Source organism: Hyla sarda, chromosome 11, assembly GCF_029499605.1.
Source record: "Hyla sarda isolate aHylSar1 chromosome 11, aHylSar1.hap1, whole genome shotgun sequence".
Taxonomy (NCBI): Eukaryota; Metazoa; Chordata; class Amphibia; order Anura; family Hylidae; genus Hyla; species Hyla sarda.
This window is the reverse complement of record NC_079199.1, coordinates 22,230,809-22,474,601: the sequence shown is the minus strand read 5'-3', so window position 1 is coordinate 22,474,601 and position 243,793 is coordinate 22,230,809. Positions and strand designations below refer to the sequence as shown.

The 243,793-nt window shown below is 43.5% G+C and overlaps 5 protein-coding genes across 9 annotated transcripts in view; 3 read left to right on the top strand and 2 right to left on the bottom strand.

Annotated features, from left to right (window-relative positions):
• Positions 1-739: 739 nt before the first annotated feature.
• Positions 740-48,506, top strand: LOC130295676 (cytosolic phospholipase A2 zeta-like). Its single transcript, XM_056546673.1, has 20 exons — positions 740-904; positions 6,203-6,275; positions 11,703-11,839; positions 13,147-13,275; positions 14,613-14,653; positions 14,737-14,779; positions 21,222-21,279; positions 24,579-24,745; positions 24,827-24,940; positions 25,027-25,064; positions 25,931-26,060; positions 27,605-27,741; positions 29,296-29,518; positions 30,862-30,976; positions 34,985-35,122; positions 36,257-36,364; positions 38,850-39,044; positions 41,665-41,831; positions 42,732-42,918; positions 44,759-48,506. The coding sequence occupies exons 1-20, from the start codon at positions 788-790 to the stop codon at positions 44,998-45,000; spliced, it is 2,559 nt and encodes an 852-aa protein (XP_056402648.1). The 5' UTR covers positions 740-787; the 3' UTR covers positions 45,001-48,506.
• GEMIN2 (gem nuclear organelle associated protein 2) lies at positions 46,828-67,962 on the bottom strand. Its single transcript, XM_056546682.1, has 10 exons — positions 67,829-67,962; positions 65,578-65,662; positions 58,219-58,308; positions 57,913-57,972; positions 57,083-57,199; positions 54,682-54,726; positions 51,844-51,912; positions 51,649-51,759; positions 49,794-49,852; positions 46,828-48,646 (listed from the first exon to the last, which is right to left on the bottom strand). Exons 1-10 carry the CDS (start codon positions 67,948-67,950, stop codon positions 48,601-48,603), a joined length of 804 nt encoding a protein of 267 aa, XP_056402657.1. The 5' UTR covers positions 67,951-67,962; the 3' UTR covers positions 46,828-48,600.
• Positions 67,963-68,249: 287 nt separating this feature from the next.
• LOC130295677 (protein transport protein Sec23A) lies at positions 68,250-164,545 on the top strand. Of its 2 annotated transcripts, none has more exons than XM_056546674.1 (20): positions 68,250-68,387; positions 77,117-77,358; positions 80,925-80,982; positions 81,110-81,196; positions 82,156-82,392; positions 87,407-87,486; positions 89,464-89,608; positions 92,672-92,830; positions 97,885-98,000; positions 101,907-102,030; positions 103,444-103,524; positions 112,892-112,981; positions 147,957-148,063; positions 153,530-153,683; positions 153,836-153,913; positions 155,737-155,898; positions 159,170-159,256; positions 159,835-159,990; positions 162,369-162,434; positions 162,973-164,544. In XM_056546674.1, the coding sequence occupies exons 2-20, from the start codon at positions 77,138-77,140 to the stop codon at positions 163,060-163,062; spliced, it is 2,298 nt and encodes a 765-aa protein (XP_056402649.1). In that variant the 5' UTR covers positions 68,250-68,387; positions 77,117-77,137; the 3' UTR covers positions 163,063-164,544. The 2 variants fall into 2 exon arrangements, with proteins under 2 accessions (XP_056402649.1, XP_056402651.1); XM_056546676.1 differs by lacking the exon at positions 68,250-68,387 and adding an exon at positions 68,460-68,571 and having other exon boundaries at positions 162,973-164,545.
• LOC130295679 (melatonin receptor type 1C-like) lies at positions 113,833-144,290 on the bottom strand. The gene is made up of 6 exons (XM_056546681.1): positions 144,162-144,290; positions 128,148-128,237; positions 127,174-127,933; positions 119,290-119,443; positions 116,166-116,375; positions 113,833-114,074 (listed from the first exon to the last, which is right to left on the bottom strand). The coding sequence occupies exons 3-5, from the start codon at positions 127,913-127,915 to the stop codon at positions 116,213-116,215; spliced, it is 1,059 nt and encodes a 352-aa protein (XP_056402656.1). The 5' UTR covers positions 127,916-127,933; positions 128,148-128,237; positions 144,162-144,290; the 3' UTR covers positions 113,833-114,074; positions 116,166-116,212.
• Positions 164,546-196,874: 32,329 nt separating the features above from the next.
• The window catches only part of LOC130295678 (B2 bradykinin receptor-like), an 80,941-nt gene continuing 34,022 nt past the window's right edge, over positions 196,875-243,793 (top strand). For 2 of the 4 annotated variants that reach the window (XM_056546680.1, XM_056546677.1), the window contains exon 1: positions 214,696-215,620. The gene's annotated coding sequence lies outside the window, so the exon portion shown is untranslated. Of the gene's footprint in view, positions 197,134-214,695; positions 215,621-237,574; positions 237,899-243,793 lie in introns of those variants that run through there. The other 2 variants (XM_056546678.1, XM_056546679.1) reach the window with 2 other exon arrangements.

Sequence of the window (243,793 nt, the reverse complement as noted above, 5' to 3'; positions counted from 1 at the left end):
CAGATATGTACAGTATATAGTGTACAGTATATATGATATACAGCAGATATGTACAGTATATAGTGTACAGTATATATGATATACAGCAGATATGTACAGTATATAGTGTACAGTATATATGATATACAGCAGATATGTACAGTATATAGTGTACAGTATATATGATATACAGCAGATATGTACAGTATATAGTGTACAGTATATATGATATACAGCAGATATGTACAGTATATAGTGTACAGTATATATGATATACAGCAGATATGTACAGTATATAGTGTACAGTATATATGATATACAGCAGATATGTACAGTATATAGTGTACAGTATATATGATATACAGCAGATATGTACAGTATATAGTGTACAGTATATATGATATACAGCAGATATGTACAGTATATAGTGTACAGTATATATGATATACAGCAGATATGTACAGTATATAGGTGTGGTACAGTATATAGTGTACAGTATATATGATATACAGCAGATATGTACAGTATATAGTGTACAGTATATATGATACAGTAGATATGTACAGTATGTAGTGTATATTTCCTCCCTCTCTGTATAATGTGATCTCTGTACACACCCGGTTTATTGCCTGTGTGGCTGTGGTCGCTCCCATCTCCTCTACCTGCTCAGTGACCTTGGTAATCATTACCGGGCCCCGCCCCTCTCACCTGAGCCCCGCCCATCTCACCTGAACCCCGCCCCTCTCACCTGAGCCCCGCCCCCCGCTGTGCCGTACACTGGCTGCAGGCTGCCTGGCTGGGAGACGCGATGTTCCGGGCAGCGGTGAGGAGTCTCCCGGGCCGGGCACTGCCAGCCATGGCCGCCGCGGTATTATGGAAGAAAGACAAGGAGAGGGAGAGAGCTATTAAAGCGCCGAGCTGGCGGGTGAGTGACCGGGAGAGGGCGCTGTGCACACCGGGAGCTTCTACAGCTCTGCGGTTATAGAGTCATCACTGGCATCGTCCAGTACAGAGAGAATGATCCCTGGCATCGTCCAGTACAGAGAGAATTATCACTGGCATCGTCCAGTACAGAGAGAATGATCCCTGGCATCGTCCAGTACAGAGAGAATGATCCCTGGCATCGTCCAGTACAGAGAGAATAATCCCTGGCATCGTCCAGTACAGAGAGAATAATCACTGGCATCGTCCAGTACAGAGAGAATGATCCCTGGCATCGTCCAGTACAGAGAGATTGATCACTGGCATCGTCCAGTACAGAGAGAATGATCCCTGGCATCGTCCAGTACAGAGAGAATGATCCCTGGCATCGTCCAGTACAGAGAGAATGATCCCTGGCATCGTCTAGGTCTGATGCCAGGGTCAGTGCTAGTGTTGAGCGGCATAGGCCATATTCGAATTCGCGAATATTCGCGAATATATGGACGAATATTCGTCATATATTCGCAATAATCGCATATTCGTTATAACCCCGTTTTATTGTCGCATATGCGAATATTCGTATATGCGTAAATTAACATATACGAAAATTTGCATATTCAAAATTAACATATGCGAAACTTCGTGTATGCGAAAATGTGCATATGCTAATCTTCGCATATGCGAATTTCAGCACGTCAGTCTTACACAGTAGTATTACAGCCATTACAGCCTTCTTTACACCACACAAGCTGGAAGCAGAGGGATGATCACTGTGAAAAAAAAAAAAAAAAGAACGAATATACTATATTGGTAAATATTCGCAATTGCGAATATATAGTGCTATATTTGCGTATATTCGCAAATGTGCGAATATATAGTGCACTATAAGCGAATAAAATGTGCATTGCGAATATTAGCGATCAACACTAGTGGTTTCTCGCGAATATTTATAATGCGAATTTTATTCACGCGTATAGCACTATATATTCGTGAATTTGCGAATATTCGCCAATATAGCACTATATATTCGTAATTATGAATATTCTTTAATTCTTTTTTATTTTATTCTTCACAGTACACATAACAGTGATCATCCCATCCCTCTCTGCTTCCAGCTTGTGTGGTGTAAAGAAGGCTCTAATACTAATACTGAGACTGGTGTGCGAAAATATACATATGCTAATTTTCGTAGATGCGAAGTTTTGTTAATATTCGCGTACACGAATTTCTGAGTATGTTAATGTTCGCATATGTAAATTTTTTTATATGCTACTCCGCTTGTGTTAGTGTGCGTATATGCTAATTTTCGCATACAAGCAATTTCGTTTGCACTAATGTTCGCGTACGCGAATTTCCGTCTGCAAAATGTTCGCATATGTAAATGTTCACACATGCGAAAAAAACTGGCGCGCACTGTTATGAATATGCGCGAATATATGGGCGAATACTTGTCATATACTCGCAATATTTTTTTTCTTTTTTTCGCCTTATATTCGCATATGCGAACATCTTACATATCTGAACATTTGCACAAAAACGAGAATTCGCATATGCGAACATTAGCGCAAGCGAAATTTCGTGTATGCGAAAATTAGCATATACGCACACTAACACAAGTGGAGTAGCATATGCGAACATTAACATACTCAGAAATTCGTGTACGCGAATATTAACAAAACTTCGCATATACGAAAATTAGCATATGTATATTTTCGTATATGCGTAAATTCGCACACCAGTCTCAGTATTAGTATTAGAGCTTTCTGTGGGAGGGGGGCGTGACAGCCGCCACGCCCCCTCCCATAGACTTGCATTAAGGGGGTGGGGGTGTGACGTCTCACGGGGGCGGAGTTGTGATGTCACGATCTTCCGTCCCCGTGTTCGGGAGCCAGACGCTCCAGCGCTTCCGGAGCAGTAACAGGTGGGTGCTGCATGCTATATTGCGGGGGGTCCCCAGCGGCGGGACCCCAGCGATCAGACATCTTATTCCCTATCCTTTGGATAGGGGATAAGATGTCTAGGGGTGGAGTACCCCTTTAAAGGAGATGTCCGGTGTGGACTTTTCCTATTCCATCCTGCCCGGGCTGCAAAAAAAAGACAAAACAAACTTTCACTCACCTTCCTACGTTCCCCCAGATCAGTCGGCGGGGCTGTCTACTACCTACTTCCCTTAGCCCAGAACATCACACGGCGCTTCAGCCTATCACCGGCCGAGGTGGGACATTGCTGCGGCCGGTGATAGGCTAAAGCGCCATGTGACGTACCAGGCTAAGGGAAGTAGGTAGTAGACAGCCCGGCTGACCGATCAGCTGTTGCGGAGCTCCAGGGGAATGTAGGAAGGTAAGTGAAAGTTTGTTTTGTCTTTTTTTTGCAGCCCGGGCAGGATGGAATAGGAAAAGTCCGCACCGAACATCTCCTTTAACGCAACAGGACGTACATTTACGTCCTGTACATGACGCGCGTACATGAAAAAGCCCCTCCCCAACCCAAAGAAAAATGTAAATATCTCAAAAAGCAAAAAAAAATTATAAACATATTTGGGTATCGTCGTGTACGTATAATGTTAATGATCCCCTACGGTGAACGTTCTAAAACAGCGAACATTCACATCACATTCTCATAGACGGCAATGCAGTTCCGCGCTAAATTCGAGCAGAATTTTTTGTGGAAGCCGGAACTGGAATTTCCACCATGTGAACAGTGCAGCAAAATCCCATTGAAAACAATGGGACTCTGCTGCAGTGGAATGTCCGTTCAGAATTCGGCACAGATATTCCACTGTGTACAAATGGCCTTAAAGGGGTACTCCTAGACATTTTATCCCCTATCCAAAGGATAGGGGATATGATGTCTGATTGCAGGGGTCCCTCCACTAAGGACCCCGCAATCTCCCTGCTGCACCCGGCGTTTGTTTAGAGCGGCGGAGGCTCGTGACGTCACGTCCATGCCACGCTTGTGACATCACAGCCATGCCCCTTCCCATGGACTTGCATTGAGGGGGCGTGGCCTTGATGTCACAAGCCTCCGCCCCGCATTGACAGTCATCCAGCACAGAGCAAAGTTAACTCTGTGCACTGGATGTCTGGGGGTGCCGCAGTCGAGATTGTGGGGGTCCCCAGTGGCAGGACCCCCGCGATCAGACATCTTGTCCCCTATCCTTTGGATAGGGGATAAGATGTTTAGGGGCGGAGAACCCCTAAGGTTTCTTTGTATCCATAAGATACAGCCAGAGGAGCCTGGCAGCGACTCCCCCCCCCCCCCCCCCCCCCCCCGCCCCCCCCTACTCTCAATTAAAAAACATGTACAGTCGAGCGTGCGTGAGTATGTGGGAGGAATATGTGTCTGTCAAACAAGTATTCAGCCATTATTACACATTAGATATCAGCTGACCCCTCATTTGTATGGGGGTGCACAGTAGATTATGTAGCTCTCCTGACATGAGCGTGCATGTTTAATGGATGATGGCCGAGCTCTCGGTTATATCACGTTTGGCGATGGACACTGTTGTGGACAGCAGTAGATATCAGCCATCAAACATTCCTCTCACACTATGATGTGTATCTGCTTAAAAGGCTGCGGCCTGTGGTAGAGTCACATACAAGTAGGGGCAAGTCGAGTGTTCATCAGATATTTATTATTAATACCGCACTGACTGACCCGGTGCTTCACAACAAGGCTGTCCGGGCATGATGGTTGTAGTTTTACAACAGCTGGAGACACCCTGATTGGGAAACACTGGACTGACCAGAAGTGTATCCTCAGGTAAAGAAGGCTGACCCAGTCACCCACACCCAAAATGGAGGCAACACGTGTTGTATTTGTTGTTATGTTCACACACTGTACATTTTGTGGAATGTCCAGCCATAAAATATCCGTCTGGGTATTCCGTCCGTAGGAAGAGCGGATTCATCAGTCGGCACTAGGACCGCTCGGGAATGCGCCGCCTCCATAGACGGCAATGACTTACCAAGCGTATTCTGCAGAAAGAACTGAGGCCTGAATAGTAATTTCTACAGCAGATGTTTAGAATTTAACATTTTCTAGTTCCACCTGTATATATCATATAAATCATTATGTATATATATATATATATATATATATATATATATATATATATATACACTCTCGGCAGAAAAGAAGCAGCACAGCCAAAGCTCAGATGCTGGGTGCCCGCAGGTGGAGGACCCAGGTCAGGGTCTCAGGAGGTTAATAGAAGGAAGATCACATGCAGCACTTCATATGGTGAATAAAAATTAGATTGAAACTCTGGTATAGTTGGATAGTTGAGTGTGAGAGTTGCCCAATGTTTATTGATAACCTTCAATTGCACTTGATCGTTAAACTGTGACACAAAGGCAATCCGATTCAATGCCTAAGGGTACATTCAGATGAGCAGATTTTCTGCACGTATTTAGCTGCGGATCCGCCGCTGAAGGACCTCTATATGTTACCTTTACATGTGACTGCTCGGAGCGGCAATACGCTGCTATGAGCAGACGCACTGCGATGTGCGAGGCACAGTATACTCGCACATCGCGGCAGCTCTCGGCCAAGCTCATTGAACATGCGCGTCGGCTCACACATCGCTTCAGTGTGTCTGCACATAAGTGCGTATTGCTGCTCCGAGCAGACACATGTAAAGGCAACATACAGAGGTCCTTCAGCGGCGGATCTGCAGCATAAAATACGCTGTAAATCCGCTCGTTTGAACGTACCCTTATACTGGGGGCATTTCTTGCCACAGTTTGCGATCAATGTTGTCCGATCAAATTGGCAGGCAACCGAAACATTGTATCCGTTCACCTGATGGAATAAAGTTACTCATTTTTGTTCACCATATGGAGTGCCAGATGTGATCTTCCTTATATATATATATATATATATATATATATATGTGTGTGTGTATATATATATATATATAGATAGATAGATAGATAGATAGATAGATAGAGATACGGACTTGTGCCAAAATAAAGAAAATATGTTTTACCCCATCATTCTGCACTTAGTACCCTATAATGGGAATGTGAAAATGGAATTTTGGAATTTAAAAAAAAAAATGTATTCAGAAAGGGAAAATTAATATGTTGCATGGACATGAGTATTCAGACCCCTAGTTATGATACTTGCGTCTCCCGCTGTTGCGAAACTACAACTCCCAGGATGCCCGGACAGCCTTCAGTTGGAGGTGCCCTGGTTGGAAAACACTGATATAAGGTCTCTTGGTACTGTATACCCAGTGTTGTGGTGGTTTGTTGTACATTTATTCTACCAGTCAATCTTTATGTTTTTATATTTGCAGAAAGAGGTTCATCCATATTATAACCTGAGCGTGACCGTGGTAAGAGCGCAAAACATTCAAGGCACGGACATGTGTAAGTTGTAAGAAATAATTATTTTAGAAAGAAAAACTGTTAGGCCAAGTTTCCACTTGGGTTTTTTGGGGCATTTTGCCCCCCAAATAACACCAAAATATCCAAATGCGGCCAGATGTTAGCAGGGATTCAATGGCGAAACGCAAAACGCCAAACCCACTTTGCGTTTTTGGGTTTGGCGTTTTTTCCCCTGACCCCAGCGTTTTGCTGTGATCTGGCAGTTTTTCCAAATCGCAGCAATGCTGAGACTGGCGTTTTTAACCAAAAACGTCATAGTTTCAGCATCTTCGGAGAGAAGGAGTGTGATGCATATCATCCCTACTTCCCTCCGCAGCCGTACAGCATTTTCAAAATGTCCCTGCACAGATTGGGACTTTAGCTGTGCTCGCGGCTACAGACCCGGGAGAACAGCTGATGCTGAGCAGTAGATATATGTCGTATATCTACTGTCCAGCAAGAACTTACAGTGAGCCTGCAATGTGTATACAGTATATTGCTGGCTCACTTAACCCCTCACTGAGCTGAGCGCTATGCACCAGCCCAGCAAGGAAAGAGTTAACTGACCCTGCTGGACAGTGTAGGTTAACCCTTTGGGGGGTATACACTATATACAGCTATCTATAGATAGCTGTATATACTGTATACAGAACACTGGGTCCACTTACCTCCCTCGCTCCTTTCACCACCAGGACCGTGTAGCTCCACCCCTAGTGATAACATCATTAGGGGAGGAGCTACAGACAGGAGCCAGGCTGGTAGGGGTGTGAGGCTCTGTTCACATTGTACGTTTTGTATAATGTGAACAGACCCTTCTGCCAGTGTCTTCTCAGACAGGGAGACTCAAGCTGTTGCTAAACTACAACTCCCAGCATGCCCAGACAGCCTTTGGCAATAGTTTTGCAACAATTGGAGGCTCTCTGTTTGGAAGACATTGCACTATGGGCGCTCTCCCCATCGGAGAGCGCCAAAAATGTCCTAACCCATTTTTTGTGTTTCTTTTTTCTTCTCATTTCAGATTCCTGTATGCAGAGGATTACTGTGGATTCGGTGGACTACTGCGGATGAACTGGATTTTCTTCTTTTAATAAAATGGTTAACGAGGGCTGTGAGGGAGTGTTTTTTAAAATAAAATAATTTTTAGTAGTGGAAACTATCTTATTGACAGAATCCATTACTAAGCCGGGGCTTAGCATTAGCACCAAAAACAGCTAGCGTTAACCCCCAATTATTACCCCGGTACCACCGCCACAGGGGTACCAAGAAGAGCCGCTACCAACAGGCCCGGAGCGTCAAAAATGGCGCTCCTGGGCCTAGGTAGTAACAGGTTGGGTTATTTAGGCTGGGGAGGGCCAGTAACAATGGTCCACGCCCACCCTGGTAATGTCAGGCTGTTGCTGCTTGGTTGGTATCTGGCTGAGAATAAAAATATGGGGAACCCTATGCAAAATGTTTTTCATAAATAAAAAAATAAAATAAAAAACGCATAGGGTTCCCCATATTTTCATTCTCAGACAGATACCAACCAAGCAGCAACAGCCTGACATTACCAGGGTGGGCGTGGACCATTGTTACTGGCCCTCCCCAGCCTAAATAATTCCAGCTTGTTACCGCCTAGGCCCAGGAGCGTCATTTTTGACGCTCCGGGCCTCTTGGTACGGCTTTTCCCAGTACCCCTGTGGCGGTGGGTAGCGGGGTAATAATTGGGGGTTAGCGCTAGCTGTTTTTGGTGCTAATGCTAAGCCCCGTTTTAGTAATGGATTCCGTCAATAAGACTGGCTTCCACTACTAAGCCGGAAAATTCTATAAAAAAAATACGACGCATTGGAAAAATTATTTTATTTTAAAAAACACTCCCCCACAGCCCTCGTTAACCATTTTATTAAAAGAAGAAAATCCAGTTCATGCCCAGTAGTCCACCGAATCCGCAATAATCCTCTGCATACACGAATCTGAAAAAAGAAACACAAAAAATGGGTTAGGATATTTTTGGCGCTCTCCGCTGGGGAGAGCGCCCATAGTGCAATGTCTTCTCAAACAGAGAGTCTCCAATTGTTGCAAAACTACAACTCCCAGCATGCCCAGACAGACTTTGGCTGTCTGGGCATGCTGGGAGTTGTAGTTTAGCAACAGCTGGAGTTTTCCTGTCGGGAAGACACTGGCAGAAGGGTCTGTTTACATTATACAAAATGTACAATGTGAACAGAGCCTCACACCCTTACCAGCCTGGCTCCCGTCTGTAGCTCCGCCCCTAATGACATCATCACTAGGGGCGGAGCTACATGGACCCAACAGGGAGTGAGGGAGGTAAGTGGACCTTGTGTTCTGTATACAGTATATACAGCTATCTATAGATAGCTGTATATTCTGTATACCGCCCAAAGGGGCTATAGCAGCAGGGAGTCCTGTCAATCTGGTGAGAGGATTCCCGGCTCCTGTATAGTATACACGGGTACACTATGCCCCCCTGTATACTATACGGCCGGGGAGGTGAGTAGTGATGCTGTACATCACTCCTCATCTCCTTACACTCTGTGGATCGGACGCTCAGCATCAGACCCACATAGTGGTACCATGAAGGCAGTGAGAAAATTGTAAAAAATTTCCCTGGTTTGGTTTCCACACACGAGGGAAAACGCCAGAAAAACTGCCAAAACGCAGGAAAATGCTGTGGCAGTTTTTCTGGCGTTTTATAGGTGTAAAAAAAAAAAAAAAAAACAAGTGGAAACTTAGCCTTAAACAATACAATGTTGTAATAGGAGTACCATTCTATTTCCTTAAAGAGGTACTCCTGTGGAAAACAAATCTTCTCAAATCAACTGGCGCCAGAAAGTTATACAGATTTGTTAATTACTTTTATATAAAAATCTTAATCCTTCCAGTACTTATCAGCTGCTGTATGGTCCACAGGAAGTTGTGTAGCTCTGTCCGTGCCAGGAACGTTCCAGAGCAGGAGAGGTTTTCTATGGGGATTTGCTCCTACTCTGGACAGTTCCTGACACGGACAGAGGTGGCAGCAGAGAGCACTGTGGTCAGACTGGAAAGAACTACACAGCTTCCTTTGGTCCATACAGCAGCTGAGCACAAGGCATATACTGTACAAGAACATCTACATTATTCTCTATGCTGCACTATATAAGCAAAATAAATCCAATACATTTGCCGGAGTGCTTATTAAAGAGGCACTGTGATTATAAAAAACTTTTTTTATTTTGTAGTACTACTGATAAGATGACTTTTTTCAATATACATTTATTTAAAAAAAAAAATTCAGTTTTAATAAAAAATTTAAAATAGCGCCACTAGGGGTCATCTATAGTTATGCAGTCAGACTACTCTGTATTTTGCAGCATGCTGGATACCAGCCATAAAGTGTGTTGGTATCCAGTATAGGAGATCACCATTGCACCACTACAGCCTTCAGCTGTTTCTAAACTACAACTCCCATGATGGGAGTTGTAGTTTTGCAACAACTGGGGATACAATCTTTGTAAAACTCTGTTTTAGAGCTGTGTATTCTCCAGCTGTGTGCCTCCAGCTCTTGCAAAACTACAGACAAAGGATGTGTGGGCATGCTGGGAGTTGTAGTTGTGCAACAGCTAAAGGCAACACTACTCTAACACAGTGTTTTACAAACACTCCCGCTCTTGCAAAACTACAACTCCCAGCATGCTTGAACAGCCAAAGCTTTCTCTGACTCCTGAATGACAAAGAAGCTGATCAGACATTCAGGAGTCTGTGAAAGCTGAATGACACACATAGTGACAGCTGTGTTAATTAGCATCCAGCTTTACTAGCATCACGCTTAACAGATAGAAAAAGTAAGCATACAAACTACTGAGTAGACTGCCAGGCTGCTCCCAGACTCAGAGCAGATGAATCATCACAGTGAGGGAGAGAGATGGACACGCCCCCTCCGCAAGACAAGAAGACAAAGCAAGTGAGCAACATATAAATGCTATTTGTTAGGGATATATAGGTCCTAGACACATAAAAATTATATGTGCATGATCAGGATTAGGTACTGTGTAACATCATTTTTTTTTTTTTAGCACTATGATAGGTACGCTTTAAGTGTAGGATGTTCCATTCTCTTGTATCCTATATAACATTAGCCCTCTTCTTTGAGGAAAACCACCCCTGAAAAAACACCATAGTTTGCTATAATTTTGAGTAGTTGAAAGAGGTTTACTGTATACTGTATTCTGACAGAATGTTCATATGGCATTGTTTTCTTTGTGGACACTCTGATTATAGTTCCTGCTTCATAATTCTTCCATGCTGGATTCATTCCACTCATCTGGTCATAAGCTCCTCTTATCTTAGTTTCTTCTTTAACCTCCTCTTCCCCTCCCCTTACCATAGACTTCTATAGGCAGCAGCACAGAGTACCTCTCATGATCTTGCTAAATTTTATAATCCTCTCAGTTCACTTCCCCCATCATGATAAACCACCCCGGCCTTTATTTTAATTATTTTTTCGTTTTCTACCTTGATATTGATCTGTATTTACTGCTCAGTCTTAGTCAGATTCACAGACTGGGAAGGGGCGTTCCCCAGCAGGCGTGACACCATCTGAAGCCATACAGGGGAGAACTTCCTCCCTTACGCTACTACATATAGCCCAGAGCAGTTCAGTGTGAGATGAGCTATGATTGGATAATGCTGCACACCCTCCTCCCCCTCCCTTTAGCACACCAGACTGCATTTCCTGATTATGGACTTGTGCCATGCCAGCAGGAGTCAAGTAGGACAAGTAGGGAGACACCTAGTGGCAGCTTTTTCAAACACAAATAAAACATAGAAAACTTCAGGGTTTTTTTTAAACAATGTACGTGAGAAAGATTATTTTATTTACCATAAGGAGTGCAATAGCAAAAAAAATTAAATAAAAATAATAAAGTTTTGTTTTCTTTCTTTCCTTGCACAGGTATTTTGAGCAAAGAGATCTAGCGGATCTCAGCACTCCAGACTGCATTTCCTGATTTTGGACTTCTGCCAGGCCAGCAGGAGTCCAACGTCTGTGCAAGAGATTGGGGGAAATGTGCTCTGGACAAGTAGGGAGACACCTAGTGGCGGTTTTTTTAAACACAAAACTTTTTAAACAAAGTATATTAGAAAGATAATTTTTTTTTTATTTACCATAAGGAGTGCAATAGCAAAACATTTGTTTTAATGACTCAAACCAATAATCCATCTCCTCTCCAGAATTTTATCAATTAATTCAGGGTAAACCGTGCAAGGGAAGGGGAAAGAATCTGATAAGTAGAGTTTCCCCACTAAAATATAATGCAACAATTCTTACCTTTACTTTTACTTTTTCACTGTGAAATGTTATGTTATTGGAGGAACACTTTAAATTGGTCAACTGTTGGCAATAACTATGTTAATATTTATTATGAATTATTATAATTTTTTTTTTGTCCTTAGTGTCCAAGGCCGATTGCTACGTCCAGTTGAGACTTCCAACAGCTTCTCCGCTTCCTGACAGGACAAAAGTTGTCTATAACTCCACAGACCCTGAATGGAACGAAACTTTTCACTATCGAATTCACAGCGCAGTAAAGGTAAGGTCATAATTCCTCAAGTACCCTTTAGATCTGTAAAACCACCAAGGATCAAGTCTTATTAGGTTGTGTTCACACTTCATTTTTTTAATGTATTTTTGTATTTTCAGTCTTCAGGTGTACCTGTCGCTTTAAAAAAAAAAACTTTATACATGTACATGTCCTGGAGACATGTCAAAAATTTTGATCAGTCGGGGTCTGAGTGTTCAGACCCCGACCAATTGATAGAATGAGAGAGAAGAAAAACGTGGCTGACCGAGAGACAATCCTATAGACTTACATTGTACGTTTGTCTCACTTAGTGCATTCTTCTCCCAGCTAGTTCTAGCTATGGGTCACAGTCTGTCAAAATGTAAGGTCAAAAAAATCAGTACATGTGGGAACAAAGGGCCGTGTTTCTATTGAGTTTAGAATTCAACAGTGAACAAAGGATATATTTTGACCTTTTTTTTTTTTTACCATAAAACAGCACGTTTAGGGCCAAAAACTATATGTGAACATAGCCTAAAAGGGGTTTTCCAAGGTTAAAGGGGTATTCTGGCTTTATACATCCAAAGGATAGGGGATAAGATGTATGATCGCAGGGGTCCCGCCGCTGGGGACCTCTGCGATTTCGGTGCAGACCACGGCATTCTGTACGGGGCGCTGCCTCCGAGACGGGAACGTGACGTCATGCCATGCCATACCCTCTCCATTCATGTCTATGGGAGGGGGCGTGGCGTGACGTCACTAGGGGCTAAGACGTATAAAGCCGGTACACCCCTTTAAATTATATTTTTGTCTACCTGCCTTCTGGTGCAGTAAACACAAAAATGCAGCTATACTCACCTCCCCCCGCTTGCAGCATGACCCCATACACCTACATTAGCTGCAGTTCGACACAGTAATCTTTGGCCACATGACCCGTGTCACATTCACCCCTGATGACGTGACTGGTGTCACGAAACATGTAGGGGAGGCTGTGTCACTCAGTTTTAACATCAGCAATAGTTTCACTTAAAATCCCTGTCTCACTGCAGGCACAGGGTTACAATATACTCTCAAATGGGAGTTGGTGCACAATTATATTGGTGTACTATTGCTGAGTTTTTAACTTGTATTGGTTTTCCACTTGTTTTATACTATCAATATAATAAATAAGAAAAGTTAAGTTTTACAGGGAGGGTGCACAAATTTAGGGGTCTTGTACCCCCACCTGGTATGTTTCCAGGTGTGGGGTTTGGTGTTAGTCCAACCAAGACAATTGAACACTGTAAACAAAATGGAAGGGGTTGCATTATGTCACCAGCATATGTTTTGTCTTCTAGAACATTCTGGAGCTGACCCTCTATGACCGAGACCTGATGCTGGACGACAAGCTCTCCTCTGTTGTATTTGATGTAGGGAACATTAAGCCTGGGCAAACCGTTAGGCGAGTCTTTAAACTAAACCGAAAGGTAGGTATATTATTATCAATCAACACGTGTTAACCATTTAATTAAACATGTTTCAGGGTTCCAGTAGATGGTGCCGATTATCCTCAGTTACTGCATATGGTAACCCTGTACTTTGACACAGTTCGCAGTAAACTGAAAATTGCTTCGGATTTGTTAAAAGTATAAAGGAAAAGACTATATGCAACTACCGTGGCTTATCCACGCAGAGTATGGCCAGTGTAGTGTACAGAGCCCTGCTTGTCCTCAGTGTACAGAGCCCTGCTTGTCCTCGGCGTACAGAGCCCTGCTTGTCCTCAGCGTACAGAGCCCTGCTTGTCCTCGGCGTACAGAGCCCTGCTTGTCCTCGGCGTACAGAGCCCTGCTTGTCCTCGGCGTACAGAGCCCTGCTTGTCCTCGGCGTACAGAGCCATGCTTGTCCTCGGCGTACAGAGCCATGCTTGTCCTCGGCGTACAGAGCCCTGCTTGTCCTCGGCGTACAGAGCCCTGCTTGGCCTCGGCGTACAGAGCCCTGCTTGGCCTCGGCGTACAGAGCCCTGCTTGGCCTCGGCGTACAGAGCCCTGCTTGTCCTCGGCGTACAGAGCCCTGCTTGTCCTCGGCGCACAGAGCCCTGCTTGTCCTCGGCGCACAGAGCCCTGCTTGTCCTCGGCGCACAGAGCCCTGCTTGTCCTCGGCGCACAGAGCCCTGCTTGTCCTCGGCGCACAGAGCCCTGCTTGTCCTCGGCGCACAGAGCCCTGCTTGTCCTCGGCGCACAGAGCCCTGCTTGTCCTCGGCGCACAGAGCCCTGCTTGTCCTCGGCGCACAGAGCCCTGCTTGTCCTCGGCGCACAGAGCCCTGCTTGTCCTCGGCGCACAGAGCCCTGCTTGTCCTCGGCGCACAGAGCCCTGCTTGTCCTCGGCGCACAGAGCCCTGCTTGTCCTCGGCGCACAGAGCCCTGCTTGTCCTCGGCGCACAGAGCCCTGCTTGTCCTCGGCGCACAGAGCCCTGCTTGTCCTGCCCTCAGTTCCTTTATTTTCCTGTATTTTGTCTCTCCACAGAGACACAGCTGCAAGTTTTTTTCACCCAAAAATATTCACATTTTTAACCAATGTATATTGCAAATATACAGATAATGTTATTTTCTCCATTACATAAAGTTTTTGCAATTGACAGGTACACTTTTAGATGAGAGGAGAGTGTTGCTTTGCAGAGGGCGCCATGTTGATTTTGCTTTACCACACCCCATGTGGAGACTATTTTGTTTTATATAAATATTATTTATATTATAATATAAACATTTATTTTGACACGTGATAGTTTTTAGAAATGTTGCTGATATGAGCATTTACATTTTCTTAGGACAAGGAGGCCTTAGAAGTTGAATTTCAGATTGAAGAAAGGTATGACATTTGTACGGATATGTACACCCAATATGAAGGCCGTACTACAGTATTTACTATATAAATCCATTGTTTTCCAACAGCCAGGATCCTCCCAGTGAAATAATCACCAATGGTGTCTTAGTGGTGAGTATGTTTATTACCTCAGTTGTTTTCAATAACTTTATTTACCTGAATATGTGCCGACTTATGGATTCAAAGGGGCATTCCGGCCAAAGACATCTTGTCCCCTATCCAAAGGATAGCGGATAAGATATCTGATTGCGGACGCCCATCACGCCCCTCCCATAGACATGAATTAAGGGGGCGTGTTGTGACGTCACGCGTCTCCAGTCTCGGAAACAGAAGTTTCCGAGACTGGAGCAGCAGCCCCCCATAAAATGTGGGTGCTGCAGGGAGATCGCAGGGGCTCCCAGTGGCCTTTGAATAGTAGGGGATAAGATGTCTTTTGCCAGATTACCCCTTCAAGCCAACTCTACTTTCAAGCTGTTTTCCTCTATGTTAAAGTGCAAGTCCAATGCTATGAGCCCATGCGATCTTCAGTTCCAGTAGGGAGGCGCCAAGGTAACCGTCCCAGACTTAGCAAAGTTCATTGCATGAGTCCTGATCTTCAGAAAAGTGCTCGTGCATGGAACTTGAGCAAAAGCCAGTCCAAAGTTTTGAGCCTTCGCGATCTCCAGTGTGGGTAGACACAGGTACTTTACCACCCAGTGAGGCCTACATCTCCCCACGCTGGAAATCACGCACATTCCAAACTTTGACTTGCTCTTGAAATATGGTTTTAGCTTAAGGGTACAACTACACGTACAGGATCCTGCGCAGATTTGATGCACAGGATTTGTAATTACCAATTAGAAGCTGCGCTCAGTCATTTAGTTTACATTGAAATCTGCAGCAGAAAATCCTGCGCATCTAATCTGTGCAAGATACTGTACGTGTGAACACTCTTAAATACAAACCCCCTATGAAAAGATTGTGGATCTGGTGGAATAAGTTATGCTTTTAAGACCAAACAGAACTTCCCTTGTGCAGTTTAGTGTATTGTTTAATTTGGATATGCATTGTATATGCTTAAGAATTAGTTTTTTTGGGTGCTCTTGCGTGTTCAGGTTTTCATCCAAATTTGTTCAAGGTTTATTGAAACCGATTTCTGAAGCTAAAACCAGAAAAGGTTAAAAAAAATGAATAGTATCTGAAGTAGTATCTGACCACTTTACTTACTACCTATTATGATTCACATCTTATCTGGTTTTGGCTTCAAAAATTGCAACATAAAACCTGAACAGTAAACCCAGATACTTATTAATCATCAGGCATTCACGCATTGTTTACTTGTATTAAAACACATACTTATCTGTGACAGGCAACTCATCCAACTAGTTCAGCTGGTATTTTCGGTAAGGCGGGTGGTAGTCATCATATTTTGTGTGATGTGACATGGGCAGAAGATGCAGATGTATGGCCAATTACAAACTACAGATAAGGCTGGGTTTACATTTGTGTTTACATGTAATTTATATGTTTTTTACTCTTGAACATGATAAATACCTATACTGAAAAATAGCCAGCACAAATACCTAATACACACGGGTGCACGCTGCTGTGGCAAATACAAAGTATCCAAATAGAAGGTTGCAGCAGCACACTTGGTCAAAAAATGGAGGCTCTTAGCGCACTTTTTGATAAAAACGTGTCCCCCATCCATCACACGGTGGTGGTCTCACTTTGGATGGGACCCTTACACGCTCATTCCACTCACCTCTGCTGGGCATATAGCCTCTGACTGGGTGACATAAAGGATCCACTATCAAATAAAAAAATTCTCCAGTGAACAGGGAGGGGTGCACGGCCATGGAAGGTTACCACTCCCCCTCACTTACATTGCGGAAAAAAAAACACTGAAAAATAGCCAGCACAGCTATCTAAAAGTGCGCTAAGAGCCTACATTTTTTGACCAAGAGTGCTGCTGCAACTTTCTTCTTTTTTGTATACTTTTTTAAAAAAAAATTTCTTTATGATAAACTTAAATTATTATGTACAAATTCAGTAAGCTAGAATAAGGCAACTTCCTTAAAGGGGTACTCCACTGCACACATATTATCCCCTATCCAAAAGATAGGGGATAAGGTGTTAGATCACGGGGGACCCCTACGATCTCCGGGTCGGCAGCTGCGGCGTCCAGAACATGGAAGCTTTTCCTCTCACTACTCCTGTTGAAAAACAATGTCGCCCGACGGACCCCATAATAGTAATTGGGTTCTGTCGGGACCTGTTGTCCCCCGTCAAAAAGAACGTCCATTAAGGCACACAAAAAACAAAGTGCCTGACAGATGGTATATCTTAAAAAAATATTTTAAATAATGTATATTATAAATGTATATCATCTACATTATATAAATGTAGATATCTCTTGATTTCATATCTGTAGGAGGGCTTGTTTTTTGCAGCACAAGTTGTATTTTCTAATGCCCCCATTTTATGGTACATACAATGACTTTTTTGGGGTTTCCCACTGTGGGGGATCAGCTGCGAGTTTCGCTACCGACCATTCACTTAAATATGTCTGCAGTCAATCAGCAAATCTACCACCATCACTGATTTTCTGCAGACATATTGAAGTGAGTGGTTGTGAAACTTTCAGCGGGAAACCCGTTGCGGCGAAGTGTCAGCGGCCGCAGATGGGACCACCTGATACCGGAGCCCTGCGGGGAGCGAGGGAGACGTGCTTTATTAACAAGTCTGGGCACATAGCTTAAAGTGTACCTTCTATATCACAGAAAAAAGGATAATGCTTCTATATGTTACTCACTAGGTCATGCAGATGCTTTACAAGTCTTTATGTGTCTAGCTTCTGTATTTGGCTCACAAATCTCTCTGTTCTGCTGCTCACTCATTCTGACATCCACTGCTCAGGAAGGGGCATGTCCGAGGCAAGCACTGAGCCCGCCCTCACTCACCATGCATTCACTTCCTTCCTGAGTCTGCTGTGTTGGGTATCTTCATCCAATCACTGCAGGCTGCTCTGTAACCCCCACCTCTCTGTTTTCAGACAGGAGTCTAATAGACAGGACAGGGGTGAGCACAGAGGAGTTGTCACGATGCCGGCTGGCAGGTAGTGGATCCTCTGTGCCAGAGAGGGATGGCGAGGACCGCGCTAGTGGACCGGTTCTAAGTCACTACAGGTTTTCACCAGAGCCCGCCGCAAAGCGGGATGGTCTTGCTGCGGCGGTAGTGACCAGGTCGTATCCACTAGCAACGGCTCACCTCTCTGGCTGCTGAAGATGCTGAAGATAGGCGCGGTACAATGGAGTAGGCAGAAGCAAGGTCGGACGTAGCAGAAGGTCGGGGGCAGGCGGCAAGGATCGTAGTCAGGGGCAACGGCAGGAGGTCAGGAACACGGACTAGGAACTGACAAGGAATGCTTTCACTAGGCACAAGTGCAACAAGATCCGGCAAGGGAGTGCAAGGGAAGTGAGGTAATATAGGGAAGTGCACAGGTGATTACCAATTAAGCTAATTGGGAAGATTGGGCCAGGCACCATCATTGGTGCACTGGCCCTTTAAATCGCAGAGACCCGGCGCGCGCGCGCCCTAGGGAGCGGGGCCGCGCGCGCCGGGACAGGACCGAGGGAGAGCGAGTCAGGTACGGGGACCGGGGTGCGCATCGCGAGCGGGCGCTACCCGCATCGCGAATCGCACCCCGGCTGAAGGCGGGACCGCAGCGCACCCGGTCAGTGGATCTGACCGGGGCGCTGCAACAACGAAGATGAGGCGAGCGCTCCGGGGAGGAACGGGGACCCGGAGCGCTCGACGTAACAGTACCCCCCCCCTTGGGTCTCCCCCTCTTCTTGGGGCCAAAGAACCTGAGAAAAAAAAAAAACTCGATTTTTCCATGAAGAGGTCCGATGCAAATTAGGAGGGGTTCTGTGTGGAAACGTACGAGACAGTCCAATCTTTTATTGTAAAAACAATAGATGTAGAGGGGTCTGGCGAGACTGGTCACAGGAACGTAGAACCTGTTGATGAGAGAGGCCAAAAAAAATTTTCCTGCAGATCCGGAATCCAAGAAGAGCATAGTAGAGAAGGAGAAAGTAGAGGCAGATATCCGCACAGGCACAGTAAGGCGTGGAGAAGCAGAGTTGACATCAAGAACTGTGTCACCTTCGTGCGGAGTCAGCGTGCGTCTTTCCAGGCGGGGAGGACGGATAGGACAATCCTTCAGGAAGTGTTCGGTACCGGCATGGTACAGGCAAAGATTCTCCATGCGGCTTCGTGTCCTCTCTTGAGGTGTCAAGCAAGACCGGTCAACATGCATAGCCTCCGCGGCGGGAAGCACAGGAACAGATTGCAGAGGACCAGAGGAGAGAGGAGCCGGAGAGAAAAAACGCTTCGTGCGAACAAAGTCCATATCCAGGCGGAGCTCCAGACGCCATCCGGAAGAACGCATGTCAATGCGAGTGGCTAGATGAATGAGTTCATGTAGGTCAGCAGGAGTCTCTCGTGCGGCCAGAACATCTTTAATGTTGCTGGATAGGCCTTTTTTAAAGGTCGCGCAGAGAGTCTCACTATTCCAGGACAACTCGTAAGCAAGAGCACGGAACTGAATGGCGTACTCGCCAACGGAAGAAACACCCTGGGCCAGGTTCAGCAGGGCAATCTCGGCTGAAGAAGCTCGGGCAGGTTCCTCAAAGACACTTCGAATTTCCGAGAAGAAGGAGTGTACAGAGGCAGTGACGGGGTCATTGCGGTCCCAGAGCGGTGCGGCCCATGACAGGGCTTTTCCAGACAGAAGGCAGAACACGAAAGCCACCTTAGACCTTTCAGTAGGAAACTGGTCCGACATCATCTCCAAGTGCTGGGAACATTGCGAAAGAAAGCCATGGCAATACTTAGAGTCCCCATTAAATTTGTCCGGCAAGGACAGGCGGAGGCTAGGAGTGGCCACTCGCTGCGGAAGGGGTGCAGGAGCTGGCGGAGGAGATGATTGCTGAAGAAGTTGCGAATGTTGGCGCACTTCCGACAGCTGGTGGGTTAGAAGGGCGACCTGTCGGGCGATATCAGAGGCAACTGGCAGGGGATGTTGGTGCAAAATGGTGGACACTTCCGACAGCTGGTGGGTTAGATGGGCGATCTGTCGGGCGATATCAGAGACAACTGGCAGGGGAACCTCAGCGGGATCCATGGCCGGATCTACTGTCACGATGCCGGCTGGCAGGTAGTGGATCCTCTGTGCCAGAGAGGGATGGCGAGGACCGCGCTAGTGGACCGGTTCTAAGTCACTACAGGTTTTCACCAGAGCCCGCCGCAAAGCGGGATGGTCTTGCTGCGGCGGTAGTGACCAGGTCGTATCCACTAGCAACGGCTCACCTCTCTGGCTGCTGAAGATGCTGAAGATAGGCGCGGTACAATGGAGTAGGCAGAAGCAAGGTCGGACGTAGCAGAAGGTCGGGGGCAGGCGGCAAGGATCGTAGTCAGGGGCAACGGCAGGAGGTCAGGAACACGGACTAGGAACTGACAAGGAATGCTTTCACTAGGCACAAGTGCAACAAGATCCGGCAAGGGAGTGCAAGGGAAGTGAGGTAATATAGGGAAGTGCACAGGTGATTACCAATTAAGCTAATTGGGAAGATTGGGCCAGGCACCATCATTGGTGCACTGGCCCTTTAAATCGCAGAGACCCGGCGCGCGCGCGCCCTAGGGAGCGGGGCCGCGCGCGCCGGGACAGGACCGAGGGAGAGCGAGTCAGGTACGGGGACCGGGGTGCGCATCGCGAGCGGGCGCTACCCGCATCGCGAATCGCACCCCGGCTGAAGGCGGGACCGCAGCGCACCCGGTCAGTGGATCTGACCGGGGCGCTGCAACAACGAAGATGAGGCGAGCGCTCCGGGGAGGAACGGGGACCCGGAGCGCTCGACGTAACAGGAGTGCTAGTCTCCACCTCACTTCCTGGACTTTATCCTAGCCTGTACTTCAGCTGAGACAAAGATGATGCTGCAGACAGACAGGATTATGTTCTGGATCGAATGGGGACCCCTAGTGGTCTTCTTTTATAGGATACTTAAAAACAGTCTGTCCATCACAGAAAAAAAACCATCAACTTGGATGAATACAAGAGGTCCCACAAAAAAAAGGGGGGGACCAATGTTCACCTGTGGGTGGAATAACCCAACATTTGTTGGGTTATTTCACCCACAGGTGAACATTGCCCCCCCCCCCCCTTTTTTTTGTGGGACCTCTTGTATTTATCCAAGTTAATGTTTTTTTCTTTGATGGACAGACTGTTTTTAAGTAACCAATAAATGTTATGTTTTATTGTATCAGTGATGTATGATTTTGGAGGACACTAGTTTATGTTTATTTGGTTTAAGCTGTGATTTTCTGATTTTTATTCTTTTATAAGCCATAATTTCTATAAAAAAATTAGATACAACATTAAATGTTTGCGTTTTTACCAGATAACCCCTTTAAAATGTTACTTCTGTAATGGCGCTGAGTGAAATCATTTGTGATTTGTGGTGTTTTCTTCTCTTTGTGGTGTTTTCTTCTCTTTGTGGTGTTTTCTTCTCAGGCTCATCCTTGTGTATGTGTGGAAGGAAGAATTAAGTATGATGAAAATAAGGAGAACGGTAAGATGTTGTTATCATAGAACAATTGGGGAGATTTATCAAAACCTGTGCAGAGGAAGAGTGGTGCAGTTGCCCATAGCAACCAATCAGATTGCTTCTTTCATTTTCCACAGGCCTCTTTAGAGGCCTGTGGAAAATGAAAGAAGCAATCTGATTGGTTGCTATGGGCAACTGCACCACTCTTCCTCTGCACAGGTTTTGAGAAATCTCCCCCAATATGTTTCTCATTCTGTGTTCATTGAAAAAGTGGACAATGGCCAAGGTCACATGATGATAAACATTATGGTTGTAATTTATACAAAACTACAAATGAGCTTTGCTACAATCTGTTATATGAAACATCAGATACAAAGATTTAAATGTAATAACGGTCGTCACGCCCCCACCCACAGACTTGCATTGAGGGGGCGTGGTCGTGATGTCACAAGGGGCATGGCCGACCCTGGCAGCGCGAAAACAGCGTTCGGAACATTTACTTCCAAATTCTGGCCAGTGGAGTACCCCTTTTAAAGTGAGCCTGTCAACTGTGTCATGCTGCCTGAGCCATAAGTAGCATGACTGACAGGATCCCTCTGTACAACAATATGTGATTCTACTATAAACGTCACAAGCTTCTCCATAGGCAGCCATGTATGGAGGAATCAGCTGTCCTGCTGTATACAGGGACCGGGGGCTGAGCCGAGTGATGAGAGAGAACAGGGCCGCAGAGAAGCCTAATAGTCTGTGGACGTCATCCATTATACTCACAGGGGTGTTACATTAAAATACGTGATAAAGGTGCCCAACCCCTTTAAGGCTGGATCGCTACTTTGCAGTTTTTTTTTTTTTTTGTTTGTTTATTTTTTTTATTTTTTTTTGTTTTAGAAAAGTGCAGTTTTTGTGCCAAGGCCAGATGTGGATCTATGAGGAAGGAGAAGTATACAGTCTTTCTTTATATTTTCCATTTTCCATCCCTTTTGAATATGCTTCTGGCTTTGGATCAAAACAAGTGGAGACTAAAATGGTTAACCGAAATTTAAAAAATACTTAGCCACAGTGCCACGCCTGTCCTCAGAATAGTTGAGGTATTACAACTCAGCTCCATTCATGTCAATAGAGCTAAGCTACAATACCACCTACATCAACCCCCTCTATTCGATGGTCAGTAGTCACGGTGCTTTTATTTTCCTTCTGTTTTGCCTGGTACTGGCCGGATCACTCGCTCTGTGGAGGTGAAGCAGTACTTCCTCTGTGGAGGTGAAGCAGTACACCTTCTGTGGAGGTAAAGCAGTACACCCTCTGTGGAGGTGAAGCCGTACTCCCTCTGTGGAGGTGAAGCAGTACTCCCTCTGTGGAGGTGAAGCAGTACTCCCTCTGTGGAGGTGAAGCAGTACTCCCTCTGTGGAGGTGAAGCAGTACTCCCTCTGTGGAGGTGAAGCAGTACTCTCTCTGTAGAGGTGAAGCAGTACACCCTCTGTGGAGGTGAAGCAGTACTCTCTCTGTAGAGGTGAAGCAGTACTCTCTCTGTAGAGGTGAAGCAGTACTCCCTCTGTGGAGGTGAAGCAGTACTCTCTCTGTGGAGATGAAGCAGTACTCCCTCTGTGGTGGTGAAGCAGTACTCTCTCTGTAGAGGTGAAGCAGTACTCCCTCTGTGGAGGTGAAGCAGTACTCTCTCTGTGGAGGTGAAGCAGTACTCTCTCTGTGGAGGTGAAGCAGTACTCTCTCTGTGGAGGTGAAGCAGTACTCTCTCTGTGGAGGTGAAGCAGTACTCCCTCTGTGGAGGTGAAGCAGTACTCACTCTGTGGAGGTGAAGCAGAACACCTTCTGTGGAGGTGAAGCAGTACTCCCTCTGTGGAGGTGAAGCAGTACTCCCCCTGTTGAGATGAAGCAGTACTCCCTCTGTGAAGGTGAAGCAGTACCCCCTCTGTGAAGGTGAAGCAGTACTCCCTCTGTGGAGGTGAAGCAGTACCCCCTCTGTGGAGGTGAAGCAGTACACCCTCTGTGGAGGTGAAGCAGTACTCCCCCTGTTGAGATGAAGCAGTACCCCCTCTGTGAAGGTGAAGCAGTACCCCCTCTGTGAAGGTGAAGCAGTACACCCTCTGTGGAGGTGAAGCAGTACCCCCTCTGTGGAGGTGAAGCAGTACCCCCTCTGTGAAGGTGAAGCAGTACCCCCTCTGTGAAGGTGAAGCAGTACACCCTCTGTGGAGGTGAAGCCGTACTCCCTCTGTGGAGGTGAAGCCGTACTCCCTCTGTGGAGGTGAAGCAGTACTCCCTCTGTGGAGGTGAAGCAGTACACCCTCTGTGGAGGTGAAGCAGTACTTCCTCTGTGGAGGTGAAGCAGTACTCCCTCTGTGGAGGTGAAGCAGTACACCCTCTGTGAAGGTGAAGCAGTACCCCCTCTGTGGAGGTGAAGCCGTACTCCCTCTGTGGAGATGAAGCAGTACTCCCTCTGTGGAGGTGAAGCAGTACACACTCTGTGGAGGTGAAGCAGTACCCCCTCTGTAAATGTGAAGCAGTACTCCCTCTGTGGAGGTGAAGCAGTACTCCCTCTGTGGAGGTGAAGCAGTACTCCCTCTGTGGAGGTGAAGCAGTACTCCCTCTGTGGAAATGAAGCAGTACTCCCTCTGTGGAGGTGAAGCAGTACTCCCTCTGTAAAGGTGAAGCAGTACTCCCTCTGTGGAGGTGAAGCAGTACTCCCTCTGTGGAGGTGAAGCAGTACTCCCTCTGTGGAGGTGAAGCAGTACTCCCTCTGTGGAGGTGAAGCAGTACTCCCTCTGTGGAGGTGAAGCAGTACTTCCTCTGTGGAGGTGAAGCAGTACTCCCTCTGTGGAGGTGAAGCAGTACTCCCTCTGTGGAGGTGAAGCAGTACTCCCTCTGTGGAGGTGAAGCAGTACTCCCTCTGTAAAGGTGAAGCAGTACTCCCTCTGTGGAGGTGAAGCAGTACTCCCTCTGTGGAGGTGAAGCAGTACTCCCTCTGTGGAGGTGAAGCAGTACTCCCTCTGTGGAGGTGAAGCAGTACTCCCTCTGTGGAGGTGAAGCAGTACTCTCTCTGTAGAGGTGAAGCAGTACTCCCTCTGTGGAGGTGAAGCAGTACTCCCTCTGTGGAGTTGAAGCAGTATGGTCTATTTACTTAGTCCTAACGATAGGTCAATAAGTCCCAGAAAAGCCCTACAAATTATTTTTCGGTCTATACTGGAGTTTTATCTAGCAGTATCTCAACCACACTAAAGTGCAGGGATATACTGGAGGTGAGGTGCAGGAATGGGATGGAGTGACCCAGTACAATATAAGCCTAAATGTGAACATTTCTAATTATTCAGGGAACTACATGCTGAAGTTGTCTGTGCCCGGGTCCTATGAGAAACAGATAAATGCTCCATTAGAGAAGACTGAAAATGAAGAAGGAGACAACTTTGTTTTCCATGCTGACAGGGATACGAGTCCACATCTAGACGTCTGCCTGTTAAATACTCTAAGGGTAGCGCCGGTAAGTCCAATCTCCACTTGTATTTATGTAGAAAATTTGCCTTTTTTTGCTTGTTTACACACATATATATGTTTTGTTAAGAATGACCTGGCACCTGAACTTGACAAGCGGACATTATATTTGGGTAAAGGATCGGTACCTATATCATCACTCCCTGAAGGGCAGGAGATTGACATCGATCTACCTCTCTCCAAGGTGAGAACATTTTATTACATTTTCACTCTGCCGGGAGTTTATGAATCATGAAAACATTTTAATTCTGTTTCTTTTTTAACCCCCAGAATCACGTTGTCAATATGAGTATTACTAAAGAAGAGAGGTCAGTTCCATGGGTTATATTCTTGAGCTAAATGACTTTTATCAGAATGATTAATTTTTGTTACAGTTTAATTTATGTAAATCAATAAAACATATGTTACTTTTAGCTTTGACATAAGGCAGTATACTACATTTTTGAAAATCTATATGTTAGGGAAACAGAACTAGTAGAATTCATTTTGCTTATTCAGAAGGCATGTCCTGGTATACATGTCCTGGGATTTGCTTCTGCTGTAGTTCCAGACACGGACAGAGGTGGCAGCAAAGAGCACTGTGGCTAGGCTGGAAAGATCTACACAACTGATTACATCTACACAGATGATAAGTACTGGAAGGATTAAGACTGGGTTCACATTGCCGTTCGCATCCGACCCGTTAAGGGTCCGATTGTCTTTTTTTTTTTTTTGAGCCGATCGGACCTTGAAACGGGTCGGATGCAAATGTCTACTACCGGGTACCGACGGACCCCACTCACTTGCATGGGGTCCATCGGGGATCTGGTAATTTTATAGGAATTTAACAGAGAAAAAAATAGTGCCTGCACTATTGTTTTAACCGCTAAATTCCCGTCGTTTTGGACGGATTGCGGACGGAACTCCAAATAGCAGAGTCCGATGGCAATAGAGGCCTAAGATTTTTTAATAGAAGTAATTTACAAATCTTTATAACTTTCCGGCACCAGTTGATTTGAAAACATTTTTTTCCTCCAGAATACCCCTGTAAATTGGAATCTTTGGCCGGTCCCTCTGTACCATCTTCATAGAAAAATGGATCTCATCCAGAACTAACATTCTAATATATCATTTTTATATTTTTCACTTTTTAATACTTTACCTGCATCATCTTTTATGTTTTGTCTGCATTTAGGTTCCAGGAACTGGACATCCGACTTGGATTTGAACTTTCTTATGGAGAGAGAGATTTTCTGAAGAAGAGAAAGAAAGTTATTGCACAATCTCTTAAAAATGCCCTGGATCTTAATACAGAACCTGATGAGGTGAGTAACATAGTAAAGAGGAACAATTTATATATATATAAGAAATGAGCAGGCATATCCATAGGTTGACACCCTTTGGTTTCTATTCAGAGGATTCTCCTTTACATTGTTTTTGGTTCACATCCAGCCACAAATACATAAAATCTAAAATATAAAGAAAGACATTATGTAAAAGAACCCAAAGCTATGGTCCAATGATTGCCATTAGAAGGGAATCAGTCTACCATACTACTGTAAGTGGCTGTAAAGGCAGATACAGCAGCAGAACATGAACTAGGCCAGAAGTTGGAACCAGGAACATGGACACCAGGAACTAAAACAAGGAACGTGGACACCAGGAGCTAGAACCAGGAACGTGGACAAGGGAACAAAAACAAGGAACATGAACACCAGGAACTAAAACAAGGAACGTGGACACCAAGAGCTAGAACCAGGAACGTGGACACCAGGAGCTGGAACAAGGAACGTGGACACCAGGAGCTGGAATCAGGAACGTGGACACCAGGAGCTGGAACCAGGAACGTGGATACCAGGAGCTGGAACCAGGAACGTGGATACCAGGAGCTGAAACCAGGAACATGGACACCAGGAGCTGGAACCAGCAACATGGATACCAGGAACTGGAACAAGGAACGTGGACGCAAAGAGCTGGAACAAGGAACGTGGACACAAAGAGCTGGAACAAGGAACATGGATACCAGGAGCTGGAACCAGGAACATGGATACCAGGAGCTGAAACCAGGAACATGGATACCAGGAGCTGGAACCAGGAACATGGATACCAGGAGCTGAAACCAGTAACGTGGACACCAAGAGCTGGAACAAGGAACATGGATACCAGGAGCTGGAACCAGGAACATGGATACCAGGAGCTGAAACCAGTAACGTGGACACCAAGAGCTGGAACAAGGAACATGGATACCAGGAGCTGGAACAAGGAACATGGATACCAGGAGCTGGAACCAGGAACATGGATACCAGGAGCTGGAACCAGGAACATGGGTACCAGGAGCTGAAACCAGGAACGTGGACATCAGGAGCTGAAACCAGGAACGTGGATACCAAGAGCTGGAACCAGGAACATGGATACCTGGAGCTGAAACCAGGAACATGGACACCAAGAGCTGGTACAAGGAACGTAGACACCAAGAGCTGGAACAAGGAACGTAGACACCAAGAGCTGGAACAAGGAACGTGGACACCAAGAGCTGGAACAAGGAACGTGGATACCAAGAGCTGGAACAAGGAACGTGGATACCAAGAGCTGGAACCAGGAACATGGATACCAGGAGCTGAAACCAGGAACATGGATACCAGGAGCTGAAACCGGGAACGTGGACACCAAGAGCTGTTAATGCCAGCAATTAATGCCAACTGGATGCTTTTTTGTCATCAGTTGGGGCAAATTTCAGGCTGGCTACACTGAGCCAGAAACCGAGCATATGTGAAGCCAGCCGAAGAACCGGCAGCCAAGTAACAGAATGTGGCCAATAAGAGTCTGCTCAACAACATCATTTTTTAAAATTATTTTTATATCGAAACAGGTTCCTGTAGTCGCAGTTATAGGTTCTGGTGGAGGAACAAGAGCAATGACTTCATTCTACGGAAGTCTTCAAGGCCTTCAAGATCTGAAGTTACTGGACAGCACCACTTACTTATCTGGGGTGTCTGGATCAACTTGGTATGATATGGATATATCTTGTGGGGCACTCTGTAAATATACCAGGAGCGATCAAAAAGTTTCTGCACTCTTTTTTTTTTATTTTTTTAACTCTATTTTAAGGCAAATGACATAAAAAATCTAATGACATCACCTTTCTACATAGTGACCTTCCTTTGCGATGCAAGTCACATGATAAGCTTCAGATCCGCTTGGTCCAGGCCGGACATCACCAATCAGCGTGATGTCCGACATAAACCTTTTAGATGCCATGATCAAAGTTGATTGCGGCATCTAAAAGTGGCAAAATTCAATTGCCAATTACTTAGGATAACTAATTGGGACCCCCGCGGCGAAATCGCAGAGTCACGATCAGCTGAGAGCGTGGCCAAAAGTCCCTTACCATGCTCTGTGCAGTCTGCTTGGAGCCCCAACTGTGCAGGCAGCCTGTACAAGTGGAGCGCCGATAACTGATCACTGCTGGGCTATGGCACAGCATTGTTCAGTGTATGAAATTGAAAGGTTGCATGTAGTGGTCTCCTATGGGGAATAAAAAAAAAAAAAAAGTGAATAAAATGTAAAAAAAAAAAAAAGTGAATAAATGTAAATAAACCCCTTCCCTTATTAAAATTTAAATCACCCCCTTTTCCCCTTTTTCAAATAAAATAATCAAAACAAAAACTAATACAGTTCTAGTTTCCATGAAGGCGTTCAGTAAAAACTGGTTTCAACTAGGGAACAGCAGTAAATTCTAGTTTTGACAAAGGCGTTCAGTTAGAACTGGTTTTAACTGTAACATATTTATATTTTTTTGTTTTGCCATCGATTTTGTGGTAAAATAAGTGATGTCATTCCAAAGTGCAATTGGTGGCACAAAAAAACCTTACATGGGTCTGTAGGGGGAAAATTGAAAGTGTTATGGCCAATAAAATGTGAGGGGGGGAAAACAAAAAAGCAAAAATTGCTGCATCCTTAAAGGGGACTCTGGTGGAAAACTTTTTTTTTTTTTTTTTTTATCAACTGGTGGCAGAAAGTTAAACATATTTGTAAATTTCTTCTATTAAAAAATCTTAATCCTTCCAATACTTATTAGCTGCTCAATACTACAGAGGAAATTATTTTCTTTTTGGAACACAGAGCTCTCTGCTGACATCACGAGCACAGTGCTCTCTGCTGACATCTCTGTCCATTTTAGGAACTGTTCAGAGCAGCATATGTTTGCTATTGAGATTTTTTCCTACTCTGGACAGTTCTTTAAATGGACAGAGATGTCAGCAGAGAGCACTGTGGTCATGATGTCAGCAGAGAGCTCTGTGTTCAAAAAGAAAAGAATTTCCTCTGTAGTATTCAGCAGCTAATAAGTACTGGAAGGATTAAGATTTTTTTTAATAGAAGTAATTTACAAATCTGTTTAACTTTCTGGCACCAGTTGATTTAAAAAAAAAAAAATTCCACCGGAGTATCCCTTTAAGAGGATAAATAGTTGTTTTGTACCTGTAGCATGTAGACTTTTTTTATGACTCTTTATTATATTTAGCTACTTTTTCTTACATATAACACCTCTGTTTACGCCAGGTGTATGTCTACGCTTTATGAAGATCCTGAATGGTCAAACAAAGATCTTAAGGAACCAATAGACAGAGTGCAGAAATTTGTAACATCCAGCAAATCTGGGGCCTTTTCTGCAGAAAGACTCAAACAGTGCACACAGGAGCTGATGGCCCTGGAGCGGGACGGACACAAAGTGAATTTCAGTGACTTGTGGGGTCTTGTGTTAGAATATTTCCTCCACCAGAAGGTACACAATACCGGCTTTATTTATACAGATTATAGGGTGTAATGAAAATAATTGTGTGAATAGTAAAGAGTCATACTTAGAATGCAAAATACACTACGAAAGTCTTTGTGTTGCTTTTTCAACATTTAAAATTTTCTTTGAAATGGAACATACGAGCTGCTGATAGCGTACCTGTCATATCACTGAAATAAAATAATGCTCATATATGTTAGTTACTAGGTCATGCAGATGCTTCACGTGTCTTTTTATATGTCTAGCTTCTTTATTTGGCTCACAAATCCCTCTGTTCTGCTGCTCACTCATTCTGACATCCACTGCTCAGGAAGGCAAGTATTGCATTGCGCCTGCCCTCACTCACCATGCATTCACTTCCTCCCTGTCTGCAGTGCTGGGCTGGGTCTCTTCATCCAATCACTGCAGGCTGCTCTGTAACCCCCTCCTTTCTGTTTTCATGCTGCAGTCTGATAGGACAGGAGTGAGCACAGAGGAGTGCTAGTCCCGCCCTCTCTTCCTGGTCTTTGTCCCATTCTGTGTTTCAGCTGGGAAAAAGACGATGCTGCAGCCAGACAGGATTATGTTCTGGATGGTGTTTTCTTATAAAACATCATTTCTAATGAAATGGGCAACATTTTTAATGAAGTATATTAGAAAGGTTAAAGGGGTACTCCGCTGCTCAGCGTTTGGAACAAACTGTTCAGAATGCTGGAACCGGTGCCAGGAGCTCGTGACGTCATAGCCCTCCCCTTCATGATGTCACGCCCCGCCCCCTCAATGCAAGCCTATGGGAGGGGGCGTGATGCCCCCTCCCATAGACTTGCATTGAGGGGGCGGGGCGTGAAGTAATGAGGGGGCAGGGCTATGACGTCACGAGCTGCCGGCTCCAGCGTTCGGAGCAGTTTGTTCCAAACGCTGAGCCCCGGAGTACCCCTTTAATGTTTTGCTAAGATGTACAACATATAAAAAGTTTTTGAATCGGACAGTAGCCATTTAAAGAGGTTTTCCCAACTTTTAAAGTTATCCCCTATCCGCAGTGGGTAATCACCGTGCCTCATGGATGTTACGACCCAATGCTGCCAATGCATCGCTCAGTGCACATCCATCAGCTTTAAACACTATGGGGGAGATTTGTCAAGTCTGTGTAGAGGAAAAGTGGTGCAGTTGCCCATAGCAACCAATCAGATTGCTTCTTTAATTTTTTAAAAAGCCTCTGGAAATTAAGAGAAGCAATCTGATTGGTTGCTATGGACAACTGCACCACTTTTCCTCGGCACAACCCTCCATATGCAGAATTGTTTGCTATAAATGTATCTGAATCCTTGTATGACGTTTTCCTTGTATTGCAGGATAATCCAGTTAAACTCTCGGACCAGCAGAACTCCGTGTGCAGGGGTCAGAACCCTTATCCTATCTATGCTGGAGTCAATGTTAGAGCGAATATCAGTGGTGGAGACTTTGCAGGTATGGGATTTTTGAGACACTTTTTCCTGTATTAGGGTACGTTCACACAAGCGGATCCCCAGCGTATTTTACGCTGCGGATCCGCCGCTGAACGACCTCTGTATGCTGCCTTTACAAGTGCCTGCTCGGAGCGGACACACTGAAGCGATGTGCGAGTCGCTGCGCATGCGCCGCTCCCCCTGCTCTATGAGCTAGGCCAAGAGCTGCCACGATGTCGAGTATACTGCGCATGCGCACGGCAACTCGCACATCGAAATGTGTCTGCTTGTAGCAGCGTATTACCGCTCCGAGCAGGCACCTGTAAAGACCGCATTCAGGCTGGGGTCACATCACGTTTTTCCCCATACTGGAGCGCATACGGCAGGGGGGGAGCTAAAAACTTGCGCTCCCGTATGTAATTCATTTCAATGAGCCGACCGGAGTGAAACGTTTGGTCCGGTCCGCTCATTTTTGCCCCGTATGCGCTTTTACAACCAGACCTAAAACCGTGGTCGACCACGGTTTTAGGTCTGGGGAAAAAGCGCATATGGGGCAAAAATGAGCCGACCGGACCGAACGTTTCACTCCGGTCGGCTCATTGAAATGATTTACATACGGGACGCATACGTAGGGATACGGGAGCGCAAGTTTTTAGCTCCCCCCTGCTGTATGCGCTCCCATATGGGGAAAACGTGATGTGAACCCAGCCTTACTGAGCTACAGGTATTTAGTTGCCTGGCTTCCTATTTTCACTTTTTACTTAACAAAAAGAAAGAAAAGTCCGCTCACCTCTCCATGTGAGTTGTCATGATTCCTGATTGCTCCAGGTGCTGTCAGGGCGTTGCTGCCGTGGACAAGGTACGTAGTGGAGTGAAGATCTCTCAGCACTTCCAGACACATCAGTAGATATAAAACACAATCTTTTATTTTGTCTTCTTAAAAAACATCAGGGTAGCAAATCATGTTAAAAACATGGACCGACGCGTTTCAGCTGTATGGCCTTTCTCAAGGTCTGCTCAAGACAAATATATTATGCCGAATAAATACACAAATGCATACAAAGCTCCTCCCTGTTGTGCACATCGCTTCCTTGATTGATTGATTATGGGCCTTTTTTTTTTTTTTTTCCCTTAAACCGCAGGCACATAATCAAGCAAGTGTAAATATGGAGCTTAAATTCAGGAATGACACAGGAAGTGATGTGCACAAATGGGAGGAGCTTTGTATACATTTGTGTATTTTTTCGGCATAATATATTTGTCTTGAGCAGACCTTGAGAAACGCTATACAGTAATTCCCTGACCTACGATGGCCCCAACATACGATCATTTCAACATACGATGGCCTCTCAGAGGCCATGTTGAAGGCAGCATCAACATACGATGCTTTTTTATGTCAGGGCCATAGCATAAACGGCTATCCGGCAGCGCAGACTGCTTCAGCTGCAGCCGGATAGCCATTTAAGGTGCCCCGTGTGGTCCGGTGAGTGTCACTCACCTGTCTTCGATGTTCCGGACTGTCCTCTTCGGGCTCCGCTGCATGGCCGTCGCTCTCCGTCGTCATCACGTCGCCCCGCACGCCGTCCCGTCATCCAATAAGACAGCGATGGAGAGCGACAATCCTGGCCAGCGGTGACGGTCCGGAGCAGCAAGGACACCCTGGGGACGTGATGACAGCGACGACCAGGACAGCGGTGACGGTCCGGATCGGCGGGGGCACGTGAGTATAACTTTCTATATTATTATTGCACGGATCCCTCAACATACGATGGATTCAAGTAACGATGGTTCATTTGGAACAAATTACCATCGTATGTTGAGGGACCACTGTACAGCCGAAACGCGTCGGTCCATGTTTTTAACATGATTTGCTACCTTGATGTTTTTTAAGAAGACAAAATAAAAGCTTGTGTTTTATATCAACTGATGTGTCTGGAAGTGCTGAGGGATCTTCACTCCAAGTGAGTTACTTGTTTCCACTTTTTACTTAAGTGTCAGATGGGCTGGAACCAACCGGGCTCAAATATGAGGCTGAGGGGAAGGTACAGTGATTCCTCAACTTACAATGGCCTCAGGTTACAATATTTTCCACATATAATGGTCTTTTCTTGTAACATGAACCCATATACAACATACAATGCTACAGACAGTCCAGATCTGCGAAACGTGTCAATGGCTGAAATATCTGACCAATCAGAATGGGAATTTCACTGGTAAAACATCTGTATTACTGAAGTGTATGCTCTGACTGGTGTCTGGTAGCGCCCCCTACAGTATAGGGAGGTATTGCATGTTCTGTACTCTTTACCTGTCCCAGGGTTAGCTGCTCCTTTGGACACCAGGTGAGGGCGACTCCATTACATTTTTAGGACATTGTGTTCTGTACAGGACCCTGAAGAAGCTCCTGTCCTCTACATAGACAGTGATTACAGCTCCAGCAGATCTTTATCTGTATTAGTTGTTTTATTCACTTGTTTTATTCACTTCACTCACTTTTTCCTACTGTCATTTTTTGGGGCTTCAGAACCAATTACCAGGGTCCATAGAGTTATGGTCTCAACATACAATGATCTCAACATACAATGGTCTCAACATACAATGGTCATCATTGAACTGATTAATATTGTAACTTGAGGGACCACTGTACAGATATAGATGTGTGATTATGCAGTTCCTAACCCCACCCCCCTAGCCTATCATTGACACCCGAATTTGCAATAAAGTTCCCGCCCATCTGACTATACAGGTAAAAGTATAAATAGACAAAACAAATAGTAAAACCCCTATGTCACGGGGGCGGCAAGCACAGGAAGAAAGAAACAAAATACAGCTGGAATCAGAGCACCCGAGGCTACAAAGTGGAATAGGTCCAACCTAAATCAAAACTGACAGGAGCATAACCTGCACTGACCGGCTTCTACAGGGCCATAGTGTGGGTGATGCAGAATCCAACAAGGGTTACCTATTTCAGATCCGATGCGTTGTTCCTAAGTAATGAAAAAAACTCTGTGCTGTGTCCTCGTCATTGCTGGGAAGAGGTGCATGCACGCTCGTGATATGTAGATGTACATGATGACGAGGACACAGCACAAGAGAGTACTGTGAATATTTATGAAAGTGTGTGTATCACAGGGCTGGTGCGGACGTGCAGAACAGAGCACCAAAGGGCTGGGGAAGTGCACCAAGAAGCTCATTTACATTTAAAGGGGTACTCCCGTGGAAATTTTTTTTTTTTTTTTTTTTTTATCTACTGGTGCCAGAAAGTAAAACAGATTTGTAAATTTCCTCTATAAAAAAAATCTCAGTACTTATTAGCTGCTGAATTCTACAGAGGAAATACTTTTCTTTTTGGAACACAGAGCTCTCTGCTGACATCATGACCACAGTGCTCTCTGCTGACATCTCGGTCCATTTTAAGAACTGTCCTGAGTAGGAGAAAATCCCCATAGCAAACATATGCTGCTCTGGACAGTTCCTAAAATGGACAGAGGTGTCAGCAGAGAGCACTGTGGTCATGATATCAGCAGAGAGCTCTGTGTTCCAAAAAGAAAACCATTTCCTCTGTAGTATACAGCAGCTAAGTACTGGAAGGATTATGATTTTTTAATAGAAGTAATTTACAAATCTGTTTAACTTTCTGGCACCAGTTGATTAAAAAAAAAAAGTTTTCCAAGGGAGTACCCCTTTAAGGGCATGGTCACATCCCCGCTGAGCTCCGCTAAAGGAAGTTCTGTGGAAGACAGGAGTTGAGCGAAGTAAAAAAAAATACTGCATGCCCAATATTTTTCTCCCATCAACTCCACTTAAATAATGGACACCCAATGGACCCCATTCAAGTCAATGGGATCCATTGGGACCTTCAGTGGCCATTTTGCATACTGGGAGTTGTAATTGTGCAACAGCTGGAGGCACTCTATTCGGAAAATACAGTTCTACTCACATGATGGATGAAAGTAACAGAATTGGTGAACACAGATGGATTTTGTGAATTTGTCCTGTATTGGTAATTCACTGTTCTGTATTTTGTTAGAATGGTGTGAATTTACTCCCCATGAAGTTGGATTTCGGAAATATGGAGCGTTTATTCGCACGGAAGACTTTGGTAGCGAGTTCTTTATGGGACATCTCATTCACAGGAGGAAGGAACCCAAAATTTGCTTTTTGCAAGGTGAACACTGGAGCCTTTAGGATTGCATGCTTTCTTTTAAAGTTTTTATATATAGATATAATGTATTTTGAAAGTTAAAGGGATATTCCAGGAAAAAAACTCTTTTTTGATATATCAACTGGCTCCAGAAAGTTAAACAGATTTGTAAATTACTTCTATTAAAAAATCTTATCCTTTCATGAGCTGCTGAAGTTGAGTTGTTCTTTTCTGTCTAAGTGCTCTCTGATGACATGCGTCTCGGGAGCTGTCCAGAGTAGAAGCAAATTCCCACAGCAAACCTCTTCTACTCTGTGCAGTTCCTGAGACAAGCAGAGTTGTCAGCAGAGAGCACTGTTTCCAGACAGATAAGAACAACTCAACTTCAGCAGCTGATAATTCTTGGAAGGATTAAGATTTTTTAATAGAAGTAATTTACAAATCTGTTTAACTTTCTGGAGCCAGTTGATCTAAAAATGTTTTTACAGGGGTACTCCGCCCCTAGACATCTTATCACCTATCCAAAGGATAGGGTAAAAGATTTCTGATCGTGGGGGTCCCACAATCTCTGTGCAGCACGCAGGGTGCTGGCGGCGGGGGTCTTGACGTCATGATCACGCCCCCTCGTGACGTCACACCACACCCCCTCAATGCAAGTCTATGGGAGGGGGTGTGGCTGTTGCCATGCCCCCTATCATAGACTTGCATTGAGGGGGCGTGGTGTGACGTCACGAGGGGTGTGGTTGTGACGTCCCGAACCCCCCCTGCTCCAAGCATTCAGAACAAAATGTTCCAAATAATGGGGCAGCGGAGTTAGGGTAGAGTCGGCACGGCGCATTTCTGGCGCTCCCATAGACAACGCAAGGAACGTGTGCCGACCTTGCACTCCATGCAGCTGGGAGATTCGGGTCCCCATTTTGAAGATTGCGGGGGTCCTGAGCACTAGGTACTGTGCTGTACTTAGCTTATTCTTAGTCCATCCACATATTTCTTGCAATAAATTACAATGTACAAATGGGAAGTACAAAAATAATGTTTTTTTTTATTTTTATTTTTTTTAATGATGCCCTGTCCTTATCTGTATGTTCCTATAGACTTGCCTAACACCATATACTACCTAACCTGGCATGTTTTGTTTTTTTCCCCCCCTTTTTTCAGGGGTCTGGGGCAGTGCATTTGCAGCCAACCTTGATGAGATTTGGGCTCGGGCCTCTGGCACCGGGATACGCTGGCTCAATTCTTTGACTGATGTCATTAGGGTAATAGGTAAGGGATGTTTACTTGTGCAGTCATTCATTTTAGGTGGACAATGTGTTAAATGGGCACTATCACTTTAAAAAAAAAAAACTTTTAACATGTTGTAGAGCAGTGTTTCCCAACAAGGGTGCCTCCAGCTGTTGCAAAACTACAACTTCCAGCATGCCAGGACAGCCTCTGGCTGTCCTGGCATGCTGGGAGTTGTATTTTTGCAACAGCTGGAGGCACCCTGGTTGGGAAGCACTGCTGAAGAGACAACATTTTTGAACAGTCAGGGTCTGAGTGTTCAGACCCTGACCGATAGCTAAAACTAGATGGGAAAAGAGTGTGCTAAGCGAGACAAACATACAATGTAAGTTTATGGCAGTGTTTCCCAACCAGAGTGCCTCCAGCTGTTGCAAAACTACAACTCCCAGCATGGATCCCAGGGCCGGATCAAGGTTGGTGGAGAACCCTGGGTATAAGTGATATAGGTCACCACCTCACTCTTCACCCACAGTCATGGCCACCTCTCCACCTCTTTCTGCTAGATAGGATCGGGGACGGAGAAAATATGCAGCAGCAACATACGCTGCGTATAAGCTACGTTGTGCCGTACCCTTAGGGTTAAAACGCGCAGGCTGTCGGCTACCTTCAGTCAGTACGCAGCAGCCAGTCAGCCCGGCTGTCAGCCCGTGGGGTTTTCACCTTTTTCCCCTCACATTGTTGTCAGTCATTCACACAAGGAATATAATTTAGTGTCACTCATGCACAAATCGCCACAGTCACACTATTGGTTTTCATTACATTTATATATATATATATATATATATATATATATATATATATATATATATATATATAAAACACAACTACAAAAATAAACTACTGGTACAAATTTGTTTTTGTTTTGTCTCCTGTTTTTACTGTTATTTAATTTTTTTTTACTTTTTTATTGTACTATAAAGGAGTATTTAAGCAATATAGATTTTTTTTTTAATTATGGTTAATTATGGTTTCATAAAAATGTTTCAAGGGTATGTTCACACTGAGGAATTGGAGAGGAATTTCCACGAGTAATTCTGCTCGTTTTTTCCTCTCCAATTCATTCAGCAGTGAAATCCCCATAGAGTTGTACAGAATTTCTGACGAGGAAGTATGTTCCGCTTGAAGAAAGAACATGTTCTTTCTTTCAGGCGGAATCAGCGTCGTTCTCCCATAGAGATCAATGTTATATATTTTTTTCAGTCAGAAGCATTTCCACGCGGAAATCGCGCGGAATTTCCGCATGAAAAAAAAAAATACTTGATACTTCTTCTCTTCTCCTCCTCCGCATGAAACCTTGATTTTCCGTGAGGAATTCCGCGCGAAATCGCTGCTAATTCTGAGCGGAAAAAAGCCTGTATTTTGGGGCGGAAATCTTCAGCGTGATTTCCGCCCCAATTCCTCAGTGTGAACATACCCTAAGGAAGCATACTCACCTGCCCCAATCCCCTGCAGCACTGCCCTGATAGTGTTCGGTCCCCGCTTCTTCCTCTTACCCCTGACATGTCAACCCTGCAGGAAATACCCACTCGGCTAGTCAGTGACCGGCTGATTGGCATTTCCTGCATGGTCAAAATGTCAGAGGAAGCCGGGAGCAGCGGGGATCCAACACGATCAGAGCGGGGCTGCAGGAGATTGGGGCAGGTGAGTATGCTTCCTTTTTTTTTTTTTTATAGCACCACAAGACAATTACAAAAAATAGAAATAAAATAATGCATTTCTATTGCATTCTACATTTTTGATACCTTTTTTTTATTTATTTTTTATTGCTCTAATGCAATGTTTTCCAACCTACAATAAATTAATCGGGAACGGAGAAAATACCAAAATCATGCTCCCTCTTTTGGGTTTGTGAGCAGAATTGTCTACATAAGGGCCACATCATGAAAGTCACGATATATCCGCCATAAAAAAGGGTGGATATGCTTGAAATGCTGGGAGTTGTAGTTTGCAAGAGCTGGAGGACCTGAGTTTGGAGACCACTGGTCCAAGTCAATAACACAAGCGCTCCTGGCCTTGTAAAAGGGGTACTCTGGTGGAAATTTTTTTTTTAAATCAACTGGTGCCAGAAAGTTAAACAGATTTGTAAATGCTGTATACTACAGAAGAAGTTCTTTTCTTTTTTTAATTTCTTTTCTATCTGACCACAGTGCTCTCTGCTGACACCTCTGTCCATGTCAGGAACTGTCCGGAGCAGGAGAGGTTTGCTATGGGGAATTGTTCCTGCTCTGGACAGTTCCTGACATGGACAGAGGTGTCAGCAGAGAGCACTGTGGTCAGACAAAAAAGAAATTCAAAAAGACAACAACTTTCTCTGTAGTATACAGCCGCTGATAAGTACTGGAAGGATTAAGATGTTTTAATAGAAGTAATTTACAAATCTGTTTAACTTTCTGGCACCAGTTGATTTAAAAAAAAAATTTCAACCAGAGTCCCCCAATAATTCTCTTTTTAACCCCTTTCATTTTAGACAATTGCAGAAAATTACACTTTCATGACCCGAGCCATCTGCAGACAAGATTGGTCATGCCAGGGGGGATGGTTTCCAACATCTTCCAGGATCTATTTAAGTCACGTTTCACGGCTGGAGAACTGTATAACTTCACCCGAGGCCTGTACCTCTACAAGGACTACATGGGAGTAAGAGAGTTTGTGGCATGGAAAGGTATTTATGGAAAACGTACAGGAAATGATTGTTCACGTTCAATAAGACTAGTGGTCCCCAAATACTGCAAAACTACAACTCCCAGCATGCCCGGACAGCCAACGGCTGTCCGGGCACGCTGGGAGTTGTAGTTTTGCAACAGGTGGAGGTCCACAGTTTGAAGAACACTGCCTGGGTATGTGCACACTGACTAAATTCAGCATAGAATTTCCTTGTTAAATTTACTCGTTGCCCAGAATCGGCGCCATTTGTCGACATTAAAGAGGTTATCCAGGAATATATATATAATATAAATAAATATCAACTGGTTCCAGAAAGTTAAACAGATTTGTAAATTACTTCTGTTAAAAATTCTTAATCCTTTCAGTACTTTTTAGCTGCTGAAGTTGAGTTGTTCTTTTCTGTCTAAGTGCTCTCTGATGACACCTGTCTTGGGAACTGTAAGCAAATCCCCATAGCAAACCTCTTCTACTCTGTGCAGTTCCCGAGACAAGCAGAGATGTCAGCAGAGAGCACTGTTGTCAGACAGAAAAAACTCAACTCAAATTCAGCAACTGATAACTATTGGAAGGATTAAGATTTTTTTTTAGAAGTATTTACAAATCTGTTTAACTTTCTGGAGCCAGTTGATTATATATATATATATATATATATATATATATATATGTATATAGTCTTTTTCCTGGAATACCCCTTTAACCCCTAAAAATTCAGAGTTCCATATACTAATGTTTTTTTTTCTGGGAGGATTCCGTGGAAAGAATGAATCAAATTCCTTGTCTGACGTTCTGTAGCTGAACTGAGCAGCAGCCATTAAAGGTGCTCCAAGCGGAATCCGCTCAGAATTTTTGTCTTGAAAAGTTTGTAGTGGGAACGGGGCCTTATCTGGCAAAAATCAACTTTACATAAATCAATGTACCTATATTGAATGAGCAAGTCAGCCTTATACTTGCATTTTCAATTCTGCCTGTGTTGTCTGTAACAGCCGCTGGACTTTCCTAGCAGAATCTGGCAGAATCCACTCGGAAATTCCGTCGCAGCAGTGTCCCATTGTTTTTAATGGGATTCTGCTGCACTGTGCAGTGAATTTTTGCAGCTTAAAGGGGTTATCCAGGAAAAAACTTTTTTTATATATCAACTGGCTCCAGAAAGTTAAACAGATTTGTAAATGACTTCTATAAAAAAAAATCTTCATCCTTTCAGTACTTATGAGCTGATGAAGTTGAGTTGTTCTTTTCTGTCTAAGTGCTCTCTGATGACACGTGTCTCGGGAACCGCCCAGTTTAGAAGCAAATCCCCATAGCAAACCTCTTCTACTCTGTGCAGTTCCCGAGACAAGCAGAGATGTCAGCAGAGAGCACTGTTGCCAGACCGAAAACAACAACTCAACTTCAACAGCTGATAACTATTGAAAGGATTAAGATTTTTTAATAGAAGTCATTTACAAATCTGTTTAACTTTCTGGAGCCAGTTGATATATAAAAAAAAGTTTTTTCCTGGAATACCCCATTAATGATACGTTCCCACCTGGTGTATTTTGCTGCGTATTTACTGCTGCATATTTTCTTACCCATTGACTTCAATGGAAAATAAAATCTGCAGCAGCAAATCCGCAGCAAAATACGCCAGGTGGGAACATACCCTAAGGGGCTATTCACACGTACAGTATTCAGCGCAGATTTGATGTGCAGGATTTCAAGTTGTGTTCAGTCATTGAGTTTACATTGAAATCTGAAGGAGAAAATCCTGCGCACAAATCTACACAGAATACTGTACTTGTGAATAGACCCTAAAGGGGTACTCCCACCCCCCAGCATCACAGCCACACCCCCTCATGATGTCACACCACATCCCCTCCATTCATATCTATGAGATTGGGCGTGACAGTCTTCATGCTCCCTCCCATAGACATTATTAGAGGGGGCGTGGTGTGATGTCACAAGGGGGAGTGGTCGTGACTTCAGCATCGGATGCAGCATCGGTGGCTTGTGATGTCACGGCCGCGGCCCCTCGATGCAAGTCTGCGGGAGGGGGCGTGACAGCCATAATGCCCCCTCCTGTAGACTTGCATTGAGGGGGCTTGGTCGTGACCTCACAGCAGGGCGTAACCGTGACGTCATGAGCCTCGCTCCGCATCACCAGTCATTCGGCACAGAGTGAAGTTCCTTCCGTGCCCCGGATGTCTGGGGTGCCGCAGCAGAGATCGCGGAGGTCCCCAGTGGCGGGACCCCTGTGATCAGACATCTTATTACCTATTCTTTGGATAGAGGGGATAAGATGTCTAGGGGCGGAGTACCCCTTTAAACATCTACCACGGAAATTCTGATTCCAGCCTTGGCGGAAAGAATTGACATGTCAGTTCTTTCTGCAGAATCTGCTCGGAAATGCATTGCTGTCAATGGAACAGTGAATTGCCGAGCGGTCCTAGCACCGTCATGTGCTGTCTGCGGAATGCCGCCCGGGAATTTTCAGGGTGGACATTCTGTCGTGGGAACATAACCCAATACAGACAACACGTCACCACAGGTATATGGCATACATGGTACGTTGATTTATATAAAGTATTTCGTTTTACATTTTTGAGTATCTATAAATATCTTACATGTTCTGTACCTCTCAGGAAATCACTTGGATGCCTTTCCCAACGATTTAACACCAATGGAGGAGAATTTATACCTTGTGGATGGAGGATTCTCTATAAATTCTCCTTTTCCATTGGTACTTCAGTCGGAGCGGGATGTAGATGTCATATTGTCCTTTAACTACTCTTGGCAAGCTCCATTTGAGGTAAGTCAGGCCTGAAGTGCAGATATTGTCCATTCCAGTATGCATTTGACCTGAGTACAATATTATTATTATTAATAATAATAATCCTTTTATTTATTATTAATAACAATTTTATTATTATTATTATTGATAATATATTTTATTATTATAAAAATTGTATTTATTATTTTTATTTATTATTATTATTATTATTATTTTTATTTACAACTTTTTGTACTTCCACCAAGGCAAATCTTTTCCACTACATCCCCCTTAAAGAAGGAGGTTACTCCAGAGGAAGAAAAAAAAAAAAAGGTTTTCAACTCAACTGGTGCCGGAAAGTTAAACAGATTTGTAAATTATTTCTATTTTAAAATTGTAATCCTTCCAGTACTTATCGGCTGCTGTATGCTCCAGAGGAAGTTGTGTAGTTCTTTCCAGTCTGACCACAGTGCTCTCTGCTGATACCTCTGACCGTATCAGGAACTGTCCGGAGCAGGAGAGGTTTACTATGGGGATTTTCTCTTCCTCCGGACAAGTTCCTGACACAGACAGAGGTGTCAGCAGAGAGCACTGTGGTCAGACTGAAAAGAACAACTCAACTTCCTCTGTAGTATACAGCAGCTGATAAGTACAGGAAGGATTAAGATTTTAAAATAGAAGTAATTTACAAATCTGTATAACTTTCTGGCACCAGTTGATATAAAAACATTTATTTTCCACCGGATTACCCCTTTAACCCCCCCCCCTGGTAATGTGGGGATTGTTCATTTGTGAAGCCGAGTAACATTTATTTATTTATTTATTTTTTTAATGAAGAGGACACTGGAGTTGCATGCATTCAGTGAAGCAGCATTTCCTTCCTGTCCCACCACAGAATAAAAATAAATACTATATATATATGTTTTCTTGTCTTTAAAGGTCCTCGACCTAACTTCGAAATACTGTAAGGAGAGAGGCATTCCGTTTCCCAAGATCACAGTGACGGAAGAAGACGAGAAGCAGCCAAAAGAATGCTACGTGTTCATGGACGCTGATAACCCAAGAGTCCCCATAGTGCTTCACTTTCCTCTAGTAAATGACACATTCCGCAAATACAAAGCGCCAGGTAATTATATTTACATTTCCTCGTTATATTTACATTACCTCATTTCCATCGTGAAACTGCAAAAAAAAAAAAAGTAATAAACATTTTTTTTTATGTATTTAAAGGAAATCTGTCATCAGTATCACCTGTCATACAGCCTTATAGTGCGGGTGATACTGATCAAAATGATACTTACAATGTCCTAAATGGCCCAGCCGTTGCGCCGTTTTTTTCTTTTTATGTAAATGAGGTCCTTTGGGCATGGGCGGAGCTGGGACCGGAGCTCTGGGAACCCCACGTGAATTTCTGCCGGACGGGTGCTCCACCCAGCTCATCAATATGCACAGCCTCCCTTCCTGCTCGCATTGGCCCATGCGCCGCTTCCAGCCTCATTCCCACAGCCAGCAGTGAAGTGTAAGAATGCATGAGGGTGAAGGAGGCTGAAACGGATGCAGCTTCCGGGTGTACTCTGGAAGCGGCACATGCGCCGCACGAGCAGGGAGGAAGGCCGTGAGCCATATTAATGAGCCGGGCAGAGCAGAAGATCACGTGGGGTGCCCTGAGCTCCGGTCCAAGCTCCGCCCATGCCCAAAGGACCTCATTTACATAAAAAGAAAACAGCGATAATGGCGCAACAGCTTGACATTATAAGTATCATTTTGATCAGTATCACCCGCACGACAAGCCTGTATAACAGGTGATACTGATGACAGATTTCCTTAAATTTTTATGCTGCTTTCAAATACAGTGACCTCCCCGACCTACGATGGCCCCGACATATGATCAAATCGACATACAATGGCCTCTCAGAAGCCATCGCATGTCGATGTCAGCATCAAGATACGATGCTTTTTTTATGTCGTGGCCATCGCATGAAGTGCTAGCCGGATAGCAGCTTAAAGGGGTAGTCCAGTGGTGAAAAACTTATCCCCTATCCTAAGGGGATAAGTTTGAGATTGCGGGGGGGTCCGACCGCTGGGGCCCCCTGTGATCTCTCTGTACGGGGGCCAGGCTCTCCGGCCAGATAGCGGGTAGAGTAGAGTTGTATTGAGGGGGCGTGTCAGCCGCTGCTTCGTGCGGAGGTCGACACGCCCCTTTCCCGTGGGCTGTCGGGGCTCCGTACAGGAGATCGCAGGGGGCCCCAGCGGTCGGACCCCCGCGATCTCAAACTTATCCCCTATCCTAAGTTGTTCACCACTGGACTACTCCTTTAATGTTCCCTGTGTGGTGCGGCAAGTATCACTTACCCCTCCGGGGTACCCTCTGGGTCCAGCGCTGGTCTTCTGGTGTCTTCTCGGCCCTCTCCGGTGACGTCAATAAGCTGCTGCGCACATCATCCAATAGGAATGGCGTACGCAGCGGCTTGTGACGTCGCTACACAGGCCCAATAAGGCCTTGCAGAAGACAGCGGAGGACCGGAGAGCCCAGCGGAGGCCCGGGGTCACCATCGGGAGCGGCGTGGACAGGCGAGTACAGCTTCCTATACTTTACATTGCACGAATCCCTCAACATACGATGGATTTGACAAACGATGGCTCGTTTGGAACGAATTACCATCGTATGTTGAGGGACCACTGTATGTATAATAGAGACACATGTATAAAGTTCCAGCCTGGCCAAATGGTCTACACTACAGCAGTGTTTTCCAAATAGTGTGCCTCTAGTTGTTGCAAAACTACAACTCCCAGCATGCCCGGACAGCCGAAGGCTGTCCAGGCATGCTAGGAGTTGTAGTTTTGCAACAGCTGGAGGCACGTTGTTTTAAAAAAAAAAAAAAAAAAATAATGGTTTAGAGACCTGAACTTTTTTTCTGTGGATTGAATGTACTAAACTTTTACGCTTCGTTTTCCAAATGTTACAGGAGTTTTCCCAGAGACGGATGAAGAAAAAAAATTCGGGGACTTCCTCCTAGAAGGGAAAGATTCTCCCTACAGGACCAAAAGTTTTACCTATGAGCCGAATGATTTCAACAGACTGATAGCGGTGAATAGATACAATGTGTTGAACAATGAAGAAACTATCAAAAGCGCTCTGAAGGCGGCGCTGGACCGGAGGAAAAAGAAAATGGCGTACCGGGCAATAAAAAAGGAAAAGAAAATCTGAATGATAAAGAAGAAACTGTACCCGTCGCCTGCAGTATGTGCCACTAATACCATTCTAGTTCGGAACGGGGTGAATTGACATTCACGGAAAAACAAAAATTGCTATTATACAGTGTTTAAAGGAGTATTCCGCCCCTAGACATCTTATCCCCTATCCAAAGGATAGCGGATAAGATGTCTGATTGCAGGGGTCCCGCCGCTGGGGACCCCCACATTCTATCATGCAGCACCCACCTGTAACGGCTTCCGGAACTGCTGGAGGCCCTTAGGCTAATACCATCCCGACCACGGGGACAGAAGATCGTGACGTCACGACTCCGCCCCTGTGTGACGTCACACCCCGCCCCCTCAATGCAAGTCTATCTCTAATATATATTTTACACACACACTGTTTTATTTTTTTTTTATTTCCTGGAGTCCATAGGCAGCACAACTTTCCAGTATTAATACATTTATGTTTAATTTTCTGCAAACAATCTCAATACAAATAGTGGTCAATTCTGTTTTTAATTTTTTTTCTATTGCTACTCAATGGCCCTGATTCACAATCTTAAACCCGACCTGTTTTGTCATGTTGTGCACAAGAATTTGTATCTGCGCCAGAATGTGCCCCCCCCCCCCAACAAAACAAAAACCCACAACAGAACCAGAAAAAGGGGGCACAGTTATTGAAAAGGGGGGCATAAAAAATCTCAACATATTTACTAAGGTTTCCACAGAAAATGTGGTGGATTTGAGCTCTGGGAAACCCAACAGCTCAGAGCATGTGTAAAAACAAGAAAAAAAAAACGTAGGGAAAAGTGTAAAATGTAGGGAAACCTTAGTAAATACTGTGGAAAAATATCGGTGCTTCCCCCCCCCCCCCCCCAAAAAAATAAAAATAAAATACACAACACTCTTAGTAAATCAGGGCCAATGTCTCTTCTACAGTTTTGAATTGTGAAGAAACTTTAAAGGGGTTATCTAGGGATAGCAAAAAACAGAGCTAGTTTCTTTCAAAAACAGCTCCACGTCTGTCCCCAAGTTGGGTGTGGTATTACAACTTGGCTCCATTTATTTAAATGGAACTGAGCTAGAAAACCACACCCAACCTGGAGACAGACGGGAAGAGTTTAAAAAAAAAAAAAGAAATTTCTATTCCTGGATAACCCCCTTCAATTTATTCAGTGCTGCCTACAGACTTCTGGAAATAAAAATTTAAAATGTGTAAAATTTGGCTATAACAGCAAAGACTATTGGAAGAGCATAAAGTTGAAACAGGTACATGTAAATAAAAAAAGGTCATGCATTGGAAGCGTTTTCAGTTGTGCATTTTGGATATTCTATAATGAAGGAAAAACACCAGGAGAGAAAAGAGAGAGATAGATATATACCTTACGAGAGATGTTAAAATGAATGCTGGGTGTGTTTGTGCCTCCAAAAAAAAAAACTTTTGCACAAGCAACAACTTTTGTAAAAGATAAAAGTTATAGGGGTATTCCGGCTTTATACATCCTATTAAAAAGGACAGTCCCACCGTTGATCCCTGTGCAGCCAGCGGCATTCTGTGCCACGCCCCCTTCATTCATTTCTATGGGAGGGGGCGTGAATGGAGGGGGCATGGCCATGACGTCACGTCTCGGAGGCAGCGCCCCGCACAGAATGACGGGGGCTGCACAGAGATCTCGGGGGTCCCAGTGGGGGGACCCCTGAAATCATACATCTTATCCTCTGTCCTTTGGATAGGGGATAAAATGTATAAAGCAGGAATAGCCCTTTAACTCAATCATTATCTTGATTTTGGTTGCGTTCGAGGAAATACTTATCAAAATAATTCACATAAAACATTGACATATTAGGAAAAACATTTTATGTACAGAAACTGACAACTGAACATACAGATCATTAAACAGGACATAAATTCTACAACTACCTCTGCAACCAAAGTATTTGGCAACATGGTTCGGCATCAAACGGTAAGACAACTGTAAAGAAGAACGTCATTTTAAAGAAAACACATAAGGGCTCATTCACACAGGTGGAGCCACAGCATATTTTATGCTGTGGATCAGTCAACGATGGACCCCTACAGTGTGACTCAGATGTGCCTGCTCGGAGCAGCAATGAGCCGCTATGAGCAGACACACTGCGATGTGCGAGTCGCCGCGCACATTCACAGTATACTCTCCGACATCGCGGCTGCTCTCGGCCTAGCACAGGGAGCAGCCACGATGTGTGCGAGTACACTGAGCATGCGCACATCGCAGTAGTGTGTCTGCTCGTAACGGCGGATTGCCACTCAGAGCAGGCACATCTGAGTCACATAGGGGTCCATAGTCAGCAGTTCCGCAGCGGAAAATACGCTGTGGATCCGCCGGTGTGAATGAGCCCTGAGGGCTTGATTACACGGGGGGATCCACAGCATATGTTACGCTGCGGATCCGCCGCCGATTGACCTCTACGGTGTGCCTCAGATGTGCCTGCTCGGAGTGGCAATGAGCAGACACACTGTGAAGTGCGAGTCGTCGTGCATATGCGCAGTATACTCTCACACATCGCGGCTGCTCTCGGCCTAAGTCAGGGAGCGGCCACGATGTGTGCGAGTACACTGCCCATGCACACGTCGCAGTAGTGTGTCTGCTTGTATCGGCGGATTGCCGCTCTAAGCAGGCACATCTGAGTCACGTAGGGGTCAGTCAGCGGATCCGCAGCGGAAAGCACGCTGTGGATCCGCCAGTGTGAACGAGCCCTGAGGGCTTGTTCACAAAGGGAGATCCACAGCATATTTTATACTGCGGATACGCCGACGATGGACCTCTAAAGTGAGCCTCAGATGTGCCTGCTCGGAGCAGCCGTGATTTGTGCAAGTACACCGCGTATGCGCAAAGCGACTTGCACGTGTCTGCTCGTCTTAGCAGCAGATTGTGTAAAATATGCTGCAGATCCGCCCGTGTGAACTAGCCCAAAAGGTTTTTGTGTAGGAAGCACAGAGAAGAAGGGAAGGAAGACTCTGGTGTAGATGACAGTATGCTCTTTAGGAACGTGTATGCACCTAGATTTCTTGACTGATACTTGCAGAGGCAAAGATCAAACGTGCACAGAACAGTAAGAAAAATGACGCAATACAAAAACGTTTCTATAAAATGAACATTTCACAGTTTTCCATGCTACAGACTGCTTCAACCACATCAGTCCCAACAAGGAATCCATGCAGGTCCTGTGGGCGGAAAATGGGGTCACTGAAATCAAGGTATGAACATGTGGTTTCCGATACCTTTTAGGCACTTAAACTCTCTCTAATTTTGGCCAATAAATGTAATAAATGATAAGTGTAGAGCAGCAGTGAGGATTTTTTTTTTTCTCTTTGAACCCGAAAGCCGAATGTTTTCATTGATCATTGAAGATCTGGAAGATGTCAACGTGCAATTGCCGATTGGCGATTGTATGATCTCTTAATGCTCTTCGGGCTGCATGACCAATTCCGGCCAGTAGACTGCCACTTCGCTCTCAAGGGTTGCAAAAAGAAAAGATGGTTGGTGCACCACATAATGCAGGGAAGCTTGCTTGGGTTTAGGTATTGCTGTGTAGGAAAAAAGGGAGAAGGCCAAGTAGTCTGATAACATCAAGATGGATCACTGGAATCCGCTAGATCTCTTTGCTCAAAATACCTGTGCAAGGAAAGAAAGAAAACAAAACTCTATTACATGTATTTTTTTCCACTATTGCACTCCTTATGGGAAATAAAAAAAAAAAAAGAAGTTTTCTACGTTTTTTCCCCCCATCTCTTGCACAGACTATGGACTCCTGCTGACCTGGCACAAGTCCATAATCAGGAAATGCAGTCTGAAGTGCTAAGGGGAGGGGGGAGGAGGGGTGTGCAGCCTTATCCAAACATAGCTCATCTCACACTGAGCTGCTCTGGGCTGTGTGTAGCAGAGTGAGGGAGGAAGTTCTCTCCTGTATGGCTTCAGATGATGTCACGCCTGCTGGGGAACGCCCCTTCCCAGTCTGAATCTGACTGAGCAGAAAATACAGAGCAACATCAAGGTAGAAAACTAAAAAATAATAAAAAGAAAAATTGTGGGGGGGGGGGGGGTGATCTGGAAGGATTATAACATTTAACAAGATCATGACAGGTACTCTAAGTTCATTTTTCTGGCTTTTGCTTTTAAAGTGTCTATGGCTATGTTCACATGGAAAAAAAATAGATGGCTATGCATTCTGTGCAGTGTCCGCAAAAAGGACAGGTCTCTGCTGCAGCGGAATCCGGAACGGAAATTCTGCCGTGTATACATGGGCTAACTTTGATGTTGCTCAGGATGCAGGATACCTGTTTTAAAGGGGTACTCTGCCCCTAGACATCCTATCCCCTATCCAAAAAGGATAGGGGGATAAGCTGCGGGACCCCCAGAATCTGTGTGCAACACCCGGCATTCAGTTAGAACACTGGGTGCAGGGGGCGGTGTCATGACACGGGCACGCCCCTCATGATATCACTCCATCCTAATTGCTTTAGTATTAGGCAAATCTCAGGCTATGAAGTTAACAGGACATTGTTTTGGGACATTTAGTTTTGTTACATTCACTTCAATGGGTCTGCTGAAAATCTGCAATAGTGGCCGATTTGGAGACTTGACTTCAGACTCCCTGAAGTAAATGGTAGTGAAATTTGGTGGATTTCATGCATTGGGAAACGCTCTGCAAGTTATGAACGTGTGAATTAAGGAGGGGCTCAACTCTCAAGACCTTGTTATACATCCCCGATATCTGCTTGGGCTTATTGATAAGTGACTTGACTGAAGGGGTGGACATTACCTGCCAACTAGACAGATGAACAGGTTTAAAGCAGACACTCTCTCATCTTCTCGGTGTTCCTGTAAATACATAAAATAATAAACGTGAAGAACAAGCAACGCCTACAATACAGGGCTGTTCAGGCAGAGCCATATTTACAGCTCGCGCTACTCTGGGCATTAACACTGCATACGGCTACAGATGTGCAGGAAACGTCAGCAGCTTTCCTGACCCTTGTAGATTCACTCAAAAGGGGGAAACATGCATACAAATATTATAAAAAAAAAAATATATGCACCTCAGTCAAAGTATTTACACTATATATATGTATATATAAAAAAAAAGTGTAAATACTTTGTGACTGAAGTGCTGTCACATATATATATATATGACAGCACTTCAGTCACAAAGTATTTACACATATATAAAAAAAAAAAAAAAGTGTAAATACTTTGAAGTGCTGATAGAGATATATAGCTAAAAGGGCCGAGTATTTTCTTCAGGGAGAGGCACCGCTTCCAGTGTAAAACAGAGATTCAAAAAGTCCATTAGCACTCCGCGGGCTTTCTGGGTAAGAAGTATGCAAAGTTTCTCATCACACCACCATATAAAGGTAGCGTGCCCCCTGATCAGCTCTGGCTAAAAAGTCTCAGAAGCCGATTGGGATTTATGCCAAGTCAGATCTCAACAGAAGGGAAGAGGACCCATCAGCAGACAGCTGTTTCGGGGTGCTTGCTCCTCTTCAGTACAGAGCAGGGTGTTCTGGCTTGGCTGAGGATGAGAGACCTGTGTGACAGCACTTCAGCCATAGAAGGAATTTACAAATTTAAGTGTAAATACTTTATTAAAAAAAAAAAAAAAATCTTAATCCAATTATCAGCTGCTGAAGTTGAGTTGTTTTCTGTCTGGCAACAGTGCTCTCTGCCGACATCTCTGCTGGTCTTGGGAACAGAGTAGAAGAGGTTTGCTATGGGGATTTGCTTCTAAACTGGGCGGTTCCCGAGACAGGTGTCATCAGAGAGCACTTAGACAGAAAAGAACAACTCAACTTCAGCAGCTCAGAAGTACTGATAGGATTAAGATTATTTAATAGAAGTAATTTACAAATCTGTTTAACTTTCTGGAGCCAGTTGATAGATATATATATATAAAAAAAAAATAACCCCTTAAAGTGCTGCTCCCCCCTTAAATGGGCACTGTTATTAAAACAAATTTCTGCGATCGCGCTCCTTATGGTAAATAAATAATCTTTCTAATGTACTTTGTTTATAAAAAAATAAAAAAATGAAGTTTTCTATGTTTTGTTTGTGTTTAAAAATAAATAAATAAATATTTTTTAAAAAAGCTGCCACTAGGTGTCTCCCTACATGTCTAGAGTACATTCTTCCACCCCCCCCCCCCACCCCCACTCATCTCTTGCACAAACTTTGGACTCCTGCTGGCCTGGCAGAAGTCCAAAATCAGGGAATGCAGTCTTATCCAATCATAGCTCATCTCATACTGAACTGCTCTGGGCTGTGTGAAGCAGAGTGAGGAAAGTTCAGATGATGTGACGCATGCTGGGGAACGCCCCATCCCAGTCTGTGAATCTGACAGACTGAGCAGAAAATACAGAGCAATATAAAAGGTAGAAAATGAACAAATAATAAAAATAAAGTCAGGGGGAGGTTTATCATGATGGGGGCAGTGACCTGGGAGGATTATAACAAGTAACAAGATCATGACAAGTACTCCAACACTGCCGCCCTAGGTACAGGCTCATGGGTGCTTAATGGCAAATACAGCAGTGTGTACAGGACTTCTGATAATGATACAAATCATATAAAAGAACATAATATCCAGTATAGTTTTTGCAATTTACAACATCACTTCTCACCACGCCAGCTCTGACTTGTGAACATCTTCGTGCCAATTGTCTTATAAGTGAATGAGCTTCTGGTAAAAGAGGTTTTTCCAAACTGGCAAGCAAGGCATACAGCCACCGGCCCTGTGGGCAACAAAGACGGACAACCTGACTTCTAATGGGCAGAAAGAGGACTCAGAATAGATTTAGAAGAATTATTATTTTTACCAGTTCTGGGGTAAAATCTCTTTCTTCAAACCAATTCACCAGGTACTCCAATACGCTTGTAACAGTAGCCTTTATAAGGGGGAAAAAGTTTATATAAAAGTTACTAGTTTCTGGTACATGGAACAAGGCCTCACACTGGCCTCTCATTCAATCTTTAGAATCTCTAATAGACATGATTTTGTATTATAGCCAATTTAAAGGGGTATTCCAGGATTTTTTTTCTTCGTCCTTTGAGCCCATGATGCCAAATTATTATTATTATTATTTTTTCTTCAATTCGTTTTTTATTGAAATGTTTTAAAGTTATAACAAACAGAAGTATAACAAAGTATTACATATAAATAGGAATCTGAAATAGGTTGTGGAATTATCTGTATAAATTCATCTAGTCCAATGTAGGTAGAATCAACCTTATATGGTAGGAAGGAAACAGAGTATGTTATAAATTATGTAAATACTTTCTTTGAGTAACTCCTGTGGAGCATCATTCTGACACTCTGATTCGCCGTATCAATAGATATACAGTCATGGCCGTAAATGTTGCCACCCCGAAAATATTTCTAGAAAATGAAGTATTTCTCACAGAAAAGGATTGCAGTAACACATGTTTTCCTATACACATGTTTATTACCTTTGTGTGTATTGGAACTAAACCAAAAAAGGGAGGAAAAAAAGCAAAAAGGACATAATGTCACCAAACTCCAAAAATGGGCTGGACAAAATTATTGGCACAGTTACCTTAATATTTGGTTGCACACCCTTTGGAAAAAAATAACAAACCAGTCGCTTCCTATAACAATCAATTAGCTTCTTACACCTCTCAGCGGGAATGTTTGACCACTCTTCCTTTGCAAACTGCTCCAGGTCTCTCTTATTGGAAGGCGCCTTTCCCCAACAGTAATTTTAAGATCTCTCCACAGGTGATCAATGGGATTTAGATCTGGACTCATTGCTGCCACTTCAGAACTCTCCAGCGCTTTGTTGCCATCCATTTCTGGGGGCTTTAGAATGATGTGCTTTACCAAAAAGCTCTATCTTGGTCCCATCTGTCCACAAGACATTTTTCCAGAAGGATTTTGGCTTACTCAAATTCATTTTGGCAAAATGTAGTCTTGCTTTTTTCTGTCTCTGTGTCAGCAGTGGGGACCTCCTGGGTCTCCTGCCATAGTGATTCATTTCATTTAAATGTTGACGGATAGTTTGCGCGGACACTGATGCTCCCTGAGCCTGCAGGACAGCTTGAATATCTTTGGAACTTGTTTGGGGCTGCTTATCCACCATCTGGACTATCCTGCGTTGACACCTTTCATCAAATTTTCTCTTCCGTCCACATCCAGGGAGATTAGCTACAGGGCCATGGGTTGCAAACTTCTTGATAATGTTGCGCACTGTGGGCAAAGGCAAATCTAGATCTCTGGAGATGGACTTGTAACCTTGAGATTGTTGATATTTTTCCACAATTTTGGTTCTCAAGTCATCAGACAGTTCTCTTCTCCTTTCTTTTGTCCATGCTTAGTGTGGCACACACAGACACACAATGAAAAGACAGTGAACTTCTCTCCTTTTTATCTGCTTTCAGGTGTGATTTTTTATATTGCCCATTTTATAAAGGAGCATCACATGCTTGAAAATCTTATTTTTTATCAATTTTGAAAGGGTGCCAATAATTTTGTTCAGCCCATTTTTGGAGTTTGGTTACATTATGTCCAATTTGCTTTTTTCCTCCCTTTTTTGGTTTAGTTCCAATACACACTAAGGGAATAAACATGTGTATAGCAAAACGTGTGTTACTGCAATCCTTTTCTGTGAGAAATACTTCATTTTCTAGAAAAAAATTCAGGTGTGCCAACATGTACGGCCATGACTGTATAGTCCTGATCCATATTCTATTGAATAATATTTACATTTATATATACTCCGTTTCCTTTCTACCATATAAGGTTGATTCTACCTACAGTGGACTAGATTAAGGTATACAGATAATTACACAACATATTTCTCTCCAGTGATGCCAATATATAATACGCTTCTATTACCTCCGTGTGCCACTTTTTCATGCACAGGAATCACACCCAGAAGTGCTGTAGTGCAAGTATTTCTATTTTACTGTTATCTTTGACCTTTCCCAGCATTCCACGTTTTAGAGACAATGTCATAGGCATTACATAAATCAATAAATCCCTTCCGAGGGGGGCGTGGCTTACCATGCGCACGGAATAGACTTGTCTCTGCAGAGCTCCGCCACCTGATTGCCAAACGGGACCGGACCCCACTGGCACCATGGGGACCCGCCGCTCCAAAAAGGGCAACAAGTGCCCCTCTTCCTCCCAGGCACCCGGTGCACCCATCTCTAATTTCTTTGTGCTGCTGGCAGGGGTGATAAGCTAAGTCTGGGCTGGTGTCGTTTTAGAGACTTTTCAGTGGCTTTGCGCCTTTTCACAAAAAGGAGCAGTTGATAAAACCCTTCCATATCATGTGTATTGCCAAAATCAGTGGATTACAACTCAAAATCAGCAGAAGAGTGTAAACCAAAAGGCATAAAAAAAACCCTGCTTGCGCCTTTTGTAGAGACAAAAAACAGTCTAAAGACAATGATAAATGTCGGCTATAGTCTCTTGCCCCTTCAGAATGCTGGGAAAGGTCAGAGACAACAGTAAAATAAAAAAAAAACGCATTCCGGGTGCGGGTCCTGTGCAGGAAACGGGACAATGTGCTGCTCAGAGGTAAAAGAAGCGAATTACACTGTATTATACCTTGGAATCATGAGCTCAAAGGATGAAGAAGAAAAAAATCTCGGAATTATCCTTTATTTAGCGTACATTTAGATAACCATCTTACCTGGCTCATTCGACTGACAATGCTCAGCAATGGAGGGAACCCAACCTGAAATGATGTAACAAAACGTTATCAGCAATATGCAAAACATCCAATTCTCCAGTCAATTATTATAACCACTAATAAAGTCCGAGCAGTAGCCTCTTTACTTTGCTGTTTTACAAATCCCTGCAGGTGCCCAAAGGTGGTGTAAAGTCTTGTGGTCACCCTGCTACTATACCGCAGGTCATAGGGGAGACCCTGGAGGACTCAACTAATGCCTCAAAGGGTTAATGTGAAAATTTTTTTTTAAAGCATTTTAGGTGAAGTGGTTTTCAAATTTTTCATTTTACTAGCTACATTTTAAGAATAATCCTAAATTCTTGCATGCCCAGACAACTTTCTTATTTATATTAAATGTAAAAGCTATTGTGTATTGTTGCCTATGTCCATGGGGCTTGCTGTAAAGCATCTCTCTTAAAGGGGTACTCCACTGCTCAGCGTTTAGGAAAAAACGGTTCCGAATGCTGGAGCCAGTGACGGGAACTTGTGATGTCATAGTCCCGCCCCCTCAATGCAAGTCTATGGGAGGGGGAGTGACGGCAGCGGAGTACCCCTTCAAGGCAAGAAGGCTGCCTTTCATAATAATGCCCAAAAATGAAGTAAAATTACAAAAAATTACAGATTAGACAAACAAAAAACAAAAAACAAAAAAAAAAGTTGTATTTGGCTATTATTAATAATTGTGTTACACTCCTTTTAAAGAGGCTTCCACACTTATTTTTTCAATTGTGAACACTCAAAGAGGTATCCTGTTTTTTTACATCTTATCCCATATCCAAAAGGACAGAGACGGAGAAGTGACCTCACGCCACACCCCCTCCATTCATGTCTATGGAAGGGGGCATGATGGCCGTCATGGCAGCGGGACCCCTGCAATCATACATCTTATCCCCTATCCAAAGGAGGGAAAATCCCTTTATTCTTCATGTTTGATCACAACTAAAAATGCAATCAAAAGAGTGAAATATATGTGACTGAAATAAGAGGAGACCCTCTGAATTACAGCTACATAAGTCGGTGTATACTTGTGAACATACCTACCTGCTGTATTTTCATGAGTTGTGAGCGAATTTCGTTCCACTGTGAATGGAGATTGATAAAATTGAAAAGTATTGTATAACTTGGGGTCACACGTAACGGATCCGCAGCGTATTTTGTGCTGCGGATAAGATGTATGATCGCAGGGGTCCCACTGCCATGACAGCCGTCACGCCCCCTCCCATAGACGTGAATGGAGGAAGCCTGGTGTGACATCACTAAGGGGGCATGGCCATGATGTCACGTCCCCTTTTGAGGCAGCGCACGGCACAGAATGCCGAAGGCTGCACCAAGATCGCAGGGGTCCCCAGCTGCGGGGCCCCTGCAATAATACATCTTATCCCCTATCTTTTGGATAGGGGAGAAGATGTTCATAAGATCTGACTTGTCTCACAAAAAAGCTCACTGATTTAAAAAATAAAAATGTTAGACATGGAAGGTTATAAGAGTACTGCAAAAATGTACAAACCAAAAATGCACAAACCAAAAATGCACAAACCAAAAATGCACAAACCAAAAATGCACAAACCAAAAATGCACAAACCAAAAATGCACAAACCAAAAATGCACAAACCAAAAATGCACAAACCAAAAATGGTGGTACTACGGCTACTGTTGTGTTGCTGCTGATTTCTAATGGGCTAGAATTCAATAGTAATACCTATTTTTTTTTATATGAATGTTCTTGGGAAGTAATACTGGTAGCCTAGATACATTGGAAGATGTGTTTATTTTTTTTCTTCCAGACTCACTGGCACCAGTTATATTTCAGACAACCCCTGTACTTTGATTCTTCTGTATAAAGTAGGACACAGGACATCATGGTAAGGTTTGTAGCCAAATGATCTTTGAACACCAGGAGATATACTCTGGGATTAGCTCAGGGATCGCCCTTTGCTGTAGCCAAAAGGACACGTTTTCACTTTATTAATGCAGGTCCACACCAACCTCAGCATGCAAAGTGACCCTCGGTCAGTTTTGTTGGGAAAGGTTGCAGGACAAAAATAAAATATAATTAACACAGGAACAAACAAAATCCTTGTCTGTCTGGCCAATGACTACACATTAGTCATTTCTTTCACTATCCACTAGAGAACCAGTTTCTTACAAGCAGTGTTTCCTAACCAGGGTGCCTCCAGCTGTTGCAAAACTACAACTCCCAGCATGCCCGGACAGCCTTTGGCTGTCCGGGCATGCTGGGAGTTGTAGTTTTGCAACAGCTGGAGGTACCCTGGTTGGGAAACACTACAGTTTACACTTCTCTCACACAGCCACCTTGTCAACATTCTAGTCTGGAGAAATTTAAGTTTATATGAAATTTTACCTTAATATAATCGATCCCTGAATTTTGATTTTCAGAGTTCAGTGCGGCTGCCAGGTCAGAATATAACCTCTCACCCAGACAGAACTTCTTCCAGCTTTCCTCATCCTCAGTGCTTGGCTGCAGATAAAAAGATACAGTACTGTAAAATCAGTGTCTCTCAATCAGGGTGCCTCCAGCTGTTGCAAAACTACAACCCCCAGCCTTTGGCAATGAGTGAGGAGAAGCGTACAGCTGAGCACTTACCTATTAGACTTACTGCTGTCTCCGTCTCACTACAGGAGACATATTCTTTGGACTTCTACAGTGTAACAAATCTCCTGCAGTGTGATGGAGATCGCAGACAGCCAGGGAGTAAAGCGCACAGCCGTATGCTTCTGCTGGCTCTGATCTAACCATTAAAGGGGTATTCCGGCTTTATACATCTTATCCCCTATCCAAAGGATAGGGGATAAGATGTATGATCACAGGGGTCCTGCCGCTGGGGACCCCCGCGATCTTGGTGAAGCCCTGGCATTCTGTGCTGGGCGCTTCCCCCAAGACGGGGACGTGACGTCACGCCCACTCCCGCTAGTGACACCACGCCCCCTCCCATAGACATGAATGGAGGGGGCGTGGTGTGATGTCCCGCCCACGCCTTGGAGGCAGCACCCAGCACTGAATGCCGGGGGCTGCATCGAGATGAGCGGCGGGGGTCCTCCGCGATCATACATCTTATCCCCTAGCCTTTGGATACAGGATAAGATGTATAAAGCCGGAATACCCCTTTAATGGTGGGGTGGTCTGAGCACCCAGACCCCGACAGATCAAAACAGAAACCGGATTACACTCACCATCATTACATTGCTGTCAAGGGGTTGGGATTTCCAATGGCTCCTGTGCTTGTTGAGACTCTTTAATAAAACAAACATTCACATAAAAGTTAACAGCGAAAAACAAAAAACTAAAAAATTTATAAAAATAAAAAAATATATATATATTTTGATTTCTGAGCATCAAATGGATTAAATATGAGAAGAGACATGGGCACACACAGCAGATCCGGATATAAGAATGCTTTTCTGAAAGTAGGTCCCTAGATGTAGGGGAGAAGAGGGCTGAAAACGATCTAGTTTCTATTGCCATCAGTGTTTGCTTACCTGTCGCACAGCTGAGAACTGGGCCACCTGCTGCTGTTGCCATCTGAGACTGGGCGAGTACCCTTCAGGAGCAGGCTGGCACCCGGACAGCTGAGACACAAGGAGAAGTGCACCATTAAAATCAGAGGAACCTCTACTGTAGTTTAGAGGGCACCTGTCATTTGGACACTGCACACAGTATATAGACTGCATGGCGCTGACAGCCATGAGCTGTGCCCACATGATAGGTACCCTTTAACTCTGACTGGATTTACAATTATTGTAAGTGGTACTTTAAAGAGTACCTCTCATGATCTTGTTAAATTATTTTATAATCCTCCCAGGTCATCACTCCCATCATGATAAACCACCCCCTGCCTTTATTTTTTATTATTTTTTTGTTTTCTACCTTGATATTGCTCTGTATTTTCTGCTCAGTTTCAGTCAGATTCACAGACATGGAAGGGGCGTTCCCCAGCAGGCGTGACATCATCTGAAGCCATACAGGGGAGAACTTCCTCCCTCTCTCTGCTACACACAGCCCAGAGAAGTTCAGTGTGAGATGAGCTATGATTGGATAAGGCTGCGCACACACACCCCTCAACATTTCCTGCTTTTGGACTTCTGCCATGCCAGCAGGAGTCCAAAGTCTGTGCAAGAGATGGGGGGCAAATATGCTCTGGGCAAGTAGGGAGACACCTAGTGGCAGCTTTTTTTAAACACATAGTAAAAAAAAAAAAAAAAAAATAAGTCAAGTTTTCTATGTTTTATGCACATTAGAAATATTTTTTATTTACCATAAGGTGCGCAATAGCAAAAATTAGTTTTAATGACAGTGCCCATTTAATGCTAGAACTAGAGATGAGCGAACTTACAGTAAATTTGATTCATCATGAACTTCTCGGCTCGGCAGTTGATGACTTATCCTGCATAAATTAGTTCAGCTTTCTGGTGCTCCGGTGGGCTGGAAAAGGTGGATACAGTCCTAGGAGACTCTTTCCTAGGACTGTATCCACCTTTTCCAGACCACGGAGCACCTGAAGGCTGAACTAATTTACGCAGGATAAGTCATCAACTGCCGAGCCGAGAAGTTCGTGACGAATCGAATTTACTGTGAGTTCGCTCATCTCTAGCTAGAACCATGTAAATGAATGCTGTAACCGGCATCGGCCACATATTAACCTCAGTCAAATCTGGTCTTGTTGCTTAGTGATAACTGGTGTCACCAGCGGGGCATGCAAATATAGGAGCGCGTTTTAACTCCCTTCACAAGAATTCTCCTTACCGAAACAGCAAAACTAAAGTAAGTTCATCCGCCCACCGCACCACAACCATGCCCCCCTGGAGACCATGTGACTTTTGACATATAAGGGGAGATTTATCAAAACCTGTGCAGAGGAAAAGTTACTGAGTTGCCCATAGCAACCAATCAGATCTCTTCTTTCATTTTGCACAGGCCTTGTGAAAATGAAAGCAGCAATCTGATTGGTTGCTATGGGCAACTGAGCAGCTTTTCCTCTGCACAGGTTTTGATCAATCTCCCCCAATGTCTCTGGCCGCATTCATGTCAATGGGATTTTTTTTACAATCCGTTTGTACCCATCTGCACTCATTTCCGTTTTTTTTTTTTTTGGGACAGCAGAAAAAACGGCACAGTAAATTTAACATTCAAGTCTATGGAAAACGGATGAGCCTTTAATGTCATCCGTTTGCATCCGTTTTTTACTTTTTGAGCATGCTCAGAACAAGAAAAAATAAAAAAATGTTTTTGGTTTATTAACTGAACATAAACTGATCCAAACGGATAAAAACGGATAACATCAGTTTGCATCAGTTATTGTCAGTTTTATTTTATAAGTCCGTATTTTTTTTTTTTTTTTTTTGACGGGAGAAGAACGGGTCTAGACGGCTGTGTGAACGCAGCCTAAGTATATGCATCCACTTCCATGAGCCGGCATACATAGGTGGAACAAAAAGAGTCGCAGGGTGCACGATCTCTCAAAATACATCCAAAACTGCTTGTAGACGATAAAAAGAAAATGGAGAGTTCACCCACCGCAATTGCGCTCTATTCTTTATTGCTGGGTGCAGTTAAAACAAAGCAGTACGGCCAGGACGGACCCACTGAAGAAATCGTATCGACATCTACTGTTTCTAACCGCTATGGCGTTTCATCAGACCAGTGTTTCCCAACCAGTGTGCCTCCAGGTGTTGCAAAACTACAACTCCCAGCATGCCCGGACAGCCGTTGGCTGTCCGGGCATGCTGGGAGTTGTAGTTTTGCAACACCTGGAGACACCCTGGTTGGGAAACACTGCATCAGACTAGTTCACCTGTGCATGGGGAGGTGTATAAATTCACGCCCCATATGACGCAACATCAGTACTAAAAAAAATACAATAAAAACAATGATTTCTACATAACAATTCCATAAAACCTTACTCAAACCTGCTAAAGTCTCTTCTGTCGTTTAAACCTGCATTTCCCAGCGCTTTCGTTTTAGTTATCCACTGGGTCTCATGTCGTAGTAATGGCTTCCGTTGATCTATGCCGTCCTGCGGCTACACCCTTGAGATGCCAAACATTTTTAAAACAAGCTTTTGCAATAGGTTATTGAACAGAGGGTATCCACCCACAGTATTGAAACCTGCTCTGGCTTAACATAAAAAAATAAAAAATACAAATAAAAAAATAAAAAAGTAAAAATTACTCCAAGGTTATGTTCACACTGCGGAATATCCGGGCAGAAAATTCCCCCCCCCCCCCCACCCGGAGATTCTGAGTGCGGAATCAGTAGGCGCTAGGACCGCACGGACACTGCATTCTCCAATAGACTGCAATGTGTTCCGCGAGTATTTCCGCCTGAAGAATGAGCAACGCCATTCTTCAGGGCGGAAATTTCCAAGCGGATTTTCCATTGACAAATTCCGCTTCACAAATTCCAAAGGTGTGAATTTGTGAACGGAAACCCATTGACTACACTATACATTTTAGTAAGCGGAATTTCTGCCTGCAATTTCAAAGCGGAATTGCAGGCGGAAATTTCGTAGTGTGAACCAAGCCTTACAAAAGTAAACGCAGAAGTAGCTCCAACCAAACGGAACGGTTCTCGTTTACTTTTAAAATACAGTCCGATGGCTTCCAAAATTAAGGAAATAAATAAAAATTGGTACATTATCCAGAACGATCTTGTTCCCAAAAAAAAAAAAAATAAATAAATAAAGAATAAAAAGTAATTCAAAGCCTTTAATATTTAAAATTCCCAAAAAAAATTAAAATGTAAAAGCATTGGGAGTATTCTTACACGTAATAAATTCTCAGATCCTAAAAAAACACTGGTTAGAAAAAAATAAAAACTGCTCCCAAGGGGAATTTCGGATACGGTTCGGTCCTTTTATGATCACTGACAAAAATCTTACCCTAGGTGGTGTTGAGATACCAGTTCATGACTTTGTTGCCGTACCACGTTCGTTGTCTATGCCATCACCTGCAGTGCATGCGGTTTTATATCGGATGCACGAAGAGAGCACTAAATACTAGGGATCGACCGATTATCGGTATGGCCGATATTATCGGCCGATAATCACGATTTTGGGCATTATCAGTATCGGCAATTATCTTGCCGATAAGCCGATAATGCCCCGCCCCCCGCACCGCCCCCACAGCACCGCGACCGCCACCCCCTCGACCCGCCACACCGCACCCCCCACCGTGATGCTAGGCGGTATACCGGTATGGATTTTTTCCTATACCGCTATAACGGTCGGGCCCCTCCCCCACCCTCCGAGTGAATAAAAAAATTAAACTTACCCGTAATGGGGGTGGTCCAGGCCATCCTTCCTTCATGTAGTGTCCGGGGGCGTTCCGGGTGGAGGGTGGTCCGGTCCGGGCTGTCCTTCTCCCACGGTCTTCTTCTCCACTCCGGGCAGGCTCCGGCCTAGTATGCTGCATAGACGCCGCTACGCCGTGACGTCAGGTGCGTCGCTGCGCACGGGCATCACTGCGCAGCGACGTCTATGCAGCGTACTAGGCCGGAGCCTGCCCGGAGTGGACAAGATGACCGCCGGAGAAGGAGGACAGCCCGGACCGGACCACCCTCCACCCGGAACACCCCCGGACATTACATGAACGATGGATGGATGGCCCGGAGCCCCGCAAAAGCCACTACAGATCATTGATTTAAAGCGCCCGCTTTAAATCAATGATCTGCAGCGGTGTCACAGGGGGTTAAATAGTCGATAACTTATACAGGAATATCGGTATAAGTTATCGGCTATCGGCCCTAACCTGCACCGATTATCGGTATCGGTCCTAAAAAAACGATATCGGTCGATCCCTACTAAATACCCGCTTCAGGGAGTATGTTTATTCTCAAAGGCCAGAAAAAGGGGCACCCAGGTTAAAGGGGTTATCCAGGAAAAAACACATAATAGATAGATAGATATATATCTATCAACTGGTTCCAGAAAGTTAAAACAGATTTGTAAATTACTTCTATTTAAAAAAATCTTAATCCTTTCAGTACTTATGAGCTGCTGTTCTTTTCTGTCTAAGTGCTCTCTGATGACACCTGTCTTGGGAACTGTCCAGAGTAGAAGCAAATCCCCATAGCAAACCTCGTCTACTCTGTGCAGTTCCCGAGACAAGCAGAGATGTCAGCAGAGAGCACTGTTGCCAGACAGAAAAGACCAACTCAACTTCAGCAGCTGATAATTATTGGAAGGATTACATTTTTTTAATAGAAGTAATTTACAAATCTGTTTAACTTTCTGGAGCCAGTTGATATAATAATAATAAAAAAAGTTTTTCCTGGAATACCCCTTTATTCTCCCATGTGCGGGAAGCCATTTGTTTAAAATGTTCCAATTGTTTAAAAATGTTTGGCATCTCAAGGGTGTACCCGCAGGACGGCATAGATCGACGGAAGCCATTACTACGACTTGAGGCCCGGTGGATATCTAAAACGAAAGTGCTGGGAAATGCAGGTTTGAACGGCAGAAGAGACTGTAGCAGGTTTGAGTAAGGTTTTATGGATTGTTGTGTCATTGTTTTTATTGCATTTTTTTAGTACTCATGTTGCGTCATATGGGGCGTGAATTTATACCTTCCCCCCATGCACAGGTGAACTAGAGTCTGATGAAACGCCATAGAAGTAAAACAGTAACCGTCCCTACGATTTCTTCAGTGGGTCCGTCCTGGCCGTACTGCTTTGCTTTATCTGCACCCAGCAATAAAGAATAGAGCGCAGTTGCGGTGAGTGAACTCTCTTCATGTTCTTTTTATCTTCTACAAGCAGCAGTAAAATAAAAACGCGCACTTCCGGGTATGGGTCCTGCGCACACAGGTAATAGACCTTGGCCTAGAACAGCGTTTCCCAACCAGGGTGCCTCCAGCTGTTGCAAAACTACAACTCCCAGCATGCCCGGACAGCCGAAGGCTGTCCGGGCATGCTGGGAGTTGTAGTTTTGCAACAGCTGGAGGCAGCCTGGTTGGGAAACTCTGGCCTGGAATAACCCTTAAATGAGAATCTGCTACCAGCATCGCCCACACTTGGTGGCTGGTACAGAGTAATAGCGCAGGCAACGCTGGTACCAACACTGTTTACCTTTTTTTTTTCCTACATGGCCCTTTCCCCAATTTATTCCTGAAACCCAAATATGCAATTGAAGTGCTCTGCTGCACGGGGGGCAGTCCCAGATTGTTGGTGCACTCTTCTGCCTTCCCAGCTCCGCCCTATACAGGGAACATGTGACCTCAACTAAGGTTTAAAGGGGTACTCCGGTGAAAACCTTTTTTTTCTTTTAATTCAACTAGTGGCAGAAAGTTAAACATATTTGTAGATTACTTCTATTAAAAAATCTCAATCCTTCCTGTACTTATTAGCTGCTGAATACTACAGAGGAATTTTTTTTTCTTTTTGGAATGCTCTCTGATGACATCACGACCACAGTTCTCTCTGCTGACGTTATTATAATAATAATAACTCTTTATTTATTGTTGTCCTTAGTGGGATTTGAACCCAAGTCCCCAGCACTGCAAGGCAACAGTGCTAACCACTGAGCCACCATGCTGCCCTTAGCATACACCTGCTATGCATGGTTGCTAAAAGGGACAGAGATGTCAGCAGAGAGCACCGTGTTTGGGATGTCATCAGTGTTCCAAAAAGAAAGGAATTTTCTCTGTAGCATTCAGCAGCTAATAAGTACTGGAAGGATTAAGATTTTTTTAATAGAAGTAATTTACAAATACGTTTAACTTTCTGCCACCAGTTGATTTAAAAGAAAAAAGGTTTTCACCGGAGTACCCCTTTAAGAACTCTAGATCTGCTCCAGCCCCCCCCACTTCTGTCACATGATCATCACCGCAGGTCCATCAGCCACAGTCTCTTCTATCCTGCACTGCTGTGCTCGGCCCCACACCTGTACTGGTCACATGATCATCACCACTGGTCCATCAGTCACAGTCTCTTCTATCCTGCACTGCTGTGCTCGGCCCCCACCTGTACTGGTCACATGATCATCACTGCAGGTCCATCAGCAACAGTCTCTTCTATCCTGCACTGCTGTGCTCGGCCCCACACCTGTACTGGTCACATGATCATCACCACTGGTCCATCAGTCACAGTCTCTTCTATCCTGCACTGCTGTGCTCGGCCCCACACCTGTACTGGTCACATGATCATCACCACTGGTCCATCAGTCACAGTCTCTTCTATCCTGCACTGCTGTGCTCGGCCCCACACCTGTACTGGTCACATGATAACCTTCAGGTCCTTCACCTCCAGCATGTAGCAGATAGAGAGAAGGTCCTGGTTTGTCAGTCACTGAGGAGCAGATAATTTCACACACAATAGCAGTGACTGCCCAACCAGGACCTTCTCTGTATTTGGTACAGGCTGGAGGTAAAGGACCTGTGGTGATGTCACAGTCATGTGACCAGTGCATTTGGGGCAGAGCTCATTAGTGCAGGACAGAAGAGAATATGGCTGAAGGACCTGTGATGATGATCATGTGACAGGAGTGGGCGGAGCAGATCTAAAGTTTCATGTTCCCCACATTAATATTTATGAAGGATGAAGGGGGGCGTTACATAGGGCGGAATCAGACCGGTAGAAGAGTGCCCCAAGAGTCTGGGAACACCCCTAGTGCGCCAAAGCACTTCATTTGCATACATACATTTTTAAGAATAACTTTGGAACGGGCCCACTTAAGGAAAAAAGGTAAACAGCATTGGAACCAGCATCACCCGCACTATTGTGGGCAATGCTGGTGACAGATCCCCTCATGCGGGCACTACCATCTCACACGCAGCGCCATTTTGAGTTCCTCTTTGGATTTCCACTATTAAATCAATAAAGAGACAGATTAGACTTTTACTTACCGCTATACTGACTGTTTGCTTCTTTCTTAGCTTTTTCGGGTCAATCTGAGCAATGACGACATCCGGACATCGTGCGGCCTCGATCCTAACACAAGATTAGCACAAACGGCGTTCAGTATATGCGGCTGTTAACACCCCCCCCCCCCCCCCCTCCGGTGACTCGCAGGCCCCTGTGTGGCTGCTCGGTGCGGCAGATTACTGCTGCCAGCAGGCCAGGGTGGCAACAGCTGGAGGCACAATATAGGTCTGGTCACAGTCGGATACGTTACATGTGACCCTTAAAGGGGTACTCCGGTGGAAAACTTTTTTTTTTTTTTCCACATCAACTGGTGCCAGAAAGTTAAACAGATTTGTAAATTACTTCTATTAAAAAATCTTAATACTTCCATTACTTATTAGCTGCTGATTACTACAGTGGAAATTATTTTCTTTTTGGAACACAGTGCTCTCTGCTGACACCTCTGTCCATTTTAGGAACTGTCCAGAGCAGCATATGTTTTCTATGGGGATTTTCTCCTACTCTGCACAGTTCTTAAAATGGACAGAGATGTCAGCAGAGAGCACTGTGTTCTAAAAAGAAAATACATTTCCTCTGCAGTATTCAGCAGCTAATAAGTACTGGAAGGATTTACAAATCTGTTTAACTTTCTGGCAGCAGTTGATTTAAAAAAAAATAAAATAAAAAAAAAGTTTTCCACCGGAGTACCCCTTTAAAGTAATTTTTTTTTACTTTTTTTATTTATTTATTTTTTAACAGCTTCTTATGCAATTTTTTTTTTTTTTTGGTCAGACTTAGTCCAGTAATGCTGTGTGTTCCCAAAAATGTGCCTCCAGCTGTTACAAAACTACAACTCCCAGCATACCCAGACAGCCAACAGCTGGTGACACACTGTTTGAAAAGCACAGCAGTAATGCATGTAGTTAATGCGCCAGGACTTTTACCTCTGCTATATTTGTACACGAAAGATTATAGAGACAGTTTGCAGGTCTGCCCCCTGATCGCAGGGCACCCACCGCTGGGACCCCCCGCGATGTCTGTGCAGCACCCGCATGCGGGTGCTGCACAGAGATCGCAAGGGGGTCCCAGCAGCGGGTCCCCCCACACAATCAGACATCTTATCTCCTATCCTTTGGATAGGGGATAAGATGTCTATGGCCGGAATGCCCCTTTAAAGTCATGGGAAAGATGCAGGAATATGATGCATACCTGGGAGCAGGGCCTGCATCATATCCGGCAGGTACTGGCTGCGAGCTGCAGCTGACACCTGCCGGTAATGAAGGGAACCAGTGATGCCAGAATTACTGATTTTGGGGATATCATGTGTCAGCAAATTTTTTATACTTTTATATAAAAAGCGATAAAAAAAAAATTATTGGTATCAATAAAAACTGTGGATCACGGCACCAAAAATAAGCCTGGTTTAGGAAAAAAAAAAAAGTTTTAGCAGTCAGAATAGGGCAACTCTAGCCCAAAAGTTACCCCTTTAAAGGAGTACTCCATCAGAAAACATCTTATCCCCTATACAATGGATGTGGACCCCAGTGATCTCTGGGTCACCACCATGTTGCAAAACTACAACTCCCAGCATGCATACTTGGCAGTCCTATGACCCCCCCCCCCCCTTTCGGTACAGACCATGAATCGTGGAAGGCGCTTTTGGTGTCTGTCCAATAATCACTTGTCGTTTTCCTCAGTGTGTACAGGGCCTAACGGTAGGTTCCCCGTGATCAACAAAAAGAATGACATTTAATTCAAGCTCCCAATTCAATGACAGCAAGCGGAGATCCTGAAGTGCAAACTAATAATACACGGTGATCACACCTTCCTGTACATTGTATGGATAGCCATTGGCTGTTGTAAGACTACAACTCCCAGCATGCCCAAACAGCTAAAGGATGCAAAGCATGGGGATGCAAGGCGTTGTAGTTTTGAAACAGGTAACGGCTATCCAGGCATGCTGGGAGTTGTAGTTTTGCAACGGCTGCAGGTCCACATTATGGAGATGATGGGAGTTTTAGGTTTGCAACACAGGAGTCCCGCAGGCATGCTGGGAGTTGTAGTCCTGAAATAGCTGCTGGTCCAGTTTGGAGATGCTGGGAGTTGTAGCTTTCCAAAACTCCTGGAGAACACAAGCTTGGAGACCACTAATGTCCTAATAGACAGCACACATAACCACGTCACATATGGATAAAGAGGGGCTGCAGCAGCACGTATGACGTCACAGCCCAAATATTTGACGTCACCACTTACTGGACCCGCCGTAAATACTCCTGCGGCGTCCGGGGGGCGACTGCCGGGTCAAAATCCTCGGTCATGTCGCAGTCCCCCACCGGTAAGAGTCGCGGCATCAGCTCCTCCGGCCCGGAGTCCATGCTTGCACGACAGCGGCGCCTCTCACCGTACGGCAAACTGCTGAATGGAACGCACGATACAACGGCGCCGCTGATTGGCCGCTCTCTAATATCAGCTCCCCGTCCGGTCTCAGCTGTTTGTTGTTTTGGTTTTTCCTATACACAGGAGTGCGGTCGATACAAATCGCGTCATTGGTCGTGTGTGAATAGCGGGGTTCTGGTTACCACGTCCGAAATGTGTGACAGGGACTTGTATGAGGCAGAGGAGCGGTGAATAATACCGCACAGTGTGACCGGGCTCTGACCCCGGAGTGCGCTCTCTCCTGAGGGGGGCTCCGCTCGAGCTGTCAGTCTCCGCCACTTGACGTGGCACAGGGCGCCGCCATATTGGTGACGTCGTGAGGTGCGCTGGTGCAGCAGAGCCGGGGCTCGTATAGCGGGAGAGGAGTGCGGGAACGGTAAGTACTGTGTGAGGAGAGTGGGGGTGGACGTGGGTCTGCTGGGAGTTGTAGTGCACTACGTCTCTGCTCATCTGTCTTCGAACTTTCCATTCATTCGCTTTACAGTGAACTTCACGTCTTGTGTGTAATCACAGGATTAGATACATCTCCTTTGGATACATAGAGGATACATAGAGGCTTCGTGAGTACAGTTGTGATCCCCTGACCTGTGCCTGTGTTGGAAAACTACATGCTGGGAGTTGTAGTTTTTCCAACACAGCATCAAAGATGACAAACTTTGTAAAACAAGTCTGGACTAGCGCATAATCTCTTTAGTACGTGGCGAATTTTCATTTATGCATTATTTTTTGTTTTTTTTCCTCTACGTAACTTTATTTTATTTTCTATTTTGCGCCACCAATTTTACTTTGACACCTTTTTTATTTTACTATAAAATGTACGTAAAAAAAAAAAAGGTATATATCCCTTTAAAGGGGTACTCTGGTGGAAAACATATATATATATATATATATATATATATATATATATATATATATATATATTTTATTAAATCAACTGGTGCCAGAAAGTTAAACAGATTTGTAAATTTTTTCTATTGAAAAATCTTTACCCTTCCAGCACTTATTGGCAGCTGTATATTACAGAGAAAATTCTTTTCTTTTTGAATTTCTTTTTTGTCTTGTCCACAGTGCTCTCTGCTGACACCTCTGTCCATGCCAGGAACTGTCCAGAGCAGGAGAAAATCCCCATAGCAATCCTACATTGCTCTGGACAGTTCCTGACCTGGACAGAGTTGTCAGCAGAGAGCACTGTAGACAAGACAAAAAAGAAATTCAAAAAGAAAAGAATTTCCTCTGTAGCATACAGCTGCTAAAAAGTACTGGAAGGATAAAGATTATTTTATAGATATAATTTACAAATCTGTTTATCTTTCTGGCACCAGTTGATTTAAAAACATTTTTTTACACCGGAGTACCTCTTTAAGGACACAGGGTTTTTCAGTTTTTGCATTTTAGTTTTTTTCCTCCTTACCTCTTAAAAATCATAACCCTTTAAATTTTCCACCTAAAAATCCATATGAGGGCTTATTTTTTGCGTCACCAATTCTACTTTGTAATGACATTAGTCATTTTACCCCAAAAATCTACCGCGAAACGGAAAAAATAATCATTGTGCGACAAAATCGAAGAAAAAACGCCACTTTGTAACTTTTGGGGGCTTCCGTTTCTACACAGTGCATATTTCTGTAAAAATTACACCTTATCATTATTCTGTAGGTCCATACGATTAAAATGATACCCTACTTATATAGGTTTGATTTTGTCGCACTTCTGGAAAAAATCATAACTATATGCAGGAAAATTTATACGTTTAAAAATGTCCTCTTCTGACCCCTATAACTTTTTTTTATTTTTCCACGTATTTGGGCTAATTTTTTGTGCCGTGATCTGAAGTTTTTATCGGTACCATTTTTGTTTTGATCTGACTTTTTGATCACTTTTTATTCATGTTTTAATGGACTAAAAAGTGACCAAAAATAAGCTTTTTTGGACTTTGGAATTTTTTTGCGCGTACGCCATTGACCGTGCGGTTTAATTAACTATATATTTTTATAGTTCGGACATTTACACACGCGGCGATACCATATATGTTTATTTTTATTTACACTGTTTTATTTTTTTAATGGGAAAAGGGGGGTGATTCAAACTTTTATTAGGGAAGGGGTTAAATGACCTTTATTAACACTTTTTTTTAAACTTTTTTTTTGCAGTGTTATAGGTCCCATAGGGACCTGTAACACTGCACACACTGATCTCCTATGCTGATCCCTGGCCTGTATTAACACACCTGTGATCAGTGTTATCGGCGCTTGACTGCTCCTGCCTGGATCTCAGGCACGGAGCAGTCATTCATCGATCGGACACCGAGGAGGCAGGTAAGGGCCCTCCCGGTGTCCTGTAAGCTGTTCGGGATGCCGCAGCGGTCCCGAGCAGCCGGGATAGTTTCACTTTCGCTTCAGACACGGTGGTCAGCTTTGATCGCCACGTCTGAAGTGTTAATACAGGGCATCACTGCGATCGGTGATGTCCTTTATTAGCCGCGGGTCACGGCAGTTGATGGCCGGCGGCATATCGCGGGAGCCAGTGGAGGACGTAAATATACGTCCTTTGTCGTTAAGGAGATATATTTAAAAGGGAGAAATTGGGAACCATCCCCCTTCCCCACCGCAATTCATTGGGGTTCACAGCAATTTTTGGTGGGAATTTAGGTTTTTACGCAGTGCACTTTACTGTAAAAATTATGAGGGAGATTTATGAAAACCTGTGCTGAGGAAAATTTGCCCAGTTTCCCATAGCAACCAATCAGATCGCTTCTTTCATTTGTCACAGGCCTTCCTAAAAATTAAAGAAGCGATGTGATTGGTTGCTCTGGGCAACTGGGCAACTTTTTCTTTGGACAGGTATTGATAAATCTCCCCCTATGTGTTCTTTTTATTCTGTAGGTCAATTCGGTTAAATGATACCCACGTTTACATGCTTTTTGTCTATTTATTGCTTTTATAATAAAGTCCAACCTTTTTTGACAAAATGTAAGTATTTTTACAATTTCTCTATTCTGACCCCCCCCCCCCCCTAAAATGTTTTTACTTATTCTATATACGGGGATGTATGAGGACTCATTTTTGGCGCTGTGATCCGTGGTTTTTATCGTTACTACTTCTGCATATATGTGACTTTTTGATCACGTTTTATTCCATTTGTCCTGGGATGTGATGTGACCAAAAATCTGCAATTTAGGACTTTAGTATTTATTTTTTTTTATTGTTCATGCCGTCTACTGCACAGGATCATAAATGTATTTTAACCTCTTAAGGACCAGGCCCGTTTTCATTTTTGCACTTTAGTTTTTTCCTCCTCCCCTTCTAAAAATCATAACGCTTTAAGTTTTGCACCTACAGACCCACGTGAGGGCTTGTTTTTTTGCGTCACCAATTGTACTTTGTAATGATATCAATCATTTTGCCACAAAATCTATGGATAAACGTAAAGAAAATTTGTGGGGTCAAATTGAAAATAAAAAAATGCCATTTTGTAACTTTAGGGGGCTTCCTTTTTTATGCAGTGCACTTTTCCTTAAAAATGACACCTTGGGGGAGATTTATCAAAACCTGTCCAGAGGAAAAGTTGCTGAGTTGCCCATAGCAACCAATCAGATCGCTTCTTTCATTTTCCACAGGCCTTTTCAAATATGAAAGAAGCGATCTGATTGGTTGCTATGGGCAACTCAGCAACTTTTCCTCTGGACAGGTTTTGATAAATGTATTTTTTTTGTTTATTTCGAACACATTATACCGCAGGATTGGGAATTGCAACATCTGGTGTACACCTGCGGCTTTAATTCCCTATCCTGTATTCCAGTGTGATAAAAAATAACCAAAAAGTCAAGATGTCCCCGAGGGGTGAGTCCTGTTTTCTATTTGCTGTGTGATTCTAATGACTGGCAGTTTGCTGGTGCACTACAGGACCCAGCCAGCATGGATCTGTCTTTAAAAGAAGAGAAAAAAAAAAAAAGATAATTGCTTACAAAATGTTTTATTTTTCATTTACTGGACCCTCCTACAGGCCTGACCTATTATGTAGTCACCTTCACTCTTCACTTTGGTTTTACGAGGGTTGTTCGGCTTATTTTTTCAGTAATTTAGATAATACAATGTAACACGTTCTAACTTTTTTTTTTAACTGTAAATATTTATTGAAGTAGTTTTTATAAGACAAATGAAAAAAAATAAAACATTGGATCAAAATCACAGTGAATAAGTCATCAAATTACACCTTCAGAGAATAACAATAAGTTGTATACTAGCATGCAAACCCTCCGTAGGGAGAGGAAGGACAGAACGTCCTTCCTGAGGAGCAAAATTCTGGAGCAAGAACATTCGGCAAACAAACGGGGACATGAAGGCTAAAAAGGTAACACAAATTAGAAATAAACAAGAACAAAATATCACAAGACAAAGGGGACAAAATACATCACATAAAGGAAAGAGCGCAGGATTAAAGGGGTACTCCGCTGCTCAGCGTTTGGAAAAAACTTTTCCAAACGCTGGAGCTGGGAGCTTGTGACGTCATAGCCCCACCCCCGGAGTGACGTAATTCCCCACCCCCTCAATGCAAGTCTATGGGAGGGGGCGTGACAGCCGACATGCCCCCTCCCATAGACTTGCATTGAGGGGGCAGGGCGTGACATTATGAGGGGCAGGGCTATGACGTTATGAGCTCCCTGCCTCGGCTCCAGCGTTCGGAACAGTTTGTTCCAAATGCTGAGCAGCGAAGTACCCCTTTTAGAGGCACACAGAGAGCAGGACCACAGAGGTTGTCGGTCAGAGAAGTGGTCCATGGTTCCCAAATGGACAGGAACTGGGGAATTGAGTTATTCAAAAAGGCCGTGAGCGTTTCAAGGAAGTGAATCTCCTGCACACGCGCCAGCAAATCAGTTTCCGAGGGAGGGTCCTCTTCCAACATCGTGGTGCCGCGTGCTATTAATCCTTTAGACACGGCGTTCAAAGTTGACCGTCGCGTCTAAAGTTGTAAAAATGCACCCCCGGCAGCTCAGTAAGGCTGATCGGGACCATCACGGTAAAACCGCGATGTCCCGATCAGCTAGGATGCTTCAGGAGGGTCCCTTACCTGCCTCCTGCGTGTCCTATTGCCAATTACTGCTCCGTGTCTGAGATCCAGGCAGGAGCAGTCAAGCGGCAGAATTACTGATCAATGTTATCCTATGGGATAACAATGATCAGTGTAACAGATCAGTGTGTGCAGTGTTGCCTAGTACAGGGCTCACAGTACTCCCCAGATTTATGTGTACTGCCTGTCACCTAGTACGGGGCTCACAGTACTCCCCAGATTTATGTGTACTGCCTGTCACCTAGTACGGGGCTCACAGTACTCCCCAGATTTATGTGTACTGCCTGTCACCTAGTGCAGGGCTCACAGTACTCCCCAGATTTATGTGTACTGCCTGTCACCTAGTACAGGACTCACAGTGCTCCCCAGATTTATGTGTACTGCCAGTCACCTAGTACAGGGCTCACAGTACTCCCCAGATTTATGTGTACTGCCTGTCACCTAGTACAGGACTCACAGTACTCCCCAGATTTATGTGTACTGCCTGTCACCTAGTACAGGACTCACAGTACTCCCCAGATTTATGTGTACTGCCTGTCACCTAGTACAGGGCTCACAGTACTCCCCAGATTTATGTGTACTGCCTGTCACCTAGTACGGGGCTCACAGTACTCCTCAGATTTATGTGTACTGCCTGTCACCTAGTACGGGGCTCACAGTACTCCTCAGATTTATGTGTACTGCCTGTCACCTAGTACGGGGCTCACAGTACTCCCCAGATTTATGTGTACTGCCTGTCACCTAGTACGGGGCTCACAGTACTCCTCAGATTTATGTGTACTGCCTGTCACCTAGTACAGGGCTCACAGTACTCCTCAGATTTATGTGTACTGCCTGTCACCTAGTACGGGGCTCACAGTACTCCCCAGATTTATGTGTACTGCCTGTCACCTAGTACGGGGCTCACAGTATTCCCCAGATTTATGTGTACTGCCTGTCGCCTAGTACGGGGCTCACAGTACTCCCCAGATTTATGTGTACTGCCTGTCACCTAGTACGGGGCTCACAGTACTCCCCAGATTTATGTGTACTGCCTGTCACCTAGTACGGGGCTCACAGTACTCCCCAGATTTATGTGTACTGCCTGTCACCTAGTACGGGGCTCACAGTACTCCTCAGATTTATGTGTACTGCCTGTCACCTAGTACGGGGCTCACAGTACTCCCCAGATTTATGTGTACTGCCTGTCACCTAGTACGGGGCTCACAGTACTCCCCAGATTTATGTGTACTGCCCGTCACCTAGTACAGGGCTCACAGTACTCCCCAGATTTATGTGTACTGCCCGTCACCTAGTACAGGGCTCACAGTACTCCCCAGATTTATGTGTACTGCCTGTCACCTAGTACAGGGCTCACAGTACTCCCCAGATTTATGTGTACTGCCTGTCACCTAGTACAGGGCTCACAGTACTCCCCAGATTTATGTGTACTGCCCGTCACCTAGTACGGGGCTCACAGTACTCCCCAGATTTATGTGTACTGCCTGTCACCTAGTACAGGGCTCACAGTACTCCCCAGATTTATGTGTACTGCCTGTCACCTAGTACAGGGCTCACAGTACTCCCCAGAATTATGTGTACTGCCTGTCACCTAGTACAGGGCTCACAGTACTCCCCAGAATTATGTGTACTGCCTGTCACCTAGTACAGGGCTCACAGTACTCCCCAGATTTATGTGTACTGCCTGTCACCTAGTACAGGGCTCACAGTACTCCCCAGATTTATGTGTACTGCCTGTCACCTAGTACGGGGCTCACAGTACTCCCCAGATTTATGTGTACTGCCTGTCACCTAGTACAGGGCTCACAGTACTCCCCAGATTTATGTGTACTGCCTGTCACCTAGTACGGGGCTCACAGTACTCCCCAGATTTATGTGTACTGCCTGTCACCTAGTACAGGGCTCACAGTACTCCCCAGATTTATGTGTACTGCCAGTCACCTAGTACAGGGCTCACAGTACTGCCTGTCACCTAGTACGGGGCTCACAGTACTCCCCAGATTTATGTGTACTGCCTGTCACCTAGTACAGGGCTCACAGTACTCCTCAGATTTATGTGTACTGCCTGTCACCTAGTACGGGGCTCACAGTACTCCCCAGATTTATGTGTACTGCCTGTCACCTAGTACGGGGCTCACAGTACTCCCCAGATTTATGTGTACTGCCAGTCACCTAGTACAGGGCTCACAGTACTCCCCAGATTTATGTGTACTGCCTGTCACCTAGTACGGGGCTCACAGTACTCCCCAGATTTATGTGTACTGCCTGTCACCTAGTACGGGGCTCACAGTACTGCCTGTCACCTAGTACAGGGCTCACAGTACTGCCTGTCACCTAGTACAGGGCTCACAGTACTCCCCAGATTTATGTGTACTGCCTGTCACCTAGTACAGGGCTCACAGTACTCCCCAGATTTATGTGTACTGCCTGTCACCTAGTACAGGGCTCACAGTGCTCCCCAGATTTATGTGTACTGCCTGTCACCTAGTACGGGGCTTGCAGTACTCCCCAGATTTATGTGTACTGCCTGTCACCTAGTACAGGGCTCACAGTACTCCCCAGATTTATGTACCACATGTCACCTAGCTTTTCCAGTCTCCTGAAGATAACATCTGTTTGGTGAAGCAGCCATTTTGGAGACATGAAGAGAAGTACCTGATTTCACACTAGTATTCTGCCATTCAAGAGTCTTAGTGCAGGGCTCACAGTCCTTCCCCAGCTTTATAAGACTTCTGAATGGCAGAATACTAGTTTGACATCAGGCACTTTTCTCCCTGTCTCCTCTTTAATATGGCTGCTTCACAAGAAAAATATTTCCTTCAAGAGACTGGGAAAGCTGGTTGACTGCCCATGGAGAAACTGTGGTTATCACCTGCAGGGTGGTAATGCCAGGCAGGTATAGGAAGATACAGTTCCATGTATCCCCTATGGGGACTTAAAGGGGTTATCTGGCAACATTTGTCCAATATTCCTGGGCTGCCGTAATTAAAATGATAAACTTTAACATCGTATGAGTCGCTCTCCAGTCCCCTGGTGTGGTCTTCTTCCTGATACCCAGGCCCAGTGGTACATTACACTGCCGCTCAGCCTATCACCACCCGAGACGGGACATCACTGCGGCCCACAAAACTGAGCGCAGTGTGATTTGTTGGGCCCCAAAAGCATGAAGAAGGCTGCACCATAGGATGGAAAACCGATTCCAGTGGCATCAGAGGAGCATTAGGAGGTAAGTCAAAGTTTAATAAATTTTTTTTTTTTAGGTAGCCCGGACATAAAAATCTAAATAGTTGTTTCACCAGCTAGCCCCTTTATAAAAAATGTAAATAAAAAAAATTCGAAAAAAAACTTAATTTAAAGGGGTATTCCAGGAAAAAACTTTTTTTTTTTTTTTTTTTTTTTTTATCAACTGGCTCCAGAAAGTGAAACAGATTTGTAAATGACATATATTAAAAAATCTTTATCCTTCCAATAATTATCAGCTGCTGAAGTTGAGTTGTTCTTTTCTGTCTGGCAACAGTGCTCTCTGCTGACATCTCTGCTTGTCTCTGGAACTGCACAGAGTAGTAGAGGTTTGCTATGGGGATTTGTTCTACTCTGGACAGTTCCCGAGACACGTGTCATCAGAGAGCACTAAGACAGAAAAGAACAACTCAACTTCAGCAGCTCATAAGTACTGAAAGAATTAAGATTTTTTTTAATAGAAGTAATTTACAAATCTGTTTAACTCTCTGGAGCCAGTTGATGTATAAAAAAAAGTTTTCTCCTGGAATACCCCTTTAATATAAAAAAAATTGAAATCACCCCCTTTTGTCATAAAAAAAAAAAAAAAAGTGTTTGGGAAAACTGTCACATGACATAAAAAAATACTATCGGCAATGGGTATTGGTGAGTACTTGCGAAAAAAATGTAAATTGAGAACTGGTACTTGTACGCGGTCTTAAACAAAATGTTATCTGGACATCCCTAATAAAAATAGAACCTTGTATTTGTGACGTCCCATTCTTATCCGTTATTAATATTTCTTATTCTCGTTTTTAGGTGCTGTATGAACGCTTCACCATGGCGACCTTCTTGGAATTTATTCAGCAGAATGAAGACAGGGATGGAGTCCGCTTTAGTTGGAATGTGTGGCCATCAAGTCGCTTAGAGGCTACCCGAATGGTTGTACCAGTAGCCTCCCTCTTCACCCCACTAAAAGAGAGGCCGGATCTACCCCCGATACAGTACGAACCCGTCTTATGCAGTAGAACCACGTGCCGGGCCGTACTTAATCCTCTCTGGTAAGTGTTCCTGATGTGTTAGACTCTTTTTTACTAGGTTAGTATAGAAAGTTAGTACTCTGCCTCCATAAAAGGGGCATAGATGCCTCTCTATGTGACAGCGTGTCTCCAGCTGTTGCAAAACTACAACTCCCAGCATGCCCGGACAGCCAACGGCTGTCCGGGCATGCTGGGAGTTGCAGTTTTGCAACAGCTGGAGGCACACTGTTTGGAAAACACTGCTATATGGTATAGTGTTACACGGTGGCTGTCCAGGCATGCTGGGAGTTGCAGTTTTAAAACAGCTGGAGGCACACTGTTTGGAAAACACTGTTATATGGTTTAAAGGGGTATTCCAGGAAAAAACTTTATTTTTTATTTTTTTTTATTTTTTTAGATCAACATGCTCCAGAAAGTTAAACAGATTTGTAAATTACTTCTATTAAAAAATCTTAATCCTTCCAATAATAATCAGCTACTGAAGTTGAGTTGTTCTTTTCTGTCTAAGTGCTCTCTGATGACACCTGTCTCGGGAGCTGTCCAGAGTAGAAGCAAATTCCCATAGCAAACCTATTCTGCTCTGTGCAGTTCCTATGGGAATTTGCTTCTACTCTGCACAGCTCCCGAGACACGTGTCATCAGAGAGCACTTAGACAGAAAAGAACAATTCAACTTCAGCAGCTCATAAGTACTGAAAGGATTAAGATTTTTTTAATTGAAGTAATTTACAAATCTGTTTAACTTTCTTGAGCCAGTTGATATATAAAAAAAAAAAAAAGTTTTTTCCTGGATAACCCCTTTAATGTTACAAGATATACAGCACTAGATTTCTGGATTTGAAATCCCAAGGATTTTATTCTGTTGTATTGGGAATTTTTTCTTTTCTTTTTGCCTTTAACATGGTATCAATATAGGTTGGACGTCATGGATCTGTGTCCTTTTTTCCCCCTCATTATTAACTATTATACCCTTTAAAAAGCAGGTACTCTAGTAATTACAAAATTGTTTTATTTAAAGCAAAACTGTCAGCTTGCTCCCCCCGCAGTAACCAGTACTGGGGAGCGGGGGGCGCTGATCAGTTTGATGCCTACTGTGCCCGGATTCGCCTCTCCCTCTTCATTACAGATTTAGGAGAAGAGGGAGAGGCGGAGGGAGAGGAGGAATATTGATGAGCTGGGCGGCACTGCGGCCGGTAGCACTGACGTCAGAGTGCCAGTTACCCTGCCTGTGCCAGTTAGCACTTAATTAGCATATACGGAAAAACAAAGATTTCGACCGAACGGCCAGGCGGATCCGGGCACAGTAGGCATCAAACTGATCAGCGCCCCCTGCACTATCAGCCAGTACCACTGGTTAGTGCGGGGGGAGCAAGCTGACAGTTTTCCTTTAAACAATAATAAATTAATATTACAGAATAAAAAAAATATAAAGTATTAATATAATATAAATAATACTGCAGGAGGGGGATGACATCTGTGCCACAGCAATAAGTGACGATCTACTCAAAATGGTTTAGCCAAATGACATAGGACCCAATTTGTATATTGCACTCTGGCCATAAAGAAAATAGGGGGAGATTTATCAAAACCTGTGCACAGGAAAAGTGGAGCAAGTGTCCCTCCCTTGTGGTGGTGGGAGGTGATTGTTGTGTGGTGGGAGGGGGCGTGTCCCTCCCTTGTGGTGGTGGGAGGTGATTGGTGTGTGGTGGGAGGGGGCGTGTCCCTCCCTTGTGGTGGTGGTAGGTGATTGGTGTGTCATCTCATGCAGCCTTGTCCATGACTCATCTCTTGTCCATGACTCATGGACAAGCCTGATGCTGCTGCAGGACTGGTTAGTGTCCCAGTAGGTATAGGGGACCTCTAATGGTGGGATTTTCAGGAGCCGTTTTCTTTATTAAATATTCAACCTTTTTTAAACAACCATATTCCAAAAGGTCTTTAATATTTTATCAGTAACAACATATAAAACGTTTTTTGGATCTGACAGTGCCCATGTAAATGGGGCCCGTGCCAATCCAAGCACCGATTCTATGGCAACCAATTCTGAAATTCTTACTGACATATCCATGCCTCAGAGACCCGAATATAATGTAACCCCATCCTCATTGACATGCAGCAGAGCTAACACATACCTGGAATAGACCTGTACGGCTCGGCTTGTCTCGTCTTGCATTCTCAGTAAAACAAGTTTTGGCGATGGTTATCTGTCTTAGAAGTCACAATTCTCTCCCTGACTGAGAATTCTATGAAGTAGAAATGCTGTTGTTTCTTTGACAACTAAATTGTCCACTATGTGATTGAATTCTGCTGAATAATTTTTTTTATCTTAGTGAAATGATGATATTCAGAAGGAAAGTGTGAAACCAATGGGTTTAGTGTAGATTAAGTTTATTAGCCTTTAAATGGGAATGTGTCATCAGAAAACGACCTGATGTTTAAATAAAGTTTTTATTGTTAAACTTATTTTTAAAGTATTTTTAGGGTTTTTTCTTCTAATTTTCCATTTTACTCTATACATTAATAATCTGCCTAGATTCTAAAATCTTGCAGTTTTCAGTCTGATCTCTAGGCCTAATGTTAAAGGGGTTGTGCATTTAAAAGCAACTTATTCCCTATCCACAGGATAAGTGTCAGATTGCAAGGGGGAGGGGGGGAGTGACCTCTGGGACCCCCCACAAACTTCTGCACGGTCCCCGGCTCTTTGAGAGTAGCGCATACTGGCGACAGCACACGCTCAATTCATTCTCTGCGGAAGCGCCAAAAAGACCAGAGTTCTTTACTCAATGATCTCCAGGCGCTCCGATAGAGAATGAATTGAACGCATGCCGTCTCCAGCACGTGCTTCTCTCCGAGAGCCATGGCCCGTGCAGGAGATCTCTGGGACCCCCCACGATATATCACTTACCCTCTATCCTGCGGATAGGGGATAAGTCTCTTTTCGCTGCACAACCCCTTTAAACTGAGACTTCCTGTTCTGAACTGATCACTTGCAACCAGACTCCTTATCGTAACAGACAGGACAGAAAGGGTCAGCTTAGTTTTAGGCCTAGTGGTGAAATTATTTTATAATATAGATAAGTGTTTCCCAGCCAATGCTCCTCCAGCTGTTGCAAAACTACAACTCCCAGCATGCCCGGACAGCCTCTGGCTGTCCGGGCATGTTGGGAGTTGTAGCTTTGCAACAGGTGGGAAAACTAAAAAAAAAAAAAAAAAGCGTAAAAAAACACCACCAAACATAAAAACTTGATTTAAACAATAGGTCTTTTTTTTGGTGACGTGTTTCAGACAGCTAGACTAGCCTTACTCATCCCAGTATGAGTAAGGCTAGTCTTTCTGGCTGAAACGCGTCACTTTTATCCTGTTGCCGTTGGTACCTGAATAAAGAAGTCATTATTTGCACGAAGTCTGCGCTGGACTCATCCTTCTATTTCTGGTCTGTCTCGGCGCTGGGTGTCACCTGTCCGGGCACGGACACCGAGCGTAATTGGGGGTGAGCTGATGAACTTTGTTTCTCTGCTTGGATTCCCTTTATAATGTATATTTTTTCCCTATTGGTCTTTTAATCTTTTGCCTTCTTTTGTTTTGCAGTCAAGTAGATTATCGGGCAAAGCTCTGGGCCTGCAATTTCTGTTACCAGCGAAATCAGGTGAGACTATGTAGTAAAGCTGTGGTGCGCAAACTCTTTTGCTTTAAGGACCAAATTGGCGCAGCCCAGTTGTCACTTTCTTCTAGGTTTTGCTGCCGCAATAAACATTCTTTCCATTTTTTTCCAGTTTCCACCAACATATGCTGGCATCTCTGATATGAACCAACCAGCAGAACTCCTTCCGCAGTTCTCCAGCATCGAATATGTGGTTCAGGTAACAAAGTTTGTATCTGGTACTTGCAATTTTCCAAATCAGACACTGTGCATAATCTTTAGATTTCTTAATTTTTATGTTTAACTCCTTAAGGACACAGGGCATACCTGTACGCGCTGCGCCCGCTCCCTTTCTATAACGCGGGGTCACGCCGTTACCCCACGTCATAGCGGGTCGGACCCGTGGCTAATAGCGGGCGTCACCTATCGGGTTGACGTTCGCTATTAACAATTTAGATGCGGCGATCAAAGTCCATCGCCGTGTCTAAAGTTACTAAAATGCACTCCCGGCAGCTCAGTTGGGCTGATCAGGACCACTGTGGTGTTCCGATCAGCTAGGACGCACGAGGAGGGTGCCTTACCTGCCTCCTCAGCGTCCGATCCCCGAATGACTGCTCCGTGCCTGAGATCCATGGCATAGCATTGGCAAGGGGATAAGATGTTTAGGGGTGGAGTACCCTTTGAAACAGAATTTCTGCCTTTGGAGTGTCATCGGAGTTACGCTTAAAGCTGGAAATACACTTTAGGTTAGCGTCAACCGAGCCTGCTGATTTCTGCTGGACCAGCTGACGTGTGTGTGTATATATATATATATATATATATATATATATATATATGTATATGGGCTTCCCAACTATATCTCCCTGGTGTACACCCCTCCTGTGGTAGTAGAGAAACCCCTATATCTAAAGAAACTCCATAGTTTTTTTTATGCTTTTTAGCCCTGCCCCCATGTAAAAGTTGAGATATGCATTCAGAGGCATCATAGGTACAAATGGCTCTTTGTATATTCTGAACCATTGCAGCAATATTACAATGGTTACTTTTTTTTTACATATATATTTATTTTTTACTGAATTAGAATCTGACAACAGTGTTTACTGTGAATTCAGTGTAAGTGTGTTTGGATAACTGCTCACAAAGTATTAATATGCTGTTTTTCCTTTTTCTTTCTTACAGCGGGGTCCTCAGATGCCATTAATCTTTCTTTATGTTGTGGATACGTGTATGGATGATGAAGACCTTCAGGCTCTGAAGGAGTCAATGCAGATGTCACTAAGCCTGCTGCCTCCTACTGCCCTGGTGGGGCTCATCACCTTTGGCCGAATAGTGCATGTCCATGAATTAGGGTGTGAGGGCATTTCCAAGAGCTATGTCTTCCGTGGAACAAAGGACGTTACTGCTAAACAGTTACAGGTAAGTTGCCTAGTGATCTATTATTTATTATTTCTGTTTTTTTTTTTTTATTCATTCTACTTACAGTAAGTATGATAATCTTTTCACGCAACACTAAACAGAAAATTGTGTAAAAAATAGTTTTATATTGCATTAAAAACTATGACTGATAAATTAAGAATTATTCTGCATGTGCCCCAAAGGAATTAGCCTTTTCCCACTTGTCCTTTTGACAGTCATGTGTTTGGCTGTAGGCAGGTTACAACAGAAGGAGCTTACCCCAACAGTTCTCTGTGCAATAGGAGACCATGTACACAAAGTCTTGCATCATAAACCAAGTCTCAGCTGTCAGCCTGCCTTAAATAGAAGGGATCAGAAATGTAATGAACACTTGTGTTCTCCTGCAAGTTTTCTACAAGACTTTGTAGTAGCAGAAGCATGCAGACAATCTTGCAGACTGTGACCTTTTGCAAATGGGCATAAGACAAAATTCCACCCTGTGTCCTCGATCCCGGACACTAGTAGACCTCCAGAACAAACAATGATTGGATCCAGCAAATGCAGTTAAAAACTTTTAATTTTTTTTGCACTGAGTGCCTAGACACCCTTTATCATGACTATGGTTAAATGGGCACTGTCAGATACAAAAACTTTTGATATGTTGTAAAGCATGTATAACCAATAGGTTTTGGAATTGCTTTCATTAGAAACTTTTCAGTATTTCATACTGAAAAAGCCAGTCAAACAACTGCCCCCCCCCCCCCCTGCCTGCTTGGACACATACTAGTCCTGCTGTGTCCATGAATCATCACCTATGTCATGGACACACTTCATTGATTGACAGCTGTGAGCGCAGGGCTCAGAGCTGGAGGAAAAATCCTCCCACTGTCACCTTGTGTCCGGCTACTGTCAGTGAGGACAAGCTGGGAGTTGTAGTTTTGCTAATGCTAGGGGAGATGTGAGCAGATAGCATACTGAGGGAGGGGGCGGAGACCTGCACAGTGAGGCCACGCCCCCTCCCTTTGAGAGGAATTCAGACTAAAGAGATAAATTAAAAGTGTAATAAAAAATAAAGGTGCTAGACACATAAAAATTAGATGTACATGGTCAGGATTAGGTTTTTTGTTGGATCTGACGGGTACGCTTTAAGGGTGCCTAGGCGCCAGAAATAGTTTGGTGTTCCTGACTGCTGTGAACTTTTATCTGTAATACATGGACACTAAATAAAGTCAGAAGTTTTTAACTGCATTTGCTGGATCCAATCATTGTTTTTTCTAGACCCCATAGCAGCTGCATGGCCTGCCTCTATGGTGCGTACACCCTTGCCTTTGCCAAACCAGTAAAACCCAGGAAATCATCCTAGTGGCTTAAAAAACATGTTGGGCTCAGTTAGCTTCACAGCTTTTCCTGCTAGGGGTTTGGGGGAGTCTTCAAATTTTTGACATACACTATTGAAACATATGAAAGAAAAGGAATTCCCAGCGCCAACTCGTGGAAAAGGAACTTCTTTATTCAGTTGCCATGGGGAAAAAACAACAAGGACTCAAGTAACGTGACGCATTTCGGCCCTTCGGCATTTCGGTTTCTTTTCCACGAGTTGGCGCTGGACATTCCTTTTCTTTCATATGTTACATGGACGAGTCCTAGTGCAGGGGTGAGCTGGATACGTTTGTTTCTATTTACTACTATTGGAACCTGTATTCTAACAAAAAAAGTGCCTGCCTAATGTGTCTGCCTGCCTAATGTGGGGGAACACTGCCTGCCTAATGTGGGGAACACTGCCTGCCTAATGTGGGGGAACACTGCCTGCCTAATGTGGGGGAACACTGCCTGCCTAATGTGGGGGAACACTGCCTGCCTAATGTGGGGGAACACTGCCTGCCTAATGTGGGGGAACACTGCCTGCCTAATGTGGGGGAACACTGCCTGTCTAATGTGGGGGAACACTGCCATTGTTGCGAAAATGACATGAGAGTGGTGCTTGCCAAGGTAAAGCCGCGCATTTCTGAACTGGTCTCTGAAAGACAACAGCAGAAGTCACTGATATTCAGTAAATATTCATTATGTTTTTGTGTGAAAATCCTGTTTTCTTGGTTTTGTTCTTTGTTCTTAATGGTTTTGTTCATTTTGTGCACCTATGTATAAATATATACTTAAATATACTCAAATATATACTATGTTTTGAATTTGAAAAATCATCATATTTTATTTTTCCAATTAAGAGGGGTTCAGTGAATGCGCATATGAAACTGGTGGGGTTCAGTACCTCCAACAAGGTTAAGAACCACTGTTTTAGGGTGTTTAACCTGGAACAGTTTTCCCCATATGTTTTGTATGGGCCATTTATATACTTATATATGTTGATCATATTCCCCCTTAACCCCTTAAGGACGCAGCCCTTTTTCACCTTAAGGACTGAGCCCTTTTTCGCAATTATGACCACCATCACTTTACAAATTAATAACGCGAAAACGCTTTTACCGAATATTCTGATTCTGAGATAGTTTTTTCGTGACATATTCTACTTTATTTTAGTGGTAAATTTTTGGCGTTAATTGCATCATTTTTTGGTGAAAAATCCCAAAATTTCATGAAAATTTTGAAAATTTAGCTTTTTTTTAACTTTGAAGCTCTCTAATTGTAAGGAAAATGGATATTCAAAATAAATTTTATTTTTCGTCACAAACACAATATGTCCACTTTATGTTGACATCATAAAATGGACATATTTTTGCTTTTTGAAAAAATTAGAGGGCTTCAAAGTAGAGCAGCAATTTTCAAAAATGTCATGAAAATTGCTAAATCTGAAGGGATAGATGTTACAGAACTACAACTCCCAGCATGCCTGGGCAGTCGAGGCATGCTGAGAGTTGTAGTTTGGCAACATCTGGAGGGCTCCTGATTGGGCACCACTGTAACAGTGGTCTCCAAACTGTGACCCTCCAGATGTTGCAAAACTACAACTCCCAGCATGCCCAGACAGCCTTTGGCTGTCTGGGCATGCTGGGAGTTGCAGTTTGGCCCCCCTAGTGGTTGCCACAGTAAAGATCGATTTACTTTCACTTTCAATTCCCCCCCCCCCCCCCCACTGTCGATTCCCTACCTGATCAGGATCCTGCAGGCTGCAGCGAAGATCCCAGGTCCCCAGACATCTTCTCCTGTAGGTACGGCCTCCATCTTCTTCCCAGAGCCCCTGTCCTGCGCTGCCATTGGTTAGAACTCCGTTCTGAGTAACGGCTGGGGATAGGAGTAGATCGCAGCTTTGCAATCTCACTCCAATCCTTTAGGCTGATCGGGGCTGTTGCTGACAACTCCGATCAGCCCTATTTTCCGGGTGATCGGGTCACCAGAGACCCGATCAGCCCGGAATTGGAGAAAATCGCATGTCTGAATTGACATGCGATTTTCTCCGATCGTCGACTTGGGGGGGTCTCAGGACCCCCTTGGGCGATGTGCCAGGGTGCCTGCTGAATGATTTCAGCAGGCATCCGGCTCCGGTCCCCAACCTGCTAGCGGTGGGGACCGGATTTCCCACGGGCGTATGGATACGCCCTCGGTCCTTAAGGACTCGGAATGCAGGGCGTATCCATACGCCCTGTGTCCTGAAGAGGTTAAACGTCTCTTCTCAAGACTAAACAAATGTAATTCTTTTAATCTTTCCTCAAAGCTAAGATGTTCCATGCCCCATATTAGTTTAGTCGCGCGTCTCTGCTCCTTCTCCAGCTCCACAATGTCCCTTTTATGAACTGGTGCCCAAAACTGAACAGCATATTCCAGGTGAGGCCGTACCAATGCTTTATAAAGGGGGAGTATTATGTCCCTGTCCCTCTAGTCCATGCCTCTTCTGATGCATGACAATATCCTGCTGGCCTTAGAAGCAGCAGCCTGACATTGCATGCTATTCTGTAGTCTATGATCTACAAGTACACCCAGATCCTTCTCTACCAGTGACTCTCTCAGTTTAACCCCCCCTAAGACATACGATGCATGCAGGTTATTAGTACCCAAATGCATAACTTTACATTTATCCACATTGAATCTCATTTGCCAAGTGGATGCCAAGACACTTTGCCTGTCCAAGTCTTCTTGTAAACTCAGTGTGTCCCAACCAGGGTTCCTCCAGCTGTTGCAAAATTACAACTCCCAGCATGCTCGGACAGCCGTTGGCTGTCTGGGCATGCTGGGAGTTGTAGTTTTGCAACAGCTGCAGACACCCTGGTTGGAAAACACTGTTGTAACTGATGCACATCCTCTATAGACTGTACTGTGCTACAAAGCTTGGGGTCATCTGCAAAGATAGAAATAAAGCTGTTAATCCCATCCTCTATATCATTAATAAATTAAACAAGAGCGGGCCCAGTACTAAACCCTGGGGTACCCCACTAATAACCGGGGGCCAATCAGAGTACATTAAGGTGAATGGAGCCAAGTTGTAACACCACAACCTGAGGACAGATGTGGAGCTGTTTTTGGACGAAATTAGCTCTGGTTTCTAATAACCACTGTAGTTACAGTATTTTGGGGTGGCCACAAGTCCTCTTTAAAGTGTACCTGTCGTCAACAAAAACTTTTAATATAATGTAGATATGTATATTTGTAATATACATTGGTTAAAAATTGTGTATATTTTTGGGTGAAAAAATGCTGTCCCTGCAGCTATAGTCTGTGTGTCTCTGTGATGAGTCCAAAAACAGGAAGTGAGGGCAGGACAAGCAGGGATCTGTGTGGGCTCCTGGCTTGTCAATCATCCTCATGTATGGATGTGTTATAGAGCCTCAGTGTACTCTGTCCTGCTTTTTCTGTGTATGTCCCCCCTCACTTCCTGTATTTGGACTCCTCATAGAGACACACAGATAATAGCTGCAGGGATAAAAATATACAAATTTTTTTTATAAATGTATATTACAAATATACATAGAATGGTATTATCTATGTTATATAAAAAGTTTTCGTTGACGACAGGTACACTTTAAGTTTTTGTTAAAAGATTAAATTTTTACTACTCCAGGAATAATAATGCACAACTTTAATTTAGGAAATGTTGGCGCTTACGAAAGCTCCTGCTGCACAGCAAGGACGTGGACCTCAAGTTCAACAACCTCCTCCCTCTAATAGGTACCTATGCTCATTTATTAACCTTTTTTTTTTTTACAATTGAGGCTTTTTTGGAACTTGATGTTGTAAGCAAAATGTTTTCTTCTCTTTTGAGAGAAAAAAAAAGTGCCTTAAGTGCCTTAAAGGGGTATTCCAGGAAAAAACCTTATTTAATATATTAACAGGCTCCAGAAAGTTAAACATATTTGTAAATTACTTCTATTAAAAAATATTAATCCTTTCAGTACTTATGAGCTGCTGAGTTGTTTCTTTTCTCTCTAAGTGCTCTCTGATGACACCTGTCTCGGGAACCGCCCAGTTTAGAAGCAAATCCCCATAGCAAACTTCTTCTACTCTGTGCAGTTCCCGAGACAAGCAGAGATGTCAGCAGAGAGCACTGTTGCCAGACCGAAAACAACAACTCAACTTCAGCAGCTGATAATTATTGAAAGGATTAAGATTTTTTAATAGAAGTGATTTACAAATCTGTTTAACTTTCTGGAGCCAGTTGATATAAGAAATTTTTTTTCCCCCTGGAATACCCCTTTAAACTATAGTTTATCTGCCACTAGGTGCTTACAAATATATTTATTTATTATCATTGTTGATTTATTTATTTATTTATTAGATAGATATATGTATATATATCTATATCTATATATATATATATATATATATATATATATATATATATATATATATATATATATACATACAGTGGTCCCTCAACATACGATGGTAATTCGCTCCAAACGACCCATCGTTTGTCGAATCCATCGTATGTTGAGGGATCCGTGCAATGTAAAGTATAGGAAGCTGTACTCACCTGTCCCCGCCGCTCCGCACCAGGTCCTCACCGCTCCCGCTGCTGTTCCAGGGGCTCCCAATGCTGTCCCGCTGCTCCGGTGTCTTCTTCGCGATCCTCCGGCTTCTTCCGCATCTTCTGCAGGGTCCGGGCCTCGCTTTCTGGTGACGTTATTACGCTGCTGCGCCGGCGCGGTGTGCGTAGTGACATAATAACGACACCGGAAAGCGAGGCCCGGACCCTGGAGAAGATGCGCCAAACACCGGAGGATCGCGAAGTGGACCCGGAGCATCGGGAATAGGTAAGCGAACCTGCTGGGGCACATTACACTGCTATACGACAGCAGCTTAAGCATTTTGCGCTGTCGGATAGCAGTTAATGCGATGGCCCCGACATATAAAAGCATCGTATGTCGAGAGGCCATCGTATGTCGATTTCATCATATGTCGGGGCCATCGTAGGTCGGGGGGTTACTGTGTGTGTGTGTGTGTGTGTGTATATGTATATATATATATATATATATATATATATATATATATATATATATATATATATATTTATAAATAACAAAATAAATAAATCAGCAATGATAATAATTAATATATATATATTATTTATCATTGTTGATTTATTTATTTTAAAAAAATGTATATTGTGTGCCTAGTTATCTTCCAAAGTATGAAGGCAATTCAATTTAATTAAATTTTCTCTCTTGTCAGTGCATTTTTCAGTGCATGTACAAATTTGCCTTCACATACACTTTATTATGCAGACAGCTTTTGGTTCTGGTAAAAGTGGAGCACCAGGCACAGCTGCATATAGTGTCACCCAGAATTAAAACTTTTGACATGTCCCTATGTAAGTGTTTTTTCCAACTAGGGTGCCTCCAGCTGTTGCAAAACTACAACTTCCAGCATGCCCGGACAGCCAAAGGCTGTCCGGGCATGCTGGAAGTTGTAGTTTTGCAACAGCTTGAGGTTCCCTGGTTGGGAATCAGTGCCCTATGATATGTCAGAAGTTTTCTTTTTGATGACCGTAACACTTTTAAGTACAGAAAGTACAAATCCATCATATTATTTTCCTTGCTATTTTTATCTTAGTGTCTGATATCCTCATATTTAAACCCTCCATACTTTCATGAACACTGAACTGTAGACAATGTCCTTGCTCAGTTATCTTTTTGTTTTTTAAAGGTTTTTGCAGCCAATACAGAAAATCGACATGAACCTTACAGACCTGCTAGGGGAGCTGCAACGAGATCCTTGGCCGGTAACACAAGGAAAGAGACCACTAAGATCATCAGGGGTTGCCCTCTCTATTGCAGTTGGGCTTCTTGAGGTAAGTATTGATAGCATTCATGTATTATCACTAAATAAAAGAAAATGTAGGAATGGTAACTCTGTGTTACAATTCCTCTTCTGACTAGGATGCATCACTATACAGTCTGATACCATCAGCACTGCTTTGGTAACGCCCAGTTGTCCGTCATAAAATAGGAATGCACATTTTTGGGAAAAGTTGCATAAGTGGGGCTACGCTAAAGGGAGCTCCATCTGTCAGTCCATCAGAAGGATTGTAGTTGAGCAGAGAAAAAAAAATACTGTATGTCCAATTTTTTTTCCCGCTTCCCAACTCTGGAGGTGTCTGTTCTGCTCTGACCCATTCAAGGTCCGTTTGGTGCAAAAATGGGAGCCGAACGGACCTTGAACGGGTCAGAGTACAACAGCAGTGTGAACCTATCATTACAAAACATTTGAAAATACTATCACCATCAAACAAACAAGGATAGTCCATCATTGTAAGTCCTTTTTTTATCTGTTCTGTTTATTAGAAACATTCGTTAATAAACTTTAGTGATAGTTGACATCATAAATATTTAATAACTGAGTACCCGGCGTTGCCTGGTTTTTCCTTCCTAATCCTTGTTGGAAGGGAAATCAACAGAGAAGGAAGCTTTTGACTTCATATCCCATCCTCATATATTGTTGTCATATCCTAACCCCATATCCCATCCTGATATCTTAACCTCTTATCTCGACCTCATATCTCGTCGTCCTCCTACCCCATCCTCCTACCCCGTCCTCCTACCCCGTCCTCCTACCCCGTCCTCCTACCCCGTCCTCCTACCCCGTCCTCCTACCCCGTCCTCCTATCTTGACCTCATATCCCGTCCTCCTATCCCGACCTCCTATTCCATCCTCCATTCTCGACCTCATATCCCGTCCTCATTTGCTTACCTTATGTCCCATCCTCATATCTTGTCATTTCCATACATTTCCCATAGATTTGCATGGGACTTTAAACAAAAACCCCGACCCTCACAAATGGGGGTAGTTAAGGGTTAAATTAACTATGCTATATTTTAAGTGGACATATAAGTAACATGTGACCAAGTATTATGGAAATATCTCAAGCCGTTTGGAAGTTTTGCAGTAACATATATTTCCCATAGACTTGTATGGGACTTTAAACAAAAAACTCCACCCTGGCAAATGGGGGTGAGTAAGGGTTAAACCACCTATCCTATGTTTGTTGTTGTTGATAAGTAACATGTGTGCCAAGTTTCATGTTAATATCTTTAGCCGTTTGGAAGTGATGCTGGAACATACACACACACACACACACACATTGAGTTTTATATATATACACTAGCTGAGTACCCGGCGTTGCCCGGTTTTCCTTCCTAATCCTTGTTGGGGAGGAAAATAAACAAAGGAGGAAGCTTTTGACTTCATATACTGTCCTCATATACTGTTGTCATATCCCGACCCCACATCCCGACCTCCTGTCCCGACCTCCTGTCCCGACCTCCTGTCCCGACCTCCTGTCCCGACCTCCTGTCCCGACCTCCTGTCCCGACCTCCTGTCCCGACCTCCTGTCCCGACCTCCTGTCCCGACCTCCTGTCCCGACCTCCTGTCCCGACCTCCTGTCCCGACCTCCTGTCCCGACCTCCTGTCCCGACCTCCTGTCCCGACCTCCTGTCCCGACCTCCTGTCCCGACCTCCTGTCCCGACCTCCTGTCCCGACCTCCTGTCCCGTCCTCCTGTCCCGTCCTCCTATCCAGTCCTCCTATCCTGTCCTCCAATCTCTACCTCCTATCCCGTCCTGATATCTCGACCTCCTATCCCGTCCTCCTATCCCGTCCTCCTATCCCGTCCTCCTATCCCGTCCTCCTATCCCGTCCTCCTATCCCGACCTCCTATCCCGACCTCCTATCCCGACCTCCTATCCCGACCTCCTATCCCGACCTCCTATCCCGACCTCCTATCCCGACCTCCTATCCCGACCTCCTATCCCGACCTCCTATCCCGACCTCCTATCCCGACCTCCTATCCCGACCTCCTATCCCGACCTCCTATCCCGACCTCCTATCCCGACCTCCTATCCCGACCTCCTATCCCGTCCTCCTATCCCGTCCTCCTATCCCGTCCTCCTATCCCGTCCTCCTATCCCGTCCTCCTATCCCGTCCTCCTATCCCGTCCTCCTATCCCGTCCTCCTATCCCGTCCTCCTATCCCGTCCTCCTATCCCGTCCTCCTATCCCGTCCTCCTATCCCGTCCTCATATCCCGTCCTCATATCTCGTCCTCATATCTCGTCCTCATATCTCGTCCTCCTATCCCGTCGTCCTACCTCGACCTCCTACCTCGACCTCCTACCTCGACCTCCTACCTCGACCTCCTACCTCGACCTCCTACCTCGACCTCCTACCTCGACCTCCTACCTCGACCTCCTATCCCGACCTGCTATCCCGACCTCCTATCCTGACCTCCTACCTCGACCTCCTATCCCGTCCTCATATCCCGACCCGTAATATGTGTACCAGGTATTGAAATAGCTCCAGCCGTACGGAAATGATATGGGAACATACATGTCCCATTGATTTGCATGGGACTTTTATCAAAAACCCCGACCCTCACAAATGGGGGTAGTTAAGGGTTAAATTAACTATCCTATATTTTAAGTGGACATATAAGTAACATGTGACCAAGTATTATGGAAATATCTCCAGCCGTTTGGAAGTTATGCGGAAACATATATTTCCCATTGACTTGTATGGAAATTTAAACATAAACCCCGCCCCTGGCAAATGGGGGTGAGTAAGGGTTAAATCACCTATCCTATGTTTGTTGACATATAAGTAACATGTGTGCCAAATTTCATGTTAATATCTTTAGCCGTTTGAAAGTTTTTGTGGAACATACACACATACATACACACACACATACATATATACATACACACATACATACATATATACATACACACATACATACATACATATATACATACACACACATACATACATACATACATACATACACACACACACACGTTGAGTCGTTGAGTTTTATATATATATAGGCAAGCTTTCTAAGTAATGCTGTTTCATTCTACAGTGTACATTTCCGAACACCGGAGCTAGAATTATGATGTTCATTGGAGGACCAGCCTCTCAAGGACCAGGAATGGTAGTTGGGGATGAGCTTAAGACTCCCATTCGTTCCTGGCATGATATTGAAAAAGATAATGCAAAACACGTAAAGAAAGCTACAAAGGTGAGTTTTAGTTATGACTGTAGATAGAGGATAAGTTTTTAAGTACTGGATCACCCCTTTAAACCCTCCCGATCATTGACAAGTTGAAGTGAGAATACACGAGCTCCGATCCACTTCCAATACTGTGCATTGGCTTTACTTAGGACAATTTATTAGCTGAATGCTGTCAGGTATCCAACCCCTAAACACCTCTGTTTTGGTCCTTTTAAGGGGTATTTCAACCTTAGGAGGCATATATGACATATCAATACAGCAACTATAATGCCTGATGATACAATGGTCCCTCCTCTGGAGAATGAGTATTCTTCTGTTTGATAAGTGACTTGTGTGTCTATGCTGGAGAATTTAAAGGGGTTATCCACCTTAAAGGGGTACTCCGGTAAAAAGCTTTGTTTATAAATCAACTGGTGCCAGAAAGTTAAACAGATTTGTAAATTACTTTTATTAAAAAATCTTATTCCTTCCAGTACTTATTAGCTGCTGAATACTACAGAGGGAATTATTTTCTTTTTGGAACACAGAGCTCTCTGCTGACATCATGAGCACAGTGCTCTCTGCTGACATCTGTCCATTTTAACCCCTTAAGGACTCAGGGTTTTTCAGTTTTTGCACTTTTGTTTTTTCCTCCTTACCTTTTAAAAATCATAACCCTTTCAATTTTCCACCTAAAAATCCATATTATGGCTTATTTTTTGCGTCACCAATTCTACTTTGCAGTGACATTAGTCATTTTACCCAAAAATTTACAGCGAAACGAAAAAAAGAATCATTGTGCGACAAAATCGAAGAAAAAATGCCATTTTGTAACTTTTGGGGGCTTCCGTTTCTACGCAATGCATATTTCGGTAAAAATGACACCTTATCATTATTATTTTTTTTGCAGTGGACCTATAACACTGCACACACTGATTTCTCATGCTGATCACTGGCGTGTATTAACACGCCTGTGATCAGTGTTATCGGCGCTTGACTGCTCCTGCCTGGATCTCTGGCACGGAGCAGTCATTCGTCGATCGGACACCGAGGAGGCAGGTAAGGGCCCTCCCAGTGTCCTGTAAGCTGTTCGGGACGCCGCGATTTCACCGCGGCGGTCCCGAACAGCCCGACTGAGCAGCCGGGATACTTTCACTTCAGATGTGTCTGAAGGGTTAACACAGGGCATCACCGTGATCGGTGATGTCCTGTATTAGCCGCTGGTCCCGGCCGTTGATAGCCACCGGGACCGACCCGATATGACGCGGGGACACCGCGTGACCCCACGGCATATCGCGGGAGCCGGCGGAGGACGTAAATATATGTCCTGCGAAGTTAAGGAGTTAAGAACTGCTTCTCTGGACAGTTCCTAAAATGACAGAGATGTCAGTAGAGAGCACTGTGTTTCAAAAAGAAAAGAATGTCCTCTGTAGTATTTAGCAGCTAATAAGTTCTGGAAGGATTAAGATTTTTTAATAGAAGTCATTTATAAATCTGTTTAACTTTCTGGCACCAGTTGATTTAAAAAAAAAAAAAAAAAGTTTTCCATGGGATTTTAGTACTTACCTGCAGGACAGTGATGGACATGCTTAGGAAGGATCCGTGCTTGTCTTGGGGCTAAATTTCTGTGTCCTGAGTCCACTATAATGCTGCTTATTTCTTTTTGGGAATTTCCTGTTGTAGTTCTCACCCTCCAACTACAAGTCCCAGGATCTCTTGTTTGTAAGTGTGAGGTGACTTTCTATCCCCCACACATCAGCCTCCTTATCCATTACAGTAAAGCCGCAGCCCTGTGGAGAATGAATGCCAATCCCCCCCAAATGTCCACCTATTGAAGCAGACAGTTTAACACCTGACTAGTGATGTAATGTCTCGGGCTGCACTGCAACCTTGGAAAACCTGAGACAACACTCATTTTGTATGCTGTTAAAAATAAACATCGGGGAAAAGATTGCATGAAGTTTATAAAGGGGTATTATGTCCCTGTCCCTTGAGTTCATGCCTCTTCTGATACAGGACATTGTGAGACCATCTGTCAAACACAGGTACAGACACTATATTATGGCTACACTAACTTTACAGCCCCTGTAGCATAGTCAAATAAATAAAAAATTCCTGTAATTCCGTGAGGGGTGTAGTTTCCAAAATGGGTTCACATGTGGGGGGGGGGGGGGGTCCATTGTTCTGGCACTATGGGGGCTTTGTAAACACACATGGCCTTCAATTCCAGACTCATTCTATCTCCAAAAGCCCAATGGCGCTCCTCTTCTGAGCATTGTAGTTCGCCCGCAGAGCACTTTACATCCACATATTTCCATACTCAGAAGAGATGGGGTTACAAAGTTTGTTGGGCTTTTTTCCTATTTTCCCACTCAGAAGAGATGGGGTTACAAAGTTTGTTGGGCTTTTTTCCTATTTTCCCACTCAGAAGAGATGGGGTTACAAAGTTTGTGGGGCTTTTTTTCCCCTATTTTCCCACTCAGAAGAGATGGGGTTACAAAGTTTGTTGGGCTTTTTTCCTATTTTCCCACTCAGAAGAGATGGGGTTACAAAGTTTGTGGGGCTTTTTTCCCCCTATTTTCCCTTGTGAAAATAAAAAATTTAGAGTAACACCAGCATCTTAGTGAAAGAAATTTTTTTTTTTCATTTTCACATCCAGCTTTAACGAAAATTCGTCAAACACCTGTCGGGTGTTAAGGCTCACTATACCCCTTGTTATGTTCCGTGAGGTGTGTAGTTTCCAAAATAGGGTCACATGTGGGTATTTTTTAGCGTTACCCACATAATGGGTATTTTCCTTTTACCTCTTCTGAAAATGAAAAGTATGGGGCAACACCAGAATGTTAGTGTAAAAAATTAAATTTTTACAATAACATGCTGGTATGGACCCAAACTTTACCCCCCAAAATTTGTTGGGCAATTTCTCCCGAGTACGGAAATACCCCATATGTGGCACTAAACTGTTGCCTTGAAATACGACAGGGCTCCAAAGTGATAGAGCGCCATGCGCATTTGAGGCCTCAATTAGGGATTTGCATAGGGACGGACCCGGAAGCAAGAATTACACTTGCCTCCTATACCAAAATTACCCTACAGCAGTGTTTCCCAAACAGGGTGCCTCCAGCTGTTGAAAAACTCCCAGCATGCCTGGTCAGTCAATGGCTGTCCGGCAATACTGGGAGTTGTTGTTCTGCAACAACTGGAGGCTTCGTTTTGGAAACAGTGTTTTAACAGACATTTTTCATTTTTATTGGGGGGGGGGGGGGGTAACTGTGTAGGGGTATGTGTATATGTAGTGTTTTACCCTTTTTTTTTGTGTAGTGTATTGTTTTTAGGGCACATTCACAAGGGCGGGGATTCACAGCGAGTTTCCCGCTGGGAGTTTGAGCAGCAGGGGAAAATTTGCTGCATCTCAAACTTCCAGCGAGAAACTCACCGTAAACCCCCACCCGTGTGAATGTACCCTGGAGGCATTCTGGTTGCAAAACTGGTTATGCAACAGCTGGAGGCACACTACTAAAATTCTCAGCATGCCCTTTGGCTGTCCGTGCATGCTGGGAGTTGCAGTTATGCAACATCTGGAGGCACACTTTTTCATAGAAAAATATGTGCCTCCATCTGTTGCATAACCCCCAGCATGCACAAACTACCAAAGGGCATGCTGGAAGTTGTTGTTGTGCCTTCTGCTATTGCATCACAACAACTCCCAGCATACCCTTTTGTGCATGCTGGGAGTTGTTGCTAAGCAACTGCAGGAGGCCAGCCTTACCTCCTGCTGCTGCGCTCTGTCTGCCTGCCTGCTGCCATCGCTGACTCGCTCCTGGGGCCCGATCCCACCACGATGGTGGGGATCGGGGGCCCCCACGCCACGTACAGACTCCCAGCACCCGCTCTCACCCTCCGGAATAGGGGCGGAGCGGGTGCCGTTAGGGACACCCCCACAGCAGGAGTTCTGATTCATCGGCCGTTACCGGGCAATCGTGAGATGGCACCATTGCTAAAGGGTGATAGGTGCAGTCCGAGACTGCACCTATCACCTTTTTTTTTCCAGGTCACCGGGGACCCGATTAACCCGTAATTGCTGCAAATCGCCGATCTGATTGCTGACATGGGGGGGGGTCTCAGGAACCCCCCCCCCCCCCCCAGGGGTTTGCACAGGGTTCCTGCTGAATGATTTCTTTTGTCCTTCGGTACCAGGACATCAGGGCGATATGCTTTTTTGCATAGATCTCAAGGTGAGCGGCCATCTATAAGCCCCGTGGGGTTGCCCCCCCCACCCACCACCCGATCTATTGAGGGTAAATACACGAGGCGCCGTCCGTCGGTCCTTTCTTTTCTTTTCTCTACAGATCCTGTGTCCTGGAGGGATTAAAGTCTTATGTTGGAGAATGTAGGGGTTTGGGGGGGTTTGGACCGCTGGAACCCCCCATCATCTCTTGGTGCTCGTGTATCTTTGGCTCTCCCATAGAGATGCATGGAGGGCACACACGGACCCCCACTCCATGAGCGAGGAGAGCCGTAGCACCATACAAGGGATCACTCATCTCTCACACATTTTTCTAAGCGGGACTTCTTTTAATGATGCAAAATGTATCTGTAAACTTGGAAATGTCATGTTTAAATAGAAAATATAATTAGGTAAATTGTTAAAACCATTATTATTCATCTACCTCTAGGGGGCAGTGTTTGTCAATAATATGGTCCGGGTTCTCAGGGCCATACTAAAAATAAAGATTATTAAACAAAAGACGTACCTGACGAGAAATGTGCCATAATTGCCCTTTTAATGTATTGTCAGTTTATTGCATTATTGCCAGTGTTTGTAGGGCAATGGATATGCATAGGAGAACTGTCCTAGTGACATAAAATACTGTATATATGCGGTTCTGTATACCTCAGTAACTATTACTTTACAAAGAGTTACAAAAATCCTACTTTTGTCTACAATGTCTACATCCTAATTGTTTATTTCTTCATTGTATTATTTCATAAACTTTATTATTACCTTTTCTAGCTTTGCAGATATTATGCAATTTAGTTTTTATTAGCTGTGATTTAATGTAATTTATTTTATTTGGCAGCATTTTGAAGCTCTGGCAAACCGGGCAGCTGCTTCTGGTCATGTGATTGACATCTATGCTTGTGCACTGGATCAGAGCGGACTTTTGGAAATGAAATGTTGTCCAAACTATACTGGGTAAGAAAGACATGTAATTCAGTGAATAAAAGTGACACAGTCAAGTTACCGCACTGTTGTATTACATCTTAGATTGTCTTCACACCTGTCCTGGAGGCTCCGTTCGGTGCCACTGTCGCAGGTTATGCCACAAATACCAGACAAAATGGCCAACGCCATAGTGGTTACCTCAAGAACCCCATTAAAGTCAATGGGGGGTGGCTCTGCCGGCTGCCTTTGTGTCTGACAGCCAACGAATCTACAGGCGCTGTTTTTTTCTCATTGTTCTGCTGTAATGACGGAGAAGAACTATATAGGGATAAACCCAGACTTATTTCATATTCTTAACCCCTTAAGGACCGGAGGTTTTTCCGTTTTTGCATTTTCGTTTTTTGCTCCTTGCCTTTAAAAAATCATAACTCTTTCAAATTTACACCTAAAAATCCATATGATGGCTTATTTTTTGCGCCACCAATTCTACTTTGTAATGACGTCAGTCATTTTGCCCAAAAATCTATGGTGAAGCGGGAAAAAAAATCATTGTGCGACAAAATTGAAAAAAAAAACGCTGTTTTGTAACTTTTGGGGGCTTCCGTTTCTACGTAGTACATTTTTCGGTAAAAATGACACCTGATATGTATTCTGTAGGTCCATACGATTAAAATGATACCCTACTTATATAGGTTTGATTTTGTCGGACTTCTGGAAAAAATCATAACTACATGCAGGAAAATTAATACGTTTAAAATTGTCATCTTCTGACCCCTATAACTTTTTTATTTTTCCGTGTATGGGGCGGTATGAGGGCTCATTTTTTGCGCCGTGATCTGAAGTTTTTAACGGTACCATTTTTGCATTGATAGGACTTATTGATCACTTTTTATTCATTTTTAAATGATATAAAAAGTGACCAAAAATGCACTATTTTGGACTTTGGAATTTTTTTGCGCGTACGCCATTGACCGAGCGGTTTAATTAATGATATATTTTTATAATTCGGACATTTCCGCACGCGGTGATACCACATATGTTTATTTTTATTTTTATTTACACTGTGTTTTTTTTTTTATTGGAAAAGGGGGGTGATTCAAACTTTTAATAGGGGAGGAGTTAAATGATCTTTATTCACTTTTTTTTTTCACTTTTTTTTTGCAGTGTTATAGGTCCCATAGGGACCTATAACACTGCACACACTGATCTTCTATGTTGATCACTGGTTTCTCATAAGAAACCAGTGATCAACGATTCTGCCGGATGACTGCTCATGCCTGGATCTCAGGCACTGAGCAGTCATTCGGCGATCGGACAGCGAGGAGGCAGGTAAGGGCCCTCCCGCTGTCCTGTCAGCTGTTCGGGATGCCGCGATTTCACCGCGGCTATCCCGAACAGCCCACTGAGCTAGCCGGGATGCTTTCGGTTTCACTTTAGACGCGGCGTTCAACTTTGAACGCCGCGTCTAAAGGGTTAATAGCGCGCGGCACAGCGATCAATGCCGCGCGCTATTAGCCACGGGTCCCGGCCGTTGTTAGAGGCCGGGCCCGACCCGCTATGACGCGGGGCCACGCCGTGGCCCCGCGTTATAGATCGGGAGTGGACACATGACGTTCCAGTACGTCATGTGTCCTTAAGGGGTTAAAGAAGTACCATGGGGAAAAACGTATCCCCTATCCAAAGGGTAAGGGATAAGTTTTAGTTCGCAGCCGGTCCGACTGCTGGGACCCCCAGTGATCTCTTGTACGGGTCCCTGGCTCTTCCCGGAAGCAGCGCATAACGACCTTCGCACGAAGCGTGTGCCGCTACACTCCCTCCATATATCTGTATGGGAGTGCCAAAGATAGGTGAACGTCTGTCTTATAGAGATATATGGAGGGGACTTGGCGGCCCCCACTTCATGCTGGGGTCGTCATGTGCCGCTTCCAAGGAGAGTCGGGCCCCGTACAGGAGATCGTGGGGGGTTCCAGCGGTCGGACCCTCCGTGATCTAAAACTTTATCTCCTAGTTTTTCCTCATGATATATCTCCGTTAAACAACTTTAAGCTCTTTAAAGGGGTACTCCACTGGAGAACATTTTTTTCTAAATCAACTGGTGCCAGAAAGTTAAACAGATTTGTAAATGACTTCTATTTAAAAATCTTAATCCTTCCAGTACTTATCAACTGCTGTATGCACCACAGGAAGTTCTTTTTTTTTTTAATTTCCTTTCCGTCTGACCACAGTGCTTTCTGCTGATACCTCTGTCCATTTTAGGAACTGTCCAGAGTAGGAGCAAATCCCCATAGCAAACCTCCCCTGATCTGGACATATGTGTCAGCAGAGAACACTGTGGTCAGACTGAAAAGAAATTCAAAAAGAAAAGAACCTCCTGTGGAGCATAAAGCAGCTGAATAGTACTGGAAGACTTAAGATTTGTAAATAGAATTAATTTACAAATCTGCAGGCTATAGATACAGAAAACCGGCACTGCTGTGTATGCGGCAATTGAAAAAGTTGCCAGGTGGCTATCAGAAGCCACAACTATTCCATATGGTGCTCAGTCCAGATAAAGCAAGTATATCCAATAATCCAAGTAGTAAGAAAAGAGGACGGCACTCACCCAGGATGGTAGCTTCAAAAGTCCTTTATTCAATGAACATAGTGGCGGTGTCGGACAGGTGCAAAGGCAGGAACGCCGAGGGCCTCAGCGTGCAGGTAACAGCTGTGTTGTACTTCATCAGACCATGGTCTGACGAAGTACGGAAGTACGACACAGCTGTTACCTGCACGCTGAGGCCCTCGGCGTTCCTACCTTTGCACCTGTCCGACACCCCCACTATACGCGCAAAGAAAAACAAAAGTCCAAAATAGTGTATTTTTGGTCACGTTTTATATCATGAAAAAAATGAATAAAAAGCGATCACAAAGTCCGATCAATACAAAAATTATACCGCTAAAAACTTCAGATCACTGTGCAAAAAATGAGCCCTCATACCGCCCCATACGCGGAAAAATAAAGAAGTTATTGGGGTCAGAAGATGACAATTTTTAACATATAGATTTTCCTGCATATAGTTATGATTTTTTCCAGAAGTAAAACAAAATCAAACCTATATAAGTTGGGTATCATTTTAATCGTATGGACCTACAGAATAAAGAGAAGGTGTAAATTTACTGAAAAGTATACTGCATAGAAACAGAAGCCCCCAAAAGTTACAAAATGGTGTTTTTTCTTCAATTTTGTTGCACAATGATTTTTTTCTCCGTTTTGTTGTACATTTTTGGGTAAAATGATTGATGTCACTGCAAAGTAGAATTGGTGGCGCAAAAAAATTGCCATCATATGTATTTTTAGGTGAAAAATTGAAAGAATTATGATTTTTGAAAGGTAAGGAGGAAAAAATGAAAGTGCAAAAACGGAAAAACTTCTGGTCCTTAAATAGTTTGCATAGAATAGATAAGATTATTGTTTCCTCACCAGGGTGCCTTCAGCTGCTGCAAAACTACAACTCCCAGCATTCCTAGACAGCTGAATGCTGTCTGTGCACACTGGGAGTTGTAGTTTTGCAACAGTTGGAGGCACCCTGGATGGGAGACACTGTTGTAATGTTGTAATAATGTTGGTAATGGAGATCAACATGTCCGGCCCTTTGTCAGATAAGCTGCTGCATGAGGTGTCTGGTGGCGGATTATTCCCCTCTTACATGGAGATTATGTGCACACTCGGCCAAGCTGTGCAAGTATATGAATGGAGGAGTTTGGCGGGATAGCTGTCGGCTAAGGACCCGTGGTTGCTCCTGACATTTATATTTTAGGAAATGCATTCCCCACTAAATAACATCTAAAGAACATCCTTTCTTATAGATCTGTGTTGTTCCATTTATTGGTTTTTCTTATTAGAACTGTGTAACTTTTTTTTATGCTACCATTGTTTTTTTTTCTTTTTTATTACAGGGGATTCATGGTAATGGGAGACTCTTTTAACACTTCTCTCTTCAAACAAACATTTCAGAGGGTTTTTATTAAGGATACACAGGGAAACTTCAAGTTGGGGTTTGGTGGTACTCTGGAAATCAAGGTAAATATATACCAAACAATATTCCTATATTAGTCAAAATACATGCACGCTTGGCTGAGTGTACATGTTCATTTCAATCAGAATAAGGGGATGTACTACTCCCAGCATGACCAGACAGCCCTAAGAGGATTTTTAGCAAAAAAATGTTTTTCTAGTTTTTTTAAAATGTACCTTTCTGATCCCGTAAAAAAGAAAATATGTCACTCAGTACCCAATCCTGACCATGTACATGTAATTTTTTTACCTGTATTATCTATATTTATTATTTAAAAAATCACTCTCTTTATTAGCTCTCAATGTTATAAATCCTTTCAGGGGAAGAGGGCGTGTTCCTCCCTTGAGGTGGTGGGAGGGGATTGGTGTTGTGGGAAGGGGGCGTGTCCCTCCCTTGTGGTGGTGGGAGGGGATTAGTGTGTCAGCTCATGCAGCCTTGTCCATGACTCATCTCTTGTCTGTGACTCATGGACAAACCTGATGCTGCTGCAGGACTGGTTAGTGTCCCAGTAGGTAGTGGTGGGATTTTTTTTTTTTTTATTAAATATTAAACATTTTTTAAACAACCACATAGTGCTGGGCGGTATAACCAAAATGTATATCACAGTATTTTTCTAAATTATGGCGGTTTCAGGGTATTTAACAGTATTTTTTTTCCACTCGTTTACCCCCCCTCAAATGAGTTATCAGCCACAGGCACTGGGGAAATACTCATATATGACCCGCGGGCACTGGCCCCCCACAACCAAATGAATTATCAGCCACAGCGCTCTGTCCCCACTTCGGGGAACTAATCATATGTTACCCACGGACGATGCTCTGCTCCTCCTCCTGTGAGCCCTGCACATCCTCCCCACATCGGGAAATGAATAATTTGTGAGGCACAGGACTTCTGTTCTGATTGGAGAACAGAAGCTGTCGCCTACCCCTGCAAGCGCTGGAAGCCAGTGAGCCACGGGCGCTGCTGAGCTTGTGATCCCCGTCCCTTCTGATCAGAACAGAATCCCTGCGCCCGCGGCTCACTGGCTTTCAGCGCTTACAGGGGGAGGTGACAGCTTCCGTTCTCCGATCGGAACAGAAGTCCTTCGCCCGCGGCTCACAAATCATTAATTTTCCGATGTGGGGAGGACGTGCAGCGCTTACAGGAGGAGAAGCAGAGCAGCGCCCGGGGGTAACATATGATTAGTTCCCCGATGTGGACCGACCGGTATTGTGGTATATGAAAAATTGATATCCTAAAGAACAAACACACCGGTATTTGGTATGAACCGGTATACCGCCCAGCACTACAACCATATTACAAAAGGTCTTTAATTTTCACCAATAACAACATATAAAAAGTTCTTGGATCTGACAATGCCCATTTAAAGACATTTTTCCTTAATTTCCCCCCCCCCCCTTTCTTTCTTTCTTATGAAGACTTCAAGAGAAATCAAGATTTCCGGTGCAATTGGACCGTGTGTATCTCTGAATGCCAAAGGACCCTGTGTTTCTGAAAATGTAAGTTTATAAGAGGTGTGTTCCTGTTTATTATCCTTTTAGCTCATTAGACGAGAAGGAACCCAGCGTAATCTCAGATTACACAGACAGCCCATTGTGTAATACTTTATCACACTCTTTGCCACGTACCCCCACTGATCTTATTCTCCTTCATTTTATCTGATATTCCTAAAGCGGGGACTCCCTTTAATCCTGAAAATGAAGGGAATGCAGTGTGGGTTTAGCATTCTGTTCCCTTGTAAATTTTCTTAGCGTTGGTAGGGGTAAATGGATGTGCCATTGGCTTATAAGATCACAAAACCACCTTAAGGGTACGTTCACACGAGCGGATTTTTGCAGCATATTTCGCTGCAGATCCGCTGGTGAAGGCCCTCTCTATGCGGTCCTTACATGTGACTGCTCGTAGCAGTAATACGCCGCTACGAGCAGACACACTGCGCAGTGCGAGTCGCAGTATACTCACACATCGCGGGAGCTCTCAGCCTAGCTCAGAGCAGGGAGTGTGGCCGCGATGTGCAAGTACGCCGTGCACATCGCTGCATGGTGTTTGCTCATCGCGGCGTATTGCCGCTACGAGCAGGCACATGTAAAGACAGTATAGAGCAGGGCCTTCACCAGCGGATCCACAGCGTAAAATCTGCTGTAAATCCGCTCGTGTGAACGTACCCTAAAGGGGTATTCTGAGTTAAATTCACTTATACATTGTCTACAGGATAGAGGGGGAATGTCAGATCGCTTGAGGTGTGATCTCCAGAATGGAACCATGGGTCGTTCTTATGAATACAGGTGTGCATCGCACATGTGTGATGCCACTGCTTTCATTATCTGGAGAGGTACTATCTTTTACTATCTTTGGCAACTCCATAGACCAGTGTTTCCCCATTAGGGTGCCTCCAGGTGTTGCAAACTACAACTCCCTGCATTCCCTGACAGCCAAAGGCTGGAGGTACCCTGGTTGGGGGACCCTGCCAAAGACAATGAATGGAGTTGCCACACATGCGCAACCTACTGTGCCATTCATGTGAGAGATTCGGGGCCCTGTTCTGGAGATCTGCAGAAAAAGGAAAAAACAGAACAAAAAGAACAGCTATGTCTAGTTAACCCCAGTAGGATGTGTGAACACTAGTAATGAAAGTGTGCTCACCTTATAGCGTTGCAGTCCGAGCGCAACACTGTATGATGACTTCTGTCATTAAAAGGGTATTCCGGCTTTATACATCTTATCCTCTATCCAAAGGATAGAGGATGAGATGTATGATCGCAGGGGTCCTGCCTTTGGGGACCCAAGCGATCTCTGCAGCCCCCGGCATTCTGAGTTGGGCGCTGCTTCCGAGATGGGGACATGACATCACGGCCACGCCCTAAAGTGACACCACGCCACGCCCCCTCCATTCATGTCTATGGGAGTGTGCACGGGACCCCTGCGATCATACATCTTATCCCCTATCCTTTGGATAGGGGATAAGATGTATAAAGCCGGAATACCCCTTTAATAGTGACCAATATGGAGTGCAGCTGAGCAGTCAAGCTTGGTCCTTTTAAACAGGTACTGTGCAAACTGAAGTATTATGTCCTCTTCCAGGGGTGTAGAAAGATGCTGCCTCCCTGATGCTCTCCTGTCAGGTCCCATCAAGCTAAGATAGTTATTAATAACCGGAACGGACCAAAGAGTATTAAACAATCACTGGCTTTATTTGACAAAAGAATAAAATAAACATACAGGTATCAGACCACGCGTTTCGAGAGGGTGGGACCCCCTCTTCGTCAGGTAATGTGAGGCAAAGGTCCAATGATCTTATTTATAGGTAGGAAGCCTGCGAAAGAGGCAATTATGGGAGCTGTTCCGCTAATACAACTTTGCGATGTTCACACAAATCAGAGAATAAACAAAGAGAACATATTAAAACATCATATAAAATACATGTCTTGAAAACATTTATACGTATATACTTATATTACATTAAGTTTTGCACAGAGGAGGTGTCATACAGGAAGAAAAAAGGAGAATCAGTGGGGCGGTACCCCGACGGCTGCCCTCGGAGAAGCTCAGTGGAGTATGTGTGTCGGCGGCTGCCAAAAGCACCACCCGTACAGCGGAGGGCGCGGACGCACTTCTAGATGGGGGACTCACAGGATGGCAATCCGGTCACAGTAACCAAACATGACATGAGCCACCAGCCGTGTCAAGTGGTGCCCCGCATCTTATATAGTGGTCAGGGATTAATCTCAGTCTAATAAATCTTGGACTAATGGGCAGATAGGATTTTTCCATGCAAGTAAATAGCCATATATTACCGTATATAATGAGAGTATATTATCAATCAACCTATTGGACCCATCCCATATACAGGCTCCAATATTGAATATATGTAATGGAGGTTTGTTTAAAACACTATATATATATATATATATATATATATATATATATATATATATATAATATATACACCTACAACTGTGCAAACGCACCAAAAAAAAAAAACCTCCAGACAAGGGACAATGTAGAATTGATCAATAAATCTTTATTCATATATAAAAAAAAAAAGCTTTAAAAACACATATAAAGGATCGCACAAAGAATGGAAAAAATAAAATACATATATAAACACAGGGATACTGGGATGAAAGTCCTGATATGGTAGTACACTCTATGTCTGTTCAATAATGAGGCTACAGAGTAGAAAGGTGATCAAGTAAGAAGAACATATATATAAAAGTGCTATAGTGCCAGTATAAATTCCTTATAAGGGCTAAAACAGCTCCCAAACTATAGTACCAGAAAGACCGACACATTTTGCCGGGAGAGGCTTTATCCAGAAGTGATAAAGCCTCTCCCGGTGAAACACGTTGGAGGTCGGGTGTAGTGTGAGTCCTGATCACTGCACCAGTCTGCTGCTACATTTCCTTCTACTTATTCCCTCCAGGTTGTGTTTGCAAACTAGAAAATCTATTACCTGGTTGCACTATTGCACTTTACTTTCATTTGAGCCTTGCTGGTCTTTCTGGTACTATAGTTTGGGAGCTGTTTTAGCCCTTATAAGAAATCTATATCGCTTTATATATGTCCTTCTTACTTGATCAACTTTCTACTCTGTAGCCTCATTATTGAACAGACATAGAGTGTACTACCATATCAGGACTTTCTTCCTAGTATCCGTGTGTTTATATATGTACAGTACATAGTGAAAGTATTCTGCCCCCTTGAACTTTTCGACCTTTTGCCACATTTCGGGCTTCAAACACAAAGATATAAAACTGTAATTTTTTGTGAAGAATCAACAACAAGTGGGACACAATCATGAAGTGGAACGAAATTTATTGGATATTTCAAACTTTTTTTAACAAATAAAAAACTGAAAAATTGGGCATGCAAAATTATTCAGCCCCCTTAAGTTAATACTTTGTAGCGCCACCTTTTGCTGCGATTACAGCTGTAAGTTGCTTGGGGTAGGTCTCTATCAGTTTTGCACATTGAGAGACTGAAATTTTTGCCCATTCCTCCTTGCAAAATAGCTGGAGCTCAGTGAGGTTGGATGGAGAGCGTTTGTGAACAGCTGGAGCTCAGTTTAGGTTGGATGGGGAGCGTTTATGAACAGCTGGAGCTCAGTGAGGTTGGATGGAGAGCGTTTGTGAACAGCTGGAGCTCAGTTTAGGTTGGATGGAGAGCGTTTGTGAACAGCTGGAGCTCAGTTTAGGTTGGATGGAGAGCGTTTGTGAACAGCTGGAGCTCAGTGAGGTTGGATGGAGAGCGTTTGTGAACAGCTGGAGCTCAGTTTAGGTTGGATGGAGAGCGTTTGGGAACAGCTGGAGCTTAGTGAGGTTGGATGGAGAGCGTTTGTGAACAGCTGGAGCTCAGTGAGGTTGGATGGAGAGCGTTTGTGAACAGCTGGAGCTCAGTGAGGTTGGATGGAGAGCGCTTGTGAACAGCTGGAGCTCAGTGAGGTTGGATGGAGAGCGTTTGTGAACAGCAGTTTTCAGTTCTTTCCACAGATTCTCGATTGGATTCAGGTCTGGACTTTGACTTGGCCATTCTAACTCATGGATCTGTTTATTTGTGAACCATTCCATTGTAGATTTTGCTTTATGTTTTGCATCATTGTCTTGTTGGAAGACAAATCTCCGTCCCAGTCTCAGGTCTTTTGCAGACTCCATCAGGTTTTCTTCCAGAATGGTCCTGTATTTGGCTCCATCCATCTTCCAATCAATTTTAACCATCTTCCCTGTCCCTGCTGAAGAAAAGCAGGCCCAAACCATGATGCTGCCACCACCATGTGTGACAGGGGGGATGGTGTGTTCAGGGTGATGAGCTGTGTTGCTTTAATGCCAAACATAACGTTTTGCATTGTTACCAAAAAGTTGGATTTTGGTTTCATCTGACCAGAGCACCTTCTTCCACATGTTTGGTGTCTCCCAGGTGGCTTGTGGCAAACTTTAAACAACACTTTTTATGGCTATCTTTAAGAAATGGCTTTCTTCTTGTCACTGTTCCATAAAGGCCAGATTTGTGCAGTATACGACTGATTGTTGTCGTATGGACAGAGTCTCCCACCTCAGCTGTAGATCTCTGCAGTTCATCCAGAGTGATCATGGGCCTCTTGGCTGCATCTCTGATCAGTCTTCTCCTTGTATGAGCTGAAACTTTAGAGGCACGGCCAGGTCTTCGTAGATTTGCAATGGTCTGATACTCCTTCCATTTCAATATTATCGCTTGCACAGTGCTCCTTGGGATGTTTAAAGCTTGGGAAATCTTTTTGTATCCAAATCCGGCTTTAAACTTCTCCACAACAGTATCTCGTACCTGCCTGGTGTGTTCCTTGTTCTTCATGATGCTCTCTGCGCTTTAAATGGACCTCTGAGACTTTCACAGTGCAGGTGCATTTATACCGAGACTTGATTACACACAGGGGGATTCTATTTATCATCATTAGTCATTTAAGTCCACATTGGATCATTCAGAGATCCTCACTGAACTTCTGGAGAGAGTTTGCTGCACTGAAAGTAAAGGGGCTGAATAATTTTGCACGCCCAATTTTTCAGTTTTTTATTTGTTAACAAAGTTTGAAATATCCAATACATTTCATTCCACTTCTTGATTGTGTCCAACTTGTTGTTGATTCTTCACATAAAATTACAGTTTTATATCTTTATGTTTGAAGCCTGAAATGTGGCAAAAGGTCGAAAAGTTCAAGGGGGCCGAATACTTTCACTATGCACTGTATTTTTTCCATTCTTTGTGCGATCCTTTGTGTGTTTTTAATCCTTTTTTGTATATGAATAAAGATTCATTGATGAATTCTACATTGTACCTTGTCTGGAGGTTTTTTGGTTCGTTTGCACAGTTGTAGGTGTATATAATGAGAGTATATTAATAATACATTATTGATGTACGATATGATACTTTTAGATATTTTCAAATATTAATGAAATATTGCGGGACTCAGCATAGAGTAAACATTGTAGTAGAGATAAATATACAGTGAATTATGAAGGAAGAGATAGTTGCTGGGTGTAAAAGTACTTTGGACCAATAACAAAAGTAGAAATCTATATATATCCAGCATCACGTCCAAATGGTTAAACATGTTACTTATATGTCAACAACAAACATAGGATAGGTGATTTAACCCTTACTCACCCCTATTTGCCAGGGTCAGGGTTTTTAGTTTAAAGTCCTATACAAGTCTATGGGAAATATGTTACAGCATAACTTCCAAACGTCTGGAGATATTTCGATAATACTTGGTCACATGTTACTTATATGTCCACTTAAAATATAGGATAGTTAATTTAACCCTTAACTACCCCCATTTGTGAGGGTTGGGGGAAGTCTCATGCAAATCTACGGGAAATGTATGTTCCCACATAACTTCCGTACGGCTGGAGATATTTCAATAATACCTGGTCACATGTTACTTATATGTCAAAAAAATATATATGATAGTTAAATTAACCCTTACATACACCTTTACATAAAAGATGGGTTTTTGCAAGTATATGGGACTTCCAGTACCGTACTCCACAAGTGGTGCTCTGCATCTCCTGGTGAATGTGTCAGTCCGGCTTGCATGCCACACTCCATCTCACAAAGACACGCCCACTGTTTAAGCCCCTTTTATTCTCTACCCTTTTTGTGCATTGGTCTGGCTTGCAAATCATGCCCAGTCCCACAAAGCCACATCCCCTTCTATTTCCAGCTTACAATATCTTCATCACAAATCAGTCCCACATGAGGACAGGATATGGGAGGATGGGATATAAGGTCGGGATATGAAGACTGGATATGAGGTCGAGATATAAGGACGGGAAATAAGGTTGGGATATGACAACAATATATGAGGACGGGATATGAAGTCAAAAGCTTCCTCCTTTGTTGATTTTCCTCCCCAACAAGTATTAGGAAGGAAAAACCAGGCAACAGAGGGTACTCAGCTAGTAATAGATATAAAGTACTTTGAAACAATTACAAAAGTAGGAATAAGAGATAAATAATTACATAAATGCATATCTTGATGTGGCATGCTTTTAGGATAGTAGCCTGAGAGATAGTTAGAAACTGCAGTGATGTGAACAGATAGCAAATGGTTAAATAGTTAAATCGCAGGGAAAAAAGATAAATAGAGATAGCCACAAGAAAGACTAAATTCCTAACTAGTAGATATGTACATTATTATGAACATTGTTACTTGTGTATTGAACACCTTTTCGGGGTAAGAAACACCTATTTGGTTGAACTGGTAATAAAATGTATATAGATATCAAGTGCTCTCTGCTGACACCTGATGCCTGTATCAGGAACTGTCCAGAGCAGCATAGGTTTGCTATGGGGATTTTCTCCTGCTCTGGACAGTTCCCGATATGGGCATCAGGTGTCAGCAGAGAGCACTGTGGACAACACAAAAAAGAAATTCAAAAAGAAAATAATTTCACCTGTAGCATACAGCTGCTAAAAGGTACTGGAAGGGTAAAGATTTTTTTAAATATACAAATCTGTTAAACTTTCTGGCACCAGTTGATTTAAAAGAAAAAGGTTTTCCGCCGGAGTACCCCTTTAAGTTTTCTGTCATAAACAGCCAGTAGATGGCACTAGAGCAGTGTTTCCCAACCAGTATGCCTCCAGCTGTTGCAAAACTACAACTCCCAGCATGCCCGGACAGCCAAAGGCAACAGCTGGAGGCACCCTGGTTGGGAAACACTGGACTAGAGGAATATGAAACTAAATTTCAATGAATTAATTCAGTGATGTCATTCAAACCATAGGGTTGCAGCGATTGAAGGATGTAAATTCAGAACATTTCTTTCCTTACAAGTGTTTAGAACCTGTCAGTAATAGAAGGTTTGATCCGCTGGATGGGAGTAATTATGAGGGGTTCCATATCTCCTGGATGGATCATGCTACAATGGCGGGAAAGGCCGTGTAGTAGGAAGCTCTTCCTTATATTAGAACGTGTTTGTTGAGTTGGAGGTGCAAAGGTTACATTGTCCTCTCCACAAATTGTTTGTTGCACTTACACTGGATGAGTTAAACAGATTTGTAAATTACTTCTATTAAAAAATCTTAATCCTTTCAGTACTTATGAGCTTCTGAAGTTAAAGTTGTTCTTTTCTGTCTAAGTGCTCTCTGCTGACATCTCTGCTTGTCTCGGGAACTGCACAAAGTAGAATAGGTTTGCCATGGGGATTTGCGTCTAAACTGGGCAGTTCCCGAGACACATGTCATCAGAGAGCACTTAGACAGAAAAGAACAAATCAACTTCAGAAGCTCATAAGTACTGAAAGGATTAAGATTTTTTAATAGAAGTTATTTATAAATCTGTTTAACTTTCTGGAACCAGTTGATATATATATAAAAAAAAGTTTTTTCCTGAATAACCCCTTTAATACTCTTTGGTCCATTTCGGTTAATAATAACTGTTCTGGAAATCTGACACTTCTTCCCTATCCTGTGGCTAGGGGATAAGTAAATTTAACTCAGAATATCTCATTTAAATATTACTTCCCAGGTTGTCATGAATAACAGACCAATAGATAGATGAATTAGCAACACAGGTACAGCATATTGACAATACACCATACCTCCTTGAGGTAGGTTCACATGGCGGAATGTTGCTGTGTTTTTTTTTTCCCATTTACTGTGATTTACCCAGCCAAAAAAGAAACAGCCAAAATGCTGCAATAAAGTGTGAAAAATGCAGTAAAAATTCAATGTGTGAACACAGCCTAAAGACTTCAACTCTTCATAAAGCACATCAATTGTGATTATAGGTCACAGCCCTTTCCACAATATTTCTCTAAAAAACGCACTTTGAATTAAAAAAAAAAAGCTTCAGAACTGCACTCACCGTGGCTAAAACCCCAGCAGTCTAATTAGATAACCAGGTGCAGTGATCAAATGCTATACCCTCAGCCAAAAGGTTCATGGGAAATGTAGGCAGCGTTATTAAGTAACTTCAGTAAGCACAAGACAGACACAAGAACTTTTACATTATTCTCTATTAATAGTCTATGCTGCACTTGTGTAAGCAAAAAATATCCCTATGTTATAAATAGTCTTATAGAGAATGCAAGGTCGCATATTTTTGCGCAAATGAGCGATTGCTTAAAAATTGCATACATTTTTGCCAAAACCTACACAAAAACCATTGATAAACTACTCCTATAGAATTTATATTGCTTTGCAGTTCACTTGTTGTTTCAAGCCACAGACTGCAATGAAGAGAACCTGTCACCAAACAAAACTTTTAATATATTGTTCCTTATGTAATTAGAAGACACTTTGCTATTTACTTGCTGTTAAAATTCTCAACCTTTTTATATGTTTTTAATGTGATTTTAATGTGTTAAAACAGCCACTAGGTGGCTCTGTTCTGTTCCCTGCACAAGTCAAACAGTTAGTTTGGTCTCCTCCTGACCTGGCAGGAGACCAAACTCAGGAAGTGCGTGCGGGGCATGGTGAGGCACAGCTCTCGCAGGCTTAAGTGACGTTGCGCCGGCTGGGGAACGCCCACTTTCTCCTGCTGGGAGCTCACACAATATGAGCAAGGGGAAAGGTATGATACACAGCTTTTTAAAGCGCAGAAGGAGTGTTAGGAGTAGTTAGGGAATATAATCTTTAGAAAATATGGTTTGATGACCGGTTCTCTTTAATGAGAAATCTCCTGTTATGTGAGAGCAATGAAATAGTAATGTTCTCTCTCTATCTATATTGGCGTGCAGTATATTCACAAGACATTTTATGAACGTTTTACAGCTGGAATATTATTTTACTAGGATACAGAAATATTGGAAGTGTAACTTGACTATGGTCCCTTATCAGTTCTGGTTTCCATCTGACTAATGTTTATTTTAATAATGTCATATGTTTCCGCAGGAAGTTGGTACAGGTGGAACATGCCAGTGGAAAATATGTGGCCTTACTCCTACCACAACCCTTGCCGTGTTCTTTGAAGTTGTCAATCAGGTAAGGATATGTATGGAAACATTATAAAGTTTAATTCTGCCTTTATAAGCTGTATATATTTCTAAAGAGCTTTTTTTTTTTCTTTCTTTTTTTTCCTTTTTAAATCAGTTTTCCTTTTACTATTTGTATTATTAAATAACCCTGAAATCTTGCAGTTCCCATTCTGATCACTAGGCCGAAAACTATGCTGAGACTTCTAGTTCTGTACAGATCACTTTTCAGTGAAATGCAACACCAAAATATAGATAACCGAGCAACGCGTTTCGCGCAGGTGCGCTTCACCATGATGCCTGATGAAGCGCACCTGCATGAAATGCGTTGCATGTTGGGAACAAACTGATTGCTCTACCTATCGCCTGGTCCCTCAGCGCCTTACTGTCCACTGGTTTGGAGGTCGTTGGTTTTATTGCATTTCATTGTGGAGTGGCAGCAGAGGAATCCATATACATGCCTTTCTCCAAGTTGTGCTGGCCTTTGCACAACTCACATTGGTAAGCGCTTTTTTTACCATTAGCGTTTCCTTTATTATGGTTTATCTGCACCATGGAGCGCTCCTCTTTGTCGTTTTTATGTGGTCACAATGACACGGTGACATAAACTGCATGGTGGCAATAATAAGGTGTGAACATATGCTTACTTTTTTTTTATTGATTTCTCTGCTGAAAATTCAAAATAATTCAAACATGTCCGATCGATTAGTTTATTTAGACATGTGTTTTCAGCACATAGACAAATGTACCATGTTATTACGATTTATTCCAAATACACAGGCATTTCCGATAACATTTTCTACTAAATATAATATTATTATGCATCAATCCACAATATGTGAACGCTACATGGGTCACACAGACACATATCATCAGATAGTCTAGTCATTTAATAAATAAAGTATTTGATAAAATTCTAAAGAAAAAAAAAAATCTTTATCCTACGTAGACCATGGAGATCCGGTAATGGCCAGCATTCCGTTTGGTCCTTAATATTCTGTAGACATAGATGCTCCTCACCACTACCTTCTTAAATCTATACAAAGTAGTTAGACGGAGTCCGGGAGATGCTCGAATTCTATAATGTTGTCTTCGATCTGCATCTTGTATATAAAAAGAGATGCAAAAAAGGCTTTGTATTTATTTCTTCTTGAAAATGTTAAAGGGGTACTCCGGTGAAAAACTTTATTTTTTATTTTTATTTTTTTATTTTTTTTTAAATCAACTGGTGCCAGAAAGTTAAACAGATTTGTGAATTACTTCTATTAAAACATCTTAATCCTTCCTGTACTTATTAGCTGCTGAATACTACAGTGGAAATTCTTTTCCGTTTGAAACACAGAGCTCTCTGCTGACATCATGAGCACAGTGCTCTCTGCTGACTTCTCTGTCCATTTTAGGAACTGTCCAGAGTAAAAGGAAATCCCCAAAGCAAACATATGCTGTTCTGGACAGTTCCTAAAATGGACAGATATGTCAGCAGAGAGCACTGTGGTCATGATGTCAGCAGAGAGCTCTGTGTTTCAAAAAGAAAATAATTTCCGCTGTAGTATTCAGCAGCTAATAAGTACAGGAAGGATTAAGATTTTTTTAATAGAAGTAATTTACTAAATCTGTTTAACTTTCTGGCACCAGTTTATTTAAAAAAAAAAAAGTTTTTGACCGGAGTACCCCTTTAAGCTTGGTTCATAAACAGTACTTTGCAGCTTTGTCACATTTATTGCATTTGCCAACCTGCTGCATAATTTTTGCAACATTTTTAAGAAAATTGTTAATTTCTTTTTACATTTTATTTCATTTTATTATTTTAACTGAAAATGTATTGCAAAAAGAGATGTGAGCAGTAATGGAGCATACAGTGGTTTTACTCTTGGGCTTTTTAGCTTAATCTTTGAAAACATGAGAAATTTATGAAACATCAGACAACTCAGTATTATTTCTTAATATACAGTGATATACGGCAATATTTAGTATGTATGTATTTATTTATTAACTTTCCGAGATTTTGTCACTATTCTGTTATGTGATGTGGCTTTCCCTGATGGGAAAATAACGACAGGAATTGCAGTCATATTGGCTGTCACTGAGTTGTCATTTCATGGCTCATGTGGTAAAAATACTATGTAACGAAAAGGTAGATAATAGCCAGCTGTATTTGTTGCTAAGAGCTGCAGACACTATTGGATAGTTGTTAGGGTATAATATAAAAGAATAGTGAATTATAGGGGTACTCTGGTGGAGAACTTGTTTTTTTTTTTAATCAACTGGTGCCAGAAAGTTAAACAGATTTGTAAATGACTACTATTAAAAATATTAATCCTTCCAGTACTTATTTTCTGTTGAATACTACAGGGTAAATTCTTTGCTTTTTGGAACACAGAGCTCTCCGCGGACATCTCTGTCCATTCATTTTAGGAACTGTCCAGAGTAGGAGAAAATCCCCATAGCAAACATATGCTGCTCTGGACAGTTCCTAAAATGGACAGAGGTGTCAGCAGAGAGCACTGTGCTCGTGTTGTCAGCAGAGAGCTCTGTGTTCCATAAAGAAAATAATTTCCTCTGTAGTATTCAGCAGCTAATAAGTATTTGAAGGATTAACATTTTTCAATAGATGTCATTTACAAATCGGTTTAACTTTCTGGCACCAGTTGATTAAAAAATAAATAAATAAATAAAAAAATAAAAAAAAAGTTTTCCACCGGAGTACCCCTTTAAATGTATTAATTAGTGCAGCAGCTTTTTATATGTATGTGTGTTTTTTTAATTTATTTATTTCTTTTTAAATCCCCCCCCCCTTCTTCCTCTAGGGAAAATGTATAAGTAATCATTAGATTGCTCATGTTGGTTGGTTGCATGGCATTGATCAGTTAGATTAGCCTGAGGCAGACTGTATCAGTAGAGTTATTATGGCAGTTGGCTATAGTAACCAGTTAACAGGTGCCAATCGGACTCTGGATGGTGAGTGGGGGGGGGGGGGGGGGGTTTAGCACAATTATGCAACATAACAGAATGTGAAAAAAAGGGTCTGAAAACCTTCCAAATGTATTGTCTCTGCCAGTAGCTGTGAGCATGACGGAGAGCTGACAGAATCCCTTTAGGTCATGCGGTATGAATGGAGTGTCATGGGATACAAATAATGTGTAAACAGTGATATTTGCAAAAGCCAAATATAGCTCATATCTTAAGTAACGTACCTCCTCATCTGATTTTAGAGATATTATTAGACATTGTTTTATTCTCTTCATGTTTGAATGGAATTCATCATGTTATGTCCTGGCAGAGACTGAGGAGTCTGGATGCTTGAATGTCTCTCATTTTCACTCGGCGTCTCCGAACTGGAGCCCATGTCCTGAAACATTTTTTTTATTTTCCGCCAGCTCTCCAGGAGGGCTTTTCTATATTTTCTGTAATGGTAAATAAATAAGTTATCATAAGACGTTTCATATGTGCGTGCGCGTCAAGCTACATCTGGCACTTCTTTGGCTGCCTGTGTGGCAACCTTTATGCAGCTACTGGCATGAATTATAGTAAATGCAGTCGGCTGTGGTGTCCCCACCTTGCCCACTTTTTCACAAGTGGCAGGGCTGGCATCAGGCCCTGTTCATACTGCAGAATTTCCAAACAGAATCCAGCAGAAAAATTCAGCTCAGAAATTCTATTGCAGCAGTGTCCCATTGTTCTCAATGGGATTCTGCTGCACCCTGTACACAACGAAATTTCCACAGTGGAAACGTCTTCCGTGGAAATTCTGATTCTGGCCTCAGCAGAAAGAATTGACACGTCAACTCTTTCTGCGGAATCCGCCCGAAAATGCATTGCAGTCTATGGAGATGGCATATGTTCTGCCAGGGGCTGCTGTCTGCATAATGTCCGCACAGAAATTTTCCAGGTGGACATTCCCTACGTGAACATTGCCTTACAGGGCCAAAGCGAGCTTTACACAATAATTAGCAACTTTTGGTAAATAAACAATTGACCTATTTACAGTGATAAATCCCCCCTCCAAGAATAGTTTAAATATTGTAAGGCATACAGTTACTATGGCCATTTCTCACACCGCATGGTATCAGCCAGAGAAAGCTTACTACGTAAGTATGTCCATAATCTGCTAGATATATAACAATATACATGTCCAGCTGATTTATAGAATGTGTCAAACCATTTGGCCCATCTAGTCTGCCCAATTTATGACGGTATTCCTTTTTATCACTGTAAATTAGATGCCACAAAAGTCAGTAGACAATATAATCAGCTATCAGAGCTATATGTTTAACATATACAAATGTTGTGAACAGAACTTAAAGGGGTACTCCGGTGCTTAGACATCTTATCCCCTATCCTGAAGTAGACAGGCTCCCTGTCATCAGCTGACTAGTGATGTCAGGTCTCGGCCGCATTGCAACCTGGGAAAAATCTGAGACAACAGTCATTTTGTATGCGGATAAAAATAAAATTTGGGGTTAAACTCACAGAAGAATTGTGAGAAAACCGTCACACACAGGTACAGACACTATATTATTACCTACACTAACTTTACAGCCCCTGTAGCATAGTCAAATAAAAAAAAATTCCTGGAATACCCCTTTAAAGGGGTACTCCGGCGCTTAGACCTCTTATCCCCTATCCAAAGGATAGGGGATAAGATGCCTGATTGCAGAGGTCCCGCCGCTGTCACGCCCCCTCCTATAGGCTTGCATTGAGGGGGCGAAGCGTGACGTCACACGGGGGCGGAGCCGTGACGTCACAATGCTCCGTCCCCGAACACGCTCCGGGGACTGATTCTAACGGGGTGCGGTGTGCAAGATCACGGGGGTCCCCAGCGGCGGGACCCCCGCGATCAGGCATCTTATTCCCTATCCTTTGGATAGGGGATAAGATGTCTAAGCACCGAAGTACCCCTTTAAAGGGGTATTCCAGGAATTTTTTTTTTTTATTTGACTATGCGACAGGGGCTGTAAAGTTAGTGTAGTTCATAATATAGTGTCTGTACCTGTGTGTGACGGTTTTCTCACAATTCTGTGAGTTTAACCCCAATATTTATTTTTAACAGCATACAAAATGACTGCTGTCTCAGATTTTTCCCAGGTTGCAATGCAGCCGAGACCTGACTCACTAGTCAGCTGATGACAGGGAGCCTGTCTGCTTCAATGGGTGGAGCGATCGCTTGGTGGGAGAGAGATCAATCTGCAACTAATGCAACAGCTGTAGGCACCCTGATTGAAAACCATTATGCTAATGAGGATCTAGACTGTCTCCATACTCAATGAGGAGAGTTCTCAGGTTCATGCCCTTTGGTGCCCGTCACTTTGGCAATCCTAAGACTGGGACCATGGACTGTCAGGAGTAGAGGGGACAGTGCTAACCAGGTAACCACTGCTCATTTGTCCGTGGATATTAACCTGAGCACTTTTCGGGTAACAGCCGAGCAGTATTGACCGCTCAGTTCGTATTTTCAGCTTCCAATATGCTAATGGTGGCCAAGTACCAATAACTAGGGAACAGGAGGCGAGAAAAGAAAAAAGTGCCCAAATCTCAAGATTGATGGCTGACATTTTATAGAGAGGTCACATGTCCTCTTTAAACACCCTTAAAGGGGTACTCCACTAGGAAAAAAATTTAAATCAACTGGTGCCAGAAAGTTAAACAGATTTGTAAACTTCTATAAAAAAAATCGTAATCCTTCCAGTACTTATCAGCTGCTGTATGATCCACAGGAATTTCTTTTCTTTTTGAATTTCTTTTCTGTCTGACCACAGTTCTCTATGCTGACACCTCACCCATAGAAAACCTATCCTTCTCTGGACAGTTCCTGACATGGACAGAGGTGTCAGCAGAGAGCACTGTGGTCAGACGGAAAGGAAATTCATAAAGAAAAGAACTTCATGTGTATCATACAGCAGCTGATAAGTACTGGAAGGATTAAGATTTTTTAATAGAAGTAATTTACAAATCTGTTGAACTTTCTGTCATCCGTTGATTTAAAAAAAAAAAAAAAAAAAAAAAAAGTTTTCCAGTGGAGGACCCCTGGGTTACCCTCTGTGGAGAAAACCCTTACCAGAAACCCCCTCCCTAAAACAATTTACTTGTATTATGCTTCTTGAAGCTACCAATATATTAGTTGTTTCATTCTCTTTAAACGCCACCTTACCGTCTTATACAAAGGCTTGAGTGTCGTAGAAGGGAAGAATACTTTTGTTTTTCGCAATGCAAGAAATAAATCTAAGGACATTTAAAATGTAACATATGATGTCGAGAGGATAGAAAAGAAGTAAAATTAAACCCCCCATAGAAATTTTTATTGCACAATAGTGCACTTACCTTTGAGCCAATGAATTAACCCATGGATTTATGCCAGATGTTAATACTATGAGCCATATGGAAGCCATTTGTAGTATTGACGGTACGTTGTCCGTGTAAAATATTTCATATAAGCTAATTGTGACTGATGGAATCCAGCATATTAGAAGGTAAACTAGGATCAAAGCAAAAACATATTCAACATTTAGTTTTGTATCATGTAGGGCAGTGGTCTCCAAACTGTGGCCCTCTAGATGTTGCAAAACTACAATTCCCAGCATGTCCGGGTATGCTGGGATTTGTGGTTTTGCAACAACTGGAGGGCCACAGTTTGGAGACCACTGATGCAGGGCATCATACTGACATAATTAGGTAGATTCAATGTAATACTTTTTTTTTTTCATGCCTCCGGAGGTTCAGCATACTTGTGCTCTATGGGTTACTGTCATCTCGAGCCTTTCCCGGTTCCTGTGCAGCTCACTGATTACAGGTGGCGATGCATTGTCTCGAGCCACATGGGAAGTCGGGAAAGCTTTGAGACAACAGTAATCCATAGGGCAAAAGAATGCTGAACCTCTGTGGGCTTGAGAATCCAAAACAGGGGACAATCCACCCCTGAAAGGTTCTACTTGTACTCCCATGTCTTGTCATTCTGGGAGTTGCAGTTTTGCAACAGCTGGAGGCACATTAGTTGGGAAACACTGTTTTAGACAGTTGGTCAAACCAACCGAAGTTGATAGATTTAGCCGACTATTGTCTACATTGTGTGGTCATTAATACATTAATTAAAACAACAATATTATAAAAAAAATATATATATATATGGTAAAAAATTGTTTCTCCCAGCCTGATGGTTTCTTTAAATAAAGATAAAAAAAAGAAAAGGAATAACATTTTTTAAAGAGAACTACATAGCCCGGATGATACTTTTCTATAATATCTGAACATTAGACGTAAAAACGTTTTGTCTTTATTACTGGGAAAAATTCGATTTTGGGCCTCATTTACTAAGAGTATCCGGTTTTTACTAGTGGGAAATGTTGTTTTAGGGTACATTCCCACACGGCGTATTTGCTGCTGCGTATTTTATTTTCTCTGTTGAAGTCAATGGGTAGGAAAATACGCAGCACCAAATACGCAGCAAATACGCAGCAAAATACGCCGTGTGGGAACGTACCCTTAGACTTGCAGGATTCCACCTTATTTACTATAGGGATCACAGATTTACAAGTCGGGGGCATTTTCCGACCAGCTTTCTCTAGGTGGAAATATCCAGCCATTTATCCACCGGATTTTCTGTGAATTCAATAGTAAATATGTTGGGTTGTGAAACCACGCCCCTTTTTTTGGACCGGTCATGCCTCCTTTGCGACAGACCACGACCCTTTTTTACGGCTTTTCACAGTGCAGTGTCGGGTTTGTCAGATTTTCCTGGCACAGACCTGTCTCAGACACTCTGCGCCAAAATAACCCGACAAAAACTGGTCGGTTTCAGCTTAGTAAATGAGGCCCCATTGTGGTAAATAATAATTCACACAGCGCTACGGATCCATACAAATGTCTCTGAATGAGTTAAAGTTCCTGGGAGATGGGACATAATCTGCCTTGAATTGAAGAAAAAATTGAAATGATGTGGGAAAAAAGGGCTTTCAGATTTAAGTAAGTTATTCTGTAAATAGTTTATTTTTGGAATTGAGTTCTGTCCTTATATGTCGTAGACCAAATTGTGTTCCCTACAAATTAAGTACAAGTGTTTAAATGTTGCAGTAGGGGAACATTTCCATTGCGTGCCATGTTTCCTTTTTCTTATCTTTTTTTTTTTTTACTGTGCACTGAATAAACATCTAAGCGTTTTATGTTTTTAAGGTTCCCATCGTTTGAGAAGTATTTATAAAACTTTCTAAGTGCAATTAATTGTTGAGGATTATTTTAGAATCCGCGTTTGATCTCTCCCTAATTCTAATATGGCAGGAACGTGCAGCACCATATCTAGAAAGCTACTGAATACTGACAATATACAAGGATCCATTGTTACTAAATAGCTTTATGTAACTTTTAGTTTTATATTAAATAGGCACGTTTGTTCGTTTGAACAAACTTTGCATAGATTAAAAGTACAAGCGAATATAAGAAACGTTGTAATGCAGTGGTCCCTCATGTTACAATATTAATTGGTTCCAAGACGACCATTGTATGTTGAGACCATTGTATGTTGAGATCGTAAATCTATGGAAACCTGGTAATTGGTTCTGAAGCCCCAAAAGGTCAACCAAAAATAGGAAAAACTGAGGATTAAATAAAAATAAGTAGATAACTAATACAGATAAAGCAAATCCTTACATATAAAAGTAAGAAAGATTTGCTGGGAGCTGTAATCACTGTCTATTTAAGTGTTTTCCAACCAGGGTGCCCCCAGCTGTTGCAAAACTACATCTCCCAGCATGCCCGGACAGCCGAAGGCTGTCCGGGCATGCTGGGAGTTGTAGTTTTGCAACAGCTGGAGGTGCCCTCGTTGGGAAACACTGGTCTATTTAGAGGATAGAAGCTTCATCAGGGTCTGGTACTGTACATGCAATGTCCTAAAAAAGTAACATGGAGCCGCCCTTACTTGGTGTCCAAAGGAGCAGCTAACCATGACATGGGTTAAAAGTAGTACAGAACAGGTAGTACCTCCCTTTACTGTAGGGGGCGCTATCAGACACCAGTCAGTGCATTCACTTCAGTAATACAGGGGGTTTTACCAGTGAATGCCCATTCTGATTGGTCAGTTCTTCCAGCCATTGACATGTTGTGCAGATTCCATAGCATTGTATGTTGAGTCTGGTTTCAAGTTACAATGGTCCAAAAAATACCATTGTATGTTGAAACTATTGTATGTTGAGGCCATTGTAAGTTGAGGGATCACTGTATGTCTTATTAGACAAAAATGCTTCTTCCCTCTTCATGTTCTCCTGCTGCTCAAATCTTCTTCTCTGAAAATCAGCAGAACTTTGTCTTATGTCTGCAAGACAAGCAATACAACAATACAAGTCTATGGAGGGAGGAGGGAGCTCTGCCCACCAGACCTGGGAGAATTGCAAATTAGAGATGGAGCCTGCAGAGCAGAAATCTGCTGAAAAATACTGTATACGAGTTGTATAATGGCCATAAATAGTGCTGCTTCTCATGTGCACATGCAGAGCATTGCACCCGGAAAAGATACCTGAAATGACAGGTACGCTTTAAATTTCTCCCTCTTAGGCTGCATTCACACCACGTTTTGTACATACGGGTGCCGGATCCGGCGGGGGGAGGGGCAAACCGGGCGCTCCCGTACCCTGGCCGGATCATCCCGTGACTCCATTTACTTTAATGATCCGACCGGAGTCAAACGGTGTCTCAGGTCGGCTCAGTTTTGACCCGTATGCGGTTTCCTGACTGGACCTGTAGAATACTACGGTTTTAGGTCCGGTCCAAAACCGCATACAGGTCAAACTGAGCCGACCGGAGTCACCGTTTGACTCCGGTCGGATCATTAAAGTAAATGGAGTCACGGGCTGATCCGGCCGGGGTACTGGAGCACCTGGTTTGCCCCTCCCCCTCCCGGATCCGTCACCCGTATGTACAAAACATGGTGTGAATGCAGCCTTAGTAAGGCTTTAGTAGTCTAGTAATTTCCAGATATTCTACTCTCATTACTAGATTTTAACAGTTTTTAGGCTTAAATCATTCTGCCATTGCCATATTGAAAATTGGCTTTTCATGAACTACCATCATTGTGAGGCTGAGATATGTCTGTGTCTATATACAGCAGCCAATCGGAAGAGGCAGCTATGCAGGGGGAAGGAAAGAGCATCAACCTAAACCAATAAATAGACAGGAGGTGTGGAATGTGTCATCCGAAAATGACATATTGTTTAATTCAAGTTTTTATGTTAAACATAGTTTTTTAATTGGGTACTCCGCTGCTCAGCGTTTGGAACAAACTAGTCCGAATGCTGGAACCGGCGCCGGGAGCTCGTGACGTCATAGCCCCGTCCCCCTCATGACGTCACACCCCGCCACCTCAATGCAAGTCTATGGGAGGGGGCGTGACGGCTGTCACGCCCCCTCCCATAGACTTGCATTTGGCGGGGCATGACGTCATGAGTAGGCGGGGCTATGATGATACAAGCTTGAGGCGCCGGCTCCAGCGTTTGCAACAGTTATTCCAAACGCTGAGCAGCGGAGTACCCCTTTAAGAATTTTTTTTGTGATTTTTTTTTTTCTTTTCATTTTACTATTTATATTTTAAACTATTACTGAAATCTTGCAGTTTTCAGTTTGCCCACTTAGCCTAAAACTAAGGCTTCTTTCACACTGCCGCCATGTCCCGGCAATACAGCGGCCGTTGAAAAATGAGGGGAGAATAGTGGGAGAAAATGAGTGCATATGCCTTCTTTTTCTCCCGCTACCCCCACTATAAAACAGCCGCACCTGACGGATCCCATTATAGTCAATGGGATCCATCAGGACCCGTTGTGCCCTGTCCAGATAACGGCAGCTGAAGGCAAAAATAAAAAGAGAGCCTAATGGCCGCTGTCTGCTGGAAAGTGATCTGTACAGCATTACAGTGAAAGGTGGCACCAGTAGATAGAGAAGACAATGGTAGCTCCGCCTCTCCCTCCCTCGATAATGACCTTTGCACAGGTCACACAGCATCCCCAGAAACTGTCCCATACAAAGAATAGGGTCTAGAGATGTTCATTGTGTCTGTTTCCATGGGGCTTGCTGTAAAGCATATAATTAAATGTTGTTAAAAACAACAACAAAACAGGTAAATTAACTGCCCCCACAATAATGTACTAAAAATGTTTAGACATGTTTTAAAGGGGTACTCCGGTGAAAAAACTTTTTTTTTTTTTTTTTTAATCAACTGGTGCCAGAAAGTTAAACAGATTTGTAAATTACTTCTATTAAAAAATCTTAATCCTTCCTGTACTTATTAGCTGCTGAATACTACAGTGGAAATTATTTTCTTTTTGAAACACAGAGCTCTCTGCTGACATCATGAGCACAGTGCTCTCTGCTGACATCTCTGTCCATTTTAGGAACTGTCCAGAGCAGCATATGATTTTCTCCTACTCTGGACAGTTCCTAAAATGGACAGAGATGTCGGCAGAGAGCACTGTGGTCATGATGTCAGCAGACAGCTCTGTGTTTCAAACGGAAAAGAATTTCCACTGTAGTATTCAGCAGCTAATAAGTACAGGAAGGATTAAGATTTTTTTAATAGAAGTCATTTGCAAATCTGTTTATCTTTCTGGCACCAGTTGAAAAATAAAGTTTTTCACCGGAGTACCCCTTTAATATTTGGCTCTAATCCGTTAAAACAAATCTAGGCAATACATGCACTTTAAATATCATTTTACACACTGTGTGGATAGTTTGCCTACTAAATAATTTGTGACAGATAAACGTTAAACCATTAGTAAGTAACTATCCACAGAAAATATTGGCCTATATTTACAAAGGGTGGATTCACACTGAGCTGCTGGGGGTAGCCCAAGGGGGATGGCAGCTCATACTAGCTTCAGAACAAGTGGAAAAGAAGCACCATATTGCTTTACTTCTGCGCAGTCCCCCATCTCCCGTTGTCAGTGGGAGTTGCACTGCATGGTTTTAAATGAGGAAACTCCAAGCTTCTTTCTGGTGCCTGGGCTAAATACATGACACCGCTGCTCAACCTATCACCAGTTGAGGCAGGACATCCCTGAAGCCAGTGATTAGCTGAGTGGCAGCGTCACGTGTTGACCCCCTGAATCAGGAAGAAGACCGGGATGGGAGGACAGGCCGACAATTCCAGCAGCATAGGGGGAGCAACAGTGGGTAAGTCAAGGTTTATTGTTTAAATGCTGACATTCCGGAGAATATATATTTTTTTAAAGGGGTTCTCCGGTGCTTAGACATCTTATCCCCTTTCCAAAGGATAGGGGAAAAGATACCTGATCGCGGGAGTCCCGCCGCTGGGGACCCCCGTGATCTTGCACGTGGCACCCCATTTATAATCAGTCTGATTACCGGCGACCACAGGGCCGACGGCGTGTGAGGTAACGCCTCCGCCCCCGTGTGACATCACGCCCCGCCCCTCCGCCACTTTAAAAACCGGGCCTATAAAAAAAAAAAAAATTTTTAAAGAGGTTTTCACGGAAATTTTCAACTGGCTCCAGAAAGTTGAACAGATTTGTAAATTACTTCTATTAAAAAAAAAAATCTTAATCCTTTCAGTACTTATGAGCTACTGAAGTTGAGTTGTTCTTTTCTGTCTAAGTGCTCTCTGATGACACCTGTCTCGGGAACTGTCCAGAGTAGAAGCAAATCCCGATAGCAAACCTCTTCTACTCTGTGCAGTTCCCGAGACAGACAGGGGTGTCAGCAGAAAGCACTGTTGTCAGACAGAAAAGAACAACTTAACTTCAGCAGCTGATAATTATTGGAAGGATTAAGATTTTTTTAATAGAAGTAATTTACAAATCTGTTTATCTTTCTGGAGCCAGTTGATATATAAAAAAAAGTTTTTTTCCTGGAATACCCCTTTAACGTCTGCATGATATGTCCAAAAAAAATTTTTTTTTCACATGTAGCATATACTCTGCGTATTTGACTCAGTGTATTTCATTGCTAGCAAAGTCTATGGGTATTTATTATTACTCCGATAGACTTTGCTAGCACAGAAATATGCAGTGTCAAATACGTTGCGTATATACGCTACGTGTGACCCTTACCTGAAACCGTATTTTTTCCTATTTTCTTAAATGTAGATGCCTTTTATACTATAGTCTTCTGTTCGAGAGACACATTCTACAAGCTAGCCAACTAGCTAAATAGACATGCATGGAATTCATGTGGTGGGAACAAAAATAAGTCGTCTCTCCCCCTCCGCCAGACACATCTGGTGTTGCTTATGTTGAGATTTTACATTTAACCAATTGAAACCCAATTGGTCCTGTGTCCCCTGTGTCCCCTGTGTCCTGCTTTAGGAACCATGCACACTACAGTATCTCCAGGTGGAGATCCCAAGTGTACAGGCACTGTCGGCACTAGGACCACTCTAGGTGTGGCATTTTTGTGCTGGTTTCCACTGTTGGGAGGAATGGCAGTACTGGGAGAATTATAATTTTTTTCTTTAAATAACATTCCATAGATCTGTTTTTCCCAACCGGGGTGCCTGCCAACGGCTGTCTGGGCATGCTGAGAGTTGTCATTTTGCAAGAGCTGAAGGCACCCGAGGTTGGGAAAAACTGTATTATATGGATTTAAAAAAATAAACATATGAATATCTATATATATAAAACTCAACGTGTGTATGTATGTATGTATGTTCCACAAAAACGGTATAGGAGGTCGAGATAGGAGGACGGGATAGGAGGTCGAGATAGGAGTACGGGATAGGAGGTCGAGATAGGAGTACGGGATAGGAGGACGGGATAGGAGGTCGGGATATGATGACGGGATAGGAGGTCAGGATATGACAACACTATATGAGGACGGGTTATGAAGTCAAAAGCTTCCTCCTTTGTTTATTTTCCTCCCCAACAAGGATTAGGAAGGAAAAACCGGGCAACGCCGGGTTCTCAGCTAGTATACATATATATGTGTGTCTGTGTGTGTGTATATATATATATATATATATATATATATATATATATATATATATATATATATATCTTTATATATATGGTACAGGAACTATTACTAGAAGAATTTTGAAAAAGTCCCCACATTGAAAAAGTCCCCACCTTCCAAGCCAAAGTACTGTTGATCTCTACCCCACCAATTTTGAGTAGAAGGTACAAGTGGTGGTTTGAATACTCCCATTTTTCTTGTGGATATGCTTGTCTATTATTGCCTGTTACATATATATTTATTAATGAGCTTAAAACTTACATGCTGAGAAAATAAGAATGAGAGTATTTCGAAAATAAGACCGAATTGGCACATAATAGCAATGTTGGTCGTTGCAAACAAAAGTTCCTCTCTTCGCCTGACTCCTGGCAATGTGAATAATGGAAATGTACAATATGCTGATCGCTGATATCGGAGTGATCACACCAGCGCTAAGTATCATCATGCTGTAGGCCATGGTGGTGGAGTTCAGTGAAGGCAAACACACGTAGACTTCTTCATTGAAGCTGTAGTCTCCAAAACCCATAAAAGGTAGAGCGGCCACCACTATGGCATAAATCCACAAAAAGAACAAGACAATCCAGATTCGTCTCTTGGTGACTATTTGAGCGTATCGTAGAGGAAAACAGATTTCTGTAAACTTGTCCACGGTTGACCAAACCAGGGAATTTATTGATGCCAACTGGAGTAAGACGAGAAGGAATCCTACTAGTTTACAGGCAACGCCATTATTCATGAAGGTCCCGCCTTCTAAGCAGCTGTATATGGCAACTGAGATGACACTTATTCCAAAAATCAGGTCACATAGGCTGAGATTAAGCGTTAAACCCCACGTGTCCGTGCGCAGTTTCAAGTGTGACACACACAGTAAGAGTAGGATGAGGTTTGCACTCACAGCACCGACACTCGTGCTGATTATAAGTGTCGCATAAACGATTAACACAGATGACATCTTCTTCAGGAGAAGCTCTTGATGTTTCTTTATTTCACGGTTTGTGTCCATGTGTCGTCACCATCTCACCTATGATAAATATAAAAAAATATATTAAAGATGTCACGTTTTTTTTATATACAACTTGAGTTTTCAGATTTTACATGCTTTAAGCTTAAATGGGCACTTTCACATCAAAAACTTTTATAAGTTAACATTAACCTTTCTAACATACTTCATAAAAAATGATTTCCTTTTTATAGAAATCATGGCTTATAAAAAAGACCACTAGGTGTCCTCATACCAGCAGCATCATCTTTGTCCCAGCTGAGGCACAGTGAGGGCGGAACTAGCGCTGCTGGGCTCACTCCTGTCATGTCTGTCAGACTCCTGTCTGAAAACAGAGAAGAGGGGGTTACAGAGCAGCCTGCAGTGATTGGATGAAGAGAAACAGCACAGCAGACTCAGGGAGGAAGTTACTGCATGATATATGAGGGCGGGCTCGGTGCTTGCATTGGACACTCCCCTTCCTGAGCAGTGGATATCAGTCAAAAGGACTGCAGTGGAATATTTACGTGGAATTCCTTTTGGAAATTCTGCCGTGTGAACCTAGCCTCACAGGAAATGCTATCCTTGTTTCTTTTAAAAAGAATAAAGGGGTATTCCGGGAAAAACACTTTATCCTCTATCCAAAGGATAAGGGGATAAGATGTCTGGTCGGGGGGGTGGGGGGGGGCTTGCCGCTGGGACCCCCACGATCTCCCTGCAGCACATGAATGGAGGGGGCGTGACGTCACGTCCCAGTCCTGGAAACCGGAAGGTTTCCGAAACTGGAGACGCAGCTCACGTATAGAATGCGAGTACTTCAGGGAGATCGCAGGGGGTCCCAGCGGCGGGCCCCCCACGATCAGACATCTTATCCCCTATCCTTTGGATAGGGGATAAAATGTTTTTGCCCGGAATACCCCTTTTAACCCTGGCCATGCAAAAAAATAGAAATAAAATAAAAAGTAGATTTCTACTGCTTTTTCCATATAACATACAGGGATCCCTCAACTTACAATGGCCTCAACATACAATAGTTTCAACATACAATGGTCTTTTCTGGACCATTGTAACTTGAAACCAGACTCAACATACAATGTACAGACAGTCCAGATCTGTGATACCTGTCAATGGCTGGAAGAACCGAGCAATCAGAATGGGCATTTTACTGTTAAAACCCCTGTTTTACTGAAGTGTATGCACTGACTGGTGTCTGGTAGCGCCCCCTACAGTACAAGAAGGTATTACATGTTCTGTACTCTGTACCTGTGCCAGGGTTAGCTGCTCCTTTTGGACACCAAGTAAGGGCGGCTCCATTTTACTTTTTTAGGACATTGTGTGTGCTGTAAAGGACCCTGAAAAAGCTCCTGTCCTCTACATAGACCAGTGTTTCCCAACAAGGGTGCCTCCAGCTGTTGCAAAACTACAACTCCCAGCATGCCCGGACAGCCTTTGGCTGTCCGGGCATGCTGGGAGTTGTAATTTTGCAACAGCTGGAGGCAGCCTGGTTGGAAAACACTGAAACAGTCAGTGATTTACAGTTCCCAGCATTTCTTTCTTGCTTTTATATGTAAGGATTTGCTTTATCTATATTAGTTATCTACTTATTTTTGTTTAATCCTCACTTTTTCCTATTTTCGGATGACATATTGGTGGCTTCAGAACCAATTACCAGGTTTCCATAGAGTTCAGGTCTCAACATACAATGGTTTCAACATACAATGGTCGTCCTGGAACCAATTAATATTGTAACTTGAGGGACCACTGTACATATAAAAAATAGCCAAAGTCCATTTAGATCACCATTTTGTTGGCCATTCTACAGGATAATTTGCCCAACTAGGCACTGTCTAAGGTGTTGGGTGTAATTTGCAATACCAAGCTGACCAACTAGATTCACCAGGCATTGATACATGTGGAGCCCACTTGTCAGCCAGCCCAGCATGGCTACCTGCTCCTGCTCCTGGCTGGAGTCGACATTGATTAAGTGCGTAAACTATGTGTTTAGGAAACCACACCACAAAACGCACACTTGGCCGTAGAAAAAAGCAATATATGCCAGCGAATGTCGCGCCACAATGTCCCAGATATATATGCCTATTTGGGCCTTGATAAATTACCCCCTAAGACAGTGTTTTCCCAAACAGTGTGTATCCAGCTGTTGCCAAACTACAGCTCCCAGCATGCCCGGACAGCCAAAGGCAAAGATAGAAGATAATATTTAAAATATTTTATTCACATTCAAACAGTAAAAGCCCTGTAGTATCTGTGGGAACTGACAGGGTTTTCATTATAACACAATTATTAATTAGTCACTTTTTACTCACATTTTGTACCATCTGTTGGAAGGTTTTTTTTTTTTTTTTTTTTTTTTTTGCAATCTATTAGATTAGTCTGTTTACACATAAAATTATAGAAGAACAGGCACACTATTCAGTTTTGTGTAAGTTTAATTATTGATATTGTTTGTTTGCACATTTTAAATTAATATTTACTGTCCGGTACTGAAACATTAAAGACATTGCTTTCCAAACACAAGAAACGTGAACATGGGTCATGTTTTTATACAATATATCATATACAATATATTATATGCAATGTTATACAGGTGTAAAATATTATCATTTATATTAAAAGGGTACTCCAGGGAAGTATTTATTAGGGATCGACCGATTATCGATTCGGTTTGGCCGATATTATCGGCTGATATTCACGATTTTGGACGTTATCGGTATCGGCAATTACCTTGCCGATAATGCACCGCCCCGCCCCAGCCAGAGACAACCGCCGCTAATGCCCCATTGCCTCCCCCATCCCCGGTTTTATAATAACCTGTTCCCGAGGCCCGAGCTACTTCTGGCTCCTGTGGCGTCCTGTGCGCTGCGCAATGACTAGTGACGTCCTCAACGCGACGTCACCATCAGTGCGCACAGTGACAGCTCAGGAGGACGCGGTGGACTGGGTGCGGCTCGGTGGGGTGGGGGGGGGTCGCTTTGTTGGTGTCGGTGATAGGACTCAGGAGGACCCCAGGACAGGCAGGGGGAGAGAAGCGGGTGGCAGCGGCAGTCTCTGGCACCGCAAAAGTTGCTGCAGTTCATTGATTTAAAGCGCCCGCTTTAAATCAATGATCTGCAGCGGTGTCGCCGGGATAAATAGCCCATAACTTATACAGATATTACGGTATAAGTTATTGGCTATCGGCCCTAACCTCCACAGAGTATCGGTATCGGCCCTAAAAAATCGATATCGGTCGATCCCTAGTATTTATATAAAAATGCTCCAAAGCCACCACACTACCTGGATATATTCCCTGTAAACCATCCTGCCTGATATGCAATGCTCCTGTGGCCCCTGTTGTCTTCTTTTGCTGCCTGATTTTGTTTGCTGGGAGATGAAGGCAAGGGGAGGGAAGGATGGCAATCATTGCAGCTCTGCTCTGCCAGCAAGCTCACTCTCTGAGAACAGCTCCCACCCTCCTGCTCTGAGCAGCAGAGAGAGGTTCAGTGTCTGGCTAAGGCTGCACACACCTCCCAGTTCTTAGCACTAAAGAGAGCATGACTCATCAGTGCAGAGCAGAAACCACATCGTCTGTGTCTCTCAGGAGGGTGGGGGCTGCTTCCAGAGAGGGGTTTGGCCAGAGACAGAATGGATGGCTGGAAGATGTCATTCCCACACTTCATACATATAAGTGACAACCAAATAGGTAAAATTGCTCTATATAGCTATTTAATGATATTTGGACAATTAAATAGGTTGCTAAGAGGAAAAGGATGGGCTATGGGTTGAGCTCTCTGGAGTACCCTTTCAAGTTTAGTTCACATGTAGCAGGTCTGCTGTGGGTTTTTTATTCGGATAAAAAAAATGATGGAAAATCCTAATGGATTAGCAGAAAAGTGATTTTAACACCTCTCATCTACATGATGTGAAAATTTTCATGCACAAATTGACCTGCAGTATTATGTAAATCCTCAGCTTGTCAATTTCTGCTGTGAAATGAGTACTCTTTTTTTTTTTTTCCTTTTTTTTTTTTTTTTTAACCTGTTATCCAGATAATGGGCATACAGGTTTGCCATTGAAGCTCGGGACTTAATGCACCAGGATGTACATGTACCCTGGAGCATAAAGTGAATTTGAAGCGAGCGCAGGAGCTGTTCTATCTTCATAGTGGTGAGTGTCGGCTGTTATGAGTAGCTGGACACTCGCTGCTAATGATGAAGAGCATTTCTCCTGCCGTTCTCTGTCATAAACCCTTTAGATGCTGTGATCAATGTCGATCACCTCGTCTTAAGACATAAATAATAGATATTGGTTAGCTCAGGGGGCTTATCGTACCCCGTGACATGAGCGCGGGGATCCAATGAGCTTAGCCAAGCTGTTTCAGTGGAGTGTCAATGACACTGTATAATGCTGTGCACTAGGCATAGCATTACACAGTGAATACGAATAAGAATTTATATAATAGCCCCTCCCCTAAAAAATAATAAACATGTTTGTTATCTCTTCATTGTGTACGTGTCCAAAATATTAAAATATAATGTTTATTCCCAATAGTTCTGATTTGGCATGGTTGTCTGTTTCCTGGTGGTTCTGGAGGGGAAGGAGTGCCAGGGTGTGTGAATGGGGTTGGTTGTCGGTCATTGTTGGACCTGTTCTGTGCCGGGTATATGCCTATTCTTTTGCCTAGTGGGTGGTGTGCTAACTCGTACTTTATACCCTGTCTTAGGGTGCATGCACACTACGTATCTTAAGATACGGGACCGTATACGGCTGGGGAGAGGGGGGCGGAGAGTCGGGAGCGGGGCAACCGCACGCTGCCGTGTGCGGTCCCGTATCTAATGTATTTCAATGAGCGACCGGAGTGAAACGCTGCCTCCGGTTGGCTCCGTTTTGCCCCGTATACGGTTTCCCGACCGGACCTAAACCGCTGTTGATTACGTTCGTAGGTCCGGTCGGGAAACCGTATACGGGGCAAAACGGAGCCAACCGGAGGCAGCGTTTCACTCCGGTCGCTCATTGAAATACATTAGATGCGGGACCGCATACGGCAGCGTGCGGTTGCCCCTCCCCCGACTCTCCGCCCCCCTCTCCCCAGCCGTATACGGTCCCGTATCTTAAGAAACGTAGTGTGCATGCACCCTTATGCTGCTGATTGCACTTACTGCAGTGTCCCTTGTTCACAATGTTTAGGCCTTGCCATGTGACTTCTGGAGTACATGTTATATCTTGTTCTGTATGTTCTTGATTTTTGAAAATGCTAAATAAATACTAAAAGGGGTACTCCACTGGAAAACATTTTTATTTTTTAAATCAACTGGTGCCAGAAAGTTAAACAGATTTGTAAATTACTTCTATTAAAAAATCTTAATCCTTCCAGTACTTATCAGCTGCTATTTGCTCCATAGGAAATTCTTTTCTTTTTGAATTTCCTTTCTGTTTGACCACAGTGCTCTCTGCTGACACCTCTGTCCATGTCAGGAATTGTCCAGAGCAGGAGAGGTTTGCTATGGGAATTTGCTTCTACTCTGGACAGTTCCTGACATGGACAGAGGTGTCAGCAGAGAGCACTTTGGTCAGACAGAAAGGAAATTCAAAAAGAAAAGAAATTCCTGTGGAGCATACAGCAGCTGATAAGCACTGGAAGGAATAACATTTTTTAAGGAAAATTTTAGTGAAGAACGTTCCGCTATCTGCAACATCCTCCGCATGACCGGTTTGGCGGTGGGTCAGTAATGGTGTGGGGTGGCATTTCTTTGGGGGGCCGCACAGCCCTTAATGTGCTTGCCAGAGGTAGCCTGACTGCCATTAGGTACCGAGATGAGATCCTCAGACCCCTTGTGAGACCATATTCTGGTGCGGTTGGCCCTGGGTTCCTCCTAATACAAGACAATGCTAGACCTCATGTGTCTGGAGTGTGTCAGCAGTTCCTATAAGAGGAAGGCATTGATGCTATGGACTGGCCGCCCGTTCCCCAGACCTGAATCCGATTGAGCACATCTTGGACATAATTTTTGGTGTGATTTTCAATATTCAACTATGTAAAGACGAAAGTATTTCATACGATTAGTTCATTCATTCAGATCTAGGATGTGTTATCTTAGTGTTCCCTATATTTGTTGAGCAGTGTGTGTGTGTATGTATGTATGTATGTGTATATATATATAATGTTTATGATCCCGCACAATATACTTTGTAAACAATTTTTGGTTACAGCATATCAGAAAAAAAAAAATAAAAAAAAAATCTAAAATTCCCATCCAAACAAATATGGTACCCATAAAACCTATAGGTCATGGTGCAAAAAATGAGCCCTCATACAGCCCCATATGTGGAATTATAGAGAAGTTTAAAAATGAAAGGTGTCATTACAAAGTACAATTGGTCACACAAAAAACAAGCCCTTGTATTGGTCTGTGGATGGAAAAAAGAAAATAATTACTTATATTTAGCATTGCTGCATGAAGAAATGTCCAGACTATTAAAGTAAAACCTGTCAGGTCCCCAGTTTGGCCCCTTGACTTGACAGGTCAGGAGGTCTGCATTCCAACGCTGTTCTCAGTTCTCTGCAATTGAAAAGTAACTCTATTTGCTGTGGTTGTGATTCATTTTCCAGTCACAGAGGGCGGATCCAGTAATGCTTTATCCCACAAATATTTTTTTTCACAGTTGATTAATACATTATACTGCAAAATGGAAGGTGCCAATAAAAAGTATAACTTGTCCCGCAATCAACTAGCCCTCATTTAACAGAAAAAAAAAAGACTTTTTCAAGGAATTTATCATTCCCTATTCCCTGCACCAGCAAAGAATGGCAAGATTTTTGTTCAAATTCTGTTCTTTGCACCCATATTTTTTATTTTTTTTTAGACTGTGCTTGCGCAATAAGTTTGTACACTCTAGCCAATCTGTACTGGTGCAGAAAATGTTAAAAGCCCCCCCCCCCTTTATCTTGATCTTAGGAAGTGATGAGGGAAAAACTAATATTGTTTTGTTCGGAAATGGGTTAAAGGGTTACTCCTGTAGGGAAGAAAATGTTTTCCAATCAACTGGTGCCAGAAAATTGATACAGATTTGTAAATCACTTCTATTAAAAAAAAATAAAAAACTAAGACCTTCCAGCACTGTCAGAATCAAAGACTTTTTAAAAAAAAAATTTGTACATCTTGGAAAAACATTAACTTTTTTAATATACGTCATAAAAAAATTACAGTGGCTTATAATTTTTTTTAAAAAAAAGACCACTAGGGGTCCCCATACCATACAGAATATAATCCTGTCCGGCTGCAGCATTATATTTTTTCCAGCTGAAAGACAGTCCGGTACAAAGTCCAGGAAATGAGGGCGGGACTAGTACTCCTCTGTGCTCACTCCTGTCCGTCCTGTCTATTAGCCTGTAGCATAAAACCAGAAAGCAAGGAGTTACTGAGCAGCCTGTAGTGACCCAGGGAGGAAGTGAGAGCATAGTCTGTGCTTGTCTTGGACACGCCCTTTCCTGAGCAGTGGATACCACAATGAGTGAGCAGAAGTTTGAAGGGATTTGTGAGCCGAATACAGAAGCTCGACGCAAAAAAAAAAAGACAAGTAAAGCATCTACATGACCTAGTCATTTATATATAGCCTTCTGGTACTTTTTAGCTGCAATATGCTTCTGAGGAAGTTGTATAGTGCTTTCCACTCTGACCACAGTGCTCTCTGCTGCCACTTCTGTCTGTGTCAGGAACTGTCCAGAATAGGAGAGGTTTGCTATGGGGTACTAGAAGTCTTAAGATTTTTAAATAGAAATAATTTACTAATCTGTATAACTTTTGGGTGTCGGGGGATTTTTTCCCTCCCTCTGGAGTACCACTTTAAAGAAAAAAGGAGGTCCACCGTTGGGAGACCACTGTAACAAAATAATGTGGCCATCATTAGATTTCTGGAGACTGCAGAACCCTTTAGAAAGATAATACACGTTTTACTCTCACTCTCACAGGACGTATTCACCCATAAATATGCAACTCACAGGTAATTTCTTATTAAAGCTGGTTCACATCACGTTTTCTCCCATACGGGAGCGCATATGGCAGGGGGGAGCTAAAACCTCGCGCTCCCGTATGTAATTCATTTCAATCCGGTCCGGTCCGGTCGGCTCATTTTTGCGCTGTATGCGATTTTCCCCCGGACCTAAAACTCTGGTCAACCACGGTTTTAGGTCCGTTGGAAAAGCATATATGGCGCAAAAATGAGCCGACCGGACCGAACGTTTCACTCCGGCCGGCTCATTGACATGAATTAGAATACGGAAGGGCGAGGTTTCAACTTCCTCCATGCCGTATGCGCTCCCGTATAGGAGAAAACATGATGTGAACCAGCCTTAAGTTGGTCAGACTGCACTCTTGTTATCTGCCCAATCTACTTTATTTCCATTCATTACAATCTCCTCCTCTCTCTATAATACTTATACCTTGTCCCAGGGCTCAAGTCCTGCAGGAATGTGTGGGAACTGAGTTCCTGCACTTTTCCACAGCAGGAACACCATTCCCATTAGCAGAAGTCCTGCAGGACCAGCCATTGAGTGGAAATCTTGGCCAGGAATCTGCCCCCCCCCCCACCCCCCCCCCCCCCCAACCCCATAGAAAAGGCGGATACTTCAAAGGTGCCATCTACAATGTATGAACTTTACTGTACAGACAGCGCATTTCAAGGGGTATTTCCCCACTTCTTAAGCAATTAAACCGCAGTTGTAAGCCGACAACGGCTGAAGAATATCTAACCAAGGCAGATCACAGATTAGTGGACTGTCACGCATAGTCAACAATCTTATCGCATGTCATTTTTAAACGTTTATCTCCTGCATAGCCAGATAAAAAGGGTATGAAAATTAATTTATGTGGGTATGTAGTCCTCCCACTACTTCCTCGTTAAGCAGTTGCTCAGTACCACAATTCCCAGGATGCAATTCTTTTCCTCAGACCTCTATTACTCTGCCTACTTCCTTCCCATTGTAAAATAAAGGAACAAAAGACCTGACTGCGCCCCCTAGTGAGGACCGTAAGATATATTGAAAGCAATATGAGGTGCAAATCGTTGCCCTTACCAAGCACAACATCTATCATCGCATGTAGAGAAAGATCTCCGGTAAGCAGCCACTGGATATTCCTTGATACGTGAACTCCAATGTCCGGCAACAGAAACATATATGAGAAACTAAAGCAAAAAATAAATAAAATAACTGTAGGATGGCACTGTGAATATAGAGCTGCAGGACAGACCTCAGAGAGGTCTGTCCTGCAGCTCTATATTCACAGTGCCATTCTTCAGGTTTTTTTGTTTTAGTTTCTCTTATACTTCATTCCTATGGATGATCCAAAGGACTCGTTCAGAAGAAAGTTTCTTTGTGTCGCTGACCCGGCAAGAAGGATAAAACAGTAACCGATTCCAGACAAGAATTATAGAATAAAAATAATAAAGAATAATTTGGTAATCAACAGACAACGTGTTTCGAAGGTGTCAAACCCTCTTCGTCAGGTCCTAACACGAAATGCAACATACAGTAGTTTAAAGAATGATGGAGCAACAGGAGCCACTTGATGGTCATAAGTACGTCAAAGTTCATAGTTGACATGATACACACAGCCATTTACAAGAGTACCAACGTTATACAAGTCATGGCTGTAAATGTTGGCACCCCTGATATTTTTCTAGAAAATTGAGTATTTCTTACAGAAAAGGATTGCAGTAACACATGTTTTGCTATACACATGTTTATTCCCTTTGTGTGTATTGGAACTAAACCAAAAAAGGGAGGAAAAAAAGCAAATTGGAAATAATGTCACCAAACTCCAAAAAGGGGCTGGACAAAATTATCTGCACCCTTTCAAAATTGTGGAAAAATGGGATTGTTTCAAGCATGTGATGATCCTTAAAACTCACCTGGGGCAAGTAACAGGTGTGGGCAATATAAAAATCACACCTGAAAGCAGATTAAAAAAAAGGAGAGAAGTTCACTTAGTCTTTGCATTGTTTGTCACACTAAGCATGGACAACAGAAAGAGAAGAAGAGAACTATCAACCAAAATTGTGGAAAAATATCAACAATCTCAAGGTTACAAGTCCATATCCAGAGATCTAGATTTGCCTTTGTCCACAGTGTGCAACATTATCAAAATGTTTGCAACCCATGGCACTGTAGCTAATCTCCCTGGGTGTGGACAGAAGAGAAAAATTTATGAAAGGTGTCAACGCAGGATAGTCCGGATGGTGGATAAGCAGCCCCAAACAAGTTCCACAGATATTCAAGCTGTCCTGCAGACTCAAGGAGCATCAGTGTCAGCACCAACTATCTGTTGACATTTAAATTAAATGAAACGCTATGGTAGGAGACCCAAGAGGACCCCACTGGACCAGGAGGACCCCACTGCTAAATTTTGCCAAAATCCTTCTGGGAAAACGTCTTGTGGACAGATGAGACCAAGATAGAGCTTTTTGGTAAAGCACATCATTCTTCTGTTTACCGAAAATAGAATGAGGCCTACAAAGAAAAGAACACAGTACCTACAGTGAAATATGGTGGAGGTCAATGATGTTTTGGGTTGTTTTGCTGCCTCGGGCACTGGGTGCCTTGAATGTGTACAAGGCATCATGAAATCTGAGGATTACCAACGGATTTTGGGTTGCACTGTACAGCCCAGTGTCAGAAAGCTGGGTTTGTGTCCAAGATCTTGGGTCTTCCAACAGGAAGATGGCCATAAACATATGTCAAAAAGCCCCCAGAAATGGATGGCAACAAAGTGCTAGAGAGTTCTGAAGTGGCAGCAATGAGTCCAGATCTAAATCCCATTAAAAACCTGTAGAGAGATCTTAAAATTGCTGTTGGGAAAAGGCGCCTTCCAATAAGACCTGGAGCAGTTTGCAACGAAAGTGTGGTCCAACATTCCAGCTTAGAGGTGTAAGAAGCTTATTGATGGTTATAGGAAGCTACTGATTTCAGTTACTTTTTCCAAAGGGTGTACAACCAAATATTAAAGGGGTACTACCGTGCTGGCAACTTATCCCCTATCGAAAGGATAGGGGATAAGTTGCCTGATCGCGCGGGGTCCCGCCGCTTGGGACCCCCGCAATCTCGCACGCAGCAACCCGCTCTCATCAGGCCCCAGAGCGAATATCCGGCCCGGTGATAGTGACTTCACAGCTCTGCCCCCGTGTGACGTCATGCTCCGCCCCTCATTGCAAGTCAATGGCAGGGGGCGAGACAGCTGTCTCGCCCCTGCCATAGACTTACATTGAGGGGGCGGAGCGTGACGTCACATTGGGCGAGCCTTGACGTCACGATACTCCAGCCCCATGATCGGCAATCATGATGAGAGCGGGGTGCTGCGTGCGAGATCGCGGGGGGTCCCCAGTAGCGGGACCCCTTGCGATCAAACAACGTATCCCCTATCCTTTAGATAGGGGATAAGTTGTCAGCGCGGTAGTACCCCTTTAAGTTAAGGGTGCCAATAATTTTGTCCAGTCCATTTTTGGAGTTTGGTGACATTATGTCCAATTTGCTTTTTTTTCTCCCTTTTTTTGTTTAGTTCCAATACACACAAAGGGAATTAACATGTGTATAGCAAAACAAGTGTTACTGCAATCCTTTTCTGTGAGAAATACTTCATTTTCTAGAAAAATTCAGGGGTGCCAACATTTACAGCCATGACTATATATATATATATATATATATATATATATATATATATATATATATATATAATATACACCCACAAATACAAAGTGTAAAAAAGACCTCAGGGCAGTGGCCAAAACTATAAATCCATTTAAAAAAAACTCCCACAATGCTCTGGTAGTGGAGGAAAAGCATGAGTATTTGGACCACGGGTAAAGTGTATTTACTGGACCATATTAATCACCTATTTACAGGATCCTCGTGTCGCCTAGGCATTACCTTATAAACGGAGGATGTGTGTCATGATAGGGTTGGTGATCTGTGTCCTAGAGGTAAGGACAGACCATGGGAGACTGGGTACATTCTGGAGATTCCATAAGAAGCTTGAGTGAACACATGGTATTTCACAAGTTTGGTTGCATAGTAGTATTGTTTTCATGATTTATGTATGGAATCAGTTCTCTAGATGAGATGAGATTTGATGTATTTAAAGGGGTACTCCACTGGAGAAAACATTTTTTTTTTTATCAACTGGTGCCAGAAAGTTAAACAGATTTGTAAATAACTTTTATTTAAAAATCTTGACCCTTCCAGTACTTATTAGCTGCTATATGCTCCACATAAAGTTATTTTCTTTTTGAATTTCCTTTCTGTCTGACAACAGTGCTCTCTGCTGACACCTCTGTCCATTTTAGGAACTGTACAGAGTAGGAGCAAATCCCCATAATAAACCTCTCCTGCAGCTCATTCTCTATGGGGCTGCCGAACATTGTAGAGTATAGTAATCTGAAATGTTACGATGCCCTTTAGAGAATGACGTGAGCGCTGGACGTGGTGTGCTCTGTTCATTTCTGGCACATTCTAGGATCAGTCAGCCCTCCAGCGATCAGCTTATTATCCTGTGGATCGGGGATAACCTCTTCAGATAAAAATACCCCTTTTAGCTAGATAATTTGACCCCTTCATGCCCTGAAAGATAAATCTGTCCTGTCTGGAAGGCAAATAACATTCTGTGATGAATATATATCTGCAGGCTGGGTCTGACAGTCTATGGTACACCGCAGCACAGATTTACTGTTTTGTACTGTATAAGTGATCAGATGATTGGAACGTAAAACATTTTCAAAAAATTGCCCCTTTCTCTATAAAACCCTTTATTAATAAAATAAAAAAAAAGCCCATACATAAAAAGTAGCATTTGTATTGGTAAAGTTATTTATACCTCACAGAGAAAACAAAAGAAACGACTCTGAAATTATTTTAGCTATCTTGCCTGCAAAAAAATTGAAATAAAAATGATCAAAAGGCGGCAAATACCACAAAAATATTACCAATAAAAAGCTTTTCCCACAAAAAAAAAAAAAAAAAAAAAAAAACACACAAGCCCTCACACACAACCCCCTATGGTGCCCCTGTGGCGCTTAGAATATGTTTTGTTTTTTAGTTTTAAAGGGGTACTCCGCTGCTACTGTTCCGAACGCTGGAGCAGGCGCCGGGAGCTCATGACGTCATAGCCCCGTCCCCACATGATGTCACGCCCCGCCCCCTCAATGCAAGTCTATGGGAGGAGGCGTGACGGCTGTCACGCCCCCTCCCATAGACTTGCATTGAGGGGGCGGGGCTATGAAGTCTCCCGCTCCAGCGTTCGTAACAGTTTGTTCCAAATGCTGAGCAGCGGAGTACCCCTTTAAAGCAGTAGTCCAGTGGTGAACCCAGTGGTGAACAACTTATCCCCTATCCTAAGGATAGGGGATAAGTTGCAGATGGTGGGGGGTCCGACCGCTGGGGCCCCCTGCGATCTCCTGTACAGAGCCCCGACAGCCCGCGGGAAGGGGGCGTGTCGACCTCTGCACGAAGCGGCGGCCGACACGCCCCCTTAATACAACTCTATGGCAGAGCCGAAGCGCTGCCTTCGGCAATCTCCGGCTCTGGCATAGAGTTGTATTGAGGGGGCGTGTCGGCCGCCGCTTCGTGCGGGGGTCGACACCCGCTATCTGGCCGGAGAGCCTGGCCCCCGTACAGAGAGATCGCAGGGGGCCCCAGCGGTCGGACCCCCCGCGATCTCGAAATTATCCCCTATCCTTAGGACAGGGGATAAGTTTTTCACCACTGGACTACCCCTTTAAGGTTATTTGACTGTGAAAAAGTAGCAAAATATAAAAATAATCAATGAGATATTGCTGTAATTGTACCAATAAAGATGACGTTATTTATACTCCACAGTGAACGCCCTAAAAAATTAATTAAAAATCAATGACAGACTTACAATTTTTCTATGTCTCGCCTCCACAAAAAATGCTATTTTTTTTTCAAATGTTCACTAAAATAATTTAGTTTTCCACAAATGATTGCTGAAGGAATCAACCAAATTCGAAGATATATAAAACTCAATGGCTCTGAATTATCAAACTGCGCAAGAGATTTTACCAACAACAACCAATCACGGCTCAGCTTTCACTTTACCACAGCTCATTAAGATAGGAAAGCTGAGCTGTGATTGGATGTTATGGGCAAAATCTCTCCAGGTATTCTCCCACACATTTTGATAAATTAGGGCCCATATATCACACATAAAAACAATCTCACAATCACTTGGATAAATGAAATCATTACACAGGTATTACCTAAAAAAAGTGAGGCCGGTCAGATTTTTGTCTTAAAGGGGAGAGCACTTAGACAGAAAAGAACAACTCAACTTTAGCAGCTCAGAAGTACTGAAGGGATTAAGATTTTTTTTTAATAGAAGTAATATACAAATCTGTTCAACTTTCTGGAGCCAGTTGATATGTAAAAATAGTTTTTTTCCTGGATAACCCCTTTAAAGGTCAAAGTTGACTGGGTTTTTCCGCTGGAATATTCCGCTCAGAAATTCTGCTGCAGCAGAGTCCCATTGATTTCAATGGAATTCTGCTGCACATGGCGGAATTTCTGTGCATGTTTCTGTCACGGAAATCCTGATTCCGGCGTCGGTAGAAAGAATAGAAATGTCTTTTTTCTTTCTGCTGCTTCCACTTGGAAAAGCATTGCCGTCTATGAGGCATCGCATTTCCGAGCGGTTCTAGTGGCCATTGGAACATTCAGATGTGCAGAATGTCTGCCCGTGTTTTCATGGCGGACATTCTGCACATTTTCGACTGTGTGAACATTCCCTTTAGGGGTTATTTGCTCTGTGTTTACTTTTTTTTGTTTTGATTTCCAAAGCTTTAGGAATTAGATTCCAAATTAGCATGAATTAAAAATAGGAATATGTTTACTTTTGTTATTCCAAACTACGCCTTGTGTTTTCTTTAACCTTTTAATGTAGTGTTTTACAGCACCATTCATTGTGACTTAAAGGGGTACTCCACTGTCCCAGTGTCCGGAATGTTTAGTTCAGAACGCTGGGTGCGGGGGTCGTGATGTCATGGCCACGCCCCTCATGATGTCACACCCCTCAATGCAAGTCTATGGGAGGGGGCGTGACGTCCGTCACGCCCCCTCCCATAGACTTGCATTGAGGGGGCGTGTTGTGACATTCTCGACCCCCCGCAGCCCATACCCAGCATTCGGAACTAAATGTTACGGACACTCGGGCAGTGGAGTACCCCTTTAAGAAGGAAAATGATTCTTTGGAGTATTATGTATTCCAATGTATTATAAAATCAGTCAAATATTCTCTGGGAGCAGAATTGAGTATAATTAGGTCTATTAAATGTCACTATTTCAGTCTCTCATAAAATACCGTAGATGAAAATTTTTTTTATTTTTATTATTTGTTACTTTTTTATTTAAACTGTTCATCGTAATAAAAAAAATATATACATCTTTGGTACCGCAGCAATTGTAATGACCCGCAGAATAAAGTTAAATTACTTAATGCCTCACCCTTCCCATTTTGGTACCAAAAAAAGCTATAGCCCTCACCACAAAACAATATGGGCTCATATGGTTTTGTCGACTGAAACATTAAAGGGGTTATCCAGGAAAAATTTATATTATATATATATATATATATCAACTGGCTCCAGAAAGTTAAACAGATTTGTAAATTACTTCTATTAAATATTTTTTTAATCCTTTCAGTGCTTATGAGCTGCTGAAGTTGAGTTGTTCTTCTGTCTAAGTGCTCTCTAATGACACCTGTCTCGGGAACTGTCCAGAGTAGAAGCAAATCCCCATACTACTCTGTGCAGTTCCCGAGACAAGCAGAGATGTAAGCAGAGAGCACTGTTGCCAGACGGAAAAGAACAACTCAACTTCAGCAGCTGATAATTATTGGAAGGATTAAGATTTTTTTTAATAGAAGTCATTTATAAATCTGTTTAACTTTCTGGGGCCAGTTGATATATATAAAAAAAAAAGTTTTTTTCCTGGATAACCCCTTTAAATAGTTTATATATGTCTCTGAATTTTCAGACACAAAACTGTTAAATAAAAGGCATAAAAGGCAATATTTTATTTTCATTAATATTTTTGTAATAGCTAATCAGTACATTATATGTAGCCCAAAATGATGGCATTGGAAAATGCAATTTTTTTATTATATTATTATATGATTTCAATTAACATTGTAAAATATGAATTTTGGATAATAAACTAGAACGAGCTGATAAAAGACGTAGACATAAGAACATGCATAGACGACAAACTTACCAGACAGTCGGTGTGTCCCATGTATGAAAGAGTCTTTAAGTGCAGAAGTACAAGAACAGGTCAAGGAATCCTGGAAATCTTTAGAAAGTGCTATCGCCTGTGTCTGGATGAGGAGAAGATGTGCAGCGGCTGTCTATGGATCAGTAATCATATGACAGGCAGCATCCTGTTTCATCCAGCGCTCGCTCGCTGCCTGCGATACATAAGTGCCTGTGCCCTAGAGACACAAACTCAAACAAACTGTTCCGCTGGTTTGTACATTTTTTATTGCTGGGAATATTTTAGCCAATTTCCTCACTGCATTTCGAGCCGCATAATGTTGTTTAGCAACACAGACAATTGACTGTAATGTCACATGATGCTTTATCTTGGTCATTAGATTTGATGGATGTCATTTCTTTGTCTCTTAATTAGTGAAGAGGTTGAAGCCGTCTTGGCCGCAGTAATAACTGGAAATGGATGGCGGGCTGAGTGATAATGTAGAATTACTTGACCAAAGTGTCCACTGAGCCCTAATGATTCTTAGATTAGGTAAAAAAAAATGCAACATAGGAATAACATATACCGTATTTATCGGCGTATAACACGCACTTTTAAAACTTAAATTTAAGGGAAAAGGTCTGCCTGCGTGTTATACGCCGATAAAACTTCTGGTCACTGATTTAAAGCGGCTGCAGCAGCGGCTGCTTGTTAAGGATTAGCTGCACGGCCGCGGCCACTTAAAATTAGTGACCTTCGGCATCTCCTCCCCCCTCTGGAAAACTGTCACTTGTTTTCTACCGCACTATCCACACGTACTGGTGGAGACGCTGATGAAAATGAGCCCTATCATGTCTGGATCTGCCCTACCTTTTAATCAGCGTCTCCTGCACTATCCACCAGTACCTGTGGATAGTGCGTGAGAAAACAAGTGACAGTTTTCCTTTTAATTTTTCTTACCCCCCCCCCCCCCCTCATCATTGCCTTTTCCCTGCTTTTTATAGTTTTTTTTTAATTTTCCTTACCTGGCTGCGCTTCGGCAGGTCAGGTCAGGCGGAGGGTCTTGCGGGCTGCGGTCAGTGAAGCAGATGAGTGACATCCTCTCCCGGCTTCTCTGCGCGGCATCAGTGACGTCACTTTTCATTTCCTGTAGTCGCTGCCGAAAAGTGACATCCCTGATGCCGCACAGAGGAGCCGGGGAGGACATCACTCATCTGCTTCACTGACCGCAGCCCGCAAGACAGCCGAAGCGCAGCCAGGTAAGGAAAATAAAACTATGAAAAGCGGGTAAAAGGGGGAATGGTGAGGGAGGGGAAGAATAGCATACAGTGGTCTTAAATCTGCGGACCTCCAGATGTTGCAAAACTACAACTCCCAGCATGCACGGACAGCCAACGGCTGTCCGGGCATGCTGGGAGTTGTAGTTTTGCAACATCTGGAGGTCCGCAGGTTGAAGACCACTGGAGGAGGAACATGATGGGGGGATGATTAGGGGGGGGATGATGGGGGGCATGATGAGACAGGGTGGGGGGGGATGAGGAGACAGGGTGGGGGGGGATGAGGAGACAGGGTGGGGGGGATGATGGTGGACATGAGATAGGGTGGGGGATGATGGAGGACATGAGACAGGGTGGGGGATGATGAGACGGGGAAATGATGAGGGGCATGATGAGACAGGGTGAGGGATGATGTGGGACATGATGAGACAGGGTGGGGGGAATGATGGGGGACATGATGAGACAGGGTGGGGGATGATGAGATGGGGGAATGATGGGGGACATGATGAGACAGGGAGAAATGATGAGGGGGGAATAATGGGGGACATGATGAGACAGGGTGGGGGATGATGAGACAGGGGGAAATGATGGTGGGGGGAGGCACTAAATGCTTAATGTCTGTATGGCTAGTGGTGGTCTATGACGGGGAAATGATGAGACATGGGGGGATGATGAGACATGGGGGATGGCGATGAGAGGGGTAAATGTGGCACATGGACTGATAAAAGGGAAGGAATGATGTGGCACTGGAGGGGACAGGACCAAACTGAGGTGCAGAAGAAAACAAAGTTGGGGGGGATGATGTGGCATTTAGTCCAAGTCATTTATTTTACATTTTATTTTTTTTACTTAAATTTCCCTGTTAAAATGGGGGTGCGTGTTATACGCCAGTGCGTGTTATACGCCGATAAATACGGTAATAACATATAAAATATACATAATGCAAGAAATTCTTTTATGTTAATTACATTGTAAAATTGCAATTGTGTATTATTTTGCCCGATCAGGAAACCATTGGCCGGACCTTGGCTGTGCTATTCTAGATCATGATTTAGCACTTATTGTTGTCGTGCTTTCAAATCCAAGCAAATTGTTTAATAATGATCAGAACAACTTCACAGTACACAGTTAATTAAAGCATTTCGTCATAAATAATAAAGGCCTCTTCACACGGGCTGATTATCGGACGAATGAGTGTTTGTTGGAATGTTTGTTCCTGATAAAAGGGCCATCGATCAGCTGCCTAAAGAATTGTTCTTTTCTGCATACAACAGAATTATTATCGGCTGCACATCGCCCTGTACTGATGGGGGATTTTGGCTGGCAATGGGGAATTTAATGGGCTGCCGAAATGATCGATTGTTTGTGCAGACAGGCCTGGATGATAATTGAAGGTTCATTAGACGAGCGCTGATGAATGAGATCGGTCCTCGCCAGCTGGGTCTGCTCAGTCCTTGTAAAAGGGTCCTAATACTTCTAAAATAGGTTGAAATGTAGCTGTCTTTCTCTCTTCATTTCCTCCTCTCTGTATGTTTCTCTCCCATCCTCCCTCCCTCCTTTCTTTCTTTTTCTCTCTCTCCCTCTCTCTCTCTCTTTCTTTCTTTCTTTCTTTCTTTCTTTCTTTTTCTTTCTTTCTCTTTCTTCTTTCTTTCTCTCTCTCTCTCTCTCTCTCTCTCTCTCTCTCTCTCTCTCTCTCTCCTCCTTTTTCTCTGTTTCTCTCTTTATCTCTTTGCTTCTTTCTTTCTCTCTCTTTTTTTCTTTTTCTTTCTTTCTTTCTTTCTTTCTTTCTTTCTTTCTTTCTTTCTTTCTTTCTTTCTTTCTCTTTCTTTCTCTCCCTCCCTCCCTCCCTCTCCTCCTTTTTCTCTTTGTTTCTCTCTTTATCTCTTTGCTTCTTTCTTTCTCTCTCTTTCTATCTCTGTATCTTTTTTTTTCTATCTGTTACTTTTACTCTCTCTATTTTGCCCTCTGTCTTTCATTTATCTTTATTCTCTCACTTACACTGCTGAGCTCTGGTCATACCCTGCGCATGCACCGTTGTGTAGCTTACCATGCACTTGTCACTATGCAGCACAATAGCGCAAGTGCAGGATTATTAGGGCTTAGCCCGGCCTGTCTGTTGAGGTGTGAGAAGGCGATGATTTTCTGCACAGAGGCTGTGCGGTCCAAGGGCACATCAAACCCTAGACCACGCCTCCATGACACTTAAACAAACCAGCAAATCCAACTGGAATAAAGACAAGGATAATAACAATTCTTTTTATTAATAATAATAATAATAATAATATTCCTTTTATTGCATTGTATCTAACAATGCCAGCAGTTTAATAGTGATTTGGCGAGTGACAGATTTGCTTTAAATAACAATTTTTGAATCCTTACAAGCCCTGTGCTTTTATGTAAGAGTGCTATGCTGATACATGTAGCCCTTCTTCAGTATTATATTCATGTTTATTTCCCTTGTGTTAAAAAATATGTCCCATTAATCCTAATGTGTTCATCTAGTGTATATTGTAATTAACATGTGTTTCCTCTTAATTAGCACAACGCACCAATTCCACAAGGGGGACGAGGAGCCATTCAGTTTGTGACACAGTATCAGCACTCGAGCGGACAACGGAGAATTCGTGTAACCACTGTCGCGAGAAAGTAAGAATCCTTTTTTATATATATATATAAACAATATAGGAAGAAAATAGATGAGTATCTGTGTAACTAAAAAATACAAAATATAATTCATTAATCTGTATTTTGCACTGGAAGCCACACCTTTCTGTCAGCTGGCCAGATTTGACATGTTTGACCCTCTAGTATATAGCATGTCACAGCAAGCCCAGCTTCACACTGAGCTCTCTCCATGGAACTATTAGCTATGGGCATAATTACTATTTGGTCTTTGTTTGTTTTTTAACTGTAATGTTATAACAAGAAAGAGGTACAAAATCGGCAAAATACACAAGGTGATCTCTTTCAGATATTTGTTTAGTGCAACGCCAAGTAGGTAATCTAAATGCTCTGAAAACATACTTACAAGTCCACTATTATGCAATAGTGTTATTACTTCCTTTACTGAAGACTGTCTATAGATGTGCAGTATAAAGAAATCCACATAGACTTTGTGAGTGAGCGAGAAATGTTAATAAAATTACACTATGCACATCTTTAATTTGCGTGTAATGGACATATAAATATGTGCCTAAATGTCTTTTAATAGTTGGGTCACGCCAGGGGTCAAGTCCTGGGGAAAAAAGTGTGGAAACTCACCCAAAATTTCCACTCAAGGACTGGTTCTGCAGGACTCCTGATAATGGGAGGAGATATGCTGTTGCTGGAGATATGCTGCAGATTCTGCTGCGAGTAGACACACAGGGCTACCCTGCCGCAGCCCTGTGTGTGCAGTAAGGTTTGGAGGCAGGGCGGGCCCACCTCCAAACTTTACTGCACACACAGGGCTGTGGCAAAGTAGCCCTGTGGCTCTGCTTGTAACAGAATGTGCAGCATATTTTCCAGTAGGCAGCGGATTTCAGCAAGTCGCAAATCTTGATTTTTCAACAGCATTTGATACTGTGCAACATAAAAGATTGTTACATAAAGTAAAAAAATATAATTGTTACATAAAATGTTAAATAAAATTAAAAGAATGCTTGGGGAAAATGTGGGTAAGAAACTAGCTCAGTGATAGGAAACAGAGGGTGGTTATTATGTGGTGGTACTTACTCTGATTGGGTTACTAGTGGAGACCACAGAAGTCAGTTCTGGGTCCTATTATTTTTAATATATCTTTTTAATGACCTTGAAGACCCAGAATAGGCCACACTACTTAGGGGTTAAATATGTCATCTATATTGCAAATTAAAAATAAACCTAATGCCATTGCTTTTTGTAAAATGACATAGACTGGGCACCAGATGTTGTATTCCTCACAAATTCTGAGTGGAGACTCTTAGGTCCTATTAGTTCCAATTACTAAATAATTAGCAAAAGGAAGGGACATAGAGGAAATGATACAGTATAAATATGATATGCTACATATTGGAAGAAAAGAGTTCAAAGTATTATTTAGCCCATATCTGCTGATCCCCAAATAGAATTAGCCGCAGTAAAAGATAACAGGACGGAAAAGGAAAAAGTTGATGATCCGATTATATTTGGAAAGAAGACATTTTGTAATTGTTTAAAAATAAAATTTTTGCTTTGATTTAACAAAATGTTGAATTACAGAAAAAATGTACAAAGTATTTTAATGAAATTCAAATTTATAAAAATCTCTTAACCTGTTCAGGACCAAGGAAGTACAGGTACGCCCTTGCGTCCTGGTACTTAAGAGCCACAGGCGTACCTGTAAGCCCTCTGCGTTTCTGTTCACTACCAATAACCGGCTGTGAACGGAACGGGTTGCCTGCTGAAATCTAACGCCCCAACCCCCCCCCCCCCCCCCCAAACCCCATGTCGATGATCATCGCAATCACCGGTCAATGCAGACTGGTGATTGGCGGTGATTCCGAGTCAATCTGGTCTCTGGTGACCCAGAAAAAAAGGATGATTAATGCTGTCCGAGATAGCATCATTCACCCTTGCCCAGCAGGAGTGAGGTGGCATGGGTGCAACCTCGCGATCACGTGATTGATTAGTCGGAACGACTGACCAATCATTACCCTGCTGGGTGGCAATCGGGGCAGATGGAGGGTCCCTTATATGTCTTCAGCGGCAGAAGGAGTCCCTGCCATTGGCGCCGAGGGTCCCGGGCATTGGCGGGGGTTCTGGTGGCGGCAGCAGCGGCATCATCTGCTGCGGATGGATACAGCTGGAGGTGAGTTATTGGCTCCTGCTGTTGCTTAGCAACAAATCCCAGTGTGCACAGCCAAGGACCATGCTGGGAGTTGTAGTTATGCAACAGCTGGTGGCACATTTTTTCTGTGAAAATGTGTGCCTCCAGCTGTTACATAACTACAATTCCCAGCATGCCCTTCAGCTGTCATTGCTGAAGAGAGTTGTAGTTTTGCAAAAGCTGAAGGCACACTGGTTGTGAAACACTGAGAGTTTGTTACCTAACTCAGTGTTTTGCAACCAGTGTGCCTCCAGCTATTGCAAACATACAACTCCCAGTATGCACTGACAAACTATACATGCTGGATGTTGTAGTTTAGCAACAGCTGGAGGCACACTGGTTGTGAAACACTGAGTTAAGTAACAAACTCTCAGTGTTTCACAACCAGTGTGCCTCCAGCTGTTGCATAACTACAACTCCCAGCATGTATGGTCTGTCAGTGCATGCTGGGAGTTGTAGTTTTGGAAGCTACACCCCTCACAGAATGTAATAAGGGGTGCAGTGAGCATTTACGCCCCACTGGTGTCTGTCGGATTTTTTGAACAGTGGTCCATGAAAAGGAAAATGTAATTTTTCATTTGCACAGCCCACTGTTCCAAAGGTCTGCCAAACTCCAGTGGGGTGCAAATGCCCCTTAATACATTATGTGAGGGGTTTAGTTTCCGAAATAGGGTCACATGTGGGGGGTCCACTGTTCTGGCACCATGGGGGCTTTGTAAACGCACATGGCCTTCAATTCCAGCCAAAATCTCTCTCTTGACGTCACGACCCCTGCAGCCCGCTTCCAGCATTCGGAACAAAATGTTCCGAGCGCTAGAGCAGTGGAGAACCCCTTTAAGTGATCAGTAATCGGGCTTGGGTGGGGCTAGTGAAATTGAACTTCAATTTCCAATGTGATTAACTACAGTAAATTCCTGATTTAACAAGGAGGGGGCAATTACTTTTACACTTATGGCTGTGATTATATGAAACATTTCTGTGATAAATGTGCAAAGAAAAAAAAAAAAAAAAGAAAACAGGGAGGGACCAATATGTTTGGGTTGAATTTTTAGCTTCTGCACGCCTGACTAGATATAGAATGCTGAATAGATTGACTGTGATGGTTTGGTTAGGACATCCATTTGCTTGTTGTTTTTGAATTTCTATAATTTCTATAATAAAAATATAACATATAAATTACATATGATACTAATGGGAAGTTATTGTGCTTGTTATCTTTTGTATCTTAATCTGTAAGCTGAACTGCATATTTAGGGGTACCATGGTGGAAAACTTCTTTTTTTTTTTTTTTTTTTTTTTTTATATGAACTGTTGCCAGAAAGTTACACAGATTTGTAAATTACTTCTGTTAAAAAATCTTAATCTTTCTAGTACTTATTAGCTTCTGAAAACTACAGAGGAAATTATTTTCTTTTTGGAACACAGAACTGTCTGCTGACATCATGAGCACAGTGCTCTCTGCTGACATCTCTGTCCATTTTAACCCCTTAACGACAATGGACGTAAATGGACGTCATGGTGACGTGGTACTTAACGCACCATGATGTACATTTACACGCCGCCATGATCGCGAGCACCAGAGCGGTGCTCTCGTCATGCGCGGCTGGTCCCGGCTGCTATCAACAGCCAGGGACCCGCCGGTAATGGCGGACATCCGCAATCGCGTGGATGTCCGCCATTAACCCCTCAGATGCCGTGATCAATACAGATCACGGCATCTGCGGCAGTGCGGTACTTTGAATGGATGATCAGATCGCCCGCAGCACTGCCGCAGGGACCCGATCATCCAGCATGGTGGCCGGAGGTCCCCTCACCTGGCTCCGTCCGTCTCCCGGGGTCTTCTGCTCTGGTCTGAGATCAAGCAGACCAGAGCAGAAGATCACAGATAATACTGAGCAGTGCTGTGTCCTATACATAGCACTGCACAGTATTAGCAATCAACTAATTGCTATGAATAGTCCCCTACCGGGACATAAAAAGTGTAAAAAAAAAAAAAAAAAGGAAAAAAAGGAAAAATTGTAAAGTAAAAAAATGTGAAAAATCCCCTCCCCCAATAAAAAGGTAAAATGTCAGTTTTTCCAATTTTACCCCCAAAAAGGTGTGAAAAAAAAGTTAATACACATATTTGGAATCACTGCGTGCGTAAAAGTCTGAACTATTGAAATATATTGTTAATTATCCCCTACAGTGAAGGGCGTAAACGTAAAAAAAAATTCAAAAGTCCAAAATTGCTGCTTTTTTGTCACATTTTATTCCCAAAAAAATGTATAAAAGTAAAACTTAAGCAAAAGTGGTACTGATAAAAACTACAGATCATGGCCCAAAAATTAGCCCTCAAATCGCCCCATATACGGAAAAATGAGAAAGTTATAGGTGGTCAAAATAGGGCAATTTCAAACATACTAATTTTGTTAAAATGGTTTGAGATTTTTTTTAAGCGGTACAATTATAGAAAAGCATATAACATGGTATCATTTTAATCGTATTGACCCACAGAATAAAGAAAACATGTAATTTTTACCGGAAAGTGTACAGCGTGAAAACAAAACCTTCCAAAATTTGCTAAATTGTGGTTTTCTTTTAAATTTTCCCATATAAATAATATTTGTTTGGTTGCGCCTTACATTTTATGGTAAAATATATTATGTAATTACAAAGTACAATTGGTGACGCAAAAAAACAAGCCCTCATATGGGTCTGTGGATGGAAATATAAGAGTTATGATCTTTAGAAGGCGAAGAGGAAAAAACGAAAATGCAAAAATAAAATTGTTCTGGTCCTTAAGGAAAAAATGGGCCTGGTCCTTAAGGGGTTAAGAACTGTCCAGAGTAGGAGAAAATCCCCATAGCAAACATATGCTGCTCTGGACAGTTCCTAAAATGGACAGAGATGTCAGCAGAGAGCACTGTGGTTGGGATGTCAGCAGAGAGCTCTGTGTTCCAAAAAGAAAAGGTATTTTCTCCGTAGTATTCAGCAGCTAATAAGTACTGGAAGGATTAAGTTTTTTTTTTATAGAAGTATTTTACAAATCTTTTTAACTTTCTGGCACCAGTTAAAAAAAAAAAAAAGTTTTCCACCGGAGTACCCCTTTAATGATACTATGCATCCTCATAGGGGAATGGTGGCTTGTTTTGTATTTCTTTTTGTTTGGGGAAAAACAAACCATTCCTGACATACTGACTTTGTCAAAGCATAATGAAAATACTGTAAGCCGTATTGCCTTATAGTCTTTTCTGTGTTGCTTAGATTAACTGCAGAGATCTGTTTTCCCTTTTTGCCCCTTCTAGCTGGGCCGATGCTCAGACTCAGATCCAAAACATTGCCGCTTCCTTCGATCAAGAAGCTGCTGCTATCCTAATGGCAAGATTGGCTGTGTATAGAGCGGAGACTGAAGAAGGTCCGGATGTCTTGAGGTGGCTGGACCGCCAGCTTATTCGTTTGGTGAGATAATAACTTTATAACTTGAGATGCGTTTATTATTGTGAGTACCTAGTGTGCAATTTACTGGCAGCATAAGGGGGAGGGTGACTATGGAAAATAATTGCCAAAGGTTTTTTTAAGTATATAAACAGATGACTTTTTGTTTTTACCAGTGCCAAAAGTTTGGAGAGTATCACAAGGATGATCCTAATTCCTTTCGGTTTTCAGAAACATTTTCTCTTTACCCCCAGGTATGTATTGTTTTGACATCTACAGGCAATGCCACAAGTCACCAAGTTGTGTTGCTCAGTGGCATCCTACAGGGTTTTTTTCTTTTTTATTCCAATGATTCAGTTCACATAGTGCAAAGTTCAAAAACGGGCAACGGGTTGTTTCATGGCATGCGTACTTATTACATTATGGTTTGTGTAGCTTGTCTCCTGCCAGCTACACAAGCACTGATGAGCACTGAACCGGAGAGTAAAGTGCGCTGCCAGGTGCTTCACCCGGCTATAAATAACACTTTCAGCACAAAGACCCTTAGGGTCTATTCACACTGCAGAATTTCCGCTTGCGGAATTCCGTCTCAAATTAAAGCCCATAGACTTCTATGGGATTCCGCACTCCCATTCACACTTCTGAATTTCCGCTTGCGGAAATTCAGAAGTGTGAATGGGAGTGCGGAATCCCATAGAAGTCTACGGGCTTTAATTTGAGGTGGGATTTCCGCAAGCGGAAATTCATAAGTGTGAATGGGAGTGCGGAATCCCATAGAAGTCTACGGGCTTTAATTTGAGGCGGGATTTCCGTAAGCGGAAATTCAGAAGTGTGAATGGGTGTGCGGAATCCCATAGAAGTCTATGGGCTTTAATTTGAGGTGGAATTCCGCAAGCGGAAATTTTGCCCTATGAATAGACCCTCAGGGTCGGCACCATTTCAGAAGTTACTTTATATGACAGTAACACCTTAAAGGAAACCTCACTGGCAGCTCCATTAAGTCAAAGGGGAAAATGGTGGAGTGATATCTTTGGTCTTGGTCATATTGCCTTATGACCAAGATAAGCATTGTTCGGTGCCGCAGCCGCCGCAACCACAAGCGCCAAAGTGGCGAGCCCTTCTTCTTCCATGCTGTTTGCATTAAGGGCCTTCCTGGCCCTGCCTTTCGTATATGCTTGACAGGGCTAGTGGTCTTTTGCTTGGACGCTTGGGCTGTGAGTCATTCATAAGAGGCAAGGCCAGGGAGGCTCTCAATGCACAACGCTCAAGGCAGAGAAGAAGGACTCGCTCCTTGGACATTAGCAGTGGCGGCAGCTGGGATACAGAACAACATTTATCTTGGCCATGAGGCAGCATGATCAAGACCAAAGGTATCATTCCCCACCCCTCCTCTATAACTTAGAGTACCTCTCATGATCTTGTTAAATTTTATAATCCTCCCAGTTCACTGCCCCCATCATGATAAACCACCCCCTGCCTTTATTTTTATTATTTTTTAGTTTTCTCCCTTGATATTGCTCTGTATTTTCTGCTCAGTCTCAGTCAGATTCACAGACTGGGAAGGGGCGTTCCCCAGCAGGCGTGACATCATCTGAAGCCATACAGGGGAGAACTTCCTCCCTCACTCTGCTACACACAGCCCAGAGCAGTTCAGTGTGAGATGTGCTGTGATTGGATAAGGCTGCACCCCCCCCCCCCCCCTCAGCATTTCCTGATCTTGGACTTCTGCCAGGCCAGCAGGAGTCCAAAGACTGTGCAAGAGATGGGGGGAAATGTGCTCTGGACAAAGTACTTTTTTATTTAAATTTATTAAAATTTATATTTTACCATAAGGGGTGCAATGGCCAAAATGACAGTTTTAATGACAGTGCCCATTTAATGGGGCTGCAGGCAGTATTGGTATCTCAAAACTCCAGCAAAACTGCAGTAACACTGTAACATCACATAAATATTTTTTGGAGCTTGGAACTGTTACTCAATAGTTTGGTAAAAAATAGAAACCTGTAAGGAGGCTATGGTTTATATTCTTCTAAAATTGTTTAAATCAGAGTTTTCTTTTTATTTCCTTTTTTTTTAGTTCATGTTCCATTTGAGAAGATCACCGTTTCTGCAAGTGTTTAACAACAGTCCTGATGAAAGTTCCTACTATAGACATCACTTTATGCGCCAGGATCTTACTCAGTCCCTTATAATGGTGCAGCCCATCCTGTATTCCTACTCCTTTAGCGGTCCTCCAGAGGTATGGTCACTTATAATTTGTTTCATATACCAGAACTTCCCAACTCTCCCCAACAGATGATATCGAGGGAGAGAGTGGTTGGGTGCAGCAGGGAGTGGCGGGACCCCCGCCATCAGACATCTTATCCCCTATACTTTGGATAAGGGATAAGATGTCTAGGGGTGGAGTACGCCTTTAAGATACCAGAAAAACCAATTGGATCAAACTTGCTTTGGAAATACACTGGAATATTCATTCCAGTGTATTCCCAAAGCATGTTTGAGTCCTACTAGTTTCGCTGGGTACCTTTTTAAAGGAGTTCACCAGTTTAAAAAAAAAAAAAAATGTATCCCCTATCCTGCAAATAGGGGATACATTTTTTTATAAACTGGAGTGCTCCTTTAAGATGCAATGTTATTTTTTTTCTAGACCATTTTTTAATATATAGAGTTAAAAAAAGGAGTTGTCCAGTACCAGACAGATGTTGGAATGCACTTGTTTTATTGATATCCAATATCCAGGTAAAAAACGCATGTGGCATACAGCAAAAAACACAGATGCATTTCGGACTATTTACACACCATGGGGGAGATTTATCAAAACCCGTCCAGAGGAAAAGTTGCTGAGTTGCCCGTAGCAAGCAATCAGATCGCTTCTTTCATTTTTCAGAGGCCTTTTCAAAAATGAAAGAAGCCATCTGATTGGTTGCTATGGGCAACTCAGCAACTTTTCCTCTGGACGGGTTTAGATAAATCCCCCCCCATGAGTAAGAACAAATTGTCTGAAACATGTCAGTGTGTTTTTTTTTTTTTTTAATATTTTTGCTGTACTTAAAATACATTTTTGGATTTGGGATATCAATAAAACAAGTGCAATCCTACATCTGCCAGGTTCTGGACAACTCCTTTTTTTCGTGCTCTGTGCTTGAAGCCAGGAGCGCTGCTGGGAGTCACTGCACAGTAGGGGCAGTCATAGGTGGAGATGAGCGGTTAACATATGCCTTTTTTTTTTTTTTATACATGGGGCCATTGCTGTCCGAACTGTAAATATGTTCAGTAATGCATCTCGAGTCTCATGATTATTGGCCTCTGAGGCTGATACACTGGCAAACCCATCGTGCACGTCTTCCGCCTGTGCATGACTAAATGCTGTCCTTAGATAAACATCTATGCACGCCATATTCTGTGAGGATTAAACATATTATGCTGCTAAATGTTTACTTTCTCCTTGTGGCTAATATTCTACACAGCAGAAAACCACTAATGCGCTGTTTAGTGATGCGGAGCCGTGCATTCCTGTAACGTTAATGGCAAAAATGATTAACCTCAGGCTCGGCAGGAACCATCAGTGGCCTCTCTAGGTGCCGGAGTGGTGTTTACACTGGTCACTGATAGAAGTCAGATTTCTCTGTGTGGTTCGGGAATCTTAATGCACAGATGAGAGACAGCTGTGTCCATCTAATGCAGTGGTCTCAAACTGTGGCCCTCCAGATGTTGCAAAACTTCAACTCCCAGCATGCCCGGACAGCCAACGGCTGTCCGGGCATGCTGGGAGTTGAAGTTTTGCAACATCTGGAGGGCCACAGTTTGAGACCCCTCTTCTAATGTGTCCTAAACGGGTTAATTATTTCAAATATTTAACTCCTTGTGGAAAGAAAATTTGGGGCTCACACCACTAAAAAATTATATACCGAGGTAGCCTGTGTTGCAAGTACCCGTGGTGCCAAAAATGTAGAAATATAAAAATAACAAAACAGTCCTCAAGGTATATACATTCTAATAATACACAGGATATGACCAGTTGACAATAGAAATGTTTAATTACTAACAATAAAAATAATAAAGAAAATAAAAATAAAATGGTGTTCTGACAGGGCCCTTGCCAGAAACACACATTAGACCTTAGATATATATAAAATGCACAAGTAAAAAAATATACAAGTATAAAAATACTAGCTGTGACCACGTATGCAGAGTATTACGCATTATTTATACTCTGCATACGTGGTCACAGTTAGTATTTTTAATTTTTTTATTTTTATTTTTTATTATTCCTTTATATCACAATTACAATAATTATAATGATTAATATTATTACCATCATCATCAATATCTTCAAAATTATAGAATAGATATAAAAAAATAAAAATAAACTTTACATTCCCCAATTCTGGGTCCAGTGACCTGTCTGACCCATTTTGCCCACATTCATACATTCTCTTTGTATTAATAAACCCTATTCTTCCTTCCCCTTCTTCTTTCCTTAATTTACACAAGAGAAAGAAAAAAAAAAAAAAAGTTATACAATATATTTTTATACTTGTATATTTTTATACTTGTACATTGTATTGTGCATTTTATATATAAGGTCCAATGTGTGTTTCTGGCAAGGGCCCTTTTTTTATTTTTATTTTCATTATTATTTTTGTTAGTAATTAAACATTTCTATTGTCAACTGGTCATATCCTGTGTATTATTAGAATTTATATACCTTGAGGACTGTTTTGTTATTTTTATATTTAACTCCTTGTGTGATTTAATAAGATTACATAGATGGGGGGCCATTGAGATTGACATAGGCAGACACCTCTGGGTCAATGTTGTTCTCAATCTGAGGCCAAGGGAAACCTAAATATTGTTTAAAATGCATCATATCGTCATAGTATGAACAAACTATTTACCCTAGGGTTGAAGCCGTAAGTAAATCCCTAAAATACTCCCAAGATGATATTATTTTTTGATCAACTTGAAATGGAATCCAAAACTAACTTAAATGAGCAAAAAAAAAAAAAAAATCCTAATTAAAAAAAATTAAAATTTTAAAAAAATTATCAATAGTTCCGTGGAATATTCGGCATTCCACAAACATACCATAAGCCAGTGTTTTCCAAACAGAGTGCCTCCAGGTGTTGCAAAACTACAACTCCCAGCATGCCTGGACAGCCGAAGGCTGTCCAGGCATGCTGGGAGTTGTAGTTTTGCAACATCTGGAGGCACCCTGATTGGGAAACACTGACATAAGCAATAAATAATGCATTGTTTCAAGTCCGTTAGGGGCCTTAAAAAAAGTTACATTTATTTCTTAATACATTTTCACCTCCCAAAAAAGTTACATTTGTTACTGCTGCAAGTGTAATGACACAGATAATAAAAGTAATAAAATGTAAAAAAATAAATAAAAAAAACACAACTGGGTTGAGAGGTGGCTATAATGTAAATCACTTTGTGTATAAAATGTATCACGTTTCATGAAAACGCATTAATGAAGACATTTTGTGTTGTTGTTTTTACAGCCCGTATTGCTAGATAGCAGTAGTATTCTCCCAGACAGGATCCTTCTGATGGACACATTTTTCCAGATTCTTATTTATCACGGCGAGGTGAGTTTGATCTATTCTACATTAAAGGGGTACTCCCCTGGAAAATATATATTTTTTTAAATCAACTGGTGCCAGAAAGTTAAACAGATTTGTAAATGACTTCTATTAAAAAAATCTTAAACCTTCCTGTACTTATCAGCTGCTGTATGCTCCACAGGAAGTTCTTTTCTTTTTGAATTTCCTTTCTGTCTGACCACAGTGCTCTCTGCTGACACCTCTGTCCATTTTAGGAACTGTCCAGAGTAGGAGCAAATCCCCATAGAAAACCTATCCTGCTCTGGACAGTTCCTAAAATGGACAGAGGTGTCAGCAGAGAGCACTGTGGTCAGACAGAAAGGAAATTCAAAAAGAAAAATACTTCCTCTGGAGCATACAGCAGCTGATAAGTACTGGAAGGATTAAGATTTTATTTAATAGAAGTAATTTACACATCTGTTTAACTTTCTGGCACCAGTTGATTAAAAAAAATGTTTTCCAGGGGAGTACTCCTTTAATGAAATATTCCTGCATACACCGGCTTATTGGACTCTTCACTTTATTGTGTTAAAAATTTTTGTTTCCTTTTTCATCCCTGTCAGACTATCGCACAGTGGCGAAAAGCAGGCTACCAGGACATGCCTGAATATGAGAACTTCCGGCATCTTCTGCAGGCCCCTGTAGATGATGGACAGGAGATCCTGCACTCTCGTTTCCCAATGCCCCGTTACGTAGACACCGAACACGGAGGGAGCCAGGTAAGCGCTGTTATAAAGAAAGGTTATAAGACAGAGAAATACAGTAAGAAACACAGATTTGTTTTCTTAGAAATGGAAAGACAACCGCACTGCACAGGCATTTTTTTTTTAACGTCATTTTTGTTAAAATTTTTAAATTATTAATACAACATTGAACAGGGACTACACACCCCTGTTTCGAAATATGCTCAGTAATAAATAACAAGAGAGATACATTTCCGGAGGTAGGAAAATACAGGAGCCTAAATAACAGTCACAGCAAAGAGTGCAATAATATACAAACAAAACAACCCCCTCCCACCACCCTCAGCTCAAGAAAGGCATTGTTCTTCTTCAGCATTTTCCAAATACAAAAAAGGTAACAAGGTGATCCGATTACCCCATTATGCCAGGACAACCGAAAACAAAGAGAAACTGTATAACCCCAACTGTTCCAAATGCTTAGAGCTGGCGCTGGGAACTCGTGACGTCATAGCCCCGCCCCCTCAATGCAAGTCTATGGGCGGGGGCGTGACAGTCGTCACGCCCCCGCCCATAGACTTGCATTGAGGGGGCAGGGCTATGACATCACGAGTTCCCAGCGCCGGCTCTAAGCATTTGGAACATTTTGTTCCAAACGCTGAGCAGCGGAGTACCCCTTTAAGGAATCTCTCTAACCTGCCTAACGACCCTGCAGCGGCTTTCCGTAAGTATTGAGATTGTTCAAACTGCTGTTATGATCTCCTCATCAGTGAGGAACGTCAATATGAAGGTTTTCCATTTCTTAAAGAACCTGTTGCCGACTTGTCAGCTGTGCGCCCATATTCTAAGCGATCCATAAGAAGATAGTTTAATTTGACATAGAACATCTGATATAGTGGGCATGGAGGGAACCAATCACTGAGCCAGTAGACATCGTCTACTCACTAAGTAGTAGGAGTGTTAGGGTAGAGTCGTCTGCCCGGATGTGAAACAATATCAGAGAGGGGTCGACCACTAACTGAAATTGTAGCTGGTCATTCAAAATGGGAGGACCAAAAGGTGTGGGCCATGGGGCATGTCACTAAACCAAGCAGGAGATCCGACCTCAGTAGCCCAGAATTCGGGCACGCCTCAATCCTATCAGGACGGTCATCTGTTCTAGGGAGAGTAAAGCTGTATAGTGCATGAAGAATCCTTTTGAGTCCCCCACCAACAGCTTTCCTAACCTTTGTCCACCCCTCCAAAATCGGTTTAGTCAGGTCAGATTTATCCAGTTTCCCTTCCCAATATCGAAAGAGTGAATTCCCTAAGGCTTTGCTGCCCTTGTGTTTAATCTTCCAGTACAGATAGGGAGTGTACAGTGGTTGAGCTATGTGAAACGCTATTAAAAGGCGTCATGGATCACTATTAATGTACAATTTATTACATAAAGAGAGACCCACCCTCACGTAGAGCGCACCAAATATGTTATTTCATGCACAAAAGTTGAGTTTTGTGCAGTTGCCGAGGTTATAAATCCGTGTCTGTGGCTGAGGCTCCAATTCTCAAAACACATCAAGTGTATGAGAAGAAACTAAGACCCGTGTATGCGGGGACTTGTGTTATGGATGTATGACCATAACTGGCCTGTATTTTACATTTACATGACTATAGATAAATGGATGTCTTCCTTCCTTTCATTTTTACCATCCATTCATCCTCTCTTCCTTCCTTCTTCCATCCATCCCTTTCTCCTTCATGTCTGTCTGTCCATCCTCGCTTCTTTCCTTCCCATCCCTTTCTCCTTTTCTTCCTTGTTCTTGTCCATTTGTCTTTCTTTCCTTCATAGCTTCCTTCCTTCCTCCCTTCCCATCTCTTTCTCCCTCCCTTACTTCTTCGCTTCCATTTGTCCTCTCTTCTTTCCTTTCTTCCTTTTTCACGTCCGCCTGTCTGTCCTCTCTTCTTTCCTTCTTCTTTTCCCATTACTTTCTTCCTTCTTCACGTCCGTCTTTTTGTTCTCTCTTCCTTCCTTATTCCCTTCCCAACCCTTCCTTCGTTCTTCACGTCTGCCTGTCTGTCCTCTCTTTCTTCCTTCTTTCTTTCTAACTTTCCATTTGTCTTCTCTCTTTCTTCCTTCCTTATTCCCTCCCTCCCTTCCTTATTCCCTTCAAATCCCATCCTTCCTTATTCCCTTCCTCCCTTTCTTTCTTCCGATTCCTTCCTCCATCTTTATTTTCTTCCTTACCACCTCTTTTTTAAGACCACCCCTTCTCCAGACCACATTACTTGTGACAGATGTTCAGTCCACTGTACATTTTGCATAGTGGCCATTTTGTTGGAAATACAACCCCCATAGAAGAAAACTTATCAATGCAATTATGGGCTGAACTGAAGAGAAGTCCTATTAGAACCGGTCAATTTCTGTTCTTATTTTCTAGGCTCGCTTTCTGCTATCAAAAGTGAATCCTTCTCAGACTCATAACAACATGTATGGCTGGGTCCAGGTCAGTATCCATGTAGATTTGTGTGTTTCAGTATTATTTGTGCCCCCGATGATAACATTTTATGTATCCAATGGGCATTGTAACACAAACGCATATACAAATAAAGAAATCACAACTCCTTGTGATTTCTTTATTTGTATATGCATCTGAATATGGACTGAGCCTCCATTGCCTTATCACATTCACCCATGTGCGTTTTCAAGGTACCACCTTTTTTGTATATATTGTAACACAGACTTCTATGCATATCCTGTGGGTGTTGGATAGATGCGGATCACCCATCTGAGACCCAAATCTATCTGTAAAATGGGGGAGGGTTATCCAGGAACAGAAAGACAGAGATAACAGCTCCACGTCTGTCCCCAGGTTGTGTGTGGTATTACAGCTTGACTCCATTCACTTCAATGGAACTGAGCTGCAGAACTACATCCAAGCTGTGACAGACAGTGAGCAGTTTTTGAAATAAATTAGCTCTGTTTCTTTTTATTCCTGGATAACCCCTTTAAAATAATGATATTCACTATAACCCTCATTGCAGGAAACTGGATCTCCCATTCTCACGGATGATGTCAGCTTGCAAGTTTTTATGGACCACCTTAAGAAATTAGCTGTTTCCAGTGCAGCCTAGATGCGTCCATGGACATTATGCATCTGGAAGCCATCTTTACTTGGATTCTCCCGTCCTAGTTTGGACACTGACTTTTCTTCTATCTTGCGTTTTCTTGGTTGTAATTTATGCACATGCTGCCTATTCTTTATAAGTTGCACCTGGTTATTAGTTTGCAGTATTTAAACAAGTACGGACAAGGATATACATGAACATATATGTCAATAAGAGAAGCCATAGGAGCAAATAAAACAGTTTTTATCTAAGTTTTGATAAATCTACTACAAAGGGCAGTGTTTCCCAAACAGAGCGTCTACAGCTCTTGAAAAACTACAGTTCCCAGCATGCCTGGACTGCCATTGGCGCAAGTCCCGTGTTTCAGGCCCACGTGATTTTAGGCTCCAGCGTGGAGGGACGCAGGCCACACTGAGCAATGCAGTTGCCAAAACAGCCGTTTCGCGCTCAGCAAAGTTCTGTGCACAAGCTGTCTTTTAATGAACAGGACTCATGCACGGAACTTTGCTGAGTGAATTGTACCGCCCAATGTTGCCTGCGTATCTCCCCACGCATGAGCTGAAGACCACAAGGGCCTGAAACCTGGGACTTGTGCTTCAAAAAGAAACCTATTAGGAGTTTGTGCTTCAGGCAGCATGAAACGGAGACAGACTCCTTTATTACAACAAACTATTATTTTTACCCTGAAGTGCTGTAGGGTTTCAGTGAAACTGGCCGGGATCAGGGAGTCATTGTAGTTTCTTCAGCCACTTCTCCCGCACCGCCGGCCTTGATTGACAAGTCGCTTCCCGTTTGTGAATGGGGAGAGATATGTTAATCAAGCGCAGCACGGCAAGTAAAGATGGCCTGGGTAATCCCAGATGACTTAAATTCCTATTCCCCGACAGTCTTCTCTAAATCGTTTCAGGTTTCACAGTAAGGCTATGTTCACATGGCGGAAATTTTGTTATTCCGCTCAAATTGTGTTCTGCAAAGCTTGCTGCGTAATTTTTGCAGAATTTGAGTGGAATTTCAGCAAAAATTTCTGTGTTCTCAAAACACAGAATTCTGCCGAAATTCAAAGGCCCATTGAGTTCAATGGGATTCTGCCCGCAATTCTGCAAAATTTCATGTTTCAAAGACATGTTCAATGTTTTTGCAGAACCCAGAAACCAGACTTTCCGCGGCGGAAGTCAATTGAAGTCAATTTGGGTTTGTTTACTCCTCTAAATACAGATATCATGCGAATTTCGTGTGGAATTTGCACAAAATTCAACTTGAGTAATGTATTTAAATCACTTTTTTATTCATGAACATAGTATTATGTTACTCATACATGTGGAAACATACGGGATTCCAGAGCCACTATATTTGGCTGGAATTCTGCATCTTTCTGTGGAATTACTGGCGTGTGAAAATGGCCTCAGGGCTCTTTCACATGAGCGGATTTATTTTCAAACCCGCAGCGGATCTCCCAACTGTGAGTTTGAAAAGGGTCGGGGCCTTCGTGCGCCACCCGCAGCAGATTTTCGCCAGCTGGCGAAAATCTGCTGCGGGTGGTGCACGGAGGCCCCGCCCCTTTTCAAACTCTCAGCGAGAGATCTGCTGCGGGTTTGAAAAGAAATCCGCTCATGTGAACGAGCCCTTAGAGTGCAATTCTAGAGTATACAGTATCTATTCCGCGTACGACCGAAATCACTAGCTACAAGCTCTGTTGCATTGGTATACCACAAGCAAAAACATCTGCATTTTTCTTAGCTAAAATGACTTTCTATCAATGCATTTGGAGCATATCTATTGCATTTTGTGATGTTTTGCTAGGTTAAAGGGGTTATCCAGTAAAAAACTTTTTTTTTTTATATATCAACTGGCTTCAGAAAGTAAAACAGATTTGTAATTTACTTCTATTAAAAAATCTTAATCCTTTCAGTACTTATGAGCTTCTGAAGTTAAGGTTCTTCCTTTCTGTCTAAGTGCTCTCTGATGACACGTGTCTTGGGAACCGCCCAGTTTAGAAGCAAATCCCCATAGCAAACCTCTTCTAAACTGGGCGTTTCACGTGTCATCAGAGAGCACTTAGATAGAAAAGAACAACCTTAACTTCAGAAGCTCATAAGTACTGAAAGGATTAAGATTTTTAAATAGAAGTCATTTACAAATCTGTTTAGCCAGTTGATATATAAAAATGTTTTTTTTCCTGGATAACCCCTTTAAAGATTGACCTGTGTCATTGTGAAGCTCCACTTCATACATACCACACAAAATTATCAAAACACGGCTAGTACCCTATCTGTATTATTATATTATTTGATCGTATTTTATTTTATTTTTTTATTTTTTGCATGGGAATGTATTTTTTTTTTATGTTCATAAACCTATTCCAACCCTTTTTTGCAGTGTTTTGCTAGACTAATGTAATGTGAGTTTACCTCTCTTTTTTTTCATGCTTTATGGAGTTGCTATGTTCCTAATTGAGATACATAAAGAATAGTTTTCCTTTGATTTTGCTGCCTATTACAATATACAGTCATTGAAATTTGTTTTAATTTTAGATTATGTTTTTCATTCTTCACAAAGAAAACAAAAGATTTCCTGTTGAAATGTAAGTTAATAATGGGCATAGTGACAACATGGTTTACAGTTGGTGTATTCCACAATTTCGATATTCTGCATTATTCTTAGTAAAAGCATATACAATTGCATTCTTGTTCTTTATTTATTTTTTTTATAATTTTTTTTATTTATTTCTATTTTATTATTATTCAATTTATATATTGTTTATATATTTTTATTTATGTATTTTTAATGTACTTATTCATTCAGTCATTTATTCATTTTTTATTATTTTTGTTGGGTTTAACACCCAAAATAGTTTTGGGCTCCATGACGTACACCTATATCAAGAACGTTCTATGGACACAAACTTGATCAGCAATGGGAGTCCAGGATGACCATTTAACTTAGAGGTCCTAGGCCAGTGTTTCCCTACCGAGGTGCCTCCAGCTGTTGCATAACTACAACTCCCTGCAAAGGCTGTCCGGACAGCGGAGTTGTAGTTTTGCAACAGCTGGAGGCACCTCCGTAGGGAAGACTGCCCTTGGCAATAGTGACCACACCATGTAAAGAGCTCGGCAGAGGAAGCTACCTTTATCACCACACTATCTCATGACATCATTGAATTAGGTAATTCCAGCACTGTTATAAACTTTGCCTTTATTATAAGGTTTATAGCAGCTTAAACACAAAAGTGCTGGAATTTCCTTATTCAGTTTGTTTCGGGGAATTCTCTGCTCCATATACAGCTCTCATGGCAGTGCCCCATGACATCACATCCTTACACGATAGAGTAAATCTCCATGACATCACATCATTACATGATAGAGTAAATCTCTATGACATCACAATGCCCTATAACATGACAACATTCCATGACGTCACAGCCTCTCAATATTCCATGATATCACAGCATTTCATGTTGTTGTAAAGCCCCATTACATCACTTTGCCCCATGACATCACAACACTCAATATAAATTACAGCTCTCTGAAACAGCGTAGTATTCCATGACATCACAATTTTAAATAGAAACACAATCCAGGACATCACACTTCCTTATGACATCACAACATTCCATGACAATATTTCATGACATTACAGTTCTCAATGAACACACAGTCCATGACCTCACAATTACTCATGACTTCATAATTCCTAATGACATCACAAGATTCCATGAAATCACAATTCCCAACGGAAACACAATCCATGACCTCACAATTACTCATGACATCATAATTGCTATTCACATAACTGGGACACGTACAGAAGATCATGAGTTTATAGACTGCAATGCTATTCATGCAAGCAAAATACCTCACTGTTTCTGGATCTACAAGTCAATGGGGAAGATTTATCAAAACCTGTCCAAAGGAAAAGTTGCCCATAGCAACCAATCAGATCGCTTCTTTCATTTTGCAAAGCCTTGTTAAAAATGAAAGAAGCGATCTGATTGGTTGCTATGGACAACTGGTCAACTTTTCCTCTACGTAGGTTTTGATAAATCTCCCCCAATGAGACGATTTCATTCTGAACTCTTACGGTTGACGGTGAGGTTATTGAGAATGATAAGAAATTGAGTCTCAGGTTGTAGCCTTAGTGTTGTTTGATCTAAATGATCTCCCGGCACGACAAATGTTATTAAAGATAAATACAATGATCCTTCTATTAATGAAACCATTGATGACCACCATATGAAGACCTCAGAAGGACAACAGCTGCCTGTCCCGGGTGGACTGATCTTACTCCAGGTTATCCATGTAGTTGTTTACACTGTGCAGGTCCAGGATGAAGACTGGACAGGTTCCACCTCACATAGGCTATTAAAGGGGTACTCTGGTGGAAAACTTTTTTAATTAAAAACATTTTTTTTTTAAATCAACTGGTGCCAGAAAGTTAAACAGATTTGTAAATGACTTCTATTAAAAAATCTTAATCCTCCCAATACTTATCAGCTGCTGTATACTACAGAGAAAGTTCTTTTCTATTTTAATGTCTTTTTTGTCTGTGAACAGTGCTCTCTGCTGACACCTCTGTCCATGTCAGGAACTGTCCAGTTGCTGAATATTACAGAGAAAATTATTTTCTTTTTGGAACACAGTGCTCTCTGCTGACATCACGAGCACAGTGCTCTCTGCTGACATCTCTGTCCATTTTAGGAACTGTCCAGAGCAGCATATGTTTGCTATGGGGATTTTCTCCTACTCTGGGCAGTTCTTAAAATGGACAGAAATGTCAGCAGAGAGCACTGTGCTTGTGATGTCAGCAGAGAGTTCTGTGTTCCAAAAAGAAAACCATTTCCTCTGTAGTATACAGCAGCTGATAAGTACTGGAAGGATTAAGATTTTTTAATAGAAGTAATTTACAAATCTGTTTTAACTTTCTGGCACCAGTTGATTAAAAAAAAAAGTTTTCCACCGGAGTACCCCTTAAAGATGGAACTCCTAGATACTTTGAAAAAAAAAAAAAAAAGGATCCACCCAAAACAGAACTTATCTATCAGACTGGATCACAGTAGATTTTCCTAGGACACATTGCCAGAAAAGCATGAAAGGTCCCTTGATGGATATGGTGCCTTAACATGGATTCATAACTGGTTTGGATACCTTTCATGGTTCAACACATGGATCCTCTATATGAGTCCATCAGATGGGCATAGAAGATTGCAGGACCAGTGGGTCTCTTAGGCTCACTAAGAGATGTAGGTGAAGTTTTTTTTTCAATGTCATTATTAAAGGGGTACTCTGGCGCTAAGACATCTTATCCCCTATCCCCTGATCTTTCACGGCGCACCCCGTTAGAATCTGTCCCCGGTGCGTGCTCGCTCCGTATCTGATTACTGGCGATCACGGGGATGGAGCATAGTGACGTCACGGCTCCGTCCCCGTGTGACATCACGCTCCGCCCCCTCAATGCAAGCCTATGGAGGAGGCGTGACAGCTGATGGCTGTCTGGGCATGCTGGGAGTTGTAGTTTTGTAACATCTGGAGGTCCGCAGGTTGAAGACCACTGCTCTAAACTAACGTAGGGTGCAGCAGGGAGATCCCCGCGATCAGATATCTTATCCCCTATCCTTTGGATAGAGGATAAGATGTCTAGGGGCGGAGTACCCCTTTAAATAAATGGGTGTTGTACATATAGATTGGACACACACTATGTGTTAGCCACATTATATGGAACACTCAAGCCACACAAGAAAGTTGCGCCACTGGATCCAGACAAAAGTAGGATACATAAAGTAGGGGTCACCCTAAAGTGCTCACCGTCTCCAGACACTATTATTTGGATGGAAAGATACTTACAGTAAGCCTGTGGGTTGCAAATCAGCATAATTGCTAAATGGTTCAGACTCCTCACTAATGCCAATGGTAAACCCAGTGATGACGGCTGGCATCCCACAATGGCAGGGTGCTATTACGTAACTCAGTAGATTGTTGTAAAAAAAACATCATAATCCTTATTGATTCTGTGTAAAATCAGAAACTGTTCATAGTCCGGACTCGGAAATTGTGCCATGGAAACTCCGCAGTGCTTTGTGTGGCTGAGCATGCTGTTCTGGCATTATAATCAGCAGTGGATGAGGGGATCAGGTGAAAATCATGAGAATGGATTGTGTGGTACATGCTGGGCAGCAGGGCAATGTGACATAAAAGATGCCTTACAAGATAACAGATTGAAAAGTCTTATATATAGAACCACCGCATTAGCTTAAAAAGAAATGAGTCTATTTTGGACTATTACATTATTTTTTTTATAAGATTTTAAACATACCCCGAGGGGGCCCTAAATTTTAAATAACCGTCACGCTAGGCTGAAGATCCGGTTTTCATGCTTAAGTGATTCCAGCTACATTTAGAATACTCTATAAATCTAATGAATTGTGATGAATTCGTAACAAGCACAAATATAGACTGGTCACATGTGATCTGTGCGGAGCCAAAACTGAATTACATTTCCGTGTCTGAAACTCAGCTCCAAACATTCATAAAAAAATGGAACGAAAAACTTGTTCCTATTCAGGCAACCATTAACCCCTTAATGATGCAGCCACTTTTTACCTTAAAAGGGTACACCGGTGGTAAACACATTTTTTCAAGTCAACTGGTGCCAGAAAGTTAAACAGATTTGTAAATTACTTCTATATAAAAATCTTAATCCTTCCAGTACTTATCAGCTGCTGTATACTACAGAGGAAGTTGAGTTGTTATTTTCTGTCTGACCACAGTGTTCTCTGCTGAAAAGAAGTTTAACAATGCCCACATTTGTTTTTCATTGTGTTTTCCTGCAAAATAATTTATTATTAAGTAAAATGTAAATTGTGTATAATAACAATGTCCGTTTTTTTTTTAGAATGCTCCAGAAGCAGCTATATGGTTGGCTAGAGAGTGTCTATAAACAGATAAGACCACGTGTGTCGTGTGGTAGGTTGTTCACTCGTATGTAAGGCTCCTTTCACACTACCGGTTGTGTCCGCTAGTGTGACGGCCATAAGGGAGAAAAAATTGTGTCTGCGCCGTCTTTTTCTCCCGCTATCTTCGTCCGCAATAACGGATGTAATAACGGACGTCAGAGAATCCCATTCAAGTGAAATGGATCCTCTTTGCCCATTATTACACCCGTTCTGCTCCATTACAATAACGGACATTAATGGCAGGAAAAGTAATAAAAAAAGAAAGAAAAAAAAGCCATTAACGTCCGATTGTAACGGAGCTTTCACATGGTGTGGAAGGAGCCTACGTTGTGGGTTGGGGAAGCATTAGTTAGGCTTTTGTTTTTTCTTTCTCTCTCTTGAATGGATGTGTGGTGGCCCAGTACAGGAGGCGTTAGCCTATACCCTTGCTGTCCTGTCAGGCAGCCTCCCTTCAGTGTCCCCTGCCCCCCCCCAAACACCCCCCCCCCCCAGCATCTGTTCTACTGTAATTGTATATAATCCCTAGGTTATATCTGTAAGACTGTTTACCATGTGATTTGTCATGTGATTGTTACCCAGGAGGTATCAGTGACCAGGTGACCTAGGGGTGACCAATGGGAACCCACCAGAGCCTCCTCCATTTAAGCCCTAGGTGGAGCCTCTGCTCTCTTAGTCTTTGCTGAGGTCCTGTCAAGTCGAGCCTAAGTGTCCAGAGTCATAGGAGGCCTCAAGTCCTGTCTACAGCCTCAGGCTACAAACCTGCAAGTAACCACAGTCACAGTCTTGTCAGTCATCAATCACAAGTCAAGTCAATAAATCATCTGTCTAGTCAGCGTGGCCTGCAGTAAATTGTCCACCTCTACTACAAGTCCCAGCAAGCCCTTAACCTCTTAAGGACGCAGGGCGTATGGATACGCCCTGCATTCCGAGTCCTTAAGGACGCAGGGCGTATCCATACGCCCGTGGGAAATCCGGTCCCCACCGCTAGCCGGTTGGGGACCGGAGCCGGATGCCTGCTGAAATCATTCAGCAGGCATCCCGGCACATCGCCCAGGGGGGTCCTGAGACCCCCCCATGTCGGCGATCGGAGAAAATCGCATGTCAATTCAGACATGCGATTTTCTCCAATTCCGGGCTGATCGGGTCTCTGGTGACCCGATCACCCGGAAAATAGGGCTGATCGGAGTTGTCAGCAACAACCCCGATCAACCCAAAGGATTGGAGTGAGATCGCAAAGCTGCGATCTACTCCTATCCCCTGCCATTACTCAGAACGGAGTTCTGACCAATGGCAGCGCAGGACAGGGGGTTGCCATGGCAACCCCCCGTTCTGCCCGCCCCTGGATGTCAAGGGGCTCTGGAAAGAAGATGGAGGCCGTACCTGCAGGAGAAGATGCCTGGGGACCTGGGATCTGCGCTGGAGCCTGCAGGATCCTGATCAGGTAGGGAATCCACAGTGGGGGGGGGGGATTGAAAGTGAAAGTAAATCGATCTTTACTGTGGCAACCACTAGGGGGGCCAAACTGCAACTCCCAGCATGCCCAGAGAGCCAAAGGCTGTCTGGGCATGCTGGGAGTTGTAGTTTTGCAACATCTGGAGGGTCACAGTTTGGAGACCACTGTTACAGGGGTGCCCAAACAGTAGCCCTCCAGATGTTGCCAAACTACAACTCTCAGCATGCCTAGACTGCCCAGGCATGCTGGGAGTTGTAGTTCTGTAACATCTGTCCCTTCAGATTTAGCAATTTTCATGACATTTTTGAAAATTGCTGCTCTACTTTGAAGCTCTCTAATTTTTTCAAAAAGCAAAAATATGTCCATTTTATGATGCCAACATAAAGGAGACATATTGTATTTGTGAATAAAAATAACATTTATTTGGAATATCCATTTTCCTTACAATTAGAGAGCTTCAAAGTTAGAAAAATGCAACATTTTCAAAATTTTCATGAAATTTTGGGATTTTTCACCATAAAAGGATGCAAGTAACGCCGAAAATTTACCACCAAAATAAAGTAGAATATGTCACGAAAAAACAATCTCAGAATCAGAATATTCGGTAAAAGCATTTTCGCGTTATTAATTTGTAAAGTGACGGTGGTCAGAATTGCGAAAAAGGGCTCAGTCCTTAAGGTGAAAAAGGGCTGTGTCCTTAAGGGGTTAAGGTCTCTGAAGTCACTGGTCACCTACGTGGCCCCTGGCTGAACTGTATAGACTTTTCCACCTGTCTACCCTCAGTAAAGCTACCGTTGTCTGTAACTTGACGTCAGAGTCATTATTGCCCCCGTGCCTAGCCCAGGATCCAGGTGTATACCTTCGGGTGGTATTGAGGATAAACCACACCCTGGCGTCATGAATACAAGGGGTTAATGCCATCTGCCCCTAGGGTAATTCCATCTGCCCTTTGCATGACACCCTCTACCACAGATGTTAAAGGGGTACTCCCCTGGAAAACATCATTTTTTTAATCAACTGGTGCCAGAAAGTTAAACAGATTTGTAGATGACTTCTATTTAAAAATATGAATCCTTCCTGTACTTATCAGCTGCTGTATTTTTTAGAGGAAGTTCTTTTCTTTTTCAATTTCCTTTCTGTCTGACCACAGTGCTCTCTGCTGACACCTCTGTCCATTTTAAGAACTGTCCAGAGTACAAGCAAATCTCCATAGCAAACCTGTCCTGCTCCGGACAGTTCCTAAAATGGACAGAGGTGTCAGCAGAGAGCACTGGAGCATACTACAGCTGATAAGTACTGGAAGGATTAAGATTTTTTAATAGAAGTAATTTACAAATCTGTTTAACTTTCTGGCAACAGTTGATTTAAATTTTTTTTTTTTTCCAGGGGAGTACCCCTTTAAGTTTATTACTAGTATGTCAGGGGTATGGTAGACAGGGAAGAGATGTGCCATAGCAGGCATAGTCAATAAGCATCTTCCAGGCATTATAGGTATATTTAGAGTCACTTAACTAATGATTTAAAGGGGTTATCCAGGAAAAAACTTTTTATATATATATATATATATCAATTGGCTCCAGAAAGGTAAACAGATTTGTAAATTACTTCTATTAAAAAATCTTAATCCTTTCAGTACTTATGAGCTGCTGAAGTTGAGTTGTTCTTTTCGGTCTAAGTGCTCTCTGATGACACGTGTCTCGGGAACCGCCCAGTTTAGAAGCAAATCCCCATAGCAAACCTCTTCTACTCTGTGCAGTTCCCGAGACAAGCAGAGATGTCAGCAGAGAGCACTGTTGCCAGACAGAAAACAACAACTCAACTTCAGCAGCTGATAATTATTGAAAGGATTAAGATTTTTTAATAGAAGTCATTTACAAATCTGTTTAACTTTCTGGAGCCAGTTGATATACATACATATATATATATATATATATAAGTTTTTTTCCTGGAATACCCCTTTAATTCTGTATAGCTGGGGAACGGTGGGTGAAGTTTGGGTTTCATTCCATTCTGCCTCCTCCTCTGGCGTTTCTATTTATTTTTATAGTAAAGTTAATTTGCTTTCTTCCCGTATGGATGGATGGAGGAGACATTTTTCGTCACGGATCTTTAGATGTTTTTCCTTATCAGTACCAGCGTACGCCTACATGACCCCTCCCTTTATAACAGAGGTTCTTCTGTGCTCAAAGAATAATACCGTACTTCATAACTTAATGGATTTATGTGGAGACAGAAGCAATCCGACACAGGGTGTTATATCTGCAAATTCTATCAGCACTTTCTAGGTTTGCCTTATATGACGTGGCGTCTAACATAGACCTTTGGTTGTGTAACAAGGCTGCCTTTAACCCCTTCATGACCCAGCTAGCTTTGGCCTTTATGACCCAGTCCGTCTTTTCATATCTGACATGTGTCTCTTTAAAGGGGTACTCCACCCCTAAACATCTTAGCCCCTATCCAAAGGATAGGGGACAAGATGTCTGATTGCGGGGGTCCCGCCGCTGGGGACCCCCGCAATATAGCATGCCGCACCCACCGTATCTGCTTCCGGAACCGCTGGAGGTTTTGGCTCCTGACCACGGGGACGGAAGATCGTGACGTCACGACTGCGCCCCGGTGTGATGTCAGGCCCTGCCCCCTCAATGCACGTCTATGGGAGGGGGCGTGGCTGCTGTCACGCCCCCTCCCATAGACTTGCATTGAGGGGGTGGGGCGGGCGTGACGTCACACGGGGGGGCGGAGTCGTGATGTCACAATCTTCCGTCCCCGTGGTTGGGAGCCAGACCCTCCAGTTACAGGTGGGTGCTGCGTACTATATTACGGGGGTCCCCAGCAGCGGGACCCCCGCGATCAGACATCTTATCCCCTATCCTTTGGATAGGGGATAAGATGTCTAGGTGTGGAGTACCTCTTTAAGTGGTAATAACTCTGAACTGCTGTTACCTGGCAAAGTGATTTAGAGATTTGTTTTTTCGAGACATATTGTACTTTATATTAGCGGTAAATTTTTGTTGATACAAGAAGCGATTTTTGTGAAAAACTCTAAAATATTGTGAAAAATTTGGAACATTTTCATTACTCTATGTTTTGAAACTCTCTACTTGTAAGAGAAATAGTCATACCAAATAAATTTAGTTATTAATTCACATCCGCAACTTGTCTACTTTATGCTGTCATCATTTGTTAAACATTCTTTCACTTTTTTACAACATTAGAAGGCTTTTAATAATATGAGCATTTTTTTTTAAATTTTCTACGAAAGTTCAAAATCAAATTTTTTTAGGGACCACTTAAATTCTGAATATATCGCTACTATCAGTTAGTCAAATCTGACTAGTCGATGGCAGCGTTTCGCAATGAAAATCCTGAGTAGAGCGGTGTGTGTGTCCCCCGATGTCCCTTCCCCCCTCCCCGATGTCCCTTACCGTTCCCGAGCTCCCACAGCTGTGCCCTCCTGCATGCTTCACTTACAGGTGAAGCCAATGCAGTAATTTTTTTGTAAATGAGCAAAAAAATTTAATGTTTAGTTGTACCCCTAGTGTCCTGAACCTGCTACTGCATCTTGTGCTTGGCAGGGCAGACACTAGGGGGAGCTGTTGAACAGAAGTAAAAAAAAATACATATATTTATTTATTTTTACTTCTGTATAACAGCTCCCCCTAGTGTCTGCCCTGCCAAGCACAAGATGCAGTAGCAGGTTCAGGACACTAGGAGGAGCTGTTGTACAACTAAACATTTCATTTACAAAAAAGAAATAACTGCACCCAGAAGTGAAGCATGCAGGAGGGCACAGCTTCGGGAGCTTGGGACCGTTAAGGGACATCGGGGAAGGGGGATGGGACACTGGGGACACTTAGCAGAGCAGTGTGTGTGTCCCGACCCCGCGATTGGGACACACACACCGCTCTACTCAGGATTTTCATTGCGAAACGATGCCATTGGCTAGTCAGATTTGATTGGCTGATAGTAGCGATTGCGGTGGGGGGGGGACAAGCTGATAGTAGCGATTGCGGTGAGGGGGCGAGTAGCGGCCAGTATCTGCATAACGTACATGTACGTCATAGGTAGGGAAGGGTTAAGCGTACCTGTCAGATTCCACAAAAAAATTAAAAAATATTTATGTTACTCAGTACCTTATCCCGACCATGAACAAGTAATTTTTATGCCTCTATCACCTATATTTATTATAAAAATCCCTCTTTTCACTAGCTCACAGTGTTAGGCTGGGTTCACACTACGTTTTCTCCCATACGGGAGCGCATACGGCAGGGGGGAGCTAAAAGCTCGCGCTCCCGTATGTCACCGTATGCGCTCCCGTATGTCATTCATTTCAATGAGCCGACCGGAGTGAAACGTTCGGTCCGGTCGGCTCATTTTTGCGCCGTATGCGCTTTTACAACCGGACCTAAAACTGTGGTCCACCACGGTTTTAGGTCCGGTTGTAAAAGCGCATACGGCGCAAAAATGAGCCGACCAGACCGAACGTTTCACTCCGGTCGGCTCATTGAAATGAATGACATACGGGAGCGCATACGGTGACATACGGGAGCGCGAGCTTTTAGCTCCCCCCTGCCGTATGCGCTCCCGTATGGGAGAAAACGTAGTGTGAACCCAGCCTTAGAAATACTCTCACGGGAATGGGGTGTGTCCCTCCCTTGTGGTGGTGGGAGGTGATTGGTGTGTGGTGTTAGGGGGCGTGTCCCTCCCTTGTGGTTGTGGGAGGTGATTGGTGTGTGGTGTTAGGGGGCGTGTCCCTCCCTTGTGGTGGTGGGAGGGGGCGTGTCCCTCCCTTGTGGTGGTGGGAGGTGATTGGTGTGTGGTGGGAGGGGGCGTGTCCCTCCCTTGTCGTGGTGGGAGGTGATTGGTGTGTCTGCTCATGCAGCTTTGTCTATGAGTCATCTCTTGTCTATGACTCATGGACAAGCCTGATGCTGCTGCAAGTCTGATTAGTGTCTTAGTAGGTATGAGGACGCCTGGTGGTGGGATTTTCAGGGGTCGCTTTCTTTTTTAAATATATAAAAAAAAAAAAACATATTACAAAAGGTCTTTAATTTTCATCATTAACAACATGTAAAAGGTTTTTGGATCTGACAGTGCCCATTTAAAGGGAACCTGGCATCAGATTGTTATATATATATATATATATATATATATATATATATATATATATATATAACACAAAGCAATGCATTCTATATGGTAAAATGTTCTTCCTCGGGAGAAGTTCCTGCCCGGGGAAGAAGATGGTAAGGATATATAGTTTAAAAGTGTCCCCCGCCGGGACGGCGTGGGACACTTTTAAACTATATATCCTCACCATCCCTGTGGGCAGGAACATCTCCAGGGGATAGTGAGGAAGAAGATTTTAGCCTATATATAATACTATACCATGTGTTATATATATATATATCTTAAGAAAATGTGATGACAGGTTCCCTTTAACATTCGGATGGTTTACCTTTCCAGATTTATGGGAATTATTTTAGTTTTTTTTTTTTTTATAAAACTTATAAAGGTTTTTAACATGTGTGGTGGACCACCGGAATATATGGCGGGACCACGGGTGTAGCGGTGTAGGTGGTGGAATCAGATGGTATCAAAATACTAATAACCCTATTGTTCGTGACGCCAGAGGGTTTTTTGGTACCGGAACCACACGAATGGTATCTCCGCCATTCCAATGGCTACTTAAGGAAAGGAGAGTCCACAACCAGTTATGGTTTAGCGGAGGCTTTACTGAGTTTAAGATTGGGACCAATTAGACTTGAATCGGACTGAGACTTGGAATGACTGTAGCTTTGTGGCCTTCAAGGTGTTGGTCACTAGTGCTGAGATCTCTGGTGTTTGCTGGTTCTCAGTAAAGACTGATCTGAGAGAAATTGTAATGGCCGCCCCTTTAAATAGTGGGGGTCTGGACTAAAACCCATTGGTCAAGCTGCGGGTCGTAGGTTAAGCTGGTGCTCTCTGGGAGAACATGTGACAACAAATCATGTGACTGCATAACATAACGTGACAGACTTATAGGTCCTTGAGACCTCTCACAGGTCTTCTGCTCTATCTATACATTAGGATCCTGTCCATACATTAGAGCAGTATACACAACATTCTGGAAACAACAGGGGGAGACCCTGCAGGGGAACCCCCAGGTCACTGAGGGTCTCAACCTGACAGGGTCAAAGGGTAGTACAGAACCATGTCCTGTACTGGGACATTACACGTGCCCATGACAAGGAATTAATTCTACCGTTGTACAAATCCCTAGTCAGACCACATATAGAATACTGTGTACAGTACTGGTCAGACCACACATAGAATACAGTGTACAGTACTAGTCAGACCACACATAGAATACTGTGTACAGTACTGGTCAGACCACACATAGAATACTGTGTACAGTACTGGTCAGACCACACATAGAATACTGTGTACAGTACTGGTCAGACCACACATAGAATACTGTGTACAGTACTGGTCAGACCACACATAGAATACTGTGTACAGTACTGGTCAGACCACACATAGAATACTGTGTACAGTACTGGTCAGACCACACATAGAATACTGTGTACAGTACTGGTCAGACCACACATAGAATACTGTGTACAGTACTGGGCACCAGTGTACAAGAAAGATATAGTGGAGCTGGAGAGGGTTCAAAGACGGGCAACCAAAGTAATACGGGGAGTGGGAGGACTACAGTACCCAGAAAGATTATCAGAATTAGGGTTATTTAGTTTAGAAAAAAGAAGGCTTAGGGGAGACCTAATTACTATGTATAAATATATCAGGGGGACAGTACAGAGATCTCTCCATGATCTATTTATACCCAGGACTGTATCTATAACAAGGGGGCATCCTCTACATCTAGAGGAAAGAAGGTTTCTACACAAGCACAGACGGGGGTTCTTTACTGTAAGAGCAGTGAGACTGTGGAATTCTCTCCCGGAGGAGATGGTCATGGTGAACTCTGTAAAAGAATTCAAAAGGGGTCTGGATGCATTTTTGGAGAATAATAACATTACAGGTTATGTATAATAGATTTATAGGGACAGAACGTTGATCCATGGATTTATTCTGATGCCATATTTGGAGTCGGGAAGGAATTTTTACCTCTAGTATGAGGGTTTTTTGCCTTCTCTGGATCAACTCAGTAGGGACTTATTAGGGACATAGGTTGAACTTGATGGACTCTGGTCTTTATTCAACCTTATGGACTATTTTACTATGTTACTATGTTACGTTTACATCCACAGCAACAGAGAGAAACTGAATGTACAAGACTTAAAGTTCTTCAATAAATAAGACCTTTTACCGGCGCCAATTGTTGGGTCCTGGGCTTCAGGTTGACCATGCGGACAGCTGCTCGTGAGTGGGGGAGAGCGGATAATTTACTTAGTTATTCCGTGTTATTCTGTGGGTGCAGATGACACCTGTTTGCTGCCATTCCTGAGCGAGCTCTGCACTGGTGCTGATCCCTTCTCGTAGCTGAATTCTCTTTAGTAGACGGTTCTAGTCCTTGCTGGGATCTAAACATCCTCCAATGCTATCTTCTATCTTCAGCAGCTCCAGAGAGCACGTATGACTCTCCACTCTATAATCTATAATAATATAACAAAGACCCAGGGCCCCGTTCTGAAGATCTGACCACTGGGACCCCCCACAATCTCAAGCCTATCCATTATCCTTTGGATAGGAGATGCATTTTACCCCGGAATGCTCCTTTACAGACAGGGAAATAGTTTGGATCTACTAGCTTTATACTTTGCTTCATTTGGAGCTTACCAGAGAAGATTTAATCTTAAATTTAAAGGGGTACCTAGATATCTTATACCCTATCTTATTCCCTTACCCGCTGATGGGGACCCCTGTGATCTCCCTGCTGCACCCAGCGTTCGTTTAGAGCGTTGGGTGCAGCGCCAGAGGCTCGTGACTTCACGGCCACGCCCCCTCAATGCAAGTCTACGGGAGGGGGCATGATGGCCGCCACGCCCCCTCAAATAAACTTGCATTGAGGTGGCATGGCCGTGATGTCACCAGCGTGGCGTGGCTGTGACATTACGAGCCCCCTCCCCGCATTTCCAGTCATCAGGCATGAAGGAAAGTTCGCTCCGTGCACCGGATGTCTGGGGTGCTCCAGCCAAGATCGGATAGGGGATAAGATGTCTAGGGGCGGAGTACCCCTTTAACCTTAAACCTATTTTTCTATCTTTATATTTTTGTTTTTATTTATAGCTATATCTCTCCTGGTTTTTCTCTCCATTTCATTACACATATGCTGTCTGGATCAAACAACTCAGTACGATGGTCCCCTCAGGCAGGCAGTAGGTCCTACTAGAACCATAATTGATATCTAATGGGTGCTGATTTTATAATATATATACATATACACTAACCTGCTATTCTCCTTGTTTATGTTAGTTGGGTTTCTGTCATGATTTTTCCCCTTTTGCTATTTTGAATTTTACTATAGATTTATCAGTGTATCTAATTTTGTTATGTAATTATTCATTAGTATATATACTTCTACACTTTTCTCAGGACATGACATATTACAGATCTTTGGCGTTAATGCAATCCTTAATCTAATACATCAAAATTGTAAGGTGCCGTGGAATTTGTTGCTGCTTTATAAATATTATTATTGTTATGGAATATATCCCTCTGTACTCTGAGGACATCTTGTGGTGATTTCATATATTGCATGCTTAGTACTGTCAGTAAAGTCCACTGGTGGCAAACATATGACCTCTAGTGGCCATCATGTGCAATGTCAACCCTGTTGACAAATGTACAATATAAAGATGCTCCAATTATTTTGACCAGGTCAGCAATGAGAAATTTTGGGGCCCCTTACACAGCTCAAGGCCTGTTCCCCCTCTTGTGGTCCACGAGTCCGCCCACTTCAGATTGGTTGGTGGTGGTAGGAAATTTCCTCTCCCCTGTGGTAGAGGGTGTGATGCAGGGCAGATGGCATAAACCAGGGCGTGGTTTATTGTCAATACCACCCGAAGGTATACCGCTGGAACCTGGGCTGGGCACGGGGGCAATAATGACTCCGACACCAAGTTACGGACAACGGTAGCTTTACTGAGTGACAGGTGGAACAGTCTGTACAGCTTAGCCAGGCCCACGGAGGTGGCCATGCGGGTCACCTGGTGCTCTCTGGGTAACAAAACATATGACTTGAACATGTGACAACCTTTATCATGTGACTAACAATCATGTGACCATACCATAAGGTCCTTTACCCTTAATATATAACTGATACACATTATGGGGGAACACTGCAGGTGAGCCCTGAGGACGTACAGGGACTCAACCAGACAGGACTGTAGGAGCATATCCCGTACTGCCTAATGGAAATACACATTGAAGAAAGAGATGCACTGGGGTCTATAGATGTAGAATCACTCTACACGAGGATTCCCCACAATATTGGCATTTCAGCCATTGCAGAATTCTGCAATGCAGCAGGCAAATCTGAAGCTTACACCCAGTTTGTCATGGAGGGTCTACAACTAGTCCTCAACAATAATTTCTTTCAATTTGACGGAGTATGGTACAAACAGGAGACCGGCACAGCTATGGGGACGCCGGTCTCCTGTACATATGCCACTATTTTTCTTGCCATATTTGAAGCCTGCATGATTTTTTCTTACACCAACCCTTACCTTAGGTTTATCAAAATGTACAAGCGGTACGTTGATGACATTTTTATGGTATGGTCGGGGAGTCAAGTACTTTTCGAGCAATTGGTTGTACACTTGAAGAGGGGCAATACAATGAACATGACCTTCACTTCTTACTTCAGTATTCTTGAAATTGCCTTTTTAGACATGATCATCTCTATAAAAGACTCAGAACTTGATACTGCAGGATATAGGAAACCCTCAGCTCCCCTGATAAGCTTACATCACGATTCCTACCACCCTATTCATACGAAGAAGTCACTCCCATATAGCCAGTTTTTACGGCTCAAGAAGATCAACAGTGACGAGTCCTCATATTCACAACAAGCGGACCACCTCAAGTCCCATCTCATTAATAGAGGCTATCCAGCACATTGCCTGAACACAGCCCTCAATAAAACAAATGAAAGATTGAGAAAGGACCTGATTATAAAATCCAAGTCTACCTCACCTGCCCCCCCAAGACATTTTAACTTCTTCAAACACAGTGAACTTTTCTGGTGTGGGTGCAGATTTCAGAGTTTTCTTCTCCTGAGGCCTCCTCTCACCTCTTCACACACTTCTCCACACTGTCCTCTGAACTTCTCCTTACTAGACTGTACTGAACCAGCACTAGCACTACACTACACTGACCAACACCTCCCCCCTACTCTATATAGGGACAATGTTGGAGGGCTCCCATTAGGCCGTCAGGGTCACCTGGATAGTACATAATTTAACACAGGAGCGCACTGCAATATAACAAAATATATTATGGAGTAGTGGGCCCAGCAGAGTTAAAGCAGGGATGCCTGAGGCAAACGTTAGCCCACAGGACAACATCCTGTACTGGGACACCACAAAAAAGACTGCCTAACCAGGACAGGTTATTTAGTTTGGAGAAAAGACGTCTTAGGGGGCTCTGATCACAATGTATAAATATATGAATGACAGGACAGAGATCTTTCTAGTGATCTTTCTATACCTAGGCCGGTAACCATGACAAGGGGGCATCCTCTACGTCTAGAGGAAAGAAGGTTTCACCATCCTCACAGACAAAGATTCTTTACTGTAAGAGCAGTGAGACTATGGAACTCTCTGCCTCATGATGTTGTGATGTCTGACTCAATAAATAAGTTAAACCCTTTAAGGACCACGGGTTTTTCCATTTCTGCACTTTAGTTTTTTCCTCCTCACCTCCTAAAAATCAGAACGCTCTCAGACCTATATGAGGACTTGTTTTATGCGCTATCAATTTTACTTTGTAATGACATCAGTCATTTCACCACAAAATATATGGCGAAACCTAAAAAAAATTATTTGTGGGACAAAATTGAAAAAAAATTGTAATTTTTAACGGCTTCCATTTCTACTCAGTGCACTTTTTTTTTGTAAAAATGACACCTTTTATTTATTCTGTAGGTCCATACGGTTACAGGGATACCCAATTTATGTAGGTTTTATTTTATGACAAAAAAGAAATTCTAACTACATGCACCAAAATGAGTATGTTTAAAATTGTCATCTTCTGACCCCTATAACTTTTTTACATTTATGCATATATGAGGGTTTCTTTCTTTGCGCTGTGGTCTTTAGTTTTTATCGGTACCATTGTTTTGATGGGACCTTTTGATCGCTTTTTATAAACTTTTTTAGGGTATACAAAATTACCAAAAACACGTAATTTTGGACTTTGGAATTTGTTTTATGTATACGCCATTGACCGTGCGGTTTAATTAACGTTATATTTTTTATAGTTTGGACATTTATGCACGCGGAAATACCACATATGTTTATTTTTTATGTTTACATATTTTTTATTCGAAATCTGGGAAAAGGGGGTGATTTAAACTTTTAGTATGGTATGGGTTCATTCACATTTATAAAAAATGTTTTTACCTTTTTTACACCATTTTTTAGTCCCCTTAGGGAACTATCACATGCAATCTTCTTTGATCAGTGTTATCTGTGCTCGATTGCTCCAGCCTGCAGAGCCTGGCTGGAGCATCGTAGAAGAGATCGGACGGTGAGGAGGCAGGTAATGGCCCTCCTGCCGCCCTCTAAGCTGATCGGGACACTGCGGTTTCACTGCGCTGATCCCGATCAGCCAGACAGAGCTGCCTTTTTTCATTTTAGACGTGGCGATCAACTTTGATCGCTACGTCTACAGGGTTAATGCCGGGCATCACCGTGATTGGTGATGTCCGGCATTAGACACGGGTCCCGGCCGTTGATAGCTGCAGGGACCACCCCGCTATGATGCAGGGTCAGCTTGTGACCCGTGTCATAGCAGGGGAGCAGGCGCAGGGCGTACAGGTATGCCCTGCATCCTTAAGGTGTTAAGGGGGGGGGGGGTCTGGATGTTTTTCTAGAAAACAATAATATTAGAGGTTATGGATACTAGATTTATGGGGATAGAACATTGATCCAGGAATTATTCTGATGCCATATTGGAGTCTGGAAGGTATTCTTCCTCTTATGGGGCAATTGGCATCAGCCTCATGGGGTTTTTTGCCTTCCTCTGGGTCAACACAGTAGGATTTTAGGTTGAACTTGATGGACTCTTGTCTTTTTTTAACCTTATAAACTATGTAACTAAACTTTAAAATGTTACATAAAGTGGCAGAAGTGACAGAAGCTGAGTGTGGTAGTAATATTTCCTTTATTCTGCAGTCAGGGAGAGTCTTGGTAGTGGCCCCTTCACTACTTTAGACAAAGCTTCCCAGCCAGGGGCCTCCAGCTGTTGCAAAACTACAACTCCCAACATGCCTGGGTTAGGGGGTAGAGTTGAGACATCACCATCATCTATTGGCTAGGAGCGTTATCAGTGATTAGATTCTGCTCTCTTTACAGTTTGCAAATGCAATGCAACCCCCTGCCCACTGTAAGTGTATTCCTGTTATGTTATATTGACCTTCAGGATATGAAACTCACATTTACCGTCCAGCAAACCTTATAATACTTCCGCCACCCAACTAAGTTCAGCCTCGCTAGCTCACAGCTGATTCAGTACATGCTGCAGTTATTACTAGTGTTGCTCGAGAATATTCGCAATTCGAATTTTATTCGCGAATATCGCATATTTGCAAATTCGCGAATATAGCACTATATATTTGCAATTACGAATATTCGTATTTTTTATTTTTTTTTCTTCACAGTGATCATCCCTCTCTGTCTCCAGCTTGTGTGGTGTAAAGAAGGCTCTAATACTACTGTGTGAGACTGGCGTACTAATTTTCGCATATGCGAAATTTTCCCATATGCGAATTCGCAGGTGTGTAAAATTCGCATATACGAAAATATACATACAAAAATTCTCATATGGGAAAATTTGTATATGCGAAATTAGCATGTGCGAAGATTAATATAAGCGAAAATTAGCATATGCTAAAATTTGCATACGTGAAAATTCGCATATAGGAAGATTCGTATATGCAAAAATTTACATAGGCAGAAAAAATATAAAAACGCTAAAAATGAGCACATAGGAACATTCGCATATGCGAAATTTTACAGAGCACATAGGAACATTCGCATATGCGAAATTGTACATAGGCTTCGTACAAGCTGAAATTTGCATATACGAAAAAAAATGTATGGAAAATTCGCACGTACGGAAAATTTATCTATGGGAATATTCGCATATGGGAAAAAAAATTGTATGCGAAAATCTGATTATAGTATAGGCAAAAATTTGCATAGACAAAAAAATATATGGGAATGGCGCATATGGGAAAATTTATATATGCGAAAATTTACATAGGTGGTTTACAAGCGGAAATTCGCATATACGAAAATATACATACACAAAAAATCTCATATGGGAAAAATGTGTACATACGAAAATTAGCACATGCGAATATTAATATAAGCGAAAATTAGCGTATGCTAAAATTGGCATACGCGAAAATTCGCATATAGGAAACTTCGTATGTGCGAAAATTTACATAGGCAGTTTGATTCAAGCTGAAATTCGCATATGCGAACATATACATACACCAAAATTCGCGAAAATTTGTGCGCCAGTCTCACACAGTAGTATGGAAGCAGAGAGGGATGATCACTGATGTGTACTGTGAAGAAAAAAAAAAAAAAAAACGAATATTCGTAATTGCAAATATACAGTGCGATATTCGCGAATAAAATTCGAATTGCGAATATTCGCGAGCAACACTACAGAATATTGTACAGTGGTCCCTCAACATTCGATGGTAATCAGTTCCAAACGGACCATCGTTTGTTGAAACCATCGCATGTTGAGGGATCCGTGCAATGTAAAGTATAGGACAGTGGTCTACAACCTGCGGACCTCCAGATGTTGCAAAACTACAACGGTGACTCCGGTCGGCTCATTTTTGACCCGTATGCGGTTTCCTGACCGGACCTAAAACCGTAGTATACTACGGTTTTAGGTCCGGTCACAAAACTGGATACGGGTCAAAAATGAGCCGACCGGAGTCACCGTTTGACTCCGGTCGGCTCATTAAAGTGAATTGAGTTCAGCGCTGGTCCGGCTGGGGTATGGGAGAGCCCGGTTTGCCCCTCCCCCAGCCGGATCCTGCACCCGTAATGTAAAAACGAGATGTGAATGCATCCTAAGCTAGGCAAATTGGTGGTCTATGGAAATATACAATGAATATGAATACATGGTAAACTAATGGGCAAACAGATACAGAGGCCCTATAAAGGACAAGTGCTCAGTAAGAACACAGCAAAACCAGGACAATGGAATGTAACAAAAGATACCAACCAAACCACAGTTAAAGCGCAACTGTCATGAAATTTTGGTGCAATAACCTGCACACAGCGTGGTGGGTATAGCGATGTTTTTACCTGATATTTGCAGGCTTTCATGACTGCAAAAAAGCCTTTTATTCAAAGCCACTGACGGTCGGATAGGAGTGGCGCGAGGTACGCGATGCCCCGCCGCCGCCACCCCCACGCCTACCCAGTATGTCAGCGCTGGGACCGCTGTGTGATTGACACACAGGTCCCAGCGCATGCGCCCTTCAGCTAATCTAACCTGCGCGCCGCTGTGTGTCATCCAGCAAGCACTCGCTCCCTCCGCCGTATTCCTCCTCAGTGCGCCTGCACAAAGCAGCGCGCAATCAGGTAAGTTCTCGATACTAGGTGCAGAGAGGAAATGCGCTCTCTGCACCTAGCATTGCGCAGGCGCACTGAGGAGGAAGACGGCGGAGGGAGCGAGTGCTTGCTGGATGACACACAGCGGCGTGCAGGTTAGATTAGCTGAAGGGCGCATGCGCTGGGACCTGTGTGTCAATCACAGACATACTGGGTAGGAGTGGGGATGGGCGTGGCGGCAGCAGGGCATCACGTACCTCGCGCCACGCCTATCCGACCGTCAGTGGCTTTGAATGAAAGCATTTTTTGCAGTCATGAACACCTGCAAATATTAGGTAAAAATATTGCTATACCCACCACCTGCACACAGTACAAAGGCTGTGCGCAGGTTATTGCACCAAAATGTCATGACAGTTGCACTTTAAAGTAATCAAGTGACAGAAGTCCCGGGATGCCGCCACCCCAACACGTGTTTCGATCCTGCGACCTTCGTCCGGGGCTATGTAACCCTTTTGAGACCAAGGTTATCACTGTCCAGAGCAAAGTTTTCATCTCTCGGAAAAAATTTTTTTACATTTTATATCTATTGATGTCCTATTATTATTTTGATTGTGTCCTATTATTTTCATTATATCTTTTTTTTATTCTAGGAAATAATCAGTCCTGTACAGAAACAATGGGGGAGATTTTTTTTTTAAGCGAAATGTTCCACAATACTGCCAGAAACTGCACCAAAAAATAAACTGCACGGTATGTGAATACACCTTTAGTAGTTTTGAAAAGTGTCTGAATTTCTTTTTCCCTTTTTTCCCTTTACAAGTTAATGCACTTTGTTTAACCAAATTATCGTATTTTTCACCGTATAAGACGCACTTTTTCTTCCCCAAAACTGGGGGGGAAAAGTTGGTGCATCTTATACGGCGAATACACACCTATTGGGTCGGTCCGTGCGGCCATCAACGGCCGGGACCCGCGGCTAATACAGGACATCACCGACCGCCGCGGTGAAATCGCGGTGTCCCGAACAGCTTACAGGACACCAGGAGGGACCTTATCTGTCTCCTCGGTGTCTGCTCCGGGATCCCCTGCATGGCCGGCGCTCTCCTTCGTAGTCATCACGTCGTCGCGCACGCCGTCCCATCATCCAATAGGAGTGGCGTGCGTAGCGAAGTGATGACGGCGACGGAGAGCGTGGATCCCAGGAAAGAAGACATCTGGAGCGTCGGGGACACCCCGGGGACGCGGCGACAGCGATGGAGCGACATCCAGGGCAGCGGTGACGGGTCCGGAGCGGCGGGGACACGTGAGTGCTACCTCCTATCCAGTGGTCTTCAACCTGCGGACCTCCAGATGTTGCAAAACTACAACTCCCAGCATGCCCGGACAGCCAACGGCTGTCCGGGCATGCTGGGAGTTGTAGTTTTGCAACATCTGGAGGTCCGCAGGTTGAAGATCACTGTTGGGTGCAGAATCTTTTTTTTTCTAGATTTTGCACCTTTAAAATTGGGTGCGTCTTATATGCCGGTGCGTCCTATAGGGCGAAAAATACGGTAATTTAGACCACCACAAATGCTCTCCTGCCTCCCACTCCTAGATGATATGTGGGCTGGGGTTGGCATGTTCTATGTTATCTCTTCTAACCACAGATAATAATGATCTCTATAATACAGGCCATACAGCAGGGATATGCTTAAAAGGAATGCAGGGAGGACACACTTCATGCCCCCCCCCCCCCCCGCATTCCTCCCTGTACTGTAGATGCCTATAAGATTATTACAGTCACTGATTTCCATTATCATATTCCAAGGCTGGGAATGTTTGTGGCAATGATGAGCTCTCACACACAGGGCATACTGGGTAACACTAAAGGGAAAAAAATATTTGATCCCCGGCTGAATTAGTACATTTGCCCAATGGCAAAGAAAGGATCGGTCTATAATTTTGATGGTCCGTTTATTTCAACAGCGAGAGACAGAACAACAACAACAAAAAATCATTTCAAGTTATGAATTGATTTGCTTTTTACTCAAGGAAATAAGTATTTGATCCCCTATCAATCAGTAAGAGTTCTGGTGTCTTATATACAGGTAACGAGCTGAGATTTGAAACATTCTCTTGAAGGGAGTGCTCCTAATCTCAGCTTGTTACCTGCATAAAAGACACCTGTCTGCAGCTCATGTTTGCCAGTGAACATCTGAATCATTTAGATGCTTTAAGATCATTGACAAGATCCACCCGTGTTGTTCTGTACATAGGGGGCACTGTTATAGTAGTTACATTTTTTATACATAGGAGGCAGTATTATATCAGTTATCTTCTTGTACATATGAGCAGTGTTATAGTAGTTATATTCTTGTATATAGGAGCAGTATTATAGTTGTTATATTCTTGTACATATGAGCAGTATTATAGTAGTTATATTCTTGTACATATGAGCTGTATTATAGTAGTTATATTCTTGTATATAGGGCAGTATTATAGTAGTTATATTCTTGTATATAGGAGGCAGTATTATAGTAGTTATATTCTTGTATATAGGAGCAGTATTATAGTAGTTATATTCTTGTATATAGGAGCAGTATTATAGTAGTTATATTCTTGTATATAGGAGGCAGTATTATAGTAGTTATATTCTTGTATATAGGAGGCAGTATTATAGTAGTTATATTCTTGTATATAGGGGCAGTATTATAGTAGTTATATTCTTGTATATAGGGGTAGTATTATAGTAGTTATATTCTTGTATATAGGAGCAGTATTATAGTAGTTATATTCTTGTATATAGGGGGCTGTATTATAGTAGTTATATTCTTGTATATAGGAGCAGTATTATAGTAGTTACATTCTTGTATATAGGAGGCAGTATTATGGTAGTTATATTCTTGTATATAGGAGCAGTATTATAGTAGTTATATTCTTGTATATAGGAGCAGTATTATAGTAGTTATATTCTTGTATATAGGGGCAGTATTATAGTAGTTATATTCTTGTATATAGGGGTAGTATTATAGTAGTTATATTCTTGTATATAGGAGCAGTATTATAGTAGTTATATTCTTGTATATAGGAGCAGTATTATAGTAGTTATATTCTTTTATATAGGAGCAGTATTATAGTAGTTATATTCTTGTACATAGGAAAAGTATAATAGGAGTTATATTCTTGTATATTCTTGTTATATTGCTCAATCTGAGGAAAGGGCAAGAAGACCTCAAAACACGTAATTGTCTTGTTTTTTGTTATTTTAATAAAGCCTGCAACTTAAACTTCATTCCTGCATTCCTTTGGATTAATTTTGGATGAAGCAGCACCTGCATCTTCTGGTCTTCCTTCCTTTTAACACGTGCACTTCCAAACGGGTTGGGGGATAGGCTTGGCAGCTTCTTCTGTGATTTATGGTACCTCTGAAAAGAGGTGATATGTATATTTTCCACATCTTTAAGGTAAGCGGCCACCCTGACTAAACCTTGGGTGTTATATCTGGTGGTGCATCCTGAACCCCCCACCTTACAAGGGTAACGCATGAGGCGTTGCCTAAGGCTGTCATCCTGGCCGTTATGATTTGCTGACGGCCGTTTTGTGTGCTTCGTCATTATGTCCACGATAATGTTAAGGGTTAACCGATATCAGCCGGTGTATGATACGCAAGCTAGTTAGTTGCTGAGTCATAAATGGCCTCGAAAGCGAGGCTTGGAGTAAATGATCAGCGCACATGTCCCATTGATAGCTATGATCCCAGAGTACATACATGACTACGATAGGAGGTACATCACAATAACTGCGCCAGTAGCAGTAGGGCCGGAAATGAGTGGGCGCGCTTAAGCACTATAAAATGGAAGTGCTTACTCTAACTGGTGCACGACCGCCATCAGAGTTGTGCCCACGATACAAACTACCGGAGTACAGTGGTCCGTCAACATACAATGGTAATTCGTTCCAAACGACCCATCGTTTGTCAAATCCATCGTATGTTGAGGGATTCTTGCAATGTAAAAAGTGCATTTAATACTCACCTGTCCCCGCCGCTCCGGACCGCGTCCTCACTGCTACCGATGCTGTCCCAGGGGCTCCCGATGCTGTCCCGCTGCTCCGGCGTCTTCTTCGGGATCCTCGGGCTTCTTCTGCATCTTCCCCGTGGTCCGGGCCTCGCTTTCTGGTGACGTTATTACGTTGCTGCGCTGGCACGGCGTGCGCAGCGACGTAATAACGATGCCGGAAAGCGAGGCCCGGACCACGGGGAAGATGCAGAAGACACCGGAGGATCGCGAAGTGAACCCGGAGCAGCGGGGATAGGTAAGTGAACCTGTCCGGGATGCTTAAACTGCTATCCGACAGCAGCTTAAGCATTTTGCGCTGTCGGATAGAAGTTAATGCGATGGCCCCGACATATAAAAGCATCGTATTTCGATTTGATCATATGTGGGGGCCATCGCATGTCGGGGGGGGGGGGGGGGGGGGTTACTGTATTGGCTACAGTTGAAAAAATGTTGTTCAATATGGATTCCTGACGAATGATAACAGCAGGAAACGCGTCGACTCTGCAACATCAATTACATCTAGGAGGAACTGTCCATAAACACGTGGAGCAAGTCCTGTCAAACAGGTTTCTCAATTAGTTGTACTATAACTTATGCTGTATAACGAAGCAAATGATAATGTGATATTATAAATAACAGTTTCTATACACAACACTATCTGCACTTTGACTATGGGAACACTGGGTGCACTTTAATTTCTGGGGTGACAAATGTTGCCATACATGCTATTTGTACTTTAACCACTGGAAAACTACATGCACTTTAAATACTGGAGTGAATAAAAGTAAAGCGAAGTGAATCCAAGATTAGGGCTTTGTAATTCTCACTCAAAACTGGTGGACAGTATAAAGTGTACTAAAGGTATAATGCAATATATGGACATGTGCGATTAATAACAAGAAATAAAAACATAGAGCAATATATGGAAGTGTGTGAATAATAACAAGAAATCAAAATTGAGGTACAATTGTGGCTATATAAAGTGTATCAGCGTTATTGTGCAGTATACGGACATGTGCAAAACAACAAGAAATATTGTGCAATAATTGGATGAAGTGCAATTGTGGTGAGGGACTGTGCAATATATACAGTGTGAACTGGGACTATATGTACAATGAAGAATATCATCCTTGAATAAATATTTGGAGTGGATGCATGCTCAGAGTTTTTGTCTACTGGGGACATTTTAGGACACATTCAAGATCCCTCCATTCGGATTATGAGATACAGTGACCCCCCCCCCCCCCGACCTACGATGGCCCCGACATACGATCATTTCAACATACCATGGCCTCTCAGAGTCCATCGCATGTTGAAGGCAGCATCAACATACGATGCTTTTGTATGTCGGGGCCATCGCATAAACGGCTATCCGACAGCGCAGACTGCTTCAGCTGCCACCGGATAGCCGTTTACGGTGCCCCGTGTGGTCCGCTGACGATCACTTACCTGTCGTCGGGGCTCCGGTGCGTCCTCTTCGGGATCCCCTGCATCATCGGTGCTCTTCATCGTCGTCATCACGTCACTGCGCACGCTGTCCCGTCATCCAATAGGAGCGGCGTGCGTAGCGATGTGATGGCGGCGACGGAGAGCGAGGATGCCGCGGAAGCAGAGGCCTTGCCGGAGCGTCGGGGACACCCCGGGGACGCGGCGACAGCGATGGAAGTGCGACATCCAGGGCAGCGGTGACGAGTGGTGACGGTCCGGAGCGGCGGGGACACGCGAGTACAACCTCCAATACCAGTGGTCTTCAACCTGCGGACCTCCAGATGTTGCAAAACTACAACTCCCAGCATGCCCGGACAGCCGTTGGCTGTCCGGGAATGCTGGGTGTTGTAGTTTTGCAACATCTGGAGGTCCGCAGATTGTAGACCGTTGTCCTATACTTTACATTGCACGGATCACTCAACATACGATGGTTTCAACAAACGATGGTCCATTTGGAACGGATTTCCATCGTATGTTGAGGGACCACTGTATATACTGTATGAGACTGTATACAGCATTAGTAACTACCAACATGAGCAAGTGACAATAAGAATTGCTGCATGATACAGTCTATGTCTGGACTTTCATCTCCTAAGTCGGATACCATTTATGATGAATAACCAATCTGGGCGAAAATAAGATGGCGGCCAGTTAAGTTTACTAGGTAAGTCCTATTATATGGGCTACTTATTCTTTTTTTCTTTCATTTGTGTTATGGTTTTGGATTTTAAGAGGACCAATAAAAGTTGTGTTTTATATCCTACATATTATCAGTGCACCATACATCCTGGCTAGAGATGAGCGAACTTACAGTAAATTCGATTCGTCACGAACTTCTCGACTCGGCAGTTGATGACTTATCCTGCGTAAATTAGTTCAGCTTTCAGGTGCTCCGGTGGGCTGGAAAAGGTGGATACAGTCCTAGGAAAGAGTCTCCTAGGACTGTATCCACCTTTTCCAGCCCACGGGAGCACCTGAAAGCTGAACTAATTTATGCAGGAAAAGTCATCAACTGCCGAGCCGAGAAGTTCATGACGAATCGAATTTACTGTAAGTTCGCTCATCTCTAATCCTGGCCTTTACCAGGGAACCGGATCCCTTGGAAAGCTGAACTAATTAATGCAGACTAAAGTAATGGACGGCCGAGCCTCGAGGTTCACTACGAACCATTTTACTGTAAGTTCGCTCAACCGCGGTTACTGTGTTCCATCAGGTAGTGATGGATATTTCAGTGTACGGTATTTTATCAGGCGGAGTCAAACACATCACAGCATCTATGGGTAGAACAATCTCCAGAGACATCTGTGATCGCTCACGTAGGAGGAATTTCCTCTGTAATATTTTGCATAGTACATTTTGATTTGCAGGCACGATACCTGCAGTATATAAATATCACCGATACAGTCAGGGTAAAAATAACATGATGCAGAACATTACTTTTCCACTCTTGTATCTGATTCTTTGATCCCGTCACATTTTGAGCCCCCTAGATAATAAATAATGGAGTGCACCGATTCTCTTTAGAATTGTTCTGTTCATTGTATAGTAAATGTTCTGCAATTTGCTAATATACTGTGTGTTTCAATTCTTTGTCATTTTCAAGTCTTCAGTTTGCTAAGACACTGAACAGAGCTTAGACTTCTCATAGCTGAGGTTATCGGGCCCGTCGCCACAGGACAGGCAAACTAAGCAATTGCTTGGGACCCCGAGCTGGCCCAGGGCCCCGAGCAGAGATGGTGCTTGTTCTGCTGGGCCGTCCTCCTGCCCCTATCCCGGTTCAGCAGCTCGCCCTGTCGGGCCAGCAGTGCGAAAGCCTGGAGCGGGACGGGAGGCAGAAACTAAAGCCACTTGGCCTCCGGCCAGTGGAGGATCCAGGGGAGGGGGGGGGGGGGGCAACTGCCGCCCCCCCCCCCCCCCCGGGATTGTTGCCCCTCCGGTCCTATAGCAGCTGTGACGTCACACCATCGCACCGGCGCCCGGTGATCACGAACCCGCGGCTCACAGTGCAAGAAAGGAGCAGCATGTGAGAAAGGTGGGACAGGGGGCATTATATGTGGTGGGCACAGGACAGGGGGTAATATATATGAGGGGCACGTGACAGGGGGGAATTATATGTGAGGGGCACGTGACACGGCCCCCCTGTCATGTGCCCATATAATGCCCCCTTACATGTGCCCCTGACTTATAATGCCCCCTGTCATGTGCCCCTCACATATAATGCCCCCCTGACATGTGCCCCTCACATATAATGCCCCCTGACATGTGCCCCCCACATATAATGCCCCCCTGACGTGTGCCCCTCACTTATAATAACCCCTGGCCTGTGCCCCTCACATATAATGCCCCCTGCCCTGAGGGGGCAGGACAGGGGGCATTATATGTGAGGGGAACATGACAGGGGCATTATATGCGGGGGGGGGGCACAGGACAGGGCATTATTATGTGGGGGGAGCAGGACGGGTTATGATTATTATATGTGGGGTCATTATTACTATATATGAGGGGCACAGAGTGTTTTGCATTTCAGAGACTTTGTAGACTTTGCGTGCGTAAGGTGGGGAGGGGGTGGAGGGGGGGGGGTGCATCCATGTCTATTTTGCTTGGGTCCCACAAATTCCTTCAAATGGCCCTGGAGGTTATGCTATTATTGTAACCGGTCTAGACAATCCCCTGTGAGCTTTTCTTGTAATTCAAAAACTGAATGTGTACAATAATACTGCCATACAACCCCAATACAAACCATTGACGGCTATGCAGTGCTCGCGGAATCTGCACAAAGAATGAACATGTTCTTTCTTTGCACGGAACAATTTCAGCGGTGGAATTGTCCGCCGCCAAAATTCCACGGTGTGAACGGGTCTTGCGGAGACCCATTCACACTAATGTTAAGTTCACACCGCGGAATTCCGCCCGTGGAAGAATTCTGTAGGGAATTCTTTGGGAATTGTTGACTTCTGCAAATGTTCTTACTGTAAACAAATCGAAAAAAGCGACATGCTGCAGAATGGTGGCATCTCAGTTAAAGGATTAACAGTTTATCTGCTTTCGGACAGAATTTGTAATATACTGTTTCCACTGTCCCTGTGAAAGATATTATATTGGCTCCATGGTCAGGTGTTTGATCACTAGGTTCAGAGAGCAGCTTAGGTCTATAGAGATGAGGTCCGCTGTTGTGGTAAAATTGGCAACTTGGTAAAACAAGGGACCTGTGTCACGTCTGCTGATGTCAAGTCAGCTTTTTAGGCTACTACACAGGCGCAAGTACACACCCCTTTCTCCGCTTTGTTTGACAAAACTGACATCACTAGAAGGCAGAAGCAATCGATGGCAGAGCCATTCTGCTTATCGTGCTGTTCCTGAAAGTGCTGCTCTTGCCCCCTAGTGCTAAATGCAATTAAGGGTAGCAAGTGTACCCTACCCCTAAGTGTCCTCCAACTCTGCCCACTACCCTCCCACAGCCCTCCTGCAAATTTTCTGCTCACAACCTTTGTAACACAAAGCAAAACTGCAAAAACTGCTGTTTTCATTCCCTGTCTGCTCCTTTGCCTGTGGCATTGGTCAGCACAAGGCAGCATGGTATAAACACTCCTCATTCTTCCCTAGATGTCTCAATAAAGATATATATGTATAGGTGAATATGGCAGGGATATGGTAATATAAGCTATAGGGGATGGTCAGAGGTGATTACATCACTCAGGGGCAGGGCTTCAGCTCAGAGACAATATCCAGCCAAGCCTCCTGGGACACTAGAGGATGATTTGTTGTATCAGGAGAAAGGGAAGAGCTGGGGAGCTGCTGATACAATACCACATTGACAATGAGAGGACTACACAACTTTCTGTTGGTGTAAATCAAGTCATAACATGCTGAAGCCAGCACAATTTGTGACAACACTAAATCTGTAAATTATGGGATTATATATATATTTATATTGGGAAGGGGTTAATGAAGCCTGGATTATAGATTTAATTCTAGGAAACAGAACATCTAGTTTCTTCACCATCATTTTGTCCATCATTTTCACATTTATTAAAGATGTTGGCCTGTGTTAAGCTGCCTTTCGCAGATCGTTTCCCGGCTTAGGTTGCAATTTAATATATTCTGTATTGCTGTATCTGGAGCGCTCTGGTCCTTGCATTTATCCATTAAAAAGTTTAACTAGATCAGGGAATATCTGCTCTTTTGATATTTTATAAAATTTCCTGGTAGAACCATCCAGGCCCAGTGCCTTATTGGCTTTCAATGTTTTTATTGCACTCTCGAGTGTAATTCTCCTTCTGAATTAATGCCATTTATAGGGATTATTGAGCCTGTAAAAACTGTATGCTTATCCTCCAGATAGCCCATCAATGTGGATCCTTGGAGGATTGACTCCCAGAATCCCCACCAATCAGATGTTTGAAGCAGGTGCGGCATCTTAAAGGGGTACTCCGGTGGAAAACATTTTTTTTAATCAACTGGTGCCAGAAAGTTAAACAGATTTGTAAATTACCTCTATTAAAAAAATCTTAACCCTTACAGTACTTTTTAGCAGCTGTATGCTACAGAGGAAATTCTTTTCTTTTTGAATTTCTTTTTTGTCTTGTCCACAGTGCTCTCTGCTGACACGTGATGCCCGTATCAGTTTTCCAAATCTATTATTTTCTCCTTTGCTTCTTCATTCTTTTTGTATGTTCTTGTCTTCCTGTATGTTCAACAGAGAGCTCTTAATTTCTGATTCTAGGATTTACCTCCTTAATTCTGAATCTTTGATAATAATTTTGGTGACTTTTATATTTTACGTGGAAGGAACTGCCTTTAGGATTTGATAATGACTTTACTTGCTGCTCCAGGGGACTACAATGGGATCCTCTGCAGCTCCAAATTTTGCAAATATAATATAAACAAAGGGGTGATTTATCAAGGCCCTATTCGGCCCTTTACATATATTCAAATTCGTGGTAAACAGCGTTAGCCGCATTTATAATGCGATTTTCACTGGTGTATGGCCACTTCAATTGGGACCAGGCGCAGGCAGCCTAGCCGTACTGACTGACAAGTACGATTCACATTAGCTACATCAACATTAGTCAGCATTTATCAAAGGTGCAGGGATCTAGATAAATGCCAAGCAGCTGTGTCTGTGGGCTGTACAGGCAAAAATAAAAACAGAAGTCACACTTCTGTTACTAAATGGTCCCCAGGTTCAACTATTAATCAAGTGTAGTCCTCCAATTAAGAACATCCACGTATTATGAGCTTGTATAGTTTTCCTGTAACCACTAAGCCTAATGTGCCTCATCTGAGGAAAATGTTCCAGAGTTCGCAAGCAAAGGACTAAGTCAGTAGAATTATTGCTCCTCACTCTCTGCTGCAGGGAGGTCACCATAGGACCCCTTCCAATACTTTCTTCAACCCATAAAGGTAATTAGACTGTACATTAGTTTTTTTTTCATAAGGTCACCCAAATATTTAATGGTTTTTACTTGCACCTGCAGGGGACAGTAATGGGGTCCGCAACAGCTCCAAGTTTTGTATATATATTTATAAATATGATTGAAACAGAATCTGTGTTTCCATCTGTGTATATGAGATTTGAAGCAATGGCTCATATTTGTGGACAATGTTTTCTTAGCATGAGTTAGACAGAGGAGCAATGAGGTAAATTAATTATGCAAATGGTTGTCCTTATCATCGAAAATGTTTGATTTATTTCAGACCAAATTATTTACACCAAAAGTGCTAACCACAATAATTTAAGTTTTTTAGTTACAGTTTTTAGTTATAGTTTCATGTCTCACGTCTATGTTAAAGCTATCGGAGTCAATCGAGAACCTCGAAGCTGTCTGAAAAGGATGAAGGAGCCATCCTAAGATCCTAAAAAACTACTAGTGTGACTTCTAAGAAGGAAATGGATAGTACAGGATTGACAAATATGAAAAAGGATTGGTGTCTGTGAGAACTTATTATACACATACAGGGAAATAAAGCGAGAACTCAAATATGGATTATTGTATTGTTTATGGACGGATTGTGATAGAACACCCAAAATCTGGACCCTGGGAATTATAGGGTTAACAATATCCATCTATGGAAAAGTGGAGTGTCTTGGATTCAGTGATCTTTACAAGGTGGGAACAAGGTATGAAATTGTATTTTAATAGCATAATGTCAGTATCTGGTTTTCGATACAAGGTGGAATTTGTTCAAATATATTTAACTGTTGACAGTTTTTGGATATTGTGTCTAGTCACATATAAAAGTGCAAGTTCATAATGTCACATGTGTTTGTGTTACGTATGCTGCCCAGACACGACTAATGGACAGTACAGCTGTTATGCTGGCACTCTGACCGTGGGAATAGCGACTGCACACCCAGGAGTTAGATGGGGATGTAGATTACATCTTCATATATGGACTTTTCAAGTTCTGTCTTTTTTTATTGACATATTTGTGTTTTGCAACATTAAGGCTTAAAAAGATAGAAAAGGAACATCAAACAGTATTTTGCTATACATATATATGGTACTTGGGCTTCTATATGCAGCAGACCAAGGGTAATGTCGATGGAATTAAGGAAGATGCTGGTGGGAATGCTTAGGGTAGTAGTGCCTTTTCTTGTCACACTTATTACAGTAGAAAGTAAGCTCCCACATTCTATAGGCCAGTGCAATGATAAGGGGGGGGGGCACATCACTTATGGTGGTATCTGTAGTTCTCTGAGTAGTGACCGGGCTGGTTTGGCAGATTCGGCTGCAGAAAATATGCCGTGTTTTTGCACTTTAGGAACATATCTTATACAGTGACCCCTCGACCTACGATGGCCGCGACATACGATAATTTCAACATGTCAACATGCGATGGCCTCTCAGAGGCCATCACATGTTGAAGGCAGCATCAACATACGATGCTTCTTTATGTCGGGTCCATCGCATAAATGGCTATCCGGCAGTGCAGACTGCTTCAGCTGCCACTTGATAGCAGTTTACGGTGCCCCGTGAGCTCCGGTGATGTCTCTTACCTGTCCTCGGGGCTCCGGAGCGTCCTCTTCGGGATCCCCTGCATCGTCGGCGCTCTCCATCGTCGTCATCACGTCGCTGCACACGCCGTCCCGTCATCCAATAGGAGCGGAGTGCGTAACAACGTGATGGCGGCGACGGAGAGCGAGGATGCCGGGGAAGCAGAGGCCTTGCCGGAGCGTCAGGGACACCCCGGGGAAGCGGCGATAGCGATGGACGGCGACATCCCGGGCAGCGGTGACGGTTCGGAGCGGCAGGGACAGGTGAGTACAACTTCCTCTAACAGTGGTATTCAACCTGTGGACCTCCAGATGTTGCAAAACTACAACACCCAGCATGCCCGGACAGCCAACGGCTGTCCGGGCATGCTGGGTGTTGTAGTTTTGCAACATCTGGAGGTCCGCAGGTTGTAGACCACTGTCCTATACTTTACATTGCACGGATCCCTCAACATACGATGGTTTCAACAAACGATGGTCCGTTTGAAACGGATTACCATGGTATGTTGAGGGACCACTGTTATTATAATTTTAGCATTGGCTCCAAAGGCGTAAGGTCTCTCCTTTAGGAGAGCATTATAACAATGTATGGAGACTTAAAGGCCATTAGGGCCCACTGGGAATTCAGGAAAAAAAGGCTATGCAAAGCGTCTTTTTTATGCCACCTTTTCTAAGTAGCTTTTCCTTAAAGGAGTAGTACAGTGAAAAATAACATCCCCTATCCAAAAGATAGGGGATAAGTTATAGATCGCGGGGCGGCACCAGCAGTCGGAACAGGAACCTGAATGGGAAGCAGCCGTTCTGACCCCCGCAGAAAGCCGCAGCTGACACGCCCCTTCCACTTATCTCTATGGGATACGTGAAGGGGGTGTGTCGGCTTCCGCTCCTTGTGGGGGTCAGCATGCCCCCTTCCAGCAGACTGTCAGGGCCCCGTTCAGGAGATCGTGGGCGGTCCCAGCGGTCAGACCCCCGTGATTTGGATAGGGGATAAGTTATCTTTCACTACACTACTCCTTTAAAGTCTTAGTTTGATTTCAAACAGGAGTCTTAAAAACGTACTGGGAATGTCCGCCAAACCAGAGATTTCTCCCATCTGTAGGAGTGAATGCCCCTCATCAGCAGCATGAGAAAATCAGCAGTATTTGTAATGTATACCAATGTATTTGAAATCTGCACTTGCAGATTTGCTGTGGATTTCCGTGCAGTAAAGCTGCAGATGTTTTGCTGTGGGAAAACCTGCAGCGTATCTGCCCAACACGCTGCAGCAAGTTAACTCTCTGTGTGACCTATCTAAAATGGCTTGTGCCTTAGATATGGTAGATCATCAGGCTAATACGACGGAAAGCTACACAAGACAAACAAACAAAACAAAAACATACAAAAAAGTAACCTGAGTGGGAGGGGAGAGTTACACACCAACTCAGATAGGGGGGAGAATAACCTTGGAGGACAGTTCACACAGAAGAGAGCAGGTACAAAGCAGTCTGCAAGGGAAAATCATATAGGCTATTGTGACAACTTGGAGGGGATCAGAAGGAAAGACAGTAAAGAACTACACAGCTTCCACTGGAGCATACAGCAGCTGATAAGTATGGGAAGGGTTAAAGGGTAGCTCCCACCATCCTATTTTTTTTCTTTCTGTCCCTGCCTATTGCCAATCTATCCCTAACACCCTCCCTGCTTTTAATTTTTATTTTTACTATATTAAAAATGCTTTTTGTCTGCCTGGCAGTGTGCTCACTACCAGGCAGACTTCCCCAGCAGGCACCACGTCACTGATGCCTGCTGGGGGGGACTTCCGCCCTTAGTTCATCTACACAGGGTGCCTCCAGCTGTTTCATCACTACAACTCCCAGCTTGCCCCGACATCTATTGGCTGTCAGGGCATGCTGGGAGTTGTGGTATTGAAACAGCTGGAGGCACCCTGTGTAGATAAACTTATTAGTTACATGCGGCGCTAGCCCGTCCCCTCCGTCTCCCTCCCCCCCCGCGCCATACCCCGTTCCCTCCATCACAACCCCCCCCCCCCATTACACTTACTGCAGAGTCCGGCAGCGGGCGTGCAGGGACAGCGGCGGCGACGAGGCGGCAGCGATGTGCGGGAGGAGTGGCCTCCCAGCCAGTGGCCGGGGAGCCAATGCGCTCGCTCCCTGCCTGTCTGATTGAGAGGCAGGGAGCGAGCGCAGGCTGAATGAAAAAGGACTGATGCCTGGCCGCATCGGTCCTTTTTCAGGCGTGACGTCACGCCAGGCTGCAGCCGGCCACTAGGAGGGAGACCCCTAGTGGCCGGTTTTCAAATGTAAACAATTTTAATAAAAAAAAAAAGTATATTAGAGATATGTTGTAGTACATAAGTACTACAACATATCAAAAAATAAAGTTGGTGACAGTGCTCATTTAAGCTTTTTAAACAAGTAATTAAGTAATTTACAAATCTGTATAACTTTCTGGCACCAGTTTATTTTGAAAAATTTTTTCCTTGAGAATACCCCTTTAACTTTAACACAATGAGATATCCTAATGCACCAGAGAATATTATTATTATTACTTCATTTTATAGCACCTTTGGTACCATTAATTCTTTTATGACCCAGCTATTTTTTTTTGGCTCCAATTTTCTTCTCACATTCTAAGACCCATAACATTTTATTTACTCACTGACAAAGTTGTATTAGGGCTTATTTTTTTGTGGGACAAGTTGTTCTTTTCAATGGTGAACTTTATTTTATCACGTAATGTATTACAGAGCCAGAAAAAATATATGTAAAGCAAAATTGAACAAAAAAAAAAAAATGGAATTACGCAATAATTTAGGCAATAATTTTTTGGGATTCACAATGTGGTAAATCTGACATGCTACTTTTATTCCTTGGGTGAATATGATTCCAAATTATACCAAATTTAGATAATGTTTGTTTCATTTTATGGTTAACAAGAAAAAAGAACAATTGAAAAAGAAAATAAAAATCTGTTCATTGCAATGTTCTGTCTCCTATAACTTTTTTTTCCCACCTACAGACCTGGATAATTTTTTTTTTTTTTTTTTTTGCGCCATGAGTTATAGTCTTTATTGGTACCCCATTTGCATATATGGGACTTTTTTTTACATTTCTTACTGGATGTGATGTGACAAAAAAAAAAATGAGCAATTTGGTTTATATTTGGAATTTGGAATATTTTTGCATTTACGCAGTTGATTGTGCAGGATAAGAAATGTGATAATTTAATAGTTTGAACAATTGCGCACATAGCAATACCAAATATGTTTATTTATTTATTTAAAAAATGGGAATAGGGGGTGACTATAATTCTTATTGGGGGGGGGGATTATTTTTTTTAAGAAAAACGAAGTGATCCAGCACTTGGAAAAAAGCAGACTTTATAGTACAAATCCTCTAAAATGGTACAAGACTGTGGCACTTCACATGTCCTGAGATTTCTTAACGCGTTTCGAGCGCATGCGCTCGAAACGCGTTAAGAAATCTCAGGACATGTGAAGTGCCACAGTCTTGTACCATTTTAGAGGATTTGTACAATAAAGTCTGCTTTTTTCCAAGTGCTGGATCACTTCGTTTTTCTTCTGCCATTGGACACACGGAGCCTGGGTGCAGATCCGAGCACAGGAGCAACGTGGGTGAGCTGGACTTTCTATATATTTCTGCGGGGATTTTTTTTTACATATATTTAAATTTTTGTTTACCTTTTTACTACACATTTTTTGCCCTCCCCCCCTCCCCAGGGGCCCATTATAAGCCATCAGTAGATGACTTGCATTGATCAATGTAATGCTATTGCATTACATTGATTTTTGTTATCAGCGCTTGATGGCTGCCCAAGACAGCGATTGCCGATCCTCTGAGCCCCAGGAAGGACTGGTAGGTCAACGTTCTTCCATAGCAACCCATTGGCAGCCTGCGCTTACATTGACGAGGTGCCGATGGGTTCCCTAGACACCAGGGATTACCAGCCTATAATGTTTATCCAATTAAATGAGGGACATCAGAGCGATCTCGGATGTCCGTCATTACCGGCCGATGTCAGCTGCTAATAGCAGCGGGCATCTGCCTCTTATGACGTGGACCTGACTTATGGGGCCGCGCCATATTCCCCTCACCCGACCCATGACATACATGTGTGGTGTCCCGGTGCCATATTGCATGCCGTACCTTCTATGGTGGTCCCCAAAGTCAGAGTTACTACGTTCAGTTAGGGTCCCCCAGGTGGGACAGCCCCTAGTCACCTCCTCCTTCTCTAATTTCATAATGCTATTATGTGTATATTTAATATAGTGTATATTAGTCTACTTACCTTGTTAGCGTCACAGGACCTTTGGTCATGTGACCATGTAAATTCTCTATGGTATTTTGGAGGACCTTTGGAGGTCCTTGGGTCACATGTTTACCCATAACTCTCTGTGCAGAAGATTGACAGTTGTATGGACCAGTGAGCTTAAATCCAGCCCCTGCCCATATAAGGGAGCTGTAGCCAATTATCGCTCTCTTGGGTTGCTGCTCTCATGGATGCCGGACTAGCAGGACGGATCTGCACAACTTTCAATGACAAGCTAGGCCAGAAGCCTGCTGGCCTCAGCATAAAACTGAACCGTGAGTTAAAATCTCAATCCCTGCTAAAGCTAGCGTGATTACTGGACCGAATCTAAACCCCTAAATCCAGTGGATCACCGCAACAATTATCTTCCTAAGCTCAATAGACTCACGAGGTCCCAACCACTTGTCAAGCTCTAATAGACTCTGTTATATGGACTGTTCCTGTTCATTATTGCCTAAAATCTTCCGACAAGTTTCTGCAAAACTCCGGTTGTGGACAATCAATTATTTCCTATCTCCCTATCGCTTTTGGGAAGGGTGGCGGTAGGACAAGCATACAGAGAATAGCCCTCACCCTGGCATCACGAATAGAAAGGGTTAAGCCAGCACCCTTAGTAAACGCACAGCTACACTCCCATATACCCTACTCCCCCAGGCTATCACACATGTATGTCATGAGTCGGGAACAGGTTAACTGCAAAGTAATGTTAACATTAGGAACATTTATCTCGACTTCAGCAGTACAGTAAAAATAGCTTATTGCATCAGGGATCAAGACAACGCTTCCGTCATCTGTATCAGTGCTATCAACAGCTTTCGACATATCCGAGCAACATGTCATGACGACATGTTTTTAGGACAATAACACTTTAAATAAAGAGAAATTAGCAAATTTAACCATATTTCCTTGGAAGTTCCTCAGAGTTCTATAGTCGTGTTTTATTCAGCAACTTATTCAGAAATAATAATAAGTATTAAAAATGGCCTCAGTTTCTCAGAAGATCAATGAACTTTGTTGTCCTGTTACCGCACTATATACATATATCAAACATTTCCCCGTGGTTGTGCATCAATGACAGAACTCACATAACAAGGCTATGGATGTACATAGCCTGGAGAATATCAATCCTCTTTTGATACTATCATTTTTTTTAAACTGAAAACCAACTCTGACTTACTATGATCCAGCTTTACGCACTAAAAGATGGCGCAAGTAGTATTTTTTCTCCCGCTATTCTTCCCGGCGGCCTCGATGGTCGTCACACTACCGTGTTGTGTGAAAGTAGCCTTATACAGTCCCATTGCCAGAGGTGTGTAAAATCCAGTTCCTACCAATGCAGTCGCCTTTACAAACATTTGTGAAACAATGGGTCACTGTCAGTCACTGTCATCTATTGTCAAGTCAACATGGCCTGCACTAAATTGTCCAAAACCACTACAAGTCCCAGAAAGCCCTTAAAGTCTCTGAAGTCACTGGTCACCTCTGTGGGCCTGGCTACACTGTATAGACTGTACCATCTGTCACTCAGTAAAGCTACCATTGTCTGTAACTTGGTGTCAGAGTCATTATTGCCCCCCGTGCCTATCCCAGGATCCAGCCGTATACCTTCCGGTGGAATTGAGGAAAAACCATGCCCTGGCGTCATGATTACAAGGGGTTAATGCACTCTGCCCCTAGGATAATTCCATCTGCCCTGCATCACACTCCATACCACAATGGCAAGGGTGACCATGGCAAACCCATACAACATCAAGCCTAATGCCAGGCAAGGGATGGAGGGATAGAAACACACTGCCACCAAACTCTGGAGTGGTGGAAGTGCAGCATCCCAGTAGTATAAGGTTTTCATGTGGCTGAGTGGTTTTCTCTCACACTGTCACACTGCTACCTCTACATGTTAGTATTTGGATGTGTAATTGCTAACATTCTTCTCTTTACTGCTACCAGTGTATTACACATATAAGGAAGCATGGAACTTTGGTCACATGACCTTCCCTCAAACTGGTTTCTATGCTGAACTGCTGAAAGGTTTTGAGGGAGGAGTCTTTCAAGTTGAACCCTCTCTTCCCAGAGGGCTGTACCCAAGCCTAGTCAGTCAGAGGCTGCTGTCTCCTGTTGGGCCACGTGACGAGAGGAGGTCTAGGCCTAGTTTAGTTTTACTATTGTGATGTCCCAGTACAGGACATGGTCCTGCACTACACTTAAGCCCTGTTAGGTTGAGTCCCTCGGGGACCTGGGGGCTCTCCTTCAGTGTCTCCCCTGCTGTTATTATAGTGTTATTTAATGTAAAAGGATTATAGTCAGTATGTTAATGTATAGTCAGTATAAAGGACCTTTGGAGGATTCCAGTAAATGTCTAAAGGACCTGTGAAATGTCACATGTTATGTTTATGTTATCTCATGTTACCCAGAGGGCACCAGTTTAACACATGACCCGCAGCTTGACCAATGGGCCTTGGCTCAGCCCCCCTCTATATAAGGGGGCGGCCATCACAATTGTCAGGGTCCGGGTTGGCGGAAGGTGAGGACACTGGAAGTGGATCCTCTGAACCAGAGAGGTGATGGCGTGGGCCGTACCAGGGGAACAGAGTCTAAGGGGTTACTGGTATTCACCAGAGCCCGCCGCAAAGCGGGATGGACTTGCTGCGGCAGGTAACCCCCAGGTCGTTCCTCCCAGTAGCGACTCAACCTCTCTGGCGGCTGAGATGGCGCAGTACAAAAGGACAAGGCAAGGCAAGGTCAAACGTAGCAGAAAGGTCAGGGCAGGCGGCAAGGTTCGTAGTCAGGGGCAACAGCAGAGATTCTGGAAACACAGGCAAGGACACACTGGAACGCTTTCACTAGGCACTAGGCAACAAGATCCGGCAGGGACAGGAAGGGGAAGTGATGTTTTATAGGGGAAACAGTGATTAGACTAGATTGGGCCAGGCACCAATTAGTGGTGCACTGGCCCTTTAAATTTCAGAGAGCCGGCATGCGCGCCCTAGAGAGCGGAGCCGTGCGCGCCGGGCAGGGACAGAGGAAGGACGGAGTGGGTAAGAAGGGACATGGGATGCGATCCGTGAACGGGCACGTCCCGTCCCACGGATCGCATCTCCTCCGGTGACAGGGTAGCAGCGCTCTCAACAGCAGCGCCGACCGGAGCGCTGCAAGCAGAGTAACGCCGCGAGCGCTCCGGGGAAGCAGCGGGACCCGGAGCGCTCGGCGTTACAACAATTCTCTCTCTTGTACCATCATCACTTTACTGAGACCAGCAAACACCAGAGTTCTCAGTGCTAGTGTCCAGTACCTGAAAGGCCTCAAATCTACAGTCATACCAGTAAGTCAAGTCTATGTCTGCTGTCACTGCCTACAGTCTAGTCAAGCCTCAAGTCAATTATCTAAAGTCTATTATAAGTATAACTGGTCCCAGCAAGCTGTGGGACCAGTTATACTTATAATGTCCTTCTGTGTTCCTGGCCACTTCTCTGGGATTCTGGCCTAGCTGTGAAGATAATAACACCTATCTGACCTCAGTAAAGCCTCCGTTAAACCATAACCTGGTTTTGGACTCTCCTTTCACTGCCTAGCTATTGGAATAGCGGCGATACTGTTTGAGTGGTTCCGGTACCCAAAAACCACTCTGGCGTCACGAACATTAGGGGTTAATAACACCTTGCCCCTGTGGAGCAAGTAACCAAGCACCAGCTTTGTCAGTGTATCTTCATCCAGTTCCAGTTGCCAAAGTTCACAGTGATCAAAGCACTGAGTGGTGTTTCAGTAGGTTTTACCCACGACTGTCCCCATTCCACTTCGAGGAAGCATTCATCAGCTGTTGCTGCTCAGAGAGGGAGAATCATTTAGACAGAAGAGGGGGTAGCTGAGTAAGGACTCTTCTGCAAACTCTCAACTCTTTGTGGGCTTCCAGCTGTATTTATACCTGCAAGGCTTAGACATCATGATCATTTGTATCTTACACCCTGCTGTAGGGAACCGAAATACCAGCAGCTATGAAAACAAGACTTCTCAAGTATATCTACACCACACTCAATCTGTAGGGCCTTCGTGGTAGAGAATTTATCTACTTGTACTGTAACCCTCACCACTAGTGTTGCTCGCGAATATTCGCAATTCGAATATTATTCGCGAATATCGCATATTCGCGAATTCGCGAATTCCGCGAATTCCGCGCTATATATTCGTAATTACGAATATTCGTTTTTTTTTTTTTTTTTTTTTTTTCTTCACAGTACACATCACAGTGATCACCCCTCTCTGCTTCCAGCTTGTGTGGTGTAAAGAAGGCTCTAATACTACTGTGTGAGACTGGCGTGCGAAAATTCGAATATGCGAAAATTAGCATACGCGAATATTCGTATATGCGAATTTTACCTTATGCTAATTTTGTATATACTAATTTTCACATCCGTAAATTTTCGCATACGCGAATATTCGCATATGCGAAAATAAAACGAGGATATAACGAATATGCGAATATCCGCGAATATATGACGAATATTCGTCCATATATTCGCGAATATTCGCGAATTCGAATATGGCCTATGCCGCTCAACACTACTCACCACTAGACTAGACACCACTAAAGTGCATAGAGCATATTTTGAAATTCTACTGTCAGTATTACTGCTAACAAAGCAACTATGGGCACTCTCATACGAGCATACTCATGAAAACTAATTTTTGCTATTGAACTCCTTATGGTAAATAAAAAATCGGCGGCACATTACCCCCCCCCCCCCCCCCCACGTTAGGTGCGGCACAGTTCACCCCACGTTCGGTGCGGCACAGTTCCCCCCACGTTAGGTGCGGCACAGTTCCCCCCACGTTAGGTGCGGCACAGTTCCCCCCCACGTTAGGTGCGGCAGAGTTCCCCCCACATTAGGTGCAGCAGAGTTCCCCCCACATTAGGTGCAGCAGAGTTCTCCCCACATTAGGCTAGCAGTGTTCCCCCACATTAGGTGCAGTATAGTTCCCCACATTAGGTGCAGTATAGTTCCCCACATTAGGTGCAGTATAGTTCCCCACATTAGGTGCAGTATAGTTCCCCACATTAGGTGCAGTATAGTTCCCCCCCATTAGGCTGTAGTTCCCCTACATTAGGTGCAGTATAGTTCTCCACATTAGGTGCAGTATAGTTCCCCCACATTGGGTGCAGTATAGTTCTCCCCACATTAGGTGCAGTATAGTTCCCCCACATTAGGTGCAGTATAGTTCCCCCACATTAGGTGCAGTATAGTCCCACACATTAGGTGCAGTATAGTTCTCCCCACATTAGGTGCAGTACAGTTCCCCCACATTAGGTGCAGTATAGTCCCCCACATTAGGAGCAATATAGTTCTCCCCACATTAGGTGCAGTATAGTTCTTCCCACATTGGGTGCAGTATAGTTCTCCCCACATTAGATGCAGTATAGATCTCCACATTAGGTGCAGTATAGTCCCACACATTAGGTGCAGTATAGTTCTCCCCACATTAGGTGCAGTACAGTTCCCCCACATTAGGTGCAGTATAGTCCCCCACATTAGGAGCAGTATAGTTCTCCCCACATTAGGTGCAGTATAGTTCTTCCCACATTGGGTGCAGTATAGTTCTCCCCACATTAGATGCAGTATAGATCTCCACATTAGGTGCAGTATAGTTCCCCACATTAGGTGCAGTATAGTTCTCCACATTAGTATAGTCCCCCACATTAGGTGCAGTATAGTTCTCCACATTAGGTGCAGTATAGTTCTCCACATTAGGTTGGCAGTATAGTTTACCCCACATTAGGTGCAGTATAGGTCTCCACATTAGGTTGGCAGTATAGTTTATCCCACATTAGGTGAAGTATAGTTCTACACATTAGGTTGGCAGTATAGTTTACCCCACATTAGATGCAGTATAGTCCCCCCACATTAGGTGTAGTATGTTCCCCCACAGACATACAGCCTCCAGCCATACACTGTATGGCTGGAGGCTGTATGCCTGTTTACTGCCCCACTTCAGTGTTCTGACCACTGCTCCTTTTGTCTGGCCACCAAAGCAGTAGGTCCCGGCACGAGCGGGAGGAGCGGTGGTCGGAGCACTGAAGCTGATGTGCCACTGGTCACTTACCATGCTGGCCAGCGCATGTCCTGTTCGCTGCTCCGCTCCTCCGCGTTGCTTTCCAATGGGAGCACGCACGGGACGGTGCAATTGCCCCATTTCCCCCCCCCGGATCTGCCACTGCATGCATTATATATACACACACACACAACACACTGTATACATTACATACTGTACATGCATGCTTCATACACACACAGATACTGTAAATATTACATACTGTACATGCATGCTTCATACACACACAGATACTGTACACATTACATACTGTACATGCATGCTTCATACACACACAACACACTGTACACATTACATACTGTACATGCATCATAGACACACACATACTGTACACATTACATACTATACATGCATCATACACACACACACTGTACACATTACATACTGTACATGCATCATACACACACACACACACTGTACACATTACATACTGTACATGCATCATACACACACACTGTACACATTACATACTGTTCATGCATCATACACACACACTGTACACATTACCTACTGTACATGCATCATTCACACTGTACACATTACATACTGTACATGCATCATACACACACACTGTACACATTACATACTATACATGCATCATACACACACACACAGTGTACACATTACATACTGTACATGCATCATACACACACACTGTACACATTACATACTGTACATGCATCATACACACACACAGTACACATTACATACTGTACATGCATCACACACACACTGTACACATTACATACTGTACATGCATCACACACACACACTGTACACATTACATACTATACATGCATCATACACACACACACTGTACACATTACATACTGTACATGCATCATACACACACACACACTGTACATACTGTACATGCATCATACACACACATACAGTACTGTGCACATTACATACTGTACATGCATCATACACACACATACTGTACACATTACATACTGTACATGCATCATACACACACATATACTATACACATTACATACTGTACATGCTTCATACACACACAACATACTGTACACATTACATACTATACATGCATCATACACACACACACTGTACACATTACATACTGTACATGCATCATACACACACATACTGTACACATTACATATTGTACATGCATCATACACACACACATACTGTACACATTACATACTGTACATGCATCACACACACATACTGTACACATTACATACTGTACATGCATCATACACACACATACTGTACACATTACATACTGTACATGCTACACACACTGTACACATTACATACTGTACATGCATCATACACACAACATACTGTACACATTACATACTGTACATGCATCATACACACATACTGTACACATTACATACTATACATGCTTCATATACACACAGATAGAATAGATCAGTGTTTCTTAACCAGGATGCCTACAGAGGTTGCAAAACTACAACTCCCAGCATGCCCAGACAGCCTTTGGCTGTCTGGGCATGCTTGGAGTTGTAGTTTTGCAACAACTGGAGGCACCCTGGTTGGGAAACACTGGTATAGATACACACATGGACTTTACATATAGTCATCCACAGTAGTAACACACACACAGGCACAGTACATAGACATACACATATATGTATCCACACACACACACACGCTTATACACAAATACATGCAAGGACACCTACGTTAGTCAGGCCCCATGTTGAACAGCCTCTGCGGTCTCCTTTCCTCACAGCTCCCTCCTCCCCCCTCCCCTCCTCCTGCTCAGACGGCTGAAGGCTGAGAGAAGAGTCCGGGCTGAGGGAAGATACCAAGTGCAGCGGGGGTGGGGGGAGCGTGATTGTGGTGAGGTGAGTAGAACTCCAAAGCTGCAAATTAGTTTATTTTAAAAACATGTCAGACATTCGGGGGCCCTCTTGTTTGACTGGGTGCCTGGGGCCCGGAGCACAAGCTCCAAGAGCAGGATTGTTAATCGCTACAGGACGGGCAAGCACTGGCTGTGCTCGGGGGCCCCAAGCAATTGCTTGGTTTGCCTGTCCTGTAGCGACGGGCCTGCTGAAGACAGGTTGACTTTGACTGACTTGACTGAGACTTACTGTTTGTTTGAGACCATTTGTTGCCTACCAGGCTCTGACTGGGACCTGGGGGATGTGGACTTGTAGACTTGTGGCTACGTGGTGGACTTGAGGCCTCCTCTGGACTCCAGACACACTCTTAGGACTTGACTGCACTGGACCTCAGCAAAGACTAAACTGGAAATCAAGAGAGCGAGCTAGCGCCTCCCAGGGCTTATGTGGGGGAGAGTAGGAGGGGTCCCATAGGTCACCCTAAGGTCACATGGTCACTGATACCTCACTGGGTTACAATCACATGACACTGGTTAATCACATGTCAACATTTCTTAACCCCTTAAGGACACATGACGTACTGGAACGTCATGTGTCCACTCCCGATCTATAACGCGGGGCCACGGCGTGGCCCCGCGTCATAGCGGGTCGGGCCCGGCCTCTAACAACGGCCGGGACCCGTGGCTAATAGCGCGCGGCATTGATCGCTGTGCCGCGCGCTATTAACCCTTTAGACGCGGCGTTCAAAGTTGAACGCCGCGTCTAAAGTGAAACCGAAAGCATCCCGGCTAGCTCAGTGGGCTGTTCGGGATAGCCGCGGTGAAATCGCGGCATCCCGAACAGCTGACAGGACAGCGGGAGGGCCCCTACCTGCCTCCTCGCTGTCCGATCGCCGAATGACTGCTCAGTGCCTGAGATCCAGGCATGAGCAGTCATCCGGCAGAATCGTTGATCACTGGTTTCTTATGAGAAACCAGTGATCAACATAGAAGATCAGTGTGTGCAGTGTTATAGGTCCCTATGGGACCTATAACACTGCAAAAAAAAAGTGAAAAAAAAAAGTGAATAAAGATCATTTAACTCCTCCCCTATTAAAAGTTTGAATCACCCCCCTTTTCCAATAAAAAAAAAACCACAGTGTAAATAAAAATAAAAATAAACATATGTGGTATCACCGCGTGCGGAAATGTCCGAATTATAAAAATATATCATTAATTAAACCGCTCGGTCAATGGCGTGCGCGCAAAAAAATTCCAAAGTCCAAAATAGTGCATTTTTGGTCACTTTTTATATCATTTAAAAATGAATAAAAAGTGATCAATAAGTCCTATCAATGCAAAAATGGTACCGTTAAAAACTTCAGATCACGGCGCAAAAAATGAGCCCTCATACCGCCCCATACACGGAAAAATAAAAAAGTTATAGGGGTCAGAAGATGACAATTTTAAACGTATTAATTTTCCTGCATGTAGTTATGATTTTTTCCAGAAGTACAACAAAATCAAACCTATATAAGTAGGGTATCATTTTAATCGTATGGACCTACAGAATACATATCAGGTGTCATTTTTACCGAAAAATGTACTACGTAGAAACGGAAGCCCCCAAAAGTTACAAAACAGCGGTTTTTTTTTTCAATTTTGTCGCACAATGATTTTTTTTCCCGCTTCACCATAGATTTTTGGGCAAAATGACTGACGTCATTACAAAGTAGAATTGGTGGCGCAAAAAATAAGCCATCATATGGATTTTTAGGTGTAAATTTGAAAGAGTTATGATTTTTTAAAGGCAAGGAGCAAAAAACGAAAATGCAAAAACGGAAAAACCTCCGGTCCTTAAGGGGTTAAAGACATAACACTTTTACATACAATACACAGCATAAAGATAACTATACAAGGGGAACAGGTGCAGGGGGCCCAGGAGACACTGCCTGACAGGACAGCTAGGGTACTGGGGTACAACTCCTGTACTGGGCCACCACAGTCCTCTGACAGACAGTCCTAGCTCTGGTTTCTTTAGACATAATGCGGTATAACAACGTGACTCAACCTAAGTAAAACAAACATTACATTGCGCAGTGTGTTAGTAAAAGCTGAATCCACATCTGGAGACATCTTGACTTCATTACATGCAACAACACAAACAACATCTTCACACAAACACCCAAGAAAAACAAAATTTTCTCCTGTTTATACTGCCCAATGGCCCTATGCCTCGTGTATTTTACATCGGCTATTTGTGTTCCTTACATAGGACTGCAGGTAAATCTACGTAAACCTACTCAGAGAATTGTGAATTTACCTAAAACGTTTAATGACAGATTCAGCTCTGCTACATCTGTAGTTGAAACCATCAATGTACTGCTATAAAACCACTTTCTACCTACCTGTGTTCATAAACTGCTTGAATGAGTAAAGAGAATAAAAACAATGCAGGACAGGAAGATGGGATTGTTGATATAATCTGAGTTATTTCCTTCCCTTTCCTTAAAAAGCATAACATAGCGTGTGCACACAAACACTGTAAGCATGGAAATTTGGGGTGTGAAAATTGTGCCCCACTACAATTTATATAGATATGCTCCTAAATTGCTAAGGTATATTAACCAAGAAATGTAATGTAAGTATACAGTGACTGCACCAGCAGAATAGTGAGTACAGCTCTGGAGTATAATACAGGATATAACTCAGGATCAGTTCAGGATAAGTAATGTAATGTATGTACACAGTAGTGTTGCTCACGAATATTCGCAATTCGAATATTATTCGCGAATATCGCATATTCGCGAATTCGCGAATTTCGCGAATATAGCGCTATATATTCGTAATTACGAATATTCGTATTTTTTTTTTCCTTTTCTTCACAGTACACATCACAGTGATCCCCCCCCTCTCTGCTTTCAGCTTGTGTGGTGTAAAGAAGGCTCTAATGCTACTATGTGAGACTGGCGTGCGTAAATTCGCATATGCGAAAATTAGCATATGCAAATTTCCGCGCATACTAATTTTGTATGTGCTAATATTCACATATGTTAATTTTCGCATACGCGAATGTTCGCATATGCGAAAATAAAACGAGAATATAACGAATATTCGCGAATATTCGCGAATATATGACGAATATTCGTCCATATATTCGCGAATATTCGCGAATTCGAATATGGCCTATGCCGCTCAACACTAGTACACAGTGACCCCACCAGCAAAATAGTGAGTGCAGCTCCGGAGTATACTACAGGATATAACTCAGGATCAGTACAGGATAAGTAATGTAATGTATGTACACAGTGACCCCACCAGCAGAATAGTGAGTGCAGCTCCGGAGTATACTACAGGATATAACTCAGGATCAGTACAGGATAAGTAATGTAATGTATGTACACAGTGACCTCACCAGCAGAATAGTGAGTACAGCTCTGGAGTATAATACAGGATATAACTCAGGATCAGTACAGGATAAGTAATGTAATGTATGTACACAGTGACCCCCACCAGCAGAATAGTTAGTACAGCTTTGGAGTATAATACAGGATATAACTCAGGATCAGTACATGATAAGTAATGTAAAGTACATACACAGTGATTCCACCAGTAGAATAGTGAGAACAGCACTGAAGTCTGACCACTAGAGGGAGCATCTTGCTACTGTGTGCGAATGGTCGTTTGATGCTTGCGTTGTTTGGAGGGAATTCACATCTCCCAGGAGCGTCTTTTCTTTCCCCAAAAGAGAAGTACGTTTCCTGCTATGAGTGGAGAACCCCAACACCTTCCCCCCCGAGACAGGTCCGTAGTGGGACAGGGGGAGCCAGCGACTAGTTGTGGAAAGACTAGCTTCAGGATGTACATCAGAGGTCTCCGGGTTGAGGCGCTCTGCCAGGAGGTGCAGCGATGCATCTCCAGCCCCCCCTGAACCCAAAGAGAAAAAGAGCAGCCGCAAGGCTGGCCCTGAAAGTTGTGGGACTACAAGTACAAGAAGTTCTAGAAGCACAGGTACTGTGACAACAAGGCCTGACAATGTGGACTGTTTTAACCTTCCTGGAGCAAAGCTAAATGCCCATGGAGGTGTGGAGGAGGAATGCCTAGGCCCCAGGAGACTGGAGTCACCTATAGCTCCCGGGTGTCGGAATACCTCTGTGGGTATGACGAAGCAAGGAGCAGCTTGTTTAGGCTCCAGGAGGAGGAAAGGGAGGCAAAATCCTTGATGGACACTGCGCCCAGATGCCAGAAGGCTGAGCTGTCAGCCAGGATTAAACAGCTTTAAACAAATCGGAAAACTGAAGAAGAGGAAAACATGTATTTTAGAGAACAGTGGGCCTTTTAAAGAAAAACTTTTAAATGATGACCGCTTTGAAACAATGGAGAGAGAGAAGCAATTGAGCCAAATGAATCCACGCGAGTGTCTGCAACATCTGACCCCATACAGTGGACTCCCTGCAAGGCAAGTGGCAATGTCATCTGGCCATGGCTCTGGTGGTTCGGGGGATGAGAGTAGCACCAGTCACCAGGGAGAGGCGCTGTTGGCCCAGATCTAGGACTTCACATTTGGCAATGACTTACCAGAGGAGGCACCTGGGGGAAGAAGAAAGAAGAAACCACAGAAGACCAAGCTCTAGGACCAGGTAAGATTCGTGTATACCCCCCTCCCTGAGCCCCCCCGGACTGGCCACAGGATCAGCTCACTGTTTGAACCCCATTTCTCAGCCCGGCCTGAGTTCTCCTGTGGAATCAGTGCAGAAGAGTGGGGAGAGTATGGAGTCTAGTGTGGCAGTGAGCTCTGTCTCTGTTTGCAGTAACGGTGGTGGAGCAGACAATGTATCGGCTGGGAGGTCAGACAGAGATATTCGCCCAGCAATGGGCAGTGAAGGCTCTGGCACATTAGGTTGCTCCCTAATGGGAGGGAGGGGGGTAGCTTTACGCCAGAGACGGCTGCGGGAGCTCCGGTGGCTCTGACCATTGGCACGTCGTCTTCACGATGGAGTTACCTTCGCCTCCCAGAAAAAAAGACTGGACTTAAACCTTTATTTTGTATTGGTGCCGCTTATCCGGATCAGCGGCGCCCAGGAGCAGGAAACTCCAGTACTGATGAGGCGGAGGGTACCAGTAAAAATAGGGCTGGGGCCGCTAATAAACAGGCTAGGCAGGCTTCCTGGTCCTTGTATAAGGGACCGCTGACCTGTCCTGTGGAGGTGGCTCCAGCTCCGGTACCCAATGCTGAGGGTACAATATCTGCACCATAATGCACCGGTCCAGCCGGTCCAGTATGAATGAGAAGGTTGTTGGAGTGAATGAAAAATTTATCTATTAATAAAAATCTGCCTGGGGCTTTAAATGGTGGTATGGGTGGTATGGGCTGTAGCACGGGTGGAGGTATGGGGGGCACATCAGCTATAATAGGTAACAATGGTTTAATTATGGATTATGTGGAGGATGGTGGTGAAGGGGTACAAATTAGTGGTTGGGATGTAGGGCCTGGTCCAGTTGCACCCCCAGCAGTTGCAGCACCGATACGCAGCTACCGGGAAGGGGGGCACCTTCCTCGTCCTCTGGCTCTGGGGAGAGCAATTTGCAGCAGCATCTCCTGGGGGCCTTAAAGAGTGGGGAGAGATCAATCAATGTAGAGGGTAGGGAGGTTGACCTATCCTTCTGGATAGAGAGACACGATCTTTCAGCCTTCCGAGAGGGAATAGGGGGGGATACTGTGTGGGCCCTCCCGAAAGCCAGGCCTGGTGGTCTCCGAAGGAATGTGGTCCTACTGAGGTGGAGAGGCAGTGATCCATGTCCTCCAAGATCTAAAGTTGTTGAGCTTCTGCTGAAGTTGGGCTTTAAGGCAGCTGACATCTACACCCTGATACATCCTTATGGTACCCCTGAGTTCAATATCAGCTTTGTTCGGTCGGAGGGGCTTGAGCTCTTCTGGTTTAATTATGAGCTGGTAAAGAACGAGCCCAGCTGGCGAGACATTGTCATTCAGGCGGTGTCTCGCCAAAACAATGTAAAGAAATTGACCGTTTTAACCCATAATGAATCACTGTCTTGTATGGACATCATGACGTGGCTAGGTCGGTATGGAGAGGTGGTGGAGGTCCCAAAAAAGAACAGGCATGAATATGGCATCTGGTCAGGGGCCTGGACATTTATGGTTAAGCTTAGGCATTCAGGAAACACTCTTAGCTATATACCATCTGCGACCTTCCTCAGAGGGGATCGTATCCAGATCTTCTACCAGGGTCAGCCGAAGCTCTGTCACAGATGTAGCGACCATAGGCCATCTCGCTGCATCTTGTGCAGAGATTATGTGTCACCTGTGTGGTGACTTAGGTCCTCCATTCAGTCGCTGCCCTCGTTCCTTTGTCAACATGGTTGTTGCCCCGGTGGGAGTAAGCCATAAGGTGGATTCTGCTGGGGGGACGGCTGGCGGGGATGAAGGGGTGCAGGGGCCAGGGAAGAAAAGTAAGCAAAAGACGCCTGCCCAACTAAGGTGTCTCAAGAAGCGCCAAAGGGATAGGGAGATTCGGGAGTCACAGGAGCGTCAGCCAACTGAGGTGACTTCTGATCCTGTCCCTGCGGACAGTCTTACTGCTGAGGCCCTGGCCTGGGGGATAGTGAACTGGATGAGGAGATTGGGAGGATCCACAAAGAGGAGGATGCTATCTCCTCACTCTCCTCCCATGGTGAGAGCACGGATGAGGACAGTGGGAGATGGGCAGAAACAAAGCGGGGTACTCGGAGGAATAAGAAAAAGGGAGATTTAAGATCTCCTCCCACCCGCCAGATGCCAAAGGAAGGTACAACTGACCTCCCTCTGATTGGTCTCTCCAACCGGTGCCAAGTCCGCCGCGACATTTCCTTTTCGGACGAGGAGGAGGCTGGGGGGTTTCGTTGTGGTGGGGCCCACAGGAGACGCTGAGTCCTCTTTCCCTGGGGAACCTATGTCTTCCAGGGGGGGGGGGGGGTATCTCACTTAAAAGGGGTAAACCATCATCTGATGAGGAGGGTGGTGGGGTGGATGGGAAGGATGGTGGGAAAAAAAAGCTGTCTAACTCAATCACCCTTGATGGTGGCACCCTCTCCGTTGACTCTGGCATCCATTAACCCCTTAAGGACCAAGCCCTGGGTCTTAAGGACCAGGCACGTACTCATACGTCCGCGGGAATTTCGGTCCCTGCTGGGCGGGGACCGGACCGGGGTGACTGCTGATATCGATCAGTAGTCACCCCGCGCAAATGCCCAGGGGGGTCCTCAGACCCCCCCATGTTGGCGATCGGCGCAAATCGCAAGTGAATTCACACTTGCGATTTGCGCGATTACGGGTCTATGGTGGCCCGGTGACCCGGAATATAAGGGGGATCGCGGGTATCTAAGACACCCACAATCCCCCTGAAGAGATAGGAGTGAGGTGGCAGGGGTGCCACCCCTCCTATCCCTGCTATTGATGGTCTAGACGCGACCACCAATAGCAGATCGGGGGCGGGGGGGGGGGGTTAACTTTTGTTTTCCCCGTCCTGCCCACCAACAATAGGCGGGGCAGAACGGGGAAACCATAAGGGACCGGCGCCGGAGTCCACTTACCGATCTGCGGAGACTGCGGGCGACGATCGGCATCGGAGATCGGCGGGCGGCGATGTCGTGCAGCAGGCTCCCTGGATCCGACGGAAGCCGGTAAGTTGCCTAGCAACATTTGGAGGGCTGCAGTCCGAGACCACTATATAGTGGTCTCTATACTGTAGCACTCCAGATGTTGCAAAACTACAACTCCCAGCATGCCCAGACAGCTGTTTGGGCATGCTGGGAGTTGTAGTTTTGCAACAGCTGGAGGGCTACAGTTTGAGACCACTATTTGGTAGTCTCTGAACTATAGCCCTCCAGATCTTGCAAAACTACAACTCCTAGCATGCCCACACAACTGTTTACTGTCAGGGCATGCTGGGATTTGTAGTTTTGCAGCATCTGGAGGGCCACAGTTTGCAGTGGTCTCTATACTGTAGCTCTCCTGATGTTGCAAAACTGCAAATCCCAGCATGCACAGACAGCAAACAGCTGTCTCAGCATGCTGGGAGTTGTAGTTGCGATCCCTCCAGCTGTTGCATAACTACATGTCCTTCGGTGATCAGTACATGCTGGGAGTTGTAGTTTTGCAACAGCTGGAGGCACACTGGTTGAAAAATATTGAGTTAGATAACAGAACCTAACTGAAGGTTTTCCAACCAGTGTGCCTCCAGCTGTTGAAAAACTACAACTCCCAGCCTGCATGGTCTGTCAGTACATGCTGGGAGTTGTAGTTTTGAAACAGCTGGAGGTTTGCCCCCCCATGTGAATGTACAGGGTACATTCACTCGGGCAGGCTTACAGTAAGTTTTCTGCTTCAAGTATGAGCTGAGGCAAATTTTTCGCTACAGTGCAAACCCCTAGCAGGGAGCTCACTGTAAACGTCCGCCAGTGTGAATGTACCCTAAAAACACTACACTACACTAACACAAAATAAAGGGTAAAACACTACATATACACCCCCTTATACTGTCCACCCAATAAAAATTGAAAACGTATTGTACGGCAGTGTTTCCAAAACGGAGCCTCCAGCTGTTGCAAAACAACAACTCCCAGCATTTCTGGACAGCCACTGACTATCCAGGCATGCTGGGAGTTTAGCAACAGCTGGAAGCACCCTGTTTGGGAATCACGGGCGTAGAATACCCCTATGTCCACCCCTATGCAATCCCTAATTTAGTCCTCAAATGCGCATGGTGCTCTCTCACTTCGGAGCCCTGTCGTATTTCAAGGAAACAGTTTAGGGCCACATATGGGGTATCTCCGTACTCGGGAGAAATTACACTAAAAATTTTGGGGGGCTTTTTCTCCTTTTACCCCTTATGAAAAGGAAAAGTTGGGGTTTACACCAGCCTGTTAGTGTAAAAAAATTTTTTTTTACACTAACATGCTGGTGTTGCCCCATATTTTTTATTTTCACAAGAGGTAAAAGGAAAGAAAGACCCCCAAAATTTGTAACGCAATTTCTCCTGAGTAGGGAAATACCCCAGATGTGGGCGCAAAATGCTCTGCGGGCGCACAACAAGGCTCAGGAGTGAGAACGCTCTATGTACATTTGAAGCCTAAATTGATGATTTCCACAGGGGTGGCTAATTTTACAGCGGTTCTGACATAAACACAAAAAAAAAAAATACCGACATGTAACCCCATTTTGGAAACTACACCCCTCACGGAATGTAACAAGGGGTTTAGTGCGCCTTAACACCCCACAGGTGTTTGACAAATTTTCGTTAAATTTGGATGGGAAAATGAAAAAAAATTTTTTTTTTCACTAAAATGCTGGTGTTACCCTAAATTTTTCATTTTCACAAGGGAAAATAGGAAAAAAGCCCCCCAAAATTTGTAACCCCATTTCTTCTGAGTAAGAAAATACCCCAAATGTGGATGTAAAGTGCTCGGCGGGCGAACTACAATTCTCAGAAGAGAGGGAGCGCCATTGGGATTTTGAAGAGAAAATGTGTCCGGAATTGAAGGCCACGTGTGTTTACAAAGCCCCCATAGTGCCAGAACAATGGACTCCCCAACATGTGACCCCATTTTGGAATCTACACCCCTCATGTAATGTAATAAGGGGTACAATGAGCATTTACACCCCACAGGTGTCTGACAGATTTTTGGAACAGTGGTCCGTGAAAATGAAAAATTTTATTTTTCATTTGCTCAGCCCACTGTTCCAAAGATCTGTCAAATGCCAGTGGGGTGTAAATACTCACTGAACCCCTTTTAAATTCTGTGAGGGGTCTAGTTTCCAAAATGGTATGCCATGTGTTTTTTTTTTTTTTTGCTGTTCTGGCACCATAGGGGCTTCCTAAATGCGACATGCCCCCGACCAAAATTTGCTCTCAAAAGCCAAATATGAATCCTTCTCTTCTGAGCATTGTAGTTCGCCCGTAGTGCCCTTCAGGTCAACTTAAGGGGGTACCTCCATACTCAAAAGAGATGGGGTTACAAATTTTGGGGGGTATTTTCTGCTATTAACCCTTGCAAAAATGTGAAATTTGGGGGGAAACACATTTTAGTTAAATTTTGAGAATTTTTTTTTTTACATATGCAAAAGTCGTGAAACACCTGTGGGGTATTAAGGCTCACTTTATTCCTTGTTACGTTCCTCAAGGTGTCTAGTTTCCAAAATGGTATGCCATGTGTTTTTTTTTTTTGCTGTTCTGGCACCATAGGGGCTTCCTAAATACAACATGCCCCCCAAAAACCATTTCAGAAAAACATACTCTCCAAAATCCCCTTGTCGCTCCTTCGCTTCTGAGCCCTCTACTGCGCCCACCGAACACTTTACATAGACATATGAGGTATGTGCTTACTCGAGAGAAATTGGGCTACAAATACAAGTATAAATTTTTCTCCTTTTACCCCTTATAAAAATTCAAAAATTGGGTCTACAAGAACATGCAAGTGTAAAAAATGAAGATTGTGAATTTTCTCCTTCACTTTGCTGCTATTCCTGTGAAACACCTAAAGGGTTAAAACACTTACTGAAAGTCATTTTGAATACTTTGGGGGGTGCAGTTTTTACAATGAGGTCTTTTATGGGGTATTTCTAATATGAAGACCCTTCTCAAACCTGAACTGGTCCCTGAAAAATAGTGAGTTTGAAAATTTTGTAAAAAATTGGAAAATTGATGCTGAACTTTGAAGCCCTCTGGTGTCTTCCAAAAGTAAAAGCACGTCAATTTTATGATGCAAACATAAAGTAGACATATTGTATATGTGAATAAAAATTTTTTTGGGGGAATATCCATTTTCCTTACAAGCAGAGAGCTTCAAAGTAAGAAAAATGCAAAATGTTAAATTTTTTCATCAAATTTTGGGATTTTTCACCAAGAAAAGATGCAAGTTACCACTAAAATTTACCACTATGTTAAAGTAGAATATGTCACGAAAAAACTATCTCGGAATTGGAATGATAACTAAAAGCATTCCAGAGTTATTAATGTTTAAAGTGACAGTGGTCAGATGTGCAAAAAACGCTCTGGTCCTAAGGTGTAAAATGGCCTGGTCCTTAAGGGGTTAATGTTGCCAGCATTAAAGGGGTATTCCAGGAAAAAAATTCTAAAATTCTTATATCAACTGGCTCCAGAAAGTTAAACAGATTTGTAAATTACTTCTATTAAAAAAATCTTAATCCTTTCAATAATTATCAGCTGCTGAAGTTGAGTTGTTGTTTTCTGTCTGACAACAGTGCTCTCTGCTGACATCTCTGCTTGTCTCGGGAACTGCACAGAGTAAAAAAGGTTTGCTATGGGGATTTGCTTCTAAACTGGGCGGTTCCTGAGACACGTGTCATCAGAGAGCGCTTAGACAGAAAAGAACAACTCAACTTCAGCAGCTCATAAAGTACTGAAAGGATTTTAAAAAATCATAGAAGTAATTTACAAATCTGTTTAACTTTCTGGAGCCAGTTGATATATATAAAAAAAAGTTTTTTCCTGGATAACCCCTTCAAGTCAGATACGTTTAGATTTGCGGCCTTTGATTTTTTTGCCCATATTAATGCTGATATTTTATTTTTGCAGGAGACCAGGCTGACAGACATGTCATCTATATACAAGGCTAAAAGAAAGTGGAGGAATGGGCCCTCCTACTGGTCTCTTGCAGCCAAGCCATATAGCGGAGTGGTGGTCCTTTTTACTGCAGCAGTAGAATGCATATGGGTTATTGAGTTAGAAATGGGGAGGTGCCTGATTTTAGATGTCCTCATAAAGGGACAAGAACTTCGCCTTATTAACATCTACGGCCCACAGTCTAAATGGGACCAGAAGTGTCTCTCTATGAGGATCAAGCCCTATTGGCAGGTAGTCTTTGGAGGGGACTTTAATGCTGTCATGAGGCCACAAGACAAGGGAGGTTCCAGAGATAGTACCGCCCTTAATAGCATAGTGAGTGAGCTTCGAATGGTGGATCTCCCCATCCAGCATACCCCAGGCCATGCGGGATTCCCCTATCATAGGGGTAGTTGTAGGTCCAGAATAGACAGGTTTTATTTAAAGAAGGAAACAGTCTCTTCAGCAGTGTCTGTTGTTGAGGTGGAGTTCTCCGACCACTGTTTAATTTTGTTTTTGAATGTCACAGAGACCCCCCGGCAGAGGCTACTGGAAGCTCAATTCATCTCTCTTGAAAGAAGCAGAGATAAGACAGTCCTTTGAGAATTTTCTTCAGAGCCAGGTACCATTGCTGGGCCTTTGTAGTGACAGTGATGACCCTCATCACTTTGATTACTGATCAATATATATATATATATATATATATATATATATATTAAGAAATATATATATATATATATATATATATATATATATATGCTAATATGCTGCAGAAAAACATTATTTTCCTCATAAACCCATATATCTGCTTGCTATTTGCTTGCAACTAAGATGGAGACCTTGGGATGATGCCAGGAGGCCCAAAATGAGATGTCAGAAGACAAAATATTTGAAGAAGATACACATTGTATAGAAGGACAAAGATCTGGGATTTTCCATTATGAAGAGCGAGATAGCCGCATAAGTGAACTCTGGTCAGGAAAGAATTGGTTGCTTAAATATGCTAATATATACTGACACAAAGCTCAAATAACCAATCAAAATGTAACATGATGATTTTGACGTGATAACTAACCTCCCTTTTTTGTCAAAAGTAAAATCTAATCTGCTTCTGTATAATAAACAGAACTCTCTCTGAGAACTCTCTGATAACACTTGGGAACTCTCTGAGTTTTCTTGCTGAGAAAGAGTTTTATACCAACATTTTGTCTGGTGTATATATCTTTATGTCGACACTCAGCAGTATACAGCAGCAGTCACGCACATTTTAAGGCCTCATCCACAACCATCCTTGACAGTAGCAGTTTGTCAGAGTGGTGGGAAATCTTCAAAAAAAGGGTTGCGAGATTCTTCTGCCAGCTCTCAGGCTTCAGAAGCCTAAACAGCTACCGCTTGTACCAGGGCCTGAGGAAGGAACTTAAGCACCTTGTCTCGTCTGGAGGTTGTTGGGATGATATCTCCAGAGTGAAGTCCTTGATGATGAAGTGCCAGTACGACAGACACGCATCTTTGCTTTTTGAGAGGGATTACGGGAAGTACCGCTCGCCCGACCCTTACAGAAACTGCAAGATCTCAGTGAATAGTAAAGCAGTCTCAGGACTGATTGATAGTACGGGACCCTTGAAAAGGTCTAGATCAGGGATCCTGGAGGTCATCAGATCCTTTTACTCGCACCTCTTGGGAAGGAAGGCTCTAGATCGAGATAAGGTATCAGCTTTCTTGGCTGAAACCATCCCTGAACCAGGAGTAGACCCCTCTCTTGACATTTTGACTGAGATGAGCCAGGAAGAGAAAGTCAGGATGGCTATTGATGGGCTTGCCGGTTCAGATGGCTTAACATCTGAGTTCTATAAAACCTTTAAGTACACTTTGGTTCCCCTGTTGACTGAGGTATTTAATGAGTGTCTATCCTCGGGCACTCTGCCGAAGTCAATGAGGATTGGCATCCCATAGCGCTTCTCAATGCGAACAGAAAGATTCTGGCAAAAGTGCTGTTTACCCGGCTGGTGGAGTTTGCACCCCGGCTCCTTTCGGGGGCTCAGCATTGCTCTATTACGGTCCGCAGTACATTTAGTGCTGTGCTCAGTGTCCGGGAGGCTGTGGAGCAGGGTAGGGCTGGCAACTTGCTGTCCTTGGATCAGGCAAAAGCGTTTGATCGGGTTAACCATGAGTACCTCTGGTCTGTTCTTCTGAGATATGGCCTGCCGGGGGGGCCGCTCTTATTAGGTTGGGTCTGGTGTCCGTCAGGGTTGTCCTTTGGTGCTGAGTACTGTACACGGTATTCTATATGTGGTCTGACTAGTGATTTGTACAGTGGTAGAATTATTTCCTTGTCGTGGGCATCTATGCCCCTATTGATGCACCCATGATTTTATTTGCCTTAGCAGCAGCTGACCGACACTGGTCACTACAGCTAAATTTACTGTGAACTAAGACTCCCAAGTCCTTTTTCACGTCAGTCGTCCCAAGTGTTCTCCCATTTAATACATAACCCAAGCCCGGATTTTTCCTCCCCATGTGCATTACCTTACATTTATCAGTGTTGAACCTCATCTGCCACTTCCCAGCCCAAGCCTCCAACCTATCCAGATCCATTTGTAACAGTGCACTGTCCTCTATAGTGTTTACCACTTTACAGAGTTTAGTATCATCTGCAAAGAATGCTACTTTACTATTCAACCCCTCTACAAGGTCATTAATGAATATATTAAATAGAACAGGACCCAAGACGGACCCCTGTGGTACCCCACTAGTAACAGTCACCCAATCAGAATAAGTACCATTAATAACCACCCTCTGTTTCCTATCACTGAACGGACATATAGTTCCCCCACATTAGGTGCAGTAAAGTTCCCCCACATTAGGTGCAGCACAGTTCCCTCACATTAGGTGCAGTATAGTTCCCCCACATTAGGTGCAGTATAGTCCCCCACATTAGGTGCAGTATAGTTCCTCCACATCAGGTGCAGTACAGTTCCCCCACATTAGGTGCAGTATAGTTCCCCACATTAGGTGCAGTACAGTTCCCCCACAGACATACAGTCTTCACCCATATACAGTGTATGGCTGGAGGCTGTATGCCTGTTTACTGCCCCACTTCAGTATCCGACCACCGCTCCTCCCGTCCGGGGACCCCGGGGATCGGGGGTCAAGATCTACTGCTATGGCCTATGGGCCATAGCAGTAGGTCCTGGGACCATTGGAGCGGAGGTCGGATCACTGAAGATGGCGTGCCACTGGTCACTTACCATGCGTGCGCGTCCTCCTCACTGGTCCGCTTTTCTCTTATGGGCGCACGCACGGAACGTCAGTGATGTCCCTGCGTACGCTATCTCCCGGCGGCCCCTGCGTTTTTAAAGTTAACGCGGGGGCCGCCGCAGAGAGGTAACAGTCGGGACATCCTTGTGTCCTGAAAAGATTTTTCAGGACACGGATGTCCCGAATGTGACGGGGCCCCAATGAGCGCCAATGATGATCCGGCCCTGAAGGTATGAATGTTCCTGCTGGGTGATGTTCCTGACCAGACGTAAGATCCTAAATTACTAACATATGCTTTAGGTCCCTCCCCTGTTCCTGGGGACTGGGGTGAAGACAAGAAAGCTCTTAGCCCTTAAATGGGCACTGTCAGATTCAAAAACTGTTTATATATTGTTACTGATGAAAATGAAAGACCTTTTGTAATATGGTTGTTTATACAATTTTGAATATTGAATAAAGAAAATAGTCCCTGAAATCTCACCACTAGGGGTCTCCATACCTACTGGTACACTAACCAGTCCTGCAGCAGCGTCAGGCTTGTCCACGAGTCATGGACAAGAGAGGACTTATAGACAAGGCTGTTTGAGCAGAAACACCAATCACCTCCCACCACCACAAGGGAGGGACACACCCCTGTGGTGAACGTTTGATGAGGGCAGATGTTATTACCCTAGGGCAGATGACATTAACCCCTTGTATTCGTGGCGCCAGGGCGTGGATTAACCTCTGCACCACCCGAAGGTATGCCGCTGGATACTAGGCTAGGCACAGGGCAAATAATGACTCCAACGCCAAGTTAGAGAACAATGGCAGCTTTACTGAGGTAGACAGAGGGAATAGTCTTTACAGCTCAGTAGGCCCAAGGAGGCGACCAGTGACTTCAGAGACTGTAGGGCTAGCTGGAACTTGTAGGGGATTTTGGACAATTTGCTGCAGGCCCACGATGACTTTATACAGACTGATCTTGACTGACTTGACTAGGACTGACTAGGCAGACTTCACCCCGTATGAAGCTTACCAGGTTTTGACTTTCACCTGTGGGGCACTGGATTATTAGAAGCGTGGCTACGTGGTAGGCCTTGGGTCTCCTCAGGACACCAGACACTCTCAGGACTTGACTTCACTGTAACTCGCTGTAGCTTAGCTTAGACTGACTAGCATGCTCCTCGCAGGGTTTAGATAGGGGAGACTCTGGAGGGGTTCCATAGGTCACCCTATAAGTCACCTGATCACTGGTACCTTCCTTGGTTACAAGACTTAGCAACAACATTTAAAGGTACATAACATCATATATACATTACATAATAATGTATAATACAAGGTACTTATCAACCTTTTATAACACACAGCTTAACCCCTTAAGGACTCAGCCCATTTGGACCTTAAGGACTCAGACAATTTTATTTTTACGCTTTCGTTTTTTCCTCCTCCCCTTCAAAAATTCATAACTCTTTTATATTTTCATCCACAGACTAGTATGAGGGCTTGTTTCTTGCACGACCAATTGTCCGTTGTAATGCCATCACTCACTTTACCATAAAATGTATGGCGCAACCGAAAAAATACTATTTGTGTGGGGAAATGAAAAAGAAAACCGCAATTTTGGAAATTTTGGAAGGTTTTGTTTTCACGCCGTACAATTTATGGTAAAAAATGACATGTGTTCTTTATTCTCTGGGTCAATACGATTAAAATGATACCGATGATTATACACTTTTCTATTACTGTTGCGCTTAAAAAAAATCGCAAACTTTGTAACCAAATTAGTACGTGTAACGCCGAGTGCTCCGGTCCCCGCTCCTGAACCGGAGCGCTTGCGGCGTGTGTCCCCAGGCTGCGCTCCGGCGTCTCAGCATTTGCGCCCCCGCTCTCTTGGTCCCGGGACTCTTCGATCTAAAGGGCCAGTGCTCCGGTGATTGGTGCCTGGTCCAATATGGTTAATTAAGGGTTAAGGTTTGTGAGAGGCAGTGCTGCTTGGACTTAATTAGGCTTCACCTGTGCACTGCCTATAAGTACCATCTCCTCCCACAGCCTCCTGCCGGATCTTTGTTGCCTTGTGCCTGAGAGAAAGCGTTCTTTGTGCCTGTGTTCCCTGTCTGTTGCCGACCCGTTGCTACTGACTACCGCCTGTGAACCGTTGCTGCCTGCCCTGACCATTTGCTTCGTCCGACTACGCCTTTGCCTGATCCTCTTGTACCTTGCCTTATCTCAGCAGCCAGAGAGGTTGAGTCGCTACTGGGAGGAACGACCTGGGGGTTACCTGCCGCAGCAAGTCCATCCCGCTTTGCGGCGGTCTCTGGTGAAAACCAGTAACTCCTTAGACTCCGTTCCCCTGGTACGGCCCACGTCTTCACCTCTCTGGCACAGCGGATCCACCACTAGCCTCCGCTACCTGCTACCAGCCCAGATCCTGACAGTACGTTTAAAATCCCCCTATTTTGAAGACCTATAACTTTTTAATTTTTCCGTATAAGCGGTGGTATGAGGGCTCATTTTTTGCGCCATGATCTGTACTTTTTATTAATACCATATTTGCTTATACAAAACTTTTATTACATTTTTTAATTTTTGGGGGGAATAAAATGTTGTAAAAAAAGCAGCTATTTTGGATGCTGTTCCCCGTATGGGATCATTTAAATTTTATTTTAATAGTTCGGATATTTACGCACGCGGCGATACCAAATATGTATATAAAATTTTTTTTTTACACTTTTTGGTGGTAAAATAGGGAAAATGGGACAATTTACGTTTTTATTGGGGGAGGGGGTTTTTCACATTTTTTTTTTACTGTATTTTTTTAACTTTTTTTTTTTACACTCTTATAGTCCCCATAGGGGACTATTTATAGCAACCATTCGATTGCTAATCCTGTTCAGTGCTATGTATAGGTTAACAGAGTTATCGGTCATCTTCTGCTCTGGTCTGCGGGAAGGCAGATCAGAGCAGAAGACCCTCGGAAGACAGCGGAGGCAGGTGAGGGGACCTCCGTCTGCCATGCAGAATGATCGGATCACCGCGGCAGTGCTGCGGGTGATCTTATCATCCTGTTAAGTGACCGCGATGCTGCAGATGCCGTGATCTGTATTGATCACGGCATCTGAGGGGTTAATGGCGGGATCGCGGGTGTCCGCCATTACCGGCGGGTCCCTGGCTGCGATCCACAGCCGGGACCTGCCGCGCATGATGCCGGCATCTCTCCGATGCCCGCGGTTATGCTCAGGACGTAAATGTACGTCCTGGTGCGTTAAGTACCACATCACCAGGACGTACATTTATGTCCTGCGTCGTTAAGGGGTTAAAGGGGTATTCCAGGCAAAAACTTGTTTATATAGATCAACTGGCTCCAGAAAGTTAAACAGATTTGTAAATTACTTCTATTAAAAAAATCTTAATCCTTTCAGTACTTATGAGCTTCTGAAGTTAAGGTTGTTCTTTTCTGTCTAAATCCTCTCTGATGACACCTGTCTCGGGGAAATGCCCAGTTTAGAAGCAAATCCCCATAGCAAACCTCTTCTAAACTGGGCGTTTCCCGAGACACGTGTCATCAGAGAGCACTTAGACAGAAAAGAACAACCTTAACTTCAGAAGCTCATAAGTACTGAAAGGATTAAGATTTTTTTAATAGAAGTAATTTACCAATCTGTTTAACTTTCTGGAGCCAGTTGAGATAGATATAGATATAGATATAGATATATATATATATTATAAAAAAAGGAATACCCCTTTAAGGGAAAACTCAGGGGACACTGCAATAGAGTCCGCCAGACAGGACAGTAAGGGTACAGGGGTACAACTCCTTTACTGGGCCAGCACACCCCCTTCTCCTGAGAGGATTTTTAACAATGTGAGCTAATGAAAAGAGGGATTTTTATAATAAATATCAGTGATAGAGGCATAAAATGTAAATGTACATGGTCAGGATTAGGTCCTGAGTTACATTTTTTTTTTTTTTTTTTTTGTGGGATCTGAAAGGTAGGCTTTAATTAGCAAAAGTGTGGACATGGTACCAGCTTTACACAGTGAAGATAAAGGTTTGGGGTCCAGACAATGAACCCCTTTCACTTGTATTGGCTCAGTGCGTGCAGCTGACCTATACATACATAGAAAAATACACTTGCATAGCAATACATTTACAGAAATAGACCTGAGACTGGGCTGGGAACCTTAAAGGCAACAGCCAACCAAACAGTGTTAATGGTAGCAAAAAGGGGACCCCGCTCCAGGACACTACAAGGACATTAGCACTCTTGACTAGGGGATATTATAGCTGCTATGACCCCCACCAAGCAATCTATTTACCACCTTTACCTTTTACTTAACTTTCCCCTTTCAATAAATGACATAAGATAGGTGTTGGTTTAAACAAAGGCCACAGCAGCCCATTTATTAAATACCATAAATATTCAATTAAAACATTGTAAACCGATGTATGAACATCATACATAACAACAATAACCTGTCCTAACATTAGGATGTCTATTAGCGCAGGAGAAGAACCTGAGGGGCACCGTTACCAGACCACAGGTGATGGGATCTTCACTTGCTCCTAGCCGTAGCTCACCTGCACAGGAGCACCATTTTGTGAAGCCCACCAACCCGAATTCCACCTTCTGGCTGGGAACCGCTCCCAGCCCACCTCCACACCATCCAACATACCATGCCCATCCACTGGTGCCTCCCCAGATTCCTCTCCTGACCCCGCCGCTGTGACAAAAAATAAGGGTGGGCGGGCGGGACACTTCTTCAGCCACGCAGATTGTGGCCCCCACACGTGACCCCCCAGCCTTTATAGCTTTCCCTAACTCCTCCCTACTTCCTCACTAAAAGCCCGCACTCCCTAGCCCCCTCCTCTCTTCTACCTCGCATTAACCCCTACCTGTCCGCATAATACCCCTGTCATGGGGCCCCTCCGGTCCCATTCTGTCCCCTCCAGGGCTTTCTTGTTCGCTGGCTATGTCGGGTAATAGTACTGTACTGCAATATCAGAGGTTGCTGAACAATAACACTATTGGAAAGCAAATCCTTTTTTATCCCACACAACCACTTTAATGGGGTACTCCGGTGGAAACTATTTTTTTTTTAAATCAACTGGTGCCAGAAAGTTAATGTTCATGTCAGGAACTGTCCAGAGCTGGATAGGTTTGCTATGGAGATTTGTTCCTGCTCTGGACAGTTCCTGACATGGACAGAGGTGTCAGCAGAGAGCACTGTGATCAGACAGAAAAAAAATATTCAAACAGAATAGAACTTAATCTGTAGTATACAGCAGCTGATAAGTACTGGAAGTATTAAGATTTTTAAATAGAAGTAATTTACAAATCTGTTTAACCCCTTCCCGACCTATGACATACCTGTACGTCATGGGTGGCAAGGTGTTCCCGACCCATGACATACAGGTACGTCATGGACATTACTGCCGCTACTCGCGGCATCCCGCAGCGCCCGGTAAGATGGTGGCTATCACTGATAGCCAGCCATCTTACCGTGCGACCACGGGGGGTTTCGTCCCCCACCCCCCCCCAGCGATCGCTGCTATCAGCTGGTCAAATCTGACTAGCTGATAGCAGCGTTCCGCTATGAAAATACTTAGCAGCGCGGTGTGTGAGTCCGGATCACGGGGATCGGGACACACACCACTCTGCTAAGTGTCCCTGTCCCGTCCCCCGGCGTAACTTACCCGTCGGAGCGGTGTCCCGAGCGGTCCCGGCGTCCTCCATGCGGTCCTGGCTGCGCTGCGTCCCGGAGGTGAGTTTCCGGCAGCAGGGCAGCATCTTCATTGGCAGCAGTGAGATCGCCGTAAAGCGATCTCACTGCTGCCTCTGAGAGTTTCAAAACTGCAACTCCCAGCATGCCCAGACAGCCTTTGGCTTTCTGGGCATGCTGGGAGTTGTAGTTTTGCAACATCTGGAGGTCCACAGTTTGGAGACCACTGTATAATGGTCTCCAATCTGTGCTCTTCCAGATGTTGCAAAACTACAAATCTCAGCATGCTCAGTCTGTCCAGGCATGCTGGGAGTTGTAGTTCTCTAACATCTGGAAGAGCACAGATTGGAGACCATTATACAGTGGTCTCCAAACTGTGGACCTCCAGATGTTGCAAAACTACAACTCCCAGCATGCCCAGACTGCCCAGGCATGCTGGAAGTTGTAGTTCAGCAACATCTGATCCTTCAGATATTGCCGAACTACAACTTCCAGCATGCCTTGGCAGTCTGGGCATGCTGGGAGTTGTAGTTTTGCAACATCTGGAGGCACACTAGTTGGGAAACATTGTCCGTTTCCTACCTCAGTGCCTCCAGCTGTTGCAATTGTTGCAAAACTATAACTCCCAGCATGCACTGACAGACCATGCATGCTGGGAGTTGTAGTTTTGCAACAGCTGGAGGCACACTGGTTTGGAAACACTAAGTTTGGTTGCAAAACACTTGAAAGTTTATTACTTAACTTAGTGTTTCCAAACCAGTGTTCCTCCAGCTGTTGCAAAACTACAACTCCCAGCATGCACGGACAGCCAAAGGGCATGCTCGGAGTTTGCAACAGCTGGATGTTTGCCCCCTCCCCCCAATGTGAATGTACAGGGTACACTCACATGGGCGGAGGTTTACAGTGAGTGCTGCAAGTTTGAGATGGCGCAAATTTTGCGCTGCAGCTCAAACTTCCAGCGGCAAACTTGCTGTGAACCTCTGCCCATGTGACTGTACCCTAAAAACACTACACTACACTATCACTAACCTAAAATAAAAAGTAAAAAACACTACATATACACATACCCCTACACAGCCCCCCTCCCCCCAAAAAATGAAAAACGTCTGGTACGCTACTGTTTCCAAAACGGAGCCTCCAGCTGTTGCAAAATAATAACTCCCAGTATTGCCGGACAGCCATTGACTGTCCAGGCATGCTGGGAGTTTTGTAACAGCTGGAGGCACCCTGTTTGAGAATCACTGGCGTAGAATACCCCTATGTCCACCCCTATGCAAATCCCTAATTCAGGCCTCAAATGCGCATGGCGCTCTCTCACTTTGGAGCCCTGTCGTATTTCAGGGCAACAGTTTTGGGACACATATGGGGTATCGCCGTACTCGGGAGAAATTGCCTTACAAATTTTGGGGGGCTTTTTCTTCTTTAACCCCTTATGAAAAGGTGAAGTTGGGGTCTACACCAGCATGTTAGTGTAAAAAAATACATTTTTTACACTGACATGCTGGTGTTGCCCTATACTTTTCATTTTCACAAGAGGTAAAAGGGAAAAAAGACCCTCTAAATTTGTAACGCAATTTCTCCTGAGTACGGAGATACCCCATATGTGGGCGCAAAGTGCTCTGGGGGCGCACAACAAGGCCCAGAAGGGAGAGTGCACCATGTACATTTGAGGCGATTTGCACAGGGGTGGCTGATTGTTACAGCAGTTCTGACAAACGCAAAACAATAAATATCCATATGTGACCCCATTTTGGAAACTACACCCCTCACGGAATGTAATAAGGGGTGCAGTGAGCATTTACACCCCACTGGTGTATGACAGATTTTTGGAACAGTGGGCTGTGAAAATGAAAAATAAAATTTTTGATTTGCACAGTCCACCGTTTCAAATATCTGTCAAACGCCAGTGGGGTGTAAATGCTCACTGCACCCCTTATTACATTTCATGAGGGGTATAGTTTCCAAAATGGGGTCACATGTGGGGGGGTCCACTGTTCTGGCACCATAGGGGCTTCCTAAATGGGACATGCCCCCCAAAAACCCTTTCAGAAAAACTCACTCTCCAAAATCCCATTGTCGCTCCTTCCCTTCTGAGCCCTCTACTGCGCCCACCGAACATTTTACATACGCATATGAGGTATTTCCTTACTCGAGAGAAATTGGGTTACAAATTTTAGGGTGATTTCTCTCCTTTTACCCCTTGTAAAAATTAAAAAATTGGGTCTACAAGAAAATGCGAGTGTAAAAAATGAAGATTTAGAATTTTCTCCTTCACTTTGCTGCTATTCCTGTGAAACACCTAAAGGGTTAAAACACTTACTGAATGTCATTTTGAATACTTTGGGGGGTGCAGTTTTTATAATGGGGTCATTTATGGGGTATTTCTAATATGAAGATCCTTAAAATCCACTTCCAACCTGAACTGGGCCCTGAAAAATTAAGATTTTGAAAATCTTGAGAAAAATTGGAAAATTGCTGCGGAACTTTGAAGCCCTCTGATGTCTTCCAAAAGTAAAAACTTGTCAATTTTTTAATGCAAACACAAAGTAGACATATTGTATATGTGAATCAATATGTAATTTATTTGGAATATCCATTTTCCTTTCAAGCAGAGACTTTCAAAGTTAGAAAAATGCTAAATTTTCAAAATTTTCATGAAATTTTTAGATTTTTTACCAAGAAAGGATACAAATATCAGTGAAATTTTACCGATAAAATAAAGTAGAATATGTCACGAAAAAACAATCTCGGAATCAGAATGATAAGTAAAAGCATTCCAAAGTTATTAATGTTTAAAGTGACAGTGGTCAGATTTTCAAAAAATGCCCAGGTCATGAAGGTGAAAATGGGCTGGGTCATGAAGGGGTTAAATGGGTATGCCAGTGGAGAATTTTTTTTTTTTTTTTAATCAACTGGTGTCAGAAAGTTAAACAGATTTGTAAATGTATTCTATTTAAAAATCCTAATCCTTCCAGTACTTATCAGTTGCTGTTTGCTACAGAGGAAGTTGTATTTATTTATGGAATTCTTTTCTGTCTGACCACAGTGCTCTCTGCTGACACCTCTGTCCATGTCAGGAACTGTCCAGAGTACAAGCAAATCCCCATAGCAAACCTCTACTGCTCTGGACAGTTCCTGATATGGACAGATGTGTCAGCAGAGAGCACTGTGGTCAGACAGAAAAGAACTCCAGAAAGAAATACTACTTCCTGTGGAGCATACAGCAGCTTATAAGTACTGGAAGGAGTAAGATTTTTAAATAGAAGTAATATGCAAATCTGTTTAACTTTGTGGCACCAGTTGATTATATATTTTTTTTAATGTTGTTTTCCACCGGAGTACCCCTCCTAAGATCGTCAAGCCGAGAGGGTGAGGACTAGTCTGGAAGTGTAAGAATAGCCAGTGTTTCTATGGAAATAGTGAGGTGAGGAAGGAAAGTCTCCATGGCTCGCAGACATCCTGCCATCTTTTTTCCCCTTGGTGGGAAGTTCTGCTTTGTTCTCTTTTACTTCTTCTATGGAAAATCTTTTACATAGACCAGTGTTTTCCAACTAGTGTGCCTCCAGCTGTTGCAAAGCTAAAACTCCCAGCATACCCTGACTAAAGTGTGCCTGTCATTAGCAATAACATTTTATATAATGTAGATAGTACCATTATATGCATATTTGTAATATAAATTGGTTAATAAATGTGTAGATTTTTGTCCCTGCAGCTATGGCATTTGTGTCTCTGTTAAGACTGAGGACCAGCGGGGCTCTGGACACTGAGGACCAGCGGGGCTCTGGACACTGAGGACCAGCGGGGCTCTGGACACTGAGGACCAGCGAGGCTCTGGACACTGAGACTCTGTGACACCCTCCTGGCTCACACAGCAGGATGATTGACTATCCAGGAGCCTGCACAGAGCCCTACTTGTCCTGTCCTCACTTCCTGTATTTGGTCTCCTCACAGAGACACACAGGCAATAGCTGCAGAGACAGCATTTTTTTTTTTACGTACACTATTGCATCCAAGATGAAATAAATAAATAAAAGCTACTTTGCAGATTAATGCGGTCTCAGACAATCACTTCACATCACATTAGTTCGGACACATCACATTTTAATAGCTCGGACATCTCTGCACCTGGCAATATTAAATGTGTGTGTGTTTTTAATGTATTTTCTAATTTAATTATAGATTTGTATAAAATGGGGGGGAGGGATTATTTATAAAAATGTTATTTTTTAATTATTTTATTCACACTTTTTAAGTCCCCATAGGAGACCATTACATTCAATCACTAGCTTGCTAACACTGAATAATGCTGGGTTATGGCATAGCATTGATCAGTGATATCAGAGATCTACTGCACTTTTCTTTTTTTAATTTTTGACTTTTAAAAAGAGTTGAATCTCTTTTTTGGCGCAACATTGATGATACGGTCAAAATGCTGATTGGCCTTAAAATTGTGCACACAGTGTACTTTGTTTTTATCCAGTACAATATTGATTTCTGAGGATAAGTTTACAGGAGTATCTTCGGCCACTTAATTTAAAGTTTGTGTCTCGGACCGGTGCTGGCAAACACCCTCACAGAGACGATTTGGAAAAAATAGAATGTCCAGTATGGATGAATGCTCTTGAAAATCCAAGTTTTATTTCACAAATGTACAGAACATCGCAAACGTAGATTCAGGGTTAGGATGGTGCGTTGAATGAGCTCTTGGCGCCTTTAGTTCATGTTCACACGGCCGAAAATGTGTGGAATGTCCGCCCATTTCGCACATTTGCACAATCTGACAGGCGCTAGGACCGCTCGGAAATGCGCCTTCTCATAGACAAGTCTATTTTTCCTGCGAATGCCAGAAGCAGGATGTGCTGCAGAAATTCTGCCATTTACACAGTGTGGCAGGATCCTATTGGAATCAATGGGACTGTGCTGCAGCAGAATATCTGTGTGGAATATTCCGGCGGATTTCTGCACAGACATTCCCCCGTGTTAACATACCCTTAGTCGCAACCCAACAAGGGTATGACTAAGGTGTGACTAGTGCGCTTGAAACACATCACCGTTACTCAGTATCCATGTTTGTGATGTCCTGCACTTCAAAATAACACTGTAAATGTTTCTCTCAGAGCCGAGGGTGCGTTACAGTGCAGGGACGGGCACACGTGGACACAAAAGGGGGCTTGAGCACCTCCACTTTTAATGCACCTGTTCCATAATGCCCTTGCTGATTGGGATCTCCATGGGATGATGTGGGACCCCATTCAGCTGACATGACTGCCGGAGATCCCTTACCTCAGGAAATGTGTTGTGTTAACATATGTAAGGTTTTTACAAAAAAAAATTTTGATTAGAAGAAGTGGCCTTTTTTTTTCTACCTGAGCCCCCGCCCCCCCCCCCCCCCCCCCCACAAAATGTCTGTGCACATCCCTGTTACAGAGTATCAGTCTAGGTAGTGCACTCCAGGCTGATACACTGTAGAATTAAAGGGTTACTCCACCCCTAGACATCTCATCCCCTAGGATAGGGGACAAGATGTCTGATTGCGGACAGGGAATAAGATGTCTAGGGGCAGAGTACCCCTTTAAGGACAGGAAAGAGCTTTGTGCGACTGCCTCATGTATTTAATTCACAGAATATTTTCTAAACTGAAGGCAATGGTAACAAACCCTCAGTTGTGAAAAGTATTGGGTCAGGACAGATTTTTCAGCCTTTGGATGTATGCAGAAGTATTTCCATTCGCTAACAGCAAGCAGAGATATTCTAAAGGGTGAGAAGCAGAAACAAAGTCTATTAGAAAGTTTCAGAACTTTTCTCTGTCCAGTAAAGGGCCTAACACCACATTGGTGCATGACTTGTTACAGTGTATCAGGACTATATTTTGTTATTAGAAGAGGTTTTCATTGACAGCAAGTAGAAATAAAAAATAAAAAAGTTTGATAAAACCAAGTCAGATTAAAAAACCTTTTTAATATACTTAGTAAGAAAATGTTTTTTCCTTTTTATAGAAAACGTGCATAATAATAATAAAAAAAAAAAAAAAAAAAAAGACCACTAGGGGTCCCCATATCATCTAGAACAGAATCCTGTCCGGCTCCAGTATTATCTTTGTCCCAGCTGAAGCACAGGCTGTGAAAAGGTCCTCTGTGCTCACTCCTGTCCTATCAGACTGCAGCATGCAAACAGAGAGGAGGGGTCTACTGAGCAGACTGCAGTGATTGGATGAAAAGACCCAGCACAGCAGACTCAGGGAGGAAGATGAGTCATGCAGAGACACCCCCCCCCCCAAAGTGAGACACGTCCCTTCCAAAGCACAGAATGACAAACCAAGTGAGCAACAGAAAGAAGGTATTTGTGAGAGACATATAGGTTTAGACACATAAAAATGATATATGTACATCATACGGATAAGGTACTGAGTAACATATAAAAATGTTTGTGTGTATGGGATATAACAAGTACTCTTTAAAGATCAGCTGGACACGATCAGAAGACTTTTTCATTTTCTGACAGCATGCAGAAATAAATATTTCGAAAGAATAGAAGAATGTCCGGCGCAGATGAATGCACTTAAAATGCCAGGTCTTTCTCCATGAGTAGAAATGAGCGAACTTACAGTAAATTCGATTCGTCACGAACTTCTCGGCTCGGCAGTTGATGACTTATCCTGCATAAATTAGTTCAGCTATCAGGTGCTCCGGTGGGCTGGAAAAGGTGGATACAGTCCTAGGAAAGAGTCTCCTAGGACTGTATCCACCTTTTGCAGCTCACCGGAGCACCTGAAAGCTGAACTAATTTATGCAGGATAATTTATCAACTGCCGAGCTGAGAAGTTCGTGACAAATCGAATTTACTGTAAGTTCGCTCATCTCTATCCATGAGCATAGATTAAAAAAAGAGAATGTCTGAGGGTAATAGATGAGAAATCAGACATTTTCATTATATGGTGTTAGCAGCTGTACATGATTTTCCATTATGCAGAGCAGAATTTCCCAACTAGGGTGCCTCCAGCTGTGGCAAAACTACAACTCCCAGCATGCCCGGACAGCCAAAGGCTGTCCGGGCATGCTGGGAGTTGTAATTTTGCAACATCGGGAAAGCCGCAGGTTGGAAAACACTGATAAAGAGGGATCGCTGCTCAGTACAACGTGTTCTTGACCTCCTAGTAGATGTCCAGACATTGAGCACGGACATATTTTCAAATCCCAATAGTCTGTAAAGTGATGAGATTGTTTGAGGTCAGCGAGTGCTCTCCATATACGGCCGGGGTGAAGGCTGTGAAACTAATACCCATCATCTTATCTTTTCACTCATGTTACTACGGTGTTTTAAAAGTATTACTATTAAAGAGACATTTGTCAAAAGTTTTGATCGGTCAGGGTCTCAGAACTGAGACCCCCACTGATCAGGAGAACAGGTGTCCAGGAATTTCTGGACGGTTAGCAGCCCTGTTAGTGGATCCAACTCCTAGTACAGATGAGCTGAAACAAAAGGAGGGCAGTAATCCATTATTTGCCATTAAACAGTGCTGTAGCTAAAGTAGTGGCCATGCCTGGTATTGCAGCTCAGGATGATGTGATAAGGACTGAGCAGCAGCACCAATATAAGTAATAGAGAGGCACTTCATGTGTTATACTATCAGTGCACTTATCTTGTTAAAGGGGTATTCCAGAGGAAATTTTTTTTTCAAATCATCTGGTGCCAGAAAGTAATACAGATTTGTAAATCAGTTCTATATAAAAAAAAAAAAAAATCTTAGTCCTTCCAGTGTCAGTTGCTGTTTGCTCCAGAGGAAGTTGTGTAGTTCTTTCCAGTCTGACCACAGTGTTCTCTGCTGACACCTCTGTCCACGTCAGGAACTGTCCAGAGCAGAAGAGGTTTGCTATGGGGATTTGCGTATACTATTGACAGTCCCTGACATGGAGAGAGGTGGCAGCAGTGAGCACTGTGGTCAGACTGGAAAGACTACATGACTTCCTCTGGAGCATACAGCAGCTGATAAGTACTGGAAGGGTTAAGATTTTTTAATAGAAGTCATTTACAAATCTGTTTAACTTTCTGGCACCAGTTGATTTGCAACAATTTTTTTTCACTCTGGAGTACCCCTTTAAGTTGTACAGATGGGCCAACGACTGTCTGGGCATGCTAAGAGGTGAAGTTTTACAACGTCTGGAGGGCCAAGGTTTGAGACCACTGGTCCATGCTGTTAATGTGATGTTATGAATCAGACAGTTTTGAAAGTTAACTCATTGTAACTACTTAGATTTATGGTAGCTGAAACAAAGGTACCGGGACCCTACACTGAGGCTCTATATACTGTACATAAGATTTGGAGGATATTCCATAAACCGTTCAGAAGACATTGTAGTCAATGACAGAAGAAATTATTAAAATGTTATTTAAAGTGTACCTGTTGTCAACAAAAACTTTTGATATAATGTAGATAATATCATTCCATGTATATTTGTAATATACATTGGTTAAAAATTGTGTATATTTTTGGGTGAAAAAATGCTGTCCCTGCAGCTATTGCCTGTGTGTCTCTGTGAGGAGTCCAAATACAGGAAGTGAGGGCAGGACAAGCAGGGCTCTGTGCAGGCTCTTAGCTTACGTTAAAACCAAGCACATCATTGTTTTTCTTGTGAAATTCCCAATAAGTTTGATGTGTCACATGACCCTCTTCCTATTGAAAAAACTAAAGTTGGATTCAAAATGGCTGACTTCAAAATGGCCACCATGGTCACCACCCATCTTGAAAAGTTTCCTCCCTCACCAGGGCTGCCAATTTCGGGACCCCTCACACAGCTCAATGCCTGCCCCCCCCCCCCCCCCGGCCTGCCCCCAATATTATTTTATTTTCTAATTATATATTTCTAATTAGATTAGAGCAGAGTGCAGTGTTATATAACACTGTGCTATTAAAGGAGTTGTCTGGTAAAAAATAACTTATCTTCTATCCAAGGATAGGGGATAAGTTATAGATAACAGGGGTCCGAGCATTGGGCCCCCCGCTATCTCCTGCACGGCTGGAAGGGGGGCATGTCGTACCCCACACAGAGCTCTGGCCGACACGCCACTCCATGTACCCCATAGAGATACATGGAGGGGGTGTGCCGGCCGTGGCTTCCTGCGGGGGTACAGATGTCAGCTTCCAGCAAACTGCCTGGGCCCTGCATAGGGGGTCCCAGCACTTTGCACCCCCCTGCGATCGATAACTTATCCCATATCCTTGGATAGGGGATAAGTTATTTTTCAACAGACTACTCCTTTAACAGAGGGGCCTACCCAAACTATATGGAAGCAACTATTATCAGAGGGGCCTAACCAAACTATATAGGGGGCTCCATATAGTTTGGGTAGGCCCCTCTGTTAATAGTTGCCCCCATACGTGTAGCTAGAAACCACAGGGCCCCGATGCAAAAAATTACCTCGGTGCTCCCTACCCATCCCCCTGCCCATTTTTTTGGTGGGGGTCCAATTACTAAGACCCCCACCGATCACCTCGGTTGAAGTGGTTCTCCAGCTGTTGGAAAGCTAAAACTCCCATCATGTCTGAAGAGCCTCTGGCAATGAGAGTTGTAGTTTTGTAACAGCTGGAGAGACACAGATTGGACACAGTTTTACCCACCATCACTGCAGAACTTATAAGTGACTACAGCTCTGATGGGACAGTCAGGAGAACACACAATGATATCAGTGACCTGAGTGACGTCTTCTGACTTGAGTGATATCTTCTCTGTTATCTTTTCTTCTTCATCTGGTCCAGAGACCAGGTCTTCCTCCAGCTCCATCTTCTCTGCAGAGTCTGACATCCAGACATCATTGGCTCCTCACTTTGTCAGCAGATCCTCATCCTCTGCATGAAGACAGTAATCATTATAACCTTGCCAGAAAGTGTACCCTAAATAAAATACTGCCCCAAACTGTACCCTGAATATAATACTGCTATACACTGTACCCTGAATATAATACTGCCATACAGTGTACCCACTAAATACAATCCTGCAACACACTGTACAATGAATATAATACTGCCATACACTGTACCCTGAATATAATACTGCCATACACTGTACCCACTAAATATAATATTGCCATACACTGTTCCCACTAAATATAATCCTGCAACACACTGTACCATGAATAGAATACTGCCATACACTGTACCCACTAAATATAATACTTCCACACACTGTATCCACTGAATATAATGCTGCCACACACTGTATCCACTAAATATAATACTACCACATACTGTACCCACTAAACATAATACTGCCAAACACTGTACCCACTAAATATAATACTGCCATACATTGTACCCACTAAATATAATACTGCCACACACTGTACCCTGAATATAATGCTGCCCCACACTTAATCCACTGAATATATTACCCCACACTGTATCCACTGAATATAATACTGCTATACACTGTACCCACTAAATATAATACTGCCACACATTGTACCCTGAATATAATGCTGTTCCACACTGTATCCACAGAATATAATACTGCCATACACTGTATCCACTGAATATAATGCTGCTCCACACTGTATCCACTGAATATAATGCTGCCACACATGCATACACATCATATATACATATACACCCCCTCTTATCCTCTGTGTCCTTATCACTCCTCATCACCCCCATAATCCCCCACCAAACCTCTCCTCATCACTATTATAACCCCCACCCCCAGCACCTCTCCTCATCACTACTATAACCAGGGGGGGTTATGGGGGGTGATGAGGAGAGGTGTGGGGGGGCACCTCTCCTCATCACCCTCCATAACCCCCCTGCACCTCTCACCCCCCCCTGCACCTCTCATCCCCCCCTGCACCTCTCCTCATCACCCTCCATAACCCCCCTGCACCTCTTATCTCCCCCATAACCCCCCTGCACCTCTCATCACCCCCCAGCACCTCTCATCATCCCCATAACCCCCCTGCACCTCTTATCACCTCCATAACCCCCTTGCACCTCTTATGACCCCCATAACTCCCCTGCACCTCTTATCACCCCCATAACCCCCTGTACCTCTTATCACCCCATAACCCCCCAGCACCTCTCATCATCCCCATAACCCCCCTGCACCTCTTATCACCCCCATAACCCCCTTGCACCTCTTATGACCCCATAACACCCCTGCACCTCTTATGACCCCAATAACACCCCTGCACCTCTTATCACCCCCATAACCCCCCTGCACCTCTTATCACTCCCATAACACCCCTGCACCTCTTATGACCCCAATAACACCCCTGCACCTCTTATAACCCTCTGCACCTCTTATCACCCCCATAACCCCCCTGCACCTCTTATCACCCCCATAACCCCCTGCACCTCTTATGACCCCCATAACACCCCCTGCACCTCTCATCATCCCCATAAAACCCTGCACCACTTATCACCCCCATAACCCACCTGCACCTCTTATGACCCCCATAACCCCCCAGCACCTCTTATGACCCCCATAACCCCCTGCACCACTTATGACCCCCATAACACCCCCTGCACCTCTTATGACCCCCATAACCCCCCTGCACCTCTCATCATCCCCATAACTCCCCTGCACCTCTCATCATCCCCATAACCCCCCTGCACCTCTTATAACCTCCATAACCCCCTTGCACCTCTTATGACCCCCATAACACCCCTGCACCTCTTATGACCCCCATAACACCCCCTGCACCTCTTATGACCCCCATAACACCCCCTGCACCTCTCATCACCCTCCATAACCCCCCTGCACCTCTCATCCCCCCTGCACCTCTCCTCATCACCCTCCATAACCCCCCTGCACCTCTTATCTCCCCCATAACCCCCCTGCACCTCTCATCACCCCCAGCACCTCTCATCATCCCCATAACCCCCCTGCACCTCTTATCACCTCCATAACCCCCTTGCACCTCTTATGACCCCCATAACTCCCCTGCACCTCTTATCACCCCCATAACCCCCTGCACCTCTTATCACCCCATAACCCCCCAGCACCTCTCATCATCCCCATAACCCCCCTGCACCTCTTATCACCCCCATAACCCCCTTGCACCTCTTATGACCCCATAACACCCCTGCACCTCTTATGACCCCAATAACACCCCTGCACCTCTTATAACCCTCTGCACCTCTTATCGCCCCCATAACCCCCCTGCACCTCTTATCACCCCCATAACCCCCTGCACCTCTTATGACCCCCATAACACCCCCTGCACCTCTCATCATCCCCATAA

Excerpts from the sequence above, each read along its gene's own strand:
- GEMIN2 (XM_056546682.1), bottom strand. The coding sequence starts at position 67,950 with ATGGACTCCGGGCCGGAGGAGCTGATGCCGCGACTCTTACCGGTGGGG. Across the intron at positions 58,309-65,577 it reads AGCAAACAGTCAGTATAGCG|CTGTCCGGGTGCCAGCCTGC; the intron begins GTAAGTAAAAGT and ends CTTGTGTCTCAG. Across the intron at positions 54,727-57,082 it reads CAGGGATCGATTATATTAAG|GTTGGGTTCCCTCCATTGCT; the intron begins GTAAAATTTCAT and ends ACATCATTTCAG.
- LOC130295676 (XM_056546673.1), top strand. The coding sequence starts at position 788 with ATGTTCCGGGCAGCGGTGAGGAGTCTCCCGGGCCGGGCACTGCCAGCC. Across the intron at positions 905-6,202 it reads TTAAAGCGCCGAGCTGGCGG|AAAGAGGTTCATCCATATTA; the intron begins GTGAGTGACCGG and ends TTATATTTGCAG. Across the intron at positions 35,123-36,256 it reads CAAAATTTGCTTTTTGCAAG|GGGTCTGGGGCAGTGCATTT; the intron begins GTGAACACTGGA and ends CCCTTTTTTCAG.
- LOC130295679 (XM_056546681.1), bottom strand. The coding sequence starts at position 127,915 with ATGGACACAAACCGTGAAATAAAGAAACATCAAGAGCTTCTCCTGAAG. Across the intron at positions 119,444-127,173 it reads CATTCTTATTTTCTCAGCAT|TTTACCTTCTAATATGCTGG; the intron begins GTAAGTTTTAAG and ends CTTTGATCCTAG. Across the intron at positions 116,376-119,289 it reads GTTAATTCATTGGCTCAAAG|AAAATATAGAAAAGCCCTCC; the intron begins GTAAGTGCACTA and ends TTACCATTACAG.
- LOC130295677 (XM_056546676.1), top strand. The coding sequence starts at position 77,138 with ATGGCGACCTTCTTGGAATTTATTCAGCAGAATGAAGACAGGGATGGA. Across the intron at positions 82,393-87,406 it reads TTACTGCTAAACAGTTACAG|GAAATGTTGGCGCTTACGAA; the intron begins GTAAGTTGCCTA and ends ACTTTAATTTAG. Across the intron at positions 162,435-162,972 it reads ACATGTATGGCTGGGTCCAG|GAAACTGGATCTCCCATTCT; the intron begins GTCAGTATCCAT and ends CCCTCATTGCAG.